At 40.0% G+C, this 288,358-nt stretch overlaps 5 protein-coding genes across 7 annotated transcripts in view; 1 reads left to right on the forward strand and 4 right to left on the reverse strand.

Annotated features, from left to right (window-relative positions):
* Positions 1-728: 728 nt before the first annotated feature.
* Positions 729-139,066, reverse strand: kiaa1328 (KIAA1328 ortholog). 2 transcript variants are annotated; one of them, XM_052044007.1, is made up of 11 exons: positions 138,972-139,057; positions 135,658-135,693; positions 118,373-118,521; positions 115,287-115,384; positions 110,482-110,597; positions 91,665-91,783; positions 68,980-69,647; positions 67,626-67,727; positions 45,103-45,293; positions 38,101-38,209; positions 729-4,060 (listed from the first exon to the last, which is right to left on the reverse strand). In XM_052044007.1, exons 1-11 carry the CDS (start codon positions 139,018-139,020, stop codon positions 3,835-3,837), a joined length of 1,863 nt encoding a protein of 620 aa, XP_051899967.1. In that variant the 5' UTR covers positions 139,021-139,057; the 3' UTR covers positions 729-3,834. The 2 variants fall into 2 exon arrangements, with proteins under 2 accessions (XP_051899967.1, XP_051899969.1); XM_052044009.1 differs by having other exon boundaries at positions 751-4,060; positions 135,658-135,705; positions 139,000-139,066.
* A 77-nt stretch (positions 139,067-139,143) lies between these two features.
* Positions 139,144-164,754, forward strand: tpgs2 (tubulin polyglutamylase complex subunit 2). 2 transcript variants are annotated; one of them, XM_052039650.1, is made up of 7 exons: positions 139,144-139,407; positions 148,000-148,079; positions 150,067-150,154; positions 152,470-152,601; positions 158,131-158,244; positions 160,665-160,828; positions 161,329-164,754. In XM_052039650.1, the coding sequence occupies exons 1-7, from the start codon at positions 139,335-139,337 to the stop codon at positions 161,554-161,556; spliced, it is 879 nt and encodes a 292-aa protein (XP_051895610.1). In that variant the 5' UTR covers positions 139,144-139,334; the 3' UTR covers positions 161,557-164,754. The 2 variants fall into 2 exon arrangements, with proteins under 2 accessions (XP_051895610.1, XP_051895620.1); XM_052039660.1 differs by lacking the exon at positions 160,665-160,828 and having other exon boundaries at positions 139,211-139,407; positions 161,329-161,532.
* A 46,386-nt stretch (positions 164,755-211,140) lies between these two features.
* On the reverse strand, positions 211,141-236,856 carry aqp7 (aquaporin 7). The gene is made up of 6 exons (XM_052010550.1): positions 236,586-236,856; positions 230,103-230,229; positions 227,116-227,253; positions 224,820-224,941; positions 221,965-222,182; positions 211,141-218,415 (listed from the first exon to the last, which is right to left on the reverse strand). Exons 1-6 carry the CDS (start codon positions 236,691-236,693, stop codon positions 218,241-218,243), a joined length of 888 nt encoding a protein of 295 aa, XP_051866510.1. The 5' UTR covers positions 236,694-236,856; the 3' UTR covers positions 211,141-218,240.
* A 9,652-nt stretch (positions 236,857-246,508) lies between these two features.
* On the reverse strand, positions 246,509-267,201 carry LOC127567535 (aquaporin-3-like). Its single transcript, XM_052010551.1, has 8 exons — positions 267,186-267,201; positions 259,856-259,976; positions 258,953-259,079; positions 254,231-254,360; positions 253,652-253,659; positions 251,225-251,343; positions 248,191-248,408; positions 246,509-246,970 (listed from the first exon to the last, which is right to left on the reverse strand). Exons 2-8 carry the CDS (start codon positions 259,961-259,963, stop codon positions 246,796-246,798), a joined length of 885 nt encoding a protein of 294 aa, XP_051866511.1. The 5' UTR covers positions 259,964-259,976; positions 267,186-267,201; the 3' UTR covers positions 246,509-246,795.
* Positions 267,202-269,487: 2,286 nt separating this feature from the next.
* The window catches only part of nol6 (nucleolar protein 6 (RNA-associated)), a 68,087-nt gene continuing 49,216 nt past the window's right edge, over positions 269,488-288,358 (reverse strand). Inside the window, exons 17-26 of the mRNA XM_052040031.1 lie at positions 285,938-286,055; positions 283,981-284,135; positions 282,656-282,819; positions 279,922-280,074; positions 278,791-278,888; positions 275,995-276,119; positions 274,826-274,915; positions 272,845-273,045; positions 270,589-270,690; positions 269,488-269,940 (exon numbers count right to left, since the gene is read on the reverse strand). Coding sequence (XP_051895991.1) covers positions 269,791-269,940; positions 270,589-270,690; positions 272,845-273,045; positions 274,826-274,915; positions 275,995-276,119; positions 278,791-278,888; positions 279,922-280,074; positions 282,656-282,819; positions 283,981-284,135; positions 285,938-286,055 — 1,356 coding nt within the window. The 3' untranslated portion in view covers positions 269,488-269,790. The remainder of the gene's footprint in view (positions 269,941-270,588; positions 270,691-272,844; positions 273,046-274,825; positions 274,916-275,994; positions 276,120-278,790; positions 278,889-279,921; positions 280,075-282,655; positions 282,820-283,980; positions 284,136-285,937; positions 286,056-288,358) is intronic.

The following is a 288,358-nucleotide window of genomic DNA, read 5'->3' on the forward strand; positions in this document are numbered from 1 at the left end:
CGAACTAAATTCAACAGAAATCTAATTTATGTAGTGTAACTTTTATCCTTATATAATCTACTTTTGTAAACTTGAAAGGTCATCTTTTCATGAGCCTTTTTTTAAATTCTTTTCTACATCCATTCATATTTTATCTGTTCAGTGCACATGCATCTCCCAGTCACATTGGGCTGCCACAATTTGTGTTTTTTCACTATTTAGAACAAAATCTACTTTTATTCATTTCAAGTGGATGCCTTTGTATTCACCTACAATGAAATTTCTCCTGATTTTCCTCTTTGCTTAATATTTCTTTTTAATTTTGTTGCTATCAAATCAGCTAACAATGTTAGCATATTTCATTCCTTTTACTTCCATCAAATGAAACATCAAGTGTTTTCTAATGCAGCTCATTTTATGTCATCAGTGGTGACTAATTTTTAACCTTCCCTTTGCCTCCACAATGCTGCTTGACCTGCTCAGTTCTGCTAGCAGTTCATTTCTGGCTCCTGATTCTAGCATCTGCAATCTCGTGTCTCCTTTACTAATTTCTATTCCTGTTTCTAAGATTAATTAACATGCTATGCAGTAGTTTTTTTTAAAATCAACAAAAAATTAAACTATTTAAAAATGCAGCCATTGAGAAATCAGACACAATTTCACAGAAGTTATTACATTTAAATATTTACAGGCATCAATCAGAAAAACAAGTTCAAGCTAGAATACTTAAGAACAAATCACATCTTTTTCAAATCAATTTATTTTTTTCAGCTTCATGAGGAGACAATATTTTAATGGATATGTGCAATCTGATTTAAATACAATTGTTACATGGCTGGATTAAAGGGCAATAGCAAAGTCCAACAACACAATTTTCTTTTTATTTTAATGAACATAAACTGTAAAACATATTTAGAAAATTGAAACCTTTACATGTGGCTTTCCTTTCTTCCTACTGGTTGCTGATTTCGTGAAAATATCAACAATCAAAATATGAAATCTACCAAAACATCCAAATTAAACATGTTCTAGTCTTCTCTGAAATGTAGAACACATTAATAGAGATTACACAACAAATCTAACACCCCCAGTGCCAACCTCAGATTTTATACAGACCACTGTTTCATGAATACATGATATACATTAACCTCATGATAATTCTTTATTTTGTTAAAACATTTCTTCTTACAAATACCACCATGCTCTGAACATTGAAAACATAAAAATGTTTTAAATTAACAGCAACTGCTTCATCAAAGCAGCATTTTTCTCACATTCTCTCATGACTAAGAAATGGTTTAATATAACAATTGATTTGTTATTGATCACATTCATTTGGATAATCATTTTATTCAGGATCTTCTATGCAATAGTGATATTCAAGAAGAAAATATGCAATATCCATATGTTGCCAATGTGTTACATCATAGCACACTTATTTTATTAATAAAGGATAAGATTGGAGCGCCATAACTGATGGCTTGGCTTCCAGTGGTTTTTGAGTCTCATGGCCTTAACTTCAAGACCCAACCTAGTGACTTAAGCACCTAATCAAGACTGACACTTCAATACATTATCATCAGTAGTACAATTTATGGATTAGATGTTAAACTCACCTGCTTGCAGAAGAAAACAATTTTCCAAGTTTCCTGGCCACTATTTATTCCTCAAACAACATCTCCAAAAGAATAAATGGTCATTTATTCAAAATAGTTTCTGAAATAAATGTTAACATATCAGCTGCCCCTTTGCTAACAGATAGTACCCTTCAGAAGCAATTAATTGGGTGCAAACTACATTCTACTTATAAATGCATGTTCGTTTCATTTTTTTTGCTTAAAAAAATGCATGTAACTTGTTATGACCAGTTTTAAACATAACCCCGTTCAAGCAAACCAAGAGGCCAAGTCATCTAAGTATAGATTTTATTCTGAACAAACTATGCAAATACTGGTCATATTTGTCAGAATTTGTCAAATTTAGTTACATTTAGGAAATCAATGTCAGTGAAGAGCAAGCAACTTAATATAGTAACTTATAATTGGTGAGAGAGATATCAAGGTGTTTTGGAATGTTAACGTTTTAACTTAATACATGCTGCACAATAATCTAGCATATCACTGGAATTCAAATATTAGCTGCTAATAGAATGCATGTGCAGGTCACCTGGTCTGTGATAAGGTTCAATTCCCAATATGGAAATCACATTCAATTCGTTGAATACAGTCTATTTGTATTCAGTGCCAGTAAATCACTTTAAACACCCACTTCTCGTCTTTTATTTAATACAAACATAACCCATTTTAAAAATGCAGCATGTGCCAAAGTTATGTAATAGTTAACATAATACCATCATCATTACAGATATTGATCTTTCTCATAAGGGTATAAATATATTATTTCACACTTAAAACTCCTGTTCTTGGGCATGCAGATCAGTTCATCTAGTGAATTAAGATACATAAGACAAAAGTTCCAACCTTGTCCAGATAAGCATAAACTAACTCTGAGGAATAGAATTGTGCAATGAAATAGATATTAATCTTTCACCTCAGGGACTTTGGTTCAACCTCAGCCCAAATTGAGAGAACAGAGATCTTCCAATTTACACTGAGCAAGTGAATTGTTAATTAGGTTTGGTTACCCTCAGCCTAATTCTTAGATGCCAGGAGCCCAAAATTAATCTACTCCTAATCTGTAACAAATTGCATTCTCTCTCAACAGACATACAATGGCAGGCAAAACAGTAAAGATCACAGTACTAAGTGGTCTACTGAAGTCACTGCTGAGCCACATGTCCCAAAGATGGATTCTCAAAAAAAATGCCCCTTTCAAATCTTTAAATTAGATTATACAAAAAGTGTTTAAAAAAATTAGTGCTATGTAGATGGCAGATATTGGGAAAACTACTGAATATTTTAGGTGATTGATTCCATTTACCACATCAATAGAAAATATGATATACACCACCATATTGATTGTCCTCAAGGTGGTTTATGACCTGCTCATTCCACAGCACTTTTTTATCTGTAAATATTACCTCAGGGTTTCAGACAGTCAAGAATTACAATTTTACTCACATATTTCATTCAGTCTGCAAAAGTCCAGCAGAACATGGAGAGAGAATCTACATTAATATCATAGTAGAGTTTTTTTTTACAATAATCTAGTGGGTTCCGTAACATCAGTCACTGATGTTTAACAACAATTCACATCTCTAAAGGAAAAGTGCCAGTTGACTTGTTTCTTTTTGGAATTTGCTTGCCACTATTTGAACTTGTGCTAAACATAATTATTGTGATAAATGCATTATTTTGCTTCTTCTTCCATCCAGAATTTATAAATTATCAGCAGTTATGATAAAGCAACAGATTTGATAAGGCAACTAACATTTTTAAAGTTTAGAAAATGGTATACAGAAGAACATTTTGTAAGTGTACTGTAGTTAGCATTTTCAAATAATCTGTTGATAGCTGTAGCATTTGTCAGACACTTTAACATACTGGAATTATACAATAGAGCACATTTTGAGGTAGAAATTCACTTTTGATTGTTTCTATTAAACAGGCAATTTAGTACCGAGTATCCTCCCCTCCACAGTTAGTTCCTCTGAAGGCAATTAAACAGAATATTGAGAAAGGAGCATAATAGGAATGAGCTCATACAGCATGTGTGACCAAGTTCAAATTTCTACCCCCATGAATCAGTGGCCAACAATCTTAAAGGCTAAAAGCAACCTTTCGATAGTACTTGTAACTGGACAGCAAAACACTACAAGACTCCATAGTTTTAAGTAAGAGTATTGGAAAAAAAACATGATACTTTGATAATGTCAATAAAATTGTTCTACATTTTTTAAATGAAGAAAATGTCTTCCAGCATTCTACTTTCTTCAAGTTCTTCATCTGAATCTCCACTGCGTGTTGGAGCTGTTCCAATTTTAACAGGCCTTTGATGGTATCCACTTAGAGTTAGGTTGCTTTTTCTTGGTGTACTGTACGTGTCTTTGATGTGCATATTATGCTTTTGTGAGGAAACTGGGCTCAATGTATCCACCAAATGAACAAGAGAAGCTTCGTAGCTTTAGGATATTCGACAAAAGGGGGGAGAAAGCATATTAAAATTAGTAGATTTGACATTTACTTGACAGATATGCAAAAGAAACTTGAGAGACTGTTTTGAGAGCACTTTCATAAACATTTAAAGCTAACTCAGATCACAAAGCATATGATCTTCTGCATAAACAAAATAACCATGATAATGAGCTGTTGATCTTACAATCTCTCATTTCTCTTTTTAAATATTGCATCGAATTCAGCATGCAGTCTTAACAATTTATACTCCTAAAAGCTACCACTTTTAATGCCTGCTAGCTTAAATCTATATATTAAAATTGTATAGTAAATAATGTCAATGATATACTCAAAATTTGAAGTACAGAAGGTGCAAAATTCACCAACTATAATTACTTTTCTTAACATGAATTCGCAGTCCTTCCTTTATAAATCATAAATGGAGATGTTATGTTACTTTCTTCAAACACTGGCCTGGATCTTCTGTTCCCAAGCTGGAGCTAAAACTTGAACATAACCATATTGCCCTGCAAAAGGCTCAATTTTCAGCTTTGATGTTGGCCTTAGCCACTGGCAGCATCTTCTGCCTAATACCTGGTCTCCCCCTGGGGATTCCTGAAGCAGTCCAATGAGGCAGCACAAGCAAAGCCATTAAGCACAGGAGGTGGTCCTGTGGCCTACTGTGTCCATGTCATCAGGTGCACTAATCCCATTTACCAGCACATAGTCTGAAGCCTTCAATGCCTTGGTGATTCAAGTGCTTGTCCAGATACTTGTTAAATGTTGTAATAGACTCTGCCTCCACCACTCCCTCAGACACTTTAGTAATAGGGAAAAGTTCCTAATATTGGTAGCTGTGCCCCTCAATTTTGCATTCCTCAGTCAGGTCCCCACAACCGTCTCCTCTCCAATGAAAACAAATCCTGCTTATCCAATCTCTCCTCCCAACTGCAAAGCTCCATTCCAGGCAAGATCCTGATGAACCTCCTCTGCACCTCTCCACAGCAATCATGCAGTGTGGCAACCAGAACAGTACATAGAACTCCAACTCTATATCGATTTAACTAACATGTTATAAAGTTGTACCATCACTTCCCTGCCCTAATATTCCATGCCCTGGCTGATGAAGACAAATATCCCCTATGCTTTCACCATCTTACCTATTGTGCTGTTATCTTTAGGGATCCTTGGACTTGTACACCAAGGTCCCTCTGTTCCTCAATACTTCCTAGGACTCTACTATCCTATCATGCAACTTCCACAAGGCTCCCAGCACTCAAGCTAGGAAGTCTGGTGCAAGCACAAGAGTTGCATTGAAATTAATGGGAGACATCAGCAGCAGGGAGAAAGGTAAGTGGAACTTTGTTAATTAAGTTAGTTTTGATGATTTTTAATTGTTTTAAATGTAAAAACTAAATTCTTTCATTTTTAAAATACATGTTTTAGGAAGATCAAAAGTGTAATTGAGTGTGAATATCAAAACTATGCCAAGAGTTCAGCAAGCTGCCAGACTTCCAGCAGAAGTCCATGTACCCATCTCTGCCATTTCCTCTGGCAACTCGGGCAGCACGGTAGCGTAGTGGTTAGCGCGACGCTATTACAGCGTCGGCGATTGGGGTTCAATTCCCGCTGTAAGGAGTTTGTACGTTCTCCCGTGTCTGCGTGGGTTTCCTCCCACATTGCAAAGACGTACGGGTAGGTTAATTTGGGTTTAAAATGGGCGGTGCGGACTCGTTGGGCCAGAAGGGCCTGTTACCACGCTGTAAATAAAATTTAAAATTTTAAAAATTTAAACTCATTTCATATACCCACCACTTTTTGTGTGGAAAAAAACTTGCCCCTCTGGTCCACTTTAAATCTTTCCCCTCTCACCTTAAACCAGACTCCCCCACACTGGGAAAAAGACAGTGACCACCTACCTTATCTATGCCCTTCATGATCTTATATACCCCTAAAAGGTCACCCCTCAGTCTTCTTAACTCCAGGGCAAACAGTCCCACTCCCAACAGTCACTCCCCATAACTCAAGCCCTCCAGTCCCAGCAACATCCTTGTGAATGCTTTCTTGAACCCTCTCTTCCGCACAGAGGATCATGGGTATACAGAATGAGCTGCCAGAGGAAGTGGTAGAGGCAGGTGCAATTATAACATTTAAAACACATTTGGACATGTAGATAGCTAAGAAAGGTTTAGAGGGATATGGACCAAACACAGGAAAATGGGACTAGCTCAGGAAGGCACCTGGGTCAGCATGGATGATCTGGGCTGAATGGCCTGTTTCCATGCTGTACAACTCTATGACTCACATTGGGATTGAGAATTAAAATGGCATGCAATAGGAAAGCTCAGGATCACCCCTGAAGACTGAATGCAGATGCTTTGCAAAGCAATCACTCAGTCTGTGATTGGTTTCTCCAGTATAGAGAAGGCCACATTAGGAACACTGAAAGGAATATACCAGATTGGAAGAAGTGTAAGTGAATCACTACTTCACCTGAATCCAATCAATAATAAGAGCCTGCCAACCAGATACAAGCCCTTCAGGGCCTGAGCATACATGTCAGGTACATGTTCATTCTGAACAGGTCATTCTGTTTCAGGTCAGATTGTGCTAGCTCAACTCAGTACTTAGTCAATTTGCTTAGTAATACCACATGTGCCCTCTGCCCTTGAATAGTGATGAATATCAGTACATGTTAGGTATTCATGATTTTTGCTTTTGTGTTTTGCTCCAGCAATCTCCTCACTGTCAAGGTTATTCAAATCCTTGATCATTATGATCTTCACCTTCAAGACCCTGACCTGTTCACACCTCTGACATTCCTACCTACCTGACCCTAACTTGATTGCATGTCTGACTCCCAATTGTCCCTTTCCTCGATATCCTGGTCATTTTTGTTGATGTTGTCCAAACTTCTGATGTTGATCTGTTCTTGAAGCCCCTGATTGCCTCCCCCACTACCTCAAATTCCAGGTTCAACCATCCGACCAAACATTGTCCTCCACATCTTCCCCCAACCTTGCTATACTCAACCCTCTGACTCCCCCCAGTACCTTGTTTCCTGTCTGTGTGTTTTTGCGTGCCAGGTCTTTGTATTGCAAGCAGCACATTTGGCCTGGTGCACAACAGAATGTGCTGCTTTGCTGCCTGTGGATCTCACAATAAACTGTCCTGTAGAAACATCTTGGGCACTAAAGAATTTCAAGGTCAATGTCTCAACGTTGGGTGTTGAGTCTATATGTGGTACATTGAGGCAAAAGTTAGAGTTGATGTCTGGAGTCATCACCTTGGGATTCGTGGAATAAACACTGAATTAATAGATTTACTTTTGCTTCAGTTGGGTAATTGGATACAGGCAATTGTTGCATATCACCATGATTGCAGTAGATTTCTGGTTATAAATATTTTAAAAAAAGTATTTTGAAAGCCATATTTTGTCGTTGGTGACCAAACAATTTACATTTTCATGAAAGAAGCAATACATTTGGAAACAAAGTGCATTTTTTTTTTGCTTCGCTCAAAGAAATTTCTAGCTTATGACTTTTAACCACCTAAAATCACTTTTTTCAAAAAGCACTTTTTGTTCAGAGTTGTTTACATTTGCACGATGTAGGAGTCACTAATGAATCCAGCATTTCTTGCCCATCACTTGTTGACCTTGAGAAGGTGAAGTTCAGCTATCATCCTGAACAGCTGTCGCTCCTCGGCCAGAGGGCAGTTCTCCGAGTCATTCACATTGCAGTAGATCTGAGGTCACATATAGGACAATCTGGGTAAGGAGAGCAGATTTTCTTCTCCAAAGGGTATGGTGAAGCAGATGGGTCTTTATGACCTAAAGGATTGTTTCATGATCGCTATTACTGATGCTAACATTTTATTCCAGATTTATTTAATTAACTGAATTTAAATTCCCCAGCTGTTGTGGTGGGATTTGAACTCCTGTCTCCAGATCCTTTGTCCAAGTCTCTGGATACATAACTGGTTACCAGTCTGATAACGACTACTGTACCACCGTATCCTTTGTCCCAATTAAATCCATTTATAACTGCGAGTGTTTTTGGAGTTTAATTTGCATTTAATTTACTTCTATATACTGCATTCCTTCTCATACTGCAAGCAAGGTATAAATGCCAGGCTCTGAGTTGTGATTTTGTTACAAGTAAAATCTTGCTTAAAAGTAAGCAAATGGGAGGATGGGGAATCATTAATGTAATGAATCTTCTACCTCATAACTCCTGCTTGAATTCAGTTCCAGTTGAGCAGTCTAATGTGAGATAGATTGACTTCTGTTTTATAATACTTTTTTTTACTAGACATCTCAATCCTAAATTGATGAATGTTTATTATTGACTGAAGCATTCATAATGCAGTAATTTTTGATTTCTGTGAAGTTGTTAGAAGCTTTGCACTTGCACTTTGCTTCAAAAGTAACTTTGAAGTGCATTTTCTTCACATGGTCTTTATTCACTCAGTGTTACATAAATGAGATTTGAATAAACACACAGAACAGGATCAGCTGGTAGTTTAAAGCTGATCTAGTTTAATGCTGAGTTGTGGATATTAAAGGTCTGCTGGGGTATAAAATTAAAACCTAACCAGAACCTAAGTATCAATTTTTTTCATACCTGATCCACACTTTTCTTTGCCTTTAAGTGCACAAATACATTTTGTAAAAATGTGCATTTCGTACCTTTTGACATCACTGTCCATGTCCAAGTGCCTTTACATGTTTGCACATCAAATGTACAGAGCGCCCAGATAATTTTTTGAAACTGCCTTTATCAGCATCATGCTGTCAACTAAATGTGCACGATACCATCATATTAAATTGGTCAGATCCAGACCAATCCAGCACGTGGTAATCATTAACAGAAAAGAAATATTCTACTTCAATTTAGGTATTATGAAAAAGTTTGCAATTGCCTAAATTAGTGCAACTGCAAAAAAACACAACACCAGGATAAAGCAACAGATTTAATTGGCTCCCAATCCACTCCCTCCTCCACCAGCACATTGTGGCTGTGTCCTGCATCATCTGCAAAGTGCTCTTAAAAACCTCACAAAGGCTTCCTCTATAGCACCTTCCAAACTCATAATCTCTAACACTTTGAAAGACAAGATCAGAAAAAGCATGGGAACTCTACAATATACATGTACCATTCCAGTGATGCATCAAATACATTGACATTCTTTAATCATTATTATGTCTAAATAATTGAACGCCCTACCCAATAACACTGTGGGAACATCTTTCCCACAAAAAACTGCAGTGGTTCAAAAAGGTGGGCCACCAGTGTATACGTCAAAAAAAAACTGGCCTTGCCAGTAATATCCATGATCCATAAATGAATAAAAAAATTGCAGGCCATCTGGAAGGTTTCACTGTCATTGTTCTGCAAATATTGTTATTGATTACTGAAGAAATCCCACCAGTCATTTCTAATCGTGAACCAGTGACTATCCTATCATTTCTCCTTAGCCCACCATCTTATGGTGAATAATACCACCTGTAACCAGCAATGCTGTACGACTCAGATTGCATCCTTACCCCGGGGTGCAGCTTATTAACAGTATTGCTGTAAAGAACAACTCCAGCTCATGCCCAATATTGGGGCACCATGAAGGCTGACTGAAGTGACCATATTATTGCCTTCCTCCTTTCCCAAAGGCGAAAAGTACAGTTAGCTCCACACAACAAGAAATTGAACTAAAATCCACTTCCACAAAAGCACGACTCAACTCTGCTTTACTAATTACCACGCAGACAAGAACACAATAGACATTTTGTATGCCTCACATTTGCCTCTCAAAGGACACCAGCAGAATGAAGCCATGTGACTCCATGTGAGTGAAATGGAGTGCATTCATGCCCTCAGGTCAATGCTTTCCAGGCCAACATTGGACTCATGAGAGGTTTAATACACCACCACGTTACATATTTCCATGCTGCAGTGTCCCAGCATGAAGCTCCAGAATGCTCTGTTACGTGCAGCATAGCTAACCAAAAATTCTCTGCAGACATGCTAGCTAGCCATAGCAAAACCCAGCCTAATATTTTCCTTACTCAACTTTCAAGAGCAACTGTCAAAATATTCTCATTGACAAAATGTATTCTCATATTGTTCAACTTATTAAATCGCGTGGTAAAAACATAGTTGTTTCAAAAGTAAAAATTGTCTCTTTTTAAGAAAAAAGTTTATCCAATGCAGCAGAATTTTACCAAATGATCTAAATAGCTTAGTCAGTAGAAATAGTCAGCAGTAGTAGAAGCTCATTTTACATGTTTGTTTGTGGGCAAAGAAACTTAGACCAAAACTTCAAGGATCAGTGCAAGCATGACTGATCTCAACTGAGTAGTAGTTAATGTGCCATAGAAAGGCTCAGCATCTGTGCATTAAGGGGATAGACAGAAAACAACCAAGGTTCACATGCTTGTAAACAAGATGATTTTAAAATCTGCTGTTAAAAATGTAGTATAGATGAAAATATTAAAATTTCACAATGCAAAGCTGCACCCATTTCATGAAATGCTAGTACAGAACAATTTGGTTGGTTATGTACCATTGAAACTGCCCATCTTGCACAGCAAAAAGTTTGATAGTTCTAATTTTACCACTCCACTTAATTTTGCAAGCACTAAAATTGTCAGTTCAAAATTTAAAATTTCAACAGATCTATGCACTGGAAACTTCAGCATTACAAGAGCACAATGTGTGACAGATTTTTGCTGAAATTATCTCAGAGGTTCATCAAAATTCAACCCAAGCCTAATTCAATTCAGGAACAAAGAACAGAGGGAAGTATTATTTGCAACTACTTTAACTATTGTTTTAATCTTTCAAAAATAGAAAGATGCTTGTCTCTAACTCAGATTCTAAGAGCATTAGAAGTGGGAAGGATTGAACTGGGCACACTGAAGATTCAAGAGTCAATCTTGCAAGTCTGCATAATGTGGAAGTTACCTTGCAGCCAATTATAATCATCCCCTTCCAATGAAAGTCTGAAGAATTCTGTATGTAAAAATTTTCAAACTTAATGCTTTCAAGAAAAAGCACTTCAAAATCTAACTTGTCTTATTTCTGTTCAGAAAAGGTAAAAAAATAAAAATCTGGCTAACTTTGTTCGCAAAATCTGGCTGACTAAATTCAACATTGAACTATTTTTGGTTGAGTCACAAAGAAGTAAAATGCAAATCAAAATCTGACGGTTTGTTTGGTCATTGAATCTACATTAATTAACATGGGATTTTTTTTTAAACAACATTTCAGCACATTTTGGAAAGGGAAAACTGAATAGAATTCAGAATTTTTCTTCTCAGGATCAGAGTGTGGATGAGAAGGGCAGGATTTATGTACCATTCTTAACTGCCTTTCAGGAAGTGGTGGTGAATCACCTTTTTGAACTGCTACTTTTGAAGTTTCTCCCACAAGGTAGTGTGTTAAAGAATTTAGATCCAGCAACAAAAGAAACTGCATTATATTTCCAAGTTAGGTGGTATGTTTGGCTTAGACCTACTCCTGGTGAAATACAAGACAGGCTTAGGCTCTTTGCCAAAAGAGATGACTGAGGCATGACATGATAGAAGTCTTTCAGATCATGCAGTATTTGATAGTGTAGAAGTAGATGTAGAGAAGGTATTCCACTTGTTGGAAGACCAAAATTAGTTGCCATAAATATAAGATGGATACTGAATCTGGTTAGAACATTGAACTTGTTTGCGAAAATTAATTCAAATGCCCAGGATTGCTCATTTAAGAGAAAGCTGGAGGATGAAAGGAACAGAAGAATATCCTTAATGGTGTTAGATGAAGATGCATCCGGTGGACCATAAACCTTTTTGGTCATTTAGCTTTTTTTGTACACTCTATACCATATAATATTCTGATACAATTTCTCCTCTCAGGTACTTTGCCTGTTTTAATTTCCACCCAAATTCATTACTCTGACTTCCCACGCCAATGTACAGTTAATCAAAGCTAAAACCCTTATCATTTTGTTTAAAAATCCTTCCTGGCCTCCCCTCTCTCAATCCCTTAACCTTTAATGGAATTCTGTCCCCTTGTGCATCCAAATCCAATCTTCAGAAATCGCTTTGGAATTCCATTCCTAAGCCTCCTCCAAGACATCTTTAAGATTCATCTCTTTGACCATGCTTTCAGTCACCCTAGTAGGAACTCCTGAATGAATTTCATTTTCCTTCCAGGCCACGAAGAGCTTCAGTTACAGTGCAGGAGAAACTAATGATTTGTGTCTATATTTGCATTTCTGTAAGGCACCCTGGAAGATTTTTCCCAAGGTTGATGCCACTCAATAAATGCAAGATTGTGTTCTTGATACTGTAAACACAACTCAAAGGGTCATTTAGCAAACAGAAACAAGCTCTTCAGCCCAAGTCCACACCAACTATCAAGTACCCACTTCACACATTGCCACGAACTCCTCCAGATTGTCCCACTCACCTACAAAGTCGGGGCAATTTACAGTAGCCAAATAACCTGTCAACCAGAATATCTTTGGCATTTGGGATGAAACCAGAGTACTTGGAGAAAGTCCATACAATCATAGGTAGAACATGCAAACTCTGCACAGACAGCACTAAAGGTCAGGATTAAAATAGTTATACTTGCAGGAAACCTTAGAGCACTCAAAACTGTGAACAATTGTGTTCATCTAATGAGAAGGATATAATACACTAGTGAAAATACAAGATATAGTAATAGGACATGTATGTTAAACACACCAGGAATGACTGAGCAGATTTGGGTTCTTCTGCCAAAAAAGCTGCACGACTGTGCCTCACCAAATATTAATCCCTAACTTTGGGATTAAATTTGCCTTGTAACCAGTTTGAACCTGTGTGCCCTTGTTCTCCGTTCATGACATATCTTAGAAGGAATACTTGAACTTAACTTTCCTGATCCTTTAATATTATATACCTCAATAAGATCCCATTGAATTGTCTTTCAAATCTGAAAATCCCATATCACTCCAACTTTGCTTGATACTTCAATCTTCTGACATTAGGGACAAGCCTTACCACAAAACAACTCTCTTTAAATCACTAACAGCTCATAATGAAGCACTAACATAGTTATTTGTAACAGAACTGGGTGGGTTCATGAATTTTGTATTTCCATTTCAGTATACAAATGTTGCTAAAGTAGCATAATTCTCTTAATTAGCATAAACCTTTGAGAGCTACCAGCTTTAAAGTAAGTATATGCAAGTTTATTCCCCATGAACCAAGCATTTAGCTATTAAACATTTCAAATGCTCTCTAGAACATACTAAATAATTCATGAATTCACACAGCTCTCAATGCTGCTTTTAGTGGGATTCAAACACAGCAGCATATGCACTTGAACACTGTTCAATCCATTATTTTATTCTAAAATTAAGTTATGGCTGCATAACTATCATCAATTTTCATTTTTATAATCACTTAAACCAGTGGAAAAATTCCTGGGCTTCATCAAACAACTTTAGTTCTGTTCCTTAAAAATACTTGCAGAGTGATTAGTTATGAACATCAAGTAGTTTTGCATGGATGATTCCCACAAGTACACATTTTTTCAGTTCAGTTCTTCCTACCTGTGTATCAGATGGCTTCATAAACCATTTATTGGAATATAAATTTTAAACTATATATTTTTTAATCTACTGGTGGTCATTAAACAATCCATGCGGTAGCAACAGCCAGAACTTAACTCATTACTTCTCTGATTTTTTTAAAAAGATTATATTGTGTTGGGTACTATTAAAGTATTAAAAACATTTCCATCCCTACATGGACAGAGATTATTCAGCTGCAGAACAATTAAAACTAATATGCTACCAATTGTTTAATCTTAATATTTCTCACCAATTTGTCATACAGAATGAATTGCATCTCCCCCCCCAACCCCCACCCCCCAAAACATTTTTTTTAACTCAGTGACTTCCATCACAGTCCTGGGAACTAGTAGAACTATCAAACTTGAGATAATTTGGCTTCATCACAAGATGCAGGAAAACACAGCTTGAAGACTTGAAAGAAGAGTTCAAAATGATCAATGGCACCATTTAATAAAACTCTGTTGAGAACAAGTGGAATATATTTAAGGTACCTTTATACTTATAGGTTCAAAATGACATTATGTACCTGATCAAATTTAAGTTACCAGGATTTCTATTTGGGGGAGCCAAGAAAACCAGATTAAAAAGTCTTCCAAAATTAACTTTGGGCTGTTTCTGACAGTACTGAAAACCGACAGTTCTAGCATACATCAAACTCAGTCTAAAAGCCTCAGATCGAGAACAATATGGGTCTGAGGTTCTGTGACTGAGTTGAAGATGCTGGTTTTAGCAAAGTAAATGTAGGTGCCAGACATATCGGTGTTTTTGGATTCTGATGCTTTGCAGAGCTCCTCTACAGGTGTATCAAATTCCTGAAGCTTTCCATATTTTTATGGGCAGGCACTGTAGTGTAGCAGTTAGCGTAATGCTATTACAGTGCCAGCGACCCGGGTTCAATCCCGGCCGCTGTCTGTAAGGAGTTTGTATGTTCTCCCCGTGTCTGTGTGGGGGTGCTCCGGTTTCATCCCACATTCCAAAGATGTACAGGCTAGGAAGTTGTGGGCATGCTATGTTGGCACGGGAAGCGTGGCGACACTTGCAGGCTGCCCCCAGCACATTCTACGCAAAAGACGTATTTCACTGTGTGTTTCGATGTACGTGACTAATAAAGATATCATATCTTATTACCAAACATGCAGAACAGATCAAATTAACAAGTATACATGGCCCGGATTTTGCTGAACTGAGTCCATCACCTACACTCACTGCTTATATAGTTAATCATCTTACACATAGCTGGTTCCACAAATCTATAACTGACAGCCGGGAGCATTCTGGACCAGACCAGAATGCCCCGCATGGCACCAGGGCCTAGAACTACATGATCAAATCCTGGGCCAGAAAAACCCTGGTCACAAAACACCTTTAAAAAAAATGGCAAAGTGACAAGGGGGCAAAGCTGGGGACAGAAATAGATGTGAAGCTGCAACATTCAGAAGCATTAAATATTTTAAAAAATAAACTCATTGAACTCACTTGAAAAAACAATTAAAAATATTGCAGCAAACACAAGTTTTAGAAATGTAAAATGTCTCTCAATCATAAACTCAACATTGAAATGAAAACAGAAAATACTAAAAAAAAATCCTCAGCACCTGTGGAAAGAGAAGCAGTTAATGTTTTAGGTTGAAATGCCAATTGTCGTGCCAAAATTAAGCAGGATTGTTTGCAGATCTCATAGAAATAAGCCTTGCACACACAATGCTGCACACAACACACTTTATTGCTCAGTTACAAGTGGTACTTATCTTGGAAGCGCACCTGTGCCTGTTTAACTGAAGCGCCCTGTTCTAATTGGTCCACAACGTGAGTTTCAACCTAACCTGTGGCGAGCCCAAATCAAAGAGACCTCACCACTGGTGTGCTCACTCTTTTATACCCTGGTCACTTCTCTCCACCCCTAGCTGGGTCGATCCTTTGTCCAGGTCAACCCATCACGTGACCATTGCCTCAGGCACTGCAGGCTCATGTCTGCAAAGGCAATACCTTAGTTACCTAGCACCCAGGTCACCTTCCCCCACGCACACACACATTTGATCCCAGCAATTTTTCCTTGCGCTCTCTGGATGACATTTCAGGATTCTTACTACATTCCACCTCTTGGCCAGAGGGCGCTCACAATCTAAGACATGCCCGTGCATCCCCACATTAAACATTATATCATTACTGAAGTCAGTACAACCCCCTCAGACATATATTACTCCGCTGTATATGTCCACTAGCATACATAGTATTACAGAGTAATATTAAAGCCAGTATTATTACCCATTGTCAGGCCCCAATGTACCATAGTGGGCACCAATGCCCTATTGTTCCAAAGGGCCACCAACCCCCAGGAGTGTAATAATCATGATATTGTCCCCCGACCTCGTGCATCTTTTCCACTGTCCTTTGAATGTGGCTAGCAGGTTCGTGATGTTATCAGAGCTGTTGGGAATATAGGTACAGCACTCTTGGCCACTTAATGCACATGTACCCCCTTGCACTACTTCCAATCTGATATACTATTTGTTTTCTCTCTTTCTCAGTTCTGATGAAGTGTCTTCCACCTGGAACATTAACTGTTTCTCTTTCCACAGATGCTGCTTGACCTGAGTTTTTATTATTGAAATGAATGGATTTGTAGATTCTCTGCCAGGTCTAAAGTGGTGTATGAAAATCTCAGCAGATTTGTGCTTGATGCCATGCCATCCAGTAGCTGAGTACACAGATAAGCCAGCCTGGCTTTTCTACGATTGGATGCAATTGCTTTCTAGCATTTAGACAGGTAAACACCAACAGTTCACTGCAGAACTGCTGGAATGCCATTTAAAATGCAGACCATTAAGTCGATCGAAGTGCAAATTGCTTAAACAAGAAGAATTTCAGAATAAGGTTTATTATTACTGACATATGTCGTGAAATTTGTTGTTTTGCGGCAGCAGCACAGTGCAATACATAGACATAAAAATTACTGTAAGTTACAAAAATAAATAGTGCAGTACAAAAGAGGAATAATGAGGTAGTGTTCATGGGTTCATGGACTGTTCAGGAATCTGATGGCGGAGGGGAAGAAGCTTATGAAGTCTGCCTGAAAAAATTAGTTAATATGAATATTTTCAAATGAGCAAACAGTAATCGTGAACTATCTTCAACTGACAGACTTAAAAAATTCTCACCATGCCATGAGAGTCACAGAAGTGGAGAGACAAAACCAAGTTTTAAAGGAACTAAAACTACAAATAAAAAAATGCAGTATTCGCAATGTATAACGCAAACAACCCAAGAAAATGTTTTGACTATTGTATTAATGAAACAGAGATATCCAAAAAAGAATCCCAAATAAAAATTCACAACAGTTTCTTAGTAAAAAGGATATAGAGATTATGAAGTGTTGATGGTCATTAGAGAATTGCTAGCCACTCTTAAGCTGTTGTCAGTTCATTAGATATTAGATGTAAAGCACTTCAGGGCAAGGAAATGAAAATCATTATGGAAATACAAGGTATTTTTTTCTGCTGTCCCATGCTTACACTTGAACAGATATACATTTGTTCCAAGCACTCAGGAAAGTGGCTCTGACCGTCTGTTCAGCATCCATCTGTGATGGGCTGTACGGTACTGAACACAACCTGTTGTCTGCACTCACCACATTAGCATCTTAATGCTTAGTGTACTCAAACACTGTAACACCAAGCAACAAAATACACAGAGTACTAAATCAATTGAGTAATTGGGAAAAGTTATGCAAAACTTTGCTACTTTCCCAGTGAAAATGCATTTAGCATTATATTCAAAATCTAAGGGAATTACTCAAACCCCAAATCACAATGTGGGCTACATAATCAGAGATTTAAGTAATTAGATACAGGCAGTGAAACTTAACTTCAAAGGAAAATAACTGAGTGGGGATCATACCGAGCAAAAAAAGATAGTAACGTGATACTTTGAAATATGGCAATGTCACATAGGAAGACAAACATGCACAGAACTGGTTATTCTTAGATCATTCTTAAAGGAAAACTGCATCCAAAATACACTCCTAAATATACTATATTAAGGTCAGTATTCTCCCAGCATTGCATAGCTAATCCTCATATCATTCTGGTGAATGCCTGCTATACCTTGCTTCCCCCACAAGGTTGACATACATTTCTTGATATTGAATGCAGTACTGCAGATGAGATCTAACCAAGTTACCAAATAACTGAAGCATCGTTGCCTCATTTTTGCATTCCACCCATCTTGAAAAAAAGGCAAGCTTCCATTCATTTTATTTTGATTACTTGTACCTGCGAACTGGCTCTGACTGATGTGTTTTCACGGGCACTTTAAATGCTATGGTGATTGGTGGGTAATTAGGAGAAAACTAAGTGGTTCTATGCAAATGAGCTACAATGGGTAAATGGCCTTGCTCATCTGTAATCATCGTGATCAAACCTACAAACATTTACCAGCAGCTGTTGCTTTGAAATAAAACTGCAGCTTACAGTCTTCATACCATACAGCAGACAATCAACAAGCCATAGCTACCATAAAGATACCATCCCTGGTCGTTTACAAACTTTTATAGCACTGAACTTCAAAACTTTAAGTACTGAATTAAACATGCAAGTACTAGCATCTATTTCTACAGAAACTTGATCATTTCAAATTGCATTCCCCACTACTGCCAACCATCTCCATACATCCACCAAACCCCTATAGTCCTTATACCAATTTGTGTGGCTAAAATTCCTACCACCCAGTTGCACATTTTTTTGTTAAGATCACTCTTGTTCACAATGATGATGAACTAAATACATAATCGCTATTTTAGAGGTTTTTCAAGGTGGTAGCTCATCATGTCTGGAAAGTCAGTTCATGAAATCTAATGATATTTTACCGCTGATGTTATGCACTTAGTTACGTATGTAGTGATAAATTATGTTTTATGGCTAGCAATGACTTATGGGGGTACAGTTGCAGAGCTACTGGGCTAGCAGCCAGGCTTCTGGATCATTGATCCAGAGGCACAAGTTCAAACCCCACCGTGGCAGCTAGGGGATTTAAATACAAGTAATTAAATAAACCTAGAATTTAGAAAGTTAGTCTCAATAATCATGAAACTATTAGACTGTTGTAAAATCCCATCTGCTTCATTACTGTCCTTCAGGAAAGGAATTCTGCCATCCTTACATAATCTGGCCTTTATGCAACTCCAAATTCACCAAGAGGTTGACACTTAACTGCCACCTCAGTTCAGGGGCAATTATGGATGGACAATAAATACCAGAATTGCCACTGAGGTTCCTATCCCATGAATGCCACATTAAATTATGTTTAAAGTATTTTCATTTCTCTCTTATTTCAAACTTAATGAAAAAAGTGTAGTGAAGCACAGAAATGTGTAGTATGCAAGTTCTTTCTCATCTCTCTTTTCAGAGGTGACTTGACTGCTGCCTTGAAAATCACTTAAATGGGGATTAAGTACTAAATTCACCAGGCCATTATGCATCCTTTATTTATTCATTTTCTTTAATGCGCAATTTATGTTTTCCAGAAACCCTTGCAAGTGGTGAAGGACAATTTCCAGATTAGGATTCAGTGAAAATGGAAAGGTACACAGTAATAGGCTGACATTTTGATTTGCTGTCCCAAATATCCATTAAACAAAGTCAGCCAAATGCATTTCTGATTTAAAATTATAATGTGATACACAAATACAGTGTGGTTTAAATATACATGTACATGATACTTATGCTTATAACAAAGACTGATGTGCAGGAAACGAGAGTCGTAACTGGTGAAACTGGGGCAGCATTTATAGGATTACAGGAGTGCTCTTTTTCAACCTTTCTTAGCAAAAGTGCCGATTATTTTTTTGTTACTGATCTGTAAATCAAGTCATTTGCCAATAATGAAAACAGAAAATGCTGAAAATAATCAGCAGCACAAGCAGCAATTGTATAGAGGAAGAGTTAAAGATTCAAGTTGATGATCTTTCATCAGAATGTGTTGTTGTCTTCATCTTTTTCCAGACTTGGGGGATGAAAACAAGACAAACAAAATAGGGTGGAGGGTGTGAAAACGTAAATGACAAAAGGAATGATGGTGCAAGGCAGAACTGTATTGAATGAGACAAATAATGAAACAAACATAGGTCTAATGAGGTATTAACTGGAATGGTAGAATCAGTATCTGAATTTGTTCAAATGGACGATGCAAGGTTAGAATATATCTAATTGAAAATCAGATGCTGTTACTTAAATTTACATTGGCGCCCTACACTGTTTCAATGAAGCTCAAAGACAGTAGTCTGAGTACAAGTGAAATAAAGGATTGAAGTTAAATGTGACAGGAAGGTCAGCTTCTCACCAGCAGGCTGAGCCATGGTGCTTTGTCGTTCCCAAACCTGTTTTTTAATCTACCGAGTAAGTGGTGGGTCCTGGCATGGATATGATGGACTTCTGCATCTAAAGTTTCTTTGATTGCAGCTGAGCAGTAAAATGGTAAGCAACAACAACAACAACCTCTCACTTATGGTCAGCAAAACTAAAGAGCTGACTGTTGACTTCAGTAAAGGGAAGGAGGGGAAACATGCGCCAGTCTACAATGGGGGCTCAGTGGTGGAGTCAGCAGCTTTAAATTCTTCGGCATTAACATAGCAGATGACGTATCCTGGGCCCAGCATATAAATGCAATTATTAGGAAGGCGTGCCAATGTTCTTACTATCTTAAGAGGTCATGGAGGTTTGGCTCATCATTGAATACTCTTACAAACTTCTACAGATGTACTGTTGAAGGTATCCTGACTGCTTGCATCATGATCCATTACGGCAATTCAAATACACAGGAACTCAAGAAGTTGCAGAGAGTAGTGGACTCTGCCCAATACATCACAGGCACATCCCTCCCCACCACTGGTAGTACCTACAGGAAGTGCTGCCTCAAGAAGGCAACATCCATTATCAAAGATCCCCACCATCCCAGCCATGCCATCTTCACACAGCTACCACTGGGCAGGACGTACAGAAGCCTGAAGTCCCACACCACCAGGTTCAAGAACAGCTACTTCCCTTCAACCATTTGGTTCTTGAACCAACTGGCAAAACCCAAAAACACTACAGTTTAGCAACACTTTGATATCTTTGCACTAAAATACTCTTTGTTCTAATTGTATTCTTTCCTGTAAAAATTGTGTACAATTTATGTTTTTCTTGTGAATGCTGCTTATATATTGCTATGTGCCTGTGATGCTGCTACAAGTTTTTCATTGCACCTGTGCATACATGTGCATGTGAAAGTAAACTCAACTTTGACTTTAAATTTAAAGCAGTAAAGATAAATTGCTCTTTCACATGGAGAAAACATTAATGTCCAAGGAAAGTAGTAAAAGAGCAGATGCTGCATCTCCAGGACTAGTCCAGGAAGTGTGTTGTGATGACAAGTGGACCAAAATGCTGTAGAGAGAATTAATCCTTGGAATGATGAAGGAGGAAGTTTGTTGGCAATGAAGGCGAGTTGGTGTAAGACAAGACTAAGAGAAACCCTTTCTGGGTTATTGAAGGAACAGAAAGAGGCTGGAACAGAAATGTGGGAAATGAACCTGTGGAGAGGAATGCATGCATGAAATGAATCCTAGGCTGTAAAGAGAAGCAAGACAGAAAGTAGCAGAGACTGCAACCATCATTTTCCAATTCTCACAGGCTACAAGCAGAGGACTAAAAAAATTGTTTAACAAGGGAAAAGGATACACAGGCAGTCAACCTAAATTTGGTGATGAGCAAACAATTGGAAAAAATTCTCAGAGCATTGCAAATTGTCATTTAGAAATTAATCATGTACAATCAGCTTAGATTTAAGGGTATATGAATAACAGGATGTTTTAAGGAAATAACTGTGAAAAAAAGTACACAATTGACTTGGGTTTTAGCAAGGCATTAACAAGGTCCCAGGAAATCCAAGGGAAAATGGTACATTGAATACAAAATTGTGTCAGTGGAAAACACATACCACCAGGCTCAAGAACAATTTCCATCTTGTTGTTATAAGACTATTGAACGGTCCCCTAGTATGATAAGATGGACTCTTGACCTCACAATCTCTCTCATTGTGGCCTTGCACCTTATTGTCTACCTGCACTGCACCTTGTCAGTAACAGTAACACTTTATTCTGTTATTGTTTTTCCTTGTACTATCTCAATGCGCTGTTGTAATGAAATGATCTGTATGGATGGCAAGCAAAACAAAGTTTTCACTATACCTCGGTACATGTGACAATAATAAACCAATTCAATTTACCAATTTAATGGTCAACATATGTCTTAGAAACTGGAAGACTTTTTGCTGTGTGGTTTGACAGAGTTAAGTGCCAGGCCCTTGCTTTTCGTGACACATTAATTCACATCTTTCTCAAATTTCCTCATGACACAGGAGTCCATGATGGCCTTCAGAGCAATCCCATCAATCCCATTGCCCCACTTATTTCCTGTAATCTATTCTCTTTCACATACTACAAACTTTCCTCCGATTCTCCTCCCACTCACCTACATTGGGTGTGATTTACAGCAACCAGTTAATCTATAAATCAGCACATCCTTGGGAGATAAAAGGAAACCAGAGCACTCGGGGAAAACCCACACGGTCACAAAGAATGTGTAAACCTCACCACAAACAACACCAGAGATCAGGATTGAACCTGGATAGTTGGAGCAGTGAGGCAGCAATATTATCATTGGGCTTAATGTTGGGACCTTAACTAAATAGTTTGCAGATGACGCATGAATTGGTTTTGCACTTAATACTAAGGGATGGACCTTATTTCCTGCCTTGCCTCTTTCTGAAGCCTGGAATGCATTTTACACATGAATTTTCCACACTCCATCTTTGGCAAATATATCCCTTTTTCTTAGGTAAAGAGGCCAAATATGTACACAATATTCCAGGAATGGTCTCACCATTACCTGATATAATTGCAGTAAGCCATTTTGACTCCTGTACTCAAATAGTCTTGTAATGGTCTTCCTAATTACTTGCTGTACCTGCATGATGGCTTTCAGTGACGTGTGTTGATGGGTCCCTTTTAATGTTAGCATTACTCAATCCCTCACCATTTAAAAAGATCTACTTTTCTATTTTGTGCACCTAAGTGACTAACTCCATATTTTTCCACATTATGTTGCAACTGCCAATTTCTTGCCCACTTGCTCTGCTTAAAAGCTCTTTACATCCTTCTCCCTAATCACAATCCTGCCTAGTTTTGCATCATTAGCAACCTTTGAAATATGACAACGGTTTTCCCAAATCAAATCATTCATTTAGATTGTGAACATTTGGGGCCCAAGCAATGTTTCCCACTGACCGCTTTTTGGGGATTTTCCATGATCCCTGAAAACAGCAGGATAGTGGGCAAGGAGGAGGTGGGAAACTTTCATTTATTGATGAGGTGCAGAATGCAAGGAGGAGGAAACCATACTAGAACCACACGAAAATGTTAATTTTGTCACAGTTAAAGTCTTGGTTACCATATTACAGAAGGGCATGTTAGTTCAAGGGCACAGAAGGAATCCATGCAGAAGTTTCCAAGACTGAATTTTCGCATAGTAGGGGAATTAAGGGTTATGGAGAAAAGGCAGGTAGGTGGATCCGAGTCCACGGCCAGATCAGCCATGATCTTATTGAATGGCACAGGCTCGACGGACCAGATGGTCTACTCCTGCTCCTATTTCTTATGTTCTTGAAGAACTTTACAAGTTGTGGTTTTACTTGGAACAGACAAAATTGAAGGGAGATTTAATCAAGGAGTATTATATGAAAGGAGAGTAAAAGTAAATTAATAGAGTAAAAATATAACCCATTTCCCCTAGCCAGTGGGTATTATCTAGGAGTCAGAGTCATACAGCACAGAAACAGGCCCTTAGGCCCAAACGTCCATGCCAACCTCTTTGCCCATCTACACTAATCCCATTTGCTGGCATTGTCTGTATTCTTCTATACTAGGACTACTTAAGTGCCCGTCTTAAACATAGTGATCATATCTGACTCCACCACCTCCTCTGACAGCTAGTTCCTGATAATAACAACCACTGTGTAAAAAAAACTTCACCTCACATCCCCTTTAAAACTCCTTCCTCTCATCTTAAACCTATGCCCACCTGTTTTTGATACCCCTAGCGTGGGAGGGATATACAAATTAGAAGGATTAGAAGGATTAGAAATCTCTAACAATGAAAATATTTCACTGAGAATGGTGTTGAATTCACTGCGTAAAAGGGCAGTAGTGGTAGAATCCTCAACACGTTCGGAAAGTACTTACATAAGTACTTGATATGTGATCCCCGTCTCATCCTGGTTAATAAACCTCAAGAGTGTGTTACCAAAATACTATCAGCACATCTCCTGCTCCACCAGGGGCGCCAACACCCTTGACCACTACTATACAACCATCCAAGATGCCTTCCGAGCCACCCCTCGTCCTCACTTTGGGAAATCAGACCACCAGGCTGTGCTCCTTCTCCCTGCATACAAACAGAAACAGAAACGGGAGGATCCAGTACGGAGAGTCGTGCAGTGCTGGTCTGAGGAAGCAGATGAGCTCCTACGTGACTGCTTTGAGACAGTGAACTGGTCCATGTTCAAAGACTCAGCTGCCAGCCTTGATGAATACGTCACCACCATCACGGACTTTATCAGCAAGTGTGCGGAGGACTGTGTACCAAAGACGACAATACAGGTGTTCCCGAACAGGAAACCATGGATGAACCAGGAGATCCACTCCCTACTGAAGGAGAGGACTGCTGCACACAAATCTGGTGATCCTGATCTGTACAACAAATCGAGGTATGACCTTCGAAAAGCTATCAGGGATGCCAAGAGGCAATACTAACTCAAAATAGAGTCCCTGACCAGCCGTCAGTTATGGCAGGGCTTACATACCATAACAGGCTACAAGACAAAGTCAGGCTGCATAGATAACAGCAGCGCATCCCTTCCTGATGAACTTAACGCACTCTATGCACGTTTTGAACAAAAGGGAAGTGGATTGTCACCATCCACCCTGACAGCCACCAACGCAGCTGAACCTGTGATCACAGTGGAGGACATAAGATCAGTCTTCCAGAGAGTGAACACGAGGAAAGCACCTGGCCCAGACGGTGTCCCGGGCCACGTGCTCAGATTTTGTGCTGATCAGCTGGCAGAAGTATTTGCGGACATATTCAACCTCTCCCTGCTTCAATCTCAGGTTCCCTCCTGTTTTAAGAAGACCACTATCATCCCGGTACCAAAGAAAAGCAAAGTAACATGCCTTAATGACTATCGACCAGTGGCTCTGACATCCACCATCATGAAGTGCTTTGAGAGGTTGGTCATGGCACGCATCAACTCCAGCCTACCAGACAACCTGGACCCATTGCAATTCACCTATCGGCGAAACAGGTCTACAGCGGATGCCATCTCTTTGGCCCTACACTTAACTCTGGAGCATCTGGACAATAAAGACACATATGTTAGACTATTGTTTATTGATTACAGCTCTGCCTTCAATACAATAGTTCCAAGCAAGCTTGTCACCAAACTCCGAGACCAAGGACTCAACACCTCCCTCTGTAACTGGATCCTTGACTTTCTAACAAACAGACCGCAATCAGTGAGGATAGGCAGCAATACCTCCGGCACGATTATTCTTAACACTGGTGCCCCACAAGACTGCGTCCTCAGCCCTCTACTCTACTCCCTATACACTCATGACTGTGTGGCCAGATTCTGCTCTAACTCCATCTACAAGTTTGCAGATGATACCACCGTTGTAGGCCGCATCTCAAACAGCGATGAGTCGGAGTACAGGAAAGAGATAGGGAGCTTAGTGGAATGGTGTCATGACAACAACCTTTGCCTCAATGTCAACAAAAGGGCTGGTCATTGACTTCAGGAAAGGGGGCGGTGTACATGCACCTGTCTACATCAATGGTGCTGAGGTCTAGAGGGTTGAGAGCTTCAAGTTCCTGGGAGTGAACATCATCAACAGCCTGTCCTGGTCAAATCACGTAGATGCCACGGCCAAGAAAGCTCACCAGCACCTCTACTTCCTCAGGAGGCTAAAGAAATTTGGTTTGTCCCCTTTGACTCTCACCAACTTTTACTGATGCACCATAGAAAGCATCCTATCTGGATGTATCACTGCTTGGTATGACAACTGCTCTGCCCAGGACCGCAAGAAGCTGCAGAGAGTTGTGGACACAACCCAGCGCATCACGGACACCAGCCTCCCCTCCCTGGACTCTGTCTTTACCTCTCGTTGTCTTGGTGTAGCAGCCAGCATAATCAAAGACCCCACCCATCGTGGACATTCTCTCTTCTCTCCTCTTCCATTGGGTAGAAGATACAGGAGCCTGAGGGCACGTACCACCAGACTTAAGGATAACTTCTACCCCACTGTGATAAGACTATTGAACGGTTCCCTTATACAATGAGATGGACTATGACCTCACGATCTACCTTGTTGTGACCTTGCACCTTATTGCACTGCACTTTCTCTGTAGCTGTGACACTTTACTCTGTACTGTTACTGTTTTTATCTGTACTACATCAGTGCACTTTGTACTAACTCAGTGTAACTGCACTGTGTAATGAATTGACCTGTACGATCAGTTTGTAAGAGAAGCTTTTCACTGTACCTCAGTACAAGTGACAATAATAAACCAATACCACTTAACTAAAACTCATCTATTTAATCAAAAAAGTTTAGGCATTTTCATGTAACAGGATTAAAGTTTGCTTGAAAACATTCCTGTGAACCACATTAGGATGTCTTACTACATTAAATAGTGCTAAATAAATGCAATGTTATGGTGTGCAATGCTGTTACTTAAACAACTCAGGTTCAGTCATACCCAAACAAAAAAACTGAGGTAAATAAGATAATCAATTGTTTAATGGCTGAGAGAACAGTACTAATCAAAAGACAAGCAGAACATCCTCTTTTGCAACAGCACCAGCAGATTTTAAATAACAAATGGTCTCCAATTACTACCAATGTCAAACTAGATTTTGTGCTCAGATCCAACTTTTCAAGGACAAGGATAGGAGCTGCAAAAAAGCTTGTGATTTAACAAGAGTGGAGAATGCTGAACCGATATTAGTATTAGATTTATGAAACAAACATGAAAACTGTCTACTGAATAAAAAGAATCTAAACTGGCAGTGAACAGAAATGATACATCTGGCTTGCTCTCCGTACTTTGGAGAAGTAGAAACAATGAAAAAAACCTGACTTTAATGAGACCTTTATAAGACAATACGATGGAGGGAATTAACTTTACAGCTAATGTGTCATTTCTCAGGTGGTTGAAATCTTCACAATATGGACATGCAACTCAGATAAAAGACAAGTCTGTGTAAAAATATGAAAATATTTGGGATCAAGTTAAATATGTTTATAAGGAAAGGAATAATACTTGGAACAGTTTGCAATGACTGAAACAACTGATGAGAGAAAATAATGTTCAGGGGCAAGGTAGAAATAGGAACAGAACAGAACAAAATTCTGTTTGGGAACTTGAATTGTTTAAAATTCTGGATATAAAATGTCAGTATCAGTAAAAGTGATCTTGAAGCTGCCAACTGTGGAAAAACATCAAAATGGTTCACTAGTTACTTTAGGGAAGAAAATCTGCTATCCTTTACCTCGTGTGACTCCAGTTCCACACTAGTGTACTTGAAACTGAACAATTTGTTTTTAAGAAATGGTGTAGGAAATCACTCAGTGGTACCAAATATCTACAAAGAATGACACAGAATACCACATGCACAACAGCTGAGGAGGAAGGTGCCCCACTACTCAATTTTCAGGCTAACACCATATAAGCCGAAAGACTAGACTTGGCGACAATGCCATAGCCCAAGAATCAATAGAACTTTTAACAAATGTTACATTACAAAATCATTTAATTCTGTCAAGCAATAAATATTTGTAATATTGTTGATGTTGCAATTAACTTAAAATAATGAAGTGATGCAATACTTCAGAATAGTAAATTTCAACTTTAGTAGAGCTTCAAAGTCAAGTAACTGGAAGCCAGATCTAGAAAATAAAACTTGAATTTAACGATGATATTAAGAAATCTGGAAAGTAAGCATATCACTATAAGAAGAATCACAAAACCTGGGCCACAGCAGCTGGATGCAAAGTCAATAATAAGCATGAAGTCCAACAGGACAGTGAAAATGGGAAACTAAGCAGATCACCTGGCTGAACATGTGGGCACTAAATTACAGTACAACAAAGGTACATCCAGCCTACCAGACCATGCAATGACACCCTCAAGCATCTAAGGACTGGATTTAGAGCTAGAAGTGACATCTTACAAAATATTTAATGAAGAATTTAGCAAGTCATACTTGAAGAATCAGAATTATTAGCCAGTGCCCTAGATTCTTCCATTAAAATCAGAGGGTTTGCCTTTAGCAGAATAGAGAGTGGTATATAGTCAGGAAAATGCGGCCTTATCAGTTCTCAACATCCAACTCTAAAGTCTCATGTCTTCAGATGAAACATGGGCAAGGGAACCATCTACTGATAATGCCCTCACTTTATCCAGAAGCTGCAAAATCAGCTTTATTCATATTGAACACCATGTGTCAGAAGCACGAAGGCAGGAAGGACAAAGAACATATTCTGGAAGAGAGACTTCATTTTCAAAATGGTTGATTGGTGAACCAAAATGAAAAAGAGAATTCTCTTTGACCTTGAACAGCCTGTAACAGCTGCACCTTTTCATCTTGGTAGGAGTGGCCATCATACAATTTCTGTGATGAACAAATCCTACCATGTCCACCCTTCCGCTGCATTAAAATGATTATGAACAAACTTAGCAGCTTACAATGAATGTTGTGGATCAGCAGCAGCAACAGAACTGCATTCCACCACAATTCATAACTTCATGCCCCACCTCACCAACCAGATCCCTTGTTTTTCCATTACAGTCAAACTAAACCGCTACCAATACACAACAAACCGAACCAGAAGCATCTGGCCAAGTTACAATACAGATCCCTCTATACATCAGTGCCTGTAAGGGTCCTGCCAATATTGCATACTTTCCTCTTACATTTGATCTCCCAGTGTGCAACATTTCATATCTGTTTCAATTAAAAGCCATCTGCCATTTCCCTGTCCACATTTCCAACTGATCTATATCCTGTTAAATATTGTTAAAAGCAAAACCAACCAGCCATAGGCAAAAAATCCAAAGACTATGGTTAGGGTCAAAACTCTACAGCCCTTCTCCACCCAGTCCCAAAAGGCATTAGGCAAGTAAGCCATTAACAAGCTGATGAAGCTACAAGAAGATTCCGTCTTTAATAATAACAGAGCTCAACACACAAAAGTTGAATGCTGCATTCTCATTAGTGCTGAGTGGATGATCTGCTGCTGACCTCATTGATGATAGTATTGCCAAATCAATTTACTCCACAATGGATTCAAAATTGGCTTGACCATAGAAGACAGAGGGGAGTGATGGAGGGGGATTATTCTAACAGGAGGTCTGTGAACAGTGGGGCTCCACAGAGATCAGTGCTGGGACATCTGTTGTTTGTATATTGGTGAGCTAATTAGCAAGTTTGCAGATGACACAAAAATTGGCAGAATTGTGGACAGTGAGGAAGATTGTAAGAGGAAGGAGCAGTATACAGACCAATTGGAAATATGGAGGGGAAAATGGCGGATGGAGCTTGATCCAGGCAAGTATAAAATGTTGCACTTTGGAAGGTCAAATGTAAGAGGAAAGTATACAGTAAATGGTAGGACCCTTAGGAGCATTGATGTATAGAGAGGTCTTAGGGTACCAGACCATAGCTTCCTAAAAGTGGCAACACAAGTAGGTAGGGTGGTAAAGAAAGCATACAGCATACTTGCCTTTATTGGTCAGGGCACCGTGTATAAAAGTTGGGAAGTCATGTTGCAGCTGTACAAAACTTTGGGTACACCACATTTGGAGTACTATGTGCAGTTCTGCTCATTGTATTACAGGACAGATGTAAAGGCTTTGGAGAGGGTGCAAAAGAGGTTCATCAGGATGTTGCCTGGATTAGAGAATATTAGCTATAAGGAGAGGTTACACAAACTTGGATTGTTTTCTCTAGAGTGTTGGAAGCTGAGGGGTGACCTTTTAGAAGTAAATAATAATTATGAGAGGCATAGATAGAGTCTTTTTCCCAGGATGGAAATTTCAAATACTTGAGAGTGTAGATTTAAGGTGAGAAGGGAAAAGTTTAAAGGAGAGTTGTAAGTTTTGTTTTGCACAGAATGCTCAATATGTAACTGCTTGCATATTTATAACTGCATGACATTTGTTTTGCCTGGAATGCTCTGCCAGGGGATGTGGTGGAACCATAAACAACAGTATCATTTAAGAGGCATTTAGACAGGTACATGAACAGGCAGAGGATGGAGTGATATAGACAACGTGCAGGCTGATGGGATTAGTTTAGACTGCCATCATGGTCATCCTGTTCCTATGCTGTACTATCCTATGTTCCATCGTTTAGTTCAATTTGGCATCACGGTCAGCACAGACACTGTGGGCTGAAGGGCCTGTTTTGGTGCTGTACTGTTGTGTATTCTATGTTCTATACTGAATACAGCAAAGGCTAAGGGATCTGACAATACCCTGGCTGTAAGGTTGAAAATTTGCACCCGGGAACAAGACTGGCACCAATACACTGTCTGCTCTATACAGGGAACATTCAGCACAGACTGTAGTTGTTCAAAAGGAAAGCTCACCTCCACTTTTACAATCGAAAATGGGAATGGACAATAAATGCCAATTTTCCAGATAATGCTATATCCATTACTACCTATTGAATGAACTAATTAAGGATGACATTGTGAGTAATACAAATTTTATACAATAAAATAACCATTAAATGATGTGTGGAGTATCATGCTGCACAAGTTGCCAGGATCAGGAGAAAAAAGGGAGCTGGTCAAGAGTTTAATATAGGATGAAGGACTGCACAGACGCTCTGCAGCTTAGCTCTATTTATTTCGGGCAGGGAAAAAAAAATCTCTGTATAACATTGAGAGGAAATTAAGAGGCTGGGTAAAAGTATGATCATCTATGGTGTATGTGGAAAGAATATGATGAGGCTAAGTAACATTAATTTTGCACGGTCCAAAATACAAACCTAAAATGCATTCCACTGAATCAATAAATAGAAGAATCCAAATACATCTAACATTGTCACAATCCTCTGCAAATTGCATTGTAACTACGGGCTTAATACATTATTCATATTTACATTGTCAGGGTGGGATGAAATATTGCCATTTAGAAGATCCTCTAATGAATGAAACAAATATTAGTGGTATATCATGTTCTGTTTTTAAATCAGGAACAGTCAAATATACACACCTATCGGGAAAGTTGAGCAAGTTATTCAGAACGCACAACATTGAATGGAAGCACTGCATTCTAAACCTTATTTTACAAGCATTATGTACTAAATAAGGCAGAGAAATTTTAATAATGTTTGAAGTGCCATGTCAAAAGATTAAACACCCATTTTTCATAAAGAAGCAATTATTAACATAAAATCCCTCATGCCATCGCTTCTCTTGCTTTGAATGAGAAAACAAACACCAAAATCTATAAATGAGCGCGTCAGTGTTTGGAACATGCATGGATCTAGGAAATTTCCACAGCATGTGATCTATGCAATGGTGTTCTATTACAAAAAAAAACTCCCAAGTTCACAATTGTAAGCCTGCTTCACTCTAACCAGGAAAAATCTTACATCATCAGCACCTACAGTCATTTGTTGTGTTGGAAAGCAAGCAGTTACATATTGACAATTGTATATAATTAAGTAACAGTTGGTAAGTTAAGTAACAGTTGGTAAATGCACTAGGAAAAACTTGCTCAGCACCATTACAAATGGAAACAAATAACTGGAAAAACATATTGTAATTTTCATATGCCACAGTCCCAAAAAGGTTCTAATCAAACATACAAATGGATCCCTATGTGGAACAAAGGCACACTATGCCTTCTCATTTTTCTCACTCCATCTATGGCCTTTGAACCAGCTAACCGCAGCATCCTCCTCATCCATTTGTATGACACTATTCTGAGCCCATTCATTTCCATCTCACCCGCGCACTGTTTTAGCTAGCATTCCTCAAAGATCTAAACTTGGTCCACTCCTATTCTTTATCTACATGCTCCAGTTCTACTTAAGCCCACCCACTGCCTAAACCTTTATTCTTGCTTTTGTTTTTAACCATTTAATTGATTATTCCAACACACTCTAACCAGATTCTATCATCCACCTCCCTTAAACTTAAGCACATCCAAAATTCTGCTGCCAAATTTCTACATTGTACCAAATTCCATTCAACCAACTCTATGTGTATGGTTAACTACATTGGCTTAGGGATGAACAAAGTTTGATTTTAATATGCTCATTAAGATTTCAATCCCATTAATTGCAACCCTGCCCTCCTCTTCACCACACCCCCCCCCAACCCTACCCCCCTTTGCAACCTCCTCCAGCTGTACAACCTTCCAAAATATCTCTGCCCCATCAATTTTGGCTTCTGGCATTTTCCTAAATTGAATTACTCCAGCATCAGCTACCAAAATTTGGAAACTCCAGAATTTCTTGCCTAAATCACTCCTATTCTTAAGGTTCTCCTTAGAAGTTACCTCACTGACCCAAGTTTTGACCTAACACCTTGCTGTTTGGTGTCCATTCCTGTGGTGCACCTTGGGACATTTTCCTACTGTAAAAGTGCTGTATCAAAGAAATTTGTTTTTGTACTAGTGAGTAGATTCCAAATTACAATATCAACAAAATTTCTTTCAAGTAGGAAAAATAAGTGTGTGACTGTGAAAAGTAAATTTTGCATCTAGGCCAGAGGATAAGAAAGTATCTAACAATGCAAAGTATGGTATATTTCCAGTATAATTTAAATGTGCAGGAGCTAAAATACTGAGTAGTATTACAACATATTAATATATCACTGCCCCTAATTTTACAAAGGTAGATTAGTTCACTTTAATTTTTTTTTTAAAAAGTCCTGTTTAAAGTGATTACTTTCCCCAAAGACTCAGTTTCAGATATTTCATCCTCAACAAGTTTTTGTTTTTTTTTAAAAAAAGGAATACAACCAATCCTTCTTAATTCCATCAGGCATTCCTTAACATTTTAAACTGTTGCATAGAGAGACTATTATCAGTTCTATTTGACCTATGTAAGTGTTCAACATATCTGCTACGTAGTGCTTTGGTTATCTGAAGAATTTGAAAAGATAGCAGATCTATTTCATGTACAATTTGCACTTGCCTGCCAATATCCTACACAGCTAATTGAAAGAATTTGTTGCAATCGCCTAGACCAAGAAAATAAGCCTTGGGCAGTGGATTTATATAATTCTTGATTCTCACAATTCAGACTTGTTCGGATTTCAGTAAACCGTAACACTGGTTTTGCTGCCCTAATGAGATTTTATTGCTCTCATATTGATTTTACTGCACTCCCATGCTTTCTCAATGCATTGAAGTCCGAGTTTCCAAAATTTTTAATTAGTTAGACACAATGTACTGCGAAGTTTTGATTATGATCTTACATCAACAATCATCACAATTAAAAATTCTGATCAAAATACCACCTAATAGCCAAGCTGTACTAACTTGCAAAAAATGGCAAGCTCAGCAAATATTTAAATTCTTACAATATACTTAAAAATATTTCAAAGAAGCAAAGTACAATAGTCACATTTTGCATAGATTCAAAGTATTACCCATATTTAAAGTACATTCATAACTTTCTTTTAAAATCACCACTAATACTTACTGAACTATTAATGCTTAATCCTTTAACTTTCAATCTATTTTATACATATTTATCTATTTGCAGTTTTCTTAATCTTTCCTTCACAAAATAGTTAAGTTAGCCTCAAGTTTTAATTATTTATTCTGTCTTATTCTCAGTCAGTTAATTGGCACCTTCCTTTTCCAGCTTGAAATGGCAAAAACTGCTGCTTAGTAATAGTATGCCTCACTGTCCACATCAAGTATTATCACTGCAGATATTCTTTTGCCAGCTGACAATGCATTATCAATCTACCAGCCATGTTCTAATTTATAAAGTCCTATAGAATCTCTAGGAAATGCATGACACAGAAGGCAGCCATTCAGCCCATCATACCTGTGCTGATCAGAAAGAACCACTTAACCTAATCTTACCTTCTGCAGCCCTGCAGGTCCTGGCTGTTCTGGTACATACCCAAGCACTTTTAAACCATCGTGATGGTTTTTACTGCTACTAACTTCTCAAGCAGCAAATTCCACGTTCTTCCTAATTTCCACATTCTTCCCAATTTCCCCTCTAATACTTCCACCAATTACTTTAAATCTATTCCCCCTGATTATTGAATCCTCAGTTAAGGGAAGATAAATATTTAAAGGTGGTTCAGTCCACAAATCTCCTGCTTTAAAATTGCCACTATTGAAACCATTTATTCCTTCTGCTCTGACCCTTAGTCTTGTGAAAGGACCACTTGCATGGTACCTTTTCACAATCCTTTGGAAAATTCAAAACCCCTTACAAAAAACCTTCGGCTAACTATACAATGACTTTCCAGATATGTTATCAAACAGCAAGATGAAGACCATCAATTCCAGAGTGTTATAGGTGTTCATCCCACTTCTCTGGTCCTATTTTTATAAAGTTTTTCTACCTTAACTTTTGTTGGTTCCCCTCCATTTTGTTAACTTTATTATATCATGAGCAATAAGTAAATAGTTTAACATCATCATTTTCTTATTCCCCATTATATCTTCTTCTGGCACTGACGTCCTTCATTAGTTGTAAAAGCTCCGAAAATCTTACTACTTTATTATAATTCTAATTTCTACTTCAATCCTAATTTCTCTTTCCCAAGTAATCTCTTGGTCATCATTTGACATTTTCAAAAGCCACCCAGTTCTTACACTGGCTACATTATTATAGTCTATTACTATTGTACTACTGTACAGACGAGCAATCACATGTAATGGAGGAGACATCAGTTCAAAAAAATGTTTACATGCCAATATTTTATTATGAAAAATACTCTACAAAAATCTGAATTATTAAAACTTAACCTACTGTAAAATGCAGAACATAATTTGCAGTTTCAATTTTTTTTATAAGCTGGTAACTAATGTGCACTTGTCTTTGGCCATTTGTCATAAAAACAGTGCACAAGTTTTCCACTTAATGTTAACAGGGAGTCTGCCATTTGACTCATTGAGGTTGACGATTTTGTTGGCATAGAACATCTTTTTTTCAAATCTCAAATAACTACCTTTTGCAATATCCCTAAATACCCCAATTCCTCAAATGGGATCCATCTTTTACAATCTTAAGCTGATTCAGCTTTTAATTTGGTTCGCTTCACATTTACACAACTTTTCAAAATTTTTTTCTGAAAATCAAAATAAGAACAGAAAATGCTGGAAATACTCAACAAGTCAGCATCTGTGGGAAGAGAAACAGAGTTAACGTTTCAGTTCGAGGACCCTTCATCAGAACTGGGGAGGAAAGAATAGAAGCTCTTTAAGCTGCTGGGAGGGTGGGAGAGGAGGAATGTCTCTGGTAGGGTAAAACTGGTAGGTCAAGCTGAGCATATCCTGCACTTCAAGAGAAGGAAAAACAAAAGAAAGAAAGAAACTAAACTAACATCAGAGATGGATGGTTTATACAGACAGAGAATTCAAGTTACTTTACGTTGTAGAATTTAATATCAAGTATATTAAGACTGCAACGTGCCCAGATGGAAGATGAGGTGCTGTTCAAGCCTGCATCAGGCCTCACTGTAACAGTACAGAAAGTCACAGTCTGAAAGGTCAGAGTGGGAGTGGGATGGAGAATTAAAGTAGCTGAAGTTCTTAAGCTACTCTCAGCTGATTAAGTTTAAATTGCTGCAATTAAGTTTTTAATGACAATTCTCATTATTCAGTAGTGAACTGTGCTCCCATCCCATTTTTGTTGCCAAATTCTTCAATGACAGACTTCTTCACTAATCCTAAAATGTGAATTGCAAACAGCTTATCACTGCTCTTTTAAAATTTGCACAGCACAGTACCATGCAGATACCTGTACAGTGTTGAAAAAGTTAAGGCAACAACCTCATACTTCTTTCCTGTCCATCCTGGGAAACAAAAAATGTGTTTCAACAAACCTCATTAAACCAGCATAAACTGGAAGGTGGTTGTGAGAGCCTGTAACTGGCTGCACCTTTTATTGAACAATGGAAATAATACAGTAATAGATTAAAACACATTGCAGTCATCCAGCTATTTGTTTGAGCAAAACAATATGGCCACAAATTCTGAGAAACCAGTAATTGCTTATTCAAAATTAATAAAAGATATTAATGTCCTGTTTCATGTGTTCAGTATCATACCATTTCTCTCAGACGAAAGATAGTAAGTATCTATAACAATTTAGTAAGCACAGGATTTACTAGTAAATTAAAGTATCAACAAAATGTTAGGAATATTACAATTAGTATTCCAGCTTAATAATTTTAGCCCTCCAAAACATGGAAACAATTTTAGCAGGGAGCCTCGGTACATATTAAGCTAGATTTTCCAACCATTCATTTTAATTGTGAGAAAACGATTGGCTGTACATGCTGAGATTTCTAATTTGCTGCACCAGGAAGCAAAATTCAAGTAATTACCCCCGAATACAATTAACATTTGTGGCTACTGGCCAAAATCTGACCAAAACTAAATCCCCTTTCTGTTACTTTTAACAAACACCACAACCTAATACCCAAAGTGATGATTTTAAAGAGCACACAAAATCTATTCAGGGTCATCATAGGGAATCTTGATGCGACTATGTCACATTTTCACTTCCTTATTAACTAAATTTGTCAATATTTCCAAAAAATATAATTTTCATGAGCAGAGAACTCCAACCAAGAATTTCAAAAAATCCTAAATTCTGGGCACAAAGTTATTTTCATATTGTACTTTAGTTCCAAATTGTTTACGTGAATAAAATTGGCAGAAAGGAGGATCAGCGGCAAGACCAATTTGAGTAATTTTACTTTCTATTTTCTGTTGTGCTGCCAACTAACTATCCAATCAACTCTTCATCCTTAACTTCACATGCTCTAACTTTACTCACGAGTCTGCTACCTTACCAAAGTACCGAAGTAGAAGGGATGCCATCTCTGAAAAATCCTCAAAATCCATTGGGAAGACCAGCTAACCAATAATTACATCTGTGCCCTCTCCCAGGCCAATACTCAAAGGACAGATCACAATCAGCCCTGGATGGACCACTTCATCAGTATGCCTCGCATCAGCCTCCCAAGACAAGTCCTCTTTTCAAAATTCTGCCATAGCAAATAATCTTCAACAGGGCAAAGAAAATACTTCAAGAATACTCCCAAAAAACTTAAATATGTGCAACATCTACTTTAAATCATGGATGTCTGTGACCCAAAGTCTGGTCAAAATGGAGCAGCAGCATTTAGGAAGAAGCAGAACACTTCAAAACTTTCCGATGACAGTAAGTAGAAACCAAGCATAAGCAACGAAAGGTGCTCTATGTAAAGGTTTTTGGAAATTCAAATATATTATGTCCACTGCATTAAAATTGATTACCCACTCTGCTGGTAGATTTTGCATTAGCTGAATTTTCAATTTGATGTTAACTAATAAACCATTATTGTAAGTTATTTTATTTGGAATTTGCCTCAGAGAAAAAATACTTTAAATTTCTTCATTGCTCATACCATGAAGAAATATAATCCTCAGCAGCTATTGTTTTAAAAAGTTACACTCTATAATAAACAAAATTTCAATACTATAAGCTTTGTTTGTTCTTGGACAATTCAATCAGTCTCCATCTGACATCAGGGCATTATGAATCAATCATGTTGCTTGGGACATAAATAGGCCAAAGCATATTGGTATAATAGATCCCTTCCTTGAAGGATGTCACTAAACAACTTGGGTTTGTAAAGGCAAGCCTGCAACTTTTTCAGTACTTTTTCCCCCGGGATCAGCCTAAAAGAAATACTAGTTTCATTTAAGTGAATTTCCCTAACTATCATGTGGAATTTAAACTCAAGTCTACCCAGTTGCTTGCTCATCAAGTACAAAAATCATTGAGTTTATGCTTCAAAAGAGACAACAAAAAACATGTTAACGTTGGCAGTTCCAAAGCAGGAATTTAAAAATAGAAATTATTCAGAAATTATAGCTGCCAGAGAAGGTAGTGGGGGCAGACACAATTACAGTATTTAAAAGGCATTTGGACAGGTACTTGGATCAAAAAAAGAGCTCAGAGGGATAAGAGCCTAATGTGGGCAAATGGGATTAGCAAAGTCAGGCACTATGGTCAGCATGGACAAGATGGACTGAAAGGGCCTGTTTCTGTGCTGTATGTTTCCATGATAACCTACCTCAGTGATTCAGGCCAAATGGGCGATGTTGCCATGTTGACTGGTTCATCTTTTTTGACAACTAGCGCAGGAGAAGTAGCCGCATCCTTTTTAGCAAGCAGAGTAGCCCCTATACAAAAAGTTACGAAGTTAGTTGAATGCAGCATATATCAAATTTAATAAATCAATGTCTTTCAATTTGATCTTCCTGTTTTAACTGGTAATCTTCCAATCTAGTGTGGATCTTGATCATAAGAGTTTTTTTTAAATCTGTATACTAATATATTAATTACAATTACCTTCTATATCCCAAGGAGAATGGAATCAACACAAAAGCACAAATTTAAGCGGCAAAGATATCAGAGCTTCCATTGTAATTAGGGAAGCATTATGCCAAAATGCACTGGAGTCAGCAGTAGGCAAGAATAAACCATATATTCCCATCTCCTAATTCCAGGATATTGAACTGGTGTGATTTTCTTTTTAAATTATAGCTTCCTTTTCTGGAAGCTGGGATCTTAAAGAAAGACTATTTCAGACAAGCTGAATTCATTATCCTTTTATTTAATTCTCCCTCAAAAAGTTGAGAGAAATATTAACCAATTTAGGGGTCCCAAATTGATAATGCATCTAACACATTATGCATGACTGATCATCAGTCGAAGCTTCAGTACTGATGACAGTGTAGGATAAAGCAAATTTAACATTCGATAAAAATAGTGAATAGTCAACTTGAAATATCAAACACAAGGAGTGTTGTCTAAAAACCTGACCAGTGAATACAGTACATGCTGACGATAAAAAAGTAAAGTCTTGACATAGGTTGAAAAATCAAGGTCACAGAGCTCTTTCCTGAAATATTGCAAATGAATAGGTCATCTGGAGTGTTTCTCATTTTGAAAAGGGATATGGGTAGTGGGCTGCACAAAGTTACAGAGAAAATTAACAGGCATTGCTATTAATTGCAAGTATCAGAATATTAATTGTAGCATTTTGGGATCTGGGACCAATATGGGTCAACTAGAAGCTGGTATCAAATAGAATACCAACAGCATAGTTTTGGATGAGGAGAAATTTACAGAAGATGAAAGATAAGGTAGCTAGAGGCACATTAGCAATAGTACAAAGCTAGATAGAGGAGACAATTGCGACATGTTGTGGTTGTTTGTATCAAAATTACAGAGAGATCAACTGAATGGAAGGATAACTCTCCTGAAGGATATTTGGTTAGAATCATTTTGGTGTTTAGGATGGGAGAAAACCCAAATGGAAAGATTTTAGTAGGAAATTTTGCACATAGACTTAGAAAGGCACTATGATCAAGGATTTTCTATTTTTAAAAAATCCCCCATCCCCCCAAAAGGATTAAATTTTAGCATCTTTAACAGGCCATCCAAAACTTTTTGCATCATACCACTTGTTTTGTATCTTTGGAAAATTTATGCAGTAATCATAATATTAACAATTAATGTGTTTCTGGACAGGTTGGTCAAAGGATAAATATTTGCATGCAACTTGAAAAAATGTCCCTGCTCTTCTTCAAAAGGTGTCTTTTATATCTAATTGAACAATCAAAAGAGGTATTCAATTTAGTCTTTCATTCAAGGAAATGACACTTCTAAACATGTAGACCTCCATTAGCAATACACTGAAGTGTCAGCTTAGAATTACATACTTAAGTCCTGTACTAAAGGTTGAGTGCACAAACATCAGATTCAAGAAACCAGAGTAAAGCCACTATTTAAACTTGATATTTCTAACAAATCAACATCACAACATATCAGAGGCAAATAAGGCATGAAGGTAAGCAATCCATTTTTCCTGCTATTTTTTCCTCCTCCAAATATTCTGCAGTGGCCATCCTCCATAAAAATCTGACCCTCAATCACCTTTACTGCCTCCTGTAGCACCTTCTTCTGAAGTTACAGAAAATGCCCTCTTACCTCTTGTCATCCATTGTCCAGGCTAAAGAGATTCAATTGTACTTTCAATTTGGTATGCTAGCTTCACTGCACACAACGCAGTCGACTCTGCACTCAACAAATCAAATGCAATTTGATCGACTGCTTTGTGGAACACATCTACTTTGTCACTGAGTATGAGGCAACTCTGTTGTTTGTCACGTTACTCCCCACCCACTTTTACCTCTACCTTTAGCATCCATCATTCCAGCAAAGCTCAAAGCAAGTTCAAGGACAGTAACATCTTTTGATCAGACACTTAAGGACTTTTGAACATGAGTTCAACAATCCAAAATTAAAATATTGCGGACACTGAAAATCAAAATAAACCAAATAATGATGAAATACTCATTAGGCCAGGCAGCATCTAGTGAAAGGCCACCAATCTGAAACATTAACTCTGCTTCTCTCTCCCCAGATGCTGCCTGACTCACTGAGTATTTCAAGCATTTTCTGTTTTCATTATCGAGTTCCACAATTTCAGATCATAAACACTAACTAGATTTGTTTCTGAAAACAGCTTCTGGTAACGAGTCTACTACTTCTATTTACCTCTCCTCTGGATCCAGATTTTAAGTGTTGCATTACTATCAACTTTTTCCTTACATCATTATTTATTCTCTGCTGCTTTCCTGCCTACCACTGAACTTAATGGTACTCCTTTCTTCCCCTTTCAAATTAAACCTTTTGATATACATCTAACATTTTCCAATTCCCGAAGGAACTCAGCAGCATATACTATTAATTGTTTCTCTCTCCATAGATGCTGTCTGATCCGAATATATTCCAAACACCTATGGTAATTTTCTTTTCAATTTTCCATGGACAGTGTATGAATAACTGGGGACCACAATTCAAACTTTGGTGAGACTTAATAGAGAGTTAGGCTAATGGATATATCATAAAACAGTTGCTTTTAATCAAATTTATTTAAGCAAGACCAGAATAAGTTGCTTTTGAAGAGGAATTGATTAGTGGAGATACAAGGAGCAAATATTGTAGAATTTTTTATCCCTGACTTTGGTAAATTGGGACTTTGCTGCAGAGGAATTTTTCTCATGTTACATAGTTGAAATACAGCTACGATAATATATTATATAAGATAATGTTTTAACAGGTACATTGTGTCAGTCTTTATCAAGGAAAATGATAAATTTTCGGCAGAAGCAGGGATAATAGATGGGGTGAAAATTGATCTGGAAGAAGCTGGCAATGCTTAACTAAAACAAGTCAGCTTGAAGAGGTACATCTTAAATTCCTGGGGAAGTGGAGATAAAGAACACAGAAAGGATTACCAACATCTTCCAATCCTCCCTCGATACATGGGAGGTGCCAGATGACTGGAAAATGGCAAGTATAACCTATTATTCTAAAGGAAGTGCCTGGCAACTACAGACCAGTCAGTTTAACCTCATTTGTGGGAATGCTTAAGAAACGATTAGCAGCAAAATATTTGTTAATGAAAACGTATCGTTGACTAACCTGAATTAATTATTTTGATGAGGTACAAACAAGGTTGATGAATGGGATTTTTCTACTGGGAGCAAAACACTGCAATGAGATTTGATGGATGGTGTATCAAATCACAAAAGGTTTTGATAGAATACGCAGAAAGTGGTTCCCCATGAGCAGATGGTTTAAGGACCAAATGTCTAAGATTTAAAATGGTGGGCAAAAGATATGGGGGGGGGGGGGGCGGTGTGGAATAGGAAAAGAAACAGGCACACTCAATGAAAAGGTTATTAGAACCTAAGAAATAGGAACAGGAGTAGGCCATCTGCCCCATCGATCCTGCTCCGCCATCCAATAAGATCATGGCTGATCTGGCCGTGGACTCAGCTCCACCTTCCTGCCTTTTCCCCATAACCTTTAATTCCCCTAATATGCAAAAATCTATCTAACTGTGTCTTAAATATATTTAATAAGGTAGCCTCTATTGCATCCCTGAGCAGAGAATTCCACAGATTCACTATTCTCTGGGAAAAGCAGTTTCTCCTCATCTACATCCTAAATCTGTTCCCCCAAATCTTGAGGCTATGTCCCCTGGTTCTAGTCTCACCTACCAGTGGAAACAACTTTCCTGCCTCTATCTTATGTATACCTTCCATAATTTTTTATGTTTCTATAAGATCCCTCTCATTCTTCTGAATTCCAGCAAGTATAGACACAGGCAACTCAATCTCTCTTCATAGACTAAACCCCTCATCTCCAGAATCAACCCGGTGAACCTCCTCTGCACCGCCACAAAGCCAGTACATCTTTCCTCAAGTAAGGAGACCCGAACTGCATGCAGTACTCCAGGTGCGGCCTCGTCAGTATCCTGTACAGTTGTAGCATAACATCCCTCCTCTTAAATTCAATCCCTCTGGCAATTAAGGCCAACATTCCATTTGCCTTCTTGATAACCTGTCGCACCTGCAAACCAATGTTTGGCGATTCACGCATAAGCAATCCCAACTCCCTACACAAGAGTAAACTGCAATCTTTCACTATTTAAATAATAATCTGATCTTCTATTTTTTCCTTCCAAAGTGGATGACCTCGTATTTACCAATGTTGTACTCCATTTGCCAGACCCTTGCCTACTCACTTAACCTATCTATATCTCTCCGCATCCTCTGCACAATTTGCTTTTCCACTCAATTTAGTTCAGCAAACTTAGATATGCCACGCTCGGTCCCCTCTTCCAAATCGTTAATGTACTGTATATCGTGAACATTTGCGGGCCCAGCACCAACCCCTGCGGCACTCCGCTCTTCACTGATTGTCAACCAGAGAAATACCCATTTATCCCAACTTTCTGCCTTCTATTGGTTAACCAATCCTCCATCCATGCTAATACATTACCCCCAATTCCATGCATCCTTATCTTACGGATAAGCCTTTTGTGTGGCATCTTATTGAACACCTTTTGGAAATCCATGTATGCAACATCCACCTGTTTGCCTCTATCCACTGCGCTCATTATATCCTCAAAGGGAAGTTTGTCAAACAGGACCTGCCATTCCTGAATCCATGCTGTGTCTGCCTGATGGAACCACTTCCATCCAGATGTCTTGCTATTTCTTCCTTAATGATAGCTTCAAGTATTTTCCTGACTACAGACGTTAAGCTAACTGGCCTATAGTTACCTGCCTTTTGCCTACATCCTTTTTTAAACAGTGGCGTGACATTTGCTATCTTCCAATCTGCTGGGACCTGCCCAGAGTCCAGAGAATTTTGGTAAATTATCACAAATGCATCTACTGTAACTTCCACCATTTCTTTCAGTACCTGGGATGCATCCCATCAGGACCAGGGGACTTGTCTACCTTTAGGCCCACAGTTTGCTCATCAATACCTCTTTAGTGACAGTGATTGTATCGATTTCTCACATCCCATCGCATCCATAACATCTCTCTTTGGCATGTTAGACGTGTTGTCAACCATGAAGACCGAAACAAAATAATCGTTCAAGGCCTTGGCCAATTCCACATTACCCAGTATTAATTCCCCCCTCTCATCTTCCAAGAGACCTATGTTCACTTTAGCCACCCTTTTCCCCTTTATATAAATCATAAAAACTTTTACTATCTGCTTTTATATTTGTGCTAGTTTGCTTTCATAATCTATCTTCCCTTTCTTTATTGTTTGCTTAGTGGTTCTTTGTTGCTTTTTAAAGTTTTCCCCAATCTTCCAGTTTCCCACTACTCTTGGCAACTCTGTATGCATGAGCTTTTAGCTTGATGCCTTCTTTTATTTCCTTAGTTATCCAAGGCTAGCTCTCCTCACCCTTCCCCTCCTTGCTTTTAACTGGAATATACTTTTGAGCACCATGAAGAATCTATTTGAAAGTTTTCCACTGTTCTTCAACTGTCCCACCATATAGCCTATGTTCCCAGTCTACGCTAGCCAAGTCCTCCCTCAACCTGTTGTAGTCTCCCTTGTTTAGGCATAATACACTGGTTTTAGATGGAACTATTGCACCCTCCATTTGTATGAGAAATTCAGTCATACTGTGATCACTCTTTCCAAGAGGATCCCTAACTAAAGATAATTAATTTTACCTGTCTCATTGCACAGGACCAGATCCAAGATAGCATTTTCCCTTGAAGGTTCACTAACATGCTGTTCAAGAAAGCTATCACGGGTGCATTCTGTGAAGTCCTCCTCAAGACTGCCTTGACCAACTTGATTTATCCAATGTGGAAATTAAAGTCCCCCATGACATCTGCTGTTCCATTCTTATATGCATCAGATATTTCTTGGTTTATTGCCTGTGCCGCTGTAATATTATTTGGTGGCCTATAGACAACTCCCACCAGTGATTTTTTTCCCCTTTACTATTCCTAATCTCTACCCAGATGGACCCAACATTCTGCTCCTTATCGTCTCTCACTATCACCCTGGTTTCATCCTTAATTAAGAACGCTACCCCACCTTCCTGCCTATCCTTCCATATTGCTTGGTACCCCTGGATATTTAATTCCCACTCATCTCCACCCCGCAAACACGTTTCTGCAATGGCCACTAAATCATACCCCTTTGTACTGATTTGTGCCACAAGTTCATTGACCTCGTTTTGAATACTACGGGCATTCAAATAAAATGCCCTTACACTCATTGTCCTTTTAGAATCTTGTAACCTTTGTGTCCTTTGCATTTCACTTTTCTGTACTCCACTCTTACTTTTATCTGTTCTAACTTTTGCTTTGGTCTCTGCAGTGCTTCCCTCTGTCTTTCCACATGGATTCTCATCCCCTTGCCATATTAGTTTAAACCCACCCCAACAGCACTAGCAAACTCCTCAACAAGCACTAGTTATGATCTGGTTGCAAGAAAGACAGAAACAGTCAACTAGAGCTTTCACTGAGGAATTAGGTGGGCACTTCAGGGAAGATGATTTGCAGGGCAAGTGGGAAAGAGCTGGAGAAAGAGACTCACAGAATTGTTTTGCAGAATGCCATTACCAACTTGATATACAAATGACTTCCTTCTAGGATATGACTAACCTACAATCACTGATAGATACCATAAAGTACATGGGATGTCGAATACACAGTAAAAGATTAAAATTAATTACCTATTTGTTGTCTATTCACATCTCCAGCAGGACAAAAAGCAGTACTTCTAAAAGTGTTCCATTCTGGATCAAAAGATTCGACTTTGTTTCTGGCACTTAATCTCTCCCAGGGTTCTGTAGTTGATGTCTTAACGTTGCCTTCCAGTTTTTGCAGGTGGGCGTTGTAAAGATGATCTTCTGATTTTAAATACCTGCAGAGAGAGTCATTAAATCTTAAAATTCACATGCCCAAATTTAAATAGAGGAAAGGAAAGAAAGAATTCACATTTATATGACTAGCTTTCCAAACTCAAGATGTGCCAAAGCTGTTTATTAGCAATAATATACTTTTCAAATGAAGTTACTGCAGAAATGCAGAAAACCCAGCAGCCAAACTACTTACCGTCTACAACGACAATGAGAATCACAACTGGTTAATTTGTTTTTGATGTTGGCTGAGCAATAATTGTTAACCAAGTGATGGGGAGAACTTCCTTCGTCTACTATGAATATCTGCAAGGGCAAATGTGCATTTGCTTCACCTTCTCATCCAGTGAGCTCCACCCCTAAATATGCAGCACTTAGTTACCTCAGTATTGCAAAGACAGCTTATTCAGCACCTTTAACTTACCATATCCCAAGGTGCTTCCCAGGAGATATAGCAAGTAAAATTCTATACCAAGCCACACAAAGACACATTCTGATAGCAGACCACAGCTAATAAAGAGGTAATTTTTTAAAAGTTTCTTAAAGGAGATAAAAGAACAGAAAGATGTACGGAGAACATTCCTGAGCTTAGAATCTAGACAGCTAAAAACACATCCAACAGTAGTGATTAAAATGTGGAATGTACCGGAGGCCAGGACTGGAAGAGCACAAGGACTGCAGTGAATTAACAGTCTGGATTATGTACTCAAATCCTGCCAGACTGTACTGTTACGGACTCAGTGAAAGTCCCTTTAAGATAGAGAGTGCGTGTGTATGTGTGTGTGGGGCGTGCTTACGTCAATAGAAGATAAAGGACGTAATGACGTTGTTGAAGAAGTCAGAAGAAGGAGAGAGAGAGAGAGAGAGAAGGGAGAGAGACACCAGCCTGCTTGTTTTCTCTATCGATGGATGAGAAACAATAACTGTGTTTGCCACTGAAATCCATGTATGGACGTTGGAAGTAATCCGGTGGAGTTCACTTTGTTGCTGACCTGTAGAAGGAAACAGGTATTTGTGTGTGGACGACCACGATTCGGATGCTTTTCGGGGTGAGGAAGTCACTACCGAGTAAACACTGAAGTGTCGTTTGGGTTCCATCGTGGAACATTTGGATTTCGTATGTACTCTCTCTATGTTTTTCTACATCTACGTCTTATCTTCAGACAACGGTGGTTGTTGAAGAAGCCCTTGCTCATGTTTCACCTTATGGCTTGCGGAACTGAACTTTAAGAACCATTCCGGAACTGGGAGTTTTGGACTTTGTCACACACACACACGAAGAGTTTAGTTTTGGGGTTAACGTTCAAGGTTTAACATTTTTGAATTCTAACATACTAACATTTTTTTTTTAACTTTTATTTTACGTATTATCATAAGTAGTGATTAATAAAATAGTTTTTAACACTGAATCATGCTCAGTGTTTCTTTTGTTGCTGGTTCGTGACAAAATTGGGGGCTCGTCCGGGATAGATCCAAAGATTAACGAGTGTCGTCTGGGATCGTTCCCCAGATTGACGAGATTTGTTCGGGATTCAATCCAAATATTTTTGAGGGAGGTCTGATAAATTCTTTTTAATTGGCTTGTGTGTGTGGAAACCAGCAGCAATGGATATTAAGGCATTTTTGGAGTCACCAACCCAAAAGGGATTGGAGGTGGCGAAAAAGGATGATCTGATAAAGATTGCTACAAGGTTAAACCTTACAGAAGTAAAGCAGTCTATGAGAAAGGCAGATATTCAGAGATTGATAGCTGGCCATTATGTGGAAAAGAAGGTGTTTGAGAAGGAAGTGTTAAAACAGTTTCCTGGCAGTGAAATAGCAATTTCTGAGGCACAGGTGCAGCTGGCAAAGATAGAAGCTGAACGAGAACAAAAGAGATTAGAGGCCGAACGAGAGCAAACCCAGTTAAAGATAGAAGCTGAACGAGAGCAAACCCAGTTAAAGATAGAAGCTGAACGAGAGGAAAAGAGATTAGAGGCTGAACAAAAGCTAACTCAGATGAAGATAGAGGCTGATCTAGCAATGAAGCAGATGGAATTGAAGAGGATGGAGCTGGATAGTGAGGAGAAGGAGAAACAGAGGCAGCATGAGTTACAAATGAAGCGTAGGAGTTCGGAATCTGATTCTGATGATGGTTTTTCAGCCAGCAGGGAGGTTCGATTAGTCCCTCCGTTTGAAGAAGATCAGGTTGATCAGTATTTCCAACATTTTGAAAAGGTTGCTGTGAGTTCAAACTGGCCAAGGAAAGGATGGGCTCTTATGGTACAGAGTGTGATTAAAGGTAAAGCTCAAAAAGCTTATTCTGCTTTGTCTGTTGAGGATGCAGCTGATTATACCAAGGTAAAACAAGCTATTTTGAAGGCCTATGAATTGGTCCCTGAGGCTTATAGACAAAAATTCAGAGACTTGAGGAAATCTGCAGATCAGACTTATATGGAATTTGCCAATGGAAAGAGAATATGTTTTGAACGATGGTGCCTGGCTAAAAATGTAGATGGGGATTATGATAAATTGACAGAATTGATACTAGTGGAAGACTTTAAAAGATGTGTTCCAGCTGAATTAACAACATATTTAAATGAAAAGGCAGTGGAAACTTTACAAGAAACTGCTAGGTTGGCAGATGATTATGCTTTAACCCATAAATCCAAATGGGGACAACCTAAAACCTTTCAAAAGAGTTACAAGGACAATCCAGGTAAACCAGAGATTAAATTGGGAGGTAATCAAAAGGGAAAAGATGAAAAGAAGCCAGGGCTGGAGAAACCTGTTGAGCGTACTTGTTATTACTGTAGGAAACCTGGCCATGTGATAGCTAATTGTGCCCTTTTGAAGAAAAGGAAGGAAGCTGGGCCCAATGCTTGCTTTCAGGCAATTAAAAATCAAAAAGGTTCAGGAGATGCTGTTAAAGATCAGTCCTTGCAAGAGGGAAAAGCGGAAAAGTTGGAGGAGGTGAGAAAAGAATTCCGTTCGTATGTATCAGAGGGTTTTGTTTCACTGAATGATGAGTCACCCCAGGTGCCAGTGAAAATTCTTAGAGATACTGGGGCTAGTCAATCTCTCTTGCTGGACAGTGTTTTAAATTTTGGTGAAGAAAGTGACACTGGTGAAGTAAATCTAGTACGAGGCGTTACAGGTGAGACCATGTCTGTCCCTTTTCACAGGGTGATTTTAAAGTCAAAGTTCGTAGAAGGACCAGTCGAGATAGGGATAAGACCTAGTTTGCCAGTGGAAGGAGTTTCTTTGTTATTGGGAAATGACCTTGCAAATGGAGAAAGTGTTCCTGTGGTACGGTTAACAACCAAACCAAGGATTGATGAGTCTGAGGATGATTCAGATGTTTACCCATCATGTGCGGTGACTCGAGCTAGAGCTAGAGAATTAGCCAAGAAAGACAGTCCGATGCAGTCTGATGTGGTTCCTTGTGACAGTCCTAAACAGGAAGAAAATTATGATGCCTTATCTGAGACTTTTTTGTCTTCACTGGAGGATCAACATCCTTACAGTGAGCCTGAATTTAAAGATTTGTCTTTGTCGAGGAAGGATTTTATGGTGGAACAGACAAAGGACCCTGAGTTGACAGAATTGAAAGAAAAAGCACTCTCATGTGAGGAGATTGAAAAAGTGCCAACTGGATACTATGTCAAAAATGGAGTGTTAATGAGGAAATGGAGACCTCCTCATGTTCCTGTTAATGAGGAATGGGAAGTTATTCATCAGGTTGTTGTTCCAAAAGTTTATAGGGATGAGATTTTAAACCTGGCCCATAGTATGCCTTTGGGTGGTCATTTTGGTGTGAATAAAACTGTAGGGAAGATCTTGAAACAATTCTATTGGCCTGGTTTGAGAAAAGATGTGGTGATGTTTTGTCGAACCTGCCACACATGTCAGATGGTAGGTAAACCAAATCAAAAACCCCCTGTGGCTCCTTTGAAACCAATTCCTGCTTTTGGGGAGCCCTTTTCGAAGGTGATTGTGGACTGTGTTGGCCCCTTACCAAAGTCTAAGACTGGAAATCAGTATTTGTTAACCATCATGTGTGCCACTTCTAGATTTCCAGAGGCAATACCCCTTAGAAATATTAAGGCCAAGACGGTGTCAAAGGCTCTTGTAAAATTTTTTACCTTGTTTGGTTTGCCAAAAGAAATCCAATCTGATCAAGGTAGTAATTTTATGTCAAAAATTTTTCAACAAATAGTCTATGAGCTGGGAGCAAAGCAGATTGTATCATCTGCATATCACCCAGAATCTCAAGGAGCTCTGGAGAGATTTCATTCTACTCTCAAAAATATGCTGAAGACTTATTGCTTTGAAAACACCAAGGATTGGGACGAAGGTATCCATTTACTTTTGTTTGCCGTTAGAGAATCGATCCAGGAGTCAATTGGATTTAGTCCTTTTGAGCTTGTGTTTGGACATAGGGTGAGAGGACCTTTGGAGTTGTTAAGAGAGCAATGGATTAATGAGGAAGTTCACTTGAGTCTGTTGGACTATGTCCAAAAATTTAAAACTCGGTTGGAGAGAGTCTGCCAGCTAGCGAGAGAGAATCTGAAAACAAGCCAGATAAGAATGAAGACACATTTTGATAGACGTGCTCGGCCTAGGACATTCGCAGTGGGGCAAAAGGTGTTGGTATTTTTCCCTAGCCAAAATAATCCCTTGCAAGCTCGTTTTTCTGGACCCTATGTTATTGAATCTCAAGTGACTGATCTAACATATATAATCAAAACACCAGATAGACGCAAGAAAACACAACTCTGTCATGTAAACATGCTAAAATCTTATTATGAGAGGGATTCAGTTGTGGCCTTGGTGGATGGTGAAAAGGTTGTTTCTAGAATGCCTGATGTTGATGTTGAGGAAGGCCAATTTAGACCAAATATTGTTCCATCGAAACTGAAAAACCAAAATATCATGGAGAACCTTGAAACGAAGTTGGACCATTTACAAGTTTCACAAAAACAACAGATGAGAGAATTAATTTTAAAATTTAAAAATCTGTTCCCAGATGTTCCAAACAGAACATCGATAATTACCCATGATGTTGATGTTGGGGATGCAAAACCAATCAAACAACACCCATATCGAATGAATGTGGAAAAAAGTAAACCTGTTGATCAGGAAATAAAATACATGTTGGAAAATGATATTATTAGACAATCTACTTCAAATTGGAGTTCGCCCTGTGTTATTGTACCTAAACCTGATGGAACTGTTAGATTTTGCACAGATTACAGGAAAGTGAATGCTGTAACAAAGTCAGATGCTTACCCTATTCCTAGGGTGGATGATTGCATAGACAGAGTGGGAAAGGCAAAATTTCTTACAAAGATTGACCTATTAAAAGGGTACTGGTGTGTTCCATTAACAGATAGAGGAAGGGAAATTTCAGCCTTTGTAACCCCTTCTGGATTGTATGAATACAATGTTTTGCCATTTGGAATGAAAAATGCTCCGGCAACATTTCAAAGAATGATTAATTCAGTGATTCATGGGTTAAAACATACAGATGCCTACATTGACGACTTAGTGACTGGGAATGATACTTGGGAAGATCACATCTCTGCGTTAGAAAGGTTGTTTGAAAGACTTTCCAAGGCTAACCTTACAGTTAACTTGGCTAAAAGTGAATTTGGCCATGCCACTGTGACGTACCTTGGTTATGTTGTAGGTCAAGGCAAGCAAGCTCCTGTTCAGGCAAAAGTTCAAGCAATATCTGAGTTCCCTATTCCCACAGGTACGAGGACTGTTAGAAGATTTTTGGGAATGGTTGGATATTATCGAAAATTTTGTAAAAATTTTGCTGATATTGCTCTTCCCCTAACTAATCTTCAGAAGAAGGGAGTAAAGTTTGTTTGGACAGATTCTTGTCAAGAAGCATTTGAGAAGCTGAAAGCCATTTTATGCTACCATCCTGTGCTCAGAACACCTGACTTTGAAAAGCCATTTTCATTAGCAGTAGATGCCAGTGATGAAGCTGCAGGAGCTGTGTTGTTGCAGAAGGGTGACCTTGATGATATTGACCATCCTGTAGCTTACTTTTCAAAGAAATTTAATGAGCATCAAAAGAATTATTCCACCATAGAGAAAGAATTACTGTCACTTGTTTTAGCCTTGCAACATTTCAGTGTATATGTTTGCACCGCTCAGAAACCACTGACTGTATATACAGATCATAACCCATTGGTGTTTCTGAGCCGAGTCAAAAACAAGAACAGAAGGCTGTTAAACTGGAGTTTAAGTTTGCAAGAGTTTGATCTCATGATAACTCACATTAAAGGCAAAGATAATGTGATTGCTGATTGTCTTTCCCGATGTTAAATGGGAAACATGTATCTGTACTAATCTGATAGTCTGTAGTTGTGTAGCATGATAATTATTAACATTACTAACTGTATGCGCGGTTAAAATTTTCTTGGGAAAATTTTTTTTTAGGTGGGAGGTGTTACGGACTCAGTGAAAGTCCCTTTAAGATAGAGAGTGTGTGTGTATGTGTGTGTGGGGCGTGCTTACGTCAATAGAAGATAAAGGACGTAATGACGTTGTTGAAGAAGTCAGAAGAAGGAGAGAGAGAGAGAGAGAGAGAGAGAAGGGAGAGAGACACCAGCCTGCTTGTTTTCTCTATCGATGGATGAGAAACAATAACTGTGTTTGCCACTGAAATCCATGTATGGAAGTTGGAAGTAATCCGGTGGAGTTCACTTTGTTGCTGACCTGTAGAAGGAAACAGGTATTTGTGTGTGGACGACCACAATTCGGATGCTTTTCGGGGTGAGGAAGTCACTACCGAGTAAACACTGAAGTGTCGTTTGGGTTCCATCGTGGAACATTTGGATTTCGTATGTACTCTCTCTATGTTTTTCTACATCTACGTCTTATCTTCAGACAACGGTGGTTGTTGAAGAAGCCCTTGCTCATGTTTCACCTTATGGCTTGCGGAACTGAACTTTAAGAACCATTCCGGAACTGGGAGTTTTGGACTTTGTCACACACACACAAGAAGAGTTTAGTTTTGGGGTTAACGTTCAAGGTTTAACATTTTTGAATTCTAACATACTAACATTTTTACTTTTATTTTACGTATTATCATAAGTAGTGATTAATAAAATAGTTTTTAACACTGAATCATGCTCAGTGTGTTTCTTTTGTTGCTGGTTCGTGACAGTACCTTTTTACCACATCTCTTGATCCTTCTAGCCCTTAGAAAAATATTGAACTCTTCCTTGAACAGGTTTAATTATTAAGCTTTAACTGCTTTCTGTGGTAGAGAATTCTACACGTTTTAAATAGCTTACCCCTTAACATAAGATTTTGACCCCTAGTCCTGGACTCCCTAGCCATCAAGAACATCCACCCTGCATCTCTGTGTGATCCTCTTAGACTTTTGTAAAGCTTTGTGAAGAATGAAACATACCACATGTACTGGTCTCCCTCATCCATTCTGATGGTTACATTCTCAAAAAATTTCAAAAGATTTGTCCAGCACAATTTCCTTTTCATAAATTCATGCTGACTTTGTCAGATCCTGTCAGAGTTCCCCCATGTGTTCCACTATTACATTGTTTATAAAGGATTCTAGTATTCCTTCCCCACACCTCTCCCCTTCACTGTCAGGTTAACCAGTCTATAATTCCCCATTATCTCTTTAGCTCCTTTTTTAATATACAAATATTGGAGTTACATGAGCCACCCTCCAATCCATTGGAACCGTTCCAGAGTCTAAAGAATGTAGCAAAATGACCACCAATGCATCCACTGTTTCTAGGCCACTTCCATTATTACTCTGGGATGCAGACCATCAAGCTCTAGGAATTTATCACTCAATAGGCATACAACTACTACATTTTAAAATGTTCATTAATTTTCTATTTAAAATTGTTTATCTTCATGGTGTGGGTAGAAATTACCTCCAACTTAGTACTCCAAAGACCAAAGCTATTGCCCCAATCCTAATTTGCAGTGCCCATCACCCACATGCTTACTGACCTACACTGTTATCTGATACAGCAACACCTCAGATTTAGAGTTCTCACCCTGGTCTTCCAATGCCTTGTCCCTCCGATTCTGTAGTCTCCTTCAATTCTAAAAACCTGATGTGTTTGTGCTCCTTAAATTCTTAACTCTTGTGCATCCCCTATTTTAAACATTCTACCAGTGACTGCTCTAGTTTAAAATTCAAACAAATACAACTTATAATAAAACAAAATGCTGATGATACTAAACGGGTCAGGTAGCAACTGTAGAAAGAGAAACAGAGTTGTCATCAACCTGAAGTATTCTTTCATCAAAACTGGAAAAGTGAAAACAACAAGTTGCAGAAAAGGGGCAGGGTGGAGAGAACAAAGGGAATGTCTATGTTAGGGTGGAGACCAAGGATGTTCAGATGAGAAAATGCTGTTGGTGCCAAGAGATGATGACAACTTGTTGTTAATCATAGTTAATCTGTTTGGAGGAGTATAAATAGAGGGACATTTGTAAGAAAGGTAGAGAGAAAATATGCTGGAACTGAGGTGCAGAACACAACAGCTGCTGAAAATCTGAAATAAAAGAGAAACATTTATCACCTTCGACATTCCTTTTGTTCTCTCCACCAGATTCTACCACTCATCGACACACTAGGGACAATTTACAATGGTCAATTAACCTTTCAACCCATATCTTTGGGATAAGAAACCCAGAAACCCACACAGTCACAGTGAGAAAATGCAAGCTCCACATAAACTGCACCTGAAGCCAGGATTGAACCCAGGTCATTAGTACTACGAGGCAGCGGCTCTACTAGCTGTGCCACTCCTGTTGTCTTATCAAAGCTATTAATAGATTGCAAACAGCTGATGGGTAATTTCTCCTCCTTTTGAAAGAGATTATGGTATCATAGTAGTTACACTGCACTGCTGGCAGCCATTTGGCTCAAGACTATGCTGACCCCTGACAGAGCAATGTCATCAACACCATTTCCTTCCTCTTTCCCCATGGTCTAGCAAAATTCTCAAATGCCTATTCAATTCCTTTTTGAAAGCACTGATTAATTGCGTTTCCATCAGCTCTACAGGCAGCAAGTTCCAGATCATAATTGCTCTTTGCATCAATTAGTTTTTCCTCCCATCATTTTTGGTCCAAAATTTTAAATTTGCAAATGGCTACAGCTTCTCTTTTCCACCCCATCTAAACAAGTCATGATCTTGCATACCTCTATCAAGTCTCTTCTCAGATTTTGGTTCCAAGGAGAAACTTGTTACCTCACCCCTCTACAGGACCTTTGCATCCTTTAGGTAACCAGATTTGGATGCAATACTCCACTTGTGGCCTAACCAGTGTCTTATTTGGATTCAGTACAACATTCCTACTTTTGTATTCCATACTTCTAAGAACCTTAAGATTCCAGACAAACTACTCTCCTAACACTGATTTATTCCTACACCATTTTCTATATTTTAACCAATCCTCCACCTATGATGATGTGTTACCACAGAGGTAATAACATTTTTGTTGTAATTCTTCAGCAAATGCCTTTCAAAAATCCAGGCATTCTACATTCATTGGTGTTTCATGTCTAAGTTGTTAGTTACATCCTACTAAATTTGTCAAAAATGATTTCACCTTCATAAAATTACATTAATTCTGCCAAATCAAATAAAAACTGTTTACGGATATGGAATTTAAATTTAAATATGAGACAAGGAAAATTTACTTCTTCCAAAGACCAGTGAATTGTCTACCACAGAAAAAAGATGAGGTCAAATCATTAAATATATTAAGATAAGATTTCTTTATTAGTCACATGTACATCGAAATGCACAGTGAAATGCATCTTTGTGTAGAGTGCCCTGGGGGCAGCCCACAAGTGTCATGATGCTTCCTGCTCCAACATAGCATGCCCACAACTTCCTAACCATTTGTCTTTGGAATGTGGGAGGAAACCGGAGCACCCAGAGAAAACACACAGAGACACAGGAAGAACGTACAAACTCCTTACAGACAGCGGCCAGAATTGAACCCAGGTCGCTGGCACTGTATTAGCATTACGCAACCACTACACTACCGTGCCTGCTCTCAGGAAGGAGCTAATAGTTTTAAAGGCTAAGGAGATCAAGGGATCTGGGGAGAAAGCCCAAAATAAGATGCTCAATTTGGATGATCAACCACGCTCACAATGCAAGGTAGAGGTGGCTTGAAGGGCTAAACTGTCCTGATTCTACTGCTAATTTCCATGTTTCTAGTAGATGCAAAGTTTTTGTTTAATACTTTAGCCCATGCTTTATTTCCCACTATAATTTCTTCTACAACTGTCTCCATGGGATCAAGCTCTTTTATTACCATCTTCCTTTGTTGGCATGAAAGCCCTTACAATCTTGAAATATTTTATTCTCATATTCTCACTTCTTCCTCTATCAATATTTTTGCTCTGCTATTCACTCAGTCATTAGGTTTACTACTCATTTTGGAAATATTATAAGCTTCTATTAATCCAGTACTTCCATTAAACAATCCAGTTAGTGTCAGCGGGTCACTTTTCAGGTTGAATTTTTATTTCTCAATGAAATGTACATTTGTTGTGAGTCATGAGCTGTTTCTTTAAAAGTTTACCATCATTTAAATATTGGCCTTTTTTTTAAATTTAATTTTCCAATCTACGTTCATCCTCACACTTATGTTATCAACTTTAAGTTCAAGACTTTAGATTCTAACTGAATTATGTTACTCTCAAACTCAATTTACAATTCTATTATTGAATTTGCAATTTCCTTACTATGAGATTATGAATTAATCTAGTCTCATTACATAAATAAGGAATGTAGTAGACTACTACAGGTGGTCCCATGATGAACTTCTCAAGGAAATTGTCCTAAATCCATCCTCTGACTTCATCCACCAAACAACTTCTGCTACAATATAATCTGCTACAAATTTTACCATATACAATTGGTGGCACTCTGGTGCAGCAGTGTTTATGTCTCACAGTTCCAGTAACCCAGGTTCAATCCTGACCTAGTGCTGTCTGCGTAGAATTTGCATGTCCCTCCCCCCATTCTCACGTGGGCTTCCCCCAGCTCCTCTCGTATTCCAAAGATGCACTGCTTCATAGTTTAAAAGGTTGCTGTAAATTCACCCGAGTGCGTATGGGTGGTAGGAGAATCAGGTTGGAGTTGATGGGTATGTGAAAGAGAATGGACTTCAGGGAAATAAGTGGAGGAATGGGATTACTCTGAGAGCCACCACAGGCTCAATGGACTGAGTAGTCTCCTCCTAAATCATAAGGAAATGTGAAATATTTGTATGCCTACATTCCATGGAAAAATTACATTGAAAAACTTATGTAATGGATCTCAATGAAGAGAAGTAGCTGCTATTTCAAAACCCAGGGTTATAAAGCCATTAAAAAAGTCCACATATAGTGTCAGCTATTGCTATTTGAATAGTTTACCAAGTGTAATCTGTATAAATTATTCTCTTAAAAATAAATTAAAACTGTACTTTAATATCAATGTAAATATTAAAGTGTTGGTACAGCATCAAACCTGAAGCATTGTTTTTGCTGACCTATTCCTACTGCATTTAAAATCTGTCAAAAATAAAATATGCATAATATCTTCACTAATAGACTGCTGGGACTGTTTCAGAAACTAGGGAATTCAGGAAGATCACACCCAATGCATCCATTTCCTTTAACATCCCAGGATGCGGTGATCACATCCAAGGCACCTGATGGGCTTCAGGCCCCTAAGCGTCCCTTGTGATAGTAGTTGTTTGACTGCTTCAAGTACTCCACCTCCTTTGCAATAATAGTTGAAAATACAGAGTCAATGTGTTTAGTGTCTTCCACTGTAAAGACATACAAAACATTTGTTCAAACTCTTTGCCACTTCCTTATTTCCCATTATTAATTCCCCAAACTAACCCTCTCAGGGACTATTTACCTTTGCCACTCTTACTTTTCAATAAACCAAAGTATCTGCAAAACTGTATGTTTTTATATTTATTGACAACATATTCTCAGTCTATCTTCTCGCCCTTTGCCTGTTACCAAGATTTTGACTAATCACTAATTTTCATAACATATATGCCTTTTCTTTAAATTTCATACCATTCTTAGTCAGCCACAGAATAATCATCCTTTTTTCTAAAGTTCTTCCTCGATGGAATTTACCTTAGTTGAGAACTATGCCATATCTTATTTACTTTTCAATCTACATCCTTAGCCCAATTTAGCCAATTCTGCCTTCATATATTTGTGAATGCCATTTAAATTTACAAGTTTCACACTGAAGTTTCTCACTCTCAAACCAAATATTAAATTCTATCATGCCATGATAGTTTCTCTCCAGAGGATCCTTTACAATGAGATTAATTAATTCCATCTCATTACACATGACCAGATTTAAAACAGCCCGTTCCCTGGTTGGTTCCACAATGTACTGTTCTAAGGAACACACCTGAACATGCTATACACTCTTGCTCAGGACTACTTTTGCCAATGTAAGAAAACTAAATTACTGCAGTCTCTCTCTCACAGTATCCCGCTTATTTCTTGATTCTGTCCTGCAACCTAATCACTATTAGGATTCCTCACACTAGTGACTTCTTCCCCTTACTACTCTTACTTCCGACAAAACTCAATCTTTATCCTGATCATCTGAGCCAGGATCATTTCTCATAACTGTATCGATCCCAATCTTTTATTAACAGAGCTATCCTCAGCTTCAAAATATTGGAATTGGCCCTCGTCAGTGAGTAACGCAACAGATCATTATATAATTTCAATATTATATTGAATATAATATTGAAAATTATACAATTTCAATAATCATAAAAATTTAAGGAATGCAGAGTTTTCAAACTAACACATTATGAATTTTTGTTGGAATTAATTAAAATATTATATAGCTTATGCCTTGTAATATATTAGCATCCCACAAGGTGTTGCTAATCAACTGGCCAGAAGCAATGCTTTACTGAACAATAACATGGAGCAATATTAAAGTGCTGCATTTCCATTAAACACATTGGCATAAAAAATGTGAAGTCTTCATTCCACAACATGACAATAATTTGCGATAAAGACTGAGAGGTCTAATAACTCTTTAGGCCTAAAGCAGAACATTTCAGGTCAGGCAGCATCCGTGGAGAAAAGCAGGTGGTCAACATTTTGGATCAGGACCCTTCTTCAGGACTGAAGATGGGAAAAGGGGAAGCCCAATATATAGGAGGGAAAAGCAGAGCAGTGATAGGTGGACAAAGGTGGGGAGGTGGAATGGGCACAAGGTGAAGGTAGGTAGATGCAGGTAAGAGATAGTGATAGGCAGGTGTGGAGGAGGAGGGGAGAGCAGATCCACCGGGCAATGGGTCAAAGGTAAGGAGAAAAAAGGGGGGGTAGAAAAAGAGATAGGCTAGGAAAGGGAAGAAGAGACATGGCTGGGGGGGGGGGGGGGGAGGGGGGGTTTGGGGGGAGGATTCCTTAAAGTGGGAGAATTCAATATTCATGCCATTAGGCTGCAAGGTTCCAAGACAGAAAATGAGGTGCTGTTCCTCCAGTTTGTGCTTGGAATTCTCCTGGTAGTGGAGGCGACCGAGAACTGACACATCTGTGATGGAGTGGAATGGGGAGTTGAAGTGACTGGCAACAGGGAGGTGCAGATTGTGGTTACGGACGGAGCGCAGGTGTTCTGTTGAAACAGTCACCTAGAATACGTTTGGTCTCACCAATGTAGAGGAGGCCACACTTGGAGCACAGAATGCAGAAGATGATATTAAGGGAGGTGCAGGTAAATGCTCTCCCCTCCTCCCCTGCACCTGCATCTCTTACCTGCATCTACCTATCACTACCTTGTGCCCACCCCGCCTCCCCACCTTTGTCCACCTTTCACTGCTCTGCTTTTCCCTCCTATATATTGGGCTTCCCCTTTTCCTATCTTCAGCCCTGAAGAAGGGTCCTGACCCAAAATGTTGACTGCCTGCTTTTCTCCACGGATGGTGCCTGGCCTGTTGAGTTCCTCCATCATCATAGTGTTTTTCATGGAGATTCCAGCATCTGCAGTCCTTTGTTCCTGTAGCAGAACATTTCATATTTTAAAGATGATTAACTCAAAAAAAAAGACACTAAGAAGGAACATTAATAAATATTCATGAAAATTTCATTTGTGCAAATAAGTGTTATTATATAGCACAGAAATTGTGAATATTTTATAAATTTAAATTTTCCGCATTTAAGACAATACCAAAGCAAGCACAATCAATGGAGAATCATACACCCATATGGAAATTTTGACCTTTCAAACCTGTTTAATACCATTTTTAAAGTTGTCATGAAAACATAAAACATGACTGTCCTAGCAGTTGTGGCAAATTACAGGCATTATTTCACTCCTGTAAGAGACTTCCATAATCTACTTATGTTATTATCCCTTGTGAATTACCAGTCTTTACACTCATGAAATGTCCCCTTAATCTCCTGCAAGTGAATGCTTTTCTACCATAATACTGGAATAAAGACTGTAACATCACATGACTTGTTAGTTTGTTAGTGCTTATTTATCCACTGAAGGACTAATTTTCCTTAACTAAATTACCTAATTTCACCCATGCAACAGGAATAAATCTTAGCAGAATAAATCAATTTTAATATCATATTTACAATGTTGAATTAAAAAGTGCCACAGTTGACTATTCTGTAGTCTGAACATTTTAAAAACACACATACATAATTTATAAAAAGTGATTACATGGTTACATTAGCGCTATCTTAAATATTTTTTATTCCTGCAAAATGTCATATTGACCATCTGTGCATTTCTGCAGTGGGATACATTGGGATCTCTAACTGTGTTACATATATTTAAATATAGTAAGCCTAATATGTAACAAAAATCTTACATTTTCCTGAGAAATGTGTAACAACTGTCGTTCAGATGGAAACTTATTTAAAATGATGGATTATTGCTGTCTAGTACAGATTACATTTTGAACATTGTGTGTATACAGTGCAAGTTTTTAACAAACTATCCTGTATTTTCCAGAGAAATGGTGTTTGGGACCCCCACACAAGCATGCGTAGAGGCACATGATTCAAACTTCCTCCCAGTGTATGTCAGCATTTTGCCAACCGCACTACACTACTGGACTCTACATGATCTAGCAGTGAAAGGCAACCACTGACAATTTCTCAGCATTCACATTGGGGAACTTACCCAATGAACCTATGCCAGGTTAGACCTGGCAAGGGAACAACAACTCTATTCATTTTAATGGAGAGAAGCATCTGCGAGGGAACAAGTCCAAGGTAATGTACTTGTTTTTAAAATTGCATTCATTTAGGTGTTTTAAACTTTTTTTTAAATAGCTAATATTTTACAAATTTTAATAATCTTTTAGATTTATATTTTTTACTGGACAATTAGTTTTCTTTCAACTTTAATATTGAGCCAAGGCAGGGAGCCGACTTAACCAGCTGTCAAAGTTTCTTGCAACATTTATGTGTACAAAGCCATTACTGCTCCCATCAAATGCAATGGCTGATGCTGCTAGTTCTCGTTAAGGGATCTGCACACGCAAAGTGTAGATTTAGCAAGCAGCTCAAAATTATGCATAGATGGCTTACCACTAGAAATATTCAGAGGTGTAACTTCAACTGAAATCAGCTCCAGTATGCCGCTGTACATCAGAGGTTATACAGCCTGCAACTCTTGCATTAATTTGTCATCATAGTGACAAAATCGAGCTACTTGTTCATCAGTTTTCTCATAGGTGTTAGCTATCAACTGTTCATGGGTCAACTTATCTCAGACTTCCATGCATGCCTATCCAAAAGCTAAAGTCAAAGAGTAAAGGTGAGATGTCAGATCATTTGGATCTCCCTCTCTGTCACCGAATTCAACAGCAAGATACTGATATGCTGAGGTGGTGTCTGGGTGTACTTGGCGATGCGACATTGTTCATTGAACAGTTTTTGATTTAAGAATTGTATAATAGCTTTTCTGCGAAACAAGACAGAGAAATTGGGCTCCCTGACTACAAAAGACATCTAAAACCATTCAAAGGCCTTTGCCAGTGGTGAGCTGTCAACGGTGCCACAGAGCTCCTGGATCAGCTGAGATCTATTTGTCATGGAGCTCACCAGACCTGAGGTCTTATCAGACAGCTCTCAGATGCAGTCAACTTGCTCATCCTTACTGGAACATATCCACAAAAGCATGTTCAGTAAGCCAGGCATCCTGGATAGCAAATTCAGGAAACAGGCTTCGTCCATCATGATTCAGGCCATTAACTTTGTTAGTTTCCTGCAGTTAGAGAAGTAACCAGGTCACCACCTACCCTAAAAATGTTACTGATAATTTTGGAAATAAAAGACATTATTCAATATTTGAATAAATAATTTGATGAACAATGTTGCACACATCCCAAAAGCAATGCCATTAAATTAGAAACATCCTAAAAATGCCAGATAAGAGATTATAAAACACAGAGGGAGAAAAAAATTAAATCTTACATTGAGATGAACCCAGATTCCTGGATTACAAGTTCAGTAACACAACAACTATCGAACCGAATTAAATGAAAATGAAAAAGCACAGAACCCATGATTGTCATTTTAGTTTTCAGATCTACATTTCTGGTGCAAATATCCAAATTTCTTATTCTCATCCAGATGATATGAAAGACCATAGTCAACCAATAATTTGTCTGGAATGTGCAACTTCATTCAGTCAAACCCAGGCGGTTTATAGATACAGACAAGGGAAATGCACTACTCACCACGCGATAGGCAGCCTTTCACTTCCTCTTGTAGCCACAGTATTTATGGGACTAATATAGTTGAATTTCTGATTCAAGGCTATTTATATTAGGGAACTCAAGTACCAGCAACATGTCCACCACCAAAGAGAGGTGCTTAGACTTATTTCTGTTGGAGATGTTTATTGCCTGGCACTTAAGGGGTGCAAACATTACTTGCCAGCTATCAACCCATGCCTGGATGCTGTCTAGATCCTGCTGCATGAAAGGATGGGCTACATCACTTGCTTAGCAGTTGTAAATGAAGTTGAAATATTGAAATAATCAGCAAAAATTCTACTTCTGACTTTCTGATGGAAGTAAGATCATTAATGAAACAGCTCAAGATAATTCAGTCCAAGACATTGCCTGAAGGAAGACCTACTTCAACACCCTGGGGCTGTATACGATTTACCTTGAACAGTTGCATCCATCTTCCTTTGAGTGAGATACAACTCCAACCAACTGGAGTGCTTTCCAGTGTACAATACCAACATAGTCAAGTACAAATGACATACTTCGCCAACACTATCAACTTCAGATACCACAAAGTGCTAAAATTATAATTTGCATAAAATGCACAACACAAACTGTACAGAACTCAGACTCCTGTGGATGTCTAACCACCATATGGAAGAGGATTTTAGAATTATTTCAGCCACATTTCACAAAACTGTAAGAATCCATACTTCTTAAAAAGCAGAATTATATGTTGGACTAATTATTCTTGAAATAAATTATCTTAAAACAACCATGTTCAAATAGAAATGGGCAAGGTCATGGAGGAATTCATGATGAGGAAGGGAATTTTAAAATCAAATTATTAGTCATTCTTGGGCCAATGCAAACAAGCACAGGACTTGAGGCAAGCTAGCATATGTCCAGTAGAATAAGATGAGCTCTGGTTTACTGAGTGAAAATTAGTAAAGGAATCGGAAGAATTTTGAAACACTGAATCTGGATGAGACTTTCACTTGCAGATGATTTTGCTGAAGACAAACGCATTGGTATGAAATGAATGAGGTGCGTAGGGTGGCAAAGGTGAAGTGCTAGTAAGCAAGATGTGAATCTGGACTGCCGTCACTTCACTTCTGCCTCTGTCACAGCAAAGCAAATGAATGAGTGTTCAATTGTCCAGTCATGAAAACAGGGCATCTGCACTGCCTGCAAACAAGGCAAATGGTTTTCTACAAGTCAAAATGCTGGAAATCCAAAATGTGTAGGAACTCTGGGAAATACTCAGCAAATCAGTCATCAGCTGCTTCTCCACTACAGAGAAATACACAAGTGTAGATACTTATTTCTTGTAAAATATCATGATAAAATTTGCACTAAAGCTTAGTTTTCTTATTTGCATCAAATACTTTCTTTTCCATCAAAAAATTTGGACTCTTGTATCGAAGTCTATCACATATCCACATCTGACAAAGGTTAACAACTTAAGCAGGTTAGAAAATAACTACACAGGCAAGTTCAAGATGCCAGGTAACTTAGTCTAATACCATAGATCAGATTTACTCATTGCCATTGTTTAAACCAAGTCCTGATGCAGGTGTGATGACAAGAAATGCTTTTCGCTATTTCAAAGTGTCTGTCTTTAATATGACGTATGAAAACAATAGACAATCTCATATCTAGCCACTCACCGTTCCTTGGATGTGCCTTTTAGGCAGGCTTTGAAAGGGAGAATAACACCACACCTGTGCAAATCTCCACAGCTTCTGGCGACCCTGTGATGTGTCTCAGAGGCCAATGTCAGAACATTCTTCAAGAGGGTGAACCCTCGCAAGGTGTCGGGCCTTGACGGTGTATCTGTCCTGGTACTGAAAACCTGTGCCAACCAACTGGCTGGAGTGTTCAAGGACATCTTCAACCTCTCACTGCTGAGGCGTGAGGTTCCCACCTGCTTCAAAAGGGCAGCAATCATACTGGTGCCCAAGAAGAGCAGGGCAAGCTGCCTCAATGACTATCGCCCGGTAGCACTCACATCTACCGTGATGAAGTGCTTTGAGAGGTTAGTCATGGCTAGAATTAACTCCTGCCTGAGCAAGGACCTGGACCTGCTGCAATTTGCCTACTGCCACAACAGGTCTACAGTGGACACAATTTCACTGGCTCTCCACTCTGCTTTGGAGCACCTAGACAATAGCAAAACACACGTCAGGCTGCCGTTAATGATTACAGTTCAATGTTCAACACCTTCATCCCCTCAGTATTAATCAACAAGCTTCAAAACCTGGGCTTCTGTACCTCCCTCTGCAACTGCATCCTCTGCTTCCTTATCGGAAGACCACAGTTAGTGCGGATCGGTAATAACATCTCCTCCTCACTGAAAGTCTACACAGGCGCACCTCAAGGACGCATGCTTAGCCCACTGCTCTACCCTCTCTACAGTCATGACTGTGTGGCTAAACAGTCATCAAATACCATCTATAAATTCGCCGATGACACCACTGTTGTTGGCAGGATATCAGATGGCGATGAGGTGTACAGGAGTGAGATAGATCGGCTAGCTGAGTGGTGTCATAAAAACCTCACACTCAACGTCAGCAAGACCAAGGAATTGATGTGGACTTCAGGAAGGGGAAGTCAGTAGAACACACACCAGTCCTCACCGAGGGGTCAGCGGTGGAAAGGGTGAGCAGCTTCAAGTTCCTGGGCATCAAAATCTCAGAGGATCTATCCTGGGCCCAACACATTGATGCAGTCATGCAGGTACGCCAGCAGTTCTACTCCATTAGGAGGTTGAAGAGATTTGGTATGGTACCAAAGACTCTTGCAAATTTCTAGATGTACAGTGGAGAGCATTCTGACTGGTTGCATCACAGCCTGGTATGGACGCTCCAATGCACAGGATCGAAAGAGGCTGCAGAGGGTCATAGACTCAGTCAGCTCCATCATGGGCACAACCCTCCCCACCATCGAGGACATCTTCCAAAGGCAGTGCCTCAAGAAGGCAGCATCCATCACTAAGGACCCTCACCATCCAGGACATGCCATCTTATTGTTACTACCATCAAGGAGGAGATATAGGAGCCTGAAGACCCACACTCAACAACTTAAGAACAGCTTCTTCCCCTCCTCCATCAGATTTCTGAACACCATTTCATTATTCTATTTTTTGCACTATTTTGTAATTTATAGTAATTTTTAGGTCTTGCACTGTACTGCTGCCGCAAAACAACAAATTTCACAACATATGTCAGTGATAATAAACCTGATTATGATTCTGAAACCTTTCTCACTTCCCTTAACAATAATGCATGAAGTTTTCACAAATATCCTTTCATATTCCTCAGCAGAAAATCAGTTATCCTGCCTCATCTTTCTCCATCCTACATGTACCTTGACTGAAATCACAGAATTTATTAATCCAACTCATTTTCTTTTACATCAGGATGTTAAAACTCTGCTACAGCTTACTTCATTCAGTCTTACTAAAATTCAGATTTGGTATCTAATCACTGCTCTGATTCTCTCTCACCAATTTGCAATGTATTAAGTTTGGTGATATCATGCACAATGGCCCGTGGCCTTTCACTTTGATTTCTCAAATTTAAAAAAAACATCAATATAATTGCTGAAAGCTTTCAATCTTTAATGCAGTCACATGGCCAGACAAAAGGGAAAAATATTATTTTGCCTTTAGAGGACTATTTCAGAGTACATACTTAAAGACAAAATAACTTCTTATCCCATTCATTCTTCCACACTAGGGAAATAAAATTGCATTAGGTGTTACATAGAATGTATAAACAAATTAATATAAACCACCTTCAACTTCAATCATCAAAAGCTGAAGACATGATTTGATGCTCAAATGAAGCATCTTGACATGAATTATTCAAACATACATTCAACTTAATAGGAAATGCTTGAAGGATTATTCTATATACATGCTGGTAAAACTGGATATTTTCTTTTTGTAAAAATGTAAATGATTAAGTTTTAATGAAGACCATTACAAAGAATCTCTAGAATAGGATTATTTAATATTGATTATTACTTATTAAATAAGTTTAACCTTCTCACTTTTCTTAAAATGTAGCAGAAAATTGTTGCCATAGATCTTACAGAATTAAATTATTTAAAGCCACACTCAGTTTAATTTGAATATTTCTTTAGGGAAAAGTGGTTAAACACCTTTAATGCATTCTAATTATTTCAAATTTGCATGTTAATTAAGGTTGATCATTAAACAACAAAAGGAAAGGTGGTCTCTCTAGAATTTTACCTCTCATCAAAATTTGTCTAACTTAACTTTGGCAGACCTAAATTATTCTACATCACTAGACAACAATTTAACTGAAATTAAGAGACTTAAACAGATTCTTAACATTGGGTACAAAAAAAATGATTGTTAAATGTCACCATAGGGATCTATAATAGATGCACCATTAGCAGAGTTCTAATAGTGGTAAACCTCATTAAAACTTGTAATTTACTCAGTGTATCATTGGTTTCTGGAGTTTCAAAGACTAGAAAAGCATCTTTCAGCTGAAGTCCAGGACCAAGGAATGGGATTCCACGCTCAAATTAAAAGTCACAAGCCCTGCAATATTAAACCTGGTTTAAATGGAATCTCAAAAGCTCTTTGATTCCTGAATACAATTCTATCTGCCTGTCTAAAACAAACATAAAATTTCCTATGCCACTCAAGTTAACATTTCAAAAGCAGCCTCCTGAAACATTAACTTATCTGCTTTCTTCACAGATGCTGCCCAACTAGTTGTGTGTTTCCATTTATGTTTCATAATAAGGGACTTGCAGATTAAAACTGACACTCAGGCAAGCAGCCCTGACCTGCTGAGTTCCTCCAGCATTTTGTCTGTGTAGCCCTAGACCAGTAGCTGCATTAGCAACTCATTTACAGCGAAAACCACTCTTTGCTCTGATGTATTCCTCAAGTGGATACTAAGCCATTAAAAATGTTGAGGAACAGATAGATTCACAGTCTTTATGGCTGAAAAATGAAAAATGAAAAATTTCCTGTTTTTCATTGCTTGTGTTTCCCACATTTCTAAGTGGCTCTACTCTAATTTTAAGAAGATACCTCTTGATCAAGATTCTCTCACAAGAGGAAATTGTTCCTACTGTTTTGAACCCCTTAATCATTTAACAAGTCAAACACTTGCTAAAAACAGGTGAATCTTATGGAAGATCTTAAAAGTGAAATTTAGGTCACAAATTTTACAGCATGAACTGAGTTTGATACGAAGGTACGGTTACCAGTGCTGCAGTATAAATGTGACAAGAGATGGAAAAGTGCCCAGAGTCACAAGAATAGAGTTTTCTTCCTGCACCCCTTCGCCCCACAAACTAATTGCTCTGTAAGCAAAGAAGCAAAAGTATAATATTAAATGGGATGATGTATTGGATACCAATTACAAAAAAAATGAAGGGCATTCGGCTGATAATTTTATGAAACCTTAAATCTAATGTCTACTAACGGTCATCCACAACAGTATAGAAGGTTGAATGAAAATGTTATTCAACATTCACAAAGCAAAGTCCATCATAGCCATATATTTGGCATAAATCATGCAATCGGTGAGAAAAAAGTTTCTAACCTTTCAGTAGCTCCAGCTGAATTTAGTAAAGAAATTCTTGTTTTGTTTGTCGGAACCTCACCATACTTCATGTCTTCTGCTTCTAATAGAAGATGCTTGGACCTATGAAAATATTGAAAATTTCTTTAGTATATTGATCTACTTTCTGACCCCAATCATGAATAGCAACTCCAAAAAAAAACTTTTTATAGCAAACTATATAATGTTCCAAATCTATGTCTCAAAACACTAACTGGCAAGTACAATTAGGAAGACTTAATGATGTGATGGTTTGTTTACTTTAAAATAGTTTAATAAATTTTAGCTGTTTCCACTGGATAATTCAGAAGGCCAAATCTAGATGCCTCACCTGTAATGGACTCTCAAATTATCATAGCCTAGCATACATAATCCAAAAACCATTGATCACATGGACACATTGTAGAACAGGGAACAAAAAAAAAGCCATAAAGCTTGACTGAGCAAGTAATAGCATATTTGCCTCTTCTTTACTGCTGCAAGCCCAAGTCATTTATCATATGGAACAAAGTACATAATCTTAGGGGCTACAATCACTATTTACATTCTATATCTATAGTATCTTAATCTTTTACTTTATTTTCCCCCAATGTAAAAATAAGGCTCCAGTATCTTCATCATACTGCTATTCTTCATGCAAATTACAATGGATAACAATTGTCTATTTCACCATGAGGCATATTAGATGCGCTCAGTGGTTACACACATCATACACAGTGGGCGCTATATATAAAAGAATCCAGAAGTGCACTACTTTCACATTCAACAAACAGATTTTTGATAAAATTCCAACGCATAGCAACCAAAATGTTGCACTGTAATATAACTCAAGGCCAATATTGTGAAAGCTATACTAGATTTAACAATGTTACATTTACAGCCCAATGTAAACTATGCAATCAATCTGATCTGAATATTAACTGCAACCTTACTACACTCATTGTGTTATTAATATGCACACACTGTTATGGTTACCACACAACTGCCATTGAAATTTGCTTTTACTGTCAATTACTGATAATTATTTTTTAATGTTGTTAAAATCCCTACTGAATTGCAGCTGCTCTAAACATAATAACATTCAGAATGCCATGCAGGTGTGAAATTTAAAAAAAAACTAAGATCAGTTAAACCGAAACATTGGACAAGTTGCTACCACATGGGATCCATTTTCTTCAAACTCATTAAAGTTGTTCCAGGAAAAGGGTTTCAACACCATCGTCAATAGACAACGCTGTCAGCTTTAATTAATATTTTGTTGCCAATCTAATAAAGGTTAATTTTAAAAGGTAAATTACCTCCATTAGGATAGTTCAAGGTTCAACAGAGTTCTTACCTGCTATAATCCAACACTGACTCTTGTAACTGCTGTTGCTTTAAAAGGAGCAGAGACTCCTGCTGAGCGAGCAATCTCTGCAGTGTTTCTTTCTCCAGCTCCAGCTCCTTTTTCTGACACAATAACCGCTGCTTTTGGTCTGCATGCATTTTCTTTTCATGCAAAACTTCTCCAGTCATCATTCCTATTCGACCGTTCACTGCTGCATCACAAAACATTCCCGAGGTGGCATTATGTTCCATTAATGGTCTGAAATTCCTGTTATGTCCATCAGTGAATTGATTTCCATTATCAGTCTCGCCTTTTAACCATCCACACTGAGAAGGTTGGTCACCAGTAATATCAAAAGTCAAACTGGATGTACCAGCTTGCACATCTTTTATGTTATAATGCCTTACTACAATTGGCTCTCCATGAACTGAAGTCTCCGTTTTTATCTCACAACCATTCTGGACTGGAAGGCTGTCCATAGGGCAAACTCGATTGAGAACGCTATTGTTTGGGAAATAATAGCCCCGGTCATACCGAGGGTGAGGTGCTATGGATGAACCAACAAGAACTTGCTTAGATTTATTAACAGCATTTAATGCGCTAGGAGGCACGATGCCCAGGTAGGAACCGTCCAGGTTTGAAGCAGCTGGCTGAGGAGAGTTCTTCTTGGAATTTATCTAAAAGAAAAACATTTCAAAACATTTACAAAATTTATGGAAACACAAACATCAACTGATGATTACATTATTTGAGACGCATTTCTAATGCAAATTATTCTTAATACATTTAATTGAGTACTTTGATGTATTTTCATAATTAGCAAGAGATAAAAATAGAAAATGCTGGATATTCGCAGCAAATCAGGCAGCATCTGGAGACAAAAGCAGAGGGTGAACTTTAATGAGGGTCAATAAATGACATTGTTTTCAGCTGAGTCAAATGTAGAAAAATTCTCAGTGCACCCAGAAGTCACTTCCAAACTACTGACTTTCAGGTTTCAATACATAAAAAGTGCTGGAGGAACTCAGCAGGTCAGGCAGCATCCATGGAGGGAAATAAACAGTCGATGTTTCGGGCCGAAGGATGAAGGGTCTCGGCCCGAAATGTTGACTGTTTATTTCCCTCCATGGATGCTGCCTGACCTGCTGAATTCCTCCAGCACTTTTTTTTTGTGCATTGCTCCAGATTCCAGCATTTGCAGAATTTTTTGTGTCTCCAACTTTCAGGTTTCACCAAGATTGGGACCAGGGTAAACTGGTGTATTAATAATGATAAAACATGCTTGTGGGCACTTCCATTTCCTCAGCTTTGGAAAAGGCAGCAGCTGAAGCAAGATGAGCGAACGTTTTCAGGGAGAAAATGAGTGCAGTCACAACACTCCTCTTAGTCAAGAGGAACAGGAGCTCTTCCCTTTGGCCTATTGAGCAGTGTCACCTAGACCACTAATCCAACCCCCCTCCATCCTCCTAATACAAAAACCTCTGGAGTTAGAGACTAACCAATCCCCTACCCCAGGGTTGAGACCCAGAACTATCTGGTCCTGCACCCTGTTCCTGAGTGCTACCTGCCCACTAGAAGCAAATCAAGCCAACATCCAAATCGGAAATCCTTCCATGACCCAAGAATCATTCAACAGACTTAAAACATGTGTAGAATGTGTGTCAAAACCCACACTTCCAAGTTTCCAGTTCAAAGCTTTCCAATGCTCTTCTCCCATCACCACCAATACAACTCATGCCAAAATATATCCTGACCACTGCACAATATCCTTGCAGCTTGATGGCCTTCCATCTGAATAGCAATCAAAAAACATGCAGGGCTGCGAATCCCATAGTAGAAAATTTAATTTTAAAAAATTTGGTTGATCATGGCACCCCCTGGTTTCCAAATACAAAGATTTAAACTTTTAAACCTGGTGAAAATTCATCAGAGTAGACACCATTAGAACTAATAATGTGGTAACTTTATTCTGCCCTCACACAGGTTCTCCTTCTGCTTGATTTTAGTTTGAAATGTTCTGTTATGCTTTTCCTAAGCTATTTTCATCTACAGTATGGAAACAGCGTAGGAAATGCCACCTTCAGTGAGTTCTGGATTCATTCTCACAAGCATCTGTTTTGCAACACTCCTTGAAAGTGCACCTGAAAACTAGAATCCATCAGTGAAAGTGAAAAATGTGTGTCCTCCACTCAATGGCACTGTGTATTAATATACCAAACATTACTGTTACACCCTCTTGCAGGTCAAACATCAGTAAACTTGAGACTTCATTTACATAAACCAGTCTCACAAACTACAAATCATTTCACTAGCCAGCATGATGTCTGACCAATTTGCTGAAGTAGTGCAGCCTGCCTTAACAAGAAGGATGTAATGGAAATTCAGAGCAGCATATCAAAGTGTTAAGCACTGCAAGTTGATTTGTTACAAAACATAAATACCAAAACATTTATTTTTTTTCCCATTTGTAAGCTAATAAATCTTAGTATAAAACTAAATTTATATTATTTACCTCTCACCACTTTTTTTGTTTCATTGGAAAACAAATTCAGGTGCCCCTAACTGCAAATTCAATTGACAGTTCCAGTTCCATGTATTCTGTGGGAATGTTCCTTTAGATCCAAGGTGAAGAGATTTGTTTTTACATTGTGGACTGTAAATCTTTGGCTGTAAATAGTCATTAAGTATATTCAATATAGATACCTGGAAACCCAAGGAATCAGGTGATATGGTGACCACAGAAGAAAGTGGACTTGAGACACAGAAATAGCCATAGCCTAATTAGCAGGATAAATTCAATGAGGCAGGTGGGACACATTTCTTTTTCCAATGGTCATGGTTTACATCAGCTTCCCTGTCATGATCAGCCACATGCTACAACTTCGGAATTCTGCCTGCAGTAAGTACTGTACTAAAAGTTTTTCACCCAAATCTTGCATGAAGTACAAGCTATTTCAATCAGTTTCTGTCCATTGAAGATGGAGAAGATTAAGTTCAACCAGAGTCTTTAAAAGAACTTTAGCATTCAAAATTTTGTAGTAGCTCCTACATCTCTTTCAATTTACTTATGCCGCGTACATGCATACAAGTGCAGTTACTCCGTTGGAACAACTGCTCCTGGATGGCCTGACCTGGAACATAAATGAATTAGAACTACAAAGTTGTCACTCATTAGTTTATTCTTTATTGATTCCAGGTACAAATCAACTAAGTATTAAGGGACCATATCCACATTCATCAATTTATTATGGTAGTGTCTTTTTCTATTGCTTTATTATTCAATGTGATTCAATAAATTTCACAATCATAAAAACTGCATAATGCTGTCAGACAAAGATGTAAATTCTAAGCAATAACAAAGGTTTACACTGATGCACACAATGAAGTTAGTGGAATATTAATGTTTGACCAAAAAACAAGAACAAATCATACTTCATTGGTTTTGGCAAATAAGTAAACATTAAGCATTATTGTGGACAGGTTATAATCACAACGAACTAATGCTTTCTCAGTAGTTATAAATATGCAATGCAGCTACATATGCTGGGACTAAAGGAGTTAAATTTTGACAATGGATTGCCTGAGCTTATTTGTATTCCCTGAGTTCTGTGAGATGTACAGTTCTGATGAGACAAGCATGGGAAGTATATGAGAGATAATAATGACAGGGTTAGGTGGTACTATAAAGAAAAGGAAGGAGAAAGTTATAGGGATCCTAAGCTACATTACAATTTTCCCACTCTAAAGTCTGATATTGGCAATAATGCAGGTGGTATTAGTCACTCTGGAATCCTTTCTTCACTGTTGCAAAGAAATCCATCTCAGCACCAGTCATCCAGAGGCAAAAAAGGACCTTTTTACATCTCTTAGAACTACCTGCATTCCAGATTCAAAACACTGGTTGAATTCATGCTGACTACTACTGAAGATTTCCATCAACTATTCACCATCAATATGTAACTGTCCTCTTTACTTACAAGTAGCCTACAGTCCTTTTAATGGAAAGCCCATCCTTCCAACTGACGAGCTGCTTAAATGGAACACAATTAGTACTGCCAGATTGACAAATGCACTCCAGTTAGATTTGACCGTGTAACTGGCACAGGCTTGATGCCGTTCCCATCAAATGGTGTGGACTACTGCCTGCCCAATTTACACGGCAATTTGACAGTGATGTCAGGAAAAAATAATTACAAATCAATTTTGGTAAAGAAATTATGCATTCAATATAAAATTGATCTGGGCAAGAGCTTGCTGTTTCCTCACATCTGTAGAAGTGGAACAATTTTTACTCAAGGGTCTTCTGGTTTTTAAAACTTATTTTATACATTATGCCTGGATCTAAAATGATAAGGGAATCAAAGTTGTTCAATTATTTAGAATTCAACACTAATTGGTGTCTTACAAACTGGGAGCAACTGAAAAACACCAAGCAGCTTGCTGCAAAACATGCATACATAATTTATAAATGGCTCATTCACTCACCCGCCTGTATGTCCAGTGCAACATATTATTTTATAACTAATAAACTGTTTTAACACCTGTACGTGTCACAGAATGTGTGAATAAGTAACCTGTCTCAATGATTTTCAGACAGCAAAATGCTTTATTACAGGTGTTAATTGTACCAGAGAGAGCATCTCTGCTTAATCTCTTATGTGACTACCTGGCATGCAGACTGCACAGATGGTATCAATGTTTGGGCAGCAGTTCAATCCTTGCAAATGCCTATTTGCAATTCACTGCACTTGTACCTGATCATTATTCCTATATTTATTTCTTACTTTAATTTTAATAACCCGTTACTTCCAGATCTAAGTGTGTATCATTTACATGTTTGTTCTAATGTTTGTTTGATGCTCATTTCCCCCTACACCTTCTCCATGCAAGTTTGAAATCACATAAAATGCCTTTAATCTGGGTCGACTATAAGCCAGAGGATCATAAACCAATAAAGGACACGTCCAAGTTTGTGGCAAATGTATAGACTAGATCCATTGCAGAAAAGTAGCTCTCCAAATAATATCTGCTTTTATGAAAATAGGAAAGAAAAAGCCATTTAACACTTCAGTAGGTTCCACTAGTAAAATCATGGCTGTTAGCCCAAGATGATATGGATAAGGAGCAAAAGCAGGTTAATAAAAAATAAATCAATCTCAGATTTAACATTAATTGCTGTTTGGAGAACAGATCTCCAAATTTCCACTTTTATTTTTAAAACAAGAACTATTTTAACTTCATTCTCAAAAGGCCCTGGTATCAAAGCAGACTTGAACCAAGTGCGGCCTAATGGAGCTCCGGTAATCTGCTATAGCCCTTCAAAGTGATAAAGGACAGGATTTGAGAAGTATTTTCCAATAAGCTGTAATGAATTGCACAGTGTATTTTGTAAATGCCAACCACAGTGGCAAAGAGGGGAGGAAAATGAACATTCAGGGCAATAAACAAGACACGAACGAGACTATAATTTGGATAATGTCCCATTACTTACTTGATTTAGTGGAAGGCCTTGGGTCAAGTCACTTGCTGTAGTGTCTGACCAGCTCTTGTAGTCAAATTACGCAAAGGGTCCAGTTCAGTTCTAGTCAAAGATCAACCCTAGGATCTTGGCAATACTAATAGCATTCAATATCTAAAGGCAGTTGGACTCATTAAATGAAGATGATAGACTTTGTCTAGAATTTGTCGAATATAACCTCAAGTAATGCAGAGTACAAGAAAAACAGAGCTAGCATGCAGTTACAGCAATTAGGAAGCAAATGAAATGTTGGGCAAGGGAAATGGAGTACAAGAGCAAGGAAACCATGCTGCAATTGTCTTCAGCTTTGGTGAGATTGCATCCAGTGTATTGTGTATAGTTTTGGTCTCCATATTTAAGGAAGAACATTTTGCCCCAGCAGCAATATGGAGAAGGCCAACTAGTTCTGATTTCTTGGATGAAGGGGTCATCTTATGAGGAAGGATCAAGTGGTCTAGGCCTATACTCCTATGAGTTTAGAAAAATGAAAAGTGATTTTATTCAAAAATGCAAGATTTTGAAGTGGTTAGACAGGACAAATTGTGTGAAGATACTTCCCTGATGGGAGAATCTATAGCTAAGGGTTCAGACTCAAGATAAAGGACCAAACTAAAGAAGAATTCCTTTGACAACAAGGAACTTTGGCATCTGCTAGCCCAGAGTGTTGCGGGTATGAATCATCAAGCTCATACAAGCTTGAAATCAAGCGTTATGGAGATCATGCAGGAAGTGGAGTTAAGGCCAATGATCAGATCAGCCACAATGTTACTGAATAGCACAGCAGACTTGAGAAGCATGTACCTTTTAATGTTCTTGAAGAACCTTTGGTTAAAAATTCAAACTAGTACCTCATAATGAAGCAGATGACGATGATTGGCTCTACCGTATACCTCTGCATCAGTTATAGAGTTGTTTCAGCAGATCCTGAACCAACAACTGCTCCTGTACTGCAAGTTTTCTACTCCTCCTGGGAATTTCCCACTCAATGCTGAGCTATCAGTTGAGGCTGATACAATAGGGACATTTAAGAGACTCATAGATAGGCACATGGATGTAAGGAAAATGGAGGGTTATGGGCTGTGTAGGAGGGAAGAGTTAGATTGATCGTGGAGTAGGTTTATATTGGTCGGCACACCATCATGGGCCGAAGGGCCATACTGTACTGTTCTATGTTCCATCTCCTACCTGCTCCTCCTGATAGCCATTCCAGCATGAATTCTGTTCACTTCTATCAAATGATTTAATGCTTGACAACACTTATCTCCTGGAGCCCAATGCCAAATCACCCTTCAGTACCTGTGTCAGGATTTCACCCCTGCACCCTCACTAAAATAGCCCTGAAAGTCACAAAGACGTCTGCACCCAGGTAAAATACCATTTTTCTTGACCTGTCCACAGTCTTGGATGTGGGTGAGAATATCATCCTCTTCCAAAAAACTCTCTTCCATTATCTATTGAAGATGCCAACCAATCCATCCCCTGCCTGCACTTTGGTAAATCAGACCATCAAGCTATGCTCCTTTTCCCTGTGCACAAGCAGAAACTGAAACACGAGGATCCAGTACAGAAAGTTGTACAGTGCTGGTCTGAGGAAATAGATGAACTTCTACGCGACTGCTTTCTGTCAGTAGACTGGTCCATATTCAGGGACTCAGCGGCCAATCTAAATGAGTAAGTCACCACTGTCACAGATGTCATCAGCAAGTGTGCAGAGGACTGCATACCAAAGAGGTCAATCTGGATGTTCTCCAACTGGAAACCATTAATGAACCAAGGGATCAACTCCCTACTGAAGTCTAAGGCTACAGTATTTAAATCAGGTGACCCTGACCTATACAGGAAATCGAGGTACAACTTCGTAAAGCTATCAGGGATGCCAAGAGACAATACCAGTCCAAAATAGAGTCCCAGACCAGCCATTAGTTGTGGCAGGGCTTGCATGCTATAACAGGCTACAAAGAAAAGACGGGCAGCATCGCTGACAATAACGCATCCCTCCTCGATGAAGTCAATGCAGTCTATGCACGTTTTGAACAGAAGGGCAATGAAAACCACCCGTCCTGACAGCCTCCAACTCACAGATACCGTTGCGGACATCAGATCAGTCTTCCTGAGAACAAACCCACAGAAAGCGTCTAGCCTGGATGGTGACCTGGCCATATCCTGAGATCATGCATAGATCAGCTGGCAGGAGTATTTGCAGACATTTTTAATCTCTTCCTACTCCAATCGAAGGTTCCCACCTGCTATCATCCTGGTGCCAAAGAAAAATAAGGTAATGTGCCTTAATGACTACCACCTGGTGGCTTTGACATCCACCATCACAAAGTGCTTCAAGAGACTGGTCATGGCACACATGAACTCCAGCCTCCCAGACAACCTCGACCTACTGCAATTTGCCCACCGCTGAAACAGGTTCACGGCTGACACCATCTCACTCATCTATGGAGCATCTAGACATAAAGATACTTTCTTGTCTACCTGCACTACACTTACACAGTAACAGTAACATCATTTTCTGCATTCTGTTATTGATTTTCCCCTTGTACTATGTTGATGTCCTCATGTTTTGAAATGATCTATATGGATGGCATGCAAAACAAAGCTTTTCACTGAATCTCAGTACAGGTGACAATAATAAACCAATTACCAAATAAGTGGGAATACCATTCTTACCTACCCAGTCAAAGCCAGAGATTTATCAGCAATATCTGCATTGTTCCTTCTAGACTCCAACATGGATCTTTCCTTGGCTACCTCCTATTCCTTATCTGCATGTCACCCCTCAGCAAGTATCCACAAATGTTCAGTTTCACATGATCACCGAAGGCACCCAAGTCTGTCTCACCATATCTCTTAACCAGTTCAAGACTTGGAATTAAAATGGCTAGCCACTGGGAGATAACCTGAGGAAAGTACCAATGTGTCATTTATCCATCAGTGCCATTTATAGCATCCAGTGCTCCCGGTGCAGCCTCCCCTACATCAGTGAGACCTGACGCAGATTGAGAGACATCACTTCATTGAGCACCTTCACTCCATCTGCCGTAACAGCCAGGTGGCCAGCCATTTTAAATCCACTTCCCATTTCCACACTGACATATCTGTCCACGGCCTCCTCTACTGTCAAGTTGAGGCTAGGCGCAAATTAGAGGAACAGCATCTCATATTCCACCTTGGTAGTCTCCAACCTGATGGCATGAACACAAATTTCACCAACTTTTGGCAACCTGATCCCCCCCCCTTTGTTTTCCCTTATCCCACCAGCCCCATCATCCCTTCTCTTTCCCCTTCCTCCGCCCTCTTGATCTACCCATTACCCACACAGTCCTCCCTCTGGTTCCCCTCCTCACCTTTGTTCCATGGTCCATTGTCATCTCCTATCAGATTCCATCTTCTTCAGCCCTTTGTCACTTCCACCTATCACCTCCCAGCTTTTTACATCATCCCCCTCTCACCTGGATTCACCTATCACCTGCCAGCTCTTGCTCCTCCCCCTCCCTCCCTCCACCTTTTTATAATGGCCATCTCCCCCCTTTCTTTCCAGTCCTGAAGAAGAGTCTCGGCCCGAAACGTCGACTGTCCATTTCCTTCCATAGATGCTGCCTGACCCGCTGAATTCCTCTAGCATTTTGTGTGTTAATTACTAACAATACCTCTTTCTTTTTGATTCAAACATCACCCCACACCTTCTCTTCCTTTTATATTCTGCCATCAGAAACCTAATACATACCTTTAAAACCTTGAATTTAGATTTTCCCCAAGCTCTCTTTATTCTCCTTATATCTATTCTGAACTACAAATGATCCACAAACAGCATGGTCCATATTCTTAAATGCACAGATAAGACATACCTAACATCCACATTACATTATCAAAACCAAATATTGTCACATCATGCAATCATCTTATTTGATGCTGGTGATTGATAAACTATTACATCCTAACAAGCAAGTTTTTCTTCACTTGCATAGCAACCAATCAGAACTTTAGCCCTGATGTGACACCTCCCATAATTCCAAAGAGTGCATTTTCAAATTTATACCTTTTTTCCTCCAATTTTTCAATGTTTACATTCCCTGGTCTGAAAATTGATTCCTCCTATCACTGAAACTTCAGACCAACATTCATACTTTCCTCAGGTTATCTCCCAAATGATCTTTTGGCTTGCTAGTTTTAGACTAAACAAAAAATCTTAATAACTTTCAACGTGAAGATTCTACACATGATTTGTTGCACATTATTCAAATTTGAAACTTTATAACTGATCATGTGCTAAGTCATCTATCATTATATTGGACATCTTTAAAGCTTTTTAATGTCTTTGTCTTACACTGTACTGCTGCCGTAAAACAACAAATTTCACAACGTATGTCAGTGATAATAAACCTGATTCTGATTTTAAACAGTTTGACACTGAACACTTCTAAGGTTTCCATCATGTCACAATATTTAAGAGCCATTGACCAAATACATGTCTTTCCACAGATGATGGTTGAGCTGCTTTATTTCAATGGGCCAGTGATTTCAATGGGAGGAAGCAGCTGCGAGGAGAAAAGTAGAAGGAAATTTCTTTATCTGATTTTAATTATTTATATGTATGTATATTGCTATTCTGTTCTAATGTGTGGATATATTAATTAAAAATTTTCTTTATTAATATTTTTATGAATGTCAAACATACACAAGCATTTAATCCTAAGGACAGCTATAACAGCCAGTAAACCTGCAGCAGTGTCTCAGTGCCTGTCAGGGCCATTTTGGGGGCAGCAGAGAAGCCCTGGAAGCTGGTTTCCCAGTGTCAGACAGTGGCCAGGAGGCTGCTCCAAGAACAGCTCAGAAGGCAGGCAACCTACAAGCTTGGGCACCTCCATTATCAGTAGAGGATCCAGCTCCACTTGGCCAATATTGAATATTAACATATAAAAATGATCTATAAAATCCAATGTCTACTTGTCATCTGACCTAATCAAAGTTGATCACAACAAATCTTCTTCCTTTAGCCCAGATTCCGCTCGGCATTCAACATTTGTAGCCACAGCTTAAATATACAAATGTAGCAACTCACCGTCCAAGCAAGCGAACCGGCTCGGCGGTCGGGTCGTACGTCGTCAGAGCGGCGAGGCCCAAGATTCCAAGCAACGGGGAGAACCCGCACGTGGGAAAAGTTTGATGATGTAGCGCATACGTCATTTCCATTTTCGGTGGGCAGGAACCGTTCCTCTTAAAAGGCCCGCGCAAGGTGGGAAAATAAATCCGTTTTTGTTCTGCAGCCCACCGACTAGTGTCTTGCTTTCACATCGTGGTAGCAGCCGCTACATTGGTGACCCCGACGGTCCGAACGGATTTTGGACCCACACAATGGACGACAACGCAGCAGCCAACGCAGTGGCATTCAAGCTGCCCACCTTTTGGATGCTTCGGCCCAGCGTCTGGTTCGACCAGGCTGAAGCACAATTCCAACTTTGGCAGATCACCTCTGACTCCACAAAGTACTACCATATGGTCAGCTCTCTGGACCAGGAGACAGCCGCCCAGGTCGGAGACTTCATCTAGTCTCCTCCGGAGAAGGATAAGTACCCGGCTTTCAAAGACCTTCTTATTCAGACCTTCGGCCTCTCCCGTCACGAGCACGCCGCCCGCCTGCTTCATCTCCACAGCCTGGGGGACAGATCCCCATCGGCCCTAATGAACGAGATGCTGGCCTTGGCTGAGGGACACAAGCCTTGCCTAATGTTTGAACAGGCCTTCCTCGAACAACTACCCGATGACATGCACCTGCTGTTGGCCAACGCCGATTTCAGCAACCCACGTGAGGTAGCTGTCCGGGCAGATGTCCTGTGGAAGGCCAAACGCAAGAGCAGGTCGTCCGTCAGCCAAATCGCCAGGCCACAAGCCCAACACCTACCTAAACCAGTCCCAGCAACCGAGCGATCACACCCCAGAAACACAGACGACGACACTGGCAACCAGCTGTGTTTCTACTATCAGAGGTGGAGCGCGGAGGCCCGTCGATGCCGCCCACCCTGAAAGTTTCAGGGAAACGCCAGGGCCAGCCGCCGCTGACGGCTACGACGGCTGGCCGCCAACACAGCCTCCTATTCGTTCGGAACAAGCAGTCCGGGCGTCGTTTCCTCATCGATACTGGAGCAGAGGTCAGTATTTTGCCCCCGACTGGCCGCGACACTCGTAACAGGCAACAAGGTCCTGTACTCAATGCCGCAAACGGCACAACGATATGGACTTTCGGTACCCATACAGTTCAATTACAATTCGGCGACAGCAGTTTTACCTGGAACTTTACTCTTGCCCCCGTCGCCCGGCCACTCCTGGGAGCCGATTTCCTTCGGGCCCACAGCCTGTTAGTCAACCTGCAAGGGAAGCGGCTAGTCCACTCCAGAACTTTCCAAACCTACCCCCTGGGAGAAGCCAGCCTACTAGCCCCGCACCTGGACTCCGTTTCCCTGTCTGGAAACGAGTTCACCAAGCTCCTAGTTGAGTTCCCATCGGTTTTGGCACCTCAGTTTACAAATTCGATGCCCAAACACGAGACGCAGCACCACATCATTACCACAGGGCCACCCCTTCATGCCCGAGCACGACGACGACCTCCAGACAAGCTCTGCCTGGCAAAGGAAGAGTTCCGCCGCATGGAGGAGCTGGGGATCGTTCGCAGGTCAGACAGCCCCTGGGCCTCCCCCCTGCACATGGTCCCAAAAGCCACCAGCGGGTGGAGGCCCTGCGGCGACTACCGCAGGCTGAATGACGCCATCACCCCGGACCGCTATCCCATCCCTCACATCCAGGACTTTGCGGCGAACCTACACGGGGCCCACATCTTCTCCGGGGATACCACCAAATCCCAGTCCACCCTGATGACATCCCCAAAACTGTGCTTATCACTCCATTCGGCCTCTTCGAATGCCGTCCAGCCTTAAGAACACCGCGCAGACTTTCCAGCGGCTGATGGATGCAGTAGGCCGAGACCTGGACTTCGTGTTCATTTACTTAGATGACATACTAATCGCCAGCCGTGACCACCAAGAACACCTTTCCCACCTCCACCAACTGTACTCCCGTCTCCGTGATTTCGGCCTCACTATCAACCCGGCCAAGTGCCAATTCAGACTTCACTCTATTGATTTCCTCGGCCAGAGAATCACCAGCAAAGGAGCAACACCCCTACCCGCCAAGGTAGACGCTATCTGCCATTTTGCCCATCCCAACATGGTCAAAGGCCTGCAGGAATTCCTGGGGATGGTCAACTTTTACCATCGGTTCATCCCTGTAGCAGCCCGTATCACGCACCCTTTGTTCTCGCTGATGTCTGGCAAAGGCAAGGACATCTCCTGGAACGACGAGGCTGCGGCTGCCTTCGTTAAGGCCAAAGACACCCTGGCAGATGCTGCGATGCTGGTACACCCTAGGACAGACGACCCAACCGTTCTCACGGTGGATGCATCCAACACCGCAGTTGGTGGAGTACTGGAACAACTAATCAAAGGCCGTTGGCAACCCTTGGCATTTTTCAGCAGGCACCTTAGAGCACCCGAACTGAAATACAGCACTTTTGATGGGGAACTTCTAGCGCTGTGCCTGGCGGTCCAGCATTTCTGGTACTTCTTAGAAGGCAGGCTTTTCACCGACCATAAGCCTTTGTCCTTCGCCTTCTCCAAGGTCTCCAATCCCTGGTCAGCTCGTCAGCAGCGACATTTGTCCTACATTTCCGAATTCACAACGGATATCCAACATGTCTCCGGAAAGGACAATGTTGTTCCTGATGCACTTTCCAGACCGACCATCCACAGCCTGTCCCTGGGTGTTGACTACATGGCCCTGGCTGACGCACGGCAAGCCGACGACAAGCTGCCCAGCTACAGAACCGTAGTCTCGGGCCTGCAGCTCCAAGATTTCTTCGTTGGTCCAGGTCAACAGATCCTCCTTTGCGACATTGCAACAGGTCAACCCCGCCCTATAGTTCCTGCAGCCTGGCGAAAACGCATTTTCGACTCGGTACGCGGGTTGGCGCACCCGTCCATCAGATCAACTGTTCGACTGGTCGCCAGCAAGTTCGTCTGGCATGGCCTGTGCAAACAGGTCAGTGAGTGGGACAGGACTTGTCCGCACTGCCAGACATCAAAAATCCAACGACACACCAATGTCCCGCCACAGCAGTTCGAGCCTACCCGTAGAAGGTTCGACCACATCCACATCGACCTCATTGGCCCTCTGTCAGTTTCAAGAGGAGCCCAGTACCTCCTTACCATCGTGGACCGGTTCACAAGGTGGCCAGAGGCAACCCCTCTATCCGACATCACGACTGATTCCTGCGCTCGGGCGCTACTCACAACTTGGATCTCACATTTTGGTGTTCCGGCCCACATCACTTCAGACAGCAGCACCCAATTTACCTCCAGCCTCTGGTCTGCATTAGCGAACATGCTAGGGATGCAGCTGCACACCACCACGGCCTACCACCCTCAATCAAACGGGTTGGTGGAACATTTCCACCGCCATCTGAAATCAGCCCTGGTGGTCCGCCTGAAAGGTCCTAACTGGGTCGACGAACTGCCTTGGGTCCTGCTCGGCATATGCACTGCCCCCAAGGAAGATCTCCATGCTTCGTCAGCTGAACTCGTGTACGGTGCACCCCTGGTCGTCCCCGGGGATTTCATACCTGCCCTTCGGAGCCAAGAGGAACAACCCACCGCAGTCCTGGAAAGACTGCGCGAGAGGCTCAGCAGCTTGGCACCGATTCCCACTTCACGGCATGGTCAAGCCCCATCCTGTGAGCCCAAGGAACTACGAGACTGTAAATTCATTTTCGTTCGCAGGGGCACACCCCGGGCACCGTTGCAACAACCATATGAGGGACTGTTCCAGGTCATCAGGAATAATGGGTCCACCTTTATTTTGGACATTGGGGACAAGGAAGAGGTCTTCACAATGGACCGCCTCAAACTGGCCCATTTAGATCTACAACAACCGGTCGAGGTCCCAACACCGTGATGCAGTGGCCAACCTCCTGAGCAACAGCTAGCACAGCCTGCGAACCTTGGGGACCATATCGCCGGTTCTTGGGGTGGGGGGGGGGGGGGGGTGGTAGCGACTCACCATCCAAGCAAGCAAACCGGCTCGGCGATCGGGTCGCACGTGTCGGAGCAGCAAGGCAAGGCCCAAGATGGTGTTGGGCCTTCGTCTTCCCTAAGCGACAGGGAGAACCCGCTTGCAGGAAAAGTTTGATGACATAGCGCATACGTCATAGAACCATAGAAAACTACAGCACAGAAAACAGGCCATTTGGCCCTTCTAGTCTGTGCCAAAACATTATTCTGCTAGTCCCATTTACCTGCCCCCAGCCCATGTCCCTCCAGACCTCTCTCGTCCATGTATCTATCCAATTTACTCTTAAAAGTTAAGAGCGAGCCCGCATTTACCACATCAGAAACGTCATTTCCGTTTTTGGTGGGTGGGAACCGTTCCTCTTAAAAGGCCCACGCAAGGCGGGAAAATAAATCAGTTTTTGTTCTGCAGCCCACCAACTAGTGTCTTGCTTTCACATCACGGTAGCAGCCGCTACACAAAGGCAATAAAAATATTAAATACCCATGCAACCAGTTTTGGTACCATTAAGAATCATTGAATCTCATTACTTAGGAAGCTGAAGGTATTTAATTCAGATTCAAGGTGTCAAGGGAAACTGTCGTGGACAGTTTCCCTCTCCAATAGGATTGTGACCTTATATCAGTTTTATAATAGTTTATTCCTACTGTAAAAAGATTAAATGCAACACGAAGTTTGAATCACACAAAATTATTGCTCGGTATTACTGAGATTATTATATCCATAGCTATTCAAGAACCTCATCTGAGTAATAATGATGAGCTTTTATATTTATATTGAATATGGTTATCAATATAAGAAATGCAATTAATATAATGAAAGAAATCACCTTCAGTACATGACGTCCACATCTTTAATCGCTACAAGATAAACTAAACCCATCATTTATCCTTACCTGGACTATATGGAGTGCAAATCTAATGAAAAGATATGGATTTATTTTTCTTTTGTTGTAAGCTTTATAAACTAGATTAACATTAAATTCCACTTGGTCAACAATTTATGTTACAGCCCTTTGGTTTTCAAATCCAAAGCAACCTCCTTTTCCAATTAAAAATATGATGCTAGTTAACTAACATTTCAGGATTTAAAAAAAACATGAATGAAGAGTAACTTGCAACTTTGCTATATCTCAAAAATAAGCACATTCCGACCACATACAAAAAGGTGTGACTAGTTCAGTACTAAATAACAAGAGACGTTTTATATAGCTAATAGATCATCTTAATACAAATCAACTTGCCAAAATACACAGAACCAGTACAATAGCTTTATTTTAAAATCTCCTCACAATTAAAACACAATAGCTACAGGATAAGGGAAGATTTTGTCAAATTCAGCTTGTACTTATTCAACGCCGGCTTTTATTTTTATATTTAAAAATTCTGAATTCTTTCAAGTAAAAGATGACTTATCATCATCCAGATAATAATGTTAAAAATAATTGTTATAAATGGTCGGACTTCCAGATTTGAAATGTGTCTATGTAAAAAAAAACACACTGGAATTTCTAAGATCTAGCTAGCTACCCACACACACTGATCCCCTGCCTAGCTCATAAGGTAGGGCCTTCCCATTGTGAATGGCAAGCACTACCCACAGAAAGGCATGGGCAGTTAGTTAAACCACACACGAGACTTACCAACTGTCAAAAGTGTCAAAGAATTATGAATATCTCTGATGCTCACAGACATACAGGAATACCCAAACTTAACATTAATGATGCTGTTTTTCCTAAAAAGTATTAAACATTTTAAAAACAAAGTTACCTGCCACTTGCCTTTCTCCTTCACAACCACTTTTCTCTAATATTCACTGAACTTGCTCCAGCTCCAACCTGACAAAGATTCAGCATGCCGATTTCCCAGGTCACTGCATAAAGTAGTACTTCAGTTGGTAGTATTCTTACCTCTAAATCAGGTGGTTGTTGATTTATGTCCCACTCCAAAGGCTTGAGCACAAAATTCTGGACTTGTATCTCAGTGCAGTACTGATGGAGTGCTGGACTGTCAGAGTTGTAGTTAAAACAAAGCTGTCTCTCAGGTTGATGTAAAAGATCCCTTGATATTATCTTATGCTTCAATAATAATTCATCGTCTTAAAATATTTTGGAATGTACCAAAAGAAACAGGAATCGCACTCTATGAATACAACTTTAACTTTATGTATTTTATGTACTTTTAAAATTTGTAATTAAATAATAAGAACAGATTTGAGTAATGTTATTCTTTATACACACATCCAAGAACTAATCAGCTAAAATTAGAAATAAAACGAAGAATACCACAATGAAATTATAAATGCAAGTCCTTATAAACTTAACCAATCCAACTATACTTATTTTAGAATTTAATGGCAGGAACCAGCCTACCAAAGTACAAAGCACTGATCCACCAAAATTCCAAAACTAACATTTCAAATTCCTGCCAAACAATTATATCATGCTATCTCCCCAACCAATTCTAAATGTATCAAAGCACTTTGTGGAATTAATTACTTTAGAGGCACTGTGAATTACACAGACAACACAACAGCCGTTCTGTACCAAACACACCACAAATGTAATAAGTGATCAAATGGATATTGGCTGAGAGAAAGACGTTGGCCAAGACTCTAGTTTAATTCCTTGTTCCAAGTATTTCCATGGAGTTTTTGCCATATACCTGAATCATCAGGCTATTCTAATGAAACCTCAGATAATATAGCATTCCCTGGTACCAGACAGAAACCCACAAACTCAAATCACCAACAAGCTGCATGCTCTCAAGTTATTGATTTAAGTACTTTTCTCAGTGATATGAAAAAAAATATTTATTTCTCTAGCATACTTTCAAATTGGATTACTGAAATTCCAAAAGGCAACAGTGAAGGATGGATTTGCATAATACAACATATATTAAAATAGTTGTATCAATGACCTGCACGTTTTTAAAAACCAAATCAAAAAATACACAAACTTGTAATGTTTCACAAGGCAAAGAGACGGAACACTAGAAATACAGAAAATATAAAGTATCTGGAAATCACAAACTTACAGAAAGACTGCTCATTTTTCCTTAGTCTTTCTCTATAACACCAAATGCCCCAAAACATATTTTAATTTTACCAAATTACTTAAATGGTTCTCAAGTTTTATAACATCTCACACAGAAGTCCATCTCATGTGTGAAAAAAGAATTTGGGGCAACAACCCAAAATTTCCCTTTGGCAAACTTACTTTAATATTAAGTCAATGGTTTTAATACTTTTGCTATACTGTCCATTCAGTATCTTACACAATTTGGCATAACCCCTTTGGATGACAGACAGGAAAAACAAGAGTAATAAACAAAACTTTTCTCACATGGCAGGCAGTGTTATACAGATCAATTCATTACACCATGCATTGAGGTAGTACAGGGTAAAATACAGAATGCAGAATAAAGTGTAACAGCTCCAGAGAAAGTGCAGCGCAGGTAGACAATAAGGTGCAAGGTCATAACAAGGTAGATTGTGAGGTCAAGAGCCCATCTTATCATACTAGGGAACTGTTCAATAGTCTTATAACAGCAGGATAGAAGCTGTCCTTGAGGCTGGTGGTACGTGCTTTCGGGCTTTTTGTATCTTCTGCCCGATTCGAGAGGAAAGGAAAGAGAATGAGGTTATCCATTTTGGTTCTAAAAACTGGATGACATGCTAGTACCTGAACAGTGAGAAGTAATGCAACGAATGTCCTTGTACATTAGTCGCTGAAAGCAATTTGGGTGCGGTAGGCAATTAGGAAGGCAAACTGTAAGTTGTCCTTTATTGTTAAAGGCTTTGAGTAGAGGAGCAAGAATGTCTCGCTGCAGCTGTACAAGGCATTGGCAAACTCCATCCGGAGTTGTGTTTACAGTTTTGGTCTCCTTAATTGAAGAAGGATGTCTTGAAATGGAGGGAGTTTAACAAAGGTTCAGTAAACCGATTCCTAAGATGGCAGGACTGATGTATGAGAAGTGATTGAGTTAATTATATTCATTGGAGTTCAGAAGAACAAGAAGGGGATCTTAGGAGACAGGTATATAATTCTAACTGGACTAGATAGTCTAGATACAGGGAGGATGTTCCCAATAGCTGGAGAGCCCAGAACCAGTGATAACTGCCTCAGGATGTGGGATATGCCATTCAGGCCATCAGGAGAAATTTCTTCACCCAGGGAGTGGTAAACCTGTGAAATTCTCTACCACAGAAGCTAGTGGAGCCATCATTAAACATATTGAGGAAGGAGGCAAGTATATTCTTAATGCTCAGATGATCAAGGGATATGAGATACTGAAGTAGATGACTGTCTATGAACACGTTAAATGGTGGAACAAACCAAGAAGGCCAAATGGCTCAATCGTGCTCCTGTTTTCTATATTTTCTTGAGACCAAACTATTTCCTACCACCTAGTCAATTCCTCTTAAATTCATTACACATAGAATTTTCTATGTGTTATATTAAAACTGAAGTCCTTATTTGATTTAGTAAACAGATTTTTTTTTAATTTTACTTCTGAAAAATTTATAAAAAGAAATGAGCAGCCTGCAAATTCCCTGTTCCTCCATTTGCTGATGGGATAAACCAGCACAAACTTATTCTATTCCCCTGCTTTTGAAAATGTGACTGGAAACCTGTACTCATAGCTCTCATATTGTAGCCGAATTTTATTTACAAATTGCTTTAGAATTCAACTGAAGGAATATTATGAATTTTACTGACAGCTCCAGTACCTCCCAAACCCATGATTCTAACACCAAGGAAGACAAGAGCAGCAGGCACACAGGAAAACCATCACCTCCACATTCCCTTCCAAGGTGCACATAATCCTGTCCTGAAAATACATGGCTATGAACACCCCGCCCAACAGCATTGTAAGCGTACCTTAACAGAAGGACTGTGGTGATTCAAAGTCCTCACTACTACTTTATCTAGCATATAGGGATGGGCAATTATGCAGCCTTACAAGTGACACCCACATCTCAAACAAAGAATAAATAACAAAACAAACAACATGTACCAGGCTCTCTACTTTGCAGCACATCACAATATTAGGACGAGTAATATATTTGCCCTGTGGCAGAATGATTTTTCTCAAAAATATATCAACATGTTCAATGGTTAGGGAAATGCAATTAAACTTAAATCATTTGACATGGCACACAAAAGTCTTGCAGCCTTAAAGTGTAGTGCAAATTTAACAAAGCACACTAAAACACGAATGTAGCTTTCTCTAACACACTGCACATTTCTGGAATCTTAGCATCCTTCAAAAAAAATTCTTCTGCCATTTCTGGTACAGGCAAAACTGTGCACCACACTTTCTACATCAAAGTCATGAAATCTTATGTGAATTATTCATTATGTTAGCTGCAGTTACATTTACAAACAAGAATTCAGATATCAATTCTATTTTACCAACAGGAATGAGGATGATGTTTTTTGTTAACAATAGAAGACCATTTATTCTCTCTGAACCTCCTGGAATTGCAAGTTGTGCAACCAAGTTGATTGCTAGATCGAGCACTGCCTGCAATAGCACTTCCCATATTTTCTCAGCCTATGACTGTTTAGTGTAGCATTTCACCATTCTCAGTTCACTCCAATAAGTGTTCAAGCAGAATGCTCACCCACATAACAAAAATTTAATCCAAGTTTATCTTCTGCAGGTGGCAATGTTTAAATAACACCTCAATTCACACTTAGAGTCATAGAGCAATACAGCACCAATATAGGCCCCTTCAGCCCAACCAGTAGATGCCGACCACAGTACCCACTTAGCTAGTCCCAGTTTCCTGTGTTTGGCCCATATCCCTTTAAGCCCCGCCCCCCATGTACCTATCCAAGTTCTTCCTAAATGATACTATTATACCTGCCTCAACCACTTCCTCTGGCAGCTCATTTCATATATTCACCACCCTCTGCGTGGAAGAAATTGCCCCTCAGGTCCCTTTTAAAATCTTTCCCCTCTCACTCTAAACCTATGCCACCTAGTTTTGGGCTCCCCTGCCATGGGGAAAAGACTGTTACTATCCACCTTATATGTGCCTCTCAATTTTAAACACTTCTATAAGATCGCCCCTCATTCTCCTACATTCCAAGGAATAAAGACCTAGCCAGGCCAACCTCTCCCTATAACTCAGGCCCCCTAGTCCTGGTAACATCCTCGTAAATCTTTTCTGCATTCTTTCCAGTTTAACTACGTCTTTCCTATAACAGGGTGACCAAAACTGTACACAGTACTCCAAATGCGGTCTCACCAACGGCTTATACAATTGCAACATAATGTCCTAACTCCTATACTCAATGCCCTAACTGATGAAGGCCAACAACCTTCAACCACCACCCTCTGCTTCCTACCTCTGAGCCAATTTTGAATCCACTTAACCAGCTCTCCCTAGATTCCATGGGACCTAACGTTCCAGACTAGCCTGCCATCTGAGACCTCAAAGGCCTTGCTAAAGTCTAAATAGACATCCACTGCCCTACCCTCATCTACCCTTTTGGTTACCTCTTCATAAAACTCTAAAAGATTCATCAAACGCAACTTCCCACACCCAAAACTATGCTGACTCCTCCTAATCAGATTGTCTATCCAAATGCTGGTAGATCCTGTCCCACAGAATTCCCTCCAGTGACTTCCCTATCACTGATGTCAGGCTGACCGACCTGTAGTTCCTTGGATTGTCCTTGCTATCCTTCTTAAACAACGGAACGACATTAGCCACCTTCCAGTCTTCAGGAACTTCACCTGTAGCTAACGATGAAACAAATGTCTCCACAAAGGCCTCTGTAATTTCCTCTCTAGCCTCCGACAAAGTCAGGCCCTGAGGATTTATCCACCTTAATGCGCTTTAAGGCTGCAAATACCTTCTCCCTGGTAACATGAATGTTCTCCAAAACATTTCCACTTGTTTCCCTCAACTCTTCAGCAATCATGATTTTCTCCTCAGTAAACACCAAGGAAAAATATTCATTAACAATCCCACCCATCCCGTGCTTGAGACGTAGGCGGCCCTGCTGATCTCTAAGGGGACTCACTCTTGCCTTAGCCACCCTTTTACTCTTAATAATAGATAACAGAACCTCTCAGTATTTCCCTTAACCTTGCCTGCCAGATCCATCTCATACCCATCACTTTGCCCTCCCGGTTTCCCTCTTAAGAGTATTCTTAATCTTTTTTATAGTCATCAAGGGATTTACTCATCCCTGACCTCCTAAACCCAATGTATGCTTCCTTCTTTTTCTTTTCCAGAGCCTCAATATCTCTCATCAGCCAGTGTTCCCTAAACTCGCCATGTTTACCCTTCACCCTAACAGGAAGATGCTGCCCCTGGACTCTTGATATCACACTCTTAAAAGCCTCCCACTTGCCATACGTTCCTTTCCCTTCAAACAGGCTCTGCCAATCGACCTCTGCTAGATCCTGCCCAATTCCCCCAAAATTAGCCCTGCTCCAGTTTAGGACCCTAACCTGTGGGCCTGTCCTATCCTTTTTCCATCGTTATCTTAAAACTAATGGAATTATGATCATTAGAGCCAAAGTGCCCCCTGAATGCCACTTCAGTTAGTTTCCCTACCTCATTTGCTAAGAGGAGGACCAGTATTGCACCCTCCCAAGTAGAGCCCTCCGTATATTGAGTCAGGAAACCTTCCTGGGTACATTTTCCAAATTCCACCCCATCCTAGCCCTTAACACTCTGAGTGGTCCAGTCAATACTAGAGAAATTAAAATCTCTCACTAATACAACCCTATTATTCTTACAACTATGATCAATTTCTCTACACACTTGCTCAAGTTCCTGACGACTATTGAGGGTCTATAATACAGCCCCACTAGAGTAATCCTGCCCTTCCTGTTTCTAAATTCTACCCATTTCACCTCACTGGACAATCCCCCAAGAACATCGTCTCTAAGCATTGCTGTTATGTCCTCCCTTATCAAAAAGGCAACACCCCTCTTTGCTTACTTGTACTTCGGTCACATCTGTACCTTTATTCTCTCTATTGCCCACAAAATTTCCATCGCACTGAATTGGAAAATTTGCGACCTACCTCCAGTTTACCATTGTTGCATTCGTGCAGTGATTGATTCAGTTTCTCTTTCTGTTCAGACAGATAATTCTGGTAAACACTCAATAGTTCTTGGCATTTTTTATACTGCCACTGCAAGGGTATAATGCAAGTCAAAGAAAATAACATAATAGAGAGGGAAAATAAAGCAATAAAAATTTTACTCAATACAATTTCAATGATGAAACATTACAGAGAAACAATTTTCCTCTTGAAACCAAAAAGAAGCTCTTAAAGGGCAGATGCTTTATCCATCATTAAATGGTTTTGCAAATTATATTACAGCTTGCCAAATGAACAAATTATGAATACAAGGAATTTTATACTGACTTAAAACACATAATTTCTTCTATACTTCACTTCCAAGACATGATGAGATTAAAATGAAAAAAAATTTACTGACCACCAGGAAAAAGATGAATGTTGCATTATTTCACATTTTGATTAAAACTGCAAATACAATAGCTTGTGGCTCCCTGGGATAGCACCAATAGAACAAGGATGAACTAGGCTACAAAAGTAATGAATTCTACTGACTCAAGTTTTAACAATGGCAGCAGATCAGAATTCATGCCCTAGTTCATTTACATAATGAATGTGTTTGCATGGAGGGCAAAGGTGGTAACCAATGTACATCAAAATACTCAGGATGCTTTTAAATAGCATTTATGTAACTAGGTGATTAATCTAGGCATCTGGACTAATAACCTAGAGATGGGCATTCAAAACCTACCATGGCTAATTGAGATTTTGCATTCAATCAATAAAGCCATCACTTAGTCAATTTAACTCTCCACACGATTTCATAGAAGCAGAGTCAAACAACACGGAAACAGGCGCTTCAGCCCAACTTGTCCATGCTGACTAGTTGCCCAGCGAGCTAATCCCATCTGCCCACATTTGGCCCCTAGCCCTCTATTCACGTCAAGAAATGATCAAACGGACTTAATACAATGGACTCCAAAGTGGTGGCTGTAGTGCTGACAGTTGTGCTCCAATAATAGTCACAACCTTAGCTGAGCTGCAATACTCTCATCTACCCAATAGAGTGGAAAATTACCCACATAGGTACAGTCCACAAAGCCAAGATAAAAACATTCTGACCAACTACAGGCCCATCAATCTTGATTTCATTCATCAACACAATGATGTTGTCAGCAGCACTTTCTCACGGGCTCTTTGTTGAGTTCCAGCAGAACCACCCAGCTCCAGATCTCATGACAGAAATGGTACAAACATGGGCAAGAGAAACAATTTCCAAGGTAAGTGAAAGGGACTGTTCTTAACAAAAAGGAAGAATTTGACCAAGCATGGCATCAAAGAGCCCTAGTAAATGAGAAATCAATAAGACTCTGAGGAAAAATTCTATTCTGGCCAGAGTCATGCACAGAATAAAGAAAGGTGATTGCAGTTGACAGAGGCCAACTACCACAGTTCCAGAACATGATTGCAAGAGAAGTTCCTAAAGCCAAACATCTTCAGCTGCTTCAGAGTTTCAGAGTCCTTCCTTTAAAAGTGTCCCACTGCCACCCCCTTTGACCTTGCACCATCATCCCCATATCCCTTTAATCTGAGACTTAATAGGCAACTTTATAAAGGAATTTTTTAATATCATAAATGGTACAATATAATATACAATTATCTCCATAATTTTTAACCACTACATGATGGTCCTGAGGAATACAATAACACACTCAGCATGATATTTTAAGAAAAACATCTGTCAGCTGATTACTAATTAAGCATTGCCTAACCCCTGAATCTAGGTTGCTTTCAAAGAGGAAACTGAATAGCTTGTGATAGAATATATGAAAGGGGAGATTAAATATGGTATTTTTACATGTGTCCTACCAACTGCTTACAAAGTGGCATTGCTTGAGCTATAGGGTACACTGCCAACATTTTCTCTAACTATTGGAAACGGCAAGATGCAGTAGTAGTAGTAGAATATTAAATCAGCAGCTTGTGTTTATATATATCATTACCACAGAGATGCAAAAACAGCAATATGGTCATCGATCCAAAGGAGGATAACAATAAATTTGGTCCACAGGTAGTTTAACAAGACTCTTACAACTTAGTGGAAGGAGTTAGCTAAAGGAATCCAGACCATGGGGACTAAATAACTTTTGGCTCTGGTACATAAATGTGGAGATTGTACAAAAAAAAGCATACCTAAACAAAGGACAGCATAAAGGGCTGAGAACTTTAGGGCTCAATGGGAAAGATGTTCTTGAAGGTTTGTAGGCCAACTTTAGTCAATAGACAAAAGGTACGATGGGCAAGTATGTCTGGTGTGGAAATCGGATACATGCAGAATAGATGCTGGTGAGCTGAAGTTTATAGAGGGTGAAAAATAGCAGGCCAGCTAGCAGAGCATTGGAATAGTTTTATCCAAAGGCAACAGAGGCAATGAATGAGAGTTTATGAATGTCGGCTTGGATTGAGTCAGAAGTTAAAAATGTCATAAAGCTGCAAATTGATGGCCTTTGCAATGAGAAGAATATGGACTTGATTGAAAAGAATGCCAAGATTAAAAACTGTCCAACTCAATTCAAAACAGCAATCTTAGAGGAAATGGTGCAGGTATTGATTCTGTGGCAGGAACAAAAGACCACAACTCCTCAGCTCAGCACTTAAATGAAGGAAATTATTTGTCCAAAACTGACTCTTGGACAAACAAATTTACAACTCCAAGACATGAAGTGGAGCTGCTTATCACTGGCTTAATTGTGAAAGCTGATATCAAGCTTTTGGATAAGGAAGCAAGGTACTGGTGCAGGGGTGAGAAGAGATGGCATTGCTGAAAATGTTCTGGCTCCAATTAGATTGATTAGAATGAAACCAAGAGGGAATACAGTCTCACAGAGACAGAAAGGAAGAATTAGAACAGATAGCACAAAAAAGATCATATCAAACAATGCAGAGAGGCAGAGAAGAATCATGATTATAATGCAGCAAGGGCATATGCACAGGGAACGTCATAAACGAACGTTGTAAATAGATAGCTACAAACAGCTAACCAATGACTTCCATTTCTGCAGAGCCATCCAAGGCAAATACATACACGCTATTTAGTAAGACATTAGATAAATACAGGAGGATTAGAGGATATGCTGTTAAGGTCAGATGAAGTAGAGTGGGAGGAGATTCATACAGTTGGGCTAAATGGTTGGTTTCTATGCTGTATTTTCTCTATATTTGTTAAATCAATTTTGAAAGATCAAAGATGGCATCACTTATTTTTGTAGAAATCCAAAAACTGCCTGTTAAATATCTTTCCCATCTATTCTGTTTTTTAACCTTTCAGCTGAGCACGAGAAGGTTATGAACAGTTCAGTGAAGCACAAAACTAACGCCACTCAATTTCAGCTGCCTTGGTGTATACAAGTGAGGCAACCCTCCAAAATTGGGGTGCTCACCTTCAGTCAAGATGGAAACTCTCATATCCCATCAGGAATATGGCTAAAGAGATCAGCACCAATGAGACTTAATGTCCTATAATCAGCAGCCTGAAAAACAAGTTATTGGTTTGCAAGTTATCCAAAACTCTTGTGCACAAACTAAAATTCTACAGTAAATTCCACTTCTTCCAAACCAGTGTAGTCTTAGAACTTTTTGACAGAAGACTAATAATTTGACCTAAAAGGTCAGACATTTGTCAGCTGTCAAAATTGACTCATGAGAACTAAACTGAAACCAATTATTAATTCCGCAGGGCCTCAAACAATTTGAGTTTCTTTGCAAAGCTTGTGTCGAACGTACAGACCTATACATTGTTTCTCTAACTGAACAGCCATGTTATTTCAAGGACACTGTAGCATACACTTCTCACTTATATGTCCCTAAAGGACCCTGAAAATAATCACTTCAATCAAAACTCTTCAATCAAGCAAAGGTTATTGCTGTTGTGAAAATAATCTGCCAATCTCTTCAGACACTTTAGCCAAGCAGCACTTAACCCACCAACATTAGAGCTAATTTCTTCTCTGATGCTGTACATTGAAGAATTAAGGGAACAAATAACCAGTAAGCCGGCCACTATTACCCTAGACTTCTAGATATAACGTTTCAAACAACGCAAAGCACCAATGTTTGCTCCAAGCCTAATCTGGAAAACAAAATGTTGAAACATGAAGTACCAGAAACACAAAAAATATGTTTGTAAAGCCAGCTAAAAAAATGGATAAATGAAAGAACAGTTTTCTCTTCAGTGCAAAACTGAAAATCATGGTGACTGCTGCCCTCTACAGATCTCAATGAATGACTCAGAAATAGCCAATTAGCTTTCGTCAATTGTCAAAATGAAATGCATCAACATTACAAATCACAGGAAACCTATCAGCACAGAAAAAGGTAATTAAGGCTGCTGAGTGGCGCAGCAAGTAGCACGGCTGCCTCACAGCTCCAGCGACTTGGGTTCAATCCTGAACTCGGATTCTCCAAGTGATCACATGGGTTTCCTCTGAGAGCTCTAGTTTTGACCCAGATCCCAAAGACATTTTGATTGCTAGATTAATTAGCTTCTGTAAATTACCCCTAGTGTAGCTGGGCAATCAAAGAGTCAATGGAAGTTAGTGGTTTTCTAATGGAGGATAGGTTGTAGGGAAATAAGTGGAGAGTGGGATTGTTCCAAGAGCCAGCATAGACTCAATGGGATGAATGGCGTTCTATGTCTTACAAAAATACAAAATATGAAATATGGCCCATATCTGTGTCAATCAAAGAAGAGCTCCCAGCCTAATTCTACCTTCCAGCAACAGGTTCATCGCTCAGTAAGTCATGACTCCAAGTACTCATCCAAGCACTGTCTAAATGTGATGGGTATCTGCTACTAACACTTTTCCTGCAGCGAGTTCCAGTTCCTACTACCCTCTAGTAAGAGGGAGTTCACCTAATCTCCCTTCTAATCCTTCAGCCAATTATCTCACATCTAAGGCCTCTAGTTTTGAACCAATCTGCTAAGAGAAATTAGATGTTTTTATTCACTACATCTACTAGACACAAGTAAGGAACACGATAGAATACCCTCACTTACCTGGATGAGTGTAGTGCCAACAACTCTCAAGATGCTCAAAACAATCCAGGAAAAAACAGCCCACTTGATTGGCAACCCATCCCCATTCTAAATATTAATTTCCTCCTCCCCAGCGCACAGCCAGTGCAGTGTTGTACCACTGATAAAATGCACAGTGGTTATTTGCCTAGGCTACTCAGAGGGCTCCTCTCAGGCCTCCCTCTCCCACCAAAATAAATGGGAATACCACCGCCAGCAGGTACACACCTTCTTGATGTGGAAATACATCATCGTTCTTTCACTGTTGCTGGGTCTAAACACTGGAAACCCCTACAACAGCACTAGGAGGACTGCAGCTGTTTAAGTGGTGGCTCACTACAACTTTTCAAGGGAAACTGGCAATAAATACTGGCCTTGCCAACAATCTCTATAGCCCAGGAAGCAAATAAATGAAAAAAATCCATCTCAGCCCAATAATTTTAAAAATGACACCTTACAAATTAAGCTCCCCCCCCCCCACCTCCTCTGTCCCAAAGAAAATAACCCCAGTTTATCCCATCTTTCCTCATAGCTTCAATTTATCAATCCTGGCAACACCTTTGTACATTTTCTCTGCACCCTCTTTATATTGTTCCTGTAATATGGTGTCAGTGCTCAAGCTGTGGCCTAACTACACCGTTTTACACTACCAACCTGTCCTTGTATTTTGTGCCTTGACTAATTAAGAAAAGCATCTGATATGCCTTTTCAAACTCCCTCCTGTCTGCCCAGGTACCCTTAAGCACCAAAGTTTCTCTGCTCTTTCACATTACTTAATATCCTCCCATTATATATTCCTTGACTTAATGCATCTTTCCAAATGCATTACCCTGCACTTCCCAAGGTAAAATTCGACATCATTTTTTTCCCCCAACTGACCAGAGCATCTACATCTTTCTGCAGTCTATTATCTTTCCACCTCACTGTTCAATTTCAAGTTCAAGTTACTTTGTCATTCATCCATGCTATAAAAACATGATCATACAACAGAGGACATAATAGAACAGAAGACATACAATAAATACAAACAAAAAACAAAAACAAAAAAAAGTGCAAGTACAAATAGTGCAAAAAAAACAGTATATACAAAATACAAATTTAGTGTAGAGTTAGTGCAAAACCGAGTTGGACAAAGAGAAATACAAGCTCAGTGTGTTGTACTCATTGTACAAACATGTTCAGCAGCAGCCAAAGTTCTTATACGCCATTGTGCAAACCAGAGCTTTTGACGCGGCATTTGTCTACCAGGGTATACAGGAGCCTGACAGCCTGGGGGAAAATACTGTTGTGCAATCTAATAGTTCTGGCCCAGATGCTCCGGTACCGCTTGCCAGACGGCAGTGGGACAAATAGGTCATGGGAGGGATGAGAAGGGTCATCTATGATTCTATAAACTTACGTGTGCATCGTGTATTGTAAATATCCGAGATGGAGGGAAGAGGTACTCCAATGATCTTTCTCGCTGTACTTGCAATTCTCTGCAAAGACTTACGGTCAGAGATGTTACAGTTGCCGTACCAGGCAGAGATGCAGCTAGTCAGGACACTCAATGGTACCCCTGTAGAATGTGGTGAGGGTGGGGGAGGGCAGGTTTGCTCTTTTCAGCCAAGTTTTGTATCGTTTGCAAACTTGTTAACCATACCTATTACATCCAAGCTCTGTGGAACTCTACCAGTAAGACTTTCAATTACAAAAAAAAACCTTTGCTTCCTGTCACTGAGGTAATCTTGGATCCAATTTCCCACTGCCTCCACCCCCACCCCCAGATTGCTTTTTCTTTTTTTAACCAGCCTGCCATATATGATCTTTAACAAAGCCTTACTTAAATCCATGTAGTTACATCAATACAATACTTCATCAACCACCTCAAAAGAATTCAGTTAAATTAGTCAGACACAAACTTCCCCCTACAATTCCATTATCAACTGCCTCCGATTAATCTGTACTTTTTTTTAAATGAACAGTCTCTTAAAATGGATCCTAATAATTTACCCAGAGAGTGCAAACTAATTCCTTAGTTTAATCCTACTTTGTTTCTTAAACAACTGTACGGTGGTGAGACTGTGGTTAAGATACCAGACCATGAATCCAGAACCCCAAAACAATAAAGAGGAATTTTTAAAAATTAAACAGGACTAGTGAGGCTGAAGACTAGCTGCCTGAAGAGGTAAAGAGATCTGCATCTTCACTTTCATAAAGGTACCCTGATGTCCACTTGAAGACCCATAACTAAGTGCTGAGAAGTGGGTAACTAAAATCACTGCAAATTTGACTAGGAAGAACAGAAAGTGCAGAATGGCCTACTTTGGCACTGTATATTTCTACTTTAATTCCCTGCAGTGCTTCCAGTATCATTGTTCTTGCACCACATCCATCAGCATTTCAAGTCTTACTGGAAACTTCACATTCTTCTACTCCCTAAATCCTAGCAACTTCCACCAAGACCACTGCTTCCTGCAAACTGAATAAGGAGCCCGACTGTAGGAAATATGACTGCAAGTGACTCTTCCCACAATCACTTTTGCTCCCTGACACTCCCCTGCTCCCTTCACGTCTCTGATCTTATACTTTCCCTTCTTGCTACCCAGATTTTTATGAACCTTGCTTTATGCTTAGGACCAATGTGGGAACCATGTTCTGTAATCCTACTGATAACAGCAGCTGCATATCTTAACTGTTGCTTTGAATTAATTCAGCAGTGCCCTTATGATAATTGAAGAGTAATGAAGGCTAACCAAGACCTTTTCAAGATCGTTGCTCACGTTGAGATGAAGGAGGAAGCGATATTGGGTCTCTTGAAAAATATTAAGGTCGATAAGTCCCCAAGGCCTGATGGAATCTATCCAGGTTATTGAGAGAGCCAAGAGAGGAGATTGCTAGGGCCCTCACTGAGATCTTTGTATCTTCTTTAGCCAAAGGTGAAGTTCCAGAGGATAGTCAGTGATCTTCCTTTCTTTAAGGACAATAGGAACAAAGCAAGAAATTAGAGGCCAGTGAGCCTTACATCAGTGGTAGGGAAATTATCAACATTTCTTGGGGATAAGATTTACTCACATCTGGGAAAGCATAAACATTAGGGATTGTCAGCATGTCTTTGCATGGGAGAGGTCATGTCTTATAAACTTGATCAATTTTTTTTTGAGGACGAAGATGATTGCTGAGGGTAGGCCAGTGGATGATGTATATATGGACTTCAGTAAAACATTTGATAAGGTCCCTCATGGTAAGTGATCCAGAACATTACAGCACATGGGACCCACGGAGACTTAGTAGATTGAATTCAAAATTGGCTTGGCCATAGAAGACGGAGGGTAGTGGTGGAGGGGTATTATTCTGACTGGAGGTCTGCAACCAGTGGGGTTTCACAGGGATCAATGCTGAAACCTCTGTTTGTGATAAATATATTAATGATTTGGATGAAAATGTAGGTGGGCTGATTAGTAAGTTTGCAGATGACATGAAAATTAGTGGAGTTATAGATAGCAAGGAAGGTTGAAGGACACAGCAGGATATAGATCCGTTGGTAAAATGGCAGATTCAGTTTAATCCAGACAAGTGATGCACTCTGGGAGGTCATATGTAAGAGGAAAGTATACAAGTAAGTGGCAGAATCCTTGAGTATTGATGTACAGAGGGATCTTGGGCTGCAAGTCATAGCTCCCTGAAAATGGCAATGCAAGTAGAGTGGTAAAGAAAACCACCCTTATGGAGGGATATGGATGATACACTGGAGGACATTTAGTATAATTTGGCATCAAGATCAGCACAACATTGTGGGCTGAATGGCCTGTCCAGTGCTGTTCTAAAACATACGTTCTAAAATGTATAGCATACTTGCCTTTATCGGTCAAGTTGGGAAATTATGTGGCAGCTTTATAAAACTTTGGTTAGGCCTTATTTGGAGTGATTGTGTGCAGTTCTGATCACTGCATTATAGGAAGGGTATGGAGGCTTTGGAGAGGGTGCAAAAGAGGTTCACCAGGATGTTGCCTGGATTAGAGAGAAGGATTAACTGTAAGGAGAGGCTGGCCAAACTTGCATTGTTTTCTCTGGAGCGTCAGAGGCTGAGGGGCGACCTGATAAAAATATATAAAATTATGAGAGGCATGGACAGGATAGTCAAGACCGACATAGGTTTAATGTGAGAGGGTAAAAGTTTAAAAGAGATTTGCAAGGCAAGTTCTTTTTTTTTAAAAGAAACACACAGTGGTAGATACCTGGAGCGTGCTTCCAGGGGAGATGGTAAAAACAGATACGATAGCAATGCTTAAGAGGCACTTGAACAGGCAGGGAATTGAGGGATATAGATAATGTGTAAACAGATGGGATTAGTTTTAAATGGCATCATGGTTAGCACAAACATCGTGGGGCGAGAGGCCTGTTCCTGTGCTCTATTGTTCTATGCATCTTCTTTCATCTGACTTTATGGTTCTTTCTCTGGAGCTGTAGACCAGCATGGCTTACTGAGACTGCATCCAACTTCATTGACTAGTTTTTCTGTGCTTGCGTCAGTCTCACTGTAGCAAAATCAGGGCCACAACTGGTATTTTAATTCTTTCAAGAGTTCGATCAAATGATGCATTGAATATCAAGGAAGGTTGCAATACTGTATCACTGCAAATGACACAGTGGAAATGACACATTTTGTTGTCATCTATAGCTACCAAAACATACAAACTGACAAAACTTTACAGCCTCCAGCAAACCAAGAGGCAAGACATTTGAATAGCTGGTTAAACTAAATGAAGAGCATGACCTTACTGAATGGTGGAGCAGGCGCAAGGGGCCAAATGGACAACTCCTGCTTCTATTTCTATTTTCTTTCTAATGAGTGCCTATCCCTAGATGAACTTTGTATAGTTCATCAATATAAGATTACAAGTGAGTCAGCAATTAGAGGGAACAGTTGCAAACTTTGTTGTGGATATGAGACGAATTGCTGAACCTTACCTTCTGGAATCCATGAGCAAAGAAGGTTGCTCAGCAAGAAAAAAAAACTTCAAGCAGGTATTTGATATTGCCTAGGCAATGGGTACAGCAGTCACAATTTGCAACATAAGTGTATTATTTTATGAATGTTTTCATCCAAGTTGAGGGAAAATATGTAATAGTCACAGCATATGTTAGGACCCATTGTGATCCTATTGATATCTATGCCCTCTAGTGGATGACTGGAATAAAATAAAAAAATGGCTCTTGCAGAGGAGGGACATGTTTTAACTAAGGAGATGAGTGTTTTTATTTGATTTTTGAACACAGTGAACATACAATGTTTGAACACATTGAATATCCAACACATTATGATACTCATCTATTACTTAAACCTCCTTTACTTTTACTCCAGCCTTCACTTTTTCCTCCCAAGCTGTGAAGAGGACAGAGTCCCACTCACCCTCAACTGTTTCATTCCTTCCTCCCGTACCCATTTGCTCCATTCCATGAACAAAGTTTTTTTTGAAAAGTTCAACCGAGTGAAGGCATGGCCAGCTTCTCCAGACATTTACTCCAACGCCCTGGGAAATGATCAGGAACTGGAAATGAAGTCCAGATAACAGCTAGGAAATCTGACAGACCATTAAAGGCACAGAGACTCTCATTGATGCTCAAGAAATGAAGTATTTCAAGAGATGACAGGGAATCCCCAAGCTCTTGGTTTCAAAATTCTTTAGCTCATGAAAGGATTTTAGGCAATATTGGAAGCTGGTAAGCTGAATGAAATGAATCTTCCAGAAATATGGAAAGACTAAAGTGGGAAATGGTCTGCATTCCACCCCTTCTTCCCCCCACCGTACTAGCCAAAAGAGTCATGCTTACCTTTTTTTTAAAAATCATTAATAAGATTGTTTCACTGTAAAATAGGGAGAAAAGCATGGAGTTCCAAAGGGTGAGGACCAAACCCTAGAACACTCCAAAACGTTACAAGCAGATTCACAGGTTTGCATGCATCAATGACTTCTAAAACCCCCATCAGGAATTACCACGTAGAAAGAGTACACCCTGATAAAAAGGTTTCTCAAATGCTAACTTCTCTGCTCTAAAGTTTCACAAAATTTTCCTTGAGGTTGCAAGTACTGTAAGAATATTTTACCTTGTTAGAACAGACACGGACAAATAAGTACACAGACAGCTATTTTTAAAGAGCACAATACATGACATGTTTTCAATAAAAGGGTAACTAATGGATTTTTTTAAAAATATGTTTATTAATTTGGTACTTAAAAGTGGGTAAGGGTTACATGCTAAGCACCACATTAGAGGGCACATCATTCATGAAAAATGTCTCACTTGTGGCTTCTAGAAAATTGTCAGTGATCAGTGCAAAGAGCTCAGATTAAACGAGCCTTATCCTTGGAGCAAAGGATGAGAGGTTTCAATGGAGGTGTACAAAATCATGACTGACTTCGATATTGCAAGTTGTTGGGTGGAGGGGTCAAGGACCTCAGGTTATGGAATTAAAGTGAAAAAGACCCATGGTGACATGAGGAAAAGCTTCACTTTCTAAAAATTCAGCAATTACTTATGAACTGGAATTGCAGAAAAAAAGTGACAAATGCTGATTCACCCATGCTTTTGGAAATGTTTCCCCATACTGATTTAACAGTATGTCATAAACATGTAATAAAGAGATTTTTAAAAAAGGTAATTCTTTGAATGAGTAGATTGTCATAACTTTTCACAGGAATGTGATTATAAATTGGGCCAACCTGGCCAATTCATTATATGCATCTTTTTGTTTAATGACTTCAACAGCTAAGCCTTGACATGAGCATGCTAAACACCACTGCATTCCTGTTAGTTACACTCAAGAAGTGTCTTTTATCTATCAAAATTACACACTAAATACTAACATAATTGGCTTGTAAAGACATACTGTAGCAGTTAAAATAATACTAAAAACTAAGGACAAATTAAAACCTCGACTCTAAAGCAACTTGCAACCAAAATGAAATGGCAGAAGGCAATAACCCATAGTGAAGATGTAATAGGAATAATTGAAACACAATTAGATAAAGAGTAGAACTGATAAATAAATCAGATTATAACAATTAGGAATGATGTACGAGTAAAAGGTCTTGAATTAGTTGTACTGATTAGAAACCACATATTGGCAATATAAAGTGGGAACGGTGATTAATCACACTGAGGTATAGTATAAACAACCCAAGAGTGGAAAAAAAAGAGATAAAGAAAAAAAATAAAAGACGAAGTAACAATCAGAGAAGGTTTTAAACTAACCACAGATAACTGGCAGAGGAAACAAGGATACAGAGAATAGAGATTTTACAATGCCTTCTTAGAACAAGTTAGGAATCCTCTGATTCAAAGTTTTAAAAACAAACAAAAAAAAATCAAAAAGCGAAAGATTGCAGATCCTTGAAATCTGATATGAAAACAGAAAATGCTGGAAATACTCAGCAGGCCAAGCAGCATCCAGAGTTAACATTTCAAATCATTGTTCTGATAAGGGGTCATCAACCTGAAACGTTAACTCCGTTTCTCATTCTGCAGATGCTGCCTAATCTTTGAGTATTTTCAGCATTTTCTGTTTTTATTTAATGTAAGAAACCCAAATGAAATGGAATATTGCTGGATCTAGTAACAGCAAACAAATCAGAATAGATAAATGAAGCAATCATAAGTAATAGCTATTCAATAGTGGCCACAACATAATAAGAAATAAGATAAATTTGAGAAGAACACACGACAGACAAATACAAGCTCGGTCAATTGGAAAAGTGATTTTTAAACAGATGAGAACAGAACCAGAAAAAGTAAACTGACAGGCGTGTTACAAAGAAATGCAAAGCATTTAAAAGATGATTACTAGTGAACACAAGTATGTCACACTACGAAGCAAAAATAAAAGGGATAAACACAATGCTCATGAGTAATGACAATGAAATGGCAGAAATATTAATTACCTTACCATAGTTTTTCCAAGGAAAGACAAAAAGTTGGGCAACATATTAAAAAAGATCCAAAAAAGATCACATTATAGAAAAGGGAAAATTGATAAACTAATTAAACAGAAGTTAGATAGCAAAGGTATCATTACCTCACAATTTTTAATTGTGGGGCAGTGCAGTTGATATAGACAAGTAGATCAATTCTTCAACAAGCATAGAACCAACCTGCTCAACCCTAGCTCTAGCCCCAACCCATGCTGACAAAAAAAAAATTTGTTTGTTTGTTTTTCAGAATGCAGGCAGAGCTAGCAATCCCAACATTTATTGCCCATCCCTAATTAAAGTTGAGAAAGTGGTGACAAGACAAATTCTTGAACCTCTGCAGTCTATTTGGTACTACTACAAAGCTGGTTCATGGATTTAGACCCACAATAAAAAGGTATGGCAATATAATTCCAAGTCAGGACCTCTGCAGGTAGTGGTAGAGACAAAAACTAGATGCACCTGTATCACTGTCCACAACAATAGCTTAGAAAAATGTCATGTGGACATTCTAGTTGAACATATTAAAATTTTTTTAATGTTTTAGTATTTACTAGCAGATCTTACATATGCTAACTTACCCAGTGGCAAAATGTGCTTGAAGAAATTTATGCATTAGGGTTCAGCAACAGTTCCACTGAGTAAATTGCTCAATGGAGATTATTTTCTTACAACATAGGAGACCATTCAGCCCATCAAGTCCATATTGGCTCTTGGAACATTCCCATCAATCACATTCCCCCACTTATTTCCATTACCTATTCTTTCTCACATTCCCATCAACTCCACACTAGTTCACCTGCCACCAACCTAAAATAGGGGCAATGTACTGTAGCTATTTAACCTACCAAGCAGCATATTTTGGGGATATGGGAGAAAATCACAACACCCAGGGGAAACCTACATGACCACAGGGAATATGTGCAAATTCCAGACAGACAGCACTGAAGATCCAGATCAAAACCTGGTTTTCTGGAGCAGCGAGATAGGTAACAAAATGTATTCATGCATCAGTGCGGTTGATGACTTCATGACTTCAGTAAGGCCTTTAACATACATCACATGTGACCTGGCCCAAAAAGATTAGAGCCCATCAAAGGCAAGTTGGATTGAAAACTGGCCTTGTAATAGGAGGAAGAGCATGATGGAGGGTTGTTTTTGTGATTGGAAGCCAGTGACCAGTTTTGTCCTTTTGGGATCAGTACTGGGACCCTTACAGTTTGTTACATACATTAATTTGGATATGAATGTAGGAAGAATGATTAGTACGTTTGCAGTAGTGGGAAGAGACTGGACAAGGGGAGACATTATGGATTATGGTTAGCCCTCTTTATGGATCTTGGGCAAGAAATAGAAGCAGGCAGTGCAAGGGTTAGGGCAATAGGAGGTTGGAGGTTGTGTACTAACCATTGATTTATATAGTTGTACCATGATCTCTCTGCTTTTATTTCTATGCCAGTTAATGAAAGCAAATACACCTTAACAAATGTATTTATCTGTGCTGCTGTTTTCAGGGTACCTTAGACTTATCAACAAGGTCTATCTGTTCCTCAGTACTCCCTTAGGTGCCATCATTAATTATTTTATATCCTAGTCTTATTAGTGCATCCAAAATGCATCACCTCACATTTTTCAGGACTAAATTCCATCTACCTTTGCTCTGCCCATTTTACCAACTCAATGTCATGTGGCCTGAGGGTATCCTCCTTACCATCATCGCTGCCATTAATTTTCATGCCATGTGCAAAGTTATTAATCATGTCTCCTACAATCACATTCAGATTATTAACATACATAACAAAAAGCAAGAATCTCAGCACCAATCCATACGTGCACCACTGGCCGTGGGCTACTAATCACAAAAACAACCCTTGGCCGTCACCCTCTACGTGCCATCAACAAGCCAAATTCAGATCTAATTTGCCATATTGTCCCTGGATTCCATGGACTCTTTGGACCAGTCTCTCGTGTGGGACCTTATTGAAGATCTTACTATGTAGACTACATCAATTACACTTCCCCAATCGATACATCTAGTTACCTCTTTGATAAATGTAAACTAGTTGGACAGGATGCCCACTTAATAAAGCCATGTGACTATAATTTGTTTCATCTCTGCCTCTTGAAGTACAGATTAGTCCCAGAATTTTTCCAATAATTTCCGTCACTGATGATGGACTTGTACACTATAATTATCTGGCTTATCCCCACTGTCCTTCATGAATAAAGATACCGGATTCACTAGCACCTATCCTGAAGCCAGAGACTATTTGAAAATTTCTGTCAAAGTCCCAGCAATCTCTTCCCATGTCTCCCATTGCAGCCTGGAATACACATCAATCAGGCCTTTCAGAGTTATCAACTTTTAAGCCCACTAAGACATCCATCACCACCTTTTCTCGATGGTAACTTTTTCTAGAATTCTATCATCAGCCTCCCTGTATTCTCCAACTACAATGTCCTTCTCTATAATGAATAGAGATGTCAAGCATCTTAATGAAAATTCTCAACTACATCCTCTAGCTCCATGACCAGATTGCCACTTTCTACTTAATAGGTCCTATATTTTCCCCTGGTTACCCTTTTCCTCTCAATATAGTCAAAGTCGAGTTTATTGTCAAATGCAGGTGCAATGAAAAACTTACTTGCAGCAGCATCATAGACACATAGCATCAGATAAGCAGTATTCACAAGAAAATATGTTAAACATAAATTATGCACAATTTTTACATGAAAGAACACAATTAGAAAAAAAATGTCCATTTTAGTGAAAAGTGGTCATGGTGTGGCTAAAGTGTAGTGATTAGGTTTTTGCCGATTGGTTCAAGAACCAAAAGGTTGAAGGGAAGTAGCTGTTCTTGATCCTGGTGGTGTGGGACTTCAGGCTTCTGTACCTCCTGCGAGATGGTAGCTGCGTGAAGATGGCATGGCACGGATGGTGGGGATCTTTGAAGACAGATGTTGCCTTCTTGAGGCAGCACCTCCTGTAGATACTATCAATGGTGGGGAGGGATCTGCCCATGATGTATTGGGGCAGAGTTCACTGCTCTCTGCAGCTTCTTACGTTTCTGCGCACTCAAGTTGCCATACCAGACCATGATGCATCTAGTCAGGATACTTGCAACAGTACATCTGTGGAAGTTTGTTAAGAGTGTTCTGTGACATACCAAACCTCCTAAGAAAGTAAAGACACTGGCACGCTTTCCTTATGATTGCATCTATGGGCTGGGCCCAGGACAGGTCTTCCAATATGTTAATGCCCAGGAATTTAAAGCTGCTGACTCTCTCCACTGTCGATCCCCCAATATAGACTGGTGCACGTTCGCCCTCCTTCCCCTTCCTGAGGTCAACAATCAGCTGTTTAGTTTTGCTGACGTTGAGCAAGAGGTTGTTGTTGCAGCACCACTCAGCGAAGTGTGCTATCCTCCAGTAAGCTGAATCATCGCCACCTGTGATTTGTCCAACAGACAATAGTGGCATAAGTGAATTTGAAGATGGCATTGGAGCTGTGCTTAGCCACAAGGTCATGTGTGTATAGGGAGTAGGGCAGGGGGGCTAAGCACACAGCCTTGAGGTGCACCTGTGTTGACGATCAGCGAAGAGGAGACATTGTTACCAATCCTCACTCACTGAGGTCTTGCAATGAGGAAATCGAGTATCCAAGTGCAAAGGCCTAGGTCTTAAAGCTTGATGAGGAGTTTGGATGGGATGATTGTGTAAAATGCTTAGCTGTAGTCGATTAACAGCAGCTTGACGTACAATTTCCTATTGACCAGATGGTCCAGAGCAGAGTGAAGAGCCAGAGAAATCACATCTGCTGTTGATCTATTGTGGCAGTAGGCAGATTGGAGCGAATCCAGGTCACCTCTGAGGCAGAGTTGATTCACACCACACCCAACGTCTCAAAGCACTTCATTATGGTTTATGCAAGGGCTACACCAGACAGTAGTCATTGAGGCAGGTTACCACATTCTTCTTGGGCACCAGTACCACAGGTGGGAACCTCAGACCGCAGAAGCAAGAGATTGAATATGTCCGCACAAATACTTAGTACTCAGCCAGGTACACCGTCTGGACCAGACACCTTTCAGGGATTCACCCTCTTGAACGATGCCCGGACGTCAGGCTCAGACTGAAATTACAGGGTCATCCTGAGATGTGGGGACTCGTGTGGGTGTATCATAGTTCTTCCTACCAAAGCGTGCATAAAAGGTATTGAGTTCATCCAGGAGTGATGGGTCATTGCCACTTATGTTACTCGATCTCGCCTTGTAGGAAGTTATATTGTGCAAACCCTGCCATAGCTGTCAAGTGTCCATCTGTGATTCCAGTTTAACCCAAAATTGCCTCTTTGTGTTGCAATGGCCTTCCGGAGGTCATGCCTAGACTTCTTATATGACTCTGAGTCACTAGCCCTAAATGCCACAGATCTAGCCCTCAGCAGATTACGAATTTCCTGGTTCATCCAGGGCATCTGGTTGGGGAAGACTTGGAATGTTTTCGTGGTTACACATGCATCCACGTATGTCCTTAGGAAGTCGATGACAACTGTGGCATATTCATTTAGGTCCGCTGACAAATCCTTGAACATGGTTCAGTCCAGGGACTCGAAGCAATCCTGAATTTGCTCGTCCGCTTCTGCTGTCCAGCTCTTCGTAATCCTTTTCATCAGCGCCACACTCTTCAGAAGCAGCAGCTCAGCCAGGTGTTCAGATTTATCAAACTGCGGGTGAGGGATGAAGCGGTAGGAATTCTTGATGGTGGTGTACCAGTGGTTGAATGTGTTGATTCCTCTAGTATTGCAGGTAATGTGTTGATAGTAGTTATATAATGCTTTGGGATTTTCTTTAATCTTGCCTATCACTGCCCTCTCTTTGCCCTCCTAATATTTTTTTTTGTACCCCTGCATTTTCTATACTCCAGTAGGGCCTTTCCCATTTTCAGTTGTCTATACCTGCCATATCCCCTGACATTCATGGTTGCTTGAACTTATTGGTCTTATTCTTCATTCTTACAAACACATTGACACCAAACTTTTACTTCATTCTTGAACGACTCCCACTGGCCAGATGTAGACTTACCTGCAACTAGCTGCTCTCGGTCCACTTTTGCCAAGTCCCGTCTTATATTGAACACAGCCTTTCCCTTAATTTCTAATCCATTCTGGTCCTTCTCCATAACAATCTTAAAATTTAAACAGTGTTATGGTCACCATTTCCAAAATGACCTCTCAGACACTCCCACCAGTTGCCCAGCTACATTCCCAAATATTAGGTCCTGTATTGTCTTTTCTCTAGTAATTACTATCTATAAGCTCTGCACCTTGGTGGGCTAATGTAGTGCATTTTGCAAATGACACACAAATTGGCTAAGGTACTCTGGTGGCATCAGCTTCCATCACCTTTCCAGACCCAGCAAAAAATTCCTAATATCCTATGTAATGTATGCAGAAAATGCATGTTCATAAATGAAGTACACTATAAACATGCACAATACACCAATTACATCAAAAAGTTTAAATCTGAACTCTTCAATGGGAAAGCAAAACATGATTTTTCAACATGTTTGAAGGTACATTGGTGAGGTTTCTTGTGAAAGCCCAAGAAACCTCACCAACTTATTTTCTTAACTCTAGATTACAGTCAATACTTGGAACTGTAGCAGCTCTGCACTTCATCCAACATTTGTGAAACTAGATCTACTTATATCAAATATATAGAATCCCAATAATATTCTGCTACATTTTGGAACATAATATTTATAAATTCAAAACCATTAGACCAGTTAAGGATATCTTCCCGCTCAGTCACAATGAGGTCATTCTGATCCTCCAGCTCTTTGATTTTCTTCTCAAATGATTCCTGTTCAGCCTTTAATCGCTCCTTAGTTTCTTCTTTCTCTTCACTTACTCTAAGTAGGCAAGCATATAAGCAAATAGGGTTTTAAACAAAATGAGTTTCCAGTATTGCATTTTTATTTATGTATTCTGTTCAACATTTGATAAAACTGATTCCCAGTTCCTGAAAAGTGCATTCTACTACAGTTATTCAAGATGCAAATTTGTCTCAGCTTTTGATAGATGATAAACTTGAGGTATACTACAACTGGACAAATACTGGCTTTACTAGCAACTCCCCCATGCAGTAAATGAATCATTTTTTTTAGTTCTAAGTTTCCCTCTGATCTTTTACCAATTGACTTAAATATGTCCAACTTTTGCGTCAGTGGAAATGGTTTCCATCAACTATATTAAATACTTCCATAATTTTGAACACCTCTGAAATCTATCCATAACCTTCTTTGCTCAAAGAACAATATCATCTTTTCTAGCTTTTCTTCATAACCAAATTCCCTCATCCCTCTTATCATTCTGGTAAGTCACTTAAGCATCAAAGACTCTGACATCCTTCCAGGCAGAGTTGAACACAATACTCCAGCTTAATAATTTATTATGTGTAACTTTGTCGTGCTGGTCACTTACTATAAAGCCAAGGGACCAATCTGCTTTAACAATCTTATTAACTTGCCCTGTCATCTTTCAAAGACTTGCATACATGAAAATTCACTTCTGCATATCTTTCTTTCTTTTTCAATCTTTTTATTAATTTTCAAATTAGTACAATAATATATATAACATGAGTAATTATACATATGGTGCAAAGAGATCAGGATAGCAATCATAACAGTAATCATAACAGTTAATATATATAATCACAAGGAGTAAAAAAAGTAATCTAGACCTCCCGTTCTCTTATTAAGTGAACAAATACGAAAGAAAAGATTGAAAAGAAATGAAATTTAATTATATGAAAGAACCCCCAAATCAAAATAAAATTGATAATAAACCAAAAGAAAACCAAAAACTTCAAAAAAAAAAACTGGACTGATATTTCTTCAATTAAAAGGAAAAAAATTACTATGTCGTCAACTCCGCTCCTCTGCATTCAAGGGTTATCGAAAGGGATCTGAAAAAGGTCAGCTTATATCATATGGAAATATTGAATAATGGACTCCAAACTTCCTCAAATTTAAGCGAAGGAACAACAGCAGCACTCCTAATTGTTTCTAAGTTTAAACATGCTATAGTTTAAAAAACCTCTGAAAAGTGGTGGGAGGTATTGGATCCTTCCACTGCATATCTGTTAAAATTCTGTTTTTCACGTCATTCTTCCAAAATGTATCACGTTATATCTTTTCCACTTTAATTTATTTCATCCATTCTTTATGTGCTTAGTTCACCAGTCTCTGCCCATGTCCATCTCATTGCTTATTACAAATTAGGAAAATGTAACATTTTTTGAAATTATGTTATTTCAGCTCCAAGTTATTACATCATTATTTCATCAAAAATTTCAATCAAGTTCATCCACCATGGTTTACCTCAAACAAAGAACAAATATGTGCTGCCATTTAACAACCTATTATTTGCCTCCCAAATTTGTATCCTGGTCTGTAATGAAAGTTCCCCCAAAGCCAACTGTCCTACAGTTGCCACATTTAAATGATCCAAAGGGTGGCTCTGCAAGGCAAATCTTTCCACAACCCAAGTAATATCCTGGCTTCAAGGCCACTGGATTATATGCCTCTGCTTCTTCCGCCTACCCCGGAAACTGTCTAATATTTCTCACTGAAATTTATTTTATATTAGTCATTCAAAGTCCCAGTTAACTTTGCAGGCCTCACTTACACTATATTTCCTTAGTGTTCTTTATAACCTGAAGTAGCAATAGTAAAGAAAAAGCAAGATATAAATAGTAGAAAAGATAGCAGAAGGGGAAAACTGCTAAAAGGAAAATGGGAGAGTAGAAACTGGAAGAATCGTACTCAATTAAGTTAACAGGCAGGAGAGTAAATGAGGAGAGGTACAAGAGAGAAATGATACATAAAGGCACAAATACAAAAAACTCCCTAGGTTATGACCAAATGAGATACAAAGAGATGCCCATGGCAAGAAGTCTTCAACAAATTTGTGATACCATAGTACAGCTATTAATATTACATTACGATACACATTTTCTATACTTAAAATTAAAAGATTTGTGTTATATTTATGGGCAAAACCTGAAGTTGCATTTAAATGTAATACCTATTCACTTGATTCTTAGAGAACCACCTCTCATCTCTCATGCCTTCTTTACCAAACATCCTACACTAGGTGGCACTGACACCTTTTGCTTTTGGCCCTTATTCTTAATTATCATTTTCTGTTTAACAAAGTTCAAGCGAATAAAGGAAATATGGTCACATTCCAATAGCCCAACCACAGCCAAGAAAGCTCACCAACACCTCTACTTCCTCAGGGGGTGAAAGAAATTTGGCACGTCCCCTTTCACTCTCACCAAATTTTATCGATGCATCATAGAAAGCATCCTATCTGGATGCACCACAGCTTGCTATGGCAACTGCTCTGCCCAGGAACGCAAGAAACTGCGGAGAGTCGTGGACACAGCTCAGCACATCACAGAAACCAGCCTCCCCTCCATGGACTCTGATTATGGTGGCTGCTTTACCGAGGCAACGAGAAGTATAGACAAAGACCCCACCCACCACGGACATTCTCTCTTCTCCCCTCTCCCATCGGGCAGAAGATACAAAATCCTGAAAGCATGTACCACCAGGCTCAAGGACAGCTTCTATTCCACTGTAACAAGACCATTGAATGGTTCTCTAGTATGATAAGGTGGACATTTGACCTCACAATCTACCTTGTTATGACATTGCACCTTATTATCTACCTGCACTGCACTTTCTCTGTAGCTGTGACACTCTATTCTGCATTCTGTGTTTTATCTTGTACTACCTCAATGCACTGTGTAATGAATTGATCTGTACAAACGGTATGCAAGACAAGTTTTTCACTGTACCTCAGTACAGGTGACAATAATAAACTAATTCCAGTTTTGCAACCAGAGTCAAGATCCAGAGTGTGGGCTGGGGTCAGGAGTGCTTGTATGGTTCAGCTTGTTTGACAATTCATCAGGTTCTGTTTCCTGCACTCTCTTTAAAATCACCAGGGCTCAGTTTCTCAATCCTTTAAACTCACTGGAAAACTTGATTATACTACTGTGTAACATATAAAAAAGTGAAATAAAAGTATGTTGGTGTAACGAGTAACATTTAATAGTCTGGAGAATCTGCCAATCCAATACCAAAGTCCTCAGGGTGCCAGATTATTGGAGTTTTGCTGTACAATCTGAAGCCATACAACTTAGATTACATGGCACCAGTGTGTTCACATATCTTGGAGAGTCAATTGGTCTTCTGACATGCAGTTATACAGTTATACAGTTTTACCTTACAAAAAAAAAGAATGTACTCCCCCTGATTTGTGTTCACATATAGCAATCTCTATTTATATCGCCTTTAAACCAAACCACCTTAGATTAGCGTTATTCTTAACTGAATGCGTTTTTATGAAAATTAGTACATAATGGGATAAAAGTTATGGTAAATCAATTTTATAAGCAGTTGCAAGAAACTACTACTCAGAACGGGCATTTTCTTTAACATAAAACATCTCAAATGCCAATAACTTTTAATTAAACTCTGAACTCTCCACACAATGGCCCATCTGGAAGAGGAAGTACCATGAGAACACCCAGAAAGGGCAAAACAATTTCTTAAATTGTATATTTGACATTAATTAAAAGCTTGGTCAAAATAAGCCTTACAGAGAGAAGTAATTTGGGTTTAGACAGGTAAAATGGTACAGCAAAGTGCACAATCACCAGAGAGTTCTCATAGGATTGTAAACTGAAGAAAGGTCAGAGTCTATAAAAGGTACTTGATCATAAAGCACAGTCAAAGTCTGCAGAGAAAGAGAGGGTGATAGTACTGTAAGTACATTACTGGCACAGTGGACAGATTTTGTGATGTTCTATAACTCTTCAGTTTGGTTGCACAGATCACTTCCCAAGAGATAGCCAAAAAAGGTCACACTACAAAGAAGCAACACTGTTCCAATATCTGAAGAGTTCTGTCAGGTTACGCTGGCATGTTCCAATGATAGGAGGCAAGCAGAAGAGGAACCTGCACAGGTTTCTAAAGAACAGTGCCCATAGGACGCAGCCCTCTTATGGAATGACACTCACAGCAAGAGACCCCTCAATGAACATCTGCACTTCTAGAAGCCCTGCAATACAACCAAATGCCTCTTCCAAATCCAAATGCAAGTCGCTGACCAAGAATGAAAATATTCCCCATTTTACAGGTCCAGTTTTTTCTTTAAAAAGGTTCCTACAATGCAACTGTGAACTACAAATTATCTTGGGTGCATCAGCAGAGAAAGTCTGCAAAGATCCTGAAGCAATGTTATTGAGAATGAAGACAATTCTGACTTCCAGAGGAGTTCAAGCACTTGCATGAGCTTGTACTTCTATTTTTCCAGGAGGTCACATTTATGAGTATGGACTATCTTATAGGAGGGGAAGTGTTATAGACATTGCTACTGCTGGAAATGTCGATTAGAAGTTGCCTTTGTGGAACCTACAGGGGTGATTTGATACCTAGTGTGTAAATGAGTAGCTGAATCTGGGGGAAATTTATGGAAATGTGGAGAGAATGTGGACACCAGGAAAAATTGAAAACTGTGACACTCACCTTGCAAGCTCCCTGATTAGGTTAGCAATGCGCCTCTTGTCCTCTGGGCAGAGGTCCTTCAAAGATGCAGTCTTGGACCCCTGCTTCTCCTTAATAACCTGTTTCAGGACAAAACCCCAAGAAACTTGTTACAATTCTTGCAGCATTAACATTTCTCCATTTTTCCCTTCAACCTGTCCAAAGTCATCAATCCCTTCAGAATCTCCTATCTCCTATCCCATAGTTACTACCCAACTTTTCTCCTAATGACTCAATTTTCCATGGGATCCACATTAAATTCAATATAGTCAGGAACTCATTTTCCTGCGACACCCCTATTCCTCCACAAAAATCATTTGATGAAGCAAAGGGAAACAAACCTAGGAGGCGAGAACAATCTCAAAGACCTTACATAATTTCAAAAAAGACATTTCCACTTGCAGAAGACAGTGGCACTTATGTGCAAGAGGAAATTCAGAGGAAACTTCTTTATTCAGGAAGTCATTAGTCTGTGGAACTCATAAGAAGTCAAAGCAACTCATATGGCCGCATTTAAAGGGAGTCACTAGTGAGCAAAAAGTATATAATGGTGGGTTTTTAAAAATTATATGATAAAAGACTAAAGACCATCTTAAATCAAAAACAAATTCCAAACAAAAATAACCTCAAAAGATTATATTTGACTGTTGCAAACACAAGAAATATGACTGAATGGACAACTCCTACTTCTTCAAGCACAGTCCATCATTCACTGAGATCTGAACCGATCTTTTACCTCAAAGTATTTTCCTGCCCTATCCTCATATCCCTTGATTTCTCCAATTTCCAGAAACCAATTGATTTCTGTTTTCAATGCAGTGACTGTACCTCAACAACCCTCCACAGGAGAGAATTTCTAAGATTTTCCCCACCCTCAATGAAGAAATGTCTCCTCACTTCAATATTAAATGACACGTCCCGTATCCCTCTAAACTCCTCAGCCAGGGGAAACATCCTCCCTGCAAATGCCCTGCCCAGAACTCCAAAAATTTTATGTTTCAATGAGATCACCTTTCATTCTTCTAAGCTCTTAAAACATAGAGGACTCTCTTTCGCTTCATATGACAGATCTACCATTCCAGCAATCAGTCTGGTGAATCTTTGCTCACTCCCTCTACAGAAAATATCCTTTTTTAAAAAAAATATAAAAAGGTAAGGAGACCAGAACTTTAGACAATACTCGAGATGTGGCCTCATCGAGGCACATCTAATTGTAGCAAGGCATCTTTATCCACATGCTCAAATTCTCTTGCAATGAAGGCCAACATATAATTTGCCTTCCTAATTGCCTGCCTTCCCTGCATGTTAGCTTTCAGTGATTATGTGCAATGACTCCCAGGTTCCTTTGAATATCAACATTTCCTAATCTCTCACCAGCTCAACATTTCTATTAGTTACCAATGTTGAAAGTGTGAAGTTATCCACATTGTACTCCATCTGCCATGTAGTTACCGGGATACTACTGGCCTAGTTCCTCTGGAAACCTATTTTGCATCCTCATCTCTACTCACATACTTAGTTTTCATATCAGCAGCAAACCTAGAAATATGACACTGACAGAAAATGTGGATAAATGGGACCCCAAGTAGCAAACCTGCACAGCCCTACTAGTCATAACCTTCTATTCCTGAGAAGGGCCAGTTTATTCCTGGGTTTTTTCCTATCTGTTAACCAACTCTCAAACCACACTATTATTTTACCCCAAAATATATATACTCTTTCCTTGTTCACCAACCTCCAGTGTGGAACCTTGTTAAAAATCTTGTGAAAATCCAAGTACACAATTTCCGCTGGTTCCTGTTTATTTATTCTCCTAGTCATATTCTCAAAATAACTCTAATAGATCAGCTAAGCATGATTTCCCTTTCAGAATATGATTGCCCAGAAGTGGCAATGGAATTATTATTTTCTGCAACTTAATCCTTTATTATTCCAGCATCTTCCCCACCTAGTGATATCAACCTAACAAGTTGGTAGTTCCTTTTCTTTTCCCCATTTTCTTGAATAGTGGGATTGTATTTGCTACCTTTCAATCGGCAAGAACAATTCCAACATCTATAAAATTTTTAAAGATGATAACCAGAGCATTCACTACCTCCACAGCCACCTCTTCCAAAACTCTGGAGTGTAGATCATCAGGTACTTGGGATTTATATTTTCCAAGGTTATCCACTACCTTGGTGACATTTTCCTTACTAATTGTTATTTCTTTTATTTCCTCATTTGCACTGAACTCTTGGTTCTCCAATATTTCCGGGAAATTTTAACTCCTCCATATATTTTATATCCCCATTCTCCTGCATTTGTCTGTAAGGGACACATATTTGCCTTCTCTAATCTTCTCCTTTTTACGTACTGAGAGATACTATTACAGTTTTTTTTGTTTCTCATTTATTTACTCTCATATTCTATTTTCCCTCATCAATTTCTTCTTCATCCTTTGCTGAATTCTAAAATATCCCAATCTTCAGGTTTACTGCTTTATCTGGCAACTTTATAAGCCATTTCCTTAGATTTAACGCTATTCTTAATTTCTCAGACCACTTTTCCTGTTACATTTTAAGGCACAAAATGTATGTTTGTTGCAAATCATGAACTATTTCTTCAAATGCTGTCTAATGTCATCCCTTTCAAGTAGATTCCCAACCTATTACAGCTAAACAATCCATTGTTTCCTTTTTTTTTCAAAAATTGAAAGCTCTAGCTTCAGATTCAACTACATAACTTCAGAATTTAATATAAAACTCTATCACATTATGGTCACTCTTTCCTAGGGGTCCTGTTACAACATTGGTTACCCCAAGATCTAAAATAGCCTGTCCTTCATTCAGTTATTCATTATACTGATCTACATGGCCTTCTCACATACATTCCAGGAATTCATTTTCTACATTGTAGAATTAACTTGCACACAGACTAGGCACATCAAATTAAAGACTCCATGATTACTGCACCATTACATAAACCTCCAATTTCCTTACTTACATTTTGCCTTACAGCACAACTACTATGCATGAGCATAGTCTTCCATGGTTTACAAAATGTAATAAAAATTACAAAGCTTTTACCTCATTTGACATGGACGGCTTTACAGGTCTGGTCTTCAGAGGATTCACAAAAACAGAATCGGAGTTTTGTGGGGGTTTCGCTCTAACTTCTTGAATTTTGTACCATTTCCCATTTGTTTCAGGTCTGACATTTCCCTCCATCAACAATCCTAATAAATGCAATAAACATTTTTTAAAGATGTCCTTCAGATTATCAGTAAATAGATTAAATAAATTGCCTTTTAAAAAATACAATGCAGACAAACTAGCAATACTACATTTATGCTTATCCCTGGTTACGAATATATGAAAAAATGTGCAAAAAATGACCAGATGGTTCATCCTACCTAACTGAATTCCAATCACTATTCCTTCCTACCAACAAATACATAGACAGCCAAAAGAGGCCAAAATTTCAGAATTCTTTCCTAAAGCCCCCAAGACAATAAAACTGGAAATCACTGACAAAAAAGTAAATAGGTAGCATTAGCCCAATTCTAAACATGGCAGGGCCTAAAGAGACAAATGTCTTCAAGTGAAGGAGAGAATGAATCACACAGAACAAACTATAAGATATCTTTATTAGTCACATCTACATCGAAACACACAGTGAAATACATCTTTGTGTAGAGTGTTCTGGCGGCAGCCCCCAAGTGTCGCCTCGTTTCCGGCGCCAACATAGCATGCCCACAACTTCCTAACATGTACGTCTTTGGAATGTGGGAGGAAACCAGAGCACCTGGAGGAAACCCACGCAGTCACAGGGAGAACGTACAAACTCCTTACAGACAGCGGCTGGAATTGAACCCAGGTCGCTGGCGCTGTAATAGCGTTATGCTAACCACTACACTAGTGCTTTTGAAGTGGCAGATGGCACAACTGAGGTATTAAATGAGGTCTGTGCACAAGTCTTCAAAATTAACTACCATTTGGAAAAATATGGGTTAGCAAATAAAAATCAGCAGAGATTTGTTAGGGGTTACTTGTTTTGTCTTACGATTGCATTATTTGCTGTAACATTATTGATGAAAGTATCTCAACTTTCAAAAAGCCATTACATGTTGTAGTACATAACATATTGTTTATTGAATTAAAACTGAAAGGAATAAATTCACAGTGACAGTGCAAATGTGAAAGGGTGGCCAGTAACCAAAGATCACAGATTTAAACAGACAAAAGCTGTTGCAGAAAGACAAACTCGGGCATCGACCCAACACAGGGAAAATTGCCCATGATATACACCATCAAGTCAAATCCAATACAGCCATGCACCGTCCCATTATAGTTTATTAATCTCAATCATCAGCAAAGGTTCGAGGGAGTCATCAACAGTGCTTCCATGCAGCTTTGACTCACCAAGGATTACTCATTAGTTTTGTCAGATTAACCTCATTACAGCTTTGGTCCAAAAAGGATAAAATAGCCCAATTTCCAAGGAGAAATGAGAATGACCATCCTCAAAATCAAAGCAGAATTTCCGTGTCTGGCATCAACAGTCCTAAGTAAATCAGTCAATGGGAATGGGGAGCAAACTCTCCAATGAATGAAGTGAATACAAACAGGAAGATGGCTGCAGGTGTTGGAGGTCAATCATCTTAATCTCAACAAATGCTTCAGGAGTGCCACAGGTAACGTCTTTATCTCATCCTTAGTCGTTTTGTCCTTTTCCTGAATGTAATTCCAATAAATGCACCATGTCCACTAATGAAAACCCAGAAAAGTCAAACTTGGGCTGAGAAGTGGGAAGTACAGTAATATTAATGCCATGTGTGCAGCAATGACCATTCCAACAAGAGAAACTGAACAACATTATCACCCTGAAATCCTTCACTTGAAATTCTTCACTCGAGAGGCTGGGTTGGTCACTATTGATCAGAAAGTTAACTGCATCATCCAAATTAATACTGGGTTACCAGAACCGGTCAAAAGCTAGATGTTCTATGGCAAGCAAACCATTTCCTGACTCTCCAAAACCTTTCCACAATCCATATAATTTGCTGGAATACTCTCCACCTGGCTGGATGAATGCAGCTTCAGTTACATTCAGGAAATTCAACACCAATGGAAACAAAGCAGCCTGCTTGATTTGGAACCTACTCACCGTTACCTCAAATCCACCAATGGGCACCATTTATAAGATTTACTACAGCAACTCAGGCAGATAACTTTAACACCATCTCTGAGATCCACAATCACCATCTGGAAGGACAAAGGCCACAGGGGTACTGAGAGCAACACCAGATCAAAGTTCCCTCCAAGACACACATCATCTTGACTTAGAGACATATCACCATTCCTTCTTCATTGTTGCATCAAATATTGAACTTCCTAACACAGAATACTGCAAATATTTTCTTCACCACATGACTTTCAGGTGGTTCAAGATGGCAGCTGAATAGCATCTTCTCAAAAGCAATTGGAAATGGGCAATAACTGCCTGCATCTGACAAACAGAACATAGAACAATACAGCACAGGAACAGGCCCTTTGGCCCACAATGCTGTGCTGAACAAATTAAATGCTTAACTAAACTAGTCCTTTCTGCCTACACTACGTCCATATTCCTCCATTCTCTGCATATTCATGTGCCTATCTAAAAGCCTTTTAAGTGCCTCTATCATATTTGCCTCCACTACCCCCGCCCCGGCGGAGCATTCCATACACCCACCACTTTCTGTGTAAGAAAAACTTACCCCATACAACTGCTTTGAACTTATCTCATCTCAAATGCATGCCCTCTAGTATTAGACATTTTGACCCTGGAATAAAGATAGCAGCTGTCTACACTATCTATGCCTCTCATAATCTTATAAACTTCTATCAGGTCTCCCTTCAGCCTCCGCCACTCTAGAGAAAACAACCCAAGTTTGTCCAACCCCTCCTTATAGCACATGCTCTCTAGTCCAGGCAGCGTCCTGGTAAACTTCCTGCACCCTCTCCATAGCCTCCACATCCTTCCTATAATGGGGTGACCAGACTAAATGCAATACTCCAGATGTGGCCTAATCAGAGTTTTTAATAAAGCTGCAACATATCTTCCTGACTCTTGAACTCAATGCCTTGACGAATAAAGGCAAGCATGCCGTATGCATCCTTTACTACCCTATCTACCTGTGCAGTGGCTTTCAGACAGCTATAGACTTGGACCCCAAGATCCCTCTGCACATCAACACTGTTAAGGTTCCTACCATTAACAGTGTACTGTCCCTTTACATTTGATCTCCCAAAGTGCAACACCTCACTTTTGACTGGATTAAATTCCATCCGCCATCTTTCCGCCCATATCTGCAACTGATCAATATCCCACTGTATCCTTTGGCGATCTTCTACACTATCCACAACACCACCACTTGTTGTATCATCTGAGAACTTACTCACCCACCCACGTTTTCATCCAAGTCATTTATAGATATTATAAATTTAAATGAATTTGAAAGGAACTTTTCATCACAACTGCTCTGATTATCAACCCAAAATATTAATCATCGTTTCTCTCTCCACAAAAGCTACCTGGCCTGCACTATTTCCACCATTTTCCATGCAACTTTCATCTATTACATGCTGTGATGTGGAAAGCAGTGCCTAAAAGGGTGGCGGAATACAGATTCAAAGGGGAATTAGATGGTGATGAGGAGAAAGAAGATTACAAGCCTCTGGGGAAAAAGCTTTCTAACCCATTTCTGTGTTGTATTACTTCATTTAAAAATGCATGCAAAACCCTAGTTTCCTAAAACCTACATGAGGTGCCTACAATTCCCTTCTTTTCAGAAGCTAAACCAATTATACATCAAGGCTCAGGACTGCAATCAACACAAGGAAACTAAATCCAAACAGCTTAAATTGTGCTATATTTTGCATTACTCTTGACCCTACCCAAAAGCCTACTATTGGTAATTTGGTTTATTATTGTCACTTGCACTGAGATAGAGTGAAAAATTTGTTTTGTAGACCATCCATACAGATCGTTTCATCACATCAGTACATTCAGGTGGTACAAGGGAAAAGCAATAATAGAATGCAGAACAAAGTGTTATAGTTACAGAGAAAGTGCAGTGCAGGCAGACAATAAGGTGCAAGGCCATGACGAAGTAGATTGCGAGGTCAAGAGTCAATATTATCATACAAGGGGACGATTCAATAGTCTTATAACAGTGGTATAGAAGCTGTCCTCCAGCCTGGTGGTATGTGCTTTCAGGCTTTTGTATCTTCTGCCCAATGGGAGGGGGTAGAAAAAAAGAATGTCCGGTGTGGGTAGGATCCTTGATGATGTTAGCTGCTTTACCAAGTCAGCAAGGAATGTAGACAAGAGCCCATGGAGTGGAGGCTGGTTTTCATGATGAGCTGTATCTACAACTCTCTTCAGTTTCTTGCAGTCTCAGGCAGAACAATTGCTATACCAAGCTGTGATGCATCCAGATAAGATGCTTCCTATGGTGCATCTATAAAAATTGGTGAGGTTCAATGGGGACATGCTGAATTTCTTTAGCCTCCTGAAGAAGTTTGTTGTACTCCTATTGATTTCTCTTCATAGTACAAGTTGATCAATTTTAAAGGAGCGAATGAAGGCAAACCAAATGGCAATGGTCTCTTTAATCAGTTTTGTAAATTTAATTAAAAACATGCCACTGCACACTGATTAAGAGTACATAACTATTTGATAAAAGCCCAAAGGAAAACATCTGGTGGGCATATATTATTCTTTTTAATGATACTGAATTTAATAGTTTCAAATGGTAGAACAGCAATGTAAAACAATACAAGTATCAGTGATAATAGTGAAGTTACACCAATCTCACCAGCCAATTAATCAAGAAAGGAAAACCCAGAGGATCCAAGGGAATGCAGCAAGTTGAATTAAAAACTGTTCCAGTGGACAAAAGAAAAAGGTCACAGTCAGAAGTATTTTTAGTGACTGACAGGGTTCTGCAGAGCTCAGCAATGGCCCTCTGCCTATTATGGTTTATATAATTGTTTTGAACATAAAAACTGGTACCATGAGTAAGATTTTGGGCACAATAATGGCAAATGGAATGCCATCTGAAGGATTGCAAGGGAAGGCATGGCAAAGGCTAACAAGATCAGAGAAGACAGGATAAAGGTTCCACAGTCTGAATGAAGCCTCCAGACCAAAATAAGCACAACTCTGTTTCTCCCTTCACAGATGCTGCCTGAACTGGCGAATATTTCCAGCAATTTCCATTTTTATGTCAGATTTTCAGCATCTGCAAGGGAATAACAGAATACACATTGCTGATTGTAGAATACTGAGAAATCCAGAGGAATTGAGGGATCTTCTTACCCCTGTTCATAGATCCTTGAAGACAAAAGAAGTAAACAAGGTAGCTAAAACAGCACATCCATACAAGAGCACAGAGGTCATGCAGTAACTGCACAAAATACTGGATAGGCAACAGAGTACTAGATGCGATTATACTAGAGAGAGTGCCAACCATCTTTGCAAGGATGTTTCCAGACTGGAGAATTATTGTTGCAAGAAGAATGGCTAGACAATTTACTTTCAAAAACAGAAAGGAGTGAGAGGGTACCTGTCCGAGTCATATATATTTACGATAAACATAAACACCATAAACAGGAATGACTCCTTTCCCTTAGCTGAGCAGAAAATAACAAGAAAGGCATAGGTATAAATTAATTTAGAATTTTCTGCAAGTACAGCAGGACTGGAATCTGCTGGCTGAAGGAGGTAGAAATGCTTCACCACATTTATGTAATACATGGATGGCCACTTTGAAAAACCATAACCCAAAACATTATGGACTAAGCTGAGAGATTAACCTAACCTCCTTTTCTGATTGTGTGGACATGGTAAGCTAAATAGCCCACGTCTGCCGTAAATTTAATGAAGAGAAGAAAGGACTTAAGGAAAATTTAATTTTTTTTAAAAAGGAGTTAATTCAATTAACATACAACTCCATAATAGTACAATCACAAGATGCCGAAGTAGATAAACAGTGATTTTAAAAAAATGTATAATGAGTAACTAACAGTTGCAAGGATGATCCTTAGTATATACTTAGTCTATATTTTTCTCCAGTTGCAGCCACCAGAGCAGCAGAGGGGAGGAGTAGCAGTTATTTTTTAAGAAGCTGTGTGATTGGCTAAGTGTGTGGCAACATCACACTTAGTCAATAAAAGGAAGGTAGGGTAAAGCAAAGCAGCCATAGTGAGAGTGGACCAGTGTAGGAGTGGGAATCTGAGGCTTCGGCGAGGAGGCACAGGTCAGTAGCAGGCAAGAACAGGCAAGGTTTTTTTAATAGTAGTTAAATAAAAAGACATCAAATTATAACTAATTAAATAAAGTAGGGATGCAGGATCAGGTGATGTGTTGTAGCTGCATGATGTGGGAGCTGATGGACCCTATTGTGGTTCCTGGTGACCACATCTGCAACAACTGTTGGTTGCTCGAGGAACTCTGGCTCAAAGTTGATGACCTGGAATCTGAGTTCAAACACTATGATGCATCAGGGAGGGGGAGAGTTACCTGGATGCTGTGTTTCGGGAGGCAGTCACACCCATTAGGTTAACTACTTCAAATTCAGTCTGTGGTCAGGGACATGAGGGTGTGACTGTGAATGACACAGGTAGGAAGATCCAAGAGGTAGTGCTGGAGGAGCCTCAGCCCTTGATCTTATCCAACAGGTCCGAGATTCTTGCTCCCTGTGTAGATGAGAGAGGGGGCTGTACGAAGGATTAGCAACCAAACCCCGTGATTCAGGGAGCTATTCAAGAGGGGACAGAGAAGAGAAATGTAGTTGTGATTGGGGATAGTATAGACAGGGGAATAGACAAAATTTTCTGTCGCAAGGATCGAGAGACCTGAAGGCCACGTTGCCTGCCTGGTGCATGGGTTCGGGACATCTCATCTGACCTGCAGAGGAATTTGGAATGGGAGGGGAAAGATCCCGTTGTCGTGGCCCATGTGGGTACTAATGATGTAGGCAGAACAAGGACAGAGGTTCTGCTAAGGGAATTTGAGCAGCTAGGGACTAAATTAAAAAGCAGAACCAAAAAGGTAAATCTTTGGATTGCTACCTGAGCCATGTGCAAATTGGCACAGGGTAAATAAGATCAGAGAGTTAAATGTGTGGCTCAAAGATTGGTGTGGGAGAAGTGGATTTAAATTTGTGGGAGATTGGCACCAGTATTGGAGGAGGAGGGAGCTGTTCCGATGGGACGGGTTCCACCTGAACCACACTAGGATCAGTGTCCTGCCAAGTCATATAACTAGGGCTGTAGACAGGGCTTTAAACTAAATAGTATGGGGATGGGTTCAACAGATTAGAAAAGTATGGATAAAGTAAAAGGGAAGGAGAGTGTAGGTGAGGTTACTGAAGTCTCCAGAATAAAGAATAAGACAAAGTTTATAAAAGGATAAAAATTTAACTTCAGGCAACAGAGACAAATTTGAGAAGGGTGGTGAACACAGGACTGAAGGTGTTATATTTGAATGCACACATTATATGAAAAAAGGTAGATGAGCTCATAGCACAGTTAGAAATTGGCAGATATGACATTGTGGGCATCAGAGTCATGGTTAAAAGATTGCAGCTGGTAGCTAAACATCCAAGGATACACATCCTATTGAAAAGACAGGCAGGTGGGCAGAGGGGGTGGGGTGGCTCTGTTGGTTAAAAAATGAAATCAGATCCTTCGTAAGAAGTGACAACGGATCAGATGTTGTCAAATCCTTGTGGGTAGAGTTATAAAACTGCAAGGTTAAAAAGACCCTGATGGGAATTGTATACAGGCCCCCAAATAGTAGCTAGGATGTAGGGTACAAATTACAACAGGAGATAGAAAAGGCATGTAAAAAGAGCAATGTTACGGTGGTCATGGGGGATTTCAATATGCAGGTAGTTTGGGAAAATCAGGTTGGTACTGGATTCCAAGAGAGGGAATTTATAGAGTGCCAACGAGATGGCTTTTTAGAGCAGCTCGTGGTTGAGCCCACTAGGGAAAAGGCCATTCTGGATTTGGTGTTGTGCAATGAACCAGATTTCCTTATGGAGCTTAAGGTAAAGGAACCCTTAGGAGGCAGTGATCATAATATGATAGAATTCACCCTGCCGTTTGAGAGGGAGAAGCTAAAATCTGATGTATTGATATTACAGTTGAGTAAAGGTAACTACAGAGGCATGAGAGAGGAGCTGGCCAAAGTTGATTGGAAGGGGACCCTAGCAGGGATGACAGTATAGCAACAATGGCAGGAATTTCTGGGAGTAATTCAGAAGAAGCAGGATCAGTTCATCCCGAAGAAGCATTCTGGAGGGAGGATGAGGCAACTGTGGCTAACAAGGGAAGTCAAAGACAGCATAAAAGTAAAGGTGAGGGCACATAATATTGCAAAAATTAGTGGGAAGCTAGAGGATTTGGAAGCTTTTCACAAGATCACAAGATCACAAGATAAGGGAGCAGAAGCAGGCCATTCGGCCCATCGAGTCTGCTCCAAGGAAAAGGGAAAAAGAAATGGGGTGGGAAAAAAAGAGAGAAAAAAAAACTATTCTAATCCCATTTGCCAGCCTTATCCCCATATCCCTTGATACCCTGACTATTTAGATATCTGTCTATCTCCTCCTTGAATACCCCCACTGATCTGGCCTCCACTGCTGTGCGTGGCAAGGAGTTCCACAATTTCACCACCCTCTGGGTAAAGAAACTTCTCCTCATCTCTGTCTTGAAACTGTACCCTCTAATTCTAAGATTGTGCCCTCTGGTCCTGGACACGCCCACCAAGGGAAACAGCCTAGCCACATCTACTCTATCCTTACCTGTCAACATTTTAAATGTCGCTACGAGGTCCCCTCTCATCCTTCTGTACTCCAGCGAGTACAGTTCAAGAGCCGACAAACGCTCATCATACTTAAGCCCTTTCATTCCTGGAATCATTCTCGTAAATCTCCTCTGAACCCTCTCCAACGTCAGCACATCCTTCCTAAGATGCGGGGCCCAAAACTGCGCACAGTATTCCAAATGAGGCCTCACTAGCGCCCCGTAGAGCCTCATCAACACTTCCTTACTTTTATACACTATACCTCTCGAGATGAATGCCAACATAGCATTCGCTTTCTTAACCACCGATCCAACCTGGTGGTTAACTTTTAAGGTATCTTGTACGAGTACCCCCAAGTCCCTTTGTACTACCGCACTATCAATCTTCTCTCCTTCTAGATAATAATCTACCCGCTTATTTCTACTTCCAAAGTGTACAACTGCACATTTCTCAACATTGAATCTCATCTGCCATTTCCTTGCCCATTCTCCTAAACTGTCTAGGTCCCTCTGCATTCTTTCTATTTCCTCTATGCTCCCTACTCCTCCACTTATCTTGGTGTCATCCGCAAACTTAGCCACACAACCATTTATTCCATCATCCAAATCATTGATGTACAAGGTAAAAAGGAGAGGCCCCAACACCGACCCTTGCGGCACACCACTAGTAACCGGTAACCAACCAGAACGAGATCCTTTTATTTCCACCCTTTGCTTCCTGCCAACCAGCCAATTCTCCACCCATTTTGCTACCCTGCCCATAATTCCATGACCTCTCATCTTATTAATCAGTCTCTTGTGAGGCACCTTATCGAAGGCCTTTTGAAAGTCTAAATACACAACATCTACCGCCTCTCCCTTATCCACCCTACCTGTGATTTCTTCAAAAAACTCCAATAGGTTGGTCAGACAGGACCTCCCCTTCACAAAACCATGTTGACTAGGTCCTATCTTGCCTTGCGCCTCTAGGTATTCGGTAACCTCCTCCTTGAGGATAGACTCCAATAATTTTCCCACCACTGACGTCAGACTAATAGGTCTGTAATTGCCTTTGTGCTGCCTCCCACCTTTCTTATACAACGGAACTACATTCGCTACCCTCCAGTCCTCCGGAACCATGCCAGAATCTATCGATTCCTGAAAAATAATCGCCAACGCCTCTGCTATCTCCACAGCCACCTCCTTCAGAACCCGGGGATGCACCTCATCCGGTCCGGGAGACTTATCAGCCTTAAGCCCCTTTAGTTTTCCAAGCACCTTCTCCCTATTAATCTCAATTGAACTCAGCTCCAATTCGTGAGACTCCTGACTAATGGGCACATTGCTTATGTCCTCCACGGTGAAGACCGATGCAAAATATTCATTCAATTCCCTTGCCATCTCACTATCATCCATTATAATACCTCCTGCACCGTTATCAATTGGTCCTATGTCAACCCGTGTCTCTCTTTTATTCCTTATGTATTTAAAAAAACTCTTAGAATCCTTCCGAATGTTGTCCGCCAGCTTCCTTTCGTAAATCATCTTTGCTTTCCTAATGACCTTCTTAGTTTCTCTCTGCAGATTTTTAAAATCGTTCCAATCTTCTGTTTTCCCACTAAGTTTTGCTACTTTGTACGCCGCCCCTTTTGCTTTTATTTTATCCTTCACCTCCCTCGTTATCCACATCTGTGCCTTTTTTCCATTCAAAACCTTCTTTTTTCTTGGAATATATCTGTCCTGCATTGTCCTTATTTCCTGTAGAAATTTCTTCCATTTTTCCTCTGCCGTCCCTCCAGCTAACTTACTCCTCCAATCAATTTGGGCCAACTCATCTCTCATACCTTTGTAATTTCCCTTATTCCACTGAAATATCGATACACCAGTTATCAGCTTCTCCTTCTCAAACTTGAAACTAAACTCAATCATATTGTGATCACTTGTTCCCAGTGGTTCCTTTACCTTTAGTTCCCTAATCACCTCGGGTTCACTACACAGCACCCAATCCAAAACAGCCGATCCCCTGGTGGGCTCCTCAATAAGTTGCTCCAGAAAAACATCCCTTAGACATTCCACAAACTCACTCTCCTGAGTACTACCGCCTTGCTGCATTTCCCAGTCCACCTTCATGTTAAAATCCCCCATAATTATCTTCACATTGTCACTCTGACATGCTTTTTCTATCTCAATCTGCAACTTATGGTCCACTTCCTGACTGCTGTTCGGGGGCCTATATATGACTGCTATTATTGTTCTTTTACCCTTGCTATTTCTCAGCTCCACCCATAAGGATTCCACCTCCTCTGACCCAATGTCCTTCCTTTCTATTGATTTTATATCGCTACTAACCATCATGGCCACACCTCCCCCTCTGCCTACCCTCCTATCCTTCCTATATACTGTATACCCCTTGACATTCAGTTCCCAATCACATCCATCATGAAGCCACGACTCAGTGATTGCAACGATGTCATATTTATTAACCTGTAGTTGTGCCACTAGGTCATCTACTTTATTCCTGATGCTACGTGCATTTAAATATAGTATGTTTAGACTGGTATCTGCTATTGATTTTATTGTACCTCTATTGATCAGCAGATTATCCTGACTTTCTACCTGTCCATCCTTCTTACTATCTTCGCTACCTACTATCTTAGACATGTTCGTGTAGACCTCATCCCCTATCCTAACATTCGGTATCCGAACATCCTCATCCCCGATCCTAACATTCTGTATCCTAACATCCGGATTTGTCGTACTTCTATTATTCAGTAAATTATCCTGACTTATCACCTGCCTGTCATTCTTGCCATCCTCAATGGATTCGTTTCTATACACTTTCTCCCTCACCTTAGCATCTTGTAACCTAGCATCCTGGTTACCATCCCCCTGCCAGATCAGTTTAAACCCTCCCCTACAACTAAATTAAACATTCCCGCCAGGATATTGGACCCTTTGGAGTTTAGATGCAACCCATCCTTAGCAAATAGGTCTTGCCTCCCCCAAAAAAGGTCCCAGGTATCCAAGAATCTGAAGCCCTGCCCCTTGCACCAGTCACTCAGCCACGCATTTAACTACCAGAGCTTTCTATTCTTCCTGTCATTGATACGCGACACGGGTAGTAGTACTGAGATTACTACCCTTGAGGTCCTACTTTTCAACCTTCTCCCTAATGCCTTGTATTCCTCCTTCAGGACCTCTTCTCTTTTCCTACCTACATCATTGGTACCTACATGTACCAAGATTTCTGGCTGCTCACCCTCCCCCCTCAGAATATTCTCGACACGGTCTGTGATATCCCGTACCCTGGCACCAGGGAGGCAACACACCATCCGAGACTCATTATCGCTATCGCAGAATCTCCTATCCGTACCCCTTACTATCGAATCCCCAATAACCACTGCATGTCTCTTCCTCTGCTGGACCACAGTATCAGACACGGTGCCAAGGTCCTGGCTGCTGAGGTCTTCCTCTATGAAGTCATCCTCTCCAACCGAATCCAAAATGAGATATCGGTTTTTGAGGGGGACTGCCACTGAGGTGCTGTCTACATAATCTTTATAACTCCTGTCTATCTCCTGCTCGCTCTCCCTAACCAACCGAAGGTCATCCAGCTGCTGCTCCAGACTCTCAATCCGTTCCTTGAGGAGCCGCATCTCGGTGCACTTTGCGCAGATGTAGTTATCAGGGAGTCTGGTCGTCTCCCAGGGGCCCCACATCTGACACTCCAAACACAACACTCTGACACTCCAAAACCAACAGAAAGCAACCAAAAAAGCAATAAGGGGAGAAAAGATAAAATATGAAGGTAAGCTAGCCAATAATATAAAATAGGATACCAATAGTTTTTTCAGATATAGAAAGAGGCAAGAGTGGATATCAGACCACTGGGAAATGACGCTGGAGAGACAGGGTCCACTTTTGTTGGGTCTGTTACTTTTCATATTATGTGTTAACGATCTGGAAGACTGAATTGAAGGCTTTGTGGCCAAGTTTGCTGATGATACAAAGATAGGTGGAGGAATGGGTAGTGTTGAGGAAGCAGGGAGTCTGCAGAAGGGCTTGGACAGGTTGGGAGAATGGGCAAAGAGGCAGATGGAATACAGTGTAGCAAAGTGTACAGTCATGCACTTTGTTAGAAGGAATAAAGGCATAGACTATTTTCTAAACAGGGAGCAAATTCAGAAATTGGAGGTGCAAAGGGACTTGGGAGTCCCAGTGCAGGATTCCCTAAAAGTTTACTTGCAGGTTGAGTCAGTAGTCAGGAAAGCAAATACAATGTTGGCATTCATTTTGAGAAGACTAGAATATAAAAGCAAGGATGTAATGCTGAAGCTTTATAAAGGCATTGGTCAGACCACATTTGGAGTATTGTGAGCAGTTTTAGGCCCCATATCTAAGGAAGGATGTGCTGGCATTGGAGACGGTCCAGAAGAGGTTTACAAGAATGATCCCAGGAATGAAAGGGTTAATGTTAGAGGAGTGTTTGATGGTTCTGGGCCTGTATTTGCTGGCGTTCAGAAGGATGAGGATTCAGAAGGATTTCTCATTGAAACTTACCAAATTTTGAAAGACCTGGATAGAGTGGACGTGGAGAGGATGTTTCCAGTAGTGGGAGAATCAAGGACCAGAGGGCACAGCCTCCGAATAGAAGGACACCCCTCTAGAACAGATGAGGAGGAATTTCTTTCGCAAGAGAGTGGTGAATCTGTGGAATTCATTGCCACAGACTGCCATGGAGGCCAAGTCATTGGGTATGTTCAAAGCAGAGGTTGATAGGTTCTTGATTAGTAAGGGCGTCAAAGGTTACGGGGACAAGGGAGGAGAATGGGGTTGAGAGGGAAAAAATAAATCAGCCATGATCAAATGGCAGACCAGACTCCAAGGGCTGAATGACCCAATTCTGCTCCTATGTCTTATGGTCTTATCATGTCTTGTACTAGGATGTATTAAATGCTTAATCCATTCCAAGGCTTCAATGTTCTATAACCCTATTCGTTTAAATGAGTAGTTATAACATGTCATGGTAAAACAAATCTATTCTCTAACTGCCCCTTCGTAATATCATCCAAACAGATGAACTCTGACAACATCCAATTCTAGCAGCACTTCTCTTCACCCCACTATAATCTCAACACAGTAGAGTCATACAGCACAGAAATGGACCCTTTGGCCCACCACATCCATGCTGACCTTTTTGCCTACCTACACTAATCCCATTTGCCTGAATTAGAACAGCAATGCCTTGCCTATTTAAGTATTTAACTACCTCTTTAAAAGAAAAGGTAGTATCTAAATCCAATTCTACCATCTCCTCTGGCAGCATGTTCCAGATATCAACCACATTCTGCATAAAAGAAACTTACCCTTCAAGTCCCCTTTAAAACTTATTCCTCACTTCCTGTTTTTCAGGAAAAAAGATTTTGACTATATACCCTCCCTATGCCTCTCATAATCCTGTATACTTCCATCAGTTCAGCCCTCAGCCTCCTTCACACCAGTGAAGACAAACCTAGCATATCCAATCTCGCTCCATAACTAAAGTCCTCCAATCCAGACAACATCCTGGAGAATCCCCTCTGCACATTCTCCAGTCCAAGCACATCTTTCCTATTGTGCAATGACCAGAACTGCACACAATCCTTCAAGTGCGTTCTAACCAGTTTTGTAAAGTTACAACATAACTCCCAACTTTAAGTTCTATGCCCCAGCCTTTAAAGGTAAGCATGCCACATGGCTTCTTCACCACCCTATCCACCTGTGTTGTCACTTTCAGGGAACTATGAACTTAGACTGTTAGGTCTCTCTGTTCATCATTCCCTATTTTAGTTCCCAAAACGAACAGAAGCAGCGTAGAAAAGCAGCGGGAAGCAATTTGAAAATATATATGCACACACATTAAAGTGTATAGTTAAACTTGTTTACACTGACATTATCTGATATTTGCAAAAAGATAAAAGACCTCAAAAAGACCTAAAAAACCTGCATAGTTAAAATATACCCAAAAGGCACACTAAAGCTATATAGATACCCAAATTATAAACATACTGTACACAGTATTGTAAAAAGGACAGTATAAGGTACAGCCCATTATATCTGAAACTTTCAACAGGTCCTGATTCCTGGGCTTTCTACTTGAAGCTTGCTTGCTTGGTGTCCCAAAGATTTATGCCAACCTGAAGAAAACTTGAGAGAATCAGTTCTTTACTCAGCAGAGATCATGGCCAAAAAAACTACCCATCTCTGGAAATGAATAACTGCATGGCACTATCCAAAGTATAATGCAATTTAGTACTATAATGGATGGAGAGTAAAGCATTTTCCATTCTGTATTTTTTGTCAAAATACATTCCATGAATTATAAAAGTCAAAGATACACAAGAATTAAGCAGAAGACTACTCAGCCCCTCAAATCCGTCCCATCATTTAATGAGCTCACGACCAACCCAATTTTGATAATTGGATTATTATTGTCACATGAACCAAGCAAGATACACTGAAAAACTTTATTTTACATGCCATTCATACAGATCATTTCAAAACACAAGTACATCAAGCTCATACAAAGGGAAAAGCAATAAGAAAATGTAGAATATAGTGTTACAGTTACAGAGAAAGTGCAGGACAGGTCGACAATAAGGTGCAAGGGCCATGATGAGGTAGATCATGAGGTCAAAAGTTCAACTTTATTGTACAAGAGGTCTGTTCAAGAGTCTCAACAGCATGACAGAAGCTGCCCTTGAGCCTGGTAGGGAGTGTTTTCAAGCTTTTGTATCTTTTGCCCGATGGAAGGGGGGAGAAGAGAAAATATCCGGGGTGGGAGGGGTCTTTGATTATGTTGGCTGCTTTCCTGAGGAAGTGGGAAGTGCAGAGTCCATGGAGGGGAGGCTGGTTTTCATGATGGACTGAGCTGTGTCCACAACTCTGCAATCTCTTGAGGTCTTGCGCAGAGCAGTTGCCATTACTAAGCTACGATGCATCTGGATAGGATGCTTTCTATGGTGCACCTATAAAAATTGGTGAGGGTTAACAGGGACATGCCGAATTTCCTTAGCCTTCTGAGGAAGTAGAGGTGCTGGTGTGTTTTCTTGGCAATGGCATCCACAAGGTTGAATCAGGACAAGCTATTGGTGATGTTACACCTAGGAACTTGAACCCCTCAACCATCTCCACCACAGCACTATTGATACACACAGGGCTGTGTGCACCGCCCTCTTCCTGAAGTCAATGACCAGCTCTTATTTTGCTGACATTGAGGGAAAGTATGTCTTGACACCATGCCACTAGGCTCTATCTCCTTCCTGTACTCTGTTTTCATTGTCATTTGAGATTGTGTCATTTGCAAACTTGCAGATGGGAGTTAGAGCAGAATCTGGCCATGCAATCATGAGTGTATAGGGACTAAAGGACTGAGGACAGGCTCCAGTGTTGACGATAATTGTGGTGAAGGAGTTGCTGTCTATCCTAACCGTTAACTTCAACTCTACACGGCAGTTTATGTACAGTGACCTTTCCCCCCCTTACCCTCAAGAATCCACTTCTGCACTAAGAGTATTCAAAGGTTCTGTTTACACCACTGTTTGAGAAAGAGAGTACCAAAGACTCTTGGCCCTAGTGTTCCCTAGTTCTAGATTTTCCTACAAGAGGAAACATCCTCCCCATATCCACCCTGTCATAAGTTCTCAAGATCTGATATGTTTCAATCAAATCCCCTCTTGTTCTTATCTTCAGTGAATACAAAGCTAGCCTGTTTGACCTTTCCTCAAACTACTCACCTATTCCAGGTTTTAGTCCAAAAAAATTCTCTGAACTTCATTAATAAAGAAACCAATGCAATACACAATATCCAGACCTGGTCTCATCAATGCCATATATAACTAACACAAACTCCATGCTACTCCCTACTTTTGTTTTAAATTCAGTTCCCCTAGCAACGGATGAATACATTCTGTTAGCTTTGTTAACTGCATTACCTGCAATACTAGCCTTTTGCAAATAATGGACTAGGCCACTCTGTGTCTCAGAAGCACTGCAATATGCCACAAGGGACAAGTGGTGCCAGTTCCCAAAGAGCCCAAAACTTAAAGATTTTATTGTACTTTGGAACAGCTAAAATACTATTTCCATAACAATCCATTCTGCAGAAAAATCTCAGAGAGCATCCACAATTGAAGTCAAAGAGATCCACTTAAACAATATAAAAAATGTCTGAGTTATGAAAAAGACACAAATCAACAAAAAAAATCCTTGATTCTTTGACACCATTTTTAAAATCAACACCCTTTGCAATATATGCCACTTATATATAAAAAATAAAAAGGTCACAATCCAAAATTAAAATGCAATGGATTCCTTGTGTACAAGATGTATTTACCATTACATTACTGAAGCTAAATAAACAAATATTTGATATTATCTTTTTCATTTTCACATGTAAATCTTTTGGGGATGCAATATAGATCAAAATGTATTGCAGAAAGATTAACTATCAATTTATAGAACATATTTAAAGCAGAAAATATTTCCCCAAGCCATACCTGGTACAACCACCACAGATTGTTCTTCATCTGATGCTAGATGCAATTCTGTCAAAGAAAATAAGACGTGCTAGGCATAGCAGAGGAGTTTGATGCATTCAAAGACTCTAACATATCATTCATAATCCAATTATTACAAAACAATATCCATAATTTTCAGACACAACTTAATATCTGAAAACACCTCATTGAAATGCAACCCATACCGAAGGCAAAGAGCAAAACTCCCTTTTCTGTCCAGGTATTCTCTATACCTCCTTAGCAAGTGGGATTGAGGAAAATCCAAAAGCATTCTATACCTACGTCAGGAATAAGAGGATAGCGAGGGAAAGGGTAGGACCACTTAAGGATAAAGAAGGGACTCTATGTTTGGATGCAGAGGATGTGGGCGAGGTTCTGAATGAGTATTTCTCTTCAGTATTTACCCAGGAAAGGGACAGGCAGGATGCAGAAATTGGAACTGAGAAATGAAACGTGTTCGAGCATTTAGAGGTCAAGGAGGAGGTAGTGTTAGGTCTCCTGAACAGTATTAAAGGTGGATAAGTCCCCAGGCCCGATGGGATATACCCCAGGTTACTGAGGGAGGTGAGAGAGGAAAATGCTGGGGCCTTGACCAGTATCTTTGTGTCCTCTTTGACCACGGATGAGGTCCCGGAGGACTGGCAAGTGGGTAATGTTGTTCCTTTATTTAAGAAAGGAACAAGGGAAAATCCAGGGAACTACAGACCAGTGAGTTTCATGTCAGTTGTAGGGAAATTGCCGGAGAAAATTCTTAGAGAAAGATATGAGCATCTGGAATCCAATGGCTTAACTACAGAAAACCAGCATGGCTTTGTGCAGGGCAAATCACGTCTTACTAACTTGGTTGAGATTTTTGACAAGGTGACGAGAGATTGATGAAGGTAGAGCTGTGGATGTCATCTATATGGACTTAAGTAAGGCATTTGATAAGGTCCCACATAATCGGTTAATCAGGAAAGTTTGGATGCATGCTGTCAGTGGAGAATTGGCTGTGTGGATCCAGAACTGGCTTGCCCGTAGAAGACAGAGGGTGGTGGTTGAAGGAACTTATTCAGGCTGGAGGCCTGTGAGTAGTGGTGTTCCACAGGGATCTGTGCTGGGTCCTCTGCTGTTTGTGATGTACACTAGTGACCTGGATGAGTATGTTGATGGATGGGTTAGTAAGTTTGCAAACGATACCAAGATTGGTGGAGTTGTGAATAGTGTAAAAGACTGGCAACAGATACAGCGTGATATAGATCAGTTGCAGATGTGGGCAGAGAAATGGCAGATGGAGTTTAACCTGGATAAATGTGAGGCATTGCACCTTGGTAGGACTAATGTCAAGAGGCAGTACACTCTTAATGGCAAGATCATTAACAGTGTTGAAGAGCAGAGAGACCTTGGGGTACAAGTCCATGACTCATTGAAAGTGGCTACACACGTAGATAGGGTGGTTAAGGCGGCTTATGGAACGTTTGCATTTATTAATCGAGGTATTGAGTATAGGAGTCAAGTTACGATGCAACTCTATAGAACTCTGGTTAGGCCACATTTAGAGTACTGCGTGCAATTCTGGTCACCTCACTATTAGGAAGGATGTTGAGGTTTTAGAGAGGGTACTGATGAGGCTTACACAGATGCTGCCTGGATTAGAGGGCATGTGCTATCAGGAGAGGCTGGACAAACTTGGGCTTTTCTCTGGAACGGCAGAGGCTGAGGGGTGATCTGTTGGAAGTGTATAAAATTATGAGGGGCACAGATAGGGTGGACAAGCAATATCGTTTTCCCCATTATTGAGCGATCCAATACCAGAGGGCATGCATTTAAGGTGGGGGGGGGGAAGTAGGTTCAGAAGAGACACAAGGGGGTACGTTTTATTTTACTTAGAGTGGTGGATGCCTGGAATGCATTGCCTAATAGGGTGGTGGGGCAAATTTATCAGAGGCATTTAAGAGGGGCTTGGATGGGCACGTGAATGAGAGGAAAATAGAGGGATATGGGCAATCTATGTCGGCACAACATTGTGGGCCAAAGGGCCTGTTCTGCACTGTACTGTTCTATGTTTTAAGATTGAAATTCTCATAAAAGACTTTCAAGAGCATTAGAAAGCACAACACTAAAATTTGAGAAATCATTAGCCACATTCTCTCTTACTTGGTATTGTAGCTTAGATCATCTTAGGAAAAATCTCCAAGTAACATCTCCTGAAGTGCTTTTTTTAAAATCCACATTGCATACCTCACATCATCATGATGATAAGTTTAAGAACTCATGGATTTCAAACAAGCCATTTAAAAGCCCTCAAGGAACAGCAAGCCAGTACTGGGCAATAGGAGAATCTAAGCTACAGCCCCATAAACACACAAACTCTACCACTCAAAAACAACAAGCACACGGGAATGTCACTATTTATATCTTTATTAGTCACATGTATATCAAAACACAGAGTGAAATGCTATTTGCAAGTTTCCCTACAAGTCAGATACCATCCCGGACTAGAAAAATATGACCAGTCACTGGATCAAAATCTTGGCATACTTGTCCTATCAAAACTGTAGTGAGTGAGGAGAACGTGTAGCCTAAAAACTGCAGCAGTCCTTAGGGCAAATAGGGTCAGTAATAAGTGGTAGCCTTGCCAGTGATGAAAAAAAGAAACAAAAACTCAACTTTGCATTATCAGAAAACAAAAACATTGTCATCCAAACTTTTGGTATAATGAGTAATTAAGTTCCCAAAGTAGACTCAAAGGACTTCATCGGACATAATGTTATTTACATTGCACCATAAACCCTTCAACGCCAAGCCACAACTTAATTTCCAGCAACTTCCCATAATTGACAAAGCATAATTTTCTTTTTAAATATTGGGAAAGTAATTGGTATTGGTTTACTATTGTCACTTGCACCGAGGTACAGTGAAAAGCTAAACACTGGCTAACCACAGGTGTTACGTATGGGATTTTAGTAGTTGTAGTTCTTTTTGAACAACGTCGCTGAGTTTCTGTTTTCCAAACTGCTTCATTGTAAGAAGGTAACTAATGACACAACATTCAAAATACACACAAAGCATCATAATCCGTAATCCTAAAAGTCAAAGCATTTTCACCTACAACATTAACGTGCCCTGAAGAGGGAAGGGTTGGGAAGTTATCATAATTTCAACCAGACACCAATCAGCAGATGATATACCGTCAGGTGTCATCCAAAACGTCTGACTTCCAAAACCAGTACAGTGTCCATACACCAGTCTTTTGTTCAAGGGTTGACTAGACGATACTTTTTAATCTAGTTCTTGCCTCACCAAAAGGATACGGTCTTTGCTCCAGAAAGCTTCACTCACCAAATTCCTAGATTTCGCCATCTTAAACAACCGCCACTCCCAACCTGCACCGCCCGCCGCATTCAGCACGCCCTTTCCGCCGGCAGACGTCACGGCGGAGCCTCCCCTGTAGTCTATGTACTGCATGGGGGAGAGAGAGGCCGAGGGGAGGGAAACTACAGTCCCCAGGATGCTTTGGGTTTGACGCATGCATTGACTGCGCATCGGTGGCGGGGCTGTGGACGGGGAGGCTGGAGAGGTTGCGGTTTATGTGGAAGTAACGTTATTTTTATTTTGTGTCACGTTTATGTGTGTTCATGGTGAGGTAGAGTGGTGGGAACGAGCCCTGCACCGGGATGGAAGACGATAAAACGTTGAATATGAAGGACTTGGTAGACCGGCTGACGTTAGGTGTAACCAGGATACTGGGTGAGTGGAGGACGGTTATGGTTACCATGGAAAATAGGTGAACCGGGCTCACCGGCGGGAAGAATCTGGGCTCGCATGATAAAGCGTTCAGAAAGACTTTGAGTGAAATGGGGGAGGCGCCCTGCAGCACCCGTAGGCTCTATATTGCTATTTGCTATTTTCTAAGGCAAGAAACGGGGATGAAGACTTAAACTGCACATGCTGAAAATCTGAAGTAAAAACAGATGCAGGTATATATCCTACCCTATTAGTCCTCATAAAATGCATTACTGGTTTCTGAAAATTGTTCACAGTTTATATCATTATAGTTTGTCATATTCCTCTATTATAATGTGACTTATTTTACTGGAAGCACTCAATTAGTTAGGCAGCATTTCTGGAAGGAGAAACACAGTAAGAGTTCCAGGTCGAAGACCATTCAATAGAGCTGGGAAGGGGCCCTGTTCTGCCAAAGGGTCTTCAGCCTGAAACATTAACTCCTGTTTCAATTTCCACAAATGCTGCCTAACTGGCTGAGTGTGTCCCACCTTTTATTTTTATTATGGAACTTTGAAAAAGACATCCTTTATTGAAGACAAAAAACACCCAGCTGCTAATACAGCAATATCAGAATCAGGCTTATTATCACTGACATATGTCATGAAATTTATTGTTTTGTGGCAGCAGTACATTGCAAGACAAAGCCATAAAAATTACTATAAGTTACAAAAATAAATAGTGCAAAAGAGGAATAACGAAGTAACGTTCATGGACTGTTCAGAAATCTGATGGCGGAAGGGAAGAAGCTGATCCTGAAACATAAAGTTTGGGTCTTCAGGCTCCTGTATCTCCTCCCTGATGGTAGTAATGTGAAGAGGGCATGCCCCAGGAGATGAAGGTCCTTAATGATGGATGCTGCCTTCTTGAAGCACCGCCTCTTGAAGATGTCCTTGATGGCGGGGAGGGTTGTGCCCATGATGGAGCTGCCTGAGTCTACAATCCTTTGCAGCCTCTTTCGATCCTCCATACCAGGTGGTGATGCAACCAGTCACAATGCTTTCCACCATACATCTGTAGAAATTTGCAAGAGTCTTTGGTGACATACCAAATCTCCTCAAATGCCTAATTAAGTAGAGCCACTGGTGTGCCTTCTTCGTAATTGAATCAATGTGTTGGGCCCAAGATAGGTCCTCTGAAATGTTGCTGCCCAGGAACTTAAAGCTGCTCCCCTTTGAACCACTGACCCTTCAATGAGGACTGGTGTGTGTTCTCCCGATTTCCCCTTCCTGAAGTCCACAATCAATTCCTTGGTGTTGCTGACGTTGAGTGCAAGGTTGTTGTTGCGACACCACTCAACCAGCCGATCTACCTCACTCCTGTACACCACCTCATCGCCGTCTAAGATTCCGCCAACAACAGTGGTGTCATTGGCGAATTTATAGATGGTGTTTGAGCTGTGCCTAGCCACACAGTCATGAGTGTAGAGTAGAGCAGTGGGCTAAGCACGTGTCCTTGAGGTGCCCTGTGTTGATTGTCAGTGAGGAGATGTTACTACAGCACTGACTGTGGTCTCCTGATAAGGAAGTCAAGGATGCAGTTGCAGAGGGAGGTACAGAGGCCCAGGTTTTGAAGCTTGTTGATTAGTACTGAGGGGATGATGGTGTTGAAAGCCGAGCTGTAATCGATAAACATCAGCCTGACATATGTTTTGCTGTTATCTCGGTGCTCCAAAGCCGAGTGGAGTGCCAGTGAGATTGTGTCTGTTGTAGACTTGTGGCGGTAGGCAAATTGCAGTGGGTCCAGGTCCGTGCTCAGGCAGGAGTTAATTCTAACCATGACCAACCTCTCAAAGCCAATGTACCAATCATTTCACTACAATGTATACACTCTCCCTAAAGGTGTATACATAGTCATTGTACACTCTGCTGTCTTCTTGTAAAACAAAACATTTTAATGATGTATAGATAACCAACGTAATCAATAAACTATTTATATATAAATATACCATTTAGATATTCCATTCAAATATTAAGTCAACAATAATAAATTTGATGAGCCTACAGGAGATTTTTTTAATCTCTGTGATGTTCTCAACTATAAGGATGTTGTCGTTACTACTCAATTATAATTAAATACCTTCACTTGTAGGTTGTATGTCATCTGTTTAGGGTGTCTTTGCCTCCTGACCCTTGTCCTGTCCTGCAAATCCTGCAATTTTGATCAGAGTTTATTCTACATATCATGTTCTCAGTTACCACTCTCCTGATCGTAAACATACACCAACAAATTTAAATGCACATTTCAGGATCTGTAAACCACGTTCATCATATACTTCCTGATCACCAATACTTCTACTGACAACTCCAGACAGGCACAGTCGTGTAGCGGTTAGCATAACGCTATTACAGCACCAGTGACATGGATTCAATTCCAGCCACTGAGTTTGTACGTTCTCCCTGTGACTGTGTGAGTTTCCTCCCACATTCCAAAGTCATACAGGTTAGGAAGTTGTGGGCATGCTATGTTGGCACTGAAAGCATGGTGACACTTGCAGGCTGCCTCCAGAACATTCTACATAGATGCATTTCACTGTGTGTTTCGATGTACTTGTGACTAATAAAGAAATCCTATCTTATCTTCATGCCGATGTGAATATTCTCAGTGTCTCCACATGAAGCCATTTCTCCCACCTTGTGACTTGTGCCATGCTTTATGGCTCCTTTTCTTTTCCACTATCCCCCTACAAGAATTGGCTGAGTTTGATGCAGCCTACAACTACACTTGTTATCCCATCAGCATCCAGCTAAAGAATACCTGTGGTGAAGCATGGGATAGTCTCACACGTAAGCAAAAACAATGCCTACCAATTACTAATGGACCACTTGGACTCTGTCCAATGACAGCTGTTTCATTGTTTCTTTCACATGCAGACAGATTGTTCAGCCTTCTCATTAGACACTGGATGATATAAGGACAGTAAAACAAATCACATTATATTAGAGCAGAGAAATATAACAAACTATGCTGATGTAGCTGTGGACAATTTTCAGAAACCAGTGATTCATTTTAGAAGGACTAATAAATACCATGAGAGTATTGAGGAAAAGAGGAACCACAGTGTACAAGTTCAAGGATCCCTTGAAGGTTATTCACCAAGTGCTGGTAGATGTGACTAATATATATGAGTACTTGATGGTCAGCAAAGATAAGATAGGACAAAGGACTCTTTCTGTGTTGTATGCTATATGGTGTAAGAATATTTGTTTAATATTAATGGTCAGGTAGCTCTAACTTCCTGAATTTACATTTTGCTGCACAATGACTTGAGATAGGGCCAGCCTACTGAGATATTGAAAACACCCAGCTCCACAAACACATCTTGCAAGATGGCAAGAGGATACTGCTCCTGATCATCACTTCTGTTCAGAGTAATCTTATAGACTCTACGTAATCACACCATCTTGTCTGTTTTGAAAAGGTGACTACTAATGGAGTAGCCTGTCCTTATAACCCAAGCCCTCCAGTCCCGGTTCACCCTTGTAAATCTTTTTTTGCACCTTCTTCAATTTAATTACATCCTTTCTGTAGCATGGTGATCAGAACTGTATGCAGTACTCCAAATGTGGCCTTACCAACATCTTGTATAGCCGTAACGTGACATCCCAACTCCTACACTCAATATTCTGATCGCTGAAGGCAAGCATGCCAAGTGTCTTCTTCACCACCCTGTCTACCTGTATCGCCACTTTCAAGGAACTATGTATCTGCACCCCTCAGTTTCTCTGTTCTACAACGCTCCCCAGGGCCCTACCATTTACTGTGTAAGTCCTGCCCTGGTTTGTCTTGCCAAAATGAAACACCTCCCATTCCTCTGAATTAAACTCTATCAGCCCATTTCTCTGAATTAAACTCGGCCATTGTATCGGCCCATTCCTCAGCCCACTGGCCCAGTTGATCAAGATCCTGTTGCAATCTTAGATAACCTTCACTGTTCACTATGCTACCAATTTCAACAGTTTTTAAATACATTATATAATCTTGTATCATGTTTCTAAAAAGTATGCAATGGGAAATGTATAGTTTTCCCAAACACAATGATATCAATTGTTCCATCTATTTTGTAGAGTACTCCTTGTCAACAGTGAGACTTATGTTTCCTGTGCCATTTATCATACAGATTTCCTTATCATTATAAATAAATCTTCTTTATTTAAATAGGTTGGTGTGTGTTTTCCAAAAATGTTCCCTAAGAAGATTGAGCCTTATTTATTATGGTGCAACCGCAATATAACACATTTTAACATCTGTATTAAAAGTTATCTACATTACAAGTAAAACTAACATCTACCTAATTTCCATCTTAGAGTTAGGGCGTGGGGTGGGGGGGAGGGGGCATGATAATAATTGCAGTATATTCAAAACAAGGTGCATTGTATTAAGGTTGTACTATATTTATTGAGTCAAAATTCTCTGTTTTCTGTTATTTCTGACGTTACTCCAACAAAATCATGGAAGGATAATTTTTATATTTCAGGTCTAGACTTTTAAATCAATGTACTAATCTATTCTAATTCCTGAACTTTAGTTCAGTCATGTGCTAGTTTAAACCCCGTCAATTCTAATATTTAACTTTCAGTAATGATGTGGAGCAGCACATCCACATCTATGTGCGATCATTGAAAATTGTTTTTGAGATTTTGTGCAAATTCCAAACACCAGCAATTCTGAAAACACACTCTGGATTAACAATTACTCCTTCAAAACGAAAACCTAAATTGGAGAACAATGTGAGTATAGATGTTTCAGATGTGACAGACGGGGATGTAAAACAGATTGGGGAGTTGTATCACTGATTAAGGAGAATATCACAACTGCAGTAAGAGGGAACAAGGGCTCATCTAGCAAAGCCATATGAGTAGAATTCAGGAATAAGATAGGTGCACTCACTACTATGGGGTTATGCTGTAGGCCTTTCAATAGCCAGTGGGAGCTAGAGGAAAAGATATGCAGGCAGATCGTGGAAAGATGTAAAAGCAACAAGGTTATTATAGTGGGTGATGTTAACTTCCCCAACATTGACTGGGCTTCAGTGCCAGGGGCTTAGATGGGACATACAGGAGGGTTTCTTGAAATAATATGTAGCTCGTCCTTCTAGGGATGGAGCTGTACTAGAAGTTATATAGGGGAGTAAGCCTGGCCAGGTGACTGAAGTTTCAATGAGGGAGCATTTTGGGAATAATGACCTTAATTTTATAAATTTTAAGACAGTTGTGGGTAAGGATGAGACTGGTCCACAGGTGAAAGTGGTAAATTGGGAGGAAGGCTAATAATAACAGTATTAGGCAGGAACTAGAGAAAGTAAATTGTCAGTGACTGTTTGAGAGTAAATACACATCTGACAGGTGGGAGGCTTTTAAAGTCCAGTTGATCAGAGTTCAGGACCAGCATGTTCCTGTGAGAATGAAAGATAAGGTTCGGGAACCTGAGATGACGAGAGAGATTGTAAGTATAGTCAAAAAGAAAAAGGAAGCACGTGTAAAGTTTAGGAAGCTGAAATCAGACAAGGCAGGAAAGAATTTAAACAAGGAATAAGAAGAGCTAAAAGGGACATGATATGTCTTTGGCAAATAGGATTAAGGAGAATCCCATGGCATTTTATGTGTATATTAGGAGCAAGAGCATAGCTCAGGAAACAGTCCACTCAAAGACAAAGAAAGGGTTTGTGCATAGAGCTAGAGGGAATGGGTGAGGTACTTAATGAGTACTTTGCATCAGTATTCACCAAGGGGAAGGATATGTTGATATTCTAGGACATGTCAGTATTAAGAAGGAAGAGGTGTTGAGTGTCTTGAAAAACTTTAAGGTGGCTAAGTCCTCAGGGCCTGATGGGATCTATCCCAGGATACTAAGGGAAGAGATTGCGGGAGCCTAGAAAGAGATCTTTGTATCCTCTTTAACCGTGGGCAAGGTGCCAAAGACTGCAGAATAGCCAATGTTGTACCTTTGCTTAAGAAGGGCAATGGACAAACTAGGAAATCATAGGCCACTGAGCCTTGCATCAGTGGTAGGGAAATCCTTGGAGAAGATTGTTAAGGGCAGGATTTACTCACATTTGGAAAAATATGAGCTTATTAGGGATAGTTATCATGGCTTTGGGTGGGGAAGAACCTGTCTCTCAAATTTCGTTGAGTTTTCTGAGGAAGTGACGAAGAAGTTTGAGAGTAGGGCAGTGAGTGCTGACTGCATGGACTTTAGTAAAGCATTGACCAGGTCCCTCATGGTAGGCTTGTCTAGAAAATTAAGTCACATGGGATCCACAGTGAGTTGGTAAAATGAATCCAAAATTGGCTTGGTCACAGAAGACACAGGGTAATTGTATAGGGTGTTTCTCTGACTGGAGGTCCGTGACCAGTGGTATTCTGCAAGGATCAGTGCAGGGATCTCTATTATTTGTAGATATATATATGATTTGGCTGAAAATGTAGGTGGTCTGATTAGTATGCAGCTGACTTGAAGATTGGTGGATAGTTGTGGATAGTGAGGAAGGTTGTCAAAGGACACAGCAGGATAAAGATTGGTTGGCCATTTGGGCAGAGAAATGGCAGATAGTTTAATCCGGACAAGTGTGCAGTAATGCATTTTGGCAGAGCAAATGCAAGAGGAAAGCATACAGTTAATGGCAGGACTCTTGGGAGCATTAATGTCGAGGGATCAGGTTGCATATCCATGGCTTCCTGAAAGTGGCAACGCAAGTAGGTAGGGTGGTTAAGTAGGCATACAGCATGCTTGCTTTCATCAGTCAAGAGTGTTGAGTATAAAAGTTGTGAAGTGTTGCAACTGTATAAAGCTTTGGTTAGGCCACGTTTGAAATATCGTGTGCAGTTCTGGTTGCCGCATTATGGGAAGGATGTGGAGGCATTGGAGAGGGTGCAGAAGAGGTTTACCAGAATGTTACATGGATTAGAGAGTATCTGCTATAAGGAGAGGTTGGACAAACCTGCATTGTTTTCTCTGGAGCATCAGAGGCTGAGGGGCAACCTGACAGAAGTATATAAAAGTATTGGAGGCATAAATAGGGTAAGATGGTGAGAGTCATTTTCCCAGGGTGGAAATGTCAAATGCCAGAGGGCATAGGTTTAAGGTGATGGGGAAAGTTTAAAGGAGATTTTAGGGGCAAGATTCTTTTTTACACAGAAAGTTGTAGGTGCCTGGAATTTACTTCCAGGGAAGGTGAAGAAGCAGATATGATAACAATGTTCAAGAGGCATTTGGACAGGGATATAGACCACGTACAGGCAGATGGGATTAGTTTAAGTTGGTATCATGGTCGGCACAAACGTGGTGGGCCGAAGGGCCTGTTCTTGTGCTGTACTGTTCTTATGTTCTATAATATGAAACCATCACCAATGTAAAATATCTACTTTCAACGTCAGTTTGACCAGAGACTTAGATTAATTACTTATGACAAAACTGTTTTTGTTGTTTCCAGCGGCAAGAATATCTTGTTCAAACCTGAATCTGAAGTTATAGACCTATTGTGATGTCTTGAAATGGTTTTCTATGTTAAAGAACTTGTGTAGACATTTTGCTTTGAGTTGTTGCTAGGTAAAGAAGACATTGGAAAGCTCAGTGGTTATTGGAACTCAAGATCCCACAAGTGGATAAGGTGGTTAAGAAGGCATATGGCATGCTTGCCTTCATCAGTTGGAGCATCCAGTATAAAAGTTATCTGAGCGCTTTCCTTGAGGAAGTGATCAAATTAATGGATGATAGCTGTTCAGTAGATATGGGATACATTGATTTTCAGAATGTCTTTGGGTCTCATAAATGTTATAAAATACTATTTTGGACTGACACTCAGATGTGTGCAAGAAAGTTGTTAGCTCGAGTTTGGGAAATTTTAGTCATATTTACATCATTTGTACGTGCTGGCAAGTAGAAGGGAGTTCTAGTGATTGTAGTTGATCAATCATTAGAGAAGTAAAAAGAAAAAGGAAGCGCATGTAAGATTTAGGAAGCTGAATTTGAACTGGACCCTTGAGGAATATAAATGAAGCTGGAGAGAACTTAAAGAGGGAATCAGGAGGACTAAAATAGGCCATGAAATGCCCTTGGCAAGTAGGATTAAAGAGAATCCCAAAACATTTTATATATACATTAAAATCAAGGATAACAAGAGTAAGGGTAGGACCACTCAAAGGCAAAGAAGGGAGTTTTATGCCTGGAGCCAGAGGAAATGAATGAGGTACTAAATGAGTTGAGGGTACTAAACTAGGGAGTACTAAAACTTGGTTTTTTTTTTACACAGACAGTTAAATAAGCAAGACATAGAAGGATGTGGGCCTATTGCAGGCAAATGGGATTAGTATAGTTCAGCATGGACGTGGTGAACCAAAGGGCCCCGTTTCTGTGCTGTACAACTCTATGACTTGATGAATTTAAATTCCCCTTCTTTCATGATGTGATTTAAATCTGTGTCACTGTCAGGCTAGTTCAGTAATTTCACAGCTATGCTACACTTCCCCACCTTAAATAAAAACAAATGATGTTAACAAATTGATTAAACTACAATAAATGGTCTACAACTATACTTACTCTTAACTTTTATTTTAGAAAGTCAACCTGGTGTGACAGAAGTTAGATTTGTAGAAAAAGAGCCAGCAGAGCGTCATATGATTGTCTCATGGGAACAGGTGAGCAATTTTGCATTTTTACAGGAGACCCTGCCAAAGGATCAGCTATCATCACCCCTCTTTGCATCCTTCTGTAGAATGCCCATTCACTTGTGATCAAGCCCTGTACCATTCATGAACTTATAGTGAATGATTAGTTTGGCATAAGATAAGATATCTTTATTAGTCACATGTACATCGAAACACAGTGAAATGCATCTTTTTGCGTAGAGTGTTCTGGGGGCAGCCTGCAAGTGTCGCCACACTTCCGGTGCCAACATAGCATGCCCACAACTTCCTAACGGGTATGTCTATGGAATGTGGGAGGAAACTGAAGCACCCAGAGGAAACCCACACAGACATGGGGAGAACATACAAACTCCTTACAGACAGCGGCCGGAATTGAACCTGGGTCACTGGCACTGTAATAGCATTACACTAACCACTACACTACCGCGCCTGCCCTGCACACTACCTCACCTGCCCTACTAATGGCCTTGATGGAAACATTGCTGAAGAATGATGACACCTACCTTCTAAATGAAGCCACCCCACCAATTATCCTGCCTGTGCTGTCAAAATGCTGCTGTGGCTCTTAAATACAAATCACACTTTAACCTGTCCCCATAATCATCTGGCACTTTCCTTTGTCTCCTTTAAGCATCTTATCTTATTCCACCTGTCTTATCGAGGTTCTATGCCAACTTCCGATATAAAGTTATGTTTGCGTTTAGCCTTGTTTCGCATTTCCCTTTTTTTAGGAACCACTTATAATTTTTTTTGTGGTATCTACCTCAATAACAGCTTCTATTAAATGCTAAACCAAACAGTTATTTCAGCCATTTTAGATCTGAACCTTGTACTGTCAGTTGACTATTTGGGAGAAGTATTCCCACACCAACATAATTCTATCACACACTGTGCAATTACATTAATTAGAAACAACTGTACTTTTCAAATTCAGCAATTCTTTAACTCATAAACTTATTCACCTTTGCATCCAAAAAGTATAAGACTGCAGCAATGAAAAGTTGTGAAATATTTTTGTACTCCAGAATAATTTTTGCATAGTGAACAGTGTGGCAGCTGCAAGTAGGACTCAATAGTGTTTTGTATTCCAACCAGATCTGAAAATGAATTCACAAAAACAGAAAATGATAAAAATACTGAACCATTTCTCACGGCATTTTCTATTTGTACTTCAGATTTCCAGCATCCACAATATTTTGATTTTGAATGAATGCCTAAATGGCGAGGGGAAGAGACCGAGTAATAGTTTTAATGGGGCCATGATTATAAAAGGTGGAGTTGAGGATGTGAGTGAACAGATTGGAGGCTTTCGAGCTGTTATGTTGAATGTAAGGACAAACGATGCAGACATCCTCCTATTCTAGTGACATCCAGTGTTACTAAACCCCCATCTGGCATTCCACCAATCCACTCAACTCCATTACGCTACTTCTCAATTGTGGAAAAAGGACACAAGATTTTTGAAAGGCTACTGGTTTATGGTTCCCACAAAAATGGGATGAAATCTCAGAAATGAATTCCCCTTTACAATCCTAGAATACCATGTAATAAAACAGAGACATAAGAGACTGCAGAGTCCAGATGAAGGATCTCAACCCAAAATGTCAACTGTCCATTTCCCTTCATAGATGCAGCATGACCTGCTGAGTTCCTCTATCGCCTTTTGTGTTGCTGTGTAATAAAACAGAATTTTTTTTTTACTACTTTGGTATCCCTGAAATAATGAGTTTTGCATTACTTTAATGTCACTTTTGTTGTCAAAAAATAACATAGCCTTCACCTTATCATGAGCATTTGCTTGTTGAAGTTTTAGTGGCATTTAGTGTACTTTCAACCAGCAACTTAGAGAACAATGTATTAGGATATTCAAATAATTGAATGAGAAGAAAATGCTCATTTCATCAGTCTTACATGAACAATCCTGAAATAAGCATTTTCTTAAATTAATACGTGAACAATTTAGTGTTTTTGTTCACAGAAGAACTGCTGTTCACTCCCAGAGGATCTGAGGAACTTTTATCTAATGACTGATGGTTTTTTGATGACCTGGAGTATCAAGTTTGATGGTAAGACTACTGTGGTGAAATTGTTTTTCATTCTACTGATCAATCTTCCATGGCATTGCACAAGAGGCAGTTATAGTATTTAGGTGAAGTGTGATTAGAGACTGGGCTCATTGTACTAGGATGCAAAGAAATAAATCATTCTTCTTGATGTGTATATTCTTTTTTTTATAAATTCTTTTGTCTACATTTAAAATGAAAACCTCTGGTATGAGCTAGTCCTATTAAAATCACGTTCTACCTGTGATAGCATTTTAGTGTTTCAATAAACAAGAGAGTGTAATTATAATGTGAGAAGTTTGTGAAGGCTATTTCACTTTCAATCTGGGACATAAGAATTTAAAATGGAAAAAATGGGCAGTAAGAATCTTAATAACACTTTATGTAGTGTTAAAAATGTATGAGATGAGATATCTTTATTAGTCACATGTACATTGAAACACACAGTGAAATGCATCTTTTGTGTAGTGTGTTCTGGGAGCAGCCCACAAGTGTCGCTCTGCTTCTGTAATTTAAAGATTCTTGAAAATAATCCATCTTAAACTGCTGATAGGGCCAAGTCTGAGATGGATTTGACCCCATGGTGTTAAAAACTTGGGAATGAATATCACATGGGCTTTGTAAATTCAGCTTTCATCTGAGATGCAAGTTCAAATCCAGTCTAATGTTAGGGATTAAAAGGCTTATTTGTCACCTGCATAGTTCAGTATGAATTGAGTCCAGGCAAACTAAACCCTGTTGCCCAACAATGCATTTGTATTATAAAATTGGCCAAATGCTAACACACAGTTGCCCTTAATCTTCTAGTCTCTCCCCCACACAATGATGGCAACTGGCGAAGGCCAGAGATGGCAGTATCCTGCAGCTCAGACTGTTTCCTTCTTTGTCTGTTCCTCACCTGCACTCAAATTTTTTCTCATCATGCTTTTGACTTTTGTATCTTTTTTTAATAAAAATATTTTAAAATGTAATTTGACTAAAGAAAGACACATTCACGACTCTTGTATCTTTTTCACATTGCGCCTCCTTTTGCACTGCTTTCTCCTCTCTGGCATCCTTCTCTTTTTCTCAGGGCTAGGGCACAAACAAGATTTGTGGGAGGTTTAGCTTGGTGGAAGAGAAGAAGAGATGAGTACAGCAGAGGCAGATAAATGGTGGTTTTCGATCTTGACAGTCCAGGAGCTCGTGTTTACTGGAGGTGAGGTCAGAATTGTCAGCTGGTTTTAAGGAGACAGGTCATCTTTGCTTTCCATGATGATCTCAAAGTTCCAGGCAATTATGACAAAGGAAGGCAGGCCAGATTTGGTATTTAGTGGCTAAGCCAGTTGTCTGCTCTGCACAGACTTATAAATGCAGGCCAGAAACTGGAATAACAAGTTGGATGGAGTAAAAGTTATACTGGAGATGACAATTTCAATGATGGAGAAGTATGAGAGCATCTCCATGATTGGCTTGTATCTGCTTCCACCCCAAATTATTATTGTGGACCAGACTAATGTGTACTTTTTCTTGACTTTTAATCTCTGTAAGCAATTTTGCCCTATTTCTATAACAACCTCCAGTTGTACAAACATTCCCTCCTTCATGTATCCAGTCCATGCCTTCATTCATTTGAGCCACGTACCTTGGAAATCCCTCTGCCTTTCCATCTCCTTTTAGATCCACCCAAAAGCTGTCTTTTTTTTTAATTAAGCCATAGGTTACTCCTTCAGTATAATGCACACTTCACAACACTATAAAATGTCTTTATATAGCATTAACTATGCTACATAAATACAAATTTTGAAATCACTTAAATGCTGGAAGATTCTGGCCTCAGTTTTGCAACTTGTGAAAGCTGGTTGCCCTGTTCACCTAACAAACAATTATTTTACTATTAATCCATTGCCTACAAAATGCTTGGAATGTCCTGATGATGTTAGGTACTCTGTATCAGAGTTCTTTACAGTATTAACAATGGATGGCTGTAAAGCTGCTTGACCGCTTCAATCATTGAAGTTGGCAAAACCACTGACCATTCTTCTTTTTCTATATTAATCTGATAATGCTAAAAGTATAAAAAACAGCCTTGAATTGCTTAGGAATATCAACAAACACAAAGATTAATTTGCAATTTTAGTGTTGCTATTAATTCTTGTGGAAAAGATTTTTAAGAGAAGCATGAATCTATTTGTTTCATTTTTCCATCGTGGTATAAGTAGAAGATTATAAAGCTGGTACTGTTGAGGTGAAGTCTGTTGCACCACTTGATACACTATAGAAGTGATTTTTTTTTCCTTTGTTTTATCTAATTTTATAAAATTGTCTTTCTTTCCTAGGCAGTAACATGCAATTGGGAACAATGGTAATCAACAGCATTTCAACACTCTGTCGACTGGGCACAACATCCTTTTACAGTTTGCCAAATGCACCCACCTTAGCTGATCTAGAAAGTGATACAGATGATGAAGGTACTGTCGTGTCAAAATATCAGGGGTGTGGGGGGAGGAGGTGCTGCATGAGCACTGCCTCAGCACAGGTAACTTGCAGCATTCACGGAATCATAAAATGTTTCTGATAGCAGTTGAAGCCCCACCGCCAGGATGATCAATTTTCACTGTTAACAACATTCACAAACATGCAGTCACACTTGGGACCTTTTTTTATTAACAAATAAAATTATAATTTTTAAATAAAGGTTTTTCTTAACATTTTATACACTGAAAGAAAACTGAATATTGAACATAGAGTAGATGTGGAGAGGATGTTTCCAGTAGTGGGAGAGTCTGGGACCAGAGGGCACAGCCTCAGAATAGAAGGACATTCCTCTGGAACAGAGATGAGGAGGGATTTCTTTAGCCAGAGGGTGGTGATTTGTGGAATTCATTGCCACAGACAGCTGTGGAGGCCAAATCATTGGATATATTTAAAGCGGAGGTTGATAGGTTCTTGCTTAGTAAGGGTGTCAAAGGTTGCGGGGAGAAGGCTGAGCAGACTCGATGGACCAAATGGCCCAATTCTGCTCCTAGGTCTTATGGTCTAAAACACAGAAAAGAAATGCAATGAAACATTGAAATTGCATAACAAAATATTTCTCTTTTTCTGACAGCCAAAGTTTGCCATTTATTTTGAAAGAGATTGCTGTGCTGCACCAGGTTTAGCCTGTTGGAGGTTTCCCAGCCTGACTCCATGGGTAGTCCACCAGTGTAGCACGAGAATATTTGGCAGGCTGGAAGATGCAAACTTAGGCAAATACCAACAGTTGAAACCTGTTGGGAAAAGTGAATAAGTCAAGGAAATTCCACGGTAATTAAGCTTCAACCAAATTGATATAGGTCTAGTATGTGTAAGCCAGACACAAAGCAAGGATATCAAAATTTCTTTGCTAAATGACATTACTGAGCCAGTTGATTGTTTTTTTTCCAGCAATCTGGTAGGGGTAGGTTTATCATTACTATTTGTTTATAACAAATTCATTTAATAAATTATCTGACTTTAATTTCCTCAACTGCAATGAACATGCTTTAGGTCTCAAATAGATCTTTGCATTACTAATCCAGCAGCATAATCAAGATGTTACCCTATCCATTCAATTATCTCTTGCTAAAGCATGCTACTTCTACCACTTAATTTGCACATAGTGCTGTGTTGTAATCTCATTTATGTAACCCTGGTGTTGCTCCTGACATGTTCTTCAGACCTCATTGAACAAAGTTTGGCCTGTTGACATAGAACAATACAGCATGGAACAGGACCTTCGGCCCACAATGTTGTGCCAGTCTAATTAAATTAGTAATCAAATGCCCAATTAAACTAATCCCTTCTGCCTAAATATCCATATCCTTACATTTCACGCACATTCATGTGCCTATCTATGAGTCTCTTGAATGTCCCTATCATATTTGCCTCCACCACCACCCCAGGCAGCACATTCCAGGTACTCACCACTCTCTGTGTGTAAAAAAAAACTTGCCCCGCACATCTCCTTTGAACTTGCCCCCTCTCACCTTAAATGCATGTCCTCTGGTATTAGGCACTTCAACACTGGGGAAAAAGATACTGGCTGTCTATCTATGCCTCTCGTATTCTTATAAACCTCTATCAGATCTCCCCTCAGTCTCCACTGCTCCAGAGAAAACAAATCAAGTTTGTCCAACTTCTCCTTATAGCACATGTCCTCTAATCCTGGTAAACCTCTTCAGCACTCTCTCCAAGGTCTCCACATCCTTCCCATAATGGGGTGACCAGAACTGAATGCAATACTCCAGATGCGGCCTAATTAGAGTTTTATAAAGCTGCAGCATAACATCCTGACTCTTGAACTCAATGCCTCAACTAATAAAGGCAAGCATGCCATATGCCGCCTTTACCACCCTATCAAACTGTGTAGCCACCTTCAGGAAGCTATGAACTTGGACCCCAAGATCCCTCTGTTCATCAGCATTGTTAAGGGTCTTGCCATTAATAGTGTACTGTCTCTTTACATTTGATCTCCCAAGGTGCAGCACTTCACATTTAGCTGGGTTAAACTCCATCTGCCATTTTTCTGCCCATATCTACAACTGATCTATATTCCGCTGTATCCTTTGCCAGTCTTCTATGCTATCCACAACACCATCAGTCTTCGTATCATCTGCAAACTTACCAACCCACCCATCTATGTTTTCATCCCAGTCATTTATATACATCACAAACAGCAGAGGTCCTAGGACAGATCCCTGCTGAACACCACTAGCCACAGACCTCCAGCTAGAATAAGTCACATCGACCACTACCCTCTGTCTTCTATGGGCAAGCCAATTCTGAATCCAAGCAGCCAACTCACTGTGGATCCTATGCATCTTAATCTTCCAGATGAGCCTCCCATGAGGGACCTTGTCAAATGCCTTACTTATACCCATGTAGACAACATCCACAGCTCTACCTTCATCAATCACCCTCGTCACCTCCTCAAAGTACTTGATCAAGTTAGCAAGACACCCTGCACAAAGCCATGCTAACTGTTCCTAATTAGGCCATGGTTTTCCAAATGCTCATAAATCCTATCCCAAAGAGTCCTCTCCAGTAACTTCCCTACCACTGGCATGAGACTCACCGGTCTGTAGTTTCCAGGATTATCCCTGTTTCCCTTCTTGAATAATGAGACATTAGCTACTCGCCAGTCCTCCAGGACCTCGCCTGTAGCTGGAGAGGACACGAAGATCTTGGTCAAGGCCATAGCAATCTCATCTCTTGCCTCTCTCAATAACCTGGGGTATATCCCATCAGGCCCTGGGGACTTATGCACCTTAACGCTCTCTTAGAGACCCAACTCCTTTATCTCGAAGTGCCCTAGCATTTTAGCACGCTCAGCACTGATCTCCCTATCGTCCACATCTTTCTCCTTAGTAAGTACTGATGCAAAGTATTCTTTGAGGACCTCACCCACATTTTCTGCTTCCAAGCACATGTTCCCTCCTTTATCCTTGAGTGGTCCTACCCTCTCCCTAGTTATCCTCTTGCTCTTCATGTATGTATAGAATGCCTTGGGATTCTCTTTAATCCTACTTGCCATGGCCCCTCCTGGCTTTCCTAATTCCCTTCTTGAGTCCTTTTCTGGCTTCTTTATAATCCTGAAGGTCTTTGTTTGATCCTAGCTTCCTAAGCTTTACATATACTTCCTTTTTCTTCTGGGCATGCTGTGTTGGCATCGGAAGGGTGGCGACACTTGTGGGCTACCCCCAGAACACTCTACGCAAAAGATTCATTTCACTGTGTGTTTCAATGTACATGTGACTGATAAAGATATCTTATCTAAATTCACCACCTCTCTTGACATCCAAGGTTCCTTGTCCTTGTCCTTCCTTCTTACTGGAACATACTTGTCCTGTACTCTGTGCAGTTGGTCTTTAAACACCCTCCACATGTCAGAAGTGGACTTACCGAAAAACAGTTTTTCCCAATAAACTCTCCCTAGTTCCTGCCTAATACTCTCATAATTTTCCCTGCTCCAATTTAATACTCTCCCGCAAGGTCCATATTTATCTTTATCTATAGCTATCGTAAAACTTAAGGTGTTGTGATCACTATTCCCTAACTGTTCTCCCACTGAAAGGTTGGTCACCTGACCAGGCTCACTACCTGGATACATCTAACAAATTCTGCCGCATCTAAATCTCTTGCACTAAGGAAGTCCCAGTTTATGTTAGGGAAGTCCCCCACGACAACAACCCTATTGGTTTTATACCTTTCCCTAATCTGCCTGCATATCTGTTCCTCAATGTCCCAGCAGCTACTGGGGGGTCTGTAGTACACCTTTCTTATTTTTGAATTCTACCCATAAAGACTCAGTGGATGAGCCCTCTATTATGTCCCCTCTGAGTGCAGCTGTGATATTGTCCCTGATTAGTATTGCAACTCCACCCCCACGCCCCATTTTTACCTCCTCCTCTATCTTTTCTAAAAGATCGAAACCATGGAACATTAAGTACCCATTCCTGTCCCTCTCTCAGTCAAGTCTCTGTAATGGCCACAACATGGTTCCATGTTCTAAGTTCATCACCCTTACCCATAATACACCTAGCATTAAAATACACACACTTCAACCCATCCGTCATTGTGCCTATTACATTGCTCCTGCCTGTTTATACTGTTCCTGACTTCTCCCTTCTTCTGAATCCCTCCACCTTCTGACCCAGTGCTCTGGTTCCCATCCCCCTGCCAAACTAGTTTAAATCCTCCCGAGTAGCACTAGCGCATGGTGGTAATTGTAATGAATATCTCAAGCTATGGTGTTGTCTTTTGTGGAGAAATGCAGTTCTGCTGCTAATGATCATGCACAGCACCTCATGAATCCCCATTTTTGATTAAGATAAGATATCTTTATTAGTCACATGTACATCGAAACACACAGTGAAATACATCTTGTGCATAGAGTGTTCTGGGGGCAGCCCGCAAGTGTCGCCACACTTCCAGTGCCAACGTAGCATGCCTGTACATCTTTGGAATGTGGGAGGAAACCAGAGCACCCGGAGGAAACCCACGCAAACAGCACATAAAACTCCTTACAGACAGCGGCTGGAATTGAACCCTGGTTGCTGGCACCGTAATAACGTTACGCTAACTGCTACACTACCATGCCTGCCATGATTATTAAATCTATCTCATTTTAGAATCATGATCATACAGGACAGAAACAGGCCCTTTGGCCCACCATGTCTATGCCAGCTGTTAAGTGTGTGTCTATATTACTCGTGTTTTCCAGCACGTTCCATGGACTTATGTTATGGGGCTTCAGGTGCTCATCTAAATGCATCTTAAATCTTCTGAGAGTCTGCCTCCACCATCTCCTTCAGGCAGAGTGTTCCGGATTTCAACCACTCTCTGGATAGAAGAAAGTTCTTCCTCAAAAATCCTCTAAATCTCCAGCCTTTAGTTTAAACTTATGCCCCCTGGTCATGGACACCTCTGTTAAGGGAAAATCTATCCTATCTGTACCCATCGTAATTTTGAATACTTGAGTAAGGTCCTTCCTCACCTTCCTCTGTTCCAAGGAAAACAAACTCACAAACCCATCCTATCCAATCTCTCTCCACAGCTGAAATACTCTATCCCAGGCACCATGAGTACTAGTGAATCTCCTCTGCATCCTCTCCAGTGCAAGCACATCCTTCCTATAGTGTGATGATCAGAATTGCACACAGTATTCCAACTGTGGCTGGCTAATGTTTTATATAGTTGTACCATAATCTAGTTGCTGTGCCCAGGCTAATGAAGCTCTTGTAGTCCCATACATCATAGCTCATGTTTCCCCAAAATTCTCTCATCAACTGCAGGAAGCCAGTCTGCCACTGCATATCTTAGGATTCAGCCAACTTGCTCATTAATGGACCTATCATACATATCACTTTTGGTATAATTTCTCTTACTGACAAGTGTGTCTCCAACTACAGGTTATATAAGATATAAAATGTGGTGTTTAATCAACCTTATTAATTGATCTTTTTATTTTTTTAAATAAGATAAAGAAGAACCTTACAAGAAACCCCGTTTTAATTCACAGTGTCGAATTTTTGAGTTGGACTGTTGTAATGGAAATGGGAAAGTTTGCCTGGTTTACAAAAACATCCAATCAGGTATTTTTTTTAAATCTAATCAAAGTGTTGTAGAAATTAGTGGTTATATCTGTATGCATACTTAATTGTAACAACAATTAAAATTGAAAGGGAAAGTAAGGATCCTTAAGTGATTCCTCTAAAATTCTAAACAAATGAATTTCCATTCAGCTATCTCCTGTTTTTTCTTCTTTTATTTCAAGTAGTTACAATACTGGTTGCACTAAAACTTTTGTCCTCTCTGAACTTCTGCTGACAGTTCAGTGATAGAAATTTCTACTGGTCTGTAAATAGGTATGAGATAGAGTCCTCCTCGAGAGACTTCAGCATAAAATCTAGATCATCATCGTAATGCAGTGTAGTACTGCACAACTGAAAGTGTCATGTTTCAAATAATGTATTAAACCCAACCACCACCCCCCCCCCCCATGTGACCAGGTATATCTCGGTCCTCTTTAACTAACACAGAAGCTGGTTTCAATGTTATTGTTAAGGCTTGGTGCCATGAGTGCCCAAACTATATGCTTCCTTGGGTACTCTGAGTGGGGGGGGGGGGGGGGGGGGGGAAATTCCTTTACTCCCTTCTAATTCTCCTACCAATTACCTTAAATACATATCTCCACGAGTTATTGGTTTCTCTGTTCTGGAAAGTAGATAATTCCTCTTCACTCCATTTAGGTCTCTCATAATCTTACAAACTTTAATTAAACCTCTTAATTAAATCTCCATTTAGTTTCCTGTTGTTCCAAGGAAAGTAATCCTGGCCTGGCCAATCTCTCCTTGTAACTAAACTTGTCCACCTCTGCCCTGGCAACATAGTTGGAAATCTTCTCTGCATTTTCTCCAGAGCTGCCACCTCTTTGTTGGTAACCAGAACTGAACACAGTACACTAATTGTAGCCTAATTTTTGTTTAATCCAAAATAAAAACAGAAAATGCTGGAGGCATTCAGCAGGTCAGGCAACAGTTGTGGAATGAGAAGCGGAGCTAATGTTTAAGGTCAAAGACCCTTCATCAGAACTGAGAATGAGAGAACCCAAATTGGTTTTAAATTACAGAGAAAGTGGGGCATGCATGCATTGAGCATAGAGGAAATTCTCTGACAGGGTGAGGCTGGGATTACTGTGGAGTAATTTCTGGAGGTTATCTGGTTGATGGTTTTAATGAGGGCAGTTAGAGGAAAGAAAATGGAAGAAATGCTGTGAGATAAAGGTAGTTAGAAAGTGAGAATACAGACAAAAGAATGTGCAAAGGTGTGAAATGCAGGGCTGTTAGACATGCCCAGGATGATATTCTAATGAAGAGAGAAAAACTGTGTCAATGTCACACATGGATGATTTACAGTAGAAATGGCCAGTTCAGGTAACTCACTATATTTGGCTGCATCAGAAGTTGTGGAATTTGATATTGAGTCAAATAGGAGAGTTGACTTGAAGTCAAGGATTAGACATATCATTGAACAGCTGAGCAAATTCCAAAGGCTATGTAGCCTACTGCTGGTCCTTCTTGTTCTTTTGTTTTCTTCACCTTGAAAGCTATGAAAGATAAACATGTTTATTTTATAGTTTATTTACTTCAGATTTACCTATAGCTCCAGTTTTTGTACCCTGAATATATTTTAAACTATTGCAATTGTTTAAATTTATTCATTGATTCTATGCATTTCTGAAACACAGTTTCAAAAAAAATTGTTCCATATTCCATGTCCATTTGGAATATAAATTTAAAGTTTGGTGATTAACAATAAAATAGTATATAATTTATTAAAATGGGAATAGTTCAGGGTTGGGCTTCTAGTAACTTGGATATCAGATTCAATCATCTATTTCCAAATTCAGTAAAGCCAGGAACGTGGTTATAATTTTCAATTTGCCACAAAATCCACAACATACCATTTTCCAAATTTCTGTGGTTGGATACTTAACAAATATGACTCATACTTTTACTATATTTAAGGCTAAATATCTTATTAGCTGTTGCTTGGCATTCAAAACAAATATACTTTTAAGTGCAGAGAGAAAAATTTGGCATGGTGTAATCCAAAGAAAAGGTTTATAATTAGTAATATTCAATCACTCCACAAGCTGTGTTCATACCACTGGTTATTAAGTTAAAGAAAATGTACCAATCTACAGAAGCCTGACATGGATGCTATTACTGATGAAAGACACATTTCAAATCAAAATCTATTGTAACTCACTGATGATTTCACTCACTGACATTGATAAGATTCTATTGTAATCTCAAAATGTACCTTTAAGGTAAGAAATCAACTAGCGATACAAAACTTAAGGAATTTTTAATCATTCATAGATATTTAGTTTTATTTTTCTCCCTAGTTAAACATTTGAATGTGTTATTTTTAATATTTAGTAAAACCTCTTTCAAAGAAAAAAAAATCAAATGTCCTGATCATTTATAGATAAACTTTTCTTCCACAGGAGTTGTATCTTCTTGTGCTGAAATCTGGTTCTTGGATAGAGCACTTTATTGGCATTTTTTAACTGATACATTCACAGCCTACTATCGACTTATGCTCATTCACTTGGGACTACCCCAGTGGCAGTATGCATTAACAAAATATGGTATTAGTCCTCAGGCCAAGGTAGGATGTACTATATTTTAATAAGCAGTAAAGTTTCTTTTCAGATGAACAAAATAATGCTAGTCCATAGTAATAATGTGCAGTTATAATGTTTTATTGAGCTGTTTTCATAAATTCAGAAAAGAGGCATTCTAAATTTCATTGCTTTGGAGAGGTTTTTAACTGTTTGTGGCTCAATTTGTGTACCTATAAAAATCAGGTAATTCAAAAGGACTTCCTTAAACAAATTGGAATTTTTTAGTCTTTGACTTATATGGAGTCAAAATTCTGGTGCATACCCAGAACAACTGTCAAGTATTGTCAAATCAATTATTCAGATTTGTCAGCATCAAAATATTGTGCCATACTTTAAGAAATCACAGCTGTTAATGAATAGAGCATGGGCTTTGGAATCTTACCAATGTTTTACTTAAGCTTTTTCTTCAAAAATTATTTGCTTTTTCCATAATATTTTGTGGCAAATTGGATATAATTTCACAACATATTCTCTTTATTTTCAGCAATGGTTCAATATGTACAAACCTGTTACCTACAATCCCAATATTGTAGCAGATGACGATGTGGCTTTCATTAATAAGCTGGATCCTAACCAAGTCTTTAAGAACAAAAGTAAACTTCAGCCCACAAAGAAAAAGTCTTGTGTACAGCTAGCTGGACCTCAGAAGAGTCAGACCAGTGTGGTCACTAACAAGAACGTATCTCAAATGGCAAGTACTACAAAAAAATGATTCCTTAACTTTTATGCTGACATCTGGAGTAATTCGGATGCAATCATTTTCTTCTGTTTTGTCACGTGAGCTGTTCTGCTTATGCTGCTGTCACAAAGAGGTAAGATCAACTAGGTGAAGATAAAGAATATAATATTAATCCGGCTTCCTGCAAGTACAGAAAAGGTGGTGTATGAATGTTGTTAACATGAATGTACATCATGATGCAAATGCATGATTTGCAAACATTACCAAAAATACATGAGGATGAAGGCTCTCACTGGAACAGTACTAGTGTAAATAATTACCAGCCCACAGTTCTTTTAAGTTTGTTCACATTTTACACCCAAGTTTCAAATCTAAATGAAGTATGTTATGTAAATAAAATCTGTGGTATTATCTATTTTTGTTATCCTCAATCAGATTTCAGTTGTTTCTGAAGCAGCACGTTATTTTAATAATACAATAAATAATCCAGTGCAAGATTACTGATTTCATCCCAGAATGCGTGTAATTGATAGCCAGAAATAATTTTTGTATGGAGATTATTTATTGGAAGTTTGCCCCTCCATATTTCCATTCATTCCCACTGAAAGTAGAAATAACCTGGGTTTCACAGATGTGCCCACAGTTAAATCTTTTTATGGGACAACAGCCTTAGACCATCTGAAGGATAATCTTTCAGTTAAAATATGTTTTTAATCTGAACAAAAGGTATGTTTATAAGAACACCGAGCAGTAGTTACCTTTACGTCATATTTCTTAGCTCTAATGTGCATTTTTCTAAATAGTTGTTGAGAAAATTGTTGATCAGCTAGAGAGTAGAATTTTTCTTTGCTTCCTTCATTAGCTCATTTAAGTGAATGTTGAAAAACCAAAACAAGTTATTTTGACAGGAAAATTGTGATTTTTGTTTTCAGTTCTCTGCTTCTTAATAGTAATTTGATGCCTTTACTGTGTTTGAAGATAATCTAGTCAGACTTTAATAACTGATTTACTTGAAACACCCTTGGTTGTTTAACGTGGTTCTTGATGTATGAATCAGAGTTTTAGAGGTTAAGGGAATAAACAGGTATGGGGTTAGTGCAGGAAAGTGGCAGTGAAGTAAAAGATTACCCACAATCATATTGAATGATGGAGTTGGCATAAGGGCCTAATGGCATTCTCCTGTTTCTATTTATGTCTCCATGAAATTTCAGATTTAATCAGTCTATTTTTAAATATCTCTTTTGGTTTGCATAATATCAAACCTCAGTATAACTACCTGACATGCTTTGTGCTTCTCTTACTTTGGTTTAATTAAAATTGATTAATTCATGGGCCTTCCATCAGTTATTTAGCTATTTGAGGGTATGGTAAGCTGCAGTTTACAAAATTGTTTTCCATTTCCTAACAACTGATAATGGAAAATCCAGGTTAATATTGGTCTTTATCACACAATGGTGCAAAATTGGTGCCAAAGTGAATCTTCTTTTGACTCCAACTCTTGAGGATACTGTTGATTAGAAACCTTTTGCACCACCTACTGCTAGATTCAGGCTAACATGCAACTGATGTTAATAGTCTGCCATGTATTTCTGTAACATTCAAAGTTCACATATGCCATATTTTCAGCTAAGACCGAGCACAAATTGGTATTCCTCTTGGTAGCTACCTTGCCAAAATTAGAAGTCTCTACTAGTATAAGGAGAGACTCTCTTGAAATATCTTGATAATTCCTTTTAACTTAAATGTTTTCTACCTGCCAGGAATACAAAATAATATTTAAATATTATTTAGATTAAATTGCTTTATAGAGATCTCTCATAAGAGACAACCAGTGCTCAGCATAATGTAAATATTTTTTTGTGTCCTTCATTGAACTTCCATTTGCTTAATATGTGCTCAGTGAAGTGTCAAAAATATGGTACACTAATTGCACTCTTTTTTAAATTGCACTGTAAAGCCACATCAAATTTATTCCATCTACAAACATTCTATTGAGATGTCTCTACAAATTTACAGTCTTGGAAGGGGATTAAATCAGTCACTTTATTTATAATATTTTCTATCAATTGCATTATTTGATGTTATGTCAGTGATAACTCCATTGAACAAGTAGTAAATGAAACTCAAACAATCTTCCTTCTTCATCTTTTGTATTAAGCCCACTTAATAGGTATTTACAACTAAACAACCTAATCAATTATCTTTGTAAAGGATACAAATTTAATTGGCTTATAGCCCATGACAGATGATCATTTTCTGCATAATAATATTGCTTGGCTTGTTTTAATTTACTACCAAACTGCAGTACGTTAATAGTAATGTTAGGTTACATATCTTTTGGGCTGCCTTGATTCTTTGAGTGCTAGCATCATTACATGCTGTAGAAATAAATTGAAGTTATCAACAAGGGAAATCATGCATATCATTACAGTAAATCTTTCAAAATAGTCATTTTTTTTCCTTCAGAAAGCATAAAACAATATAATTAACTAAACTTGTCCAAAATATATATCCATAAGGGAAAATTGAAGTGGTTGTCTGACAGTTTAAGGCATGAGGAAAACTTTCACCCAAAGAATAAAGGCAGCTATTTTCATCATTCATATTTTCTCGAATGAAATGTAAATGTCACATTTTATCAGGTATTTTGTCCTCAGCAAAAAAACAGAAATTCATTACATAATGCTTAAATTTATGAAACAGGCATTTTTAGAACATTCAGACAATAGCTGTGAAATTTTTTTTGCAAGGATAGGCAACTGTAGTTGTTAACTGTCAGGAAGCAATTGTCAGATTGGGGCTAGTGAAAGGAGGAATACACTTTTTTAATGTTACCTGTGTCAAAAGAAATGCTTTGAAAAGACGACAACCCTTGTGATTATCTCCTACAGCTTGTGCTTACTCCTGTTCATAAGAAAATTCCACAGTAATAACCACAAGAGGCCATTTTTTTTTACAAAGTGTTCAATGCCAATGATAGATTGCTACATGAATTTGTGTAAAGACAATATTTACTGGTATTTTGTTATGAATTCCTGATAAGAAAATGCTTTTACCAAAAAAAACACCTAGAAGTTAGATTAATATTGTTAATAGTGTGGGTGGAAGAGGGAGAGGGTGGGAGTTCAACATTATGTAAATATTTGTTTTTCATGATGATTCCTATCTATGCAGGCACAATGTGCACAACTATGCAGATTGCAGAATAAATAAAATTAAATTACACTATTCAAAATATATTCCATTATTTGTGATCTTATTTTTAAATCAGTTTCTTGGATGTATCAAAAACAGTATGATAATACATGGGAATGTGTCAACGCGCCAAGAAAAGATATTTTTGAGCGATATTGTGACTTAAGACTAAGATTGACATCTTTTTATTATACACTCCATAGGGGTGGTGAATGGTTTGCATCCATCCAGTTCTGCAAGATCTGAGATGGTTGATGAGACCAATGTGGCACATAAGACTCTTCCACAGATGGGGCATGAGCTGTTTGATGGGGTGGGTGAGTGGGTGGTTTGGGAATGGGAATGCTCCTTCCACTGTTTATGCTGGGCTTCTGCATCTTCCTGATAAATGAACTTGAGGTTCTCCACGCCATCCCGAATGCTGCTGCTTCATTTTGAGCTGTCATGAGCAGTGCTCTGAGGTATCTGCAGTGGGTAGTCCATGACTCAAGCACATAGGATGATAGGAATCACTACAGCTCAGTAGATCACTGGCTCTGTGACTGATTTGAGTCTTTGATCTTTCAATATTTTTTCCTCATTTGGCCAAAGGATTTGCTGGCATGTTGAAAGTGAAGGGGCATTTTTTTTGCTGATGTTAAGTGCAAGGCCAATTCTCTCATAAGCTTCAGGTAAACAAATCCACGAAGATCTGGAGCTCAGTGTGGATACGCTGGCATCATCTGCCTACTGCAGCTCAATTTCTAAACTTGGAGTGTCTTTGGTTCTAGAATGGAAATGATGTAGGTTGAAGAGTTTCACATTAGTCCTGTAGATTAGCTTCAGTCCAGTGCAATGTTTGTTGGAGGTGAGATATAGCATTGCAGTATTGGTTTATTATTGTCACTTGTACCAAGATACAGTGAAAAACTTGTCTTGCATACCGATCGTACAGGTATTACACAGTGCAGTTACTTTGAGTTAGTACAGAGTGCATTGAGGTAGTACAGATAAAAACAATAACAGTACAGAGTAAAGTGTCACAGCTACAGAGAAAGTGCAGTGCAATAAGGTGCAAGGTCACAACAAGGTAGATCGTGAGGTCAGAGTCCATCTCATCGTATAAGGGAACCGTTCAATAGTCTTATCACAGTGGGATCGAAGCTGTCCTTAAGCCTGGTGGTACGTGCCCTCAGGCTGCTGTATCTTCTACCTGATGGAAGAGGAGAGAATGACCCAGGTGGGTGGGGTCTTTGATTATGCTGGCTGCTTCGCCAAGGCAGCGAGGGGACAAAGAGTCCAAGGAGGGGAGTCTGGTTTCCGTGACATGCTGGACTGTGTCCACAACTCTCTGTAGTTTCTTGCGGTCCTGGTCAGAGCAGTTGCTGTATCAAGCCATGATACATCCAGATAGGATGCTTTCTATGGTGCATTGCTAAAAGTTGGTGAGTGTCAAAGGGGACATACCGAATTTCTTTAGCCTCCTGAGGAAGTAGAGGCGCTGGTGAGCTTTCTTGGCCGTGGCATCTATGTGATTTGACCAGGACAAGCTATTGCTGATGTTCATTCCCAGGAACTTGAAGCTGTCAATCCTCTCAACCTCAGCACTGTTGATGTAGGCAGGTGCATGTACACCGCCCCCTTTCCTGAAGTCAATGACCAGCTCTTTTGTTGACATCGAGGGAAAAGTTGTTGTCATGACACCATGCTACTAAGATCTCTATCTTCTTCCTGTCCCCGACTCATCGTTGTTTGAGATGTGGCCTACAACGGTGGTATCATCTGCAAACTTGTAGATGGAGTTAGAGCAGAATCTGGCCACAGAGTCATGAGTATATAGGGAGTAGAGTAGGGGGCTGAGGACGCAGCCTTGTGGGGGCACCAGTGTTGAGAATAATTGTGCTGGAGGTATTGCTGCCTATCCTCACTGATTGCAGTCTGTTGGTCCCAAACCTTTGACCTTAGCAAGCAAGGACAAGGACAACAGGTTCATGGGATCCACTGCAAGTTACGCACCATACTGACTGAAATATATAGCTTGTCCTTCATTGTTGCTGTGTCTAAATCCTAGAACTCCTCCTCTGATACCACACGGGAGAACCTTCACCAGAAGGACTACAGCATTTCAACCTGGATCCAGTTACAGAGTAAGGAAGAATGAGGAAAATATTGGGGCGATGACACGGTCTACATGTGTCTGCTGTGGACCCATTGATTAAGATCAGGATTTGAGTGCCATCATTTAGCAAATGTAAGGTGGAGATGCATTTCTGAGGACAGTCAAATTTAAGATGTATGATCCACTGTCCCTTTCAGTCAAAAGAGGCCCTGAATAATGGATGATATCACTCTCTGCATTTCTCTTGATGCGTGCCTCTAGATGGAAGGAAATCACACTGCAGTTGGGGGCACAGCTCTTCAGCTGCTGTGAGGAGGCAGCTGAGGTGGACCCAGCCAGAGAGAACACTCTGTAGTACCATAATTAGATTTTCCTGCTTTCTTGAAAGTAGTTCCAATTACAGCATCTCTGAGGTCCCCTTGCATGTTCTCCTTTTCCCAGGTATTGAAGATGAGGTTGTGAATGTAATTCCTTTTGCCAAGTTTTAGAACTTCAGCAGGGATACCATCTGCTCCCAAGGCTGCCTTGCTTTTCAGTTGGTTTGTGGCCTTTTTTCGTCAGCCTGGGTGGTGATGAGGTTCGGCTGAATAGTTAGCCATGGAATGGAATCAATGGTGCTCATGTTATGGACAGTCACAGTTGAGGATGTTTGGGCCATGAATATCCTTGACACTACTGAAGAATCTACATACTTCATGGTTATAAGTAAGTTGCTGGAGTTCCTGAGCTATTTTCACCACTGTCTGTCTTTTAAGTCATGTTTTTTTTTGTTGAACCTGGGCCAAGTTCCTGAAAAACTTTTCACTTGAGATGTGATGGACTTTGCAAAAACACCACGCATTTGCAATTAATTAGATCCTTGATCTGGTCTTCATTTTTAATTCATTTTTGGGATCTGGGCATTTCTGGCAAAGCCAGCGTTTATTACCCATCCCTAATTGCCCTTGAGAAGGTGATGCTGAGCTGCCAGGTTGAAATGCTGTAGTCCTTGTGGTGAAGGTTCTCCCATGTGGTATTAGAGAAGGAGTTCTAGGATTTAAACACAGCAATGATGAAGGACAAGCTATATACTTCAAAGTCAGTATGGTGCGTAACTTGCAATGGGTGCCGTGAACCTGCCTTGTCCTTGCTTGTTGAGATCAAGGGTTTGGGAGGTGTTGAAGTAACCTTGGCATGCAACTGCAGTGAATTTTGTAGACACTACAGCTGCTGTGTGCCAGTGACAGAGGGGTGATTGAAAGAAATTGGGCTGCTTTTCCTGGATGGAGTCAAGCTTCTTGAGAGTTGCTGGCATGCACTCATCCAGCCAAGTGGAGAGTATTTCATCATGCTGAAGAGAGCTTTCTTTGCAGGATCCTTCAAACCTTGAACATTGAGACATCCTTATGTGCCAAGGTCTCGCTGAGATGATAGTTTAATTTAACAAGGGCCAGTGCCTGGATCAAGTGGGTATCCATGATGTCTTTTGCTTGACTCTCTGACAACACCTTACGTTAGTTATGACAAAACCATGCTTCAAGCATTTTGTCAGGACAAAGACTCTGTTGCAGTTAGCTTTCCCTACTCCCTCCTTGCAAGACTATTGTGTCTCCTAGACCGTTGCCAATGATTTTTCAAGGTCAGAGTAGAAGTTCTCCTTTGCCACTTCTGTAGCTTTCAGTGTTGGGGCGTATTTGCTGATAGCCATAGCATGCTGGTTCTGTGTTACGTTGAACTGAAAGGTCATGAGATGTTCACTCATCCCATATGGAGAGTTGCGGAGGTACCAAACTAGCTCATTCTAATAGGCAAAGCTCACCATATGAAGAAGTTGTTCCTCTTCCAGATGTATCCATCCTGCCCATCTGCCTGTCATGTTTCAACTGCTTTGACGTTGAGATCAATATCCAGTTAAAGTAATAAAGCAATGCTCAGGGTTGTCGCTGTCTACAAGAGTCCTGTCATTCCAGGTCCGAACTTCATATTGAGGAGTGGAAGTTGTGTTTGTGTGACTTCTAACATGGTACATCAGCTAGTGGTTGAACATGAAAGATCTAGATCTTGAAACAGTGGCACAGAGTTCAAGATGACTGGAAATCGGGCTCTGCTGTATGGAAGGATGTACATATATGCAAGTGCACATGCATGTAGGTGCCTGTCAGCATAAATGTGCACACTTATTCATTCAAAGGTGGACTTGGGTACAAAAGCCCTTGCCTATTGTCTGATACCTTAAACTGGATAGAGAAAATCTTGTCACAAGGTTTCAATCTGCAGTACCACAAAAGGACAGCAACTTGACAAGTGTGCATATAGGTATCCATCTGTTTTCTGAAGGTTTTCAGGAGTTCATGGTTTCTGATTATGTCCCGAATTAAGCTAGTAACAAAACTTAAGCTAGAAATTCACTTCTGTTTATGTGATAACCAAAATAGCCTTCAAGACTCTGAGGCAGCACTTTGTGCTGTGACCTTCTGATATTTCTTGTTATCCTCATTTGAAAATAAACAACTGCAGTCTGACCAAGCTATCCTGTTGTTTTCAATGCTTGGCCCCGGAAACATCCTCATAAATTTCCTTTGTACCATTTGTCCAATGGTATCACATCCTCTAATCTGGTGACCAGTGTGACCCAGCATGGCCAACCTGATTTTTTTATTCTCTGCTTTGACTAGTAATGGTGGTATCCCATGTGTCACCTTGCCTACCTGCCCAGCAACCTTCAGCGATTTGTGGACAAGCATTCCAACATCTTCTATTCCTCTACTTAATATCCTGTTTATGATGTGTTGCCCTGCATTACCTCTCATATCTTTGTACTGAGTTCCATTTGCCACTTTCCTGGACTCTTAAGTAGTCCATTGATACCTTTCTATCTTTCTTTTATAGAGTCGCAGAGTAATACAGCACAGAAACAGGCCCTTCGGCCCATCTAGTCCATGCCAGCCTGGTTTTCTGCCTAGTCTCATCTACCTGCACCCAGACCATAGCCCTCCATACCCCTCTCATTCATGTACCGATCCAAACTTCTCTTAAATGTTATAATTGTACCCGCATCCACCACTTCCGCTGGCAGCTCATTCCACACTCGCACCACTCACTGAGTGAAGTAGTTGCCACTCAGGTTTCCCTTAAATATTTCACGTTTCACCCTAAACCTATGACCTCTAGTTCTAGTCTCACCCAACCTGAGGGGAAAAAGCCTGCATGCGTTCACCCGATCTGTACCCCTCATAATTTTGTATACTTCTATAAGATCTCCCTCATTCTCCTGTGGTCCAGGGAATAAAGTCCCAACCTATCCCTGTAACTCAGGTCCTCAAGTCCCAGCAACATCTGTGTAAATTTTCTCTGCACTCTTTCAAGGTTATTGATATCTTTCATGTAGGTAGCTGACCAGAATTGCACACATTACTCGAAATTTGGCCTCACCAACATCTTATACAACTTCAACATAACATCCCAAATCCTGTACTCAGTGCCCTCATTTATGAAGGCCAATGTGCCAAAAGCTCTCTTGACAACCCTATCTATCTGCAATGCCACTTACAAGGAATTACGGATCTGTATTCCCAGGTCTCTTTGTTCTACCACACACCTCAGTGCCCTACCATTTACTGTGTAAGTCTACCCTGGTTTGTCTTCCCAGAGTGCATCACCTCACACTTGTCTGCATTAAATTCCATCTGCCATTTTTCAGCCCATTTGCCCAGCTGGTCCAGATTACTTTGCAAGCTATGATAGCCTTCCTCGCTGTCCACTACGCCCCCAATCTTAGTGTCATCCACAAATTTGCTGATCCAGTTTACCACATTATCATCTAAATCATTAATATAGATGATAAACAACAGCATCAATCCCTGCAGTACAGCACTAATCACAGGCCTCCAAATAGAGAGACAACAATCTACTACCACTCTCTGGCTTCTCCTGCTAAGCCAATGTTGAATCCAATTGACTACTTCATCCTGAACGCCAAGCAACTTAACCTTCTGGGGCAGCCTCCCATGTGGGACTTTATCAAAGGCCTTGATAAAGTCTATGTAGACAACGTCCACCGCCTTTCCTTCATCAACCTTCCTGGTAACCTCTTCAAAAAATTCTATTAGATTGGTTAGACATGACCTGCCACACACAAAGCCATGTTGACTATCCCTAATCAGACCCTGCCTATCCAAATACTTATATATGCTGTCCCTCAGAATACCTTCCAATAATTTACCCATGACTGACTTCGGACTAGATTTCAGAGTAGACAGTCAGTGCCTCCTTCCCAGGGCACCAATGCTCAAGACAAGAGGGCATGGCTTTAAGGTTATGGATGGGAGGTTTTTCACCCAGAGAGTGGTTGGTGCATGGAATGCACTGCCTGGGGTGCTGGTGGAGGCAGATACATTGGACAGGTTCAAGAGTTTGTTGAATAGGCATATGGAGGAATGTGAGATAGAGGGATACATGGGAGGAAAGGTTTAGATAGTGTGAGGGTGGTTTGATGGAAGGCACAACATGGTGGGCCGAAGGGCCTGTTTTGTGCTCTATGGTTCTATGGACTCACTGGCCTATAATTTCCTGGCTTATACTTAGAGCGTGTTTTAAACAACAGAACAACCTTAGCTATCCTCCAGTCTTCTGGCACCTCACCCATGGCTAAGGATGTTCTAAGTATCTCTGCCAGGGACCCTGCAATTTCTGCACTAGCCTCCCACAAGGCCCGAGGGGCACCTCGTTAGGCCCTAATTTATCCACCTAATTCACAAGACAGCAAGCATGTCCTCTTCTGTTATCCAGATACAGTCCATGGCCTCACTACTCTTTTCTCCTCAGTTCTATGGACTCTGTGTCTGTCTCCTGAGTAAACACATGCAAAAAAATCCATTTAAGATCTCCCCCATCTCTTTTGGCTCCACGCATAGATGACCACGCTGATCTTCAAGAGGACCAATTTTGTCCCTTGCTACCCTTTTGCTCTTGATATGGCTATAGAAACCCTTTGGATTCTTTCACCTTGTCTGTCAAAGCAACTTCATGTCCTCCTTTAGCCCTCCTGATTTGTCTCATAAGTGTTCTCTTGCATTTCTTATACTCCTCAGGCGCCTCATTTGGTCCTAACTACCTATATCTGATATGTACCTCCTTTTTCTTTACCAGGATCTCAATATCCCTCAATAAGTAGGGTTCCCTAAACCTGTTAGCCTTGCCTTTTATCCTGACAGGAACTTTTATCCTTCGTGTTAACTACTCTACCAATAGTGGCACCATCTATTAACTCCTTAATTGTAATTCCACAAAATGAAATCCAAATCATTGATTTATTCCACAAAATCAATGGAGCTGGCACTTTCTTGCAGAACACTTTCCCTTCTGCCATGAAGCCAATTTTGGATCCAAGTTGCCACTTTCCCTTGGATCATATGGGGTTTTACTTTTTGGTCCAGTCTGCCTTGTAGGATTTTGTCATTAATCTGAGATACGTTTAACCTATTCTGGTAATTCACCTACATTTAAAGATGCTAATCCTGTCAAAGGTAGGAAATATTATCTCATCCAGTGTTTCACAGTCCTCCCTAACTACAACGTCTATGCCTTTTGCTTTCACCCACAAGTAACCTTATTGTTTCTCTCTAATGGTCCTACTCTTTCTTCTTAAAAAAAACACCAATACTTAACTTTTCCCAGCATTTCTGTTGTTCAATATTGTATTTTGTACAGCCTTGAGTTTGATTAAGTCCTTCTGCTGGACATATTGTTGGAAGCATTGCAAACATCCAAGAAGAACCCTCGCTATTGACATGAGAGTTGGCTATTTAAAATGACTGTTCAAATTATTAAAATTTTTGTTTTGCATATCTTTTCAATATTTATTGCAACATGGGATATTTGACTAACTACAGGCCTTTCTTCTTGTTAAGCGACAGTACAAATTTTTTTAAAGAGGGGTAATTCACCAGATGGTCCTTCTCTCTTGAAAGTGATTAATACAACTATGCATTGGCCAAAAGAATTGCTAAAAGGATATATAATTTTAATTACCTATTCCTAACATGTGAAATACTCATTCTCTCTGTTTCAGGTAAACATTCCAACGTCATCTAAATTAATGTTATTTTTAGCTTTGCTGTTTTTGATGTTATAATTCATTCATTTCCACACTTCAATTACCTTGTATGAAAGAATACACAGAGTACTATTTCCAGCTTTGTCATTCATCCCCTATTTGGATTCTGACACTGATGTTGCTTTAAGTTTGAAGCATTGAGGAAATACTACATCGCATAAAGTACAATCTTTTAACTGAGATTTTAATCCAAGGCCCTGCTTAATTAATTGTTCATGTGGATATAAAAGGTGTTGAGGTAGTCTTCATAGCAGAAGGAAGAGTTCATCATTTAACACAATTAAAGCTGAGACCATTAATTTTATTGTTTGTGAAACTTTTCAATGCTTTGCTAGCTTTTTCGATTGCCTGCAAAAATAATGAATTGGTTGTGAAGCTCTTTATGTGCGAAACGCTGTTAGAGTAGTTCCCATTCTTGGAGGAGTGAGTAACTACCCACCTTCAATTCTATTTCTGAATGTCCAAGTTCTAACCACTGCAAATTCAAAGATGGACACTTGAGGGCAGTGCTAGAACAAAAAAAAACTATGTGTGTAAAATGCATTTGTCCTCCAAATACAAGTATTGTGGCATCTACATCTGAAATTCTGTTCCATTGGCTTCAATTGGAACTGAATTTCAGGTACCTAATACAAAGCAAGGTGCCACCACATCATATGCACTGCTAAAATTGGGACAAATTTATTTTACTCTCTTCCCTTTTCTGGCCAAATCCTACCAATCTAAAAACTTTACTCAATTCCTTTTCTGTTTTCTCTATTGCATCCCTTATCAAATGCATCCTTTTCCCTGATTCTGACTCCATCTGTCCACGGCAATGTAATAAGTCCAGTATGTGACCCATTATTATCTGAAAGTGAAAGGTGTTGATCAGTGATGCACAGAAGTAAATGATCTTGCAGCATGAGGTTGACCTGGCCCTATGAAGGGGCGATAATAGTTAATACCACAACATTTGTCATTTGCTTTAGTGTGTCTGTTGTGGCTCAATTGATAACATTCTCATTGATTGAGGAGGTTTACAGTTCAAGTCATGGTCCAGAAAATTGAGCACAAAAATCTAAGCTGATACAACAGCACAGAGAGCTGCAGAAATGCCACCTCCTGGATGAGAAATTAAACAAAGGCTGCACGTGTTTCCTTAGGTGAAAATAAAAGGTTTCATGACACTAAAGAGAGTATGACAGGGTAGATGTTGAGACGTTTCCACTAGTGGGAGAGTCTCAGACAAGATGACATAGTCACAAGGGAGCATTCATTTAAAATTGTGGTGCATAGGAATTTCTTCTTGCAGAGGATGGTGAATTTCTGGAACTCAAAATCCCAGAGGGTTGTGGGGACTAGATCACTGCATATATTTAAGGAGGCAGTCGACAAATCTATGAAAGATATGGGAATTGTGGGTTGCGGGGAACTGAAGTGCAGTTTAGGTCTGGGGAAGATCACAAGAAAATAGGAACAATTTCTATTTCTCCCTCCACAATGTTTCCTGGGTTACTCAGTCCTTCCATCATTTTATGTTTGTATTTCAGATTTCCAGCATTTGCAGATCATTTGACTTTCAGCTGCATACTGGGTCTTTGTTTAATATCTTACCCAAAAGTAAGATTCTACAAAGAGCTGAGTGTCAGTCTAGATTCTTATACCCAATGATCCGCAATGGGACATGAACCATACAACTTTCTGACTCAGAGGTGAGCATGCTACTAACTAAGCTAAAGCTGACCTTGGTTTCCCTTCCTGTTCCAACATTGAGGTCTTCTGAATCTACTGTTGGCTTTCTTTAACTGCATGCCATGAGATCAGGATTTGTATGTACCCTGGTGAAACTAGTTCCACCTCATCACCATTTCTTCATGGTCTCTCGGTTGTCAGTTGCTTAACAGACTTCCAATCTTGAATGGTTACAAAAATGACTATATTTAAAAAGTACTTCATTACCTTATTAAAAGTGATATCTGTCAGGTTTGTTGTGAAGCCCTGTCAGAGAAGACAGCCAGTTGGTCCACCACAAATCAGTTCTAGTGCAGACCAGTGTCAACAGTATCTGTGTCTTTGTTCCAATGCTTTCTCAATTTTTCTCACCGTGGTATTGCACCTCACTGCTAACAAGCTTCCTGTTGGAGTGAAACAAGACTAAAGGACTAATGGGAAATTTTTCAACCAGTGTCAACTCCACTGCAGAACCAAGGCAAGCTAACCTCAGTAATCAGACAACATCCTGCCATTGTTGACTGAAACACTGAAGCATCACAGAGAACAGGCCTAACACACAACATCTGCAAAATAAAAGTCCACGACCAACCTAAGCATAACACCACTACCCAACAATAAAGGTCCACAACAAAATCCTGGGAAAGATGGACCACATTCCATACCTTGGGGACCATCTCTCAGCAAATGCAGACATTAAAGATGAAATCCACTATTGCATGACTGCACCAGCACAGCTAATGGTCAATTGAAGGAAAAGATGTTTGAAGCTCAAGACCTCAGACTCAACACAAAGCTCATGGTCCACCGGCAGCAATGACCCTCATTCTCCTTTTGTTTCAGAGAAATGGATTACTAGAAAACACTAGGAGAAGCCCAAGCACTACAGGAGTACCACCAATCATGTACTACCAAGCACGGTAGTATAGCGGTTAGTGTAACACTATTACAGTGCCAGCGACATGGGTTCAATTCCCGCTGCTATCTGTAAGGAGTTTGTATGTTCTCCCCATGTTTGTGTGGGTTTCCTCCGGATGCTCCGGTTTCCTCCAACATTCCAAAGATGTACGGGTTAGGAAGTTGTGGGCATGCTATATTGGCACTGGAAGCATGGTGACGCTTGTGGGCTGCCCCCAGAACATTCTACGCAAAACTGTGTCCAGTTCTGGTCGCCTCATTATAGGAAGGATGTGGAGGCGTTGGAAAGGGTGCAGAGGAGATATATCAGGATGCTGCCTGGTTTAGAGAGTATGCATTATGAGGAGAGACTAAGGGAGCTAGGGCTTTACTCTTTGGAGAGAAGGAGGATGAGAGGAGACATGATAGAGCTATACAAAATATTAAGAGGAATAGATTGAGTAGACAGCCAGCGCCTCTTTCCCAGGGCACCAATGCTCAGTACAAGAGGGCATGGCTTTAAAGTAATGGGTGGGAAGTTCAAGGGAGATATCAGAGGGAGGTTTTTTACCCAGAGAGTGGTTGGTGCGTGGAATGCGCTGCCTGGGGTGGTGGTGGAGGCGGGTACGTTGGTCAAATTCAAGAGATTGTTAGATAAGCATATGGAGGAATTTAAAATAGGAGGATATGTGGGAGGAAGGGGTTAGATAGTCTTAGGCGAGGTTTAAAGGTCAGCACAACATTGTGGGCCAAAGGGCCTGTATTGTGCTGTACTGTTCTGTGATCCTATGATGCATTTCACTGTGTGTTTTGATGTACATCTGACTAATAAAGATATCTTATCAAAATCTTCCAAATTCACTGTCAGATGAAGCAAACCAACATAAGCATCCTCTTCCCAGCATCAAGGTTCTAATTAGCAGCTCCAATGGGCAGGCCACATCATTTGCACGCCCAACATTAGATTTGCAAAATTGGTATTCCACTCCGAGGTCCATTGTGGCAAGAAATTAGCAAGAGGACAGGAAAAACAATTCAAGGATGTTCTCAAAGCCTCCTTGAAAAAGTGTAACATCCTCACCAACTTCCTCACCCATGACCACTCAAAGTAGAGAAGGAGCATTCAGGATGATGTTGAGAACACCAGATCTCTTTATTGGGGACATGCAGAAGCCAAGCAAAAATGGCAGGAGAAGCACGACACTTCCCAGATACCCATTCACCCCATCAATCAGCTCCGGCCCACCTGTGACAGAATCCACCGATCCCATATTGCCCTTACACACCTCAGAATCTGCAGAAATGGAGTGGAAGCAAGTCATCTTGAACTGAGAAAATGAATGCATGCGTTTTTCTTTCCATTTCTTCGACAACTTCCATAAGGTATACTATGCAGTAGTCAAGAAACAATACTAACAGGGATCTTTTTTGACATAATACTGAATTTGTGACTATAGTCACAATAATTGCACTGCATCAAGAGACATGGTTTTAGCCCCAGTAACATGTCAGCCTTTTGATATTAAACTCTGAGCTCAATTTATCTATTTTTCGATCCATCTATAAAAACAAAGCAAAATGTTCATTTTTTGGGGAAGAAAAATCAGGTGGCAAATAACCAAATAGTCTGACACTTTAACTGTATGTTTGCTTAGCATTACCAATTCAGTTGCAATGTTTGCATCTACAGGTTGAGCTCATGGACATACATCCCCTTCATTCCTTCCCACATTCCCACTTTAATTATATCCCAATAATGTACTGTTGGGAAAAGCGTAAGCTGCGTAAAGCTCTTAAGCCGGTAAATTCAGCAGATTTTGAATTCTGGAATTCTGCAATATTATTTCAATTTCAACCCAATCAAGCTCCAATTTTTTTTAACATTCTGCAAAGTGCAGATCCTCCTGAGTGAAGGAGAGCAATGGTTTGATGGGAAGGCATTGAAAATGGTCTTATGGAGGGAAAAACATTTGGATAAATTTATGTATATATTGTGAAACCTGTGAATGGTATTTATGGAAAGTAAACTTTTATTCATTTTCTGATGCCTATTAAAAATCACTAGAAGCAATGGAACACAGCTTTAATGAAGCAAGTGTATGGTAGTAATCTGGAAGTTGAAGAGCAAGAGCCAGTATTACAGATTTTATTAGCCCCACCTGTAAACTGTGACATATGGGAAGGCTTATAAAAATTAGTGGGGGGACTTCAAAAGCAACATCATCATTTAATAATCTTACAAAATTATGATCTTAGTTAGGGTAAACGGGCATCATTTTGTATCAATATAAAGCCTTACTGCAACCTAATTTTTATATGATCTATGAATCTTATTAATAAGGGTTTTCATTGGGTTTTTGCATTACACATGTATTTTGTGATGTATGTTATTTTCTTCAGAAAACTATCCCTTATTTTAATAATAATTATATTTTGTGCAAAGAATAGGGCTTAATATCTGGAAGTTGCCTATTTATGTATTAATATGCCTTCTTCCATATCATAGAAACAACCTGGGAAAAATGATAAAATTAAAATCAGAAGTCAGAAATATATAGAAAACTGAAAAAAATATTTTGAAATGGATCAATTTCAGAAGTCATCATCACAGAGTCAGAGACTTGAAAACCTTCTTTCATAAAGTAAAATGCCCATGCCTCAGGAATATGGTCATGCAAAAGCTGGTATCAAACCACATACAGGCAGTAAAGTGATGCAGCTGGTAGAGCTGCTACCCAGATCTCCAGCGACCTGAGTTCAATCCTGACTTCTGGCACTATGTATAATTTGTATGTTCTCTCGGTAACCATATACCCCACACTCCAAAGACATGCAGCTGGTAGATTAATTGGCCACTGTAAATTGCCCCCAGTGTGTGTGTGTGGTGGAACCTGAGGTCAGTTAATGGGAACGTGAGGGGAATAAAATGGTGTTTGATGGTTCGCACAGGCACCGTGGGCCTGTTTCCATGCTGTATGACCATGATGCATGAAAAGGTTTTGGGACAGATGATCAAATGTTTACTCAAAAGGGTAGGTATTAAGAAATGTTTTAAAGGATTAAAGAGAGGTAGAGGGAAGAAGTAGTTTAGGGAGTGAATTCCAGATGTTGGTCCCTTGCCAGCTGAGGCCAAATGTGGAGCGATTAAATTCAGAAATGATCAAGAGAATTAGAAGAGGGCAGATATCTTCCATAATTATAAGGCTGGAAGAGCTTACAAAGAAATAAAGTAGTGAGGCTTTGGAGAGCTTTGAAAACAATTATGAGAATTTTAAAATCTTGCTTCACCGAGAAACAAGAAAGGCCTAAAAACAGAGCGTCGTGGTGCAAGTTGACATGTAGACAGCAGAATTTTATTCTGGCCAGTCATAGCTAAAAAAGTTCTGAAATCACTTCTCTTCCTGCCCCTGACTTTGAACACTAGAATCCCAATCAGTAACCTTCCTTTGGTTCCCTCCTAAACCTCATCTGCACTTTCCCCTTTTGTAACATTGTTAAAAAAAAGACTTGCTTCACATAGAAAGCACAAAATTTAGGAGTATGGTCATGCACTAATAATCTGTCATGGCCAAAATGGAGACTTCAGCAGAAACACTAACTTAATTCATGTACAACGTACAATGCAAAAATGATGCAAAGTTCATCAATAGTCCCTGGGGCCCTACCATTTATTATGTATGGCCTACTGAAGTTAACCCTCTCAAAATGCATCAACTCGCACTTTGTGATGGATTAAATTCCATCTGCCATTGCTCTGGCTGCCATCCTAACTGAGCCATATCATCCTACCCTCAACTCTGGAATTCCCTCCCTAAACTCCTCTGCCATTCCGTTCCTCTTTTTCTCTTTAGCCTATTTTGTTGATAGAGCTATTGATTTTCTATCTCTTTAGGTGGATCGCTGTCAAATTTTGTTTAATATCCCATTTGTGAAGCATCTTGAGACATTTTGCTTATCTCAAGGAAATATGTTGTTGGTGTCTAAAACAGCCTGTACCTTGATGGTTCTTTTTTGTTTTGACGTGTCAGTTTCTTTGAAAGATGATTTCTGCTGATAGAAGAAGCAGAATTCTAGAAATTAATGACTTTAACATCCATATTCAGAAACTGGTATTCCACAATGATGAATTCACATTGCCAAGCAATTCAGAGCACCCAGCTGCAATACAAACTGGGAAAGATAATACTTGCTTCTGATGTCAGGAGAAGATTTGTAACAGAATACCAACAAGATAATTGAATTAGAGGCATTCATGAACAGGCTGAAGCTCACAAAGTTGAGCCAACACAGCACACAAAGTCACCAGAATGGATCTGAATCTCTGCAACAAGCAACAGGAGTACAGGGTTGTACACATTGTATATATCAATGTCTGAATGTGAGCAGTAAAGTGATTAATTTCCAGAATTCTGATTCTTCTATCAGCAGAAGGCATTTTACAGAAAGCACAAAGAAAATAAACTGACACGGCAAGACAAACAAGCAAACATCCAGGTGCAGGCTGCTTCAGGTATCAACAACAAATATCCTTTAGATAAGCAAAATGTCTCAGGATGTTTCACAGCAGGGATATTGGATTCTATATATTGCAAAGGTAATGCAGGACAGTATTTATTGCAGAAGTACTGCTGGCTCTCTCTTACATGAGCACAGAGGAACTATCATTGACAGAAGTGCTTCTGAAGGTCCTTATGTTCAGATTTCTACTTACTGGTCTCACTCACTTTCTGATTTGTGCAAACAATAAAGCAAAATGAAGTTTACGTTCTGAAACACTACAGAAGTGGCAGGGAAGGGCAAAAAGAAAGGCAGCTTTACTAATGTGAAATCTTAGAAGGCACAAGTTCAGACACGTACAGTATATTGTGCAGAGAAAGGCAATTACTGAGTTCCATTTGCTGTACATTTTCCCTCAAACTTGTGAATATTGGATTTTCAAAAGTGTTTGCTCATTTTTTAAAATTATCATTGTAGTTCAAAAGAAATTCTAACATTCAAAGTTAGTTTCCCTTGTTAAAAAATCCTTCAAATTTTATTCAATCCTCAGGTAACAGAAAGTTACCCAGCCATGGTTTAATATAATTCATCCTATTGCCCTGAGTTAATGATCCCTTTGATGTTACAAAGAATTTTCATGCTGTGCTTCAAGGAAAGAACATTTTGTAGCATCAAAGTCCAACAAATGTTTCCAATATACGGGTTGTTTCAAGGAAACATGTCCCTCAAGAGACGAAATTGCTTTAAAAATCAGTAAAATGCTTGTCTAGCTATTTAACAGCAACAGCAGCAGATTGCATGTTTAGGCTGATACCTCTTTTAAAGCCACACATTCCTTTGTCTTCATTAACAGCTAGCTAAAATCAGAGAACCATTATTTTCTCATTGAAGGAAGACCTATATCATCTTGTCTATTAGTGGAAATATGAGAGTGATTAAATATGGTGATTTGACTTCACTTGAATATGTCTCATAAGGTAACACACAGCACATTGGTATATACAAAATCCACATTCAATATTATTCATGGACTATGAAAAGGGATTCTTTAGTACTGAGTCCAAAAGCAACAGTTAATTTTCAGTGTAGCTTGCGAAGTAAATTAATATGAAACTGGGTGATTAAAAGTAGGGTCAAATTTTCCTGGAAATTCTCACCCCCCAGCTAATTTATTCTGTTCAAACTTACTGGGGAAATGTAACTCAAGTCTGTCAAAAGCTTAACTATATTCTTGTGCAAAAATACCCACAATCTCCCAGTTGAGTTGGTGGCACCATTTATCTAAGTAAGATAATGGATATCAAGTTTTCATACTTTGCTGAGGCTATATCATATACTGCATTCCCACTGGTGCCTAAATATGTTGATTCTGGAAAGATAGTGTGCTGCAGGTATCATTGGCTAATGATACAGGGTGATCCATAGCTTTGTGATCATCAAACCTCTGATCATTACAGTGGTGCATCTCTACTGACACCCACTGTTGTCATTTGCTTTATCAGCTCAGATTTCCCATTTGTTATAATCATCGCTGAATCATATGTTCATTTATCAGCACATAAATGAAAAGAAACAGTAACATTGATGTATATACCAATATACAGGAATTATTGGCTGTCTTTGAGAATAAGCTTAATTACAGGATCAGAAGTTCAATATTCAGTTCCTCAAAACTGTCCCCCCGCTCCCCGATTCAATCACAACTTCATTACAAAATCTATACCTCAGTTTTATTTATTTACCTTTGTTGCATGTTCTTTGAAACCCTAACCCAAGAAAAATCTATTGATTTCAGTGTTCCCTACATTTTCAGGAGGGAGTTTCAGCTTTCCGCCATAGTTAGAGTTCTGCAAGAGTCCTCCCTAACTTCGCTCCTTGATGGTCCAGCTCTAATTTTAAAGCTAAAATTTGTTTTGAATTTCTCCCATCAGAGGAAATAGTTTCTGTGTATCTATTGTAACAAATTATTTTATCCATTTGAAGTCCTCAGTTGGATCGCCATCAACCCACTAAGCCTAGAGGAAGACAACTTATGTTTATGAGATCTAAACTCATAACTTTACATGCTGAGATAATTGTGTGATTCTTTGCAGATGCTGTCATTTGCCAAACAGAATGTACAACTTTCTATTACTTCTTCCAAATTATTGACAACAGCAACATACTTATACTATACATTTAATGTACTAACCAATCCCTAAATGCTTCACAGGATAGGAGGATTAATATAAAATATTTAACACCAAGGCCCAAAAGGATGCACTAAAACACGTGAGCAAATCTTCATCAATGTTAGTTTTGAGCATCATTTTGAAGGAGGAAAGAAAGATAGGGGAGTGCAGAGACATGCAGAGTGATTTGCAGAGCTTAGGACCTTTGTATTTCAAGGTACATGTTTAAATTATTACATTCAGGGATAAACAGGAGCAGGACAGATATCATTAAGGGGTCACAGAGCTAAAGGACAATACAGAGAAGAATACAGAAATCAGTAGGGGAGAGACCACAAAAGATTTATAACAAGGATGTGAATTTTAAATTAGATGTGCTCCTTAACCAGCAACCAATGGAGGTCAGCAAGCACAAGGGTAATTGATGAGTGGGATTTGGTATGAGTCAAGATACATGTACCAACGTTTTGGATGACATCAAGTTAATGGGTTATAGAACAAGGAAGGCTGGCCAGGAGCATGTTGGAATAGTTATGCCCAGTTAAGCCAGATGTTTAAGATACGTAAGTAACATTACCCTGACTCGCCATTAACCTCTGCTCATCTATTAATGCAACTTGTATCCTTAACAAAATGTGTTAAACATGAAGCTACAGCTTTCTAGGAACACCGCTTATCAAATCCTGCAGTCAAAAACCATCTTTTTTTAATCCCTATGTCTATGTCTTCTAGCCAATTAACAACCCATCACAGATTACCTCCAAATCTGTGCAATTTTACCTTTGCTAATAATCTTTAGTCTGGGATTTTATCAAATGCTTTCAAGAAGCCCTCAGAGACAACATCCAGAACCAATCTCTTCATCAGGTTAACAACATGCCTTCAATTCCATGACTTTTAATTTTAGCTAGCAGTCCCTCATGTAGTGTCTAACAAGTGCCTTTTGGAAGTTCATATAAACAAAATATTCTCTGCTTTACAATTTTAGTGACAAGTCCTTCTTAAGAATATAAGAAACAGGAGCAGCAGCAGGCCATACAACTCCTCAAGTTTGCTATGTCATTCAGCAATTGTTAATTTGATCTCTTCAATTCGCTGAAACTTTTCTAACTGTTCAGTCATTCAATTTTTCATTGTACATTAGATTTCAGTACCTTTCCCACAAGATTTTTTAGACCATGAGTTCTATAACTTCCCGGTTTTCTCCCTCAGTTTACTTACAACCATTGACTCTCTTTTGAAGTGTAGTCAATGTTGTAGTGTACAAAAAAGAGCAACCACTTATTGAAAATATATCACACAAACAATAATGACATAAATAACCAATTCATCTGTTTTGGTGTTGATCAGTATTAAAGGTGAAGCGAGGACATTTCTGTTTTTCTTGACCTTGGGCTAAATTGAATCAAAAAAGAGACGAAGGATAGCTTGCTACATGGACAAAATAGCCAAATGCAAGAGCTTAACAACAATGAAACATGAATGCCACTCTTCCACTGTAAATCATGGAGAGAGATTTTGTCCTGTAATGTCCATTTTTTTGGAAATCTGTGACCTCAACAGGTTCAAAATGGTATCAGAAATGTCATCTTGGTAATGTAGATTGCACAGAGTGTGCAGAGCAGATTGTAATGGGAATGCCAAGACAGACATTTTCAAACATCATGTTCTAACTTCTCTCCTGCCTTAACTTTACTCCACTGAACACCATGTTAAATGTTGAGGCATCCTCCAGCACTAATTAAAGGAGTCAAAAGCTAATTATGAATAAATTGCTGGATTAGTTCTTTCAACTGCTGGTACAATTGCATGCATTTTTGCAACTTTACTGTACTTTGCTGATGTTTTATAGTCTAGAGAGTGTTGATGTATTGTCTTGTTGATTTAAAAGATGTTACTTTCAGATAAGGCAGGATTTCCTTTTGAAATTAAGCAGGACTGCAAAATACAAAGAAACAACCTCTACTAAAGGATGAGGAAGTGGGGAAGAAGAGCTCTCAGCAGGATCCTAAATTAGCTGAGGGCCTTCAGGAATCAATTTTCTTACCTCAACCTCAAGAACTAATGCATGAGACATCTTCCCTTTACTAAAAAACCTATGATTGAAACCTCCAAACTGCTGCAGCCATCCCTGTAACGTTAAAGCAGAACATGGACTGCATTGCCTGTGGGTCTCAGTTTTTATGTACTTGCCTCTTTCCATTGTGCCTGTTGGAGAGATAACCAATATCTTTCTGTTTGAAGTACATTGTTACATGATTCAGAAAGGAAGACAGCTTACCTTCGCTTTGTCTTGCCAGAGACAATGAGGGAAAGTGAGTATGGCATTTACATGGATTGTGGACTTCCCCATTGAACAGTGTGCCACTGACTAAAGATACATTGCCTTATGTTCTCATGTCAGCTAAGCCATTTATATGAATTGAAGGTGATTCCACTCCTCAATATCCAGCTGACAAATGATCACATCAATGCAAATGAATGCCTATCATCCACGATCTTTGACCCCTCAGCCTTGGGAACAGTTCCTGTCCATCTACTCTGCCTATACCTTTCACGACGTTAAATACAAATAGAGTGAAGGTGATTGGCAAATAAACCAAAACTAACTTGAGAAAAAGCTTTTCACATGGTTGAGTAGATAGGGGCAAAAATACACTGCTAGGAAGAATAATGGAGGCAGATACGATTGTAGTGTTTAAAAGGCAGCTGGATAAATATCTGAAAGGGGACTATTTACGAGGCTGTAGGGATTCCACTGCATTTGTCACAGCAAGTCAAAGGTAGCTTCTGGACAACAACATGGCACTTGACTCCAGTCCAGGACCCCACTAAGACTGTCATGATGCTGCAAAGGACTTTAGTAAGCACATCACTAGTATTGTCAAGCAATGCCTCTGGTGCCTGTTCTGGCCTAAAGGAGCTCTGCTGTACTCCGCTGAATGGGCATCAAGGTTTGTGATAGTATGTGGTGCAGTGAACATTCTAAGTATAAGGGAATTGCCCTTGCCACTGCTTATGAGGAGAGAATCTGAGGAGATCATAAGAAAGAGGCGGAGGAAGAGGAATTACTGTAAGAATTAGGCTGATTGGAAGCAGAAGGGAGGATCAACTTTACTTAGCAACTTTCTGCCAGAAAGTTACTGCCACTTATTTTTCTGCATGATGAAATAATTAATGAACAAGCAACCTCAGGCACAACTCCCCATTCACCAATGATCAATTGCTCTTTTTCTTTACTACCAGCAATGTAAGTTAATCATTCTTGTGCATTCATTCAGTGCCTGCCTTTTAATGACTCTTTACCCAACCCAGTGCTCCCACAAGATAGAAACATAGTAACATAGAAAAACTACAGCACAATTCAGGCCCTTCAGCCCACAAAGCTGTGCCGAACATGTCCCTAACATAGAAATTACTAGGCTTACACATAGTCCTCTATTTTTCTCAGCTCCATGTACCTATCCAACAGTCTCTTAAAAGACCCTATCGTATCCACCTCCACCACCATTGCCGGCAGCCCATTCCAAGCACTCACCACTCTCTGAGTAAAAAACTTACCCCTGACTCCCCAGCACCTTAAACCTATGTCCTCTTGTGGCCACCATTTCAGCCTTGGGGAAAAGCCTCTGACTATCTACCCGATCAATACCTCTCATCATCTTATATACCTCTATCAGGTCCCCCCTCATCCTCCGTCGCTCCAAGGAGAAAAGGCCGAGTTCCCTCAACCTGCTTTCGTAAGGCATTTTCCGCATTCCAGGCAGCATCCTTGTAAATCTCCTCTGCACCCTTTCTATGGCTTCCACATCCTTCCTGTAATGAGGTGACCAGAACTGAGCACAGTACTCCAAGTGGGGTCTGACCAGGGTTCTATATAGCTGCAACAATGTCTCTTGGCTCCTAAATTCAATTCCCCGACTGATGAAGGACAATAGACCATATGCCTTCTTAACCACAGAGTCAACCTGCGCAGCCGCTTTGAGCATCCTATGGACTCAGACCCCAAGATCCCTCTGATCCTCCACACTGCCAAGAGTCTTACCATTAATACTATATTCTGCCATCATATTTGACCTACCAAAATGAACCACTTCACACTTATCTGGGTTAAACTGCATCTGCCACTTCTCAGCCCAACTTTGCATCCTATCTATGTCCCTCTGTAACCTCTGACAGCCCTCCAAACTATCCACAACACCCCCAACATTTGTGTCATCCGCAAACTTACTAACCCACCCCTCCACTTCCTCATCCAGGTTGTTTATAAAAATCACAAAGAACAAGGGCCCCAATACAGATCCCTGAGGTACACCACTGGTCACCGACCTCCACGCAGAATACGACCCTTCAACAACTACTCTTTGCTTTCTGTGGGCCAGCCAGTTCTGGATCCACACTGCAATATCCCCTTGGATCCCATGCCTCCTTACTTTCTCAATAAGCCTTGCATGGGGTACCTTATCAAGTGCCCTGCTGAAATCCATATACACTACATCTACTGCTCTCCCTTCATTGATGTGTTCAGTCACATCCTCAAAAAATTCAATCAGGCTCGTAAGGCAAGACCTGCCCTTGACAAAGCCATGCTGACTATTCCTAATCATATTATACCTCTCCAAATGTTCATAAATCCTGCCTCTCAGGTTCTTCTCCATTAGCTTACCAACCACTGAGGTAAGACTTACTGGTCTATAATTCCCTGGGCTATCCCTAGTCCCTTTCTTGAATAAGGGAACAACATCTGCAACCCTCCAATCTCCAGAACGTCTCCCATCTCCATCGACGATGCAAAGATCATCGTCAGAGGCTCCGCAATCTCTTCCCTCGCCTCCCACAGCAGCCTGGGGTACATCTCATCTGGTCCCGGTGACTTATCCAACTTGATGCTTTCCAAAGGTTTCAGCACCTCCTCTCTCCTAATATCTACATGCTCAAGCTTTTCAGCCCACTGCAAGTCCACACTACCATCCCCCAGATCTTTTTCTGTAGTGAATACTGACGTAAAGTATTCATTAAGTACCTCAGCTATTTCTTCCAGATCCATACACACTTACCCACTGCTGCACTATTCTTTTGCATCTTATCCTCTTGCTCTTCACATACTTGTAGAATGCCTTGGGGTTTTCCTTAATCCTGCCCGCCAAGGCCTTCTCATGCCCCCTTCTGGCTGTCCTAATCTCCTTCTTAAGCTCCTTCCTATTAGCCTTATACCCTTCCAGATCTCTAACATTACCTAGCTCTCTGTACCTTTTGTATGCTTTTCTTTTCCTTTTGACTAGATTTATTATAGCCTTTGTACACCACAGTTCCTGTATCCTCTCGCAACTCCCCTGTCTCATTGGAACATGCCTATGCAGAACTCCACACAAATATCCCCTGAATATTTGCCACATTTCTTCCGTACTTTTCCCTGACAACATCTGTTCCAAATTTATTCTTCCAATTTCCTGCCTGAGAGCCTCATAATTCCTTTTACTCCAAGTAAATGCCTTTCTAGTCTGTCTGTTCCTATCTCTCTCTAGTGATAACGTAAAGGAGATAGAATTATGATCACTATCACCAAAATGTTCACCCACTGAGAGATCTGACACCTGACCAGGTTAATTTCCCAATACCAAATCAAGCACAGCCTCTCCTCTTGTAGGCCTATCTACATATTGTGTCAAGAATCCTTCCTGAACACACTTAACAAACTCCACCCCATCTAAACCCCTCACTGTCTGGAGATGCCAATCGATGTTTGGGAAATTAAAATCCCCCATCACAACAACTCTGTTATTCTCACACCTTTCTAGGATCTGCTTCCCTATCTGCTCCTCAATATCCCTGTTACTAATAGGCGGCCTATGAAAAACACCCAGTAAAGTTATTGACCCCTTCCTGTTCCTAACCTCCACCCACAGAGACTCCGTAGACAGTCCCTCCACAACGTCCACCTTTTCCACAGCCGTGACACTATCTCTGATCAACAGTGCCACTCCCCCACCTCCTTTGCCTCCCTCCCTGTCCTTTCTGAAACATCTAAAACCCGGCACTTGAAGCAACCATTTCAGTCCCTGAGCTATCCAAGTCTCCGTAATGGCCACCACATCATAGCTCCAAGTACTGATCCAAGCTCTAAGCTCATCCGCCTTGTTCACAATACTCCTTGCATTAAAATACACATCTCAAACCTGTCTGAGCACGTCCCTTCTCTATCACCTGCCTATCGTACCTACTACTAGCTTTCTCTATTTGAGAGCCAAACACCTCTTCCCCAGTCTCTCCAGTTCGGATCCCACCTCCCAACAATTCCAGTTTAAACTCTCCCCAGTAGCCTTAGCAAACCTCCCCACCAGGATATTGGTCCCCCTGGGATTCAAGTGCAACCCGTCCTCTTTGAACAGGTCATACCTGCCCCAAAAGAGGCCCCAATGATCCAGAAATCTGAATCCCTGCTCCTTACTCCAATCCCTCAGCCACGTATTTAACCTCCTTCTCATTCTGTTCCTATACCCACTGTCACTTAGCACAGGCAGCAATCCGGAAATTACTACCATTGAGGTCCCGCTTCTCAACTTCCTTCCTAATTCTCCATAGTCTTTTTTCAGGACCTCATTCCTTTCCTTACCTATGTCGTTGGTACCACTATGTACCACAACCTCTGGCTGTTCTCCCTCCCCCTTCAGGATATCTTGGACGTGATCTGAAACATCCCGGACATGCTTACCCAGAGACTGCAGGATGCCTGTAGAAGACTGCTATCTTTCAGTGGAGGAGATTGTGGGTGGCTTTGAAGGTCAACCTCCAGCAGCTCTGGGCCCATGCATACTAAGATAAGATAAGATATCTTTATTAGTCACATGTACATCGAAACACACAGTGAAATGCATCTTTTGCGTAGAGTGTTCTGGGGGCAGCCTTCAAGAGTCACCACGCTTCCAGTGCCAACATAGCATGCCCACAACTTCCTAACCTGTACGTCTTTGGAACGGATGATAGTGACCCAGGCTGGTTAGCTGACAGGCAACAGTAAGACCACAGGTGATGTGGCCAGCTGGGTGGGTGGACGAATGCTAGCATCCTACAACCAGCTGTGAGCTCCATGGAGACATGGCAATTCCTCCAAGGTGGCATCTCAGCATTCCTATTGATGTTTGGAAAATAGATTTGACTGTACTGTGATGGCCTGGAAGAATCATCAAACTGTACCAACCAGAGCCACGATGGAAGCAGACTTAATTTGCAAAGCAGCAGTTCAAGCTTCCACGACAACACACTGTAATACAGATTTATAAATTCATCTTGACTAAATATCCTGAACAAAATTTGATGGAAGCTGTTTGTGCTGCATTGGAATCTCTGCATTATAATGTGAAGACAGAGGTGACCCATGTTGGAAGGCATGAGCTCCAGTTTCTGCTGAAAACCCAGTGCCACTTCTTCATTCTGAGCTTTTTAAATTTATTTCCAGGATACGGGCACCGTTGCCAAGACTAGACTTCACTGCCGATGTTTATTTGTCCTTGAACTGAGTGGCTTGTCCATCTCAGGGGGCAATTAGGAGTCATCCAGATTGCTGGGGATCACAGAGTCATAGAGAGTCGTGGTTAGAAAACACAGCCCACCGAGACCACACTGACAATCAAGCACCCATTTACACTAATCTTACATTAATTTCATATTCTCATCAACTCTCCCCAGATTCTACCATTCACCTGCACAGTAAGGGCAATTTACAGTGGCTAATTAACCTACCGACCTGCACTTCTTTGGGATGCGGGAAGAAACTGGAGCACCTGGGGGAAACTCGCATAGTCACAGAGAAAACGTGCAAACTCTCTACAGATAGCTCCTGAGGTCAGAATTGTACCAGGATCTTTGGTGCTGTAAGGCAGCAGCTCTACTAGATGCACCACTGTGCCAGCCTAAAGTCACATATGGAGCAGACAGGGTTAAGATGAGAAATATCCTTTCTTAAAGGACATTATTGAACCCTTTAATTTTTACAATAATTCAGTATTTTCATGCTCACTGTTGCTGATGTTATCTTTCCAATTAACTAAATTTAAATCCCCCAACTGATGGGGTGGTACTTGAATACGTCTCTGGATCATTAGTCAAGACCTCTGGATTGCTGTTCCAATAAATTAACCATTACGCTACTGCACTTGCTGCTGGCAGGATTTCCAGGCCATCAAACACTGTTATATGCAACCTGCTGCCTTCGTCTATAGTCTGGCCCATCAAGTTCCTCTGCTGTAGAGTTAGTGAGCAAACTTGCCTTCTGGTGAGCTGGAACCTAAGCTATGTAGATCCGTAGAATTGCTATGAAACTGCCCACAGAGAGTGGCAGTGGCCACAGTGGGCACAAGACTGCTTTCGTCCATGAGGATGATAGTAATTTTCCACTCACTTTGACTCTTGCATACTTATGTACTACTTTAGCCTAGCTTCTAAAATAGACACCGGTTCTGCTGGCTGTGACTGTAAGACTGGGTAAGGTCAAATCTACATCTGCATTCTTTATATTCCACTCTTGACTGGGGAAGCTCCAGTTCCTGGGTCTCTGAAATGAAAAAGAGCAAGGATTGTCTTGTGATGAGGTGAGACAAGATATTAAAAATTGCATGTTTATGTCATCTTCACTTTCTAAATTCAAGTAGATTGTGGGATAAGGGAAAGGAGAGAAAGAGGGTTAGGTATGCAGATATCCGCTTCATTGATTTCTTCAGCCCAGGCAATGACTATAAAGCATTAGGGTTGCCCTTTGCACAGATTCAGAAGCTCAAAGGTGTCCAGGGATAAATAGCTGTGGGATGCAAACTGCAGATGAAACATCTTGCATGACCATCTGTAACTTCATAGATGCCCATATCTTACATGCCACCTCTAACATCGTCAGAGGACCAATTCTGCAGAAGAGCATTCCTTGAGGGTTAACAAATTTCTACCCTCTGTCAGTTCAGACTTACTGTTAAGCCTGAAAATGGACTTGTCAAATCTCCTTAACATCATGAGAACTAAACATTTTTCTATGAACCTTAATTTTAAAGTCCTATATATTCAATTGCACACGTTCTCATCCCATAAATTTCCTGAGGAAAAAATTTGGAACATCCACCCCCTTTAAGTAATTAAATTTTTATAAAGACTGTGGATTCAATGAATTTTTAAATTAAATTCCAGTGAACCAAACTGGTATTCCATAAAGAAATTGCCTTTAAGGCAAATCTTGTCAAATTTGTGCTTAATCATACCAGTAAGAACATGACCAAATTTTGTTTTGATCCACAGTGACTTAAATGCTAAACTGGATAAAACCAGTTACAATTAAGTGACTCACCTGTGAAAGAATCATCCTGACAAACCAATGCAACAATGAGATGGATTACACAGAGATAGCATCCAATGAAATATGTCCAACATCTTTAATTGGAGATTATATTTTGCTCTGATGATGAAATTATTCCTGAGGTTTAACTCCTGAGATTCCTAAACTGGCTCTAAGTACAAAACTGAAACAATTTAAACTAAGAAACAGAAAGCCAGATGTCCTCCATGCTGCTTATAACAACATGAAGTTGAGACAAATAGCATTACAAAGCACTTGAATAATTAAACAGATTTGGAACGAAATTGGGATCACTACACTCTTATTTTAGAATCCACAAGTGCCTTTGACATCCATGATGGATGCAAACATTGATGAGACAAATTGCTAGATATTCATGAGAACATTAAATGCTCTCATTAACATCCAATAGAAGCATTCAAAACAGACTGATCCAAATTTCAATCAACTGCAACATTGGCTTGACATCAGTACAATATGTTTTGTACAATATACAAAATATATATTGGAACATAATGCTTAAGCCAGCAGTATCTCTTGACCTCATATCATTGAACAGAGATCAGTAGGCAGAAGGAACACATTGGTTCATTGCTGTCTTCTCCGAGGAGAAGGTTACCGTTGACATCAATGCAGATCTTCCATGTACCTGAACTGTAAGAGATTCCACTCCCTCAGTGTTCATTTGGTGTGAGGCCATGCACTTTGCTTTATGTAGATCAAAGCCAGGGATCCTAACAGCAGTCATAATATCTTCATTCTACTGCAATACGCTGTGCCAGCTGCATTTCAGCCACACGAGCAGTGGCCAAAGGCAGGCTCAGGTAGATAAATACAGTCTTCTTGAGAAAGGACAGAGATCTATGTCCCTTGGATCCACTGCTATTCTCCCAAGATGCGCAACACAAACCCTTGTTATCTAAAATAAAAATAAAAAGGTGTATTTGAGCTGAAACAGTAACTCTGTTTCACTTTCAACCGATGCTGCCTGAACTGCTGTGTGTCTCCAGGATTTTTCTTATTATGTCAGATCTCCAGCATCAGCAATTTTTGATTTTTAATTCTTGTTATCTGTTGGAGGACAGATTCCTGGACGACTGTGAGACTACGTGGATTCTTTTAGCCCACAGGCATGATGACTGCTGACCAGTCTTCTACGACTGAATTCTGACATGGGGGTGGCTGCAGCTTGTGCTGCAGTGGAAGCTGTAACATGGGACTATGCAGCATGGCTGCAGCCACAAATGTGCAAATGGAAGTGCACAATACTTGTATGCTTAGAAGGATGGATTCTAGGCTCTGTAGCAGGACAATGCCTGTCTACAGTCTTCTGCTTGGTGTTGAATACAGTTTTTCTGGCAGGCTTTTCAATGCACTGAACATTTCATTGTGAACGCCCATTAACCATTGTCTAATGGCTAATGGGCGTTCACCGGCGGCACAGTAGCATAGCATTTATCGTAACACTATTACAGCGCCAGTAACCCGGGTTCAATTCCCGCCACTGTCTGTAAGGAGTTTATACGTTCTTCCCGTGTCTGTGTGGGTTTTCTCCGGGTGCTCCGGTTTCCTCCCACATTCCAAAGACGTATGGGTTAGTAGCTGTGGGCATGCTGTGTTGGAGCTGGAAGAGTGGCAACACTTGTGAGCTGCCCCCAGCCCATTCTCAGTAATGCAAAAAGATGCATTTCACTGTGTGTTTCAGTGTACATGTGACTAATAAATATCTAAAAATATCTAATATCTGTAAATTGGCCCAATGAAGTCTTCATCTGTCCTCCAGATTAGAGCACATGCACAACCTTGCTCCAATAGCATTCTCCTTGGTCCCTGCTCACACTGCAAGCCATTTGTTCCCAGTGTCTTATCATTGTCATATCATGTCTCTGTACTGTCCTCATAATCACACCCAGGAGCCTATGGCTGCAAACGTGACTGTGTGTCTTCATCATTGCAGTCACTCTTCACCTCTTGGCCAGGTTTTAATGTTCATTATTTAAAATGTGAAAGGCAAAATGCTGGTTCACTAGGGATGGAAAGGGGAAAAAAAGATGCATATTTTACCCTGTGCAGCTTTTAAATTCAAAGAATGTAGTTTGAGGGGGAAGATTGGATGTAAGAAGAAGAATTAGATATAAAGATATAGTTTTAGCATATCATGCCACATCCTGTCCATCTGCATGAATTTCTGCTGGTCAAGGATTCAGAAATGACTACTCTAGTAATGGTTAACCTTGGCTTCTCCATAGGGATTTTGACATGTAGGTATCCCTCCCTGGTTCGTTCCAAAGTGGTTGTGTACCACTTATCTTGCAAGAGAGAAGATAGTGTTCCAACAAGGCTTGTGGAATCTCTTTGGGTGGTGTGATCGTCACAGTTGAACAGTTGGCAATGTGTGCAAACTGTGAGGTGTGGGTGTGAGATTTGCAGCAGTGCTGAGCATGCAGATGTTAGCTGGAGCATATGTAGTTGGCAAAAGATCCAATCAATAAGGATCGTTGGGTGAGTCTTGTCGGTGTGCTGGATTTGACAATGCCTAAGGCTAAAGGTGAACTTGATATGGTGTGCTATCTGAACATGCTTTCGCTGATCTTACACACACTCAAACTTCTTGGTGAATTGCATCCCCAGTTCTCACTGCTGAAGTCCCTGTGCTAATCTTCACATTATATGTTCCCACTGCCCTTGTCTGGAAGGCTTCCTGGGTCTTGTGAATTCAGGGCATTGCTTCTACTGTACACTGCACCCACTAAGATCTCTACTGCACACACAGGACAGCATTAATCATTCAAGGGCTAGCAAACTTAACTTTTGCAATCTATAACTGAGAAAATACTGTTATTAAGCAAGTTCTATGACTGTAGGAAAGATGAGGTTCCAAACACAGAAGTACAATATTTGGAATAAAGAATCTCTGTGCTGAATTGCTGGCATTTCATGGATTGGATGTGATTGCTACCCACGAACTAATGTAGCAATGACCCAGAGCAATTTCCAAATGTCAGTTTAATTAAATTATCTTGGAAGGGCTTCCAGCAGTATTTCATTCTGTAGAAAGTCTGAAATTATGCATATTCTCAAGGACCCTCTAGAATGGATAAAAAAGAACATTGAGAGCTTATAACTATGCAGAAGAGGCCAACGATATTGAGCTACTGTAATCATTAAATCTCCTTAGAAACTTAAACCCCAAGGCATCCTTAAGGTGACCTTGGTCTTGCGGAGAATAACAAGTTTATTTTGAATTACAAACATGCCTCAGCTTTTCTCATGCAAAAATGAGGGCTCATTTCCAAGAAACATGATAAAGGGTGGCAGCAAGGAGCTCACACTGTGACTCAGTTAATGGACTGTCTGGGTCATCATTGTAAGAACATGTTCCCACATTTTACAATGTACTAGTTCTTATGTTGCATGTCATTTCAAATACTTTTCCCTCTTAAAAGTGAAGTGCTCAAAACCCCATTTAATGTCCTCATATGCCTGAATGTCCTTCTCACTGATATTCTTCACTGCCAGCTGTTGTTTGTGTCTCTTCCTTACATTAACTTCTCACATGGTTCCCATTTGACAATTTAGCTCCAGCATAATAATTATGTTAATAGCCACTGAAAATTTTTCTCCAGCCATTCTAACTGTAGATTTTTGTATTGCTTACAAACTAGACTAAATTTTCAATTAAGTACAAGGGTTGGACACTAGTGAAGATGTGAATGATGTAAAGTAAGGGCAAGTTTTCTTGAGAATTCACACTCTTTCTTAGGCTTAATCTTTTTGTTAATATAGTTAACTGCTTCCGAAATTCAGCCATTTAGTAGCCTCCTCAGTGGACCAGTGTAATGTCCCCAGAAGATCCACAAAAAGCCATTCATACTGTTTCCTGATCCAGCCCCACCAAACATTCGTTGGAAAAGAGCCTCAATCACTGAAAGTATTTCATATTCTTAGTTTATTCTTCTGTGAGATGTTCAAAAATGCTGTACTAATGTGTCAACTCTTTTTAAAGGTATGTTCACATTTATTTATGATTGGCCATAACCTTTGATGTTAAACTGGATAAAAGCAGCAGCAATTAAACAACAACATGGTTATGAAAGAGTCATATGTCAGAATCAGAATCAGGTTTATTATCACTGTCTTATATGATGTGAAATCTGTTGTTTTGCGGCAGCAGTACAGTGCAAAGACATAAAATTACTATAAATTACAAAATAGATAAATAATGCAAAAAAAAGGAACAACGAGGTAGTGTAAAAGTAACTGGATATGTAAGGGTTAATAATGTACAGCTGTTATTGCTTCAACCATGGCATGACTATAGTTATGACTGCAAGATGTGCAGGTGCTTGGGTGAAACAAAGAAATGCTTAAGGCATATCTTGTTTTGCTAAAGTTTGTTGTAAGCAACTGCCCAAGTATGTGCAACTGCACATAGGCATCTTTAGATTAAGTATAAAAGGAGGGACACAAACATATAAATCTTTGAGTGGGGATTAGTACAGAGATCAGGTTTCACTGTTTACTCTTTCTCTGTATCCCTCACTTCTGCTAGCGTTAAATAATGAAGCATTAATTGTACGCTCCTTGGTTCTGCTGTTCTCTACTTCATTACAGCACGGATCGACTTTCACAGTAGTGTTCATGGGTTCATGGACCATTCAGAAATCTGATGGTGGAGAGGAAGAAACTGCTCCTGAATTGTTGAATGTGGGTCTTCAGACTCCTGTACCTCCTCCCCAATGGCAGTAACGAGAAGAAGGCATGTCCTGGATGGTGAGGGTCCTTAGTGATAGATGCTGCCTTCTTGAGACACTGCCTCTTGAAGATGTCCTCGATGGTGGTGAAGGTTGTGCCCATGATGGTGCCACCGCTTGACCCCTCAATGAGGACAGATGTGTGTTCTCCCAACTTCCCCTTCCTGAAGTCCACAATCAATTCCTTGGTCTTGCTGACGTTGAGTTTGAGGTTGTTGTTGCAACACCACTCAACCAGGTGATCTATCTCACTCCTGTGTTACCAAAGCACTTCAATAAATTGGACAACATATGAATGTTATGCTGAAATTAAACAAGTCCAGACATCTTCAGTGGAAGCAAGCAAGCATTGTGAAGTTTTTTGGTTTAATGTATAATTTCAAGCTTTTGAGATAAATAAAGCTAATCTGCATGAATTAAAGTAAGATTAAATTAATCAGAATCCCCAGCATTAAAAATGTTTATTGAAAACCAGATTTCGTCCATATTGGACCATCAGTTTGACCCAGGTTGGAAATGGCTGCTGCTTGTCAGTTTTATTTTTATATTTCCTCATGACACAGAAAGCAGTCATTCTGCCCATCAAGTCTATCCCATCTCTCATAACAATCCCATTCCCCTACTTATTTCCTTGTATTTGATTCTCACTCACAAGCCCATTCATCCTCCCACCTCTGATTCTCCTTCCACCCACCTACATTTGGGACAATTTACAAAGGCTAATTAACCTATCAACCAGCACATCTCTGGGATGTGGGAGGAAACCAGAGTTCCAAGGGGAAACCACCAGTCACAGGGAGAACGCACAAACTCTGGGATTGAATCTAGATCTGTGGAGTTATAGAGTCATAGAGTTATACAGTTTGGAAACAGGCCCTTCAGCCCATCTGGTCCATGCCAACCAAGATACCCATCTAAGCTAGTCCCATTTGCCCGTGTTTGGCCCTGATCCCTCTAAACCTTCCTTATCCATGTACCTGTCCAAGTGCCTTTTAAATGTCGTTAATGTACCTGCCTCAACCACTTCCTCTGGTAGCCCATTCCCTATATGGACCACCCTCTGAGTGAAAAAGTTGCCCTTCAGGTTCCTATTAAATCCTCTCACCTTAAACCTATGTCCTCTAGTTCTTGATTCCCCAATCCTGGGAAAAAGTCTGCATTTTCACCTTATCGATGCCCCTTGTGATTTTATACACCTCTATAATATCACCCCTGATTCTCCTATGCTCCAATGAATAAAGTCCCTTTTATTTAGAGAGAGGTTGGGCAGGCTAGGACTTTAAAAGAGGTTAGGCTAAGAGTTGTGAGGAAGATGTTTTACTTTCAGCAGCAATGGGCAGCTACACTATGATTTTACTCCTATCATGTCAACTAAATAATTTTGGATGAACTTCCAATAATGTTTCTGCCTGAATTTGAATGCCCACCCAAGAGGATAAGGAGAAAGCATCATAGTACAGTCACTTAGGAAGATGTTAAACTGCCAATGAGCCAGAAGCCTATGTGGGAAGACAGAATGGTCAGCTACTTGGTATTTAGGAATGGAGATCCTGTTGCAGGGAAATAAACAAAGAATTGTTTGAGGGGGAAGCTGTTGCACTACTGCCCAAATTCCCAACCAGGAAAACGGGCATTATCTCAATGCAGGAAGAACTTTAATGAACTAATTAGCTAAGGATATGTTTGAAAATTCCGCCACTTTTTCTATTTGCCCAGTCTTTTGTTGCCAGTTTCCAAGTACCTATTTTTCACATTACTAAGAGTTCTGAGAGCTTGCGTGAATATGCCCAAAGGTCCACAATGCACTTCGCATTGTGAGGCACATAATTATGAGGCACATAAAGAGGGCTTCCCCATAGCAGGTGTGCCTAAGACGTGAGCATAGGTTTAGGTTAAAGGTAAGAGGTTTTGTGAGAATCTGTGGGAGGATCTTTTCACCCCGAGGATGGAATCTGGAACGTGCTGCCTGGTAGAATTGTGGAGGCAGGTGATCTTACAACATTTAAGAAGTATCTAGACAAGCAGTTGAATTGCAACACAAGAAGGTTGGTAAATGGGATTAGCATAGGTGGGTACCAGATGGACAGTATGGATATGGTGAGCCAAAGGGCTATTTCTGTGCTTTATGATTCTTTGTCCATGAATGATGCCCATGAATGATGCTCATGAGCGATGGCCATGCTCTAGGACACTATACCATGAGTGTGTAAAAAGACAATGGTTCTGTACACACCTGCTCCACAAGAAAAATCTGTTCTTACTATCATTGTTCTACCTACTTCAACAACTTTCTTTTGCTAGTGGCTATGGATTAGGTTGGTTTGTAAAGGCTGGATTATTGCTCTGGCAAAATGACTAATCATTACAGTTGAGGAATTTAAATTTTGTTAATGAAATATATCTGAAATACAAAGTTAGACAGTAATGGTGAACATGAAACTACCAGATCATTATAAAACCTCATCTGATTCTATATCCTCCTAGGAAGGAAATCTACTGACTCAACTGGTCAGCAGATGAACCATAGAACCATACAGCACAAAACAGGCCCTTCGGCCCACCATGTTGTGCCGTCCATCAAACCACCCTCACACTACCTAACCCCTTCCTCCCGCATATCCCCCCATCCCACACTCCTCCATATGCCTATCCAACAAGCTCTTGAACCTGTTCAATGTATCTGCCTCCACCACCACCCCAGGCAGTGCATTCCATGCACCAACCACTCTCTGGGTGAAAAACCTCCCCCTTAACATCTCCCCTGAACCTCCCACCCATAACCTTAAAGCCATGCCCTCTCGTCTTGAGCATTGGTGCCCTGGGAAGAAGGCGCTGACTGTCTACTCTATCTATTCCTCTCAGTATTTTATATACCTCTATCATGTCTCCTCTCATCCTCCTCCTTTCCAGTGAATAAAGCCCTAGCACCTTAAGCCTCTCCTCATATTCAATACTCTCTAATCCAGGCAGCATCCTGGTAAATCTCCTCTGCACCCTTTCCAACGCCTCCACATCCTTCCTATAATGAGGCGACCAGAACTGAACACAGTACTCTTAAGTGTGGCCTAACTAGAGTTTTGTAAAGCTGCATCATCACCTCGCGGCTCTTAAACTCAATCCCGCGACTTATGAAAGCCAACATCCCGTTGGCCTTCTTAACTGCTCTTTCCACCTGTGAGGCAACTTTCAATGAACTGTGAATATGAACCCCCAGATCCCTCTGCTCCTCCACACTGCCAAGTACCTTGCCATTCACCCAGTACTCTGCCCTGGAGTTTGTCCTTCCAAAGTGTACCACCTCACACTTCTCCGGATTGAACTCCATCTGCCACTTGTCAGCCCAGCTCTGCATCCTATCAACATCCCTCTGTAAGCTCCAACAGCCCTCCACACTATCCACAACACCGCCGGTCTTAGTGTCGTCTGCAAACTTACTAACCCAGCCCTCCACCCCCTCATCTAAGTCATCTATAAATATCACAAAAAGTAGAGGTCCCAGAACCTATCCCTGTGGGACACCACTAGTCACTGCCCTCCAATCCGAGGGCACTCCTTCCACCACAACCCTCTGCTTTCTACATGCAAGCCAATTCCTAATCCACACAGCCAAGCTTCCCTGGATCCCTTGGCCTCTGACCTTCTGAAGAAGCTTACCATGAGGAACCTTATCAAACACCTTACTAAAATCCATGTAAACCACATCCACCGCACTGCCCTCCTGGTCACCTCCTCAAAGAACTCTATCAGGCTTGTGAGGCAAGATCTTCCCTTCACAAAGCCATGCTGGCTGTCCCTAATCAGTCCATGATTCTCTAGGTGTTCATAAATCCTATCCCTTAGAATCCTTTCTAACAGCTTACCCACCACAGACGTGAGACTCACTGGTCTATAATTCCCTGGCCTATCCCTATTACCTTTTTTGAACAAGGGGACAACATTCGCAATCCCTCCAATCCTCCTGGCACCATCCCCGTGGACAACGAGGACTCAAAGATCCTTACCAGCGGTTCAACAATCTCCTCCCTAGCCTCTTGAAGCAGCCTGGGGAAAATCCCGTCAGGCCCCGGAGATTTATCTGTCTTAATATTATTTAACAACTTCAACACATCGTCTCTCTTGATATCTACAACCTCGAGTACATTACCCCTACCAGCACTCCCTTCCGCATCATCAAGACCCCTCTCCCTGGTGAATACCGAAGAGAAGTAGTCATTCAGAACTTCTCCCACTTCCGCCACCTCCAGGCAAATTCTCCCACCTTTGTCCTTAATCGGACCTACCTGCACCCTAGCCATCCTCCTACCCTTCATGTACTTGAAAAAGGCCTTGGGATTTTCCTTAACCCTACTAGCCAAAGCCTTTTCATGTCCCCTTCTAGCTCTCCTCAGCCCTTTCTTAAGTTCCTTCCTCGCTACCCTATATTCCTCACGGGCCCTGTCTGAACCTTGCTGCTTATACCTCACGTATGTTACCTTCTTCTCCCTAACAAGTCGTTCCACCTCTCTCGTCACCCACGGTTCCTTCACCCTGCCATTCCTTCTCTGCCTCACCGGGACATATTTATCCCTAACATCCTGCATAAGATCCCTGAACATCAACCACATCTCCATGGTACATTTTCCTTCAAAAAGTACATCCCAATTTACACTCCCAAGTTCTCTCCTTATAGCCTCGCAGTTCACCCTTCCCTAATTGAAAAACCTCTTCTCCTCTCTGCACCTGTCCCTGTCCATGACAATTTTAAAGGTTATGGAGCAATGGTCACTGTCCCCCAAATGCTCACCCACCAATAGATCCTTCACCTGTCCCGGTTCATTTCCTAAAACTAGATCTAACATGGCATTCCCTCTAGTCGGCCTGTTAACATACTGCGTCAGGAATCCCTCCTGGACACATTTAACAAATTCCGTCCCATCTGAACCTTTGGCACTAAGCAGGTTCCAGTCTATATTTGGGAAGTTGAAGTCTCCCATTATAACAACCCTGTTATTTTTGCTTCTCTCCAAACACTGCCTGCCAATCTGCTCCTCTATATCTCTATGGAATACTCCTAGTAGAGTAACTGCTCCTTTCTTGTTCCTTAATTCCACCCATACGGACTCTAGAGATGATCCTTCTACAACATCCATCTTTTCCACAGCCATAACAGTGTCCCTGACCAGTATCGCCACCCCTCCTCCTCTTCTCCCCCCCTTCCCTATCCCTCTTAAAACACCGAAAACCAGGAATATTCAATATCCACTCCCCTCCTGACATCAGCCACGTCTCAGTAATAGCCACGATATCATAGTCCCCCATACTTATCCAAGCCCTCAGTTCATCCCCCTTATTCCTGACACTTCTTGCATTTAAGTAAACACACTTCAGTCCATCTACCTTACTACTTTTATAGCCTGTATTCTGCTTCTCCTTCCCCAAAGCCTCTCTACCTGTTTGATCTAACTTTTCCCCATTCCCTTCTTCCTCTGACCTACTCCTCTGGTTCCCTTCCCCCTCACAAACTAGTTTAAACCCTCCCGAACCACCCTAGCAAATCTCGCCGCAAGGATATTGGCCCCCTTCTGGTTTGGGTGTAACCCGTCCTCTCTGTACAGGTCCCACCTTCCCGAGAAGAGATCCCAATGATCCAGAAATCTAAAACCCACCCTCCTGCACCAGCTTCTCAGCCATGCATTTATCTGCGACCTCCTCCTATTCCTGCCTTCACTATCACGTGGCACTGGCAGCAATCCCGAGATTGCTACTCTTGAGGTCCTGTTCCTCAATTTTCTGCCTAGCTCCCTGAAATCACTCTTCAGGACCTCATCCCCCTTCCTACCTATGTCATTTGGCCGAATGCCTTGTTGCCATGCAGTACAATTTTATGATTCTATAACTCTATAACTGATCTGAATCCTTCATGACTGCAGACCCACCAATAGCTTTGACTCAACTGTCTCCTCGGTTCAGGAGCAAATAGGGATAAAAAATAAATGCTAATGAACAGATTAAACAGAGGTAAAGTAACCTGGCTAACTCTGTAGACCTGTTCAGTAATTTTCCTCCATTCACTTTCATTGGTTGGTAATTTTCAGATCCTAACGTCTTGTACCTCCTAAGGAGGTGTTCACTTTCCTATGGAAGTTTCCACTGTGTCATTTTGATCAACTGCTCTGCTTTTTGAGCTTTATACAACTTTCCCGTTAAAGGCCAGCTGATGTCCTCACTGAACGGTTTCCTCACTGTTCCCCAACCAAATATTGCTGAAAGGCAAACTCTTTGTGCAAGCTTTTCTTGTGGTAGAGCCCTACACAAATCAAAGGAAGGATTCTTATCAGAAGATTGAACTAGTGCAACCGTGTTCACTGCACTCGCAAGAAAACACACACTGCTCACATGCTTGTCTGTTTAACTCTACTTGTTCCATTATTGTAAAAGCCCTGGGATAAGTATTCAAGATCAAAAGGAGTCTGATCCCTATTCATCTGGATGCCGTAGCTGCTCAGACATTATCAAAATCAATCACTTCAACTGTGTGTAGTCAACAGATCTGGGTAGCTAGATTTCTTCAAACAGGAGAGTATTTCCATTCATTAAGAACATTTCCAGAGGAGCATTTGACCTCTCCTCCATATACAGCAGAATAAAAGAAAGTCTTCCTTCAACAAATGGTTCAACATATTTACATTTTCTCTGTGTAATCCATCAGTTTCCATTACAAAGTGACCGCAAAAAAACAGAGCAAAACAAAAATTCCAATGTGTTAAAGTTTGAGATAAATGTTTACTAATTTTAGCTGCAGAAGGTCAGTACAGGAGAAGAGACTGAAAACTCCATTTCTGTAGATGCAAGCCTAAAATCTCCTTAACTGAGTCCTTTTTTACCTGCTTTACAGTGAGACCTTGCATAAAGCAGTGAGCAAGGTTTAAGGGTCATTAAGAGACTGAATTTCTTATCCACTTTAATTGTAATGAGTCAAAAATTGAGTTTTTAGTGATACTCACATTTTAATCCTTGTTAAACTTACTGAATGCAGGAATGTTATCTCCTAAATTCAAAGAACTTCCCCCCCAAAGTGTTCTTCACTTTCAGATAAACCAAAGTACCTCATTAGTCATACACTGCAGTCAGCCCTTCAGTCAAGAAAGCTACTGAAGATGCCATTCCCTGACATAAAGCAGGTTAATAGAAAACAATGACAGATGGCCAGGTTGTGTGCAGGTGAGGTTGATGTGAAAGAACACCTACATGACAGAACTTGTTTCAGTCCACAAAATTTTATTCCTATTTTTGTTACTATGAGGAGATTGTTGATCCAGTCTGCCTTTAGGATTTCCAACTTCTAAGAGCAGATTTGGAAATTCAGACCTTTACTTATCTCCCAATATTATTTTAAAGATGAATATTTGTTCTGTGATTTTTTACAATCTTCATAATAGCATATTTTTATCTTTTCTGGCTGTCAATAACTTAATGCCCAATGTATTTCTCTATTAATTTTCTCATTCTTAATTTGTTAATTGTGTGTTTTATTCCTTTCTAATTTTTTTATGCCAACTATATCATATAATGGCAATAGGTCATTGATTTCTTTATTTTGGGAAAGCAAATACTGGAAAAGACTGGAAATTTTTTGCCACTTCAGAGACCTGCCCATCACATTGAATAAAACAATTTACCTCAATTTCAATACCTTGCGCAATCAAAATTTCCTCTCAAAATTTGTACCCAAGCATTTTCCACTAAAACACTCTGTGAATTCAACTCCCTAGACCATTCCAGCTCACTGTGTTCACCTAAAAATACAATTTATTGGACCTACACATCCAATATCCACAAAAAAAACCACAGACATCAATAAATTTAGCTCATTCTCCTTCCCCCATCACAAACAGCATGGCTCTCAGACAGGGATTCTGTACGCCCTGGCCAACAGGTACAGCCTAATCTACCTCACATTATTCATTAATGCCTAATTCCCAAATGCGTAGTAATCTGTCTACAATATCATAAATTCTATTTCTTGGCAACCATCTGGAGCCCAGAAAATGTGCAGTGTCCACCAAACAGTGTTTATTACACCTGAACTGAATAAAGACATGATTGAAATTATTCGTAGTTCATCAATCACATTGCGGTGGCTTCATTAATTTGTCTATGCATTTCTGCTTCAGCTGTCCACATCTGTATTTCATTAGGCATGTTAAGCAGTACCAACGGACTACTTAGGACGAAAGTAGTTTGCGCCAATTGAACTGTAAATTAATTTCCAGCAACTTGTCAAAAATCAGCCCTTTGTAAATGGTATGCTGAACTGATAGGCAGTTATCCTGGGGTACGTGGTCCAAAATCATTAGTTGAAATTTTCGTATTTTGGAGTCTTTCATTTTTTGTTTCTTAAAATGTTTTATTTGAATTTTCCTTTTATTTAAACTTTTTATTTGAGTTGTGCATGTCAACTTTGGCCTATTTTTAACACTAAATCTTCAACTATCTGGCACACTAAAATTCTTTTATATTTTTTGACCTTACTTCAACTTCTTTCCTTCTTCCAACCAGCTAGACTCTGAGACCTAGGACTCAACACCTCCCTCTGTAACTGGATCCTTGACTTTCTAACAAACAGACCGCAACCAGTGAGGAAAGGCAGCAATACCTCCGGCACTATTATTCTCAACACTGGTGCCCCACAAGACTGCGTCCTCAGCCCTCTACTCTACTCCCTATACACTCACGACTGTGTGGGCAGATTCTGCTCTAACTCCATCTACAAGTTTGCAGAAGATACCACTGTTGTAGGCCGTATCTCAAACAGCAATGAGTCGGAGTACAGGAAGGAGGTGGAGAGCTTAGTGGAATGGTGTCATGACAACAACCTTTCCCTCAATGTCAATAAAACAAAAGAGCTGGTTATTGACTTCAGGAAAGGGGGCGGTGTACCTGCACCTGTCTACATCGATGGTGCTGAGGTCGAGAGGGTTGACAGCTTCAAGTTCCTGGGTGTGAACATCACCAACAGCCCGTCCTGGTCAAATCACGTAGATGCCATGGCCAAGAAAGCTCACCAGCACCTCTACTTCCCCAGGAGGCTAAAGAAATTTGGTTTGTCCCCTTTGACTCTCACCAACTTTTATCGATGCACCATGGAAAGCATCCTATCTGGATGTATCACGGCTTGGTATGACAACTGCTCTGCCCAGGACCACAAGAAGCTGCAGAGAGTTGTGGACACAACCCAGTGCATCACGGACACCAGCCTCCTCTCCTTGGACTCTGTCTTTACCTCTCATTGTCTCGGTGTAGGAGCCAGCATAATCAAAGACCCCACCCACCCGGGACATTCTCTCTTCTCTCCTCTTCCATCGGATAGAAGATACAGGAGGGCACGTACCACCAGGCTTAAGGACAGCTTCTACCCCACTGTGATAAGACTATTGAACAGTTCCCTTATACAATGAGATGGACTATGACCTCACGATCTATCTTGTTGTGGCCTTGCACCTTATTGCACTACACTTTCTCTGTAGCTGTGACACTTTACTCTGTACTGTTACTGTTTTTACCTGTACTACATCAATGCACTTTGTACTAACTCAATGTAACTGCACTGTGTAATGAATTGACCTGTACGATCGGTTTGTAAGACAAGCTTTTCACTGTACCTCAGTACAAGTGACAATAATAAACCAATACCAATCTCTTAAGTAAGGGAATCAGGAAATGGGGGACAGGATGAAAATGTGGACATTTGGTGAAAAAAAATAGACACAGTGTTATGGCACAGCAGAAATATGGCCCACTCCAGCTCTTAGAACCATAGAACCATACAGCACAAAACAGGCCCTTCGGCCCACCGTGTCGTGCCGTCCATCAGACCACCCTCACACTACCTAACCCCTTCCTCCCGCATATCCCTCTATCTCACGTTCCTCCATATGCCTATCCAACAAGCTCTTGAACCTGTTCAATGTATCTGCCTCCACCACCACCCCAGGCAGTGCATTCCATGCACCAACCACTCTTTGGGTGAAAAACCTCCCTCTGACATCTCCCCTGAACCTCCCACCCATAACCTTAAAGCCATGCCCTCTCGTCTTGAGCATTGGTGCCCTGGGAAGGAGGCGCTGACTGTCTACTCTATCTATTCCTCTCAGTATTTTATATACCTCTATCATGTCTCCTCTCATCCTCCTCCTTTCCAGTGAATAAAGCCCTAGCACCTTAAGCCTCTCCTCATATTCAATACCCTCCAATCCAGGCAGCATCCTGGTAAATCTCCTCTGCACCTTCTCCAATGCCTCTATATCCTTCCTATAATGAGGCGACCAGAACTGAACACAGTACTCTAAATGTGGCGTAACTAGAGTTTTGTAAAGCTGCATCATAACCTCGCGGCTCTTAAACTCAATCCCGCGACTTATGAAAGCCAACATCCCATTGGCCTTCTTAACTGCTCTTTCCACCTGTGAGGCAACTTTCAATGAACTGTGAATATGAACCCCCAGATCCCTCTGCTCCTCCACACTGCCAAGTACCTTGCCGTTTACCCTGTACTCTGCCCTGGAGTTTGTCCTTCCAAAGTGTACCACCTCACACTTCTCCGGATTGAACTCCATCTGCCACTTGTCAGCCCAGCTCTGCATCCTATCAATATCCCTCTGTAAGCTCCGACAGCCCTCCACACTATCCACAACACCGCCTATCTTAGTGTCGTCCGCAAACTTACTAACCCAGCCCTCCACCCCCTCATCTAAGTCATCTATAAATATCACAAAAAGTAGAGGTCCCAGAACCGATCCCTGCGGGACACCACTAGTCACTGCCTTCCAATCCGAGGGCACTCCTTCCACCACAACCCTCTGCTTTCTACATGCAAGCCAATTCCTAATCCACACAGCCAAGCTTCCTTGGATCCCTCGGTCTCTGACCTTCTGATGAAGCCTACCATGAGGAACCTTATCAAATGCCTTACTAAAATCCATGTAAACCACATCCACCACACTGCCCTCATCAATCTTCCTGGTCACCTCCTCAAAGAACTCTATCAGGCTTGTGAGGCAAGATCTTCCCTTCACAAAGCCATGCTGGCTGTCCCTAATCAGTCCATGATTCTCTAGGTGTTCATAAATCCTATCCCTTAGAATCCTTTCTAACAGCTTACCCACCACAGACGTGAGACTCACCGGTCTATAATTCCCTGGCCTATCCCTATTACCTTTTTTGAACAAGGGGACCACATTCGCAATCCTCCAATCCTCCGGCACCACCCCCGTAGACAACGAGGACTCAAAGATCCTTACCAGCGGTTCAGCAATCTCCTCCCTAGCCTCTCGAAGCAGCCTGGGGAAAATCCCGTCAGGCCCCGGAGATTTATCTGTCTTAATATTATTTAACAACTTCAACACATCCTCTCTCTTGATATCAACAACCTCGAGAACATTACCCCTACCAGCACTCCCTTCCGCATCATCAAGACCCCTCTCCCTGGTGAATACCGAAGAGAAGTATTCATTGAGAACTTCTCCCACTTCCGCCGCCTCCAGGCACATTCTCCCACCTTTGTCCTTAATCGGACCTACCTTCACCCTAGCCATCCTCCTACCCTTCACGTACTTGAAAAAGGCCTTGGGATTTTCCTTAACCCTACTAGCCAAAGCCTTTTCATGTCCCCTTCTAGCTCTCCTCAGCCCTTTCTTAAGTTCCTTCCTCGCTACCCTATATTCCTCACGGGCCCTGTCTGAACCTTGCTGCTTATACCTCACGTATGTTACCTTCTTCTCCCTAACAAGTCGTTCCACCTCTCTCGTCACCCACGGTTCCTTCACCCTGCCATTCCTTCTCTGCTTCACCGGGACATATTTATCCCTAACATCCTGCATAAGATCCCTGAATATCGACCACATCCCCATGGTACATTTTCCTTCAAAAAGTACATCCCAATTTACACTCCCAAGTTCTCTCCTTATAGCCTCGTAGTTAGCCCTTCCCCAATTGAAAAACCTCTTGTCCTCTCTGCACCTGTCCCTGTCCATGACAATTTTAAAGGTTATGGAGCAATGGTCACTGTCCCCCAAATGCTCACCCACCAATAGATCCTTCACCTGTCCCGGTTCATTTCCTAAAACTAGATCTAACATGGCATTCCCTCTAGTCGGCCTGTCAACATACTGCATCAGGAATCCCTCCTGGAGACATTTAACAAATTCTGTCCCATCTAAACCTTTGGCACTAAGCAGGTTCCAGTCTATATTTGGGAAGTTGAAGTCTCCCATTATAACAACCCTGTTATTTCTGCTTCTCTCCAAACACTGCCTGCCAATCTGCTCCTCTATATCTCTACTGCTACCGGGGAGCCTATAGAATACTCCTAGTAGAGTAACTGCTCCTTTCTTGTTCCTTAACTCCACCCATACGGACTCTAGAGATGATCCTTCTACAACATCCATCTTTTCCACAGCTGTAACAGTGTTTCCACAGCTGTAACAGTTAATTCTATGTTATAATTAACTCCTGCTCAGTGCACAATCTACTCCTTTGTTATATAAATGTAAGTTGTATGCATCTGTAAGCTTGGTGCCTTCTGTAGCATGATATGTGTGCTGTAACATACCACAACCTAGGAGTACCTCAGTAAACAGATGAGAGGATGGAACTTATAATCAACATCTGCAAACCAAAGGTCCTCTACCAACTTGCCCCTGTTGTACAACTCTACTCTCTGAAAATGAGTCATTGGAAAATATGGACCACTTCTCATATCTTAGGAGCCACCTCTTACTGAAGACAGTCATCAATGATGAAATTTACCAACATCTTCAGTGCACTAGCACTGCCTTTGATCATCTAAAGGCATTTGAAGATCAAGATCTCAAATCTGGGCTGCAGTGATCCTTGCCCTCCAGTAACCTTCTGAAACATGGACCACTTACAGCAGATCCTAGAGATACCACCTATGCTGTCTCTGCAAAATCCTCCAAATCCACTGGAAGGATAAGGAAACCAATGTCATCATCACCTCCTTGGCCAACATTCCCAGAACTGAGGCCCTGATTACACTCAGACAGCTCCATTATAAGACCATGTCATTTGAATTCCTGACATATAGTTCTATATATATGACAGAATTTGGAATGGAATATCTGTCTAGGGTATGTAGGTTTATAATCCTATTGTTAGGGCTGGAGAAGTTTAAATATGAACATATAAACTTCTTCAATCCTAACAATATCCTGTAAATCTCCATTCTTCCCTGCCTAGTGTTATCACACCCTTCCTGTAATTTGCTGATCAGAACCGACTGCAGTAACTGGAGATGTGATGGGCCAGTCATAATTCGTTATACAGTCATAAATCTTACATTCTTTGCTGCAGCTAACAAACAGAAATATCCTATTTGCCTTCTTTATTGCCATATCTACCTACTCTACCAATTTCACTGCAAGGTTCTTCTGTTCCTCTGTACTTCTCAGTATCCTACCTTTTACCATATATTCCCATGCTTAGCATACCCTTCCCAAATGCATGAACCTATACTTCTCTGGATTGAATTCAGTTTGCCACTCTTTGCCAACCTGACCAGTTGCAAATATTCTGCTATAACCCACATCACAGTTAAGCATACGCAGCTGAAAAATGATTAAAAATAGTGGCTGGAATATGGTAGAAGAAGTCACTTCTGATGGAACTATGGAAGGATGAAGGTGTCTAAGGAAGGAGTTTCAAAACTATGAGAGTCAGGCTCTACCACTATTGATAGAAGGGTGAAATGAATAATAAACCACATTTGGAAAATCATATTTTTAGTGAGAAATAAAATGAAGATTGCAAAAATAGGGAAGTTTGAAGATGAGTATGATATTAAAGAATTTTGCAAGTGATAAAAATATGAATGAACATTTTAGAATGAGTGAATGTGTAGAAGTTGGTTTTGCCCCACATTTTCCTGAAAAACGCTAGAGTTCTGCATGGAGTTGTTGGCATTTCCACTCACCAGGAAATTCATGCTTCCACTTAAGCAAGTGTGAATACACAAGTTCCAAACTCACCACTGTCATTTTTGCTTGGCTCTAATATTATGTTCTATTATTACCTTATGACATAGGAGGTCATTCAGCCCATCAAGCCTATGCCAGCTCTCAGAGCAATCCCATTCCCCACTTATTTCCACATAACCTATTCCCCTTAAAATCACCAACTCCACCCTGAATCCCCTACCACCAATTTACTTTTGCGGTAATGTACAATAGACAGTTAATCTACCATCCATTGGACTCCTCAAGGAATCCAGGGCAGAATCCCAATCTTCTGGAGTTTCCCAACAAACTCCTACCTTCCTCCTTAATTCTTAGTATAATTGTCTTGAACTTATACCCCCTGCTTTTTGAATTCATCCTTCAGGCTTCAGTTCTGCTAAGAAGCATGATGAAAAATATTGCCATTTTTCTTACTGTTTAACAAATACTTGCATAGTTGCTGTGTTTTTCCAGAATTTCTTTTTATTTATGATCATTTTTTAACCTTTTCATTCATATAACTTATTATGCCAGCTATCACTAGGCAAATATTTTATCCCTATTTTGTTCTTCTCTGCCCAAAAGAGCACTTCATACTCCAAATTTGACTGACATTTGTAAAATTCGTCTACTTTTCTATGCTCCAATATTTGCTTGCAAGACAACCCCTTGCTCTCAACATAATAAAGTAAAACTTTGCTGGAGTTCTAAATGTTAAATTCAGTGAGGCTGTTGCCCTGGCACAGAGTTTCACTGGATAAAAATGTGGATCTGATATACAGATATTACACTACCGCTCTAATTCTCTGGCTCATGTTCAGACTGAAATCACATCCTGATCTGTTCCTTCAAAAAAGTAGACAGTATAAATACATTTTTCAAACTTTTATTGAAATATAAACTGAAAGATTACCATGATATAGTCAATAATAAAGCAACATAGCTAAATGGTAACAACTTTAAAATAAAACATGCTTCCTTTTAGAATAAGCGAAGTTAAGCTTAAATGCAAATAACATATACTGATAATAGAAAGCTTTACATTTATCACATTCATATAAAAAAGAAAAGAAGGGGTAATACCTTCATCAGAACATTCAGTGAAAGGCATTGCTGGAACAACATGGGTAAGCATGGGGAAAAGAGTGAATTTCTGCCACTCAATCATAACTTTGATGAAAGAACCAAACAAACGTCCAGAAAATCAGATAAATGCCAGAACTTCACCCCATAGTTTCATCATTTGCACATGACAGTCAATTCACTATAAATTTACCTGTTTGAATTGGTGAATCAGCAGTATCAGCAAAATCAATACAGTAATTTTGCTTTTCATTATGTTCTTCCCCAGTTTGGGTCCTCACTGAAAGCATAGGCTTGTATCTCATGCAAAGTAGGAGCACATTCTAGGATATGATTTTCCATTTATGACGGATATAAAACCATGGAAAGGTAGATCTAAGCTCCAATCATAGAGTGCTCTGCTTCAAAAACACAAACCTATTACAATACCTCGAAAGTGTTATAGCCCATGGCTGGTCAAACTTTTCTACAAAAGCCTACAATCAGGCTGTATGACATTAGTAACAAACTTGTTAACAAATTCATTCATAGTCGACAATAACCTGCATTTACATAACCTCACAGATTTAGTAAAATGTTCTAAGGCACTTCACTGGAGTGTTGTCAAACAAGTACTTAAATTGTACCACATATGAAGACATTGTACCAAATGATCAATGTCTGGTAGGTTTTAAGGAGCAATTTTAAGAAGGAGAGAATGAATCACAGAGATTTACTGACAGCATTTCAGAGCTCAAGGCTTTGGCACCTAACCATGGAGCAATTCAAATCAGAAATGATCACTTGGCTAGAAATGAAATGCATCAGTATCTCAGAGAAAGAGTCAGCAAACGCAAGGGTTATGAGTGAACAGGACATGGTATAAATTAGGTCATAATTGGTAAATTGATCTATTAGTAGAATAGGTATTAGAGTTTCTGGATGACTTCAAGTTTAGAAGAGAGTAGATGAATAAAGTTGGAGATTAGAAAATTTAGAATAGAACCTGTGCACTGGAAAAGTCAAGTCCAGATGTATCAAAAGTATGGAGGAGGGTTTCAGCATCAGTTGATGTGGAGCAGAGTTGGACCAATATCATACAGTGCAAATTTGTAAGTTTGAAGTCTATAGTCATATATAAGTCTATGTGAACCAAATCAATATTTGACTATTTCATACCATGTGACTTCTACATCAGACAGAATTAACCAAAATTTTAAGAGATGTCAAGAAATGAAATCCAGGAGAAGCTGAAGTTGACAAGTAATGGCATTTTAAATTCCACCAGAATGAGTTTTTACTGGCCAATAAACAGACAAATAACTAAAGTCCATAGTACCATTCTGACAGATTGCTGGAACCAACACTGAAACCCTTTGATACAGTGTGCAACAGAGGTTCACCAGATTGATTCCTGGGATGATGGGTTTGTCCTGCGAATGGGATTAAGCATAATGACCTATAGTCTCTTGAGTTCAGAAAAGTAAGAGGTGATGATATTGAAATGTACAAAATTGACAGGGTGGATGCAGGGATGATGTTTTCATTGGCAGGGATGCCTAGGACCAAGGATCACAGACTCTAAGTATGGGGTCAGCTGTTCAGTGCTGAAATAAAAAGAAATTCCTTCACCCGAGGGGTAGTGAATCTCTGGAATTCTCTGAATAGATTCAAAACAGAGATGAATAGGTTTTCAGATATTAAGGATATGGTAACAGATAAACCATGATCTTATTGACTGGGGCCAATTGGCCTGTTCCTGTTTCTATTTCTGTTGTTCTAATCAGTGTTCTACACAAATATGATATTGATGGTTATTTTTGCTTAGAGTTCTGTTTACCATAAAATTGTTATATAATTAGTATCCCTGTCACAAGCTTCAATGTCACAGTAGTCAGATCCTAAGCCTCACTTGCCTTCACAATCACTTAACCTTGCAGCATCGAAGGAGAGGGGAACTCTTCAGGGCAATGGCTTGTCAGGAAAGCTCACTGAGCTGAAGCATTAACATTGTTTCTCTCTCCGCCCATAACCTGCTGACACCTCCATCGTTTTGATTTCCAGCAGCTAGATGATGTTCATAGAAAACAACTTCTGCCTCAATTGCACTTCCATTTCTGTTAACGTTTTGCATGCTAACACAAACAGTGAGCAAGATGTTTGGCATGTGCTTCCCTATGTTTCTACAGCTACACCCAACATCACAATGAACAGCAACTTTTCAAACATCAAAATATCTTACTTATTGAGTTTTTAGAACTAATGTTTTCTGAACAATTCTTAATGAAATCAAAACCCCAAAGTTACCCTGAATGAGCAAGCACTACCATATTTACATTCCATTTTCTAAAATATAATACAGAAAATACAACTTTTGTTTAAAGGCATGGAGTAGATCCCAGGTGGAATCTGTCAACAGGATTTGCTAATATTTTTAGTTGTGAAAACCTGACAAAAAGTTCACCATTTAAAACATAGTATATAGAATATTACAGCACAGTACAGGCCCTTCGGCCCACAATGTTGTGCTGACATTTTATCCTGCTCTAAGATCTATCTAACCCTTCCCTCCCACATAACCCTCCAATTTTCTATCATTTGTGTGCCTATCTAAGAGTCTCTTAAATGACCCTAATGTATCTGCCTCTATCACCACCTCTTCCGGTAGTCCGTTCCATGCACCTACCACTCCCTGTGTAAAAAACTTATCTCTGATATCCACCCTATAACTTCCTCCAATCATCTTAAAATTATAACCCCTCGTGTTAGCCATTTCACCCTGGGAAATAGTCTCTGACTGTCCACTCGATCTATGCCTCTTATCATCTCGTACACCTCTATCAAGTCACCCCTCATCCTCTTCCTCTCCAAAGAGAAAAGCTCTAGCTCGTTCAACCTATCTTCATAAGACATGCTCTCCAATCCAGGCAGCATCCTGGTAAATCTTCTCTGCATCCTCTCTAAAGATTCCACATCCTTCCTATAATGAGGCGACCAGAACTGAACACAATACTCCAAGTGTGGACTAACCAGAGTTTTACAGAGCTGCAACATTACCTCGCGGCTCTTGAACTCAATGCCCCAACCAATGAAGGCCAACACACCATACACCTTCTTAACAACCTTATCAACCTGTGCGGCAACCTTGAGGGATCTATGGATGTGGACCCCAAGATCCCTCTGTTCCTCCACACTGCTAAGAGTTCTGTATTCTACCTTCAAATTCAAACTTCCGAAGTATATCGCTTCACACTTTTCCGGGTTGAACTCCATCTGCCACTTCTCAGCCCAGCTCTGCATCCTATCAATGTCCTGTTGTAACCTACAGCAACCTCCTACACTATCCACAACACCACCAACCTTTGTATCATCAGAAAACTTACTAACCCACCCTTCCACATCCTCATCCAAGTCATTTATAAAAATCACAAAGTGCATGGGTCCCAGAACAGATCCCTGCGGAACACCACTGGTCACCGACCTCCAGGCAGAATACATTCCATCTACCACCACCCTCTGTCTTCTATGGGCGAGCCAATTCTGAATCCACACAGCCAAGTTTCCCTGGATCCCATGCCTCCTGACTTTCTGAATGAGCCTTCCATGATGAACCTTATCAAACACCTTACTAAAATCCATGTACACCACATCCACTACTCTACCTTCATCAGTGTGCTTTGTCACATCCCCAAAGAATTCAATCAGGCTCGTGAGGCACGACCTGCCCCTCACAAAGCCATGCTGACTGTCCCTAATCAGCCTATGCTTCTCCAAATGCCCATAAATCCTGTCTCTAAGAATCTTCTTGGAATTTGGTCTAGTAAATTGAGGTTAAGTTTTACTTTCAGATTGATGCTTGTGAGGCATCAGAAGTGAATGTTCTTCCCTGCCTTTGCACAATGTAAAAGCAGATCTGAAGCACAACCCTGGACCAGTGAAAGAACTAGCCCATGCATCCATGATAGCCCCGGCTCACTTGGTTACATTATTGCCTCACAGTCAGATGATGAGGAGTTAAGTCCTATTCCAAAGGTAAACTCTAAGATTTATGCTAATCCTCTTTTGCAGAGCTGAGAACGACATTGTTGGAGATGTTGTCATTATCATATTGCCTTCCATATTTACTTGCTTTGCACAAATTGGTTGTCACAGTTCCTAATTACAACAGTGACTACACTTCATTGGTTATAAAGTATTTTGCGGTGTCAAAGGCTATGTATGCAAATTTTCCTTGTCCTTTTTATTTGTAATGAAACTCTAGTATTGATAATGAATTAACTTTTGAATGAGTAACATCCAGTCTGCAAGCAGCGGCACTGTTTCTTTTTCTGGAAGGTGAATCTGAACAGGTAAATGCATGACTGCCAATACAGAGCAAAGGAAAGGGGGTGCATGTGTCAAGGACATAGGGTTCTGGGACCAGCTGTAGGATGAGAGGAAGCTACAGGGACAGGAAGGCTTCTGCGCCACCACACATTCAGTTAGTGAATTCTAGACCCCTGACCCTCTGGCAGAAACAAAAAAATCCTCAACTCCCCTCTGATCCTTCGACAAGTAAACTTAAACCTATGTCCCAAATATCTGAGAATATTAAGTCTGAGCTGTTGAAAGACCAGGAACCAGTGAAAATTAGCAAGAACAAGAATGAGGGGAGTGTGTGAGACCTAATGTGTGATAAAATGTGGGAAATGGAGCTTTAGATAAACTGGCTCATACAGATGGAATGTAGGAGAATAGGTGAGAAGTTGGGAGCTTTGCATACGATTTTTAGACCTATGAGGGTTTCCTGTGGCGTGAATCAGATTAATGATGGCATACATTGGGACACTGCAAAGATCTGCCAGAAGTACAGAGAGTAAGTCAGTTTCAGGCTGATTTCTAATGGCTGATGATGGGATTCTACAAGTGTGAGGTTCACTAGTCTACATGGAATGGAGCAACAAAATCTGGAGTGCTTTTTGTTGACCAAGGCTTCTGCACAAACAGTTACTGCCAGACATGGGTGCATTCATGGGCTTCCCTTGCAGTCTAATATGACTGAGCAATTAGGAGACACACAAAGGAGTAACGTGGGAAAAGGCCACAGCAGAAGGCAATTTCCACTTGAGTATACTTGAACCAGAGCAAGGAACTATGTGTGAGGCACCAGTGCCTCGGTAAAGATACTCTCACTGAGATCTACCATCTGCTGCAATCATGAATTTAACCCTCAGAGCAGGGGAAGGACCACCTTACCGGTGGCCATCAAAATGATTGTAGTGCCTTACTCCTATGCACCTTGGTTTTCCAGGCTGGCACTAGAAATATTTGCAAGATCCCACAGTTTGCTCCACATCCTGATTCACATTCGCAGTTTTAAGGGCTTTCCAATTTATCCCCCCCCCCCATTGTGTCTGAAGATGGCAAACACATATATGAAAGTTTTATCGGGAAGTGGACTGAGCCAGGGCTGTGAATGATATGGAGCAACACACAACATGCTGGACAGGCAGCATCTATGGAGGGAAATGGACAGTCGACTTTTCAGGTTGATACCATTCATCAGGACTGAATGATATGGATGTGCAAAGAGGAGATCTCTTTAATGAAGTGGGTGTGAAGTTGATCAGGATTAGATATGAGTCTGAGGTGACAAACTACATGATTCAACCTAAAGCAATGACTGGGACAAAGGTTACAATAGCTTGTGGCAGGTGCTGAAGACAATGCCGTTAGTCAGCAAGTGTTCACCTAAAAGAATTTGCATCCTTGATGTAATCTCCAACAACTTTTGTTCAGCTATAAGGTAACAGGTTCAATCTATAACTAAACATACTTAGACAATATCAGACAAAATGTTCCAGATTAATGGTCCTGATGTATGTTCCTATTTATAAATAAATTGATTATTACAATACCTCCAATGGATTATATACTGTAACATACATGAGTCAAGTGTATTTAGTCACTAAAAATCATTTAAAACAAAGTTAATAGTTAATATTGTATCTTACTAAGTTTCATGACCATTAGTTTCAAACTAATTTAAAAAATAGTGAACCTTCTGTAACTTTCTCATGGGCATACATGATGATCTGCTAACAGGAACTTACATAGGCTCCAAACAACTTGGCACAGGTTGAAAACACAGAGTCAATGCAAGAAGTCAAATTAATTGTTGAAATCATCAAATTAATATCTAGCCTGAGAAGCCCGCAAGCAAGCTCCAATTTCCTGCTAATCTCTTTAAATTCTAAAGGGCAGGCTTGTGCCCAGAGTAAAACTGGACTAATGAAATGTCCACAGAAAAGAATAATTCAGTGATTTGTTTTCTCACAACATAAAGCACTCATCAGCTGACTAGCAGGTGCCAGCTGAGGAAATATTGCCTTTACTTATTATTCTGAAATTTTTGTAATTAGTGTCCCTTCTTGAAGAACAACTAAATGTTGTCAATAAAGACCTTCTGGGCCAGTTACAGACTAAGTTGCTTTTGACAATTTTGATTTCAATTAGTAGATCATTTAGGTTGGATGTTTCTCTGTATGTCAGCAAGCTCTTGCCCAAGTCAGAAGAATTTTGTTGCAAATAACTGACTTGCCTTTTCTTAATACTTGTTTTTGTGTCTCAATTAAACTGTGTGTGACAATGCTCGTGGGTATTCCTATGTTTAATTCATGGTGATGGAAATCTATCAGAACTTTGTTAGGATAAATCATAAAAAGCCGCAGCATTTCAAAAAGGTTGTTAAAATATGTTGTAATGTTCAATAGAATCTACATTTTGTATTTTGGCGAGAGAAAATACAAAGATAGTGATAATATTAATTTGGCACCATCTAGCAAGCAAGATGGTGCCAGAGCATGGCGACTCATTGCAAGCTGCTCTCTATAGATCTACGCATTACCCTTACTATAATACCAATTGCATCAGCAACTTTCTCTTAATTTTACATTTGCCAGTTTTACATTTTCTTCTCCAATGGGTGAACTCTGGTCTTCAGGCTCAAGGTGTATGCCAATCATTAGTTGATATACCAGAATACCAAGAACAGAACCAAGGAGTGGGGCAAAAATAGGGATCCAAAACCAGTAGTTTCCAGCACTGGAAAAAATAGAAAGATGAAGAGACATTAAAGTTAAGATTAGAAATCACATCTAATGCACCAAATCAAACAGAATCAAAATTAAACTCACATATATTACATATTCCATTCTGTTAATTACTGCAGAAATCCTATTGCTGTGAGCATGTTGTGGTCTATGCACCCTCACCCTGTAATTATCTCAAATATAGCCAGTTTAGCTAATAGGATGACAGATTGTGAATGTAATTGTACAACTTATTTTTCATCCCTATTTCCTGCTTTTGCTGTTCACCATGTCACACCAATGAGCACCTCGTTTTTCAGTTATTTAATGACCCAGTACTGATCATTCTCCATGGTAGAAAGAAAGAGGTGTTTCTTTTGTCTTGAACTGTCTGCAAGGTATCACTCCCAGTAATTGGACACTAATGTGGAGTCAAATATCTGCAAAAGACTTGATAATCCATATCATGAATTGGAGAAATGTCAGAATTCTAGGCCATTTTGCTGAGCAATCAGCCAATCTGATAAGGCATATATATATAGAGAGAGAGAGAGAGAGAGATACACACAGACACACACACACACACACACACACACACACACACACACACACACACACACACACACACACAGATATATATATATGCACACTCAGCTATTCATTTTTTGGAATTTGAGTACCACTGATGTCATTTCTTGTCCATGCCTAATTGCCCTTGAGAACGTAGTGATGAACCACCTTCTTGAACTGATATGGTCCTTCAGGAGAAGGTACTCCCATAATGCTTTGGGGAGGGATTTCCAAGATTTATACTCAGTGACGATTAAGGAAAATGGTATATCTTCAAGTCAAGTTGGTGTCCAGCTTGGAGGGAAACTGCAGGTTGTGGTGTTTCTGTGCACTTGAAGCTCTTGTCCTTCTTGGAGGTTCAGGTTATGGATTTGGGATGTGCAATCAGAGAAATTGTGGCAAGTAATACATTGCATTTTGTAGATGGTACATACTGCAGCCATTGTTGCAATCTTCTGGACTCAATGCGGAGTTCTCAACTTTAAGCAAATTGCTTTCTCTGTCTGTATCAGAACACTTCTGCTGTAAATCATGCACATGTGATATTAGCTCCCTTTTACTCTTCCCATTATTATAGCTAGCCCTGCTGGGTATGTTCCTCCAGCATGCTATGAACAACACATACTATAGACAAAGAAGCACAATCACCATCTAACCGCCCCATTAACATCTGACTTGACCTCATCCTATCACAGATATTCCCTTTGTCCTACCATCCTTCCCATCACCTTCTCTTTTCCCGTTCTGACAAAGGGTCTCCAACCTGAAACATTAACTTTGTTTCTCTTTCCACCGATGCTACCCAACTTGACGAGTGTTTCCTGAATTTTCTGTTTTTACTTCAGATTTTTAGCATCTACAGATTTTTTTTCATTTACTGACTTCTGTCACAGTGGGGCACTCAGGAGGGCGCTGAGCTAAATCATCCATTCCGCACTCCTGGTTACAAATGACACTGTCTTATCTTTAAAACTCACATGCTGGACCCCACCATCATTAAGAATGGAGGTTTTTTGCAGCCTCCTCTTGTTAAACTGCTTAACTGCCAACCACCATTCACAACTAGATATGGTTCTGCGGCAGAGCTTTGATCGATCCATTTGTTGTGGGATCACTTAGCTCTGACTATTGTGTGCTGGTTTTGCTGATTAGCATGTCTTGCAGCTTTATTAAGTCAGCACCTCATTTTTAGGTGAGACACCTGCTGGTCCCAGCACACCCTTCTGCATTCCTCATTAAATTTGCATTGATTGCCTGGCTTGGTGGTAATGGTAGAGTGAGGCATACTCCAGACCATGAGATTATTTGTGAGAAGAGTGAAGCAGCTGAGATCCAAAGAGGTTTAGGAATAATTGTATATGGATTACTAAAATGTCATGGATGGGTACAAAATATAAACAAAAAAGCTAATGGAGTGTGGGATTTTAGACTCGGGGGATTGAAAGGCAAATAGAAGTTATGATACATTGTTCTGCTTAGACCACACCTGCAGTTCTCTTTGTAGTTCTGGGCAACGTGATAAATTATGTTAATGATTATGATAAATGAATTCCACGAGTTTACCATCTCAATGCACTCGTGATCTGTCCGGATAGCACGCAAACAAAAGCTTTTCACTGTATCTCAGTACATGTGACAATAATAAGGCAATATCAATATCTCAATTAAGGAACTGAGATAATGGTAACAAGGTTGTGTTCCCTCAAATTTAGGGGGTAATTTAGTTGAAATTATTAAATTTCCAAGGAAAAGTGATTACAGGACACTTAGAAAGTTGTGACATGATTAGGCAGATACAGCATGATTTTATCAAAAGGAAATTGTATTTGACAAATTTATCTGTGTATTTTGTAAAGGTGACTGTTAGAATACATAAAGATGAACCTGTAGTGTACATTGACATTTATAAAACATTCATTACCAGACGTGAAAATAAGGATTCATTGACTTGAGGGAAATATTTTGGCATGAACAGAGGATTGTCTAATATACAGAAAATAGATAGATTGCTCACTGTATCTAGTGGAACAATCAACGCTTGGGCCTCAGCAATTTACATTCAATGTTAATAACTTAAATGAAGAGATTGATTAATGATACAAATGCAGGTAAGAAAAGGAGTTGTGCGGAAAATGCGAAGAGGTTGCTGAGACCCATAGTGAGTGGCAAGAAGATGATAAATGGAGTTTAATGTGGGTAAATGCAAGGTTATACACTTGGGTAGGAACAATGGAAAATATTTTTTTGAATAGGGAGCAATGCTTAAATTGTGTTCAGAAAGATTTGGCTGTCCTAAATGACCAATTAAGAAGGTATACATCACATTGTCCTTTATTGCAAGGGGAAATGGAGCACAAAATAGAATGTTTTGCCACATTTGCTTTGGAATTTGGTAAGACCACATCTGGAGTCCTGAGTACAGCATTAGCCTGCTTTTCTTAGGAAGTTTATGCTTACCTTGGACTTGGAGCTAATGAAAGGTCCATTAGAGGTCTGTTGTACGAGGAAAGATTAAATAAAATGGGACTATGCCCTTTGGAGTTTAAAAGTATGATAAATGACTGCAGTAAGTTATGTAAAATTCTGAAGTGACATGACAAAGTGGATGCTGAGAGGGTGAAGAGACTAGAATCACGGGCATGCTCTGAGGAAAAGGATAAGGGTCAGCCATTAAGAACTGATGTCAGGAGAAATTTCTTCACTCAGAGGGTCATCAGTCTTTGGAACTGTCTATGCCAGAAAGCTGTGAATACTATAACTCTATTCAAGATGAAAACTGATATACTTTTGGATCCAGGGCAATCAAAGGATATGGGAGTCAGGCAAGAAAATAGAGCTAAGGTAGAAGGGCAGCAATTGTCTTGTCAAATGATCAAACAGGCTCAAGAAGCTCCGGTCTACCTAACACCAATTTCTTGTGTTTTTCACATAATAAAAAAACAAATTTAGAATTAATGTCACGGTGTTTAAAAATGTTAAGAAAACAACATACGTGAAAACCTCAGATCCCCAGCCAGCTACTGATGTAAACAAACGAGGTCCAAGGTCTCTTGCAGGGTTCACAGCATACCCAGAGTTGAAACCCATCGACAAGCCAATTACCAGCACCGTAAATCCAATAGTAAATGCCTCCAGTCCCTTTGGCACTGGGTTGTTCCATTTGTCCACAATAGTAAGGATGCACACTATGAGAGCAGCCGTCCCAATCATCTGCATTTGGAAATACAAAGGGAAATTCATAGTCAGAAGGTTAAAGAGAACCATCATGCTTATTTTCAACACAGCAAATTTTTATTATGAGTACACTGACTATAAAATAGACTGGAGTTTATAGCAGTAATGAAAGCAAAGTAACACTGGTTGGGGAAGCAGCTTGGGAAATTTTACGCTTGGATAGCTTAGTGGGAAATTCTAAAGTTGCTGTTAATGATCCAGTATGCCTTATATGCCAAACCAAACTAGATCCTCCATAACATATTCTAAAACATTTTATGCTTAATTTCGTGAGGACTGAGTTTTATATGACATATTAAGCAATATTTACTGCTTAGCAAAGCACATTGCCTCAAAAAATGAATATTAAGCACTTATGTAATTTCCTTACATTAGTATTTCAAAATATAAGGGAATTTATAATAAAAAGATTTTTTTAATATTTAAGGTCTATGATATTTCAGCGTCTAATTTAAACTTATGTCTTTCTTCCAAAGATTGCTTAAAATCCTGCATCACATTTAAAATGTTAATTAAGGTTGCTTCCTGGTTAACTAACCATGAGAACTCTTTCACATGACTCTGTCCAGCCAAACTGGGAACATCCCCCATGCTGGGCACCAGAGATCCTCCTTTGAACTGATACTGGACAATTGCAGGTATCAGAAAAGGGATCACAATGGTGATTATTACACTGAGGTTGAAAGGAGTCACTGCGGCTTCAATACTGATCAGAAAATTGTGGTCCAGTAAATTTTCTTAATTTGGTGGCTATATCCCAGAATATCATAAAAATTGGCACTTTGCATTATGAATGACATACTGCATTTAGTTTCTCATGCTCAAGGACATTATTTGCTTCATTTGTCTGACCACCTTAGCTTATTAGAATTGAAAGGCTGCCATATATCTACCTACACACAGAACAATGGCTTTTGGTCTGCATTTAAATTTCTCCAAATTCTCTACAAGTAGACAAAGCAAATATTCAGAATCATAGAGTCATATAGCACGGAAAAGGGCCCTTTGGCCCAACTAGTCTATACCGACCATGCTCTTCTCATTACGAAAATCAGGGAGGAGGTACAGAAGCCTGAAGACCCACACTCAGTGATTTAGGAACAGCTTCTTTCCCTCTGCCATCAGATTTCTGAACAGTCCATGAATACTAACTCATTATTCCTTTTATTTGCGCTATTTATTTACTTTTGTAATTTATAGTAATTTTTATGTCTTTGCACTGTACTGCTGCTGCAAAGCAACAAATTTCATATCATATAAGTCAGTGAGAATAAACCTGATTCTGATTCCCATCCAAGCCTGTCCCACTTGCTAGGGTTTGGCCCATAATCTTCTAAACTTTTCCTATCCACGTACCTGGTTGATGAGGCCACCAGTCTGATTTGGTTCATCTCACATGTATATAGAGAGCAAGTTATAAACAAATTTAATCGGCAGAACTGGTCATCATCATGTATTGGTATAAAATAAGGTCAATGCTAATCAAAGCTGATTGATTTTTCTGTATTCTGACCTACTGTCAGAACCTCTTTTCCCTGTTTTCTTTACTGAGCCCACCATTTGCTACCTGACCGTCAGTACAGCATCTTGTTTCAAAAGCCAGTGTTTCCTAGACTCTATTCAAAGTCTGAGACCAAAAGATATTCCAAAACATTTTGATTACCTTGACAAGCTAAAAAGTTACTTGTTGTTTAATCTCTGTGACAGCATAATTTATACTTAACTTATCAACCAATATTTTTAATAATACGCATCCGTGACAATACATATTGCCTAAAGATGTTTCCGTGGACAAGCTATTTAAAATCCTTAAACATGGCAGTGCATATTTAAGGAACAACAAAGTAGTGCTCATCACAAAGTATAACAAATATAGCCTCCAATAAACCAAGAGTTTCTAATAGATTTTATCTTGTTTTATGATGCTTCTGAGTGGTATGAGGCAGGGCTAGATCCATATCAACTAATCTTCAATAGAAAATACACTTGGCAATGTATACACATTGTATTGCCATTATGCTGTTAAAACGGTGAATTCTGACTTTAGACTTTTGCAATGGATAGAAGAAATTGGGTGAGTTATAAACAGGAGGACAATTCATTATGTCTATTTTGCATTTTTGCAGGTCTGGTTTGAAACCCCCATTGCAAAACTAAGAACTGTCATGCAACGTGATTCATGCATCTGCAATGCAAAGCCCTTTGTTCATTTGAATGGGCCACGAATTTACATTCATGCAAATTGTGCACACTTTTTGCCCAGTTTGTTTCATTGTGTTTCTGATATGGCTGATATTCTTTTGTGATTATTCTCAGGACTTGAGCTCTGCTGGCAATGCCAGCATTTATTTCCCATCCTCTGTTGCCTTTGACATATTATATTCAAATTCTAATTCTGTGCTTAAAGAATGATGTAATGAATTTTATCTGTAAAATATTTTAAGATACCATATTCCATGTGAGTTGTTAATAAAAAATACAGAAAGAAATTAGCCAAGGGAAATACCAAAAATTTTAATTTACAATTAATCTTCAATTAGCCCAAAGATTAGAGGTTGCGGTTTACATGATACAGTATATAAAATGTAATGTAATACATTTTTGCTTGCTCACCTGATCAAAAAAGCCATTGGATGAACTTAAGTGTGGAGATGGATATGTAGCAAAAATACCAGCTGTGGCATTAGGACCATAAACTAATAGTTGATTTTGACCACTGAAGTCCCACATAGCATCTGGAATGACATCCAGTTGATTAGTAACTATTTCATGGACTCAGTTTCTCGTCTTGTTAGAGATTTAACAACACAACAGATGCCATAATTCAACACAATTCAGTTGCAGGCAAAAATATGAAAGTGCCCATCAATAGAAAATAAATGCAGAAAATACACAGAATACCGTCATACTTACTCAGTGGGGATTAGAATTGCATATCAAAAAACACAAGTAAACATTTGAATTTACAATTTGAATCATGCATTATAATGAATCTTTGCTGATAAGGTTTTGTCATTCACCTAGAGACTAAGGAGCAAATTTCTAATGGTTCTGCTAAATGATAAGGAGCCTCTGGAGTTGAGGATCTAAACTGAAACAGACAGTTTAGCCTGAGTTTAGTGTAAGAAGCCATCATGATCAACTACGTAAATTGAAGCACACTCTAAGAATGACTGACCAGAGGATCATTAAGAGGCTGATGATTGTTTAGTTTTGTTAGTCTTCAGAGCTGAAACTTATTGCCAAGTTTGAAGGGGCGTTTTGAAAGATGTGAAGACACTTGTCAAGAATTTGATATTAAAACTTTATTTATACAGCACGGTAACAGGCCCTTCCAGCCCAATGAGCCTGCGCTGCCCAATTACACCCGTGTTGTCCTACTAACCCGTATGTCTTTGGAATGTGGGTGGAAACCGGAGCAACTGGAGGAAACCCACGTGGGGAGAACGTACAAACTCCTTACAGACAGTATCGGGAATTGAACCCTGATCGCTGGCTCTGTAATAGTGTTATGCTAACCGCTATGCTACCATGCTGCCCTATTAAATATCCTGGCAATATTTATTCTGAAAGTGCATTGTAGGCTTCAACTAAAGAGTTGAATTATCTGTTACTCCCTTATTGGATGCTTTGTGCAATTACCAGTAGAAAGGGAGCACTTAAGATATGTTTATTAGTCACATGTACATCGAAACACACAGTGAAATGTATCTTTTGCCTAGAGTGTTCTGGGGGCAGCCCACAAGTGTCGCCACACTTCCGGCACCAACATAGCATGCCCACAACTTCCTAACCCGTACGGCTTTGGAATGTGGGAGGAAACCAGAGCACCCGGAGGAAACCCATGCAGACACGAGGAGAATGTATAAACTCCTTACAGACAGTGGCCGGAATTGAACCTGGGTTGCTGGCACTGTACTAGCATTACACTAGCTGCTACACTACCGTGCCTGCCTCGTTAGGATGGTCCTTGGTCTGCAGGAGGAAAGGGAGGAGGACAAGAGACCAAGCAGAGTAGCACTAGCTGCAAGAGAGAGATGGACAGGTCATACAGGCTTTGGCAAGGTGCTTCTTCCTGCCTGCAAGTACAAAGCATCCTTCCTTCTTTGGTCCACCTCCATTAGATTGTCCAGTGCCACATCTGAGAACTCTCTGTTGGTCCCAGACCTAATGTACAACCAACACTGTACACCAGTCGGTACTCTCCATACCTTTAGTAGAATTTCAATATATTCAAGGTGGAGATTAACAGGCATTTAAACCACATGTAATGTGAGAATACAGGAAAATTGAGTTCAGACCAGGACTGGATCAGCCACAATCTTACTGATCTACAGAGCAGGCTCAAGGGACTGACCGATCTACTTCTGCTCATATTCTTATGAAGTGGATAGAAAAAAAAACAATCTGGATGCTTCATGAAAATTGTTTCTATTCAGTGCTCAAGTCCTAGACCTGCCACTGTCTGTTTTAGCTACTCCTGGTGCATTCAACTTATGGTAGTCAGCAATTAGGACCAAAACTGCATGCTAAAAGCAGACTTTTAAACAAGTATATTAGGAAAGCACCCATTCAGCACTGCTTTTCATCCTTTCAACAAAATAACCCTTGAATGTTTTCAATGAATGGTAGATCGCTAGGAAGTATTGAGAGACAAAAGGACCTTGGTCCAAGGATCCCTGAAGATGGCAGCACAGGTTATTAGGATGGTAAAGAAGGCGTATGGAATTCTTCATTTCATTAGCCAGGGCACAGAATATAGGTGTAGGGAGGTCTTGGTACAACCTTATAAAACATTGGTTAGACCACGGCTGAAATATTGTGTCCAGTTCTGGTTTCCATCTTTCTCAGCATTTTTTGCCTCTACTTATAATGCAAGGGAAGGTATTGTATGAAATAAGCGACTTACCAAAATACAAACCAAAGATAACGCCCGAACCTAGGAAGGCACCTAGTATTTGTGACAAAGAGTAAAGGGGAAACTTTATCCAGGGTTCACGGGCAAGTAAGCACATGGCAAAGGTCACGGCAGGATTCAGGTGTGCTCCTAAATGAGGAACAAAAGCAGCACAACAAATTACTGAATATTTGTATGTCAAAATTGCACTGTGTTAAATTATTACTGAACTGGATAAAAAGATTAATCTCAGATTGTCTTGGTTTTCTATTTTAATAAACACATTTTTGAAATGTGCCTCCTCATACAACGTTTCACTAAATCTCCATAATAGCAGAGGCTGCAAACTTTCTCAGAGCTGCTCCAGCTCCACCAGGTGTAGCAGAAAATCCAGTGAAGTTATGGTGACAGAACAGAAAAAAACTCCGAGGAAATTCCTGGTCATTGAGATTTTAACACAAGAAATCATTCAGTAATATTAGAGTAAGGGAGGTGCAGGTGAATCTCTGTCTCACCTGAGAGGACTGTTTGGGTCCCTGGATGGAGGTGATGGAGATGGTATAGGGGCAGGTGTTGCACCTATGGCAGGGGCAGTAGAGAGTTCCTGGGGTGGGAGCAGGATGGGTGGGGGGGGCGAGGAGTGAACTAGGGAGTCAAAGAGAGAGCAGTCCCTGTGAAAGGCAGAAAGGGGTGGGGAGGGGAAGATATGCTTGGTGGTGGGGTCCCGTTGGAGATGCCAGAAGTGGCGGAGAAAGATGTGTTGAATACGTAGGCTAGTGGGATGAAATGTGAGGACAAGGGGGACCCTATCCCTGTTGGGTCTGAGAGGGGTCAGGGTGAGAGCGGAGGTGCAGGAAATGGCAGAGATACAGGTGTAAGCTCTCTCGACCACAGTTGGGGGAGAAGCCCCTGTTAGAAAAGAAGTTGGACACCTCAGATGTCCTGGAGTGGAAAGCCTCATCATGGGAGCAGATGCAGCCTGCTGAGTTCCTCCGGCATCATCGTGTTTTTCAAATCATTCAGTAATGTGGACAGTCTGGGAAGCTGGGATGCTTCTCTTTTGAGCAGAGAAGGTCAAGAGGGCATTAAGAATCCTGAAGATTGTTGGCAGCAAAATAGAAAACTGCTTTCACTGGCAAAAGGACTGATGAGTCCAGAGTTAAGTTAGCTGGAATAGGTGTGAGAAGAGAAGAAATGTTCCACTACCCAACAAGTTACTGTAATCTGAATCACACTAGCCAAAAGTAAAGTGGAAGGACTCTCAACAATGTTCTTAAAGATGAGTACATGAGGGAGGGAGAGAAAATTGCAGACTATGAGAAATGAACAGACAGTGGGACTAATTGGATAACTCCTTCAAAGAAACCACACAGCCACTATGAACCACATGGCTTTTTTATGGCTATGATTCTGGCCTGAAAATTGACATGTACCATTAAAAGCATTGTGTGGTTCTAGTCAAAGGCTTATTGCTGCAAAATTCATACCGTGGAGCTTTGGAGCTTGCAAAGAGAAGTACACCTTCCTGACCAAGCCTGGAGCATTGATGGTGAGTGGAGGGTGGAGGGTGGAGGGTGGAGGGTGGGGTGGGGTGAGTGGCAAACAGGACTGGGATGTAATTCCCAGGATCAGGTGGGGAGTCTGGATGAATGGAGCCTGATTCACCAGATCAGGACTAAAGGGGGTGCAAGGCAAAGGTGGAAGCAAGGGGTACGTAGGGGGAAGGACTGAGGACAGCAAGTAGGTTAAAGAGTTAAAGAATCAAAGGCAACCTACCTGGGTTAGATACCCAGTGCTGAGCTGGGACCTGTTCCAGGAGGCCCCTTCAAGATAGCACCACTGCAGGGCCATCAGCATTATAAAAAATACACCTCAGAAGAAAGTGACCTAATTTTGCAGGCAACCTGCACATGACATCATCCCATGTGCGACTGCCATACAAATTGAATTGTAACGGTACAGGGTGACCAGAAGTGCCTGGTCAAAGTTCTGGGTTGGGACAGAATTGATCAACCCAAAAATGGTCGCAATAACATACCACTTGAGAAATTAGCAATTTTCAGATGCTTAGACAGTGCTGCAATGGAACTTATTTTCCAAAACAAATTGATAATTTTGTGAACTGCATTTCATTTGCTTTCCTTCTTTCCCTTCCTCCCCTGTACCCTACTCTGTTTGGGTGTCCAACTGAGTGTTACACTTTCTTCACACATCTTGTCTGAACACAGCAGGAAAGATAATTGTTGATTGAGAGAGCAGACTTGTGTCAAGAATTCCAATAGGGTTTAATAACACCTTGACAGAACAATGCCTTACACCATACATCTGCCATTCAACATGTGCAAAGGATCCTAATTTCTTGTACACTTCAAAAACTTTACCTACAAGTTTCTGAAACAGCAATTAAAATAATGAGGTGCAATTCAGTTTATATTGCAGTTTATAATTTCCCATTTATTATTATTTATCCAGTTTACAATTAACTTACGGGCATTTGATACAGAAGCAGCCTGCACATGTATAGGCTAGGATCAGCACTGAATTATCACATAAGGGAAAAGAGAGAAAGGCATTCAAGTGGTTTCTCCTGATCTCCTGTTATTCTCCCAAGATGCCTTTAAAGGGACCCTGAGAATTTAGCAGTTGAAATAATTCCTACATAAATTGTGTGTAGCCTGTCCCACTGCTAAATTGTTATGATCTCAAATCTGACGATATAAATTTCTCTCATAACTAGTTCAAAAATTAACTCAACATTCGATTTCTCACATCCAATCCTTTCTTTAGTTCTCAGAGGAAGTGTTTTTCATCCATCTTTCCACTTTTCACAGTCTCCTCCTCCAACCATCCCAAATTGTGAAATGATGCAATCCATTGTGCCTGTGCCACTTCTTTGGGGTGGGGGGGGGGGGGCAGTGTGTGTGTGTGTGTGTGTGTGTGTGTGTGTGTGTGTGTGAGAGAGAGAGAGAGAGAGAGAGATTAAATATATGCAGACATACCTGACACTTGGCCAGCTATGAGCACACCGAGCATCACTGAAAATCCGAAGGCAAAATTAACAGTCAAAAAACGTCCATGTGTACCCCTGCTGAGGGTAACTTGGGCCAGTGCTCCACAACCAAATAACTGTCAGGAGAAGAAATGGAAAGTATAATACATAGTATATTTGTCATTAATATTCTTTGTTTTTTTTACATTCTTTTGACTTTCTTTTAGAATGAGGGAAGGGTACGAGACTCAGGACTCTTGTTATTATCTGAATGTGGCCAAGTGAGAACAATACACACAATGTAATATATTGTAAAAGTATTGCCCCATATTCATGCAAAAACATTCTTTATGTCTAAGTGGAGAGCTTTGAAGTCAACAGTAAAGACAGAGCTAAAACCCCCAAACTCAGCTTCAGCTGTTCTCTGTCAGTTGAGATTTCAGCCCAATGAAAGCCCAATTAGCTTTGCCTAACAAAATTAGAGTCATAGAGTTCTACAACATGGGAACAGGTCCTTCAGCCCAACTCATCCATGCCGACCAAGTTGCCTGCGTTTGGCCTATATCCTTCTGAACCTTTCCTTTCCATGCACCTGTCCAAATGCCTTTGAAATTTTGTAACTGTAACCACCTCTACCATTTCCTCTGGCAGCTTGTTCCACATACCCACCACTCTCCATGTGAAAAAGTTGCCCCTCAGATCCACTTTAAATCTTTCCTCTCTCACCATAAACCTATGCCCTGGGAGTTTTAGACTCCCCTGCCTTGGGAGAAAGACCTTATCTGTGCCTCAAGAACAGATTTTCTGCCCAACCTCCATGATTTTCTGATAGCACTGTCAAGTACACCCCACCAGGATAAGTGGACAGAGCTACTTCTGTCTGAATTAAACCAAGCAACAGAGCCTGTCATATTACAGGAAATTAACCCCAAGTTTTGCCATATCTTACTTCAGCCAAATTAGGGTTAGGAAGTTGTGGGCATGCTATGTTGGCGCCAGAAGCGTAGCGACACTTGCGAGCTGCCCCCAGAACATTCTACGCAAAAGATACATTTCACTGTGTGTTTCGATGTACATGTGACTAATTAAGATATCTTACCTTATAAATGATTCATGCTGCTTGTCACAAGAGTAATCCCATCAGTGTCATTTCTGTCTCCTTATTTCCCTGTACCCTTGCAATTTATTCTGTTTTACACATGCTATAAGGCATTGTAAAGGCACTGCCTTTACAGAACAACCGTAGTGGATCTACATGATGTAACCCAGACAAGCCAAGGTCATAGGCACTCTACTGCAAATATCTCCTTCCTAAAAAGTCTCCTCACAGAGAATCTGAACACAAAAATTGAGGTGTTCAGGAGGAAGAGCAGTATTAGCAGCCCAGGCCAGGTTATCAAAGAATGACTTACTACAGATGAAAGGAAGCCATCTTCCCACTGAATCAAAAGTTTTCAAACTCTTCTCTGTACATTGTTACTCACATGATTCACTCCAGGCAATGTGATGAAAGCAACCATAAGTGTTTCTTGGAATGTGCAGCAAATACAGCACAAAGATTACTTTAAGATAATAAAAACAGAAAATGCTGGAAAAATTCAGCAGGTCTGGCAGCATCTGTGAAAAGTGAAACAGTCAACATTTCCGGTCTGAGACCCTTCGTCAAGACTCATTCCCAGTTCTGACACAGGGTTGCAGAACCAAAATGTTAGCTGTTTCTCTTTCCACAGATGTTGTCTGAGTTGCTGAGTTTTTCTAGTATTTTCTGCTTTTATTTCAAATTTCCAGGAACTGCAGTTTTTTTTAATTTTTATTTTAAGGTCCACTCATACTATGTGAAATTTTGTTCCTTTACACTGTCTTTTCTCGTGATGCAGGTGTATGATGTTGTATTAACACTTATAGCTTGTTCTTTTCCTAAATTCAACTTGACGACCTGAACCATTCCAGTATAGGCTTCCAAATTTGGTGGTCCCCTTTTTCATAGCAAGTTGGTTCCACGGCAGATTCTGCAGTGTGTACCTCAGGCTGTTGACTGGGCAGGCTGATACAGCAAAATTTCTACCACATGGGCAGGCATAAGAATAAACCAATGAGAGAGAACAAGCTTACTGCCATCTTCAAGAATAGGAGCATCATACATTTCATGGATCCCATATTTCAGGAACTGGACACTTGGAAAAACTCCTGATTCTACCAAATGATTTAACAAAATTAATCTGCATAGCTGCATGGATGGAGAAATTGCTGTCTTCAGTCTAAAGCCTACACCCTTAGACAGCAGTCTGTACTTTAATGATTGATGACTTCCACTGCACAGGTGTGTGGGAGTTATCACCCGCTCAAGGTGACCAGAATATCACCAGATGAACTTCATCCATTTTAAATATGAAATTTAAAGCAATGAACTCGCTGCTTCATTGATCATAGGGTAGATTCCATCTGTTACTTAACCAAAAACAAGCCTAGAATAACAACCAAACACAGATTGGATTGTTGCTTTGTGGAGCACTAACATTCAGTCTACAGGAGTGACCCTGAGCTTTCTATGCCTGCCGCTTTAATTAACCATCCCACTCCCACTCTGACCTTTCTGTCTGAGGCCTCCTCCACTGTTACAACAAGGCCCAATGCATACTTGAGGAACAGCAACTCATCTTTACTCTGGGCACGTTGCAGCCTTCTGGACCCAATCTCGAATTCTCCAACTTTAGGTAACTCACTCTTTCTTTTTGCCTGTATCAGAACTGACCATTTCTGCCTGTCATTATTTTGGGCCAGTTTTTCTTTTCCTATTAAAATAGTTAGGCCTGATGGGCGTGTCTCCCTGAGCCTCACTATTATCAACACATTGCATAGACAAACAGCATAATGTGCTGTAACTTTTACACGTATGGCACGGTAGTGTAGCCGTTAGCGTAAAGCTATTACAGCACCAGCGACCCGGGTTCAATTCCTGCCGCTGTCTGTAAGGAGCTTCTACATTCTCTCATGTCTGCGTGGGTTTTCTCCGGGTGCTCCGGTTTTCTCCCATATTCCAAAGGCGTACGGGTTAAGAGTTGTAAGCATGCTCTGTTGGCGCCAGAAGCGTGGCGGCACTTGCAGGCTGCTGCCAGAACACTACGCAAAAGATGCATTTCACTGTATGTTTCAATGTACATGTGACTAATAAAGATATCGTATCTTATCTTATCTTTAACTGCCCCCATTAATCTATTTGATCTCCCATTATTACCCTATGAGTGATTGGCTTATAAAGATATCTGGAACAGAGTGGTAAGAATTTTGGTGCTTATGATATATTTATGCTACCAGTGGCATTAATGGAATTAACTGGTTATTCAATCATGAACAATCCCTGGAGTACTACAAGCCTGCCCAGTGAGGCATCCCTTTTAGTACAATACTCTGAGGGTGACAGTTGCTGAATTCAAGATTTTTTCGGCACTGGAAATAATTAACTCTTTAAGTCCCTTTCTGAGAGAAAAAAAGATGAGTTATTCAAGCAACAGGATTGCCACCAGTGGGACAGTTCATAAAAATAACTCAGAAAGAATTTATATATTGCCTTTCACATCCTAGGAATAACAACTCAATTTTATATAGTGCTTTTCATGGAGTAAATACTGTCTCATGATACTTCATAGAGATGAAACGGAAAAGCTGCTTGGTCAAAGAATGAGACCTAAGTTCAAATCTCATGCTTAAGAGTTAATAAAGAGAGAGGTGAGTGATTGAGAGGGAGAATGTTGAGCAAGGGAACTAACCAAGTGTAAAAGCAAGATCATGGAAGGAGCTACATTGGGGGAGATGGGGAAACAGGGCTGAGAGTTTTGGCTTTTGTAAAGACTTGAGGTTGGCCAAGGACATGGCTCCACCTCGTCAGTCATTTATACAATCCAGCCAATTCCTGCCAATGCTGTGCAACTGGCCATTTCCTTGACAGCCCCAGAGCTCAGAACAGCAGAGCGGATCTTCTAGCATTAATGAGACTGTTGAGGCAGTGCATTGCTGATTCCGCGGTATTTTAAAGGCAGAAGTTGGAGACTGGGATCACTGTACAGGACAGTAGAGAGGCCAAGCCTTCTGTGCTGGTCTGCCTTTCAGTCAGATCTTCAGCTGTAGAATCACACTGGGGATTCTTCCATAGATGCCCCATATTTTTCAAGATGCATGAACTCATGTGTGTTTGGGCAAGCCCTATGAAGTTGAAATCACTTCACACAACTGCCTTCTTAAGAAGTTTCCTCATGAAGAAACTGAGGACAAAAATTGCAAGGAGTTCAGGAAGGGGACAAAAACTAACAACATGGGATATTGCAAAGGACACCACATTGCCAGCTATATAGGGACCTTTGACACAGCTCAGCTGCTTCAATGTATTTGTTGCTTCAGCTGTTTCAATTCCGGCTTCATGCTGGCCCTCATCTCATTTTGGTTCCACTTTTCACCTAAAGATCCCTCCTGCAATTAAAACCATGCTACCAGCACCACTAATACCAATACCAATCTCATGCCTCTCCAACCCCTACACTTCACTGCACACTGCCATCATTTTATATTCATGAACAGACATACTGTTGTGTCACGTGTGCTTGTGATTTTCTATGGACTTTACCACTGACCATCACACCCTGCTTTGGAAGTAGGATATCTAGGAATCATACCTAAGGAATTTGAGAAGAAATTCCTATTAGACCATGTGCAGGCAGATGGGGTTAGTTTGGATTGGCTTCATTGTCGGCACAGACATTGTAGGCTTAAGAGCCTGTTCTGTACTATACTGTTCTATGTTCTAAATGTGCAGAGTAGCAGCCATTTTAAGTGAATGCATGAACATGCATCCTTTTATTTTCCTTCATCAGTCACTGAGGCTGCTCTGGCATTGTTTTTATGTAAAGCTGTGAGAAAGTCTACTGTTCTTTTCAAGATCGTTGGCAGCAATAACTCCACCTCATTCAGTGGAATTGTTACATTTCATTGCTTTTGTCCAGATATATCTTCAGTTCTGAATCACTGTAAAATCTGTTGCATCCAATCTGACAGGGCTACTGTGAGCAGATCAGGCACTGTGTGTCAGGGGTATCATGGTTCAATAACCCAGCACTGTAGTGTACATACAGTGTGAAGACCAATGATCTTGGAGCCACATTACCCAAACCTGTATCATTACGCTGTAAACGTAACAATCAGCCAGAATATTTAATGGCAAAATTAACTTCCTACATATTGTAAAAAAAAATTATTAATTTACATCTGGGAAGAACTCTACAATAGGCAGATATTCGATAAATATATGGAGACACATCGTCGACAGTTCCTTTCCCCCCAACATTTGCTGCCCGACCCGCTGAGCTCCTCTGGCAGACTGTTTATTGCTTTTGATGAATATATGGTGGTTTGTTAGAATAAACTCTTCTAGAAACTAGGATAAATTATCTAACAATAAATAGAATAAGTAGCCAGGCCACATGAATCCAGAGATTGCCCTTATTTATGCAAATACCCCAAAATTTAGACAAAATATTCATACAAATATTTGCAAAAAAATTGTAAAATTGGTCATCAGATGGTCAAAATTATGTTATTTGTACTGCTAGAGAACATTCATTTATATTATGCATGTCCTAAATCCTTCATTAGTTACACCTCATTTATCTGCAAAAATAAGACATACTTTTTTTAAAATCTGAAGCTGTCTGGCAATGATTAATAATCTTTTGACATATTTCAACAAAATATGTTTCAAATTGGATTGAATGAGGTGGAATATAATCACAGTCAAATGTTAGTTCTAGTTATTAAAAAAGGTTACAATCTGGTGATATTTGTGAAGGACTTCTAAAAATTTCAATGATGCAATAAATTTATTTGATTTCTTTCAAAAATGGCTGAAATGAAATGTCACGAAAGAACCAAATATCAGATAAATGCCACTCAAAGCTTATCCTCCCTTCACCAGCTGGTTTGAATCTTCCCAATGAGTTCAACACAATTTCTTTTTAGTTTGATTTACAAGTACCACAATCCCAGTGACGGATTTTGTTCTTTTAATTCATTAAACTCTTCTGTTTTAGCTGAAAGTTTAACAAAAATTAATCCTTTTGCCAAATGCTCAGATTTTAAAAGTATGAATACCAAAGATCAAAGTTAGAGACATTTTGTTTTAAGAAGAATTAGTCATAATGTAGACAAATAAATAAAAAAACACAAGCATAAAATGACTATAAAACTTTAAGAACACCAATCATTTTGCAATATTTCACTTATCACAAAGAAATAGTTGTTTTCGTTAGAAGTGTCTAAGGGAATTTGCAAAAACAGTTTCCAACAACTTCTTTCTAAATTTCAAATTCTTTCTGCAATGCTTTTCAATCTCCACATAGTAATTTTCACTTTGTGACAAACACTATCTTGCAAAAGAGTTATCAAAATTATGTAAATAAAGTGCTTGACAATAGTACCAAATAAAATTTTAAAGTGAAACACTTACCACAAGAATCAATGTCCCTAAACATTCAGCAAGACATTGTCTTCCCAACATATTTTGTATTCTGAATGAATTTTCAAGTTTTTTGATCATTGCCTTCTGTTTTCCCATTTTGAATTGAGGATTTAAGGTTTCAGTGGACTAATGTTGGTGCAAACCTTGATGCAGTGCAATTGCAAACTACCGGAACTCTGCTTCTGCCTTTAAGTACCTTGGATTCCTGTGGACACCCTCAGGCATAACCAGATAAACACAATTTTTAAAGCAAGAGATTTTGGAATTTATAGAACATAAACCAAATTAAATAGTATACCACTGTATTCCCTTCACTGAACAATGAGTTCATAATATATTCATGTAATCATATCTTAACAAATCAATATGGTATAAGCTAATCTACAGAGTAATTATTTTCTTTTGTCTATTGACTGAAATTGCAATTCCAAAGGAATAAGCTATTATTCAAACATCCAGGCACAGATGAATCTCATAGCTGCGTCATAAATTCCTGTTATACATGGGCTGATTTTCAAGCTGTCGGTTGCACCAAAACCCATAAAAAAATAAGTATTGTTTACGAAAATCATCTTAGAAGAAATCATTATGGTTCTGTGATGTTTTAATAAAAACACATTATGAAGAAATAATTATATTCGCCCATCACCACTGTGCCCACTGTCCTACATGGACGTAGTCCAGAAATGCCTCAGTTTTAAACTCCCATCCTGGTGTTCAAATTCCTCCATGGTCTCACCCCTACCTTTGTATCTTCCAGCTCAATAGCCTTCTGAAATCTCTGTATTCCTCTTGTGCTGGTCTTTGCCATCCCCAGTTTTCATTGCTCTGCCAAAGCAGCCACAGTGTTATTCCCTCTCTAAAACCATCGAACTTCAAACCTCTCCTTTTTACCAAACTTTTGGTCTTTTGCCCTAATGTATCTTTATGTGGCTTCAGGTCAAAAGTTCTTTTTAATGCTCACATAAGGCATTTTGGAGTGTATTTACTATAAGTGTTATATAAATGCAAGTTAACATTGTTGTGATTGATCCTTCAGCTTCTAGGTAAATGGTCGTACATTGTTTGGCAAGGTTCACATCCAGGTGTTTAGGCTAGAATTTTTAAAAAATATGTTTACATCTGAATTTTTGCCAATCAAAAATAAACTCTTTTAAGTTTTCACAGAAGAATTGTATAAATGAAGAGCTGGGAAAGAGCTTATGTTTGGAAGTAGAAATTCTGTATAATAGTAATTCAATTTTGAAGAATGATCTGTATCCACATTGTTATTTATTCTGCTCTCTCTGCAGAAGCTGTCTAAACTGCTGTGTTTTTTAAAATCTTTTCTCATGTTGTTACATGGTGCCCCACTGTGCTATTTCTGAGCTAGAAGTCCATGGCAAGTACAGGGTATACCCTGCCTTCAGGCAGATGGATATGTGTTCAAGCCCTACCCCAGCATTTGAGAAAATAGTGCCGTGGGTGTGCCTCTTGTCATTGGGTGCAGTCTTTCAAAGAATCCATTAAACACAGGCCATGACCTGCTAACAATTATCTCACAATCAAAATTACATAAAATTTGTTGCACTGAAACAAATTAATTTGGCTTAATGGAAAATGAAAATCAAAAAACTGCCATTTCTGAAAATCTATATAACAGAACTAGAAAATCTGTGGAAAAGAAGCAAACATAATAGTTCAGGTTGAAGATCCTTTTTCATTTGAAGATGGTGTTTATCCTTCTCGGAAGCTTCCTTGTACCTATTTCACCCACACTTATCTGTATATCCTTTCTTGCCTTTCTTCTGTTTGCAGCTTGACCAACATAAGAGTGACTACATTTTACAATTAAATTCATTGGCTGGAAGTTGCTGTTGGATATCCCAAAACAATGTCAAACAATCTTGTTCTATCCCACCAGCAAAATTTTGCAATAATACCTTTTTAGAAAGTGGGGCTTTCAAAAAGGAATCTGATAGGCAATTAAAAGAAAACCATTTTCAGGGCTACGAGGAAAGAGTGGGAGAATGGGAGTAACAGGTTTGTTCCACAAAGAGTTGATACAGACTTGATGGGTGAAATGGCCTCTTTCTATGCTGTTCAAATCTTTGGTTTGTTTACATGATTCTAAAAGGTATCTATCAGTATATTGCTCAAGTGCATTTAGTAAACAAAGTATTTAAACTTAAACTTCTTTAAGATGAACAAAATAAATGTTCTGTTGGCACCATCAAGTGGCCAGATGTCACAGGGAAATTTTACTAGCTAATCTGCAGTCTATCAAAACTTTGCTTTGGTTCCCTATTCAGTCCCAAACAAATGAACATTGGCTTATATTAAACCTTGATACCTTTCATTATACACAGAGAATTCCATAAGATTAAAGGAAAATACAGGACATTGAAATACCTGTGGTCCCTGTGACCAGTTCGAAAAGCCTCAGTCATAGAGTTATACAGCACGGAAATGGGGCCTTAGGTCCAACTCGTTCATGCTGACTGAGTTAGTCTCATTTGCCTGCATTTGGCTCATATCCCTCTAAACCTGTCGTATCCATGTAACTGTCCAAATGTCTTTTAAATGTTGTAATTGTAATCACCTCTATCACTTCCTCTGGCAGCTCCTTCCATATACACACCACCCTCCATGTGAAAAACTTGCCCCTCAGGTCCCCCTCACTTTAAATGCTCTCTGTTTTTAGACTCCTCTACCCTGGGAGAAAGACTGTGGCCATCCACCTTATCTATACCCCTTATGATTCTATCAACCTCAATATGGTCACCCCTCAGCCTCCTTCATCCAGGGAAAACAGCCCCACCATGTTCAGTCTCTCCTTATAACTCAAACCCTCCAGTCCCAGCAACAACCCTGTGAATCTCTTCTGTGCCTTCTCTAACTTGATCACCTCCTGGAGACCAGAGCTGCACACAATGTTCCAGGTCCAGTCTTACCAACGTCTTGTACAGCTGTAATATGACATCCCAGCTCTTTTACTCAGTGCCCTGTCCAATGAAGACAAGCGTGCCATACACTTCCTCACCACCACCTGTGTTGCTACTTTCAGGGAACTATGTACTTATAGTCCAAGGTCCCTCTGTTCTACCACTGTTGCCAGGGCCCTGTCATTCACTGTGTATGTCCTGCCCTCGTTTAACTTCCTAAAATGCATCACTTTGCAGTTGTCTGAGTTAAATTCCATCTGCCATTCCTTTTCCAGTTGATCTAGGTCCTTTCGTAACCTGAGACAACCTTCTTCATTCTCCACTATACCACCAATTTTGGTGTCATTTGCAAACTATTGTTTACTGACTACAGCTCCACATTCAATACTATAATTCCAAGCAAACTCATCACCAAACTTGAAGATCTGGGACTCAACACCTCCCTTTGCAACTGGATCCTTGCAATCAGTAAGGATAGGCAGTAACACCTCCACCATGATTATTCTCACCACTGGTGCCCCACAAGGCTGCGTCCTCAGCCCCCATTCCAGTTCCTATATACTCATGACTGCGTGGCCAGATTCTGCTCTAACACCATCTGCAATTTTGCAGATGTTACCACCGTGGTAGGCCGTACTTCAAATAACAATGAGTCGGAGTACAGGAAGGAGATAGGGAGCTTAGTAACATGATGTCATGACAACAACCTTTCCCTCAATGTCAGCAAAACAAAAGGGCTGGTCATTGACTTCAGGAAGGGGGGCGGTGTACATGCTCCTGTCTACATCAACAGTGCTGAGGTTGAGAAGGTTGAGAGTTTCAAGTTCCCAGGAGTCAACATCACCAATAACCTGTCCTGGTCCAACCATGTAGACACCACAGCTCCTCTACTTCCTCAGGAGGCTCTACTTCCTCAGGAGGCTAAAGAAATTTGGCATGTCCCCGTCAACCCTCACCAATTTTTATCGATGCGTCATAGAAAGCATCCTATCTGGATGCATCACGGCTTGGTACGGCAACTGCTCTGCCCATGACCACAAGAAACTGCAGAGAGTTGTGGATACAGCCCAGCACATCACGGAAACCAGCCTCCCCTCCTGTCTACACTTCTCGCTGCCTCGATAAAGCAGCCAGCATAATCAAAGACCCCACTCATCCCAGACATTCTCTCTTGTCCCCTCTCCCATCGGGCAGAAGATACAAAAGCCTGAAAGCATGTACCACCAGGCTCAAGGACAGCTTCTATCCTGCTGTTATAAGACTATTGAATGGTTCCCTCGTACAATAAGGCAGACTCTTGACCTCACAATCTACCTCGTTATGACCTTGCACCTTATTGTCTACCTGCACTGCACTTTCTCTGTAGCTGTTACACTTTATTCTGCATTCTGTTATTGTTTTACCTTGTACTACTTCAATGCACCATGTAATGAATTGATCTGTATGAACAGTATGCAAGACAAATTGTTCACTGTAACTCGATACATGTGACAATAATAAACCAGTTCCATTTCCAAACCTACTAACCATGCCAACCACATTCTCATTCAAATCAGTAATAAATATGACAAACAACAGTGGACCCAGCACTGATCCCTGCAGCACACTGCTGGTCACAGGCCTCCAATCTGAAAAACAACCTTCCACTACCACCCTCTGACTCCTTCCACCAAGCCAATTTTGGATCCAATTGGCTAGCTCACCCAGGATCCCCAGTGATCTCACCTTCTGGACCAGCCTACCATGTGGGACTTTGTCAAAGGCCTTGCTAAAGTCCATGTAGACAACATCAATCCTCTTGGTCACCTTTCCAAAAAAACTATTAAAATCATGAGACATGACTTCCCATACCCAAAGCGAATGCTTTTCAGCTATCTATGCCTTTCTCCCTTTAATTTTTTGGTTGGAGGCACGTATGGGAGGCGGTTAGGTGGGGGGGGGGGGTGGGGCAGGATGGGGGCTGGTGAGGAAAGAGCTACGGTGAAGCATCCAAAAGACAGTGTGTAATGACGGCAAGGCCTTAGCAGTATTTCACCAACGTTCAGTAATTAGTTAGTTCTTGGACTTTGGAAGGTTCCAGTCTGCAATATTCTGACATCAACAGGCCCTTGCACTGCATGACCAGCAAGTCTCAAGCAGACCAAAGAGCATTCAGGAAGTGGGGTGGAGTATGCACTCTGTTTGTATCGATGGTGCGGAGGTGGAGATTGTTGAGAGTTTCAAGTTCCTTGGTGTAAACATCACCAACAATTTGTCCTGGAACACTATGACCAAAAAAAGCACACCAACACCTCTACTTGTTCAGAAGGCTAAGGAAATTCAGCATGTCCCTGATGACTCTTACCAATTTTTTTTAGATACATCACAGAAAGCATCCTATCTGGATGTATCACAGCTTGGTCTGGCAACTGCTCTGCCCAAGACAGCAAGAGATTGCAGTCAATTTTGAATGCAGCCCAGTCCATCACACGAACCAGCCTCCCCACCACTGACTCCATCTACACCTTCCACTGCCTTAGGAAAGCAGCCAACTTAATCAAAGACAGCTCCCACCCCAGTCATCCTCTCTTCACCCCTCTCCCATCGGGCAGAAGCTACAAAAACCTGAGAGCACAAACCATCAGACTCAAGAAAAGATTCTATCCCACTGTTATCAGACTCTTGAACGGCCCTCTCAGATGCTGAAAGATGAATGTTTGATCTCCCAATCTACCTCGTGGTCCTTGCACTTTATTTGTCTATCTGCACTGCACTTTCTCTGTAACTATAACACTATATTTTGCATTATGTTTTCTTTTCACTACCTCAATGTAATTATGTATGACATGATCTGTCCGGATAGCACGCAAGACAAAAGCTTTTCACTGTATCTCGGTACATGTGTGACAATACTAAACCAATGCCAATACTTCACCTCTGAGCAACCATTGATGCTTGTCATATTGGGACATAGCATGAAAACAGGCCCTTCAGCCAACTGAGTCTCCACCAGCCATTAAGCACCAATTTATACTAATCCTACTCTAACCAATTTATTTTCCCCACATTCCGGTCAACTCCTCCACAGATTCTCCCACTCATCTATACACAATGGGCAATTTACAGTGGCCAATTAACCTGTCAACTTGCACATATTTTTCGATGTTGGAGGAAACCTATGTGGTCACATGAAGACCATATGCAAACACAAGCATTATCTGTGCACTGCAGCTCAATGATTATGGTTGGGATGACCTCGTTTCTGGAGTGGAGGCAATGTACCAGACATAAAATGGAGACAAATTTCTAAAGGTGGACAGAATTTGAGAAGGATGTTGCTTAGTCCCTCTTGATTGACAGAGCCAAACGTTTTTGTCAGATCAAAAAAGGCAATGTATGATGGTTGATGCTGCTTCCTACATTTCCACAGAAGTTTTGCATGAAGATCATGTTCATTGTGCCTTTAGATGGATGCAGTTCACAATGCAATTCAGTGAGCAGCTTTTCAGTCACAGGAATGCGGTGGATTAGGACCTTGGTGATCATTTTCCCCGTGGCAGGCAGCTGGGAGAGCCCTCTGTAGCCAATGCAGGCAGATTTGTCTCGTACCTTGTAGATGATTATGATTATGTCTTCTCTTCCCCTCTCTGATCCCCTTTTATATGCTTTCTCTCTTTGATCTCACATGTTAACCATCTGTCTCCTGAGCTATGTTACTGCCCCCCCCCCCCAAGTCATTTCAATGATGCACTTTATCTTTTATTCATTAGTAACCCTGTTTCTTCTTTTATGTATTGAGCTATTCCTTATCATCTGTGTTTCCTATTTCACAGATTGACCTACTCCTTGTCTGGGACCTTCACACTAAATGTCTCCCACTGTTACAAATGTCTTTTACATCACTGATAAGATCCTTTGGATGTTTCAACCCTTCTTTTGTTATCTGTCTCTTAATCAGTGTTCTGTCCTTAATTTACTTGTTTTGAGTATCAAACGTCACTAACATTAATTCTGGTAGACTTGATTAATGCTCTGTCCCCGGTTACCTGTCAGTTTCAAGCATAACATTGCTCTGCACTATCTTTACAATAGATAATTATATCAAAATGATGCTATGTCTTGTTTCTTGATCTTTTACTACGTTAATACTGAATTAATACAGGTCATAACATTAGGTGGAAATACTATTTCTCTTTCCACAGATGCTGAGAGTTAATGCTTCAGGTCAAAGACCCTTGGTGAGAACTGGGAAATTACAGAGGGTGGAGGAGGAATGGATGGGACAAAAAGATGTCTCTGACAGGGTGAAGCCAGGGTTGCCATGGTGATAGGCCATCAACCAAATTACTTCATCAACAGTTTATCACCATGGCTCATGCCATTGCTTCTCTTGCTTTGAATGTCCTGTCCATTATTCCCTCATCCTCTTTGCAACTTAAACCTAACTTGTTTTCTCTCTTTCCAAGTTCTGATGGAGTGTATCCCCTGAAACATGAATTCTATTTCTCTTTTCACAGATGCTGCCAGACCTGCTGAATGTTTCCAGGATTTTCTAGGGGGGTGGGGGGGGGCGGTTGTATTAATTTTAAGATTCTTTAAAAATTCTTCCATAACAGTAGCATTATTAAGTTACTAGGATACATCAGAAACATTTGCCTGAGCTGCATCTTACACCTCAGCTGCCTGAAGGCCAGCTTACAGTGGTGTTGAGAGTCAAGCTGTCCACAAGGGATTTGATGGGAAGGGCCTTTCTCACCAATCAGGCAAGGTCCTGGTGCTAGCTTACAAGTTCTGGCGATGAACTTTTCTGCCAAAGGACTTTGACAGTCTGTTCAGGGACCCATCCAATAGAACCCACCATCTCTTATCCCACAAGGCTTTGAGAACGTCCCATGCAGATTGCTGCCTGATTGACTTGTGGTCAAGTGTGTTTTTCCATACAAACTTCTCTATGAGGGACAGGTGGTACAGGATGGACCAACCAAACAGAGCATTCATTGGCAACGTGGCCTGACCCATCCATCATAGCCCTGGGGATAGATAGAACCTCACCATATGACACAATGTAATGCCCAGGATATGAACAACTTTATGCAGCCACATGCAAAGATGGTTACTGGGAAAAGGACCACATTGGCTGCAACCTCCCCTCACCTCTCTGTCCAAAAAAATCTGGAAATTTATACTTTGTGTCTCGTGATCCAATTTCAATCACCAGATAACGTGAAATACAGCTCAGCCGACTGTTGGAGTTCACGACCAGCATAGAGGACATGCTGCATCACACAGAGCAACACTGAGAGCACCTCATACCTGATAACCAGGTTCTTCCCATTGTCAAGGGGTAGTCTTTCCCACAATCCAAGTTTCTGCTTTACCTTTACTATTATACACTCCACTGTTGAATCACCTGGATTGAACGAGTGCTATACCTGACAGGAAGGTTTCTGACAGACTTACACCATTCGGTAATTTGTTATCTTTGTGCGAGACAAGGGGCTGGATGCATGCCCCAGTTCCTCTGAACAGATTCCCAGCACCTTCAGATAATCAGACCTGATGGCAAAGAGAACCAAGGATCAGTCGGACCAGTTACCCAAAGACATGGCCTTGATTTTGTTGTGATTCGCTGTGGCCACAGAGGCCAGTACAAGCTGATTGCAGATGTCCATCAATCCACGGACAATAGTGAACTGAAATGCATTCACTGCCAAGGATCATCATCACTTTAATACCACATCCTTCCTGATGAACTTGGCTAAGGGCTCAATACTTTATGCAAACAAGATACAGGGAGAGGGCAGCCTGAACCAACTCCAGACTGGATTGGGAAGCTTTCTAACCCTTTGATTAGTACTGGGCTTCTGACGTGGATTCCCTTCTCCAGTCCCATTTTGGAGAGCACATCTATCATGCATGTGTGCAATTTTCTGTCAAAAACCAAGTTGACTAAGGTTGCATCCAGCCCCTTGTCTTGCACAAAGATACCAAATCACCAAATGGCATTCGATTGTCAGAAACCTTCATGTCAGGTATAGCACTAGTTCAATCCAGGTGATTCAACAGTCCCAGAGTGGACTTAACACGATTGGCTTTGACCAAAATGGACTTTGTTTTCCTTTGTTCTAATTGAGTCTTTTTCTTGTAAGAATTTATGTTTAATTTATGTTTTTCTTGTGAATGCTGCTTATATGATGCCATGTGCCTGTGATGCTGCTGCAAGTAAGCTTTTCATTGCACCTGTGCATACATGTACTTGTGCTTCAATTGCTGGATTCTGTCAGTGAGAAGGTTTGCCAACTTCTGATCTCACTCCTCTCCTCCCTCTGCTTGTACAGATGATGATGCCCTTTCCTCAGGAACTGACATAGTGATGTACTTCTCAGCAGACTTGGGCCAACCCAGGCTCAGAGGGCAAGGTGCAATCCAACTGCTCAATCATTGCTTCCAGGTGTATAATTCATCTTGAAGGAGTGGATAGACCTTTTCCCTTATCAAGAGTTAATCGATGGTCCAGACTCTCCTGCTTATTGTCATCTAAAGCTTCTGAGAAAGAGAACGAAGTTCTGTGAGGGTCTGCTGCCTTCATCTTCAAATTATATTGCCAGGCTTCAAAAAATTTGCAAATGCTTAACCTGTCAGGCAATGAGGAAGTTACTTATGGAAGAATCTTCCATAAGGCTACTGATCACTGAGCTCCCTCCAAGGAGCCTCTAGATGACAAATCACTAGGATCTCAAAACAGTACAATTCCTCATAACACCTTTACTGCCTCAATTTTACAAATCGCTGCTTGAATTATCTCTTGTCCTATCAACTTTGTTAAGAACAATGATCTTAACATCAGTTTTTTCCCCCAATGAAAATAACTCCAGCATTTTCATATAATAAAATATTAGGGATATGCACTTGCTGCACTGCTGTAGCAGCTCTGTTGTTACTGCTGAGTGAATTAAATTCGTGAAATATAGACTTTATCTGCCACCAACGCTTTGAGTTCTGCATTAGTTTAATCTGTTCAAAATAAAATGTACAAAATAGCATTATACGTACATTCAGAGATATTGAAAATTTGAAGAGATCTATTGCCTGGCATATTTTTCTGTTTTTCATCAAGTATTAGAAAGTTATAAAATTTTATTCTATGGCTAATAAAATGATTGAAAATATACATAACACGTGAAAAGAAATGCAAAGTTCAAAGAGATCGTGATTTTGGAGTAAATAAACAAATGTAAAATATGCTGAAGGTTATTAAGACAAATTCTTCAGAGAATACATGCAGTGTCTATTCATCAGCACCTTCCCTTCGTTTTCTGGCTCACTGATTTTTCATTTTGTTCTGCATTGGATGAGCAGCCATTTCTTGCATCAACACGTAATCCAACAATGAACTGGTACATCAAAACACCCAAAATGGCACCAATGATTGGGCTGACAAGCGGGATCCAAAACCAATGGCTTCCAGCACTGAAAATAAAAAGAAAAACAATTGAATAAAATGAGAAAACACTGCCACGATACACTTCAGCATATAACTGTGTCAGCATAGCAATTCTATTTTCAGAACTAACAAGAAACCTGCTATAATGGCAATGCAGCAAGTCACCAAGTTACTTCAACAGCACTCCTAATCTTGTGATTTTCGTAACTGAGAAGAGCAAGACCATCAGCAAGACCCCCTTATTTCATGGATCATCATAGGAACATTATCATCGCAAGGATTGAAGTAGGTCATAAAGATACCAGCAGGCATGGACAATAAGTAGAGAGTCACTCATACCCTCAAATAAGTTACGTGTTCACCCAACACAAGCAAAACCAGATTAACTACTGCCCTGACTAGGTTCTGCATCAGAATGTGGATGTACACATAGTATATGCATTGGAACTTTGTCCACAACTGTCCTTATGGGTGAGGTCAGGCTGAATGGGAGGGCTTCCAAATGGCAATCTGTTCTTTGAACACTTAATTTTAAGCATCTTCCTCTGAAAAGATAAAAGTGTTCCAAGCCAATTTCCAATATTTGTCTAAATGATGTGTCACAAGATAACCAGCCTTGGAGAAAATTATTCAGGATGCAAGGAGGTTAAGGAACTGCTTTATCTTACCAGTGATATTCTGCTCCATGGTCAGACTGTAACATTGTAAATTACCTATCTGGAAAATCATAGAGCTTTCAGTGACAAAATATTCGGATTGACCCAAGAGAATAATCCTCTGGGTGAAAAGTGAAAACTGACCGGTATTTCTCAAAAGCAATAGCACAGTCTGAAATAGTCAGTCATGGAATCATAGAAATCTCTGGCAAAGAAAGTGGTGATTTGGCCCATCAGGTCCGAAATGGCAATGATCTGGTCAAATATCCTACTCAATTAGTGAGCAATGAAAGTACTGAGACATTTTGAAAATGTTGCTGGCTTTTCATTAATATCTCACCCGTGCCCTGCTGTGTTCTGTTAACCATGGATATAAAACAGCCCTCTAACTCAGCTTTACGATGCCTTAAATGTTAAGTAACCAATTTTTGGACATCCATCAGATCTGGTAAAGACACAATTTTCTGAAAGAGAACATGTATGAAAAGGTCCATTATTGTTTAATGGTTGAAATAGGCCAAGAAATAATCATTTTCATTGAAAAGGAATTAATAGTATATCGACAAATAAGAAATGACAACCAAACATACGTGAAAACTTCAGATCCCCAACCAGCAATTGCTGTAAACAAGCGAGGTCCAATATCCCTGGCAGGATTTAGTGAGTACTGGGAGTTTGAACCCATTGACCAGCCAATAATCAGAACTACTAAGCCAATGGTAAAGGCTTCCAGCCCTGTTCGCACTGGGGTGTGCAAAGGATCCACAATGATAAGGATACAAAATATGAGAGCTGCAGTTCCAGTTGCCTGCATTTGGAAATAAAAAAATAAGTCAAACATTAGAGTTTTACTATTATTACTTTTCATGTCATGCCTATAACAGCTTTCACTTAACTTACTAGCCAAAAAGACTGTCTGATTTGTGCTTCACTATGCTAAGTCAAATGTGATCCGATGACATGCTAACAACCAGTTAGATTCATGACTAGAATTTTAAGCATCTTGGAAAGTACCTGGCTTGTATGATGATTAATGTCAATGCAACAAGCTCAGATTTATTAACAGTTAAAATATGTAAAAATGTAGAAGAATGAAACAACTACAAGAATAAATATTCTACACAAATGCACACAAATAGAAACACACAAAACACAGTCTAATATATTTTCAAGATTCAATAGCTAATTTCTCTGCGTTAGAACATCAAAAGACATGGAGCAGGTTTTTGGGTGTCAGTAAACTGCATCCAAAAGTGCAGATGCCATTTCTTTCCTACACACCTCTGAACTGAATTAACAGGGAAGAGCAGTGTAGTACCCGAACATGTCTGAAATGATCATGTTAAAATTAAATGACACGTTACATGATCCAGAAGGTTTTAACTGGTAATGATAAGAAAACAAAAGAAAAATGTTAGAATTCATTTAAGGAGTGAGTCAACAGTGGATCTTAAAGATGGTCTATATTCCCGACAACTGAAGTAAACAGGCATTGATGCTCATTGGATACATTCAAGGCAGAAACTGACAGATATTTGATCTACAAGGAAGTCAAGGGGTATGGAGAGAGAGCAGGAAAACGGCCAAGATTATATAAACCTTGATTTTATGGAATACTAAAAAAAGCTTGAGGGGCTGCCCAGCGTATTCTTGCTCCTATCCCTTCTTTTGGTACATTCTTATGTTCTCATTAATCGCAGAGGGATCACAGCAAAATAGCTGTCAAATACCTAAATCTACAGAGAAATGTGGGAATGAAGGGGGTGCAGCCCAGACACAGCATAAGGCACTGCAATGCTGGTCCACCTTGGAAAAAAAGGAACACAGCAATAGCTCCAGAGCCCTAATTAGCACCTTAAAAATCATTAAATGAAAAAGGCAAGAGCTCAGTTGAAGGCTCCTGTACCTAAAACCTCCAGAAATGGTAATATTCCCAAAGGAAAATAATGCCCAATAAATTTTAGTTATATTTTGCTTATAATATGTGCCTATTTAATTACATTAGTTATATTATGGGGGTATTTGAAGACATTTTTAACCTCTCCCTGCTTCACTCTGAGGTTCTCACCTGCTTTAAGAAGACCACTATCATCCCGGTACCTAAGAAAAACAAGGTAACATGCCTTAATGACTACCGCCTGGTGGCTCTGACATCCACCATCATGAAGTGCTTTGAGAGGTTGGTCATGGCACGCATCAACTCCAGCCTCCCAGACAACCTAGACCCACTGCAATTCGCCTATCACCAAAACAGGTCTATGGCAGACACCTTCTCCCTGTCTCTACACTCATCTCTGAAGCATCTGGACAGTAAAGACACCTACGTTAGACTATTGTTTATTGAATACAGCTCCGCCTTCAATACTATAATTCCAAGAAAACTCATCATCAAACTCTGAGACCTGGGACTTAACACCTTCCTTTGCAACTGGATCCTTGACCTCCTGACCAACAGACCGCAATCAGTAAGGATAGGCAGCAACACCTCCGCCATGATTATTCTCAACACTGGTGCCCCACAAGGCTGCGTCCTCAGCTCTCTACTCTACTCCCTATACATGACTGAGGCCAGATTCTGCTCTAATGCCATCTACAAGTTTGCAGATGTTACCACCGTAGCAGGATGTATTTCAAATGACAATGTCAGAGATACTATAGAGAGCTTACTAACATGGTGTCATGACAACAAGCTTTCTCTCAATGTCAGCAAAACAAAGAGCTGGTCATTGACTTCAGGAAGGGGAGCGGAGCACATGCTCCTATCTACATCAATGGTGCTGAGGTTGAGAGCTTCAAGTTCCCAAGAGTGAACATCACAAATAGTCTGTCCTGGTCCAACCACGTGGATTCCACAGCCAAGAAAGCTCACCACTGCCTCTACTTCCTCAGGAGGCTAAAGAAATTTGGCATGTTCCCCTCGACACTGATCAATTTTTATCGATGCACCATAGAAAGCATCTGATCTGGATGCATCACAGCTTGGTATGGCAACTGCTCTGCCCGGGATTGCAAGAAACTACAGAGAATTGTGGACACAGCTCAGCACATTACAGAAAACAGCCTCACCTCCATGGACTCTGTCCATACTTCTCGCTGCCTCAGTAAAGAAGCCAGCATAATCAAAGGCCCCACCTACCCCATACATTCTCTCTTCTCCCATCGGGCAGAAGATACAAAAGCCTGAAAGCACGTACCACCAGGCTCAAGGACAGCTTCTATCCTGCTGTTATAAGACTATTGAATGGCTCCCTAGTACGATAAAATGGACTCTTGACCTCATAATCTACCTCGTTATGACCTTGCACCTTATTGTCCACCTTCACTGCACTTTCTCTGTAGCTGTTACACTTTATTCTGCATTCTGTTAATCCTTTACCTTGTACTACCTCAATGCACTGTGTAATGAATTGATCTATATGAACAGTATGCAAGACAAGTTTTTCACTGTACCTCAGTACATGTTACAATAATAAACCAATTCCAATTCAATTTGTCATTACATTAGCAAATTTTATTTAAAAATATTAATATCCAATGACCTGCTAAAATAATCAAATATAAGCTGTCCTGTGAGTTGACCAGATGCATAATGTGTAGCTGAACTTGTAAAGTTCTCCTACTTACCTGATCAAAAATGCCATTGAGTGCACTCACATGTTCAAGTGGAAAAGTTGTAAATATCCCAGCAGTCGAGTTTGGTCCAATAACTGTTAGCTGTTTATTATCATGAAGCCACAATTTATCTGTGAATGTAAAATAATTATTAGTTTGTATTTGAGATTCACCCTCTTGGTTTTCCTGAACAGCAATTTGCAATTTTCTCAGGATGATGTTGAAAATTACCCTTCTGAGTTTTATCAAAAATAGTCAAAAATGCAAAACAATAACTCTCAACATTGAAAATAAATACAGTAAAAACAAAATATTTCCACATACAGCCACACAGAGGTTAAGACAGAGTATTTGAGAAGCAAGGAAATTAAAAAATTGCTGAACTTTAGCAATCTGAAAGGTTATTCACAATGGAACCAGGATTTCTTTTATATTTCAGTCTTTTGTGCTGGTTTTTAACAATCTGAAGTCCGCACAAAAATTTGGGTGCTGCAGGTTCTGAGCTCAGTGCTCACATCTGTTTGGCTGTATTTAGTCTGCTGTTTATTAAACGGCCTGGTGTAGCGCTGAAGTGTTGCCAGACTCAGGCTTGGCGGTCTATAGTACAGCAAGACAAACTCAGAAAAGACCAAAGGAAGCAGCAACTACAGTAACATCTCCCATTAAAGCAACAACTTCTTCAGAAAAATTTACTAAGTGAAGCATGGTAACATATAATTTATGTGTTTTAAATTATGTGTGAATAACTTGCAGCAGTGTGATCGCCAATCTTGAACGATAAGGAAAATATCCAATCATCCCCATCCTGGTTGGCCTTTGTGAATCCATTTTCTGGCAGTTACCAGACAGATTAAAGGGGTTGAAGGATCCTTCCTCCCCCACCCCAAGATCACCAGAAGGTCATTGGAATGGCTGGAAATAGCAGAAGGTGCGACAGAGGAATTACCCATTCCCCTCTCTCCCATAAAGTCACAAAAGACAGCAGATGAGCAACACACAATCTGCTGGAGGAACTCAGTGTGTTGAGCAGCACCTGTGGACGGAAAGGAAATGTCGAAGTTTCAGGTCAAAAGCCTGCATCAGAAAGGCAATAAGACTGAAGAACAGCTCTGCAGCTTGAAAATTATGTGAGTAAAATTGCCATTTCCCAATAACATCCAAGAGAAGATTGGGCCAAGATACAGCACCAAACCATTCTCCAACCCATATTCTCATGAAGGCTCCCTTTTGTGAACATACAATTGGAAAATTGTCCACCAGAATGGGCTTTTATTAGGATTGCTTACTAGTATTAGAAACCTCAAACATTTAAAATAGATGCTCAAAAACAGAGCTCTAAACTAAGATTATAAAACTGAGAGGAACAATGAAAATTGATATTATTATTCATCAATACTGGGTAAATCGTAAAAGAAAATAATGAAGGAATTAGTGAATTCTCTGAAAGGCTTATAAAAATCATTAAGTCAATGTAGATCTGAGAAGCAGCACACTTGTGAGACTAGGAAATTACTGAAAGAAATATGTGATGTATTTGGTCATTTTATCAAAATGCCACATGCAAAACTTATTATGAACATTGAAATTTGTGGTATTGAAGGTAAATCACCACCATGGATAAAGGCAATGATTTGGAACTAGAGTAAATGGATCTCTTTCAGATGGGCAAGATTTAGTGAGCCTTCTGCTGTAAGGATTTTTGGTGTGATGTTTTGGTCTTTCACGTATATCAGTTATTTTTATATCAGATGAATTGCTACAAAAATACCCCAACATCATCAAGTGGTAAACTGTGAGGAAAATTAAACATGACCCCAGAATGGGAAGACAGGCAGCAAAAGCAGCATAGCATAAGTGAAAATAGTATGCTTTAGGAAAGCTATATACACTGGAATTTTAGTATATTCTTGCATGACTGGAGCAGAGAAATCTAAATCATGTACACCTAGAAATTGCCTCTATTATCCACCTGCCTCTGTCTCCTAACTCCACCCCTCCCTTACCTGGCTCCAACTCCCCATTGTCCTCACCCCTCTTCATCCACCAATCACCTACTGGCCTGTCTCACTACTCCCCATCTCCTCTTTATACTGGCTATCTTCCATCTCCACAGTTCTGATGCAGGGTTTCAACCCAAAACGTTCCTCCCACCACCCCCCCCCCCCCCCAACCACAGATCCTACTCAAATCGCTGAATTCCTTTGGTAGATTGCTTGTTACTTCTAGAAATTCATTGGCTCTGGAGCTATTTTAAAGGCATAAAGCTGGCACCTTAGCAGCCAATAAACAGAGTGGTGAAAGCGTGGTCATCTTGCACTCAAAATGGGCTATCAACAAGTTAATTAGGCTCTAATACACTGCTAATCTTCCCTGGAGTAGAGATGAATGTGGGGCAATATTATCAAGAAGCTTAAAATAATAGAAGTTCAATGGAGAAACCATATCCTCTGGATGGGAAATCAAGAGCCAGAAGAGAGAAAAAAAAATCAAGAACCAGTTTTTCACACTGATATTTGATGAGAGCTGGAACTGTCCTGCAGAATACAGAAGGCAAGTCAACTGGAGCATGTGGAAAACAATTGACTCTTATCATTTTAGGATATCAAGGCATTTAGAAAGTAGCAGGTAATCAAGTTGAAATACATATTGACCATGCTTTAATTTAATGATGAGAAAGAAGAGCTATAAATAACAAATCCTCTTTCTAATATTTCACCACAGGCATTTAACCTGTGTATGAGAAGTGGTAATTATTTAACATTTGTTTTAGTAAGCTTTGTAAAATTGGATTGCCATAGGAACTTATTCAGCAACTTTGGGGCTGGAAGGTAGTATGTGGTAGGATTAGTTGGAACAAGAGAGGAGGGCACTGTACCGGTCCACCTTATTTATAGCTATGACTTCGGGAAGCTCTTCTCCCATATGAAACACTTTCAATTTCTTGTCAACTTTACATTTTACTGCCATATTAACCAATTGCATTTTATACATTGTTGAAGTAGTACTCACCATAATAACAATCCAAACATTATTCCTGATCCAAGAAAGGCACCTATTGTTTGGGCCATAAAGAAGAAGGGGAATTTTAACCAAGGCTCACAAGCAAGCAAGCACAAAGCAAAGGTCACTGCTGGATTCAGGTGAGCTCCTGCACAAACAACAAAAAGAGTTATGAATTTATATACAGGTAGATAGTCAACTTACATTCAAATTGGATATTACCCATAAAGTAATGAAGCTGGATAATGAAGAATATCAAGTTATTTATTTATTATGGATTTTACCACACCAATTCCATTTAATTATATGGTAAAGTACCACTGTACCTGCTATATTACATATGATTGAGCTAGCATGCGTTATCTGTGCCTCAAGGTAACAGCACACTTACCTCTGGAGTCAAAAGTTTAATGAATCAGGTATTGTTCCGGAGACCTGGACACAAAAATGTAGGCTGACGCTCCACTATCAGAAGCACCATCTTGAACAAACATCCCAACTACCCTCTTAGGTTCAAGTTAAATGCCCTATGGCACTATTTTGAAGGGCAGCTGAGTTATCCCCAATATCCTGGCCAACATTAATCCCTTAACCAATACTACCAAAACAGATTGCCAAGTTATTATCATATTGCAGTTTGTGGAAATTTGCTGTGTGCAAATGGTTGCAGCATTTCCAATATTACCAAAGGGCTACATTTAAAGGCACTTCATTGGTTGTCCTGAGATGTCCTGATAGGGACTTGAAAGGTGCTATATAAATGCAAGTCTTTCATTTTGTATTCAAAATCAACCAATGAAGTCTTAACTATTTATTGGCTGACTGCAAGGTATGTGAAATCTGAAATAAATCAGTGTTAGTAAATGGATACCTTTGAATTAATAGGACCTTTCTTTCAAAACAAAACATTTTAATTGATATTCAGCACTCCATGAAACATTAACATGGGAAGAAATTCTCTCACCTTCAACAAGGAGCAAGGATAGATAGATACCACATACGTGATGTACATAATATTACATATGTGTCCCTTTTAGGGTTGTGGTAGAGACCACCTACTCTCCATTTACACTGCAACAATTTTAGGGGGTAAATTCCAGGACATTCCTTTCCGTAGAGCAGCTGCCTGGTTGTCTCTGCATAGTAGACCCACAACAGAGAAAGGAGACACGTCTCTTTCTAATGAGAGACCTGATGAAGGGTTTCGACCCGAAATGTCGACTGCTTATTTCCCTCCATAGATGCTGCCTGACCTGCTGAGTTCCTCCTGCATTTTGTGTGTTGCTCCAGATTCCAGCATCTGCAGAATCGCTTATGTCTCTTTCTAAGTTTGTTTGCTTAATAAAGCACTTTAGCTTACTGCATAACCTCCTGTCTCTTAGAAAATGATACTAATTCAACGTGTTAAAAATGCCATTTAATGAAGCTGAGACATTTAGACTCTGTCACCGAGACGAAACAGGCCATTCCACTCACCATATTTACACCAACCTTCAGGAACCCATTTACACTAATCCTACCTGCACTTGGAGCATTGTGAGCAGTTCTGGACACCACACTATAGGAAGGATGTGATTAAGCTGAAGAGGGTGCAGAAAAGATTCACAAGGATGTTGCCTGGACTGGAGGGCTTGATTTAGAGATTGGATAGGCTGGGACTGTTTCCCTGAAGCGAAGAAGGCTGAGAGGTGATATGATATTAAAATAATGAGAGGCATAGACAGGATAGATAGCCAGTGTCTGTTTCCTATGGTAAGGGTATCTAAAACTAGAGGGCATATGCTTAGGTTAAGAGGTAGGAGGTTTAAAGGAGATCTGGGGGGTACATTTTTCACACAAATAATAAGTTGGCATCTGGAATGAGCTGCCAGAGGAGGTGGTGGAGGCAGGAACAGTAACAACATTTAAGAGGCATCTGGACAGGTACTTGAATGAACTAGACATCAAGGGATATGGATTAGTATAGATAGGCATGATGGTCAGCATGGACACGGTGGGCCAAAGGGCCTGATTCTAGGCTGTACAATTCTATGAACCAATTCTTAAGTGATGGCAACACAAGCTTTTCAGAAAGAAATGCCCTGGGTATCAAAAAATGTGTGCACAACATGGACTGGTTACCCATTTCCCCAAACAGTGCACAATAACAAGGGCAACAAAAAGTCAATGGGATCAATGAGATGAGCCGTGCAGGGTTTGAGATCTGGTAGATCCAGAATATCAGTTAAACTCAATATAGCCAGTGCCAACCAAGGTCAATTTTGTAAAAGAAATACCTGCTACATGTCAAGTTATTGAAGCACGGGTAACCAGTGAAATTTCAACTTGACTTGGGAAGAATATTCAATGTTCTCCCAAAACTAGCTATCAATCTTGAGGCAGTGCAATAAAACCACTGTGTTAGGTGCCATCAATGTACAACAGGATTACAATGAAGCCAGTGGGAGGTGCGCCCTGAAGGTGGTAAAACAAAAAAGATAGAGAGAGAGAGAGAGAGAGAGAGAGAGAGATAATGTGAATGTCATTGTTGCATACCAGAAAGATAGCACATCTATACTTGGATATAGTGCAGTCTAGTGGATGGGATTGATAAAGGTACACCATAACGGAAGTCAGGAGATGGTCAGAAGTCAGACAAACACGTGTAAACCTGCTCAGATAGACTATAGCATCACTCCAAACAATCTCTCATCCCAGAAGTCAATACCTCTATCTGATAATTACATTTCTGACTTATTTATCAACGATGTAAGCTATCCTAGATCATTTATACATGTTGAAAAAGCAGTGATTCTAATGCCAACCTCAGGGTGGAGAGAGGGGATTGTGATGGCTACTATATACTTCCTTCCACTATGAAAAAACATTCACTACTACTCCCTGCTTTTTGAATTCATGCAGCCACTATCATTTTAATCCCTTGGTCTTCACTTTTCCTAACAAGCCTATTGTGTGGGATTTTTATTAAAGACCTTTTAAAGTTCATTGACACATCATCACTATACTACTGTCATTAACCCTTTTTATCAATTCATTAATGAACTCCTAAATCATACAGAAGTTGACTTTTTAAAAAATCCATGCTGACTCTCATTTTTTTCTTCAAATTTCATGTAATTATTTCCTGGATAATTGTCCTTAATTGCTTCCCTACTACTAACTTTGAGCACAAGACCCAGCCAACTTTCCCATGTGTGCTATTGGATGCACTGTCCTTCAGGTGAAGTTTTAAATCAAAGTCTCTCAGAAGATAAAAGATCATGTGGCACAACCTTGAGCAGGAGGAGGGGAAATATCACTGGCCAACATTTATCCCCCTTAGCAATATCATTTAAAAAACTCAACATCTGGTCAACAAAAAATTGTCAGTGGTGGGACCTTACAGAGAACAGAATGATTGTTACATTTCCTAATTCAAAATGAGTGACTGCACTTCAGAAATACTTCCTTGCCTGTAAAACAATTTGGTATGATGGAAGATCATGAAAGAAGATTTACAAATGTAAGCCTCTTATTTTCTTTCAAACAAAATGCTCATGAACCTTATCACGAAACTGAAAGCTTCTGATAGCAACTAGGTAAAATATAATCCATTGACACTTGCATCCTCTCAGCAGATCCTCTCAGCAATCGAAAAACATCCCTTAAAACTAAAATTCCGGGATATTCTCCATATACCAACGGTGACAAGAGGGTGAAACAATTTCCTGACCTATCTGTAAGTATAGCAAACCATCCAGAGGTATATTTGCTAACTGTAGATTTGACCCTGTGTAATGGACTCATCGATTTATAGGCCATGACACAGGCCTTTGGGTCAAGTTCCCAGAGTTTGTCCTGAAAGTGAAATAGTGGGCTTCAAAGGATCAGTGAAAGTATCTTATCATAACCTTGGACCCGCAAAGTCAACTACTTTCACCAATCAATGCAGTTGCAAGTGAAGGTAACAATCTTATGAGGATGTTACCAGGACTCGATGGCCCGAGTTATAGGGAGAGGTTGGGCAGGCTAGGACTTTATTCCTTCAAAAGTAGGAGATTGAGGGGTGACCTTATAGAGGTATATAAAATCATGAGGAGTATAGATAGGGTGAATGCACAGTCTTTTTCCCAGGTTTAGAGAACTAAAAACTAGAGGGCATAGCTTTAAGATGAGAGGCAAAAGATTTAAAAGGGACCGGAGGGGCAGCTTCTTCACACAGAGGGTGGTGCGTGTATGGAATGAGCTGCCAGAGGAAGTGATTGAGGCAGGTACAACAACAACATTTAAGAGACATTTGGATGTATATGGATATGGGCTAAGAGCAGGCAAATGGGACTAGCTTGGTGGGCACCATGGTTGACATGGACGAGTTGGGCCGAAGGGTCTGTTTCCATGCTGTATTACTCTATGACTCTATGTTCCAATTGACTACACAATCAACTTCTGAAGAGGTAGCCATACTTCAATAACCTTTAAATAACATCATAGAAAATGATTAATACTGAATAAAGAAACAACATTCTTTATTATTTGACTTTTCAGACTCTCAGTATAAGTGAATTCTTAAGGCACTGCCCTTGAACTCGCACTCTGGTTTTAGCTTCCTTTCAGAGAAGGGTTGCAATTTTCACAGGTTCTGTTCCCTGAGGTGGCATTTTGTCTAGTGGAAAGGAACTACCTCTTGTGAAAGGTGCACACTCAAAAGCAATGTGCGTAATGGCCTGAAAATCCTTTAATTCTTCATAAAAATACACATACCTGACACTTTACTGGTTACCAATATGCCCAGTGCTACAGCAAATCCAATTACAAAAGTTACGGACTGAAATTCTTTGTGTGTGCCACAGTTGAGTGTAAATTGTGCTATTGCTCCACAGCTAAGCATCTGTAAAGAAAGGCACCAATAATTAATGGATAACACTTACTCAATTGTAGCTTTACGTGCAACTAAAGAGAGGCCGAGGATCAATTCAGGTTTTCAAAGAGGTCATTTGGGTAGGGGGAAGGGTGGAAAGGGAGGAAGGGAGGAAGGGAGTGAGTAGATTGCTATTGTAATTTAATGTCACTGTCATAATATCAAAGCTTCAATCTTTCATTTTAGTTTTTTAGCTGTCTGTAACGATTAGCAAAGCTCAAATCTCAGGTAGTTGTAACGCACTAGCCAAGATTTATCCTATAACTTAGTATCCTCCTCCTCTTAAATCTAAAAGTTAAATTGCCTCATTAAATATGTCAACACTACATTTAAATGCAAATAAAATTGTGAGATTTCTGGAATTCAGTGGAACAGTTAAAAGAGAAATTAAATCTTTAAATACACATGAAGAATTCTGAGGAGATCAGTTGTTTTACTTAATTATAATTTTAACCATTGGAGGAATGAACTACTTAAAGACAAGAAATTATCATACACGAAGAAGACAAATAATTAAGAACTTTTAAGACAAATAAATATTAAGAACATAAAAATAACACTTCACTACATATGCAAGGAAAATGCGAGGATACTATATTCATGTTTATTTCGTGTTTTAAATTTACTTTATGAATTAACCTGCAATGTTTATTTTGTGATTATCATTGCTATGTAAATTTTTGAAACAAAAAAATTCATCAAACTTCTCAGTGATAAAATATGACAAATTCAGTGGAAAAACTCACTGTATGAATTAGAGTTCCCAAACATTCAGCCAGGCATTGCTTTATCAGAATACTTCGAATTCTCAGCACAATCGTCATTTTCCTGAGGATCTTCTCTTGTTTCCCCATTTTTAGTCAGTTTCTAGGAGAAAGAGTTGCTGATGCAAACCACTTTCAGTCCAGTGCAAGAGCCAGTTCTTTGAGCTTTGAATTTCCCTTTAAATTTCCCTTTAAATATGCTCAGAAAGCCATTAAAACTTCCATCAAATACTAGTTAAAGCAAGGGTATTCGGCATGCATCTGACTCGATATCAGTTACTGCATTAAAATGAGTATCTTATTAGAATGTATGTTATTCAGAGTAAAACCATTCATCTTTTAAAAAAGAATTACCTTCCATCAAATGTAAGTAATTCCTTGCAATGTTAGTTTATGGTAAATGGATCAAAATTATAAAGGGGAAACAAATCACAAGCTGCTAATTCGGTCTCAGCTAATATTTCAATGTAAAATCTACATTTTGAACTTAAATTCAATCAGCCAGAATATTGTCATAGAGTCATACAATGTGGAAACAGGCCATTTGGCCCACCACATCCATGCTGACCAGTGGGGACCCATCTGTATTAATCCAATCCTGCACTTTGTCTGCTGTTTAGAAGCTAGGTGATTAAAAACATGGATTGCAGGAACCACTGTATCTTGACCACAATTTCAGATTCCATCTCAGATCTAACCTACAGACTTTCTACAACCTAAAAAGAACAGTATTGCACCCATCTGAAGAACAATAACCAATTTTACAGGACAGATCCTCATGGCATTTGGATTGCTAAACAGATCAGGTCCTTTTTTTTATTTAAATGGCCATACAAAAATTCTATTCTAGACATAAACTGTTGTATCTGTTATTGTAAAATCTGAATAGTTTCTTAAGGAACGTATACCAAAAGAAGTTGCACATACATAACACCTTCCATAATTTCCAGATTGATTAAGGTACTTGATTCTTTCACAGGGTCCTTTCCTGTTGACCTGCCCTAATTATTGTCAAGGAGGCAAGTGTAAGCTAACTCCTTGAAAAGCTGCAGCACATGTGGCGAAGGTACTTCCAGAGTTTTGTTGGGTAGGGTGTTCCAAGATTTAGATCCAGTAACAAAGGAGGAACTTTAATATATTTCCTTGTTAGGCTGGAGTTGTGACTCACAGGTGTTAACTTTCTCAGCTTCTTGCTGTCACGGGTGGTGAGTGTGGAAGGCCATTGCAAGGTAGCATTGGAGAGCAGCTGCAGTGCATTTGTACACATTGCAACCATGCATGCCAATGGTGATAGAGAAGGTGTATGTTTAGCAGGCTGCTTTGTCCTTGATTCCAGTCAAAACCTTTGGTCTGTAGTTATTATATCTGGGTCATATCCTCAAAGGAGCCATAGGTGATGGCTCAATAAAATGCCCAAAACTTCAAAATTATTGTTTTATTTTGAATTCAGTAGAAGCAGGATTGTTCTCCCAGCTGTAGAAAATAATTGCAGATCACTGATGGCCTGTCATTACTCCCCTCCTGATCACCTCCTCCACTGACCCAAACCATTCAAAACCCACTAGGTCCAGAGAGATAAGAGCTGCATCCCGAAATATGGTGACAAATCTCTAGGATGAACTTACCTGCTGGTCTTGATTTTGGTGCGCTGTTCGAATTGCACCAATTTGTTTACACTGAATTTAGACTCCTCCGTCTTTCTAATTTGTTCTTATTTTCACTTTTTCCTGAGAGCCAGCACTGATTGACTTGTGCATGTGATTTACAAGCAGGAATAGGCTCCTCCAATTATTAAGATCATGGCTGATCTGACTGTAACCTCAACTCCACATTCCCACCTACCCACAGTAACTATCACTCAATTGCTATCTTCTTCTTCCTCAATAATATTCAGACTCTGCTTCCACCTGCCTTTGAGGAAGGGAGATCCAGAGACTCCCAACCCTCCAAGAGAAAAAGTTTCACCTCAGCTGTCTTAAAGGGGTGACTTCTTATTTTAAAAGTAACTCCCCCCCTCCTCCCCCTCCCCCCTCCCATGCCGGCCCAAAACGTTAACTCTTGTTTCTCTTCCCATAGATGTGGCCTTGACCTGCTGAGTATTTCCAGAATTTTCTGTTTTCACATTATAAATGACTACTTTTATTTAAAATTCCAGATTATTAACTTAAATTCACTTCCACAGCTGCTGTGGATTGATAATCCAGGCCTCCAGAATGTTGGTCTGGAAACTTAAGCACCGTACCACCACTGCTGAAGTGCACCAGATCAATGGGAGCGGCAGATGTTGGAGAGTGAAGTCTCACAATGGTCAATGCCATGATCATGATTGAATCATTCCGTTCAACCTCTCTCCATAACTCAGTCCCTCAAATCCTGGCAACATCCTCTAAAATCTTCTCTGCACTCTTTCCAACTTAAAGGCATCTTTCCAATAGAAGGATGATGAAAACTGAACACAATATTCCAAACGCAGCTTCACAGGGCCTTGTACAACTGCAACATAACATCCCAACTTCTATACTCAATGCCTTAACTGATGAAGTCCAATGTGCCAAAAGCCGCCTTTACCACCCTGTCTACCTGTGACACCACTTTTAGGGAACCATGTATTGTACTCTGAGGTCCCTCTGTTCTACATGTTTTATATGTTTATAGTTGACTTTAATTTTTTTAAAATTCTTTGCAAAAAATATGGTTGGCATGAACATTGTAAGCTGAATGGCCTGTTTCTATGCTGCATGACTTTATGACAATATTCTGTCTGAATTTAAGTTCAAAATGTAGATTTTACATTGAAAGATCAGTTGAAACCAGAATATCTGCTTGAGATTTGTTCCCCCATTATAATTTTGATCCACGTACCATAAAGTAAGATATCTTTATTAGTCACACGTAGATCAATACACACAGTGAAATGCATCTTTTGCGTGGAGCGTTCCAGGGGTAGCCCGCAACAGTCGCCACACTTCCCGCACCAACATAGCATGCCCATCAATTCCTAACCCATACATCTATTGGAATGTGGGAGGAAACCAGAGCACCCGGAGGAAACCCATGCAGACACAGGGAGAACGTACAAACTCCTTACAGACAGCAGCCGGAATTGAACCCGGGTCACTGGCACTGTAATAGCATAATGCTAACCACTATACTATACTGCACAGAATTACTTACATCAGATTGCAAAGAATTACTTACATCAGAGACAGCGAACAACACTGAAAATGCCTGATAGCTGACAATTCCAGTATAGCTAGGGCTTCGCCAGCTGTTGAAAGCTTCCTGAGGGCTTTCACGGTTCTGGCCCATCTAAGTCCTTCCATTAACTCAGTGCTGCCTCTCTTGCCATTTGACAGTGCAGCTCTCTGGGAAAACAGTATCTGCTTCCCAGGCATTTCTAAACCTGGGGGAATTGGGAACATAGCAAAGCAACGTCAGAAATCTGAGCCATTAATTCTAAATTTGGAAATGGCACCAAAGGATGGGGCAGTGGTTTGGCACTGTTTTTATGCCTTGCACTGTACTGCTGCCACAAAACAACAAATTTCATGACATATGTCAGTGATAATAAACCCGATTCTGATTCTGAAGCAGCCAACACTGAAGAGAATGCAAAAAATTAAAATAGTATCTTAATAAAGTTGCAGGGCAGACATGTAATTGGCATATGAGAAAACTGAAGTCATTATGTTTTACTGAAAAGTAACAATTTAAATGGGATAGAGAAGTAAAGGGATCTGAAAATTCATGTGCACTAATAATAGCAGTACAGGTTAATTAGGTCATTAAAGAAATCAAAAACAATAACTTTTTTCTTGACGTGAAAAGTAAAAAGGTTCTGTTAAACACATGCAGAACCTGGTATAATTCTGGTCATGATATTATGAAAGCAATAAAGGAACAGTGATTGTGGTGGGAAACAATATACAAGAATGCAGATTTGCTATTCAATCTAATTCACCCTGTTTTTGGAGATTGGCCTTGAAATGGTCACTGAAAATTAACAGTAGTTTGAATATTCGTATCAAACAAAATATGGAATCTATCAAAGAATACTTATGGGAACAGGTGTAGAAAAGGAGTGTTGCCTGATTTGTTTTCCCCCACATGGTTCATTAAGTACAGGGGTAATAACAAGAGATTTCAATACAGCAACTGTTGTTCCAAATTTTAAACAAGGTCAGAAGTGTGATCTTGGGAGTTATGGACCTATTAGCTCAACATTAAATCACTGAAAAATAAACACAGGTCTATTATAAAGGAAGCAGTTAAAGTACTTTTAGCAAAGGTAAAGGTAATAACTCCAGTCTAGCATAAGGTTTCTAAAAGGCAGGATATGCCTCACAAATTTGTTGGAATCCATGAGGATCAAATAATGTGTCCTGGTCCAAAAGCAAAAATGTTGCAGATGCTGGAAATCTGAAATAAACCAGAAAATGCTCCAAATGTCTGCAGGTCAGGCAATATCTGTGGACAGAAAAACAAAGTTAATGTTTCAGGTCAAATTGAACCATTAACTAAACGTATTATGGTAATATGGAGCCAAGGTGCTGATTTTCAACAGGGTTTCAAGAATATGCCTCATGGAAACAAAGCTAGACTAAGGGAAGTTGTAGTTTTATTGCACACTTGTGACCGGCAGCATCCCATACTGCAAGTGCAAACTGCTGTTGTCGAAAGCAATAGTTAAGCACCATCAATACAGAAAATACACAACAGATGCTAACCAATCTGATGGCTATTTTCACAATTTTCCAAAGGGTTTCCCCCATCTTCCAGCATTTAGGTTAATGTATACATTTCACTTGAGATGGAAGAGGGGTCCTAACCTGTCTTAAGGTTAGCTCTGCATCCACCTTTTAGCGAGCACTCTCATTAAAAAAAAGTTCTTAGTCCCTGTCAGGAATCTGCAGTTTCAGTCAGTCAGTTCCAGGCCCACCAAGACGTTGAGCTCTTCTTCTGTCGCCTCCACACCTACTTCTTCGGCAAGGATTCCCCAACCCCCCACGGACTACCCTTTCTCCCATCTCAAATCCTCCTCTTCCTCTTGGACACCCCCTTCTGGCCTTTTACCCTCTCTCGATCTTTTCATTTCCAACTGCCAACGTAACACTAACCGTCTTGAGTTCTCTACTCCCGTCACCCACTCCAACCTCGCCCCTCTGCGGGATTTCCCCCTCTATTACTGGTTCTTTATCCACTCAGAATGCTTATGTTGGTACATGACATACCACAACTCAGCTGCTTCTAGTGCATCAGATATTGCAGTTCATCAGGCAATTAAAGATCTAAGGTCATCACATTTACTGCCCTAGATGTCTCAGGAGAAAAAAAGTCTCTGTATACATGAATGTGTGGTCAAAGGAAGTTTTCAGATTGCCTTTCTTTACAGATGCCACTTTCACCAATTTATATTTCCATTAAGTTCAATGCAAACAATCCAAAACAAGCTGACAATTGCTGAGACATTTTACATTTACCCCTTTTGGTCTCTTGAAAAGGTTAGTGATCTTTTCATAATTGGCTCAAAGTTCAATACTAGAGCCAGGAAGCTGCAGACACCATTTGCATTAACTGAACAATTCATTCCATTTGGTGTACAGCATATTTTACCAATTGCTTCTATTAACATTCTTTCACAAGGTAAAGGACTTTCTATTGTATTTACCCTGCCCAAAGGGCTGATATCAGCATATGAATAATGTTGGGAAGAACCAAGTCTTGGCCCCTGACAACCATTTAAAAAGCAACCCAGTGTGTAAACTAGAAATAAATACAATTCCTCCTGGGATTTTTCACACTGATATCCACCCCAGTCATGAATGCAACTGCACATTTCCTTCTTTTATAATATGTTGTTAACACTCGACACAAACTTAAAGACATTCGAAGGTTAGACTGTACACTTTGATTAATCATTAAAGAAATAGAAGCAAAACATTGCCAGGGAGTAAATTGTTGTGATGTTAATGACTTTAGTGCATTAGTTTAGTCTTCAACATGGTGCTCTAGCCTAAGGACATGCACAGATTAGGCTAAATAAATTGATCTTCAATGCATTAGAATTTATGCATTTTAATTGATGCAAGTTTAAAAATGTAGAAACACAACCCCTTGTATTTAAAAGAGTTTAAATACAAGTTTATTGGAGTCCAAATCAACTTTCATCTTCTACTACATAAGTCATCGGCAAACTTGCATGTTATACCTTTTGCATCCACAGGATATCCAGAAGCAACTCATACTTAATACATTATTTTAAACTGCATTGACTGCAATTTGTAGGCAAATGCACACCGAGGTCCCACAAGCAACAAATGATAAATATAACCAGCTAAGCTGTCCACGCAGTGATGTTAGTGAGAAGGGATAACTCACTCATCGTGGAATAGTCCAATGGAATCTTTTATATCTACTTCAAGAGAGAGATTTGGTTTAACACACCTGACGACACACTTTGGAGAAAAAGTAAACAGGTTACACATTGCTTAAGAGTTTGTAAAGGGTAGAGGAACAAAAGTATTTGGGAATACAGATACACAAGTCTCTAAAAGTAGAAATGCAAGTTAATAATGTCATTTTTTAAAAAAAAGCAAGTACCAGTCTTCATTTCTTCAGGAATAGAAGTTATATGGAAACTTGTTTAGGGCATATTTGCAGTAATACGAACCATTCTGTTCTTGGTATCATAAAAATGATAGGCATTGAAGAAGGTCAAACCTATTAAAGTTTGTACGTTCTCCCTGCGTCTGCATGGGTTTCCACTGGGTGCTCTGGTTTCCTCCCACATGCCAAAGACATACAGGTTAGGAAGTTGTGGGCATGCTATGTTGGTGCCAGAAGAATGGCAACACTTGGGCGCTGCCCCCAGAACACTCTACACAAAAGATGCATTTCACTGTGTTTCAATGTACATGTGACTAATTAAGATATCTTATTTATTTACTATAAAGATACTAGGATTGAGAGGCTACACCTGTCACATAAACTGGAGTCTTCTCTCTAGGAATAGTAGACTTACTTTGGGTTTCCCTCTTTAAATCTTTAGCTAACTCCCTAAAACTTCTTCCAAAATCTTCTTACATGGCTGCATGTCAAATTGTGCTTGATAGCGCTCATGTGAAGAAACTTGGGATGTTTTGGTACATTAAACAAGAGAAAAAGTTGGTCTCAATCATTAGCACCACCAGTGATAACATACGGAATGCAGCACGCTGCCACCATTTGCATGATTCTATTGGCTGCATAATGCAAGGCATCATCTAGAGACCAGAAACAACTTGAACATCACAATGCCTTGCTCAGTTCTCACCTTCCTTGTTCCATGTACTTTTATTGTTTCTGCAAGCACAGGTCATCCAACAAAGATTCATTATGAGAAATGTGAGTTAATATAGCCTTGAGGAGTGACAGATGTTCTACATGCCCTTGAGTCGAGAAGATGGACTGAAAATCTACATTGATCCTTATGTGCTCTATATTCATGTTCCAAGCTGTGCCTGAGAATGCAAATGAACAGCACATTTAAGAAATTAAAGCCTTTGTATTTCAAACAAATATGCTGCTTTACATTGGAGGAAAAAATATAAAGCCTCTGTAACCCTGAGGAATTTGAAACAAAAAAATGATGGCCCCTCAAACCTTCTGTTTATGTATAAATTCAGATTTCTAGGACAGGTATACAGCAGATGGGTAATATGAAAAATAGTGTTTCCTTGGCAAATCTTACATCACTGAAGGTTAAAACCTGTCACTTCCTCAGTCACAAATAAAGCTTAGCCTGTGTGGAGCTTACTTGTAGATCTGGCTCCAGCAAGTTTTCCTCCAAAGCTTCCTGCAAAAAGTGTGCCTATGATCCTATTCTAGGCTGTCCCAATTAATCTGGCTTCCTTATTGTCTAATAACACACCCCCTTCTTCTGCATTTGCTTCATACTTCTGTTATCCCTGGAGTAGACAACTCCAACATATCCCTGGATGACCTTTCTCATTCCATCCTACAGAAACATGAACAAAATCCAAAACTCCATCCATGTCCTAATTTATACATCCCTCTTCACCCATCATCCCTTTGTTTACTGGCATGTATTGGCTCCCAGTTGAGCAATTTCTTCATTGTTATATTTTCAGTATTACATCTATGGCCTCAGCATCAGCTCCCTCCACTATCTCCATCTAGTTCCCCAGTACATCAGGCCGATTATCTGGCATCACTTCTGGATGAGCTATATCCTCCAGTCGAGTGTTGGGAAGATTGATTCCATAGTCTTTGCAACACTCATTAACTTTCTTACCAACCACAGACTGCATCCAATCAACCATGGTAACTTATTTGACTGTGATGAGATTCCAACCACATCTCCTCCACCACCATCACCTGGTTCCTTCTGTGTTACATATCCTGCATCTGTCCCTAACTCACCCACTTCTTGCTGAAAGCTGTGCCCATGGTTATATTACCTCCAGACTTAACTATTCCAATGCTTGCCTGGCACACCTCCCCTCTTTCAGCTTACGTAAACTTTAACAGGTAATGCCTGTAGCCAATCCTACACCAAATTTCATTCACCTACCTTCCTGATTTTAAAGTTCACCTCAATCTAAAAATTCTCTCTTGCTCCTATCTCTGGAATCTCCTCCAATCCACCAATTCCACACTCTTCTGTTAATTGCTATTTGTAGTTACCAATGGCAGCCCAAGTGCTCTCTCTTCTTTGTTTTAAAGATGCTTTTCAAAATCTACCTGTGCCAGCAAGGTTTTGGTCACCTATCCCAATAGAAAATAATTATTTCATGACCACAAGCTGCCCTAAAACACCTTGCAGCCAGTGATGTATTCATAAATGTTGTCATTGCTATCAGGTAAGAAACACATCAGCCAACTTGCACAAAGCTTATTGAAGCAAACAGTAAAGCAATAATGAACATACAGCTCTTTTGTAGCTCAGTATTTGTTAACATCCAGTTACACATCTTAGGATGTTTCCTGCATTACAGTTATTATTGCTAAAGAGCAGTCCCAAGTTTAAAATGTGAGTGCCTCATTACAAGATTGTCAAGGATAGTGAGGAAAATCACAAGAGAATAGTGAATCATGAGAATACATAGAAAATGATACCCATATGGGCTATATATTTAAAAGAACTGCCAATTCTTATGGAGGTGGGGGGGGGGGGGGGGGGTAATGAAAGTGCATGCAATTATATATTTGTATAAAGAAAAAACAGCTGACAAATGGTCAAGTACTAAAATTTGCAAGATAGGAAATAAAGCTACTCCTGCTAATAACAGCTGTGCCTGCCCCAGGATTTTCAATAACAAATTAACAATCTATACACAGAAATTAAAGATAAATCATTTTCAGATTTTGTTAAATTTTTCCCAAGGAACACTTTTCATCTACAGTTAACTCCCACGTTAGTGTTGTTGACTGACAAACTTGTAGGTCTGTTTAAGGCCAACAAACACAGGCAAAAGCTGCATAAGAAAACACGTGTTAACCTATCATGTATCGATACTTCAAGCAAAAACTTTTCAAAGGAAGCAAGTATCAGAAGAGGCAGTGCTCATCAGCACACAACAGCTTTTGTTTGATAATGTTCAATTTCAGATCATTGCAGCGGTCAAAATTATTATTTTTTTATAGAGTGTATATGAAAGAAATAATATTACGTCTCAGAAATATGAATGGCATCAACAAGTCTAATGACACAAAGCAACTTCTCTAAAATCACCTTGCTTGAAAATAACTGGAAATCACAAGAAGGTCTGCTGTAGATCCAAGAGATGTACAGTATATAAAAAAATTTATTTTTCCAAATGGTACAAGTTATAATATTTTACCACATTTTCATAATCTCCAGACTACATGCCTACAAAATGAGGGACTAGGTATCTATTGATAAAAGGATTTGGTCCTTAGATCTTCCATTTTTCTGTGCGTGCTTCGATGGACTTCACTAAACCAGCTCCAAGAATTTCAAAGTCTTCCAGAATAGCCTCTACATTGGGGATCATTTGAAGTCCATTTCCTTTTGTTTCCAACATCCTGGCATTAACGTGTGAGGTCTGTAATTGTATAATGAAATACTCATTGAATGGGGGGCATTTGGTAGCAGTTGTGGCAGAAGGATTAATATTCTATAGTAACATAACCAGAGTGTATTAAACATGCTTCCATTGACAAATAAGGAAGCAATAATGGAATAGCCGCCAAATGTAAATGGCAAAAAGAATAATCTAATACCCAAGGGGAGCAAGTGGGAGGGTGAAAACAGTTTTGCCCATGAAAATTCTGAAAAACAAAAGCTTTGATAGTCATACCTTATGGTTAGCTAGGTATTAAAACTTCAAATATTTCTGACATTCAGAGACGTCTTAAAGTATTTCAAAATTAATTGAAGTATTTAAGAATTCAGAAATTGCAACAAAACATTGAAAAATCTTAAAAACCAAAGCAATCAAATAAACTCAAACAATTGAACAAAAAACTTAAAAACTCTAATGCTGAGCTGAATCCTTAGCCATGATTCTCCTTCACTGAAATGAATGGAAGGGAACTCACTGTACCAGATCTAATAAAGCCCAGGTACTGAAGTCAAATCCCAGCTTTTGCCTGCAAAACCCACCCAATTGAATATAACTGTGCCAATATCACTGCTTACATAAATTTTTCAATATCATTGAATTATTTCAAAATCATTTTACAATTAATACCTTAAAAGGTTGAGGAGCAAAAGCCTGAGGATTCCAAAGTACAGCAATCAAATTTCCTCCATAAGTATCATAGAAAAACAAAGCAAATTCCCCAAAAGCACTCTGTAACAGAACAAATTATTGCAATTAATCAAGGTTTACAAATATTCAAATAATCAATGTTTGGCAAAAAATGCAATCGGAATTTTTTTGCTATAAGAAATAGCGACACATCTGAATAGAAGTGGTTCCATCAGGCAGACATAGCATAGATTCAGGAAGGGCAGGTCCTGTTTGACAAACTTATTGGAGTTCTTTGAGGATATAATGAGCGCAGTAGATAGAGGGGAACAGGTGGATGTTGCATACTTGGATTTCCAGAAGGCGTTAGACCATGGATAGAGGATTTGTTAATCAATAGAAGGCAGAGCATTGAGATAAATGGGTGTTTCTCTGGTTGGCAATCAGTGGTGAGCAGGGTACCGCAGGGGTCGGTGCTGGGCCCGCAATTGTTCACAATATACATTAACAATTTGGAAGAGGAGACCGAGTGTAGCACATCTAAAGGTTGCTGATGACACTAAATTGAGTGGAAAAGCAAATTGTGCAGAGAATGTGGAGAATCTGCAGCGAGATATAGATAGGTTAAGTGAGTGGGCAAGGGTCTGGCAGATGGAGTACAATGTTAGTAAATGCGAGGTCATCCACTTTGGAAGGAAAAGTAGATCAGATTATTATTTAAATGGTGAAAATTGCAGCATGCTGTCGTGCAGAGGGACTTGGGAGTGCTTGTACATGAATTGCAAAAGGTGGGTTTGCAGGTGCAACCGATTATCAAGGCGGCAAATGGAATGTTGACTTTCATTGCCAGAGAGATTGAATTTAAGAGCAGAGAGGTTATGCTGCAACTTACAGGGTACTGGTGAGGCTGCACCTGGAGTACTGGTTATGCTGCAACTTACAGGGTACTGGTGAGGCTGCACCTGGAGTACTGCGTGCGATTTTGGTCTCCTTACTTGAAGGAGGATAAACTGGGTTTGGAGGCGGTGCAGAGGAGGTTCACCAGGTTGATTCCAGAGATGACGCAGTTAGCCTATGAGGAGATATTGAGTCGGCTGGGACTATACTCGCTGGAATTCAGAAGAATAAGAGGGGATCTTATAGAAACACACACAATTATGAAAGGGATAGATAAGGTAGATTAAGACAGATAAGGGATAGTTGTTTCCACTGGTAGGCGAGACTAGAATTAGGGGACATAGCCTCAAGATTTGGGGGAATAGATTTAGGACAGGGATGAGAAGAAACTGCTTTTCCTAGATAGTAGTGAATCTGTGGAATTCTCTGCCCAGGGAAACAGTAGAGGCTACCTCATTAAATATATTTAAGACACAGGTAGATAGATTTTTGCATAGTAGGGGAATTAAAGGTTATGGAGAAAAGGTAGGTAGGTGGAGCTGAGTCCATGGCCAGATCAGCCATAATCTTATTGAATGGCGGAGCAGGCTCGATGGGCCAGATGGCCTACTCCTGCTCCTATTTCTTATGTAATTATAGCACAAAATTATAGGACCAGAAATGAAATACAATAACCAGACATTATCCCAAAGCTGTTACTGCATTTTGTGCACAAGATTCTTAAATGAGTATATTGATGAAAAGCTGATGGTTTTGGTTATTGGTAATTAGTAATTTGAAAGACCTTAAATAAGCCAGGTATGCAGCTGCAAGTTATTATGCTCCTTACGAAACTCATTTGCAGCCTCATGGGTGGGACCCTGGAACCATGCAAGGTGTTAGCTACAGTATGAACAGCAATCTACTTGCATCAGGCAGTTAACAATTTCTGACAAATTAGAATGTGCATTTTAAATTGAGAGCATTCTAAGTCTCCAATAAAGGTCTAGTAATCCAAAGGTCTAACCTAACATTTTAGAGGCAAGGAATTAAATCCCACCAAAGATATTAAAATTCAGGTAACTAAATTATATCTAGGATTAAAAGATGGGATCAATAAATGAAATCATTTAATCATAAGTTGTCATAAAATGCCATCGGGTGTCATGGAGTTGGAATATATTACTCTGTTTACTTTCAACACAGTTCGTCTCCACAATACATACAGCAACAGTGGTTTCTTTATTCTTAATTTATGGATTCAACTTCCAAAAGCCTTGTGAGCAAGACAGTTATGCAAATTTTCATAGGAAAATGACAGACTCTACATTTTAATGAGAATAATTACTTCTTTCTGCATCATTAATGTGAAGTACTCACCCTTAGTTCACGAAGGTAACACTGAACTGGGTCATAGCCCACCACTGGTAACTTTAAAAATTTTACTGATGCATCTCTTTTTAATGTCCCTCTACAGTATGTTACTTTTGGCTTATCAACTGCTTCTAGATATCTCGGTATATGTTTGGGGTTCAGGTGAATGATGACATCATACACATCCAGAGGTGGCCGGAATATCATCTGATGCAGGAAAAATGGAGAAAATTAACAAAGTATATTTTCTTTCCTTTCCAGGATGTTAATTCTCTTTTGACATCAATAAAAACTATCAGCACCATTTTTCTTTTGATGATTGACAGCATCTTTCAGATTTCAAGGCAGGTTGGTGGCCAGGAATGTGTTAATATTTGTAGATTTCCACAGAAGCATTTGCAAACCATAGACTTAATCAGAATGTACTTCAATAGAAAATATTATTTTATAACCACCAAACAATAAAAGTTTCTGTACAATTAACAAATTTCAGTTCCTGTAAAATCATAGGGTTACTGCAGACAATTGTGTAAACCTGTGCTGACAACATCTGCTTAATTGTTGACATCAAATGTGCATTCGGGCAAGATACCTGCAGAAACTGAAGGAAATGCCACGAGATGTATTCTTAATTTGATGTGTTGGAGCTTGACAGCATTACAGCTGAATCCAGGAATAGAACAGCCCCACCCATACATTGATGTCCTAACACAGCATCAAATTCAATTGATTAAACATGTGATGCAAGGCAGTAACACAAAGTTCTCCAAAAACATTCAAGCAATTTTGAGTCTTCACTGGTTCACTGGCATTTAAATTTTAAAGATTATAGCCTCATAATTAGCCAATCATTTCTAAAATATATCGCTTGGACTTGTAGGCTGGCATGATTCCATTTTTGGCAGTAGATAGGCTTTGACTGGAAGTCAGCATAATTCATGGTAAGCAAGAAGATTTCTTAGAGTGAATTATGCTATTTTAATTGTAGTGGTGTAGGAATTATTAGTTTTACAGAGGTGAAATCAATGATGCACTGCAGTTTGAGGACGTATAGCATATTGTTCATACAGTGCACGTAAGTCATTGTTGAAATAAGCTACAAAAATGTATTTAAATTAAGAGTTTTGGTTTATTAAAATTCAATCATTGTAGCAGTTGGAATGCTGTTAATTGTGTCAGCCTAGGGAAGCAAGAAGTGAAATAAAGGCTCCTGATTGTAAGAATTTCTAAAATTTTGCAGAACTGGAGCCTCCATCTTCTATGTTGTCTCTAAATTCATGGAGTCTCTGTTCCCAACGCACTCCCTAGATCCTAAACTCACGGGGCCTGTTGCATCCCACATGTCCTTAAACCCGAAAGTCATGCCGCCCCTGTCTCCTTGAAGCTCGAGACAACCCGGCAGGCACCATGCTAACCAGAACCTCCAGCTACAAATCCACTTTGCACATTATTTTCATCGGAAGCCAAAGCAGATACACAAGTTGGATTACTGTCCACATCCTTCGGTTCCTTAAGGACAACTAACAATCTACAGCAACATGGAGTAGGGGAAGAACATTAAACAATTTCTGATATTATTTCTGATGTTGTCTTAAAGCTTGAATGCACCCATCACTTTCACATACTGACATTATTTATTGGAAGAATTTTCTCTTTTTTTTCTCATTTTACTGCATTCTCAGACTTTTGGAATAAAAAAATGTCCACTGAAATATTATTTTGAGAAGAAACTACAGAGCGAAACAAATAATCCAACTTTTAAAAGATAACATCATTGTAACTGAATGGGACATTTTTCATTGTTTAGTAATTCAAGTAATTGTAGGTAGGAGGGAATAGCTGGGTCAGCACAACATTGTGGGTCGAAGGGCCTGTTCTGTGCTGTACTGTTCTATGTTCTAATTTAAAAGATTTGTGTAACATTATTAATGCAGCTTGTATGGCAAAATAACAGAACTACTTAATGCTTGCAATATCCAGACATTACCTTAAGATCATGGTTATCAGAAGGATCCAGCAGCTGGCTTTCCAGTATTTGCAATGATTTGCTTGCTAGCTCTATCAATCGTTGAAGAATCTGAAAAGTTCACAGTAATTATTGTTTTGGTTGATCAAATTCAAGAAGGGCCCAAGTTAACTTGCCAATGCCTTGGACCTTTTTTTTCCCCACATGCACTAGAAGGCACATTTAAAGTCAGGTTTACCAAAATCAGTGGTTTGATATTTTGTGCTAGTAGAACAATGGATGCTCATCAGGTTTGAATCACAACCTCAAAATCTCATTTTCAGCAATGCCACAAAACAATGGGTTAAAAACAAAATTCTTAATTCAAGAGAAGAAACAAACTGAAAGGAGAAGCACTATCCCATAAACATATGCTAGAGAACATGTTAATATTCTTAAATTCATTCTCAGGATTTGGGTATTCACATTTATTGCCCAGCTTCATCCAGTTGTTCAATTTTCAGTTTGATACAAGCAAGTCTTTGGCCATTTCACCACACTGGTGTTTTGACTCCTGAGTATTCACAGCATTTTGTTTTGACTCATGGAGTTTCAATGGATTCACATAAAAGGGGAAACAGAACAAGGACTGCTGATTTCGTCAGGACACTTGGTTTTCATCAGAAATCCAATAATTAGAAGTCATGGTTACTGCAATGCACAGAAAGTGCTGGAGGAACTCAGCAGGTCAGGCAGCATCTATGAAGGGAAATAAACAGTCGACGTTTCAGGCCGAGACCCTTCATCAGGACTGGAAAGGCAGAAGCCAGAATAAGAAGGATTGGGGAGGGGAAGGACAACACACAGGCAGAGGATAGGCGAGTTCAGGTGATGTGGGGGTAGGATGGTAGATGGGTGGGGGAGGAGGAGAAGAAGATGTAATAAGCTGAGAAGTGATAGGTAGAAGAGGCGAAGGACTGAAGGAGGAGGAATCCGGGATGAGAGGGCAGTGGACCATGGAATAAAGGATGGTTTCCGCAACCAACTTTATATTTCCATGCATACTTTAAAAAAAATTAATTCCTCTTAAAATCCAGCATGGCTGTTGGATTTGCATGAGAGCAGCAGGTGCTAAATCACTAACCAATTGCCTTTGTTTGTCATGTGCGTGCCCTCAACATTATTGTAATCTAAAGAGAATTACTGCTTACCAGTGCTGATGGCCGTCTTTTGGTCCAGATTGAAGTTTTTCTGTCATTGGGTGTAGCGATAAACATAACAGGAAGCTGAGTCCGTGTGGCAGCAAAGTCATTCTTAATCTCAGCATATTCAGCATCTATAAAACATGTACCAAAAGACATTTCAGGTGTCATTTCCCACAATATGATACACTGTGGACAAATGTTCCTCACAAAGGTAGTTCCAGTTGTCATTAAAGAACTGGCAATAACTATTGGATCCTGCTCATCTAATTCTCTTTCTTGATACAGTTATACAAAAGCCTCATCCAGAAGTCTCTCTTTGGTCATCACCTTGCTATCTTGATCATCTCCTTCCACCTCACAGGAGCATGTATATTCTGTGGAATGAAGAAATAGCTAAAGATATATGTGTGTGTGTGTATATATATATATATTTTGCAATCAGAAATTGCGTAGGGAAACAGATGGTAAGGATAAAGGGTAGTTAATGACTGGATTGCATAATTGGATTAAGTAAATAGGCTCTTACTTGCTGTTATTTGCAACACCACAGGAAGGATGTGACTGCACTGGAGTGGGTGCAGGTGCAGAGGAGATTCAACAAAGCGTTGCCTGGAGTGGAAGATTTCAGTTCTGAGAACAGACTGGATAAACTGTGCATATTATCTGCTACTGCCCAATTGGAGCAAGTACCTTTACAACATTTAAGTACCCAGATGAATACTTGAATCACCTATATGGAGAAGACTACAGACCAAGTGCTGGTAAATAGGATTAGTAGGGATGGGTATGTAACATTCAGCATGGACACTGTGGGCCAAAAGGCCTCTTTCTGTGCTGTATGACTCTATGAAAATGCTGGAAACACTCAGCAGGTCAAGCAGCACTTGTGAAAAGGGAAATGTTTCATCAGAACTGGAAATGAGAGAAAGCAAAGTAGTTTTATATTGATAACAGGAAGGAGGGTGAGGGGGGAGGGATGAATATGACTGAGGGAACATCAATGATATGGAGAGGCCATCACCCACCTTTGCTGTAACTGTAAACTAACTTTCTTTCTTTCATTCCTTGTTCTTCCACATCTTTTTCTTTCTCTTCTTCTGATAATTTCAGATATCAATAGTTCTATCCACTCCACTCCCATCCCAGGCACATCCTTTGTATTCACCTGCCTTTGTCAACTTCTTTTACTCAACTCCGTGACCATTACATTCTCTCCTGGTCTCTGCCCCCCATCACAGTCATGTTGTTTCCACCACTCCCCATTTCTTCACAAGTTAGAAGGTGCTTTATCTCATTGACCTGAAACACTAACTCTGTTTCTCTCTCCACTGACGACTGACCTGCCAAGCACATCCAGCTTCTTCTGTACTATCTGCAAATCAAGTAGAGGGTGAATGCGCTTCCCCTGTGAATTCATTCCCTTGTGGCTGCTCTGTCATCCAATAAAATCATGGTTAATCTTTTACATCAATGCCACTTTCCTGAACCTGGATATCTAAAATTCTATCCCTCTTTCCCTGAAATTTCTCCGTGACTGAGCCTCCACAGCCTTCCTAATAGAGAATTCCAAAGATGCAACACCCTCCGGATGATGGGATTTCTTCTCATCTTCATCCTCAATAGATGGTCCTTATTCTGCAACAGTGATCCCCAAATCTGGGCACCACAGCCAGGGAAACATCAACCTGCATCTAAGCTATCAAGCCCTGTAAGAATTTTCATGTTTCAATAAGATCACCTCCCATTCTTAGTAAGCTCAAGACACTATAGGCCCAGTCTATTTAATCTCTTCTCAAAACTGCCATCCATCAATCTGGTGAACCAACAAAGTGGCAGAAGAGAGAAGTTTGGTTGGTTGGGAGGAGGCGGGTAGTGAGGCCAGAACAAGAAGTTGGGTGGCCAGAAATTTAGTGAGAATGGGTTCAAGAGAGTAGGATATCAGTCATATAGACAAGTTGAGCATGAAGAGATGAGGAGAAAAGAAACTTGAGAAAATACATTTCCTGGATTAGGGATGTTAGGTTCAGGAAGCAGCCAAATGGATTTTCTCAGTCTTAGGGACATAGCAGTCCATTAGTTCCTCACATAATGGATTAAGACCAGTTTGCGGATGCAGAACAGATTACATGTATACTTTCAGAATGAACGGGGATTTCACTGCTACAGAGAAACACTCATAATGCAACAAACATAGGAAATTTATCGCATAGGGAAGCTTGGATGTCAAAACCTTTAAACAGATTGTTGTCAAAATACATTAAATGAAGTCATAACCATTAAGAATGATGAGCGATTTTATTGAAATATATACGATCCTAAAGGAGAATGACAAGGTAGCTTCTGCTAGGTTTCCACAAATGGGAGATTCTCAAACAAGGGGTCATGGTTACAAGGTAAGAGGGCAGTTGTTTAAAATGGGGGTGTGTATGAATTTCTTCTCTCAGGAGGATGTTCTGTGGTATAAACTCCATAGACTAAATGGCCTCCTTGTAAATTGTGAGAAAATATGAAATACAAACATCAATTTTTAAAAACTTATTTCATTGATAAACTTCCATTGTAACTTCCTACACCAAAATACTTTCTCTTAATATCAAGGTTTTTGAAAAGCAAGATTTAGCTTTTAAGCAGCAGTTGATGAGGGCAATGAATTTCAAGATGGGATCTTCTGCATGCTTCTGCCGCACAACTAAAAACTGGCTTAACTTCCATTTTACCTAATCTAATCAGTATTATCTGTTACAGAACGAGTATTGACTGTAAAACAGCAAAATTATCAGTGTGTATACCATGAGACCTCACCTTTTATTTCACCATTCAGATTCACAATCAGTGGGTTATTCTTCCAATCAAACGTTGATAACAAATTCAGAAAGCGAAGGAAGCCAGTTTGTGGAGAGCTGTTAAGGAAAAAATAGTGCAAAGTTAGATAAATATACAACAATGTAATCAGATTATGAAGATTGCTATAAACATAAAGAGATTGAAAAATATACAAAATAGGGCTGGTCTACACAGTTTATGAAGCCTGTTCATCCTTTTCTGCATTAATCCTGCCTGATCCCAGATTCCCTTGGATCTGTCAACCTCTTTCCTAACTCTACCTGTATAACCAGGTATTCAATGCTCTCTGGAACAGGGAATTCAAACAATTCATAACACTGAGCAAATAAATTTCTCTTCACTGCTGTCCTAAATAGACAATCCCTTATCCCAAGGCTGTGCCATACATCTGTACCCTCTCCAGCCAAGGAACACATCCTCTTGGCATCCATCTCATCAAAACTCTCCAAGAATTTTGTGTTTCAGTAAAATCACAGCTCACTCTAAACTCCACAAGACAGACAGCAAAGAGATCTCTCCCAATGGGATAAATCCCCTAAATCCAAGAATCAAACTAATGAACTTTCATTGCAATACCTTCAAAGGCAAGTAGGTCCTTTGAGAAGACCTGAACTCTACACAGTGTAGCTAATGGTAACAAGTGCATAAATAGTAAAGAAATGGATACATTTAAAATTGTATTCTTTTCTCTTCAGAAACCACAACTTCTGGACTCAGTTTGTCCATCACACAACAAAGTTTCAGCATTATCCACCACAAGAGGGAAACTGGACAAATAGACACAATAGCTTTAGGCATGTAAATTCTCTCATAAAGTAAAATTACTATTAACTTTCACTAATATAGTTAACACACAGTAAATAAGTAACACAATAGAAGCTCATAACTTTTGATTGTTACTACCCTCAAGAGCACAAAGCCCATGATCAAATGGCAAGCATCTTTGACAAGGAAAAGGCCGTCAAACAGATAGTCAAAAGTGCTAGTGAATTCAGTCATTGCACAAAGATTGTCTGTGCAGAAATTAAACTGCAGAAGTACAATATTCCCCCTGTAGACCCCAAAAATAAAATAAAAGTATGTTCTTACACGAGTGATGAATAAGGTGCAGGCTGGGTGAAGAGGTAGGCTGCAAGAAGATCGATACACTCCTCGCCAATGTAATCACTGAGTAACTGAGCACTGATCCAGCGCTTTGCAAGTCGACATGTTCCACTGTATGCAGAATGTTGCTGCTGAAGCCTGAGGAGAAAAGAGACTTAGGTCAGAATTTTAATAGAGTCATAGAGTCATACAGCACAGAAACAGGCCCTTGGCCCAACTGGTCCAGGCCAACCAAGATACCCCATCCAAGCTAGCCCCATTTGCCAGCATTTGGCCCATAACCTTCTAAACCTTTCCAATCCAAGTACCTGTCCAACCTTTTTTAAAAGTTGTTATTGTACCTGCCTCAACTACTTCCTCTGGCAGCTGATTCCACATAGATACCACCTTTTGTTTAAAAAGGGTTGCCCCTCAAATTCCTATTAAATCTTTCCCCTCTCACCTTAAACCTACTGTATGCCCTCTAGTTCTCGATTCCCCAGGCCTGGGAAAAAGACCAAGTGCATTCACCCTATCTGTGCCCCTCATGATTTTATACATGTCTACAGGATCACCTCTCAGTCTCCCACGATCCGAGGAATAAAGTCCTAGTATGTCCAACCTCTCCCTATAACTCAGTCCCTCAAGTCCTGGCAACATCCTTGTAAATCTTTTCTTCACTCTTTCCAGTTTAATAACATCTTCCTTATAGCACGGTGACAAAAACTGAACACAATACTCCAAGTGCTGCCTCACCTGTGACTTGTACAACCACACCATGATGTCCTAACTTTTATACTCAATGCCCTGACTTATGAAGGCCATTCTGTTCAAGAATGTCACATACTTGAACAGTCAAGATCTTTTAATATATGACAGTAGATGACACTAGGTCTTTCAAATCAACCTGCATGAGGCCTACAGAAGAACACAAGAAAATAGCAGAAGTAGGTTATCAGGCCCTTCAAGCCTGCCCTGCCATTTACTTTAATTTAATATAATGCCATTTAATATTCTGTGTCATTTCTCCATACTCCCCTATTCCTCAATCTATCAAATATTTACTCACCCTCACTTTAGAGCACATAGCAAAAAGCATAGAAGAGTAGAGAAAGTGTAGGAACCTAAGATATGAATAAAACATTACCAAATAAAATCACAGAAAACCCAAGGATGTTTTATGAATACATAAAGAGCAAACAATGAATTAAAGAAAGAGTAGGGCCTGTTAGGTACCAAAAGTTTAGGGTATGTGGAGGTACCTCACTGAATGAATATTTCACAGAAGAGGATGTTGCAATTAAAGCAAATCAGTGGATATTATTGGATGGGATAAACATAGCAAAAGCGATAGTATTATGGAATTTATCAACTTGAAAATAGATAAATCAGCAGATCCAGATTAAATAAATCATGAGAGCTAAATGTAGAGGCCCTGCCTACAAACTTGCAGTGTTTTCCAGGTGACAGGAGCTGTGCAAGAGGATTGACGATTGCTAATGTTATACTATTGATTAGAAAAGGACAAAGTGTTAAACCAATTATAAGCCAGTAGATTTAACATCAGTGGTGAGCAAATTATTGGAATCCATTCAACAGGACAGATTAATCAGGGGCCATCAAAATGGATTTATTGAGGGATGTTGACTTATTTTGTTGAATGTTTATTTTTTGAAAGAGGTAACAAAGAGGGTCATGAGGGCAATGGTTTTAAAGTAGTCTATTTGGATTTTACCAAACCTTTTGACAAGGTCATACATAGCGGATCAGACAAAAAATTAAAAGCCCATGGGATCCAAGGGAGAGCAGATATTGCATCAAAAACAGGATCAGAGGTAAGGAGCAAAGGGTAGTGTTTTTGTCACTTGAAGATCAATGGTCTTCCACAGGACTCCAAGTACAGAGCTTTTGAAATATACATTAATAATTTGGATCTAAATGCAGGGGATGTGATAATGAACTTGGCAGATGATACAAAAACTGGTCATGTAGTTGACAGCAAGGAAGAAAGCTTGAGAAAAGAGTCTGATCAGTTGGGCAGAAATGTGGCAAATGGAATATAATGCAGCAGAGTCTGAGCTAATGTATTTAGGGAGGTTACACAATAAATGGGAGGATATCGCATGGTGTGGAAGAACTGAGAGGTCTTAGAATAATTTCACACATCCTTAAAAGGATACTAGTAGTGTGGTTAAAAATATGGGATACTTTCTTTTAGCTGATGCATACAAAGAGAGGGAGGTTATGCTACTTAGGTAACAACCTGAGTACTACATACAATTCTGGTCACATTACAAAAAAGATGTGGTTCCACTAGAGAGGGTGCCAAAGAGATGTACAAAACTGCTGCCAGGGCTACAAAATTCTAGCACAAATAAAAGACTGCATAAAGGCCAAATGTACTCTTCATAAAGTAAATCACATTACAACATAAGAAACAGGATGTGGAGTAGGCTAATCGGACCCTCAAGCCAACTCCATCATTCAGTAGTATGACAGATGAACCAATTTTGGCCGCATCATTTTCCCATTCTCTCCCCATATTCCACGCCTCTCTGGGCTACAGAATTCTAAAGAAACCTCATCGCATGAATTTGCACCCAGCTGTTACTAGCACTTGAACAATCATATGAGAAAATGCCCCAGTTCCTTCAAAAATGTACATTGTTACCTAAGATGCAAATTAACCTGGATAAATAGATTATGATCACACTTTACATTCTTCCAGAACACTGCTTACCCATGCAATGTGCTCGTTAGGCAAGGTAGATGAAGGGTTTCCCATTCTAGCTGGAAGGACTCTTCAGTATCCCGATATTTCAGCATACCATCTGGTGTCTGGATTTCCTTCAGAATCAGAGGTTCTCTATGATATGCAACTTGAACTCGGAAAACATAACCATCCTAGGTAGAATCAAGAACAACTTTAAACATCTTGTGAAAGGAAACAATCACAGATCAAATCTTAAAGAACTTATGGATATTTGACATACATTGAAACACACCACTAAACATTTTGTCTTCCTAGGATTGTCTCCCATGAGCATTTTTAAACAAGAAGCTTCATTTATATTTTCCAGTAGAAGGAATTACAGATGGCAGCAATTGCAAAATTACATTTCTACAACTATTTAACTACTATGGGCAGGCACGGTAGTGTAGCGGTTAGCGTAACACTATTACAGCACCAGCAACTCGGATTCAATTCCCGCCTCTGTATGGAAGGAGTTTGTACGTTCTCCCCATGTCTGCATGGATTTCCTCTGGGTCCTCTGGTTTCCTCCCACATTCCAAAAAAGATGTATAGGTTAGGAAGTTGTGGGCATGCTATGTCGGCGCTGGAAGCATGGCGACACTTGCGGGCTGCCCCCAGGAACGATGGTCGACTTAAAACAAAATCAACCATGATTTTATTGAATGATGGAGCAGGCACATTAGGTTGAATGGCCCACTTCTGCTTCTATTTATTATTTGATTACATTGCAGTTCAGTACCATAAAAAATTAGTTACCTCCAGAATGAGTTACTTCTAAATTTAAATGCTCACATTTGCTTCAACTTTACTGTGTTCCTCAATGGAAGCCTGCAAGATACCCTGTAAAATATTTGTGGGCTTGAAGAGTGTTGACCAAGGACATTAGGGATGTAGGATTCCTACACGAGGTGCAATTAGGTTCTTTGGAAAAGACCTGAAGAATTTCTTCACCCTGCCTTTCCATCACTAATTTCTCTGGTACAAGCCAAGACAAGTAAATGCTCAATGTCCTGTAGAGGTGACAGCTTGGTCACTTTCTTTAGTTAACAGAGAGGAGGATTCACCCTCCAAAAGCTCTTCACTGTTAGCTTAAACTACCTGCTTAAAAGACCAGCTCTTTCTCTTCCTCGGTTCAAACAGTATCTTCTGAATTGGAATGAAAACTATATCTTTAAAAGCATCCTCCATAATTTTGTTTTCTAACTTTTCGTCTTTATGCAATATTATGTTATATGGATGTTTTAACATTGTGATACTAATGCTTGAAACAACTTCTGTTCATGTCTATAACACCTCTAATTTTAACATGCCTTATACACGTCTACATGAGTGGCTGAGGGTTGGCAGGTCAGTCCATGCTGTTGGTCCAGGAGGTCAGCCAGTCGGATGTGAAATGCCGCTTTGATACGTTGAATAGCATCTTTGTTTTGAGGCCATTTTCCACTTCCTTCCATATGACAGATCACTAGTGACAAAAAAAATGTTGCACATCACACAAAACTCAAAGTCAACTCACCACTGAAGCAATGCCTGTAAGGAAAGATCTTTGGGTAATTATTTACAGCAACACAGCAAGAGATAAAGGCACAGAAAATGGATTATTCAGCCAACAACAAAGCAACATGCAATGATCAGCAAGTATTTCATAATAATTTATCGACCCTCTAGCATGACCTCCACTTCTCAGGCCTTGGATGTTTCTGCTGTGAATTTAATAGAGTGAGTGATAGTGGCACTGCACTTGCTACTGCTGCAACATGGCTTCAGTGACCCAGGTTCAATCCTTACCTTGGGTGCTGTCTGTGTGGAGTTTGTACATTCTCTCCATGACCATGTCTTTCCAATGTGTGCTCCAGTTTCCTCCCACATCCCAAAGATGTGCCGGCAGGTTAACTGGCTGCTATAATTTAACCCTCATGTAAGAGCGTGGTATGAGAAAGTGGGGTGGGGGATTGATGGGTACATGAGAGAGAATAAGGTACAGGGAAATAAGGAGAGAACAGGACTGATGGAAATGCTCTGAGTGCCGGCATAAACTGGATGGGCCAGATGCTCTCCTTCTATGGTAAGAAAATACGGAAGAAGGATCTCTGATGTCAATTTTTTGCTAATTAGTTTTAAACATTTGATGAAACATAAAGACTGGAACTCACACATACAAATTAGAAAGAGGCCTCATTATTATCAATTATTCAAAAGAGAAAAAAATCTAAAAATTGTTTTATTTTGAAAAATGTACATAGAAGTGTTACAACTAGGTACTCAAAATTATATATTTTTTTACAATTGGTAAATTGGTAAGCAATAATAAAGTCGGTACGCTGTTTAAAAAGTCACTTATAGACTTCATGCAAGAAAATGTAATGTTTTCAGGGAACTCTACAGTAAGGCTAGGTTGCATATACCCAAATTCCTTACCAATTCAGTTATTTTCCTGACTGCAGAGAAAACTCCAGCTACACAAAATTCCAAAGTTGCTGTTGGCTTCACAGTTCAATGGCTGTGAATCCTAATATTTTTACCACCATTATTTCATTAAATATTCTCACAAAATTAAGTCATTCATAGCAGTGGATCAGTTTCACTAAGATGCCGGTTTCCTTAAATTCTTTCAAAGGCATCCTACGTTACATTTTATAATATTTAGGTATCACCCGAGACCCGTCCTCATTTTAACACACGAATTTATTTTATTGCCTGAAAAGTAACCAACTTATAAAATAACCACTCTATAAAAGTTTTTGGTATTTGTGACTGTACCTCAATAAACCTTGGAGCGATATACTTAAAAAAGTAATGGGGTTAAAGATAGAACGTAGGGATTAGGCAAAGGGGGTCATGAGGCTGAGAAATGTCAATTAGAATTCCAGCAGGGTATCTGAACTAATATGCCTCTGACATCTGTCAAAGCCCTTGCTGACTGCTACTGTCCTAGCACTCTAGTAACGTAAAATATCAGAACAGAACCTCCCTCCATATCAAACACATGGATCTACAAACCCATAAAAAAAATACTGCTGATGCTGGAAATCTGAAATAAAGTAAAAAATGCTAGAAACACTAACATTTATGGGGAGAGAAAGAGAATTAATGTTTCAGGTCCATAAATTCTCATCCACACCTATCATTGCCTTGAAAAGTTTCTTTCTTCACAGATACTGTTTGACCTGCTGAGTATTTCCACATTTGTTTTTTATTTCACCATGCGACAAGATTGTTAAAGACCACATGAGTCAAAGAAAGCCAACTGTCCCATAATTTTTTTACCTTTTAATGCTGGAACATATACAGGGCATGGTTTATCCTCTAAAGGAAGCAATAATTTACCGTCCTTATTCTTCTTATGACAGGAGTAATCTGGTTTCGCTGGTTCTGGTGGGAACACCTACAAGACAGATCAAAATGACAATTGCCAAGGCACAAAAATCTGATGAATTAAAAATTTAAGGCACACAGATGTTTAACTTTCACCGTGCCTTCTATGTCATTCATAGCTGAAGATAATTTAATATATCATTTCCAGAAGTGGAATCCATCTGTTGAGAAGATTTTTTTTTACATTTTCACAGTTCCCCACCAACTCCCCCCCGCCCACCCCCCCCCCCCCCCCACCAGTCTCCCACATAAGTACACTGGTAGAGAGGGCAACACAAAAGTTGCCTTGTCAACTTTAACTCAATGTGAATACAGGAATAATTTGCATTCATACAGCACCTAAACATAGCAAAAACAATTGCAAGATGCTTATTAAAAGCACTAGCAAGAAAACAGCCACCAAACTACATAATGATGCCATGCCTCAGTCAAAGAGAGGAAATTCCAGAGCTGAAGGCCAAGACAGCCAAAAATTAGGAATGAGCAAGAGACCAAAGTTGGAGATATCCAAGCAAGGTAGGATTAGACAAAATTCCAGTTAGAGGGAGGAGTGACGCCAAGAAGGGATCTGAAAACAAGAATGATAAATTTTATAAACAGGTTTTTGCCAAACTGAGAGCCAATTCAGTGCAGCAAGCAGTGGGGTGATCACTGAATAAGACTGCAAATTAGACTGCAGAGTTTTGGATGCTCCAGATTATGGAGATGAAGAATGGAAGACTAGCCAGAAAAAAAAGTTAGAAGAATAAAGTGTAGAGATAACAAAGGTAACGATTTCAGCAAATGAACTGGGTCGGTGTTACGAGTATGAAAATAAGCAATCTTGGTAATGGCACAAGTATGTGATTGGAAGCTCATCTAAAGGTCAAATAGGACAGCAAGGTGTGAACAATCAGGTTCAGTTTCAGACAGTTGAAGGGGACAGAGGTAAGGGAAGAGAGTATGTAATTGGAACCAAACATAATGGCTTTGATCTTGCAATCTTTAGCAGGAGGAACTATCTGCTCATCCAGTACTAGCAGTCTGACAAGTTAGATAATGACAGTCAGAGGTAATATGTTAAAGAAACAGGCCCAGAGAGGAAAGAAGAAATGAAAAAAAACATAAATATTGAATCTCTAACCACACTATCCATTTTTGAAATATCCAGTGAAGTTCTGGACAACTATCTGTAAGGTTGAAGCCCTTATGTTTAGCCATCATTGTTTAATGCCCCAGAACCAACTCTTCCACTTCGAGCCTTAGCCAGTATTTTACAACCTAAAATCTTCCTTTTTTCCCCTTCACAGAATCCAGCATTTTATGCTCTGCCAGCAAGTTTCTGGATTCATCTGGTTTTGTGAGACTATTGACCAAATTATAGAAATGCAGTAACTAATAACTAAAAAGTGTCAGAAATCTCATTCTATAAGGCAGAACAACTTCAGAAAAGTATTTTTTTATTCCTATAGGGGCAACTTTGACCACATCCAATCTTCTGGTTTTCCCACTACATCAAATCATTCTCAGTACAGTAGGTAAGGAGTGACCTGCTTACATTCCACTGACTAGTAGTTGCCACAGGAGCATGGCCTTGGATGAAGCTCCCATTAATTTACATCTAGAAAGTGCTGGCAAAAGCAGACATCAAAAAATAAACCAATGTGAATCAGTTATAATCAAATATTTTGCCTTTCCTTGAACAGCACCAACTTGAAAATCATGCTTTAAGCATATATCACATTAAACCACCAAGGGTTGGCAAGGTGGAGGTGCTGATTTCCAACGGGAGGGGGAAATTCAACTGTAGAGTTTTCAGAGAGTTGCATTTAACTATCTTCAAATGGCACTCCAAAATGTTCGGAGTAGTTGTTCAAGCTGAAGAAACTGAAGATTGGGAAGCAAGATCATTGCAAAAAGAAGATACAAATATAGGCTGCCCCCTACTGGGAAAGAAAGAATGTTCTTGAGTGGATGGACTAGGTTTTGTCAGTCAGGAATCTATCACTGGTAATATCTACATAGAACCTAGAACAGTACAGCACAGTACGGGCCCTTCGGTCCACAATGCTGTGCCGACCTATATAAAGCTACTCTACAATCAATCTAATCCTTCTGTCCTACACAGCTCATAATCCTTCATTTTTCTTATATCCATGTGTCTATCCAAGAGCCTTTTAAACGTTCCTATTGCATCAGCCTCTACCAGCACCCCTGGCAGTGCATTCCAGGTATCCACTACTCTCTGTGTAAAAAACCTACCCTAAACATCTCCCCTAAACCTTCCTCCTCTGACCTTAAACGGATGATCTCTGGCATTGGACATTGCCACCC

This window comes from Pristis pectinata, chromosome 2 (genome assembly GCF_009764475.1).
Source record: "Pristis pectinata isolate sPriPec2 chromosome 2, sPriPec2.1.pri, whole genome shotgun sequence".
In the NCBI taxonomy this organism is placed as follows: domain Eukaryota; kingdom Metazoa; phylum Chordata; class Chondrichthyes; order Rhinopristiformes; family Pristidae; genus Pristis; species Pristis pectinata.

Excerpts from the sequence above, each read along its gene's own strand:
- LOC127567535 (XM_052010551.1), bottom strand. The coding sequence starts at position 259,963 with ATGGGGAAACAAGAGAAGATCCTCAGGAAAATGACGATTGTGCTGAGA. Across the intron at positions 259,080-259,855 it reads TGGGAACTCTAATTCATACA|ATGCTTAGCTGTGGAGCAAT; the intron begins GTGAGTTTTTCC and ends CTTTCTTTACAG. Across the intron at positions 254,361-258,952 it reads GGTAACCAGTAAAGTGTCAG|GAGCTCACCTGAATCCAGCA; the intron begins GTATGTGTATTT and ends TTGTTTGTGCAG.
- kiaa1328 (XM_052044007.1), bottom strand. The coding sequence starts at position 139,020 with ATGGCGAAATCTAGGAATTTGGTGAGTGAAGCTTTCTGGAGCAAAGAC. Across the intron at positions 118,522-135,657 it reads ATCTGTGGTGGTTGTACCAG|GATTGTTGATGGAGGGAAAT; the intron begins GTATGGCTTGGG and ends TGCATTTATTAG. Across the intron at positions 91,784-110,481 it reads CATTGTGACTGAGCGGGAAG|CCTTGCAGTGGCAGTATAAA; the intron begins ATATCCTTAACT and ends CTTGCATTATAC.
- aqp7 (XM_052010550.1), bottom strand. The coding sequence starts at position 236,693 with ATGGGAAAACAGAAGGCAATGATCAAAAAACTTGAAAATTCATTCAGA. Across the intron at positions 230,230-236,585 it reads TAGGGACATTGATTCTTGTG|TTATTTGGTTGTGGAGCACT; the intron begins GTAAGTGTTTCA and ends TTCTCCTGACAG. Across the intron at positions 218,416-221,964 it reads TGGGGATCTGAGGTTTTCAC|TGCTGGAAACTACTGGTTTT; the intron begins GTATGTTGTTTT and ends TATTTTTTCCAG.
- tpgs2 (XM_052039650.1), top strand. The coding sequence starts at position 139,335 with ATGGAAGACGATAAAACGTTGAATATGAAGGACTTGGTAGACCGGCTG. Across the intron at positions 152,602-158,130 it reads AAGTGATACAGATGATGAAG|ATAAAGAAGAACCTTACAAG; the intron begins GTACTGTCGTGT and ends TTTTTAAATAAG. Across the intron at positions 160,829-161,328 it reads GTATTAGTCCTCAGGCCAAG|CAATGGTTCAATATGTACAA; the intron begins GTAGGATGTACT and ends CTTTATTTTCAG.